A 288,358-nucleotide genomic window follows, 5' to 3' on the forward strand; every position below is an offset into this window, starting at 1 on the left:
GAACAACTTAGGGATAAATAGTTATAAATGAGATGAAGATACATCATTATTGTAGTTTCAAAACCTTAAATTTATTTTTTTAAAGGCAAGGTTATATTTTATTGTTAGATGTAATTTTCTTCATATATTTTTATTGTAATTAATAGAAGGGTTACATGATATTTGCCAGATAGAAGGTGCATTAATTCACATACATTGATACCCTGTCACATGTCTTGGTCCTCATTTCCCTCCCCCCCATCCCCACCCCTCATCTTGTTTTCCCCCATTCCCTATCCAATTTCAAATAACCAAATACAAATATATCCGATATATCAGGTAACAAAGTGAGATACTGTAACAACATGAGATAACCAAGGGACAGCAAAAGAGATGAGAGATAACATAGTACATTAAGGACAACAATCACTCATTATATGGCTTATGTTTCTATATCCTAGAGATCCTTTCATTTAGCATCATACTATATGGCCTTTTGTATCAAGGTTCTGGTCTATTGCAAATCTTTGCTAGGAGAGCCCAAGGTTTCTACTGATTATGACAAATGAGGGAAACCATTGAGCCTAAGTTCCTTTGAGTCTGGCTTACTTCACTTAATATGATTTTTTCTAAGTCTTTCCATTTCCTAACAAATGGGGCGATGTCATTCTTTCTGACAGCAGCATAGAATTCCATTGTGTACAAATACCACAACTTGTTGATCCACTCATCAACTGAGGGACATCTAGGTTGGTTCCATATCTTTGCTATGGTAAATAGTGCTGCAATGAATATCATTTTGCTAGTGGATTTAGTATGCCCTTGTTTCTGGATGATTGGGTAAATGCCAAGTAGTGGAATTGCTGGGTTCTAGGGGAGCTCTATATTTAGTCTTTTGAGGAACTGCCATACTGCTTTCCATAGTGGTTGAACAAATTTGCACTCCCACCAATAGTGTAGTAGTGATCCCTCCTGGCCACATCCCCTCCAGCATCTGTTGTTATTAGTTTTCCTGATCCTGGCCATTCTAACTGGAGTGAGGTGGAATCTTAGAGTTGTTTTGATTTGCATTTCTTTTATGACCAGAGACATTGAGCATTTCTTCATGTGTCTATAGGCCATTTTTGTTTCTTCTTCAGAGAAGACTCTGTTTAAGACTTTGGCCCATCTTTTAATGGGATGGTTGTTTCTTTGGAGACTAGTTTTGGATTGATTCAATTTTTTGAGCTGTTGATATATTTTAGATATGAGGGCTTTGTCTGTTGTATGGTTGGTGAAGATCTTCTCCCACTCTGTAGGCTTCCTAATTAGTTTGCTAGCTATGTACTTTGCCATACAAAAGCTCTGCAATTTAATGCAGTCCCACTTATCCAGCCTTTCTCTGATTTGTTGTGATTCTTGGTCCTTATTGAGAAAGTTTCGACCTGTGCCAAGGAGGCCTAGTGTATCTCCTATTCCTTCTCGTAAAGTTTTCAGAGTGTCAGCTTTTACCTCCAGGTCTTTGATCCATTTGGAGTTAATTCTAGTGCAGGGTGACAAAGAAGGATCCAACTTTAGTTTTTTGCATGTGCTTAACCAGTTCTGCCAGCACCACTTGTTGAAGAGGCTGTCTTTCTTCCATTCTATTTTTTTGGCTCCCTTGTCAAAGATTAGGTGGCCATAGGTCTGTGGTTTAGTATCTTGGTCTTCAGTTCTATTCCATTGGTCTTGAGGCCTGTTCTTGTGCCAGTACCAAGCTGTTTTGATAATTATAGCTCTGTAATAGAGTCTAAAGTTTGGAATTGAAATTCCTCCAGCGCTGTTCTTTCTGCTAAGAAGTGTTTTTGCTATACGGGGTCTTTTATTATTCCATATGAAATTTTGGATTGCCTCTTCTATTTCTTTAAAGAATGACATTGGGCTGTTGATGGGTATTGCATTGAATTTGTAGATAGCCCTTGGCAAGATTGTCATTTTCACAATATTGATTCTTCCAGTCTAGGAGCATGGGAGGTTTTTCCATTTCCTCAGTTCTGCTTTAATTTCATTTTTGAAAGTTTTAAAGTTTTCATCAAAAAGGTCCTTTACATTCTTAGTTAAAGTAATTCCTAGGTACTTTATTTTCTTTGAGGCTATTGCAAAAGGAGTTGTTTTCATGATTGTTGCCTCATTCCTCTCCCTGTTGGCATAGAGGAAGGCAGTTGATTTTTGAGGGTTAATTTTATACCCTGCTACCCTTCAATTTATTTTTTAAGTGGTATATGGTTCCAATCTCAGCTGCTCAAGGGGTTGAGACAGGAGAAATACAAGTTGGAGGTCATTCTGAACATAGAGTAATATCTCAACTCAATAAAATTGCACTAATACCTTATTCATGTATATATGTTTAAATTTCAATTGAGCAGAAATATAGTTCTGTAGATTTTGTGCTTTATGCCTCTCCCTGATTCTGGCTTCTTTCATTTAACATGATGATCTCAAGTTCTACCCACTTTCCTTCATACAATGTTATTTTATTTTTATGGTGGAATGATAGTACATTATGTATATAATCCATTTCTTTATCCATTCATTCACTGTAGACACATTGGATAATATTAACATTTGGCCATTTTGACTTTTGCTGCAATGAACATGAATGGTTAGGCATCTGTACCAGGAGTGGAAAAGCAGGATCATATAGTAGCTCTGTGATTAGTTACTTAAGAAACTGCCACATATATTACATAGTGGCAGGACCAATTCACATTCCTGTCAACCGTGTACAAAGGATTCCTTTCCCTGGCATTCCTGCTAGTAATAGTTGTTTGTTTGATGGTACCCATTCTTATTATTTTCCAATATTATTTTTGTTTCATTTAATTGTGGTATTGGAAATTGTCCCCAGAGCCCTACATTTGTTGGGCAAGTGCTCTACCATGGAACTATGCCCCCAGTCCTTTAATTTTTATTTTATTCTTCAGAGGGGATGGATCCCTAACTTTGCCTTGCTTGGATAGCCAAATTTACATGATCCCATTTTTGTCTCCCTAGTAGCAAGGCTTATAGGTGTGTGCTGTTATAACCTAGCCTCAATGTAATTTTAATTTTCAGTTCCTTTTTGACTAATGAAATTCAACATTTTTATGTACTATTTGGACATTTCTACTACTTACCATAATTGACTTCTCAATTATCTATTCTTTCCTTTAATTACTTATTCTTTGGTGTTTAAGTTCTTTCAGTATTCTGGATATAAATGCCCTGCTAGCTGAATAGCTATAGATAACAATTTTCTCCAATTATATGGGCTATTTTTCACTGGTTTTGTTGTCATTGTGCAAATGTTTTCTAATTTGTTGCAATATCACCCGTCAATTCTTGCTTTTCTAAAGAGGACACAAATAATGTCCCATTCAGAAAGTTATTGCCTATACCTAAATCTCAAAGCATCTTTATAAGTAGTTTCAAAGTTTTGTCTTAAAAGGTTGTCTTAATTTTAGAATTTAATTTTTATCATCAAGGTGATATACAGAGGGGTTACAGTTTTATATATATATATATATATATACATATATATCTATTAATGAGTACACTTCTTGTCAAACATTGTTGCCTACTCCCCTGTTTTCCTATATTTCCCTCCCCCAGCATTCCTCCTCTACCCCAAGTTGTAAAGATCATTTCCAAAAAAGGTCTTGTGAGTATCACTGTTGTATTGCTTTGCCCTTTGTCCTTTGTCTCAACATTTTGTTGTTCCCCTTCCCTCCCCCAATTTGGATAAATGCATAGACAAGATACAGGGCACCAAAATCAAATAAAGTAACTAATGGGATAAAGCTAAGGAGGAAAAAAATGAAAGCAAAGACATTATTTCACACAGTACAACAACAACAAAGAAAAACCTCTTATTTCCATAGCTTGCAATTTATTTTATGAAGCCTCATCTTATATTGTCTTATGTGCACAGCTACTGAGCTATTGTGATCCTCTTCTAGGACTATCCTAGACATACACTAATTTTTATGAATGAGGCAAACCATGGATTTCTTTCTTACTTCACTTAATATGATTTTTTTCCAAGAAGCAAACATAAAGAGTATCCAAATAGTGAAAGATGAAGTGAAACTCTCCCCCTTTGCAGATGACATGATTCTGTATTTTGAACTGAGATCCTCAGATCTCAGCTTCCTGAGTAGATGATATCTGATTTTTATGATGTGTTGATGAGTTGTGTTTAGAGATATTTTACTGATAAATTTTGGAAGTATGTTCTTTAAGGAAATTGCTCCAGTGATTTTGTTGTTATATTACCCAATTATAGTATCAGGATAATAATTTCTTTATATAACAAGTCTCAAAGTACTCTTTATATGTATATTTTATGGAATATTTTGAGGAGCACATTCTTAGTTCTTTGAAAATCTGACAGAAAAATAGCCTAGACTTTCCACTGTTAGGAGATCTTATTACTTTTTCAATCTCATCGAATGTTATAGAACCATTCCAGTTGATTATATCTCCTTAGTTCAATTTTGTTAGGCCATATATACCTAACCACATTACTTTTTGTAGCTTGCTATTTATTTTAATGTGAAATTTCAAATATTCCATACTGATTCTTTTGATTTCAGTGGTTTTTATAACATACCTTTTTCAATTTCTAATTTTATTAATTTGAGTGGTCTCTCTGTTTTAGTTAGTTCAGCTAAGGATTTGTCAATCTTGTTTTTCTTTTCAAGGTATCAACTCCATTTTTCATTCAAGTACTATACTGTTCTTTCTATCTATTTCAATAGTTTTCATCCTGATTTTATTATTTCTAATTCTGGACTTTTACTTTCTTATTTTAATAAGACTTTAAAGAACACTGTTAGGTTATTTTTTAATATCTCTCTGACTTTTACTGTGGACATTTATAGATGCGAATTTCCCTATTTAAACAGTTATTTTCTATGTCCTTACAGTTCTGGTAGGTTGTATTTTCATTTTAATTTGATTCCAGCAATTTTTTCATTTCCTCCATGACTTCATCAATGATCCACTGAACATAAAAGAATATTGTTCAGTCTGCAAGTGGTTACATAGCTTCTGCTTCTATGAGCATTTAACTTTAATTTTAAAATGACAAGATATAAGAAATTTTTTCACTTTGCTTTGATTTATGGAAGCTCGCTTTATATTCAAATGTATGTCTAATTTGGGGAAAGTTTCATGGACTATTAAGGAGAATTTGTAACTAACAGATGGAATGTTTTGTAGATGTGTATTAAATTTATTGAGTAATCTGTCTACTTGGGATTTTAATGTCACTCACTATTTTGACCTATTTGTTCATTTATTTCCAGTAGTGTTATTTTATAAAAGTGGGAGCACTGAGATACGTATTTATAAGATAAACATTTGCAATCAGTATATCTTTGTATCTGGCAATTTTTTTCCAGTCCTGGGGCTTGAACTCAGGGCCTGAGCACTGGCCCTGGGATTTCTCAAGGCTAGAACTCTGCCACTTGAGCCAGAGCACCACTTCCAGCTTTTTCAATGTATGTGGTACCGAGGAATGAAACCCAGGTCTTAGTGCACTCTAGGCAAACATGAGGCCAATTTTTTTATTCATATATTTTGATCTTCCTTATTTCTTATAACTAATCTTTTTGCTTGAAGTCTGCTTTGTCAGATAAAATTATAGCTACGACTAATTGCTTTCAGCTTCTATTTGCTTATTACTTCATCTCTCATCTTTCTACTTTCAGTCACTCTGTGTCCTTCTCAGGCAGCAATCATTTATTTGCATTTGTTTTTAAGTACCATCAGCCAGTCTGACACTTATTGTATATTTTAATTATTTTAGTCTGTATCTTTTATTTAAAGAGGTAAAACAGAGAGCAGTAACAAAACCAATTCACACATTTAAATGTAGTTTTAAAATTGAAAATGTCAGATTACCTTCCCTTTCTATAAAGTTAGAAAAGAGTTAGCATAGTTATATAATAAAGCAAATGTCTAAAATATTTTAAAGCTAATCATGTTGTTGATAATGAAGTGATAAGAAGGAGAACAAGGAAAAGGAACAGGAGAAAAAGATGAGAAGGAGATTAAAGTATATGAGATAACATAGAAGAAATGATAGTGAGGAAGAACATAAAAATAAATAAGAGTAAGACAGAACAGAAAAATTAAGGAAGTACAAAAACACTAGTCAATACTATCTTGCTAAGAATTTTCTCCTATCTTGTCTACTTTGTGTGTCCAGAGTAGCGCAGGTATCTGGCTTTTTGTTTTTGTTGTTGTTGTTTTTTTGTTAAGAGTGAACAAGTTAGACCAGGAAGAATTGTTTGCACATTGGGCCCTGAAGTGTTTTCCCTTCTCTGTTGCAAACCTCCCTGCTTTCCTAAGGACTAGGTACTTTCTAACCCTCTGTGAGTGTACAGAGCGATCAAACTGAAGCCTTTGTGATCACTGAGTGTGGTTCATGGATCTGTGTGATCCTGTGTGTCCTGGCCTTTCTGTTACCTGCCTTGGCTCTTCTCCATATTTTCACCAAAAGACCAACTGGTCTTTTTCCTCTTTGCAGTTTGGACTGCTCATGTATTTGTCATTCTCTTGCCTCTACAGTATGACTAATGGCTTACACTTCCTCCTAAAGAGGTCTTCATCTGCAGTTCTGAATGGAAGGCACAGCCAGTGTCCTGATCTACACTAATTCTATAGGTGATTACTTGTTTCCCTGGAGGAGGGAGGAGGTCTTTAAGATTTGGAAGGAAATGAGAGTTGAGAGTTTTCTGCTGTCCCCAGCCATCAGGTTTGACTGTATATCATTTATACTGACGATTCTTCTCTATGACCCAAGTGAGCAAGTTAGGAAGTGAAGGCCCATCTCTGACATCTGATCATCCTGAAGAATTTAGATCTCTCACACTTTTTGTTTTTAAATTTGCCAGTCCTGGGGCTGGAACTCATGGCCGGGGCACTGTCCCCACTGAGTTTCTTTTGCTCAAGGCTAGCACTCTACCACTTGAGCCACAGTGCCACTTGTGGCCTTTTCTGTGTATGTGGTACTAAGAAATCTAACCCAGAGCTTCGTGCATGCTAGGAAAGCATTCTACCCCTAAGCCACATTCCCAGCTGGCGGATTACACATGTTAAACTTTACTTACGCAGAGGCCCACTGCTTGGCCATTGTTAGTGCTCTCCAAGCTTTCCCTTTTCTCTTTTGCTTGAAGCCTATTAAAGGCAATTCTTTGCCTTTCTTTAGAGTGCTAGATTAGAGACAACTATTTCTTTTGTAAGTCTAAAGATCAACATTACCGACTGCCACCTGGTTTCTGTCTAACATTCATCATTTCCTTTCATTGCCTTTCCATGTCAACCATCTTTTCCTGAAGTTGCACACCTGATGCTTTGTTTCAGATTTATGGTGTGCAGGATTGTGTTGGGTGCTTTTAACCCATTATCTGCCTTTCCTCTGGAAGTGAAATCAACTGGATATACACTAAACCAAATTAACTGATATTTTTAAACATCAGAAATTGGGACATATAGACAGGCATGCACAGAAAGGCAAAGTAGAGAGAGGTGTAAGGAGAAGTTTTTATAGTATCTTTAGAGATGTATAGATTAAAATATATAAACATTGATTTTAATTACCTCCTTTAAGTTGTTTCTGTGTCATATTCACAAATCAAAACAGTCCAGGGATCTCTATTAGCTGGACTTCATTCATTTACAAAATACTTCGCAAGTTCATGTATTGTGTTTTATATATATGTTTCACCAGAGAAAACTCTCCCAGAATATACATATATACACGTATACACACATATATTTATGCAGATATACACCTCTATGTATTACACATAGTGTATTACATTTTTTTCAAAGATTCAAGTTACTCTTTTTGGAAATCATACATTCCTTGAAAAGAAAGTATTTTCAGAAGTGCAGAGCCAGGAATAAACTATAAAACATTCTGTATACAAATAGAAGGTGATCTTTTGTATAGACATGAATATCTAAATATTGTACATAATTTCAACTATAGAAAATAATTGCTAATACAGAAGAAAATATCCTGTTTTGTTTTGTTTTGTTTTTGTTTTTTTTGCTATAGACACTCATTTGTGGAGACAGTTTTCACTTGACTTGTCCAGGTTACTTCTACTCTCTGTCACCCCAGTGCTATCGCCTTAGGGACACTGCCATGACTACTGATATTTCCAACCAAGTTCACCATCACCACCCTTCTTATGATAGGGGATGAGAGTGTTTTGTTTCGTGTTTTGTTCAATTATGTATGTCTGCCAGTAGGTGGCAGTACCACGTCGACGGCTGCGAGGCCCTTTTTTTTTTCTTTTTTTTCCCCCCTAGGGCTGTTTTCTGATATATGTTGAGTACCATAGAGTGAATCTCAGAACAGGAAGCAGAGGCAAAAGCAGAGAGGATTCTGGAAAGGTCTCTTTGTTTTCTTTTGCACAGAGAAAGCAAGAGAAAAACATTGTCATTAATTTGCAAACCTTTGTGGCACAAAATCTGGAAGAACTGCAGGGGAGGCATATTATATTCTAAGACCTTGGATGCCAGGCTTTGTTATGCTGTGATTCCTAAGGCTCTGTATCAGGTAAGCTGACAAAACATTTAATTATGTTCACCGGAGAATCTAGCTGTCAGGTCATAGTTTTTACTCATCGTAAAATCATCTTCATGCTGTGATTTTTTAATTTAATGTTTCAATGCAAATGACAACAACCAAAGGCATCATTTGATGCGTAAACTGCTTACTATTCCTTTATCTTTCAAAGGAAACGGAGCCACTGTGTGGAAATGGTGACTTATAATACAGACTGGGCGTTAATGACTTTGTGTCTTGAAACATGCAGAAGCTTATGAGTCTTCGTACTCAGAGAAAATATGTTTTATTATACTTCAAGCTGGCCTAATGGATTTCATGGCTGTACCCCCTCCTACGTAATTGTCCAGTGAACCTAGTATCTTTTACACATAAATGTATGGTGAAATTGGAACTGTCCTTCTGTGCTTTACTCTTTTATTTAAAAGCTTTAGAGAGGTCATGCCGTGATGGCAGTGAAGACAATACAGATGTGTTTGGTTTTATAAAACACATCATTTTGCTCTCAAAATCTCCTTTTTGTAAAAGGAAGGAGATCACCAATAGTAACAATAAAAAAAATGTCTAGCCCTCTAATACTAAAATAATCTTTATATATTCCACAAAGGTGCTATTGCTTTATCTTTGGATTTGTCAATTTTATATTGAATACTTGCCTTTTAGTGTATTGACTTAATACTGTTATATATCTTGAATTTTCTCATAGGCTTGACAATATTCCTTTCGTCTTTCTGTGTGGATTTAATGATTTTGTTATTATTAGTGGTATCCTTATTAATCATCAGGAAGAGCCACTTGAGCCTAAAAGAAAATTATTTACTTTGTCTGTGGTTTATCTTTTCTGAGGTTGCCCTTAGAATATTTTATAGAATAATCCCGTTTCAATCAGTTAGCAGTCACCTACTTAAGAGTAAAAAATTACAAAAAAATCTGTTATTATTAATTGAAAGAGAATTTTTTTAATCACAAAGGTTTTTAGGCATGTCTGCATAACAGGTAGAGCAGTGTCCCTCTGGGGGACTAAGATGAAGTGTCAGTGCTTGCAGGAATTTGTATAGAATTTTTTTTTAAATCACATCTTCTGTGCTGTTTCCTGTATGGAATACAAACTTGTGATTGCAACCTGGATTCCTACTCAGTACTAGCTGGCAGAAAACATGTCAGATATAGAACTTCAGGTGTTTCAAATGTGATTTCCAGTGCTATGGCTTAGAAAATGATATCTCAGTCACTAACATAGAGTAGCAATAATACATTTCAGAATAGTAGTTGCTTCAGAAATTTCAGAAGAACTCTAACTATAGGATTCAAAGAAAACTGGCAAAGGGGTCTCAGCAATTAAGGTTAATTTGCTTGAGTGTATTGTACTGTAGACAACGTGCCACTCTACAGGTGACTGTATATGAGTAACTTTGTTCTGCGTAAACACCAGAGCCGATTCATCTGGTTTATATTTATGAATGGGTGTTTGTACTTCGGCCCTGGATGTTGTCTTTTTTTGGGGGTGGGGGTTGTGTAGTTACAGCCATCCCTTAGTAGTCATTACCTGAAAAGCAAACACACTGAACTTCTTACATCACAAATGTACCTTTTGAAAATGTGTAGAAATAAAATGTTTCCTTGAATTGCAGCTGTGGCTTAAGACATAAAGCACTACTAGCCTTGAGCGAAAAAGCTAAAGGAGAATACCCTGACCCTAACTTCAAGCCCCATTACTAGTACAAAAGTTTGTCTTTGATTAAATTATATATAAAGAAATTTTTAGTATTTTAGTCTTTACAGGAATCTAATAGTGAATTGTAGGGTCAAGAATATTATTGTTCATGGCCAGGAGTTTGGCCTAGTGGTAGAGTGCTTGCCTAGCATGCATGAAGACCCGGGTTCAATTACTTGCTACCATATACATAGAAAAAAGCTGAAAGTGGTGCTGAGGCTCAAGTGGTAGGGCTCTAGCCTTGAGAAAGTCCAAGGACAGTGCTCAGGCCCTGAGCCCAAGCCCAGGACTGGCAAAAAAAATTTTAAAAAAGAATATTATTGTTCATGTAGAAAACATAAATATGTTGATCTCTGATCTGGAAGTCTAGAGCTCTGATTCAAGTGTTGCCACTCATGAGTTCAGTAGCCTCAGAAATGACTCCCAGTAGTAGCAGTGTGTTTCTCTGGCCTGTTAATGGTAAGAACTGGAGTCAGAGACATATCTGGGCATTTTGCTTCTGAAATTCTATCATCTAATTAATCTAAATTTTCTTCAGCTTAATTATAATCTTATGAATCTTTGGTTCTCTTTAAGTTGTCTGTCACACTAGTCTTGCAAATAGAGGAGATATTTTAACTGTCTTCGACTTTCTGGGGTAGAAGCAAGTAGGGAGAAATATGGAGAAGTGTCTAAATGAAAGCCTGGCAGATTCAATCTGAGCTCTACTCATTTTCACAAAATATTTAATCTAGGGCCAGGAGCAGAGTCTAGTGAGAGAGTGCTTGTCTAGCATGCACGAAGTCCTGGATTTGATTCCTTGGTACTACATACACAGAAAAAGCCAGAGCCAGAAGTTGCACTGTTGCAAGTGGCAGAGCATTAGCCTTGAGCAAAATGTGTCCAAGGACAGTGCCCAGGCCCAGAGTTCAAGCAACAGGAATGACAAAAAGCAAAAGCAAAAACAAAACAAAACCTCTCTTGATTTCTCTATTATGTCATCTATAAAATGGGAATGATAATGCTTACTGACAAGATTGTGGAGATAAATAGAATAATGCATTTTTATTGCTTAGCACAGATTCAGGAATGTCATTATTGTCTCCTTCCTCTATCTGTAGCTCCAAACACCCACTGTAAAGGAAGAACCATCCCTACCATTTTTAGCACCAGTGACAAAATATCCTCTACCCCAACAGGAAGGATAGAATGAAACCATCAAGAAATTCTGAGTCATTTTCATTCTGGAAATTGGCTTTGGTAAACAACAGCACAATAAATATGTTACCTCTAATAATGCTAATTAGTAACAACATTCTGGGCACTTTCTAGAGAGTTCATTGGATTCTTGTAGAGTCTTCCAGAAGACATTTCTTTTCCTTACCATTGATGTTCACATGCAAACAATTTCTAAGATTTCTTTCTTTCTTTCTTTCTTTCTTTCTTTCTTTCTTTCTTTCTTTCTTTCTTTCGAAAAATAGAAGCTAAGCTTGCGTGAATAGAATATTCCTTAGAGAACAGGCCTCTGGAAAGATTCACAGAAGCAATCTAGCTTTTATTTTTTAAAAATCAGACTTAAATATCCAATGATTTCTGCCATGATCTCCAGATTACAAAGTCTAAATCCCAGAAATAGTTTGGCTAGGTGATTGACTCATCAAACTGACTGCAATAAAAATGGAGGCAAATTCTGCCCAATGAAATTGCTGGCACACTGTAAAGTCCCTGCTTCTTTCCAAAGGTTGTCTCCAAGGGCACTCTTGTGCTCCTGACAGCTGTGTGCCATGGGGATCTCTGGAAGCTAGGCCTAATGTAACCTTTTACCACCCCAGGCCTCCTAATCCTTCCCTTCAACCACCCTTGGCCTCTCTAAACTGACTCACATAAATGGCCTGTCAGATTCATCTTTATGGCAGCATGGACAACTTAATGGACTTATCATTACATAGATAGGAGATGGCTCAGAGCTTGGGCAGCTTAAAAATTCCAGGGTAAAATTTCTCAATTTAGACTATGTTGTGCTGGGTAATTGTTGCTGTCTTGGCTCTGGGTCACTCCAACTCTTCTGAGCCCTTATTTTTAGGGTTAAAGCTAATGCAAGGCATTATACCCATAAGCAGGAAGGCATGTATTTTTCCACCAAACAGTGAATGTGCAACTCAGATAGTGAAATTTCTTCAGTGTCTGAGTGACTGTGTTGATTAGTTTATTCCCATAACTGTTCATGTGTAGAAATATTGTGAACTCACTTAAGGTTGGGAAATAATGTTTCATTTGTTATGTAAAATATATATTATTCACTCTACCTTAATATTTATAGTTGTTTTATTATCAACTATGATAGTAGTAACCAGGATACATTACCTACTATTCTTTACATATCACTTAAGGATATTAATAGTTCCTTTCTGTACTTTCAGAACCTATTCTTTTGTTTAGATCAATTTTCACTTTAAATGATTTCATTTTCCTTTTTATCCCATAAATCATTTTCATGGAACACTTACAGATGTCACATTATGTATTGCTGATCTACAGCCAAAGAGACAACTTTTTTGAGTCAGACCTTTTTATTTATTCATTTGTTATTTTCTTTTGGCACTGGGGCTTGAATTCAGGGCATGGAACTGTCCCTTTGATTTTCTTTTTTGCCAGTCTTGGTGCTTGAACTCAGAGCCTGGGCACTGTCCTTGGGTTTTTCTCAAAGTTAGTGCTCTACCACTTGACGCACAGCACCACTTCTGGCTTTTTTTCTGTGTATATGGTACCAAGGAATTGAACCTAGGTCTTCATGCATGCTAGTGAAGCATTCTACCACTAGGCCACACTTCTGGTCCTCCCTTTGCTGACACTCTACCATTTGATTCACACCTCCAGTTGTGACTTTTTGAGAGATAAGACTCTCCCAGACTTTCCTTCCTAGGCTGGCCTCAGTGTTTCTCAGATCTCATCCTCCTGAGTCGCCTGTAGCGACAAATTGTTCTTGGAGATAATCAGACTTTGGGAAGGACAGCAGCCAATCATGCTGCTGCTTTGTCTTACTAGTTTATGTTTTTACATTGATCTGGAGGCTATTTTTGTAGCTGAGGTCTACCTGATAATATTTTTCACTCTAAAGTGAAGTTACCACATTCTTTAGCTTCATTTTAATGTGCTATCACAAGTTACAGACACTAATTATGAACAGAGTCGTGCTAATAGCACTAAATAAATAAAATTCTTTATTGCTAGTAAAGGCATACTTTTTATCCCTACAAACTGACTGACAGGCCCTTGTTTTTTGATTATTTGAAGTATGAAGCTACATCTAAATATATAATTAGCTATAGTATTAGAGATCTTTAAAATTGATATGACTACCTATTCAATGGTATATCATAATTTTCAATGTGCTAAGTACTAAATATTGGAATTGTTTCTATCCTGTTTTTGTCTTCTCTGGATTTGAAGTGATAGAGAAACTTATGGAAATATTTTTTAAATGTTTTTGCTCAAAATATATTTTAAAAATGAACAATTGCAAAGTAATGTATGAACAGTCTGGCACTATTCAGATGTTGTCTAATCATATGCTGGGAGGTGATTGTCTAAAGGAATTTTCAGAGATTAAGTTCAATGAACCTTTTCAAAGTCCAGGGTTATTTTTGAAATAATTAAATTAGGCTTTCATTCTTTCTGAGGAAGTTCTTTTGTGATTAAGTTCTGCTGAAGCAAAGTAAGAGAAATGATAGGCCCTGAATTATTAAAGAGTGGTTTAATATTGTTTTATTAAATGGGTGGACTCAAAGATGGGAAGTAACTCTTTAAATAACTTTGCCCATTTGCTGCCAAGAAGTTCCCTTTGGGGAATTTTAATCTCCTAATAGACCATATTTTATTCTTGAGTTGTACAGAACATTCTGTAACTTTTTCCCTCAAGAAGTTTGAACTAGAATAATTCACTAAATCACAATTCTTACTGCTAAGATGTGACACTGTTCTTATGATCTAGAACATCAATATATAATTGGGTGAGGGTTCATAGGAAATGTTTCTTAGGACTCAACCCTTTTTGAGAGCTGGTCACCTGTTTCTGAGTTTCTCTGTCTCCTTGTTCTTCTCCCATGGTATTTACTTTTCTTAAGTTATTTTTGTTGTAACTAAGTAAATACATTCCAAATTATGCTGGGCATTTTATTTTTTATGGAACTTACAGTTGGAAAGAGCCTTAAAGATTAAACTCTTGCTGGGTGCCAGTGGCTCATGCCTCTAATCCTAGCTACTCAGGAGGCTGAGATCTGAGGATTATGATTTAAAGCAAGCCAGGGCACAAAAATCAGTGAGACTCTTATCTACAATTAACCACCAGAAAACCAGAAGTGATGCTACAGTTCAAAGTGGTAGAGCACTAGCCTTGGAGTCAAGAGTTCAGTGCCCAAGCCCAGAGTTCAAGCCCCATGACCACCACCACCACCAAAAAAGAATAAACTCTTATGTGGCATAGCTCAAGCAGTAAAAAATAAAAATTATACTTAAAAAATGTATGAGGCCCTGAATTCATTATCCTGTGTCATGGTTTGCAACAACAACATGCTCTAGAAAAAGAAAATCCTAAACACTTCTATGGAGGCAAAATAGATTAGAGAAATGAATGGAGCTACTAACGTTGAGAATGAGGGGCTAGGGAAGTCATGCAAGTTTTTTTTCTTAAAATGGAGGAGCTCTGTCACAGGCCTAGGAGACTGTTGAGACAATCGCTTTCTTTGAGGAAGTTGAAGAGTCTAAATTTCCAGTGGGAGTCATGTCTTGTTAAACATTGTCATCTCTTTCAATTTACAGTACCAGTAGCAGAAATATCCAGCACAACACCCCTGAAGGCAGCATCTAGCAAAGGAATGGTCAGTTTCTTATTTCCTTTGCCATGCCAACTAGTGATTGTGTAAATGAGGGAAAATGAATCTTGTGGAGAGGAAATCACCTTACCATATATAGAGGCATACCCATATTGATGATAATCAGATTTCACCTTCAGTTGTTCTAGTCTCAACCTATGCCTACCATTTCTTCCAGTCATTGGTTTTAAATCTTCAAATAGCTCATGCTGCCTACCTTACATTCTGTTTTCCGATTTCTCTGCTGTTGACATTACCATAGCACTGAATGGCGTCACAGGTTCTTTTCTACTTTCTTGGTGTTTTACTCCTGTAATGTTTGCATCTTGTTCCTTTTGACCTGTATGTAATTCTTTATGAGAGTTCACCAAATATTAGTTATGATATGTTTTGCGAAGTAACCACAAAAGCAAGCATGAACTGTAAGCATTAGTAAACTGTAACTTATACAACCAGAGATTCACTTTACTCTTTATTCTGTATTTTGTGAATGGTTGTCTTGAGAATGAAGTCTTGTATTATCAACTAAAGGCGAGGCTATAGAAAGTAATTTTGAATATCCATGCCATCCTATGAGAACAAAACATTTGGATTTTCAAAACTGAAATTGAAATCCCTGGAAGACACAGAAGAAAGGCAGGGTCTGTCAGCCAACTAAGTTTTAAAAGCCAAAGTGTGTCCTAGCATGTATTTTCAGGGAAAAATATTTCTGAGAAGGAAATGAATTAACCTAATAGAGAATGGAATTAATAACTAACTGCATTTCTTAAAGGAAATAACACTTTTAAGGTGAGTCAGCTGTTTCAGCTCTGTAAGGGGCCATTTCTTGCTTAACACCTTGGTTACTTTCCTGTGTTGGTTTCTCTCAGTCCTTCCCATAGTCTAGGAAGAGACCATGGCAGCCTCTAAGAAAATATTCTACTAGTTCTTTAGAGCAGAATATATCCTAAGGTAATATCACCACTTAATATTACTGCTTAATATGGCCTTTTTTTCACTGTTACTTACTTTTTGTCAAAACCTGTTCAGGAAAATGATCACTGTTTAAAAGAGATCTGTTGAATCTCATAATGAAGCTCTCTAAATTTTTTTGAAGCCAATAGCAGATACAGTAAGCAAGAGAAATATAATATCAAGTTTAAGGCCAGGCTTATCATGAAAGTCTGTGACACAGTGCATGAGTACACACACTAGGAACTAGATTACTTTTGTTTAAAAAATTCCTTAAATATTTTGGGTGCCCACATGAAAACGCACTTAACACATAGTAAGATGTTATTAAGATAGAAGACCTGAAGGATCAGCTGCAACTACTCCCTCAGTGCAGAGAGCAGATAATTTATTGTTAATGGCCTCTTCTACCCGCCCCCCCCAAACCTACATCTTGACAAGAATTAACAGCTTATTGAGGGGAGAGCATTTAGTACATTTTGAAAGACAGCATAATATGGAGGATTCAATGACAAAGGGCTGAGCATGTCCAAAGCATGATGGAGATCTTTGTGCAAATTAACCCACCTCTAGAACATTAGTGAGTCAGCTCAGGCATTTACAAGATTAGGTGTTTTTTTTATTTTTAATCTAACAATACTGTATCACTGTAAAATTCATGTCCTTATAAATATCCAATTAAATGTACTGTAGTGATGTGATGTTTCTGAAAACATTGCATGAGCTCAATTTAATCAGAAAATAAACACTTCATTCAACAATCTACATCTCTCAAGAAAGAAAAACGGGGGAAGTTTTATGTCCAACTACTTTTGCTTCTCATTTCTTTTTAGGCAAATAATTTGAAGACTAAATGTTTAAAACATTAAAAAAAGAAGTGCTACATATGGAAGCCCTGAACAATTTCTGATTAATTTTTCTACATCCCAGAGAGAGCTCTAAAAGAATCTGTTTTTCAATGGAAGAAGGGCTGGTGGGTCCTTTGAAGAATGAGTGAGTTCAGTATCTAGTTTTGCACAAACATATTTGTTAGATACCTGGGTCACCCGCATCCTGAGAAGAAACCTCAGGATGTAAAATATTTGGGCCCCCTAGCCTTGTATACCTTTTGGGTTTTTTCTTTTAGGGTTCTCCTCAGTATTGCTGTTCTCACTCACCAGTTTTTTGCTTACTGGATCCTCTCTCTTTTAAACGTGAAGACTAATGAACCATACTAGTTTCATTAATGGTTTGGTCATTCCGATTCCTGTTGGGAATAAATTTTGCATTTCATGTAAATTTTCTCTTACCTGTGGTATTCTGGCTCTCCTTTGGCCTCAGAAGGATTTCAAATACTGGGCGACGGTCCTCCAGTCTTTATGTACGGAGACTAGAGACTCTGTGTTTCCGGCTGCAGTAAGTAGCATCATCTACACCTAAATGAGGGCAGTATGCACACAGTTCCATGCTCTATTTTGGGGCCAACGATGTGTTCAGCATCTGTGAAAATAACACAGACACTCTGGGTCCTGAATTCAGATCTCAGCAAAGACTTTTTAAAATTTCGTTTTTTCAAATGTAAATTTTATTGCAAAAGTGATGTACAGAGGAGCTACAGTTACATAAGTAAGGTAATGAGTGCATTTCTTTTTGAACAGTGGTATCCCCCTTTTTAATTTTTTTCAAAAAACTTATTTTTAAGGAAATTTAACCAATTAATTGGTTCCATTTCCAGACTTAAAGTTTTATAGGGTGAAAAAAGGCCTTCAATTTGTGTAATTTCTCAGATGAAGCAATTTCTGATAAAAGCATTTTGCGAAAAAGTCACCTTGACAGAAGGGGGTTCAACTATACTTCTCAGCAACTAAACTGCAAGGTCATCTCTCCCCAAAGCATTCCTAGTGTTTCCTCATTATGAACAGTTTGCATTTGAGCAAGTGAAGATCTATGTGAGCCTCCAGCTCAGATGATTTCAGATAGTCACCATACTCCTTTAGTTACAAGACCAGCACATAATATCAATGGCTCTTGTTCTGAGCATAGAGGATTGCTATATGTTCAGACCCTTTGCTGTCAGAAAGGATGAAAATTATACTATATAGAGTCCCAACATTTGAATTCTGAGCTAGAGATTTAAAGACATGACAAATTAACTGACCAGTTAATATCATCTCCCTTCTTTGCTCTAGACATGGACCCTAAACATTCGAAATTCTATGTACTCACTCAATATACCACAGCAAGACAGCAGATTAGCCTAGAATACAGTACATCTGAATTGCAACCTATATTCCATTTCTTGTTTCATCTCTCTTCTTGTCCGTTCTGGTACCCGCTATCCCTACCCTTACCACCTCTTTTTATTTCTGTTAAATTTTATATTTAAAAGACATAGGGGGAAGAGAGACATGGTTTTCTAATGCATTCACTGTCTTCTGTGGCGCATCTTGAGATTGCCTGAATTCAACATCATAACCACCTAGACAGTGCTTTACAGCTCAAAGAAGGCCTAATGCAGTGAGCTTTCTTGTTATTTGTTTTTCATGTTTTGTGTTTTTGTTTTGTTTCTGTGCTGGACTCAGGATTTGAACTCAGGACCCAGATGCTATCCCTAAGCTTTTGTGCTCAAGGCTAGTACCCTGCCACTTGAGTCACAGATCTATTCTCTCTCTCTCTCTCTCTCTCTCTCTCTCTCTCTCTCTCTCTCTCTCTCTGTCTCTCTCTCTCTCTCTCTGTCTCTCTCTGTCTCTCTCTCTCTTTATCTCTCTCCCTCTCTCTCTCTGTCTCTCTCTCTCCTCTCCCTCCCTCCCTCTCTCTCCCTCTCTCTCTCTCTCTCTCTCTCTCTCTCTCTCTTTCTCTGTTCCTCTCTCTCTCTCTTTTTCTCTCTCCCTCTCCCTCTCTCTCTTTGTAAATTCATTGAGATAAGAGGCTCATGGACTTTCTACTGTAGTGTGACTTTGAATCATAACCCTCAGATCTCCCCCTCCTGAGCACCTAGGATTACACATGAACAAATAGAGCTGGCTGGCTGGAGTGGGTTTTCTACAAGAAAGAATTACAATCCAAAGGAAATTGGATTGTAAATCATCTTGTGGTCAAATGCAGTTTGTCACTTACAGTGCCCTGCAGGCAGTGATTACAAAATGTTGCTGCTCCACACTAGATAACTTCCAATCCTTGTATCATAAACCTCCAAGGAGTCAAGGATAGCATGTGGCATAGTCAACACCTCCATTTTGAATTTGTACAACAAGATTCTGGTCTGTATTTCCCTCAGGTTGCCAGGAGAAAAAGGCAATCGACTCTGAACCCTCAGTTGTGAAAACAGTGTGCTGTCATTTTAATTACAGTCAGTAAACAGTCTGTGTTTGCTTGGAAACTGCCTAAAGCTCAAGGTACCAGCAAGCAGCAGGCTTGACTGCTGAGGGCAATTTGGTATGGCTGATGGGATTAAGAATTCAGAATAGGCTGTTAGTCTGAGACTGTTGTTTGCTTTCTTTTTGCTGTATTGTCTATTTCCTTCAAAATAGAAAGCTTCCCATAACTTGGTATACTCCATTGTACTCCATTGTGCATCACAGGGCCAAAACAGTACTTTCACTGGAGTATGCATCCTCATCTAAAGGCTATGACCTAAACTCAAAAGCAGCTATCTAAGGAAGTAGATAGACTTGGGTCTAGGGCATCTTGAAACAGGGAATTTTCTTCTCCCAGACCATTCATAGTTCTATGCATTTGATCACTTCATTGCTTTTTCTTTTGCCAGTCCTGGGGCTTGAACTCAGGTCCTTGAACTTTCTCAAGGCTAGAGCACCATCACTTGAGTCACAGCACTACATTTGGCTTTTTCTGTGAATGTAGTACCAAGGAATCAAATCCAGGGTTTTGTGCATGCTAGGCAGGGACTCTGCCACTAGGCCACACTCTTAGGAGGGTAATGGAGTAAGAGGAAGTCATACAGGAGGCAAAGCATGATCCAATAGGAACATGACATGCATGTATGCACTTTTAAATATTACAGATGTTAACATCAGCAATAGAAAAAAAAGAAACAAGGAAAATTAACTTTGTATTTTCCTTAAGTTAATATGTCCCAAATATTATCTCAAAATTTGACACTGCTATACTTCAAATGCCTACTTCCTATGTGTGGTCCATAGCTACCACACTTTACAGAACAGGGGTAGAATTTGTTTTAGGTCTTTTATTCAACAAATATTTAATACTGTTCTTATACTTTGGGAGTCAATCCTAATCTCAGGGAACTGAGTAGTAAATATAGAAGTAATCTGGCACAGAAAACAATATTATACTTTACAGTATGAATTTTAAAGGCACTAGATGCATGGTTTTTTGGAGGTAAGAAAAATGCAAAGCCATTTCTCACCTGAAACAGGTGTGTGATGAGATTTGAACTGTCCTTTAGATCTGACAGATCAGGATTGTTGAATTATACTTCAGGCAGAGGCAACAATTTTTGAGTATCAGAAACAAACATCAGGAAATTCAAGGAATGATAAATTAAGTTTTCTAGACAATTCTGGGTGTATATATATATATATATATATATATATATATATATATATATAGAGAGAGAGAGAGAGAGAGAGAGAGAGAGAGAGAGAGAGAGAGAGAGGTTATTTATTTATTTATTTTGCTGGTCCTGGTCCCTGAACCTGGGACTTGGGCACTATGCTGTCCCTGAGTGTTTTTTGCTCAGGCTAGTGCTCTGTCACTTGAGTCAAAGCTCTATTTCCAGCTTGGAGGTAAATATCTCATAAACTTTCCTGTTTAGGCTAGTGTTAAACTAAAACAATCAGCTAGCAGCCTCCTGAGTAGGTAGGATTATAAATTTGAGCCAGCAGTATCTGTCATACACAGAATTTTTTTTTCTGATCCTGGGGCTTGAATTTTGGACCTGAGCTCTGTCCCTGAGACTGTTTGTGCTCAAGGCTAGTGCATTTGATCTGCAGGACCACTTGCGTGCTTTCCTGAGTAGTTTATTGGAGATAAGAATCTCACAGACATTTTTGCCCAGATTGGCTTTGAAGTTATGATCCTCACATTGCAGCTTCCTGAGTACCTAGGATTTCAGGCATCTACTACAAGTACCTGACCATAGGAAAAAAATTAAATGATGTGGCAGAAGCAAAGTGGTAAAATACTTTTAGAAAAACTGGTTACTTATTTCCAAAGTAAAAAGCCACTGACTGGCAGCAATATTTACTAACCATGTGGCTTGGAACAAGTTGCTTATCTCCTCTGAACCTGTTAATTTTTTTATTTGCAAAATGAGAAAAACAATTGATTTTTATCTTATATGGTTATTGTGAATATTAAATAAACTAACCAGTACCTAGAATGTAATGATGTTCTCTCATACATCATTAACATGCCTCTAAGATATTTTGAAGTAGGGAAGACTTTTATTTCTAAGAGTTATATCATAAAAAGAATATAGTGGGCTTAGAATATCTGTATAATTATCTTTGAGGTAAACAGGACCTTTGCTATATATTTTGATCTAGATTAAATAGGACTGCATAATTAGAACATACTGTGCCCATAGGGCATTTGGCTTTGTTGTTGTTACATTGAGTCCTTTGTGTTTATCATCCGAATTGCTGCATAATGCTAAAATAAATCTTAGCTTGTTTTAGACTTGCTTAATTATTGGGCATTTCAGCACTTTTTTCTGGTTGATATTATAAAAATCTAATAAATAAAATACACAACTTTCCAAAAGGGCAGACCAAATTTCCAAATAAAAAATCTATGAAATGTTTTGAGACACCAAGCTTAAAGAATTCAGTGATTATATATGTTTGTGGAGCACCAGGAGGTGCCATGCAATGTTTGAGGCACATGGAATTAAAAGGAACTAATAGGCCCCTAAAGGTAAATGTTTCAGCCTCTGTAGTCCTATCAGCCATCTAAGCGAGATGAAAAACTGAGCAATAACACTGCAAGTCAGCTATTTAGAACCTAAGAAGGTTATTAATGCCTTGGAGACTGGAGAGCAAGATAGGCAATTGGAGTGCAAGTATGAACATGTTTGTTTAAGAGGGCCAATATGAGGGAGAAGCTGGGGGGTCAGGCTCCATCAGATAAGTCTGGGTTACATAGGGAGATAGTGGGGGGGGAGGGGGAGGAGATAGGTAAATCTGGCACAGTACTTAAAGGAGGTGAGTGAGTTGGTCATTTAGATCATTGTGGAAGTATTCCAGGAACACAAAATCATCTGTGTTTGTTTCTAGATTCAGAAGACAGTTAGAAACCACTTCACAGGTAATTGTAAGAGGTTCTGACTTTTTTTTTTCTAGGTAGCAATTGAAGCTTCTGTGCAGAATGGCATGATGGTAATTTCTGTTCTCTCAACATTGATCTGACTGAGGGGATGAAAATAGGCCACAAGGGAGTCAGGCTGAAGGTAGGGAGACAGAAAGCTATTGCGGGCTGCTGCCATAAATCATTTCAAGGTTCCAGATTCAGAGCAATCACATCACAGAACACTAATGTATGAATAGCTGAGACCAAGGAAGCTATGATTGTCGTTTTTGAGACATCAGTGAAATGAGACCCACATTATTGATGCCTATGTTTCTAACTTTAGAAGAATAAAATTTGAAGAGTTTTATTAATGCACATCAATTATATATATTGTGATATATATGCATATAACTATTCAGTCACACATACAAACATGCATAAAACTTTTCAGTCTAACCTCCCTCTACTACCCACCCTTACCTGCTCCTCTGCCTGATAACCACATACTACTTTCATTTCATGTCTTTTTCCTTTTCTAAATATTCCACTAATACAAGAAAAGCACAGATTCTATAAGCTAGTCACTGGCAAGTATGGTTTCTGAGCTAGCAGTCTGTGTTAATTGTGTTCTTGTAAGAAATGTAAAATTAGGCTCCTTTCATATCTACTATATAACAACTCTGGAGTGGGGCCACTCCTTCCCTCCCTCTCCCTTTTGATGCCACACCTGGGGCTTGAACTCAGGACATGGGCCCTGTCCCTGGGCTTTGCTGCTCAAAGGCTAGTGTTCTATCATTTGAGCCACAACACTAATTCTGACATTTTGCTTACTGGTTAATTGGAGACACATGTCTCACAGACTTTTCCAGGCAGGACCAGATTCAAACTGCAAAACTGTAATTCTGAGATGTTAACTTCTGAGTTGTTAGGATTACAGGTTTGAGCCACTGGCTGTTTATTACTTCAGTTTTTGATAAACAGAGATTTGAACTTTTTTCCAGATCTTGTGGAACAGAAGATTGGTGATGGAAAATTACACTGTATATGGTAAATATGTTAAAGCTTATGTGTTAGTAAAGTTATCTTTTAGAATATCTTTTAGTTCTGAGTCTTCTGAGATCAGCATTGTTTCAGAGTACAAATAGAAATGAATCTCATACAACCCAAAGCAATTCCAAATTGTAAAGTAATGTCGCTTAGGATGAAGGTAATCAAATTTTATTCAAGGAGAATCACAGTAGCCCATAAGGAAGGGTTGTGTATTTTGTTTCCTAGACAACATTCCATGTTTATTTTTGGTATCTTGTTGATTTGGCCACATAAAGTTATCTTTTAGATAAAGAATTTGTATTAAAGCCAATTAACAAAATGGTAGGTAGAGAGCCTACGTGGAAGCTTAGGTGGCAGTAGGATGGACATAGCAAACATTGTCAGAGACTCTTTGGCAAGGCCTGGGAGTGAACAGTTTTACATTCATTTAGTTTCTCATACAGAGTGCTGAAGAGGCAGAGATTTACAGTCTTCTGCATATCTGAACTGATTTTGTTCTGAAAAATTCTGAAGCAGTTAAGTCCTGTTGTCAGAATAGAAGAAGATAAAATACACAAGAAGAAAAGAAATCAGAAATTGCAGAAAAGAACAAAGGTAGAATGGAAGAAAGACAGCTTCTTCAACAAGTGGTGATGGAAGAACTGGTTAAACATCTGCAAAAAGCTAAAGTTTTGTCACCCTGCACCAGGATTAACTCCAAATGGATCAAAGACCTGGAGGTAAAAGCAGATACACTGAAAACTTTACAAAAGGAATAGGAGATACACTAGGTCTCTTTGGCACAGGTCGAAACTTTCTTAATAAGGACCAAGAATCACAACAAATCAGAGAAAGTCTGGACAAGTAGGACTGCATTAAACTGCAGAGCTTTTGTATGGCAAAGGACATAGCTAGCAAATTAACTAGTAAGCCTACAGAGTGGGAGAAGATCTTCACTAACCAGTCAATGGACAAAGGCCTCATATCTAAAATATATCAACAGCTTAAAAAATTGAATCACTCCAAAACTAATCTCCAAAGAAACAACCATCCCATTAAAAGATGGGCCAAAGAATTAAAGAGAGAGTCTTCTCTGAAGAAGAAATAAGAATGGCCTATAGACACATGAAGGAATGCTTGACATCTCTGGTCATAAAAGAAATGCAAATCAAAACAACTCTAAGATTCCACCTCACTCCTGTTAGAATGGCCATGATCAAGAAATCTACTGACAACAGATGCTGGAGGGGATGTGGCTAGGAGGGATCACTACTACACTGTTGGTGGGAGTGCAAATTCGTTCAACCACTATGGAAAGCAGTATGGCAGTTCCTCAAAAGACTAAATATAGAGCTCCCCTAGAACCCAGCAATTCCACTACTTGGCATTTACCCAATTGTCCAGAAACAAGGGCATACTAAATCCACTAGCACAATGATGTTCACTGCAGCACTATTTACCATAGCAAAGATATGGCACCAACCCAGATGTCCCTCAGTTGATGAGTGGATCAACAAGAACTGGTATTTGTACACAATGGAATTCTATGCTGCTGTCAGAAAAAAAAGGCATCGCCCCATTTGTAAGACAATGGAAAGACTTAGAAAAAATTCTATTAAGTGAAGTAAGCCAGACTCAAAGGAACATAGGCTCAATGGCTTCCCTCATTTGTCATAATCAGTAGAAACCTTGGGCTCTCCTAGCAGAGATTTACAATAGAACAAAACCTAGATATGTTAAGTCCATGTAGAATGATGCTAAATGAAAGGACCTCCAGGATATAGAAGCAAAAGCCACATAATAAGTAATTGTTGTCCTTAATGTACTATGCTATCTCTCATCTCTTTTGCTGTCCCTTGGTTATCTCATATTGTTACAATATTTTACCTTGTTATCTGATATATTGTATATATGTTTATTTGGTTATTTGAAGTTGGATAGGGAAGGGAAGAAAACAAGATGAGAGGAGGGGCTGGGGGAGGGAAATGTGGACAAAGACATGAGAAAGGGTATCAATGTATGTGAAGTAATGCACCTTCTATCTGGTGAATATAATGTAACCCTTCTATTAATTACAATAAAAATATATGAAAAAAGAATAAAGGTAGTGAATTTTAGAAGCAAACCAATACTAAAAACAATGAAACTGTAGTTTAACAAAACATTTTTTTCAAACAAAAGGGTATTGAAATGTTTACAGGTAAATTTTTAGGATAAATAAAAATTACACAACTGAACTTATTGCCAGAAAATTTAAGTGTTAATATTAGTGATACCATTCAAAAGAAGAATTACAAAAATATTAAAGGATTAAGTAAAATATAATGAGAGCCACCTTGTCCAAGATTTTACAGCCGTTTTCACTCACTTTTGCTGTGTAAAACTTCATATATTTTGAGCTACCACTTCCTCCTTTGTGGCATGAAGGATTTCCCCTAAATTTGTAAAGTTACTGAAATTCTAATATGATCTTGTCAAAAGGAGACTGAATTTTTTTGAGAAGTTTTCTAAATTAAATATGCATCTTAAGTCATCAGAGAGCAGTTTGCGAATCATCTTATCATTCTCTAGATGAAACTGAATACTTTTAACCAGTACTACAAGACTTTTGAATAAACCTTATACATTTGCACAATTAATTTAGGATACCTCTTGAGTACACAAGTGATCAGCTTTCATTCATGAACTAAACACACTCTGCTCTTATAGTTTAATCTTGGAATAAGTCTGTCTTTCATGCTCAATCTTAGGAATTTTTTTGGTTTCATCTTTTCTTAAAATAGAATAAAATCCTTTAGATCTTATGTGCTTCCCTGCTTTCATAGTTACTGTGTAGACTGATATTGAATCTCAGCCTTGATTGTGGAAAATACTCATATTGTGTTTCTAGTAATTTCAGTTCTTTTACTTTAATGCTTTCTTTTTCAAATCACTGTACATGTATCCTTTGCACCAATTTATTTAAGGAATTTATTAAAAATGCAGATCCATAAGCCTTGCTGCAAACTTTCTTTAAGAAAGTTCCATCTTTGCTGAATTGCCTAAGAAATACCTATGTTAAAGTTCAGAAATGCTTTAAAATGCTAATTTTACAGTATAGTTAAACTGTAAACCATAGGCCTACTTTTAAAGAGAAGTAAGATAGAAATTACTCTAAGATAGAATGTGTCTTAGAGAATGACATCTCAGAGTGTGAAACTACACACACAATTCTGTTATTTCCAATGCATACCAGGAATTGGAAAGCAATCCAAGCTCTGCTTTGAAGCCTGAGCTATAAGATGTAATTTCTCCCATATGTAAGCTGGTGATTTTCCTAAATAATAGGCAGAAGAGAGATACCCAAGTGCAATAAATTATGTATATGTATGTATATAGGTGTATATAAATATACAGACATATATATATACATATAAATGTTTTAGTTATTTGACATCTTTCTTATGAATTTAAACTTGAATTTAAATTTTGTAGTTAGTTGTGTGATGCAAAGCCAAGAAATATAATATTCTTCAAGTAGGTAGGTACAAAGTAAAAGATACAAACATTTATTGAATGATGATCTATTTACCAATGTAATACTCAACGTCTGATGCATGGGTCTAGATGAAGCAATATTAGCTTTGTGTAACTGAAAAAGTACCTGATATAATTTACCCAGCAAGGGCTGTTCACAGTATACCTTTCAAGTGCATTCTGTTCTCCATTGACGTAACTTCATTCTACTGTTTAATGACTTTACCACCTCCCTATGACACCACCAGCTGGGGACTTTTCAGACTCAATCTTTGTATGGGAATTATTACTAGTATTACTTTTTATAGAAGTTATAAAAGTAATATATGTCATTAATAGTAGTACTATTAAAACCTCCAACTTTTTAAATATATTTTTATTGTAATTAATAGAAGGGTTACATTATATTCACCAGATAGAAGGTGCATTAATTCACATACATTGATACCCTTTCTCATGTCTTGGTCCCCATTTTCCTCCCCCCCACCCTCACCCCTCATCTTGTTTTCCCCCCTTCCCTATCCAATGGAAATTCTACCTGATACTAGTTAGAATATATGATCATGTGTGTGTATGTGTGATTTTAAGATTTTAATTTTGATAAAAACCTATGTTGCTAGACAAACTCTCCATTAGCATATCAGAAATTATAAACTAGTTTGGTGACCCAAACTGTTTGCCATCCCAGAGCGCATGAATGGGAGAGCTGTCTAAGTCACCTCTAAATAAGAGGTGGAAGAGACAAGGCAGAATTGGGAAGTGAAAGTAGTTCATGATTTACTAACGTGACTATAAATCACTGAAAGACAGATATTAATAATAATATGTCTCTGGTGTCAGAGCAGAGAAATGATTGGAGCTATGGAATAGAGTTCATCTGAGTCCAAAGATTTTATACACTACACATAATTTAAAAACTTTTGATTTAATGTTTTTGGTCATAGTAGATGGTAAATGGATATCTATTGGTGACCATTAGTGAGAAGTTGGGTTTATAAACATTGCACAAGTGAATCAAAGTATACAGTGTTATAAATATCAGTTACTGATGTTAGAATCACTTATATTTCTCATTTGAAACAATGCTATTGGTTTAACTTATCATAACACAGTTTTTGTATTTAGAGCTAAAAGGAGAGTGACACCAGACTGTTTCATTTATGTTAAAATCATGCTTTGGGTTATTATCTTTGTCTAAAATTTGCTTTCAGAAGAATCAAATATGATTTATTTGTCTCATCTTAGTAAGCCAATTTAACTAGAGAATAAAAGGAGTTAGAAAAGGATCTGGGAAATTATATCAAAGTATACCATATATTCCTGAGGTTCTTTTTTCTGGTCTTTGAGGTATTTGAGGGAAAGAAGTAAAGGAGAAGTAAAAAGTGAAGTCTAGACAAGAAGTTAGAAGATGAGGAACAAAAATCTACTAAAGAATGCCAGCATGCCAAAGCAGCCAAAATAGCAGGAGAGGCCCCTTGCACCTCTTCACCTAAGAATGCTGGCAGTGGTTCTTGGTTTCATCCTCCTCAAAGCATGCCAGGGCCACACTTCTTCAAAGACCAAGCAAATATTAGTTAAAATAAACTCTGTTTTTCTCATCTATGCCACATGTTAGCAAAGTACTAAGAGCACTAATGTGAGCCAGAAAAAAACTGCATGCCCAGTTTTTCCCGTGGGCTCATGCTGCTCTGTCATCTTTGCACACAGAGCATGGAGCAAGAAAAATGAAGCCAGGCTAGGCCACATGTGAGTTGCTCAGTGTTGACATTATCTGTCAAGTGCTCATGGCAGAGTGGCTTATTGGACAATATTTTTTTCCCTCAGGATATTATGAGAAAACAAGAGATAATTCCCAGAAAATATGCTGCTTATCAAAGATACCTAAACTACTACTTGAGAATAAAATTTTGTTTATAGAAAGTAAATTAAAATGTATGTTGCTAATGTGAGAACCTGTACCAGAACAAGGCGAATGCTTCCCTTCCCCTCATCAGGTGCTCAAAACAGGCAAAAAATAAGTGAAAATGGGCAGATATCACCTCAGGCAATGGAATAATGTAAAACTTATTAATGCAAGGAGAAGTTAGCCCACTATTTTATTTATTTATTTATTTATTCATTCATGCATTCATTCATTCTGCCAGTCCTTGGGCTCAGGGCCACTGTCCTTGGGTTTTCTCAGGGCTAGGGGTCTACAACTTGAGCCACAGCACCAATTTTGGTTTGTTCTATGTATGTGATACTGAGAAATTGAACCTGGGTCTTCATGCAAGCACTCTACCACTAGACCAAAGTCCTGGTCCTTATTTTATTTCTTTTAAGAGAGATGTTGATTTTGTATACTTTGCAAATTAGCTAGGATTACATTTAAATTTTGAATTTTATTCTATGTATTTAGCAATCATTTCCAGTGTTCACTAGTCTCTACTGGATAAAGGACATCCAAAGATGTGGTTAGTATTTGGTTATATGCTAGCTCTGAGCTAGCAAAGTTTTTTTGAATTGACTAGCATTATACTTATTAGCATTTGTCTATTAGTTGCAACTAACTAAAAAAGCTGTCTAAAAGTATTTTAGTCAAGTAGGATGTTCATTGAACATAACAAGCAGTGCAGAGGTTGTTTGGGTCCAAGAGCTGAGCGATCCATCAGGCGCCCAGGGGTAAATATGTCTCTGTGATCTGCTACACTCAGTGTGTCAGTTTTGCCCTCCACGTGTGGCATCTTTCTGTTGTAAATTGGCTAATGTAATGCCATGTGTTATTGCACAATGCAGAAAGGTCTAGAGGATACAAACTACAGTCTCCTCCTCCTCTTCCAATGGAAATCTTTTACAGCCACTTCACAAGCTTCTCAAGTTTTATTGGTCAGAATTGGGCTTGGGAGCAGGTATTTAGAGTAGAGATGCATGTCAGGAATTAAAATATAGAACGTGCTTGTTTGCAAACATGCAGTAGAAAAATTCAATAGCCATAAAAGTCAGTGATGATTTGTCTGCTACAACATTGCCTTAAGTTTTGTCATTAGTAAGCTTTTCTCCTCAAGCTTGTGGCTAACTCAAAGGCACAAAATCAGAGAAAACAGTTTCAAAAGCTAATTATGATTTCCAAGGTAATTGTTCTGAAGATAGAGATGAGCTTGTGCTGTTTTCATCCACTTTTTCCCCACAGGCAAGACATGATCCAGGTAGAGAAAGAAAGTCTTGTTAAATAGCAACATTATCACTATGTTTACACTCATGCAGTTATCTAATAGGGAAGAAAAATAGTAAAATAAATCTAGGTTTCATTTATATCTATTTCTGAATTTTTTTCAGACTAATAATGGTGTTGAGATTTTTGCTCATTTGTAAAAGAGCAAGAGGTATGTGATAGAAAAGATTGGGCCTTGGATTTTCATTTTAGATTAAACAACTCCAGTGTATATACATATATATTTATCATATAGCATTTAAATTTATACATGTATATTTGTTATCTATTCATTACTATTTTTTCTGAATTAAAGAAACATCAAAGCTACATCATCATTTTCTTAGGTTAGATGACTCCTTTCCTAATTCAAGGCTCTCAATAAGGTAACTAATTGACTTATCCATAGTTCATGTCACCAAATATCAACTAACTTCTAATTTTGTGGGCTTACAAGCTCAGACATTGTTTTCTTGCAGAACGATAAAGGCTACATTTTTTATTCCTCAAATCAATAATTTTGTAACTTGATAAGTCAGTTTGAAATATCAACAACATGAGATTGTATAGTAACAAGCTAGTGTGCATAAATCACATGGGAGTATTTGAGATTAATAATCATTTAACCAAATTTTATTATTATCATTTAACCTTCAAAGCCATGTAGGCACACAAACTAGGTATTATTATCAAACTCTTTCAACATATAATAGGTAATTATTTTCCTTGATTATATCTAGTAGTCATTATTTTAGTATGTCAAATTCTGTATGTATTACAGCCTCAGTCACATGCAAATTGAGTTTATATAAGAGCTAGACTCTTATTAGCATAAGTGAAAATTCTACTGGACGAAATAATTGTGTTCAGTAGGAAGATAGTTCATCTTGTCTTTTAGAGTATGCCCTTCCTATAATAGTCTTGTTGATGCCAGGAAAACACAGGATCTTTTCTTTGGCAACAAAACAAGTCCTTGTTATTAACTGACTCCTTCATCATCATGAATTACATTTTGAGTTTTTTATTATATTTCAAATTGTATGAAAACTTTTCTTTCTCAAATATGGCAAATCACCAGCATTCTGACACAATTTTACCTACATGGGAACAAACTAAATGCTTTTGTCTATAATGTAACTTCAAAAATTGAGTGAAGAGGGAGAATACAGTATACTAGCAGGTTGTAGAAAATAAATGTGCCTGCTATTCTTGAACATTAGCCAAGATGAGAGTCCATGAGCAATACGACTAATGGAGAAAATATATATTTTGCATTGGTAGTGCCACATCATTTCCCATCTGTTTACTGTGCCATTTTCACTGAGCCTGATTCATCAGCAAACATTAGTTTGTACTTGTAGTATTGTATTGGGTTTATATACTTTCACAATCTCATCATACTACCAGATCATATTGATAAGTGAGCTTAGAACACTAATTGAATTATAAAACTCTATGTTTCTGTAGTTAGTTATGTATGCTTGGATATTTAAAATAAAACTGAAACAATTGTCCAGGTGCTAGTGGCTCACACATATATTTTAGCTAAACAGGAGACTGGGATCTGAGAATCATAGCTTGAATCCAGTCCAGAAGGAAAGCTTGTGAGACTCTTATCTCCAGTACATTACCAAAAAAGTCAGAAATAAAGATTTGGCTCAAATGGCAGAACACTAGCCTTCAGAAAGAAGAGAGAGAGAGAGAGAGAGAGAGAGAGAGAGAGAGAGAGAGAGAGAGAGAGAGAGAGAGAGAGAGAGAGAGAGAGAGAGAGAACTAAACTCTGAGACAATACTCAGGCCCTAGTTCAAGCCACAGGACCAGCAGCAAACAAACAAACAATAGGAAGGTTCAAGACAAATATGTCAATTATAATAACAAAGGAAATGAAGAATATAATGTGCAGAATTATTTTGCCTCGAAGCAACAATTTGTTTATTCAGTAGAAATGTTGATAGAAGATGCTTAATTCTTTCTGTCTGTTCCTCATTTAAAGAGAAATATTTCAAGTAATTGTCGTCTAATATTTGTCTTTTAATTAAAATATTTGTTTCTTTTTTGTTGTCTAGGGAATTGTGCTGAAATCACAGTTTAAATACTCTGTGTGTTCCTTCTCCTTGAAAATTTTTAAACATATCAGCTCAGCATTTTTGTCTTTTCACATTTTTCTTAGATGATGTCATATGGATTCTTATCTTCAGCTCTAATCTGACTTATCAATCAACTTTTCTGAGTATTAGATACATATTCTAATTACATATCAGATATCTTCTAAGCATGGGAAATTAACTAGTACAAGCAGAACTGATTTTCAGAACATTGCCTACTTCTCTACAGAATTGATGTCAACTTATTATGTATAATGTAGACATGGTAATGAGTTAACCCTACAAATTCTTCTTTAGTGACTTATCTGGCTAAGAAGATTTTCTCTCTAACTTCTTGATAACCTACTATCTTCCAGGCATAATATTTGCACATGAAGTGCATCCTTTCATTGTCTCTATGAAGTATGTGCTATTAGTGGCATGGTTATTTCCTGACATCATCTGAAAATTATAAAGGACACAACAGCTATTAGATTATAGTAGAGCAGAGCCTTGAATCCAGTTGCAATTGCCAACTCTACAATTAACCAGACTAAATCTCTAGAGCTCTAGACGATTCTCTTCTTCCTTCATACCAATTGCTTTCTTCCAGGGCAACTATTTTCATTGTGAAGGTTTTGACAACTAGAGGACCCTGAGACTCTTTGCCAGGGAAAAGTGGTGAGGCCTTAGCTATCCAGATAATCAGACTCCTTTTACTGCTCTGCATTCGCACTGATAGTGCTGTGCTTGTGACTAAATGGTAATGTTTCAGCAGGCATCAAGGCAATGGCATCAGTGATAGTCCTTGTTCTCTGCACTGTCACCTTGTCATACTGTCACACACTCACTGCTGGTTTATATATCTCTGAGGAAGGGTTAAATATTAATTTTGTTAAAAATCAACCCTTCAGTATCCAAGCTTTTAGTATTCAGTACAGGAACGTGGAAAAAATATGTGAAATATTTTGTCTGTGTGCTAAAGTATCATGGCTGTCTCTAGAGAAAGTCCTAGTACAATTATTGGAGTCAGGAGCTCAATAAGTCACTTTCCTTTCTTCATGGAAAACCATTTTCACTTGAAAAGATAAGTGACAAGCCAAGGTTATTCAGACTTGCGTATGTGGCACATATAGTCTCAAAAGTGAACAATAGAAAAATCTGTCACTTCAGGAAAAGCAAATGACAGCATTTGTTGTCAGTGTTGAAATTGGAGCTTTCAAGTGGAAATTGGGAATTTGGAAATGTTCACTTTCCACTGGGAACTCAACAGTCCCCCAGTGTGCAAAGACTTTCTCATGACATCACTGGTAATATGAAGAGCCATGGTTTAGGGTGCCATAAAATGAAATGCTCTCAGAACGTAGAAGAAAGTGAATAAAAGTGTGGTAGAGTTTTGCTGAATGATATGCATGATTGAAAAAAATCATGCCCAACTAGATGCATCCAAAAAGCACAATCTATAAGTCTTGGTATCAAAGAAGAATATTAACAGTGATGTGAAAATGGACATTATTTGCCTCTGGTTAGTCAATAATTTTAAGAGTGTAAAATGATTCTAGAACCCAAGCATTTGAAAACTACTGCTCTAGGAACACTCCTTGTTAATCTCCTGCTCATATTGCCACCATCCTTGAAATCTTCCCTAGTTTGCTGTTGAAGACGTGTGATCTGTCCTGTCTTATCTTACACTGACCTTTTGTATATGTTGGGCAGGCATTCAAAGCTGCTTCTTGTACTTCCAAAACTCTCCAAGCTATTTCTTGCTTCTGTCTCTATATCCATAGACATACTTCACTTTACTTAATACATGCCTATTCATACATTTTTCTGCATATTCTTCCTCTAACAATTCTAAACCCTTGTCAAATCTATAAAACATAGTCCAATATCACTTCCTCAGGGAAACTTCATGAGCCATACCTCTCCTTCCCTTCCCTGTGCAGAAGAACTTGATCCCTCATAAACTTCTGATAATAAAACCTGTGTATTTGTATTGCAATTCTGTTGTAAGCATTCACAGTTCTATCTGACTACTAGCTCTTTGAAAAAAGGGGCCATCAGAATCTGGTCCATGGAAACTTGTTGATACATAGTAGTCTCCTTCAACACATACTTTCTGAGTAAGTGATACTCAGGTCTCTTCTAGGTTTTATATTATGTGGTTGACTCCTACAGGAGAATATATTGAATGTTTGTATTAATTGAGAGGGGCGTGTTTGATTTACTCACACAGTCACACAATCTGGCTCTTTTTATCAAAATGATCATCTCTTAGATTTCTTACCTTCCTTAATCTTGAAAAGGTAGTTCTGGAAAAGACTTGCTATGTTAAATTTGATGAATATTAATAAATTATGATGCACATGTATCCTTTAATAATACATTCCACACCAAGGCATCAGTAAGAATTAATTTTTTAAAATCTGCTCTAATATAGATATAAAGTTATGTAAGAACTTGGTATAACAGGCTCACAGAGAACTCAAAAGAAGAGGAAAAAATTTCTAGAGAGTTGCCCAAATACTGTGAGGGATTTTTGAGCAGTAAAGTTGTAGGTGCATTTGTGAGAAGCTCTGCGCTCTTACTTGTGTAGTCTCTGTCTAGACAGATATTTTGCAAGCTCTAGTTCTCCTTGTAAAGGAAAACTGAGTGGAGGTAGCTTCTCTTCTCAGGTTTAGAGACAACCATATGAGAAACTTAGAAAGAGTTTTATTGGCTTTAATCAAGAACAAATTCTTCATTCTGGCCCTTCTGACTGAAGTAAGAAAGCAAGGACTAATTTCTTTTTTAACAAATGTTTATGATTTTTTATCTTGAGGGTCATGGGGCTTGAACTCAGCCTGGGTGCTATCCCTGAGCTCAAGGCTACCACCCTACTCTTGAGCCAAGCCCCACTTCCCATTTTCTAGAGATGATTGGAGATAAGAGTCTCAGGTCCTGTTGTGGCCTGGCTGGCTTTGAATCTTGATCCTCAGATTTCACAGCCTCCTGAGTAGCTAGGATTACAGGCGTGAGCCACCTCACCCAGAAATGTTGATTATTTTTATGATTGTACTTTGCCCATGACCTTTTGGAGAAATCAGAGCAATGTATAAAGAACATTTAGAGATTTGCACATTAGATATGTTAAATCTATAGTTATTTTTCTGTACTAGCTCTGTACTAAAGACTTGCCATTCATATGATGAGGTACTTTAATAACAGTAGTCATTGAAAAGTGAATGACACAGGCAAACTGTTCTTCACAAACTCTATATGAATCTAAATCTCCTATTCCAATTTCAGCATGATTTTTGTTTGTCTATAAACCCCAAATAGTTAAGTAGGAACTCAAATACGAAGGGCAAGCTATCTTTTCTGCTAAGAAAGTAACCATATTTCAGAAAATCTCCATGAGACATACTCATCATGCTTGTGTTTTTTTCATTTAATACTTGGGAAAAACCATTGCTACTCAGTTTGTGATATATAATGTGTCACAGGTAGATAATGCATCTCTGGGTATTTGCTGCCTAAAGAAAATGCCAAGACTCATTCTGCACTCAAAACCACACAGGCTAGAATTGGTTTGAGCTTGTATCCATCAACAATGATAGGTGATGGCTGAAAGCATTAACTCAATTTCTTTACTGCTTGCCATGAATTTCTAAGATATAAAATAAATTGGTTTTCAAATAAATTGGAATTACTCTTGAACTTCATAATACATGTGCTACTTGTCTGGAATACAGTAGGGCTTTTTTTTCACAATTGGAGAAAAATAGTGCCACTTTTTGACAGGCTTGATGCCAAGACAACATATTAAAAAGACTGACTTAAAGACATTTACTTTTTTCATTGGAACACATCAAGGAAAAGAAATTCAGATGTACATAGAAAGCTGTGTAGTGATCAGTGTCTTATCTTACATTATTTTAGAATCCTGAGTTTTCAGTGTTTGTAAGTCAGTTAGATCCATTTCAAGAAGTAGAAGGCTGCTTGGGGACAAAGTACTAGGAGAAGGGAAAAAGTGTGGGGGCTAGGAGCTATAGCAAAATGTCACAAAGCCCAATGACATTTTGGTGACATAGTTCAAACACTGGTACAAGACAAAACTGAAAAAAAAATAAAACAGTAAGGAAAAAACAAAATGAAAATTGGGAGTTTGGCCTAGTGGTAGAGTGCTTGCCTAGCATGCATGAACACCTACATACATAGAAAAAAGCCAGAAGTGGTGCTGTGGCTCAAGTGGTAGAGCACCAGCTTTGAGGAAAAAGCCCAGGGACAGTGCTTAAGCCCTGAGTTCAAGCCCCAGGACTAGCAAAAAAAAAAAAAGTAACAAAGGGTAAAAGGGAAAATTTACCAAGATGCTCCATAAACAGCTTTGTTGAATGGCAAGTACAAACACTGAGTGATAATAAAAAAATATATTAGAAAAAGAAAGGTACTACTTACAAAGAAGAAATGGAAACAAAAGATGAACCAATTCTTCTGGAGCAGTGGCATTCTTGCAGGTGATGCCTTCATGATGCTTACAACCAGAGTAGTGAGTGGGTCAGCAAGAATTCCTTTCCCCACATGAAATTTTGTATCAAGCGTGCATCACAATAATTGCAAATGTTACCTAACTTTGTTAATTGGGGAATTAGTAAGTTGTGAAAAGGGAAAACAGACAAATAATGGGCCTTAAATCCATTCTCTTGATAAACATTAGTGGAATTACTATTTTACCAAACGTAGGCTCTTATATATTTTTTTATTCAAAAGTCTCATAATGAACTTTTTTTTTAACATTTCATTTCACTTTTAATGACAAATAAAAGTCCACATATTGACTGTGTACCATCTGTTGACAGCACCTAGCCATTGTAAAATGTCCATTTTAGGCTAATTATCATTCAGAACAGATGTATGATTTGTTCATAAATTTGATTTATTGACACCTAAACAATTGATGTTTCTGAGTTAAATTTTGTAGTACATATCTAAAGCATGACTTAACGTTATACTTTTAAAATCTATTTAAAAAATTAAAATATACTCATTTTTGTAACCTTCTTCAACTCTGGTACAAGCAGAAAAGAAAAATAAAGAAAGAGGTGGCTGGGAGTTTGGCCTAATGGTAGAGTGCACAAAGACCCAGGTTTGATTCCTCAGTACCACATATCTAGAAAAAGCTGGAAATGGTGCTGTGGCTCAAGTGGTGGAGTTCTATATCTGAGAAAGTCCAAGGGCAGGGCTCAAGCCCTGAGTTTAAGCCCCACAACTGGCACAATTTTTTTAATAAAGAAAGAAAAATACAAAAGAAAATTTGTCAAGATGCATTGTATCCATAAACTCATTTGTGCAGCTTAAAGATAACAATACATTATAAAAAGAGACTTTCTTATTTTCCTTCTGACAGTTGCTTTCCTTATGCTAATGCATTTTTTTCATTTACTGTAGGTAATTCTCATGCAAGAAGCTAAACGTAATTAAATGTGCAGGATGAAAAGATGGCACAGGCACTGCTGGTACCCCCGGGACCTGAAAGCTTCCGCCTGTTTACTAGAGAATCTCTTGCTGCTATCGAAAAACGTGCTGCAGAAGAGAAAGCCAAGAAGCCCAAAAAAGAACAAGACATCGATGATGAGAACAAACCAAAGCCAAATAGTGACTTGGAAGCTGGAAAGAACCTTCCATTTATTTATGGAGACATTCCTCCAGAGATGGTGTCAGAGCCCCTGGAGGACCTGGACCCATTCTATATCAATAAGAAAGTGAGTGCTCATTCTGTGCCTTTTAGTTAAGTCTTTTGTTACTTACCTGACCTTCGAATACTGTTCTAGGGCTTGTATACTTCTGATACCATGAGTTTTCACCAGGGAAAGGCTTCTCAGCACTCTTTGCTATCACTAACTCTTTTTTTATTGTAATTAATAAAAGGGTTACATGATATTTGCCAAATAGAAGGTGCATTAATTCACATATATTGATACCCTTTCACATGTCTTGGTTCTATCACTAACTCTTATGCACAATATAATAGACGCCCATAATAGTGAAAAACTAGTACAGTAATTATAAATGAATAAGATATATATATATATGATTTGGCAACAATTGAGATAGCAAACTTAAAACTGATATCAGCAAAGTTAAATATCTACTGTTGTTAGACTATTTAAGTGCATTACAGCCAATTAATATATGGCTGAAGAAAAATAAAAGGAATTAAACCATGATGTTGTATATCTTTGGCTTAAGATTCTTCAAGGTCTCTTGTGTGCTAGAAGACAAAAATTAATCTACTTTGCGATTTCCTTTGGGCTGATAAGACTTGAGAGTCCTGCTCACCCAAAGGTGTTTTATTTTCCATCCATAAACCTGAGCTCTGATTAGGAGTTTCGCTTACCCTTGCTGAGATCATGACAGCTCAATTGCAGAACCCCTACTTGTACTTAAAATATTACCTCGAGAGAACAAGGTCATGGCTAGAAAAACAAAAATAATAATCTTTGCCTCTACTTAACATAAAGCCACAATTATGACTGCATCTTCCAATTGCTGAAATAATCTCATCATTAGGTCAGAATTAAATCAATTTCTTCAGTTAATCTAGCAAGAGGAAATGTCATTCTTTAAGCAGCATGTAATTTTACACTCTAAGATTAGTAAAGAAGTACTCATAAAGCTTAGCTGTCCATACACAGCACCTGAGAATAACACAACCCCTCCAATTCTTCCTCCTCCTCCTTCTCCTCCTCCTCTTTCTTCTTCTCCTCTTCTTAATTTTTCTTCTTCATGATACTAGGGTTTGAACTCAGGAGCTTCCTGTATTATGATCCTCTTAGGTAATCTTCTCAGGTAATTGGAATGACAGGCATATATTAACATACCCAGGTATGTATGTATGTATGTATGTATGTATGTATGTATGTATGTATGTATGTATGTATTTATTTATTTATTTAGTCACTCAGGGAGTCAGGCGTCAGGCAGTCAGGCAGTCAGGTCATGGAGCTCGACCTCAGGGCCTGCGTGCTGCCTCTGAGCCTGTGTGTGCTCAAGAGTAGCTCTCTACAACTGAATTCCCAGCACCACTCCAGTTTGGGAAGTCAGTTGATAGTAAGAGTCCTAGGGTGACTTTTCTCCCCAGGATGGTTTTTATCTGTGAACTTCTGATCTCAGCCTCCTGATTACAAGGATTATAGGAGTTATTAGTACCTGGCTATACCCAGACTTATTTTTTTCACTTTTTACATTTTTTCTTTCATATATTTTTTATTGTAATTAATAGAAGGGTTACATGATACTTGCCAGATAGAAGGTGCATTAATTCACATACATTGATACCCTTTCGCATGTCTTGGTCCCCATTTCCCTCCCCCCTACCCCCACCCCTCATCTTGTTTTCCCCCATTCCCTATCCAATTTCAAATAACCAAATACAAATATATCTGATATATCAGGTAACAAAGTGAGATACTGTAACAATATGAGATAACCAAGGGACAGCAAAAGAGATGAGAGATAACATAGTACATTAAGGACAACAATCATTCATTATATGGCTTATGTTTCTATATCCTAGAGATCCTTTCATTTAGCGTCCTACTATATGGCCTTTTGCATCAAGGTTTTGGTCTATTGCAAATCTCTGCTAGGAGAGCCCAAGGTTTCTACTGATTATGACAAATGAGGGAAACCATTGAGCCTAAGTTCCTTTGAGTCTGGCTTACTTCACTTAATATGATCTTTTCTAAGTCTTTCCATTTCCTAACAAATGGGGCAATGTCATTCTTTCTGACAGCAGCATAGAATTCCATTGTGTACAAATACCACATCTTGTTAATCCATTCATCAACCGAGGGACATCGAGGTTGGTTCCATATCTTTGCTATGGTAAATGGTGCTGCAATGAACATTGTTGTGCTGGTGGATTTAGTATGTCCTTGTTTCTGGATGATTGGGTAAATGCCAAATAGTGGAATTGTTGGGTCATAAGGGAGCTCTATGTTTAGTCTTTTGAGGAACTTCCATACTGCTTTCCATAGTGGCTGAACAAATTTGCACTCCCACCAATAGTGTAGTAGTGATCCCTCCTGGCCACATCCCCTCCAGCATCTGTTGTTAGTAGATTTCTTGATCATGGCCATTCTAACTGGAGTGAGGTGGAATTTAAGAGTTGTTTTGGTTTGCATTTCTTTTATGACCAGAGATGTTGAGCATTTCTTCATGTGTCTATAGGCCATTTTTGTTTCTTCTTCAGAGAAGACTCTCTTTAAGTCTTTGGATGGTTGTTACTTTGGAGATTAGTTTTGGAATGATTCAATTTTTTGAGCTGTTGATATATTTTAGATATGAGGGCTTTGTCTGTTGTATGGTTGGTGAAGATCTTCTCCCACTCTGTAGGCTTCCTAATTAATTTACTAGCTATGTCCTTTGCCATGCAAAAGCTCTGCAATTTAATACATTCCCACTTATCCAGCCTTTCTCTGATTTGTTGTGATTCTTGGTCCTTATTAAGAAAGTTTCGACCTGTGCCAAGGAGGCCGAGGACATCTCCTATTCCTTCTTGTAAAGTTTTCAGTGTGTCGGCTTTTACCTCCAGGTCTTTGATCCATTTGGAGTTAATTCTAGTGCAGGGTGACAAAGAAGGATCCAACTTTGGTTTTCTGCAGGTGCTTAACCAGTTCTGCCAGCACCACTTGTTGAAGAGGCTATCTTTCTTCCATTCTATTTTTTTGGCTCCCTTGTCAAAGATTAATTGGCCACAGGTCTGTGGTTTAATATCTGGGTCTTCAGTTCTATTCCACTGGTCTTTAGGCCTGTTCTTGTGCCAGTACCAAGCTGTTTTGATAATTGTAGCTTTGTAATAGAGTCTAAAGTTTCGTATTGAAATTCCTCCTGTGCTATTCTTTCTGCTAAGAAGTGTTTTTTGCTATCCGGGGTCTTTTATTATTCCATATGAAATTTTGGATTGCCTCTTCTATTTCTTTAAAGAATGCCATTGGGATATTGATGGGTATTGCATTGAATTTGTAGATAGCCCTTGGCAAGATTGTCATTTTCACGATGTTGATTCTTCCAATCTAGGAGCATGGGAGGTTTTTCCGTTTCCTCAGTTCTGCTTTAATTTCCTTTTTCAGGGTTTTAAACTTTTCATCAGAAAGGTCCTTTATATTCTTAGTTAAGGTAATTCCTAGTACTTTATTTTCTTTGAGGCTATTGCAAAAGGAGTTGCTTTCCTGATTATTGCCTCATTCCTCTCACTTTTGGTGTAGAGGAAGGCAGGTAGCAGGGTATAAAATTAACCCTCAAAAATCAATTACCCTATTTTTAATTAGTTGACAAAGGGTCTCATAAACTTTTGTTTGCAAGAGCTGGTCTTAAAGGACAATCCTACCAATCTCAGTTTTTGGATAGCTAGGACTATAAGTGTGAACCAATGTGCCTTGGCCTTGAAGATATCATTACAGCAGAAACTCCACAGGTCTAGGGTGAAACCAGATATCCTACATTTCTTATAAACAATCACTGGGCATAAAGCATTATTTAAAGTCACAAAGCCAATTGGAAAAATTTAAGCAGGCTCTTTTTCTTCTTTTTAATTAGTAGTACAAAAAGTAGTTATAAATATATGCCTGTGTTCATAATAACATACAGTCCTAAAAGAATTCATTCCAATATTTTACAAGAGAACTGATGAAGAGAATTTTATTAAATTTTCTATATTCTGTGTAATATATTTTTGATATATACATATATATATGATGAAAATAAGCAAATTCTCAGAAATTAGAACAAAATTTCTTTCCTTTGAGAACTATTGACCAAAGTAGACCTCTTCAAAGATGTACTCAAAACACAAAGGCTGGATGATAAATATTTGCTATTTAAAAAAAGAAAGTTTATCAGGTTGGTATGAGCATGGATAGTGAGCAAGTGTAACAGTGACAAGCATAATCAAATGGATCTTTTGTAATAACCTGAAGGCATTTTTCTCATAATGATAAGACTACCTAATTGCACAGGCCCTATCCAGGCTACCTTACAGAATGGTAAACATTCTACACAATTCTATGAAAAAAAAACATTTGGTTTTGACTCTGTGCTTAACAACGATTCTTTAGCTTATCTTTTGCTTTCATAGATCTTATTCAAGAAAATGTTGCACTGGGTTATGCCATTGTAATTATTTTCATTCATGACAGTGATGCATCTCACAATGAATAGATTGGCATCTGGTTTTTAATATGTGAGGTTTTAGAGTTCGGTAAGTGTGAATCTGTCACTAGAAGACATAATTATTTGCCTTGTGCTGGCAGAGTCTGGTTTTATTGCTTTCATATCTGGAAATAATTCATCCCTGGTGGCTCTGAACCATCTTGGAAGACCTCTAACCAGGATCTCTACACTACCTTCATTTATGAAATATGTATCAAGATGAAGATTCAGAAAGGACTAGAGGGAAATGGCAATTGGTGCTTCTTAAAAGGAGTTAGTGGGAAATTTTCTAGAATTTTAAAACACCATGAAACTTATGAAATAAGGTATGTAAATAGCATAAACAAACCTTGAAAGTTTCATGTAACTATTTGCTGCTATCATTTAGTGACATATTTTAGCATCTAATTTAATAAGATGTTAACATCACAATGTATATTTTTATGTAAAATTTTTATTGTAATGGTGATATACTGATGGGTTGCAGTTATATAAGCAAGATAATAAGTAGATTTCTTTCAGTGTTCTTCCTCCTTCTTTTGCTCCCCTGTCTTCACCCTCCCTCTTTTCTTTTCCCTGGATCCCCTCCCCATAACGTTGTAAAGTTCGTTCCAATATAGTGTCCAGGGAGGATTGCCATTGCATTGGCTCACCCTTTGTCCCGCCATTTCTGTGACATCACAATATATTTTAATCTCATTCAAGTTAACATAATAAAATAATGACAGAGATGAGAGCAAACATTTGTTATGCTCACCCTCTGAGTGTTCTAGTTATTTTAATATTCAATTAACCAGAGGCAGTTATTATTGCTAACATCAGTTTATAGAGAGGGAAACTAAAGCCAAGAAAAGTTCATTGTCAGGATTGTACACCATCAGTGGAAGATCCAATATCAGGAGCTAGACAATCCAACTCTTGAGCAAGGGCTAATACAAAATAAAAGCATGTGCACACCTCATTAACCCAATAAAAAGATGGTTCAAAATTGGTCTTATCAGGTTTTAAATAGGTAACGTTTTATTCATTGAGAAATAACACTTCATCTTGCTTCAAAGTAGCAATAATTTTAGTAGACATGTAAACTGTGTATCTCGTGGAAGAATTAAGTTGGATTCTAAAGTAGAAGGTAGCTGGAGGAGCATGCTTCTTTTGACAGCATTTGTATTAGAAATATCAAGCATTATTTTTTTGCCAGTCGTGGGGCTTGAACTCAGGGCCTAAGCACCTTCCTTGGACTTTTCTCAAGGCTAGAGCTCTACCACTTGAGCAACAGCATCACTTCCAGCTTTTTTTTTTCTATGTATGTGGTACTGAGGAATCGAACCTGGGTCTTCATGCATGCTAGGCAAGCACTCTACCACCAGGCCAAACTCCCGGCTATGAAGTACTATTGTTTTTGGTGAGGGAACTTCTCAAAATATAATTTAAAACTATTTTGTAACAGTACAATATATTAATTTTACAAATGTAAAATTTTATCAGTTGTTAAAGCATTTGCCAAAACCACACATGCACAATATCTACAAGAAAATATTCATTTTAAATTAGAAAACATAAAAATGCTTTCAATATAGAAGAGATGATCTATTTTTAAAGACAATACTCTATAAGAATATCTAACCAGAAAATAACAAACTTTCACAGGATACCAAGAGCTGAAGTACTACTTTGTAAGGTACATCATTAGAATTCTCTCCTTGGAAACTTGACTTCAGAAATGGCACTATTTACTCATAACCCAAACATGTGTCATGTTCTCAAATAACATGACATATGTAAGTTTCCAGTTTAGGTACATCATTCAGTGGCATCAGAACTCCATTTCAGACATCTTTCTTGAATTTCTTGTATTGATACATGGAGTTAGAAATCTATTCATTGTCTCTCCTAACTGAATATTTTCTTTGTGTCAAGTGTTGCTTTTCAACAGAAAATAGGTTGTTTTCTTAGGCACTTAGAAGTTGAATAAAGATGTGATTAGCATGTAAGTATCGACTCCAATAGCACCACAGAGCCTAATCTTGCAGAAAGATCTGGTTCTGGATTTGAAGGCTAATTTATCCCAGCTCAGCCGAGTTTCAGAGATATTTTCAAAATAAAATTCATGGCTTATGTTGAATGGGAATATTGCTTTTACAGGGAAATCATTTCCAAAAGCCCAAGCTAGTGCACCACAAATTGTGGTGAACATTTACATATTCAGTGCCACTCTTCAATGCCTAAAGGTACTACAATTGTTTGTAACATGAAATGACATAGTCAGGTGAATTCAAGAGAACCATTTAATGTTTCGGAAGTTCAAGGACAGTCTTTCCCAGATCCACTGTATCTTGTTGTGAGAGGATTGTCTTCTTGATGTCTTCATATAATTCATAGAGGTCCATTTAGTGAAAATGGTTAATCAAGTAATGGTTGACTCGATGGATTTAAAGGGCTTGTTTTGTCTGCCTTTCAGATTAACAATATGTATTTTGCTGCCTTCCTAGTCAAACAGAGGATATTGCCATTGAACATGAATATATAAAATATAACTTAAGAGAAAGAGCCAAAACATGTTACTAAATAAATCAGTATATAGAATAGGTGTCACAAAGTCAAATAGCTCCTTAAAGACAAAGTCATATTTAATTAAAATAAGCACTCATTTACAAACCTTGTGATGGGGAGAGGAGTGGTTCATGAGAAGATAGATTGCAGGCTCTTTGTTCCCCATGCTTTATAACATCAAACCCAGTCCTCCCTGAGAGGTATGCTCATGGAAATGACTGCTTGACAATGATTACAAGCAGCTTATAAAAGAGTACAAATGAACACAAAGACAGTAGTAGGCAAAAGAATTTAGGGGTGATCAATGTAGTCTATTTGGATTTAAGGGAGGAAGAGATATGGATAGCTGAGAACAGAGGGCAGGGTTAACAACTATCATTTCATATTCTTAGCATCACTAATATATTATTATATTAGAACCATTTGAAGAAAGTTTGTTTTGAAAAGATCCAAATCTTGTGCCTATCCTTCAACATATTTGATTCTGTTGGTGTGAAGTAGGACTTATATATTGGCACTTTAAAAATCTCCTATAGATATTCAAATATGGAGCTGTTTGCAAAAAAATTCTGGTACAATAAAAGTTCATTATAGATGGTGCCTTCCTGTCTAGTCTGTTTGGGAGGTATCTTGAAATGGCAATGAGTTTGCATTTGATCATCTTGCAGGTGCCTTCAAATATTTTGGACTCTCATTTACAGATTCAGAGGGAGAGTTTGGGAGCCAGTAAGAGCAACCAGCAAGGGGTTAAATTGACTGGAGCGGGTGACTGTGGTGATAGCAAACCCAAGATAATCTTTGGTATACAATTGGTAGTTAAATGTTGAGAGCAGAGCTGAAATGCTAGTTCGATAGTGAAGGTTGCAGATCTTTGATGCTTATCTATGGAATACCCTTGCAGTAATGGGTGTCAGACTGATTTCCAGCCCTTTCTCACCACTTGCAGAGAAGCAAGATTCAGAAAACCCAGGCAATTCAACCTGCTTGAACATTTTAAATTTAGAAAATTTCCATAGGAAAACACCAAAAAATATTTGGATGTAAAAGGTGAGGCATAAAGGAAAGAATGTCTTAATAGCAATGTGTATAGGATAGTCTGAAAAGTTACCAAAACTCAAGGAAGATGGCAGGCTTTAAATAGAATTAAAATCTATAAGGCTTCAGTAAAATTTGGTCAAAATGTGTAGGATTAATAGTTTGTATAAGTGAGTTGGTAACTTAGAGACGGTTTAGGTAATAGTAAGTTATATCTTTATTTGCAATTGAATATAAATACAGTACCAACACCTAGCATGCTTACATTATACTTAACCTATCTGAACTTTAGTGTCTGGTTTCAATGAATACATTTGCAGAAACAACTCTGATAAATGGCTTTTATGTGTGTAAAACTCTTCAAATAAATCACTTGTCTAACCTAATAATATCTTTCTCATTGTTTTATTTTTCAGACTTTTATAGTATTGAATAAAGGGAAGGCCATCTTCCGGTTCAGTGCCACCTCTGCCCTGTACATTTTAACTCCGCTAAACCCTGTCAGAAAAATTGCTATTAAGATTTTGGTACACTCATATCCTTTTTATAGGAGTTGCCTGAATGCTATTTCTCAAAGCAAATGCTATTTTAAATTTAAATGCTTATGAAATTACTTTGAGATGAATATTAGTTACTAAATATTTTAGTTTAATTGGGTTGTTCTTACTGTTTTTTAACTAGGTGTAACACATTTATCCATAGGCTTTTGAGGATAATGTCAGCCTAAATATGAAACCATAATATAGTAAATGTTTTAAAGTTAGCATGCCAGAGGAACACAATCACATTTCCCTCACACAATCTACAGTTAAATCATACATAATGATTGTTGAAGAAAGTTAGTATATGCATTTAGTATTTTTGTCTGAATTGCCAAATACACCCCTCCCTCCCTCCCTTTCTGTCTCTCTTCCTTTCTCCCTCTCTTCCTCTATAAACATAAACCCCTTGCTCTATAATTTCACACAAATGATTGGAATGCACAGTCATTTTCATTTGCAGCAAGTAGAGACAATGTTCTACCAAATTCAACATTATGAAAATTTGACATAACTTTTTCCAAAAAAGTTGACTAGAGCATACAGTGGGTTTTGAATTTTCTTATGATTTTTTTTACTATTGTTTAAACGTAACTCACTAAGATTAGTTTCAAAATCAACTTGTGTTGATGAATTTTAAATGGATTCTTTATAAATGGCCATGAGAACAAACTAGAATGCTTCCTTAACTATAATCTACTTTATTCAGCATGCTTATCATGTGTACTATTTTGACCAACTGTGTATTTATGACCTTGAGTAACCCTCCAGAGTGGACAAAGAATGTAGAGTAAGTAGGAATAACTTCTTGGAATGAGAAATGCACACTCAAGTTCTATAACAATCTCCTGTGCTTATGGTCTGTCTTATGATTTCCACTTTTTGAAGTCACTCTAAATACTACTAAGGAAAAAGTTATTTCCATAATATGAAAGAAGATAAGGGAAGTTCTTTGGGTGAGTTTTTCTACTGTATGGTAAGTATTTCTTTCAACAAATTCATGGTAATATCTTTTCAAGAAAGGATATAATTGAACATATACTTTCAGTAAATTAAATCCAACATGCAGCATGAAAATTAATATAAGCACTGTGAAACATTTTAGATATAATGCAATTATCACTTTAGTAATGTGATGAAGTAATTTATTTTATTCTAAGTACTGTTATTATTGTTATATTCTGGTTAAAATGGCATAGGTGTTTGGTTCTACATTACTTTGTTAGATATTTTGATTATAATATATCATTGTACTTAGGTATTTAAGTTCAGTGACATTGACATTTTATATATCTAAGTTATGTTTAAGATTTGTCAGTTATTCAGAAACAATATATGTACTGATACATGAAGATATCTTTCTTAATAAACATAAAAATATCTTCTACAAATCTGGGATAAAGACATAACAGGGACAAAGAGGAAAACATTAGTAACAGCAGATTTCTCAAAACTTGTAAATGTTCCAACCAGAACACTAATAAAAAAACAATAATGATTCCTAAGAAAGATGCTTGTCTAGCTCGTCTTCCAATATTTGCTTCTAATCCTTTCTCCTATGAGATGAATACCCATCTCCATTTGTTTGTTATTATCAGAATAAAATATTTGTTTCAGAATTTTAACTCAAAGAAAAATGTCTAGCTGCAGACATTTCTGAGGACATTAAGCCACCTCCTACTTGCTTTAATGGGAAACATGTTTACTTATTTTCTATATATTCCTCCATTCTTTTTCCTTTGGCAACACTGGAGTTTGAACTGAAGACCATGGGCTTATAAAGCTGACATAATGCTGCCTAGCTATCCCTCTTGCTACATTCCTCATTGGTAGTTTTAGAATTGGGTCACATTTTATGTCTGGTGTGGAGCCAAGCTGCTATCCTTCTCCTTTTAGGTTTCCCATCATCAGTAGCATCATAGATGTGTCATTATGTCCAGTTTCTTTCCGTGGAGACAGTGTCCACAGCTGTGGTTCAAGTGGTAGAGGGCTAACCTTGAGAATGCCCAAAGACAGTGCTCAGGCTCTGAGTTCAAGTCCAGGGCTAAGAAAATATGTGAATATTATCATTGCCTTGTCATTCACATACAACGTAATTTCTATAAAAATATGCTGAAGTAAACAGGAGGTATTTAGGTAATATACCATTTTTTTCTGCCCAGTTCTGTGTGGATATTTAAAACATCATTTGAGGGCCATAGAAAATTATCATTACAGGCAGATGGCCCAGGGAGCTGATGAGAAGCATATGTGTCTGTCCCCCCAAAAGCCAAATGGGCAACCTTACATGGACCTCAGGTCAGATATCCCCCACTCCTGTGTAGTACAGTCAGTGACTGGATAAAATATGTCATGTAGTTTTTCAAGGTGTTATTTTAGCATTTAAACAGGCATAAGGTTAAGTTCTTGATATAACATTAGGAGACTGCTAAAGAGGAAGTTTTACTATGTCCATCTCTTGTTAAGGGAAGAGTATTAACTCGGAGATATTTTATTCATTTTGAAAGTAGTCTTAACTTGTTTTTCCCTTTAATGCCAGTCCTGAGGCTTGAACCCTGGGCTTGGGCGCTGTCCCTGCGCTCCTTTTTGCTAAAGGCTAGCACTCCAATGCTTAAATCACAGCACCACATTCAGGTTATTCTTTGATTAATTGGAGATAAGAGTTTCATGGACTTTCCTGCCTAGGCTGGCTTTGAATTGTCATCTTCGGAGCACAGACACTTGTGAGGCTTGGATTACAGGCATGAGCCACTAACACCCAACTATAGCCTAAGAAAAGTTTTGACTTATATTTTTCAGTCAGAGGCTTTGCATATGTTTTCTTATCAGTTCACAAGAACAACTTAACAACAAGCCAGAAGTAAAGCAAAAATTATTATATAAAAAACAAATAGTCCAATGAATAGAGAAAATAATTGCATTTTGAGATGAAAATAGAAGTTATGAGCTAGGATGGTGGCTTATATCTGTAATCACAGTTACTTATAAATTAGAGATCTGGAGATTCATGTTTTAAGACAAACCAAGACAAAAAAAATCAGTGAGAACCCACTTCAATAAATAAGCTGAGAAAGACACATATCTGTAACTCCTTTCCTCAGAAAATAAAGGTTAAGACAGTTGTGGTCTGCCCAGTCACTAGTGCAACATTCCATTTTTTAAAAATATCACTAAAGCGTAGAAGGGCAGGATCGTGAAATTGGAAAGCACAACGCCATGAGAGTCTAAAGCCCAATACCAGGAGAGAGAGAAGGGGGGGGGCGTTAAAGGGAGAAGGAGAGAGGGAGGGAGGGAGGGAAAGATGAAAAAAGAGGAAAGGAAGGAAAGAAAGTCATTGATATCAGAATCAGTCCCTGTACAAAGACATAGAATAAAAAGAATACATTGCAGGGGTGTAAGCATATGTATTTGGCAGACATTATAATTTCTGTCTGTACTACAGACAGAAAAGGCAACCTGACCATATCAGCTGCCTAAAAGGGTTGAGGCCAAGAAAGATCAACCTTTCCTACTGATCCAGTCAAGTTTGCTAATTTAGCAAAGTAAATGTCTGTGCTATGCAAGTTTTGTCTAAATGGTAATTTCTTCATTGCATGGCTATTGTATTTCAAAAGTTTTCTTACTTTAGGAATGTAAAATTGTCTTGCAAGGCACCATACTTAATATGATAATATGATTATCCATATAAAGGGTTTCTCAGGCTCGTTAAGGGTCAGGTATCTCTACTAACAAAATATTACAACAATTAAATATAGTACACAGAGATCTGAACTTAAATAAAGGTACACAGAGGCTTGGAATATTAAAGCATCTCTGATCATAATGTGTAGCTAATTCATAAGTAAAAATAGCAATTATCCTTCATGAAACCATTGAGTTTGGGGGGGCACTGCACTTAGAAAAAGTAGATATGTTGATTTCTACATATATTCATTTTCCTCATATCATTTGTCTCTTATGAGAAAACTGTAAGAAATTTGTAAAAAAAAAATACCTATCCAAACTTGTGTATGTGTAAAGTAATGGTTGGCTGGAAAATATAAAATTTTTAAAAAATAAATTTGTATCATATCAAATTTTTGTGGCTTGAAATACTTTAAAAAGTAAACATAAATTGTTCTTTTAAAGAACACTGCTAAAATCAAGTACTCTCAACTATTTTTGGAAGAAACAGAAATAACTTACACTGCCAATTATAAGGAAAAGGGTTATATGGTTTTGTAAATAAACTTGAATTTAAACCAATTTTACATGATTTGGACCAATATATATGGCAATAGGATGCCAGATTAGCTTTAAGAATTTTGTTTACCCCTGAATTATGATAAATGTGAGTACATGCACACATAAAATACTGAAGAATGGAAATATTGCTTCTTGTGATTATGTATATGCACATATAAAGGAAGAGGCAGAGTGAAAGAGAAACAGTGAGGGAAAGTGGAAGGAAAAGTTTTGTAACACTGTATCTGACTCAAGCATACAAAAAGTTCATTTTTGGTGTTGCATAATACATGTAAATAGTTTTAATATGAGCTTAATCACTAAAAATGTTAATGAAAGTATTATATATATAATATACCTAAGATCCGTTTCCTCTAATGTTGAATGGTTCAGTGAAGAAACCACTTGTTCCCTGATACTTAAAATTGAAACTTAAATTTTGCTAATTTTAACAAGGGAGAGTTGTATGTTCTTATTTAAGTAAAATGTAATAGCAAGTGAAATTCACTGGTTCCTTCTGACTTTCTTATTTGGCCACTAGAAATTGGAAGTTTGCATTTGTGGTTTATAATCTGTCAGCCATTGCTGCACAAGGGATAAACCTTAATGAGTATTCATAAAATTCATGAAGTGGTTATGCTAAAATGTAAATAATTTAGCAAGAATAAATTACTGAAGAATATATTTCTCTTCAGTGGAATCATTTGTCCAGTTTTATATGATTAGCTAAATAGAATATTTGCTAATTAGCAATTGGAACAAAATTTGAGTAAACTGAAATGCCATGAAGCACAGACTTTGCCATACTTTAAAATCTGTATTTTGAGCCTGATGCTGGCGGCTCATTTCTGTGTCCTAGCTACGTAGGAGGCTGAGACCTGAGGATGGTAGTTTAAGTCCAAACCAGGCTTTGAGATTTGTTGCCAATGAATCACCAGAAACGCTGGAAGTGTAGTTGTGGCTCAAGTGGTATAGTGTGACCCTTGAGCAGAAAAAGCTCAAGGTCAGCACCCAGGCCCTGAGTTCAGTCATCAGCACAGACAAAAAATAAAGAACACATATTTAATCAGTTCAAAGGAAATGCGTAATTTTGTCTTTCATGCTGTTCCAGGTATACCTTTACTGGGATCTATACCTTTGAATCACTTATAAAAATCTTGGCGAGAGGGTTTTGCTTAGAAGATTTTACATTCCTTCGTGATCCATGGAACTGGCTGGATTTCAGTGTCATTGTGATGGCGTGAGTAATTTTTTTAGAATTTGATATATTTGAACAAGTGATAGTAGGTTCAGCATAAACCAAACATATTGAGACATATTTTAAGTGTACAGATTTCTTCTGCAAGTTTGATAAAGTACATGCCTATTCAATGTTGAGGAATCATATTACAATATATATTATAAGATAAATGTATCTTATAAATGAGCAATCAATAGAATTACTTTGACTTACATTCTTTCTCTTTATTAAAATGAAGTTATTTGTTGACCAAAATTGAATAGCTGCAACTGTATTTTGATAAATTTTTCAAAAAATGTTTATATTAGTGAAATTTACATAGAAGCAAAGCATATTTTTCTTAAAGACAGCTATAATCATGTGATGCTCTGTGGTCTCTAGGCATTCCATTTGTTTATGACAAGGGGCTGTACATGCCAAGCTGATTATTAACTATTTAGTATGAACTTTGCCAAAACTATCAGTAACTCTGATTTAATCCTACAGGTATGTAACAGAATTTGTAAGCCTAGGCAATGTTTCAGCTCTTCGAACTTTCAGAGTCTTGAGAGCTCTGAAAACTATTTCTGTAATTCCAGGTAAGAAAGAAACTGTGTGAGGTCATAGGCCCTTGTATCTCCAACTTTTCTTGTGTTATTGTGTTTGTGTGTAAACTCCCCATTACAGATATGTGACAGAGTTTGTGGACCTGGGCAATGTCTCAGCGTTGAGAACATTCAGAGTTCTCCGGGCATTGAAAACAATTTCAGTCATTCCAGGTGAGAGCTAGGTTAAACACAAGGGCTGACTTTAAATCATCTTGAGGTTGAAATTACACATACAGCAATAGCCCTGATGCTTACTGGTGCTCATTATCTTTCCAAGAATTGCCAAATATTGTTTTAATGTGTTTGGTTCCTATGGCTCACTGATTTACAAAGTTAGCCTTTGAGTTTAACAGAAAATTGCATGAGACATCTATTAAAAAATACTGGTTTACAGTCTGTCTCGCACGTGTGCTTATGACTTACAGTTTACTCTTGCATTCTGATAAAGCTTTGCTACCATACCTTTACTAACTGATTTGTATTGCACCATTCACTCCAGATCTATTTCTAAAATAGATCTTGTCTCAAGGAGCAACGATGATTATGGAAAAGCTTGCACATGACAGGGAATTTGTATTAGCTTAAAATTCTTTTCTTCTTTAAGTCATTTCTCATGGAGGCCAGTTGAAAGAATGGGTTGGGGGAAAACATGCTTGTGAAACATAATCCGAAAATTAACTTCAACTTTGTCTTGTACACATTTCTGGCAGCAAATAAAACTACACAAATAAAACTTTATGCCTAGATATGTAAACATTTAATTTGAATCTTCAGAAAGCACTGTGTTCCTAGAAAGCCAATTCTCGATCTATTTCCTAAATCATAAGGCTATCCATAAAGCTTTGATGTCTATGCAGCCACCCATGTGTTTGCTTGGAGAATGTATGTGAATGTGTGTGTGTAGGGGGGATATGAAGATGTGGTTTATGGTGCTCTACTTGGTTGACAGGAGGCTCTCTCTCCTCAGGTCTAAAGACCATTGTGGGGGCCCTGATCCAGTCGGTGAAGAAGCTCTCAGATGTCATGATCCTCACTGTGTTCTGTCTCAGTGTGTTCGCTCTCATTGGGCTGCAGCTGTTCATGGGCAACCTGAGGAATAAATGTTTGCAGTGGCCCCCTAGCGAGTCTGCTTTTGAAACCAACACCACTTCCTACTTTAATGGCACTATGGAGTCAAATGGAACATTTGTTAATGTAACAATGAACACATTTAATTGGAAGGATTATATTGCAGATGACAGTAAGAATTATTCCTATTATGTTAACCTTGTTGCTGAATGAGTGTGCAACTATAGATAGCTGAGACTGTGAGCATGATGCCACCTTTGTAGCTATACACCATTAATGTATGATTGGGAAATAATTTATGTAATTAAACTGATGTGTTCTTAGTGTGAACAGGATTAATTTGGAAATGAAATCACTTATTCTTTATATGAACAGGTCACTTTTATGTGCTGGAAGGACAGAAAGACCCTTTACTCTGTGGAAATGGCTCAGATGCAGGGTAAGAGTTACATCTTTTCTTTAAAAAGAGGTGATTTTTTTTTGCAAAAATGTAGATAGAAAAAAATATATGTAGAAATAATCTAGGAGATTAGCTTCTATATAAATAATATGATTCTACCTTCCTAGGAAGTACCTTGTCTGACTTATTGGGTTGTCATTGCAAGGACTCTTATGCAAAAGAAAATGAAAATTTGAAAAAGATTGGCAAATTCTTTTAAAAATGGTCTTCAAAATAGTCTTCATATCTGACACGATGGCTCATGCCTGTAATCCTAGTTACTCAGGAGGTTGAGATCTGAGGGTCATGGTTCAAAGCCACCCCAGGCACTAAAAGTCTGTGAGAATCTTATCTTTAATTTAACCACTAGAAAAAAAAACAGGAAATGGCACTGTGGTTCAAAGGGAAGGGCAGTAACCTTGAGCTGAAGAGCTCAGGGACAATGCCCAGGCTCGGAGTTCACTAAAATTTTTAGCCAAACAAAAGTTTGTTTGTAAATGTTTATAACTATTCACAATCACTCCAAACTAGAAGCAAACAAAAATGTCTCTCAAAATGTAAATGAACAAATAGACTGTAGTATGCACATAAAATTAAATACTAGTTAGTGGTATGCCACCAAAGATTTTGTTGAATCTGAAATGCACATTTCCCTGTGAAAATAAAAGCCAATCTAAGAAAGCTACCTACTGCACAGTTTCAGTTGAATGACATTCTGATAAAGACAAAATGGTAGGAATGAGTAAAATTCTTAGCGTGTTAGAATGGCATAGTGTTATCTAAGTGAAACATGAGCAAAAGAAACTACTCTATATAAATGTGTAAGTATGATTATGAACATTACATATTTGTCAAAAATGTATGGAACAAAGAAGGGAAATTAATGCATTTAACTGTAAAGTCTGTGAGGAAATTAATGTGACAAAACATTTAAACATATTAAAGATGTATGAAAATACATCACTAAAGGAAGTAGATTAATAATGTGCTAAATGCCAATAAACTCTAGTACATCCCTGTAGTGCTAGCTACTCAGGATGCTGAGATCTGAGGATGGCAGTTTGAAGTCAATCCAGGGATTAAAAAGTCTGAGAATTCTATTGTCAATTAACCAGCAAAAGATGGGACTGGAGGCATAGATTAAATGATAAAGCACCAACCATGAGTGGAATAGTGGAATGAGAGCACGTGGCCTAGAATTCAAGCCTTACTACTGGCAGAAAAAAGAATAATATTAATAAAGTGTTAAAGTTCACATTGGAACTTAGTAAAGTTTGTGAGACTAAAGACAAAAGGAATAATTCTTTAGTAGATAAAGTTGTTTCACAATAGTAATAGTAATATGGATTACAATGAAACATCTGTGCATGGGTACTACTATTGATCAATGAATAAATGGTGAGTGGATGGTAGAATCCCATGCAGAATTCTAGACAATTTTTGTAATACTATATAATTAAGGTGATCATAATTACATATTCCTTAAGTGTAGATGTCATATTCTGACTATTTTCAAAATACTGCAGCATGGAAAAGAAGAAAAGTGCAAACTTACAAAGGAGAAACAACAAGAGCTACTTTAAGAGCTACTTAAGTCAGATGAAGAAAATTACTAACAAGTCACTGAGTATGTTCCCTTGACAATTATGTGCTGATAATGTCACCTTACTTCTACAGTTCCAACCCCAAATCTGTAACCTCAAAATAATATTAAGATAAACACAAGATAAATCTTAACCTGAGGGCATTTTACAAGATGTTCAACTAGTACTCAAAACCATCATTGCCTTCAATAACAAGGAAAGCTTGAAAACTGACCCTATAAAGTACTAGCTAAGGAGACAAGACCAAGTCTGATGTAAATCTTTGTGTGTGTGTGTGTGTGTGTGTGTGTGTTGGGGTGGCAGCTCATGGACTTGAACTGTGGGCCTGGGCGCTGTCCCTGAGCTCTTCAGCTCAAGGCTACCACCCTACTCTTGAGCAAAGCCACACTTCACATGTTTTAGAGATAAGAGTCTCGGGTCCTTTGGTGCCCTGGCTGGCTCTGAACCTTGATCCTCAGATCTCAGCCTCCTGAGTAGCTAGGATTACAGGTGTGAGCCACCATGCCCAGCTGAATCTTCTTGTAAAAGAAGGACATTAGGGGAAAACTGAGGAAATACAAATAAAGTGTAGTACATCTGAATGTGTCAGTGTTAAAATTTGGCCATCTATATGAAGGAAGTCTATACCATTTTCTACTTTTTTCATAAATTTAAAATTATCCTAAAATATAAATTTTACTTAGATAGGACTATAAATCTGTTCAATAAAATAACCACTAAGTTGTTTACCACCCTTTGTCTTCTAGCTTTTAGTTTTTAATTATTGGTTCTTACCACTTTATAAAGAATAGAATATTTATTAGTTCCTACCATTTTTAAAAGAATAGAATAATGATGGAAGGGTGTGGATTCTACCTCTCTGCTATTCTAAGTGGCAATAAATCTGACTTCCTTTCACCTAGGTTTTCAACTGATTCTTTTTCTAATACATTTCATGTGATGAATTTCCCCTATGACCTGAAGTGTAGAAATGAAGGTCAAAGAAAGTTCAACACAGATAGCAATTGCAATTCAGTTTTGGCAATTGCTGTAAGTCAAGTTAATTGAAATTGCTACAATTTCTATATTGACCCCAGTATTATTTTTGTCTTTCACAGGCAATGTCCAGAAGGATACATCTGTGTCAAGGCTGGTCGAAACCCCAACTATGGCTACACAAGCTTTGACACATTTAGCTGGGCCTTCTTGTCTTTGTTTCGTCTCATGACTCAAGACTATTGGGAGAATCTTTACCAGTTGGTATGGCCCAAATTAGAATGCTTAGGACTCATTTTTATGAACATATATAAAATGATAAGTTTGGGTACATGTTTCTTACATTCTGGAATGAAGAAGAAGGTATGGTTTAAAGAAAGCATACCTAGAATCCTAAATGGTCATTTAATTAGTATATATGCATGTGTGGTGTATGCACATACATGTGTGTGCATCCATTTAGAGAGTTCTTTACATGAATGGCATTTTGTAAGGGGATACTGAGAATATGAAGGATTTTTTTGGCTTTGGGAAATTTATAATCTTGTTGTAGAGATAGAATAGGACGTGTAAACCCAATTAGTAAATGGGCTACAGACTTAAAGAGGGATTTCTCTGAAGAAGAAATAAAAATGACCAATAGACACATGAAGAGATGTTCAACAGCTCTGGTCATAAAAGAAATGCAAATCAAAACAACATTAAGATTCCACCTCATCCCAGTTAGAATGGCCATTATCAAGAAAACTAATAATAAAGGGGCTGGCGGGGATATGGCCAAAAGGAACACTAATACACTGTTGATGGAAATGTAAATTTGTTCAATCATGCTGAAGAGCAGTGTGGAGGTCCCTCAAAGACTAAACATAGAGCTTCCCTATGGCCCAGCCATCCTACTCTTGGGCATCTATCCAACCAACCACAAAGTATGGCTAAAGTCACCAGCATAATCATATTCATTGCAGCTAGTTTACCATAGCCAAGATATAGAATCAACCCAGATGCCCCTGAATAGACAAATGGATCAAATAAATTTGGTATACATATACAATGGAATTCAATGCTTCCATCAGAAAGAGTGACATTGCCCCATTCATGAGGAAATGGAAGGACTTGGAAAAATTTATATTAAGTGAAGCTAGGCAGACCAAAAGAAACAATAGACTGCTTGGTTTCTTTAATTTGTAATCATTAGAATGCACCCATAAATTTACAAGTAAACCTGATGGACAGTAAAAAAAATTACACCTGGATATGATTAATTAAACAGCAGTTTAAACATTCACACATGAGAACAAAGGAGGAGATTCTTGGGAGGGGATCACAATAGCTATGTGCATATGATTATATAATATGATGGTTAGTGGAATGAATGCCAACGTATGGAAGCAAATTTTTTTTTGTTTTGGTTTGTTTTTGTTTTTGCCAGTCCTGGGCTTGAATTTAGGGCCTTGGCACTGTCCTTGGGCTTTCTCAAGGCTAATGCTCTACCACTTGAACTGCAGCTTCTGGCTTGTTCTATGTATCTAGTACAAAGGAATAGAACCCTGGGCTTTGTGCATGATAGGGTTGGGCATGAACTCTACCTCTAGGCCACGTTCCCAGCATGCAGGAGTTTTTCTGATTGTAGTGTTTGTGGTTCTTTTGCTTTTTTTCCCCTGTTGTCATTTCTGTTCACTTTGTCTTGCATATAAATTTATCTGATTTGGGGAGGGGAAGCAAAGGCACAGAAATATGTGACAAATGGTGAACCAATTTAGCAATGAAACCCACTAGACACTATGGCAGAAATGAACTATACAAATTGGGTGGGTGGGGGAGGAGAGTCAGAAGAGGAAAAACTGGGAGAGAATGAGGGAGAGGATGACATTTTTCACAAGGAAATGTACCATTGCCTAGCTTATGGAACTGCACATTATCTTCACCATAAAAATTTAAAAATCTAATAAATAAATAAATCTTCCAATAAAAATAAATAAAATTGTTTAGTATCAAGAAAGCACATGTAAAGATTTTTAAAAAGCAATTGAACATTTAAGTTCAAGCTACAATTGAGTCTAGAAAAGGGACAAAGGAAGAATTATGTCATTTCTAAATGATATGGGTAAAAATTATGATGATATGGAATCCCATTTAAAGATAACCCTTCTATTAATTACAATAAAAATGTGAAAAAAGATAGTAAAGATCTACTGTTATTTCTTAAAATACTGTTCAGTACTGTAAAGTCTGATAAAGGTATTTAATGGGGATTAGTATATGCTCATTTAGAATGTGTTTATGTAAAGTGAGAGTGTCATCAAACTTCTGATAATTTGAGTAATGTGTGTATGTGTTCACACACATGTTCATTTTATCTTACTACAAAAACAAATAAATCAAAGTTGGTCAAAGTAAGTTATTAGCAAAGGGCACTCTTATCTTGAAATTTTCAACTGGGGGACATTATCTGAAAATGCCAATATAATTATCCCCTTTCTTCTCCAGACATTACGTGCTGCTGGAAAAACATACATGATATTTTTTGTCCTGGTGATATTCTTGGGCTCTTTTTATTTGGTGAATTTGATTCTGGCTGTGGTAGCCATGGCCTATGAGGAACAGAACCAGGCTACTTTGGAAGAAGCTGAACAGAAAGAAGCAGAATTTCAGCAGATGCTTGAGCAGCTTAAAAAACAGCAAGAGGAAGCACAGGTACTAAGTTACAATAAGCAAAACTTAGTCGTTATTTTAGTCTCTAATAGGAATAATGTGCCGTAACATTCTCATTAAGCTGAGTCAATTGAATTTTTACTTTGTATGTTGACATTGTCATTAGAAAATAGAAATTAATTCAAACTAAAAGTTGTTTCTGAAATCAGTCAAAGCAATTTCACTGTTCTGTATGTAGTTTACTGTATTATGCTGCATCATACCATGCTGTACTATAAAGAGATTGTAAACAAAAATAAATTTTACTATAATGAAATTATTTAGTTCATAGAAAATACATTAGTAATAATGTTTACAATGTGATTGTCTAATAGAAATTAATTTTTGGTTGAATTTGTAAAATATATTAGCTGAATTTATTAAAGAAAATTAGCATGAGGCTGGGAGCATGCTCACCTAGCATGCACGAAGCCCTGGGTTCAATTCCCAGTACCACATACACAGAAAAAGCCAGACGTGGAGCTGTGGCTCAAGTGGAAGACCCTGAGTTAAACCGCCAGGACTGGCAAAAAAAAAAAGAAATATATATATATATATTATATTTAAAACTATTGTGTCTCCTCTAGTTGCACATTTGAAATTTTATTGTGAAGTAAATTGAACCTAAATATAAACCAGAAAACTTAGCATGTATACATAAACTTAAGTACTCTGTACTCTGAAAGTTACTTGCTACAGTTTTTATTAAGATGTTACAAATGCCATCTGAAATAAGATCCCAGTTGTCGATTGTGCGTGTGCATGTGAGTGTGTGTGTGTGTGTGTGTGTGTGTGTGTGTGTGTGCATGCGTGTGCCTTCATGTGTCTGCCAGCCAGTTCTGGGACTTGAACTCAGGGCCTGGGAACCGACTCTGGAGTTTTTGCCCATTGTCCATAAGTTTTTTCTTTCTATAAACACCACTGTCCCATCTAGTTGATAATTTTTTTTTATTATTTACTAATGCCACAGTCTCTTGTCTATTGTGGCTTTATAGTATGTCTGAAAGTCAAACGTCTTTAGCTCTCCAACATTCACTTTCTCTTAGAGTCATGTTTGCTGTTCCAGATCCTTTGTAGTTTCAAATAAATTTAAAAATAAAATTACTGATTTTTTGCCAGCCCGAGGCCTTGAACTCAGGGTCTGGGCACTGTCCTTGGGCTTTCTCAAGGCTAGAGCTCTACCGCTTGAGCCTCAGCACCACTCCTGGCTTTTTTCTATATATGTGGTACCAAGGAATCGAACCCAGGTCTTCATGCATGCTAGGCAAGCACTCTATCACTAGGCTAAACTCCCAGCCCCCAAATTACTGATTTTTTAAAAATAATTTTTATTGCCTTGTTTATAAGCTTACCCATGTTTCTACTATATGTTCTAAGTCATTTGTAAATCCTACCTAGTATATTTTATCTCAGCCACTATGAGTTTCATGTGTAAAGATTGTATCTACATTTTGTACATCTTCCATTTATGGTTTTAATATGCACAATGCAGTTATGAAAACACTTTAATGTTCTTTTATACTGATTTTCTCATCTGTTTCAGTTATTAATTTGATTATTTTTATCTTTATTATGTTATGCATTTGTATCTTCATATTTAAAAAACGTTCAATTGAATACTAGAACTGTCTAGTGTACATTTTTTTTTTGCCAGTCTTGGGCTTGGGCTCAGGGCCTGAGCACTGTCCTTGGACTTTCTCAAGGCTAGAGCTCTACTACTTGAGCCTCAGCACCACTTCTGGCTTTTTTCTATGTATGTGGTACCGAGGAATCGAACCCCGGTATTCGTGCATGCTAGGCAAGCACTCTACCACTAGGCCAAACTCCCGACCCCTATTGTACATTTTTGAGAATAGGGTGTTGTGTTGCTATAAAAATTCTGCATTTGTGTCATAGAACATAGTTACAATACTTATACACGGATCCTTTGTCATGTTAAGTTATTTGAAATTTGATTCTGTAAGAGGATTTGAGTCTGTAAAAAGAACTAGGCTTACCCACTAATCTTCAGCATTGATGAATATTATTCTTTGTACTGAAGAGAGACTCAGAAGTGCTCCAGAGTTTGTATCTCTGTACTACCCTTTCCTCTGTATTATATGTCCAATGAATCGGAGCCACGTCATGAGCAGAGTCCACAGAGATCTCCACTGCTCTGCAGTCTGGACTCCCAAGGCCATCTAAAGCATCTAACATAACTTGCTTTCCTCATTTTCCAATTCCCAGTATCTTAGAACATCCTGACCAGATGTTCAATGTCTTCAGTCATTGGTTTTATGTGTTTTGTCTGTCTTGTCACACACACACACACACACACACACACACACACACACACACACACACACACAGAGTGAGAGAGAGAGAAAGAGATAATACTACTGACTTTTATTAACATTTTGAGATGAATAGGCCCAGATAACTTGAAGTAATATTTGAATCACAATATGTAATTGAATTTTATAGGCTCAAAATTTGTTTTCAGCAGTTCTAGGTTACTGTAAAGATCAAACTTAGAGCATATGGTCCTCTTTTGAAAAAAAGGAAAAAAATACATTTAACAGTTACTGTTGGCTTTCTACCAAAAATTCAGCATATTCTTGATTATGGAAGTCTTGCTATTTTTGTCATGCCTTGGTGTTTAGAGTAGTCATACGATACAACTCCGTTGACCATCTGATAAAGTAGCTCTTATACTTGCCAGGAAGTTTTACAATATTTAATTATGTATGAGTTTTCTTCCATCTTCTATAAATAAAGCACATTTGCAAGAAAATAAAATAAGATAGCTATTCAGAAGGTAAGAGTTTTCCATTTCAAAGTTTTAAGTATATGTTATAAGACTACATGAATTATTCTATTATCACAAAACAAAGGTGTACTTTTAAAAATGCTTCACAGATAACATGACAAAATAGTATGTTTATTCTACTAATTAAGAGATATACCTTATTTGAATTTAGAAACAAAAGCGCTCTGCCTAATAAAAGTATAAATAAGCTAATATCATAATTATGTTAGTTCTATTATTAATCATCAATTGGATTCTAGTATCTGAACTAAATGATTTGGCTAGCCTTTACCTCCACAACATTTTAGTTGATTTCATGAAAGGTTTCAATACTTATGTCATTTTCCTGAGAGACTTAGAGCCTTTGTGAAATTACCTGTCCTGCAGTTTACCCACATGACATTTACCATCTCTGACACCAGAACTTATTATCTAGAAAATGACTTCAGAGAGCTTAGTATTCTACTTTTCGTTGATATTTGTTGAAGATTCTCTAGTGTTAGTCATTGTGAAGACATGAAGAAGAATGATGTATACAGCTCAGTGCATTCAAACATCAAAACTTCAAAACATTAGGAAAGAGTATCCTTACAAAAGACATAGTGTTTTGGAATTTATTTGTGGTGTGTGTGTGTGTGTGTGTGTGTGTGTGTGTGTGTGTGTGTGTGTGTGTACGCCCATGCGTGCATGCGGGCTCACTGATTATGGTGATTGTACTTAGTTCCTGGGTGCTATCCCTGAGCCTTTTTGCTTTTTAGCTATCACTCTAGCACTTGAGCCACAGTTCCACTTGCAGGTTTTTTTTGGTAGTTAAGAGTCTCATAGACTTTTCTGCCTAGCCTAAATGCTCAGTGTGATCCTCAATTTCAGACTTCTGAATAGCCAGGGATACCGGCAATAGGCAGCAGCACTCAGATTTTGTGACTTTTAAATGCTCAAAATTGCACAGATTAGTGTATACCAGCTCAGTATATATAAGTCTGATAGGAAACTTATTGGGAATGAGATATAAAACAAAATAGAATAATGGCATTTAACATAATTTAACATTTAACATAATTAGGAATGGAATCAAAACAAGTATGGTTACTGTCTTTAGACTTTGAATGGGATTTTAACTGGTTTTTATATGTATAATGAGTAACATAGTCATGTGATTATATTTTTAAATGGCAAACAGATAAAGCAAGTTATAGCTTACTTTGACTCACACAGAGAAATGTTTTTATCTGCATACATAATAAGCATTAATCTGTTATTTGTTACAAGAAGATTTCGGAAAACTGGTGTTAGAGAATCTTTGCTGTACTAAATAAACAGGACATTCACAGTGTCATAAAGCTGGGTATAAACAGGTACACAGACAGGAGAGCTGACAGGAAACATCTGCCTTTGAGAGACTGGAAATCTCTGGACAAGTGACAGATTTGTGTTGATGAGTGACACAGAAAGCATGTTGTGCCGGAGGTTGCCTTTGTTGCCTTAAAAAATTTGTTTTTGGTTTGAGTAATTTGAACTGTTACTGAGAATAGATAGGGAAATCATGTCATATGCAAAAAAATTTTCCAAAAGGGAATTAAATGAGCATTACCATCAGATTTATGATGAGGGAATAGTACCACCACTTCCTTTGGTTCTAGGGCAAACAAATCAATAAGTTTTGTGTGTTTGCATGTGTACAACGAGAAATAAAGAATTAAGGTATTTAATTTTTTAAAGATACAGTATATATTTCATCTCTACAGCAAATGATGTGTATGTATACCCATACACATCATTTTGTATACACTTACATTTCTTATTATAAATTATTATATTGAATGTATGTTTTATTATAAATATACATATGTTTATATACTTCTGATGTATCAAGCACAATATAACTTGCTATACATAAGTGTTTCATTTATGTACTTTATTATAAAATATAGTAATTATAAAGGATCTTAAAAATCTCATATCAATTCATTGTGGATATTAGAATGATCATTACAAACAACTCAAGAACAGGCTCTTAGGCTGTCTGGCTTCAGGTAATTTTATAGACAATCAAAATTCTAAAATAGTGTTTCATATAAATGCTGGGTATTTGCTTTCTTTCTTCTGTATTTTACATTATTTTATTTTCGGGGTAGAGGGGTTACAGTTACATTCTTCAGGGAGTGGGTGCATTACTTCTTGCACATTGATACCCCTTCTAATATTTTGTTCCATTTCCCTACCCCTCTGCCCCCAATCATCTTTTTCCCCCATTTACCCTCCCTATTTCAAATAAATAAATAAACTTATATACAATATACCAGGTAACAAAGTCAGATACAGTAACCACATGAGATTACCAATTAGGGGAAAAATGGATAAGAAATAACATAGTATATTAAGAACATCCATCACAAAGATAAATCTCTTATTTCCATATACTAGAGTTCATTTCATTTAGTCACATCTTACATGACTTTATGTGCATACTTTTTGAGCTATTGTGATCCTCTGCTAGGAGAGTCCTAAATGTGTAATTATTACAAATTAGGGAAACCATTAATCCTATGTTCTTTTGGGTCTGGCTTATTTCACTTAACATGATTTTTTTCAAGACTTCATTTCCTCATGAATGGGGTAATATCATTCTTTCTGATGGCAGCATAGAATTCCATTGTGTATAAGTACAACATTTTCTTGATACATTCATGAACTGAGAGTCATCTGGGTTGGTTCCATGTCTTCACTATGGTAAATAATGCTGCAATGAACATCATTGTTCTAGTAAGTTTAGTATGCCCTTGTTTCTGGACATTTGGGTAAATGCCCAGGAGTGGGATTGCTGGGTCATAGGGGTGCTTTATGTTTAGTCTATTGAGGAACCATCGTAATGCTTTCCAGAGGGGTTGAATGAGTTTACACTCCCATCAAGAGTGTAAGAGAAATCCCTCCTGGCCACATCCCCACCAGCATCTATTGTTATAAAATATCTTGAAAACGGACATTGTAACTGGAGTGAGGTGGAATCTCAAAGTTGTTTTGATCTACATTCTTCCTGTGTCTGTAGGCCATTTTCATTTCCTCTTCAGAGAAGTCTCTCTTATAAATCTTTAGTCCACCTTTTAATGGAATGGTTGTTTCTCTGAGGAAATGTTTTTGAGAAATTCAATTTTTTGAGCTGTATGTATATTATAGATATGAGGCCTTGTCTATTGTATGGCTAGTGAAGATCTTCTCCCACTCTGTGGGCTTTCTTTTTCACTTGCTAACAATCTCTTTGCCATACAGAAGCTCTACAGTTTCATGCAGTCCCATTTGTCCTCTTTCTTTTATTTGTTGTAGTTCTGGGTCTTTATTAAGAAAGTTTCAACCTGTGCCTAGTGTATCCCTATTCCTTGTAAAGTTTTCATGGTGTGTGCTTTTACCACAAGATCTTTGATCCATTTGAAATTAATTAGGTGGGGGTAACATATAAGGAATGAACTTTAGTTTTCTACAAGTGCTTTACCAATTCTGTCAGCATTTGTTGAAGAGGCTGTCTTTCTTCCATCCTATTTTTTGGCTCCCTTATCAAAGATTAAATGGCCCTAGGTATGTAGGTTGATTTCTGTTTCTTTGTTTCTATTTCATTGATCCTTTGGACTGTTCTTGTCCCAGTACCAAGCTGTTTTGGTCACTATAGCTCTGTAATAGTTTGAAGTTTTGTACTGATATTCCTCAGGTGCTGTTCTTTCTGCTAAGGATTGTTTTTGCTATAGGGTTCTTTCATTATTCCACTTGAATTTTTGGATTGTCTCCTCTATTTCCTTAAAGAATGACATTGGGATATTGATGGGTATTGCACTGAATTTATAGATAGCCTTTGGCAAGATTGTCATTTTTGCAATATTAATTCTTCCAATCCAGGATCATGGGAGGCTTTCCCACTTCCTCAGTACTGCTTTAATTTCCTTTTTCAGGTTTTTAAAGTTTTCATCATAAAGTTCCTTTACATCCTTAGTTAATTCCTAAGTATTTTATTTTCTTTGAGGCTGCTGGAAAAGGAGCCTGATTTCTGCTTCGCTCTTCTTACTGTTGCAACAAGAAAGTCATTGATTTTTCAGGGTTAATTTTATACCTTGCTACTTTGCCAAAGTTTTAAATCAGCTCAAGCAACTTGGGAGTGGAATCTATAGGGTTCTTTAAATACAGAATCATGTCATCTGTAAAGACAGAAAGTTTCACTTCCTCTTTCTCAATTTGGATCCCCTTTATGTATGCTTCTTGCCTTATTTCTCAGGCTAGGAATTCTAATATTAAAGAGGAATGGAGAGAGTTGGCATTCTTTTCTAGTTCTTGACTTTACAGGAAATGGCTGCAGCTTTTTGCCATTAAGTATAATGCTATCTGTAGGTTTGGTATACACAGCCTTTTTTATACTGAGGAATGTTCCATGGATTCCTAGTTTCTCCAGACCTTTTAGCAAAAAGGTGTGTTGGATCTTGTCAAATGTTTTTTTCTGCATCTATTGAGACAATCATATGATTTTTGTCCTTGCTCTTGTTGATGTGTTGGATTATGTTAATTGACATGGATATATTAAACCAACTTTTCATCCCTGCGATGAATCGTGTTTACTCACAATGTGTAATTTTTTGATAAATTGTTGAAGACAATTGGCCAGTATTTTGTTGAGAAGTTTTGTATCAATATTCATCAAAGAAATGGGTCTATAGTCCTCTTTCTTTGATGAATCTCTGTCTGGTTTTGGGATGTGGGTTATGCTGGCTTTATAGAATGAGTTTGGCAAAGAACCTTCCTTTTGAATTTCATTGAAGAGTTTGTGGCTTATTATTGTGACCTCTGCTTTGATGCCCTTATAGAATTAGCTGTGAATCCATCAGGTCCTGGGCTTTTCTTGTATGGGAGGTTTCTTACTGCCATCTCTATTTCATTACTTGAAATAGGTATATTTAGTTGGTTTAAGTCTTCTTAGTTCCATTTGGGTATGTCAGTATTAGCTAGAAATTCATTCATGTCTTCTAGATTCTCAAATTTGTTGACATAAGTGTTTGAAATGTATTCCCTTATGAAGCTCTGGATCTTGGTAATTTCTATCATGATATTTCCATTCTCTTCCATGATTTTGCTTATTTGAGCGTGCTCCCTTCTTTTTCACCAGATAGAAGGTGCATTACTTCACAGACATTGATACATTTTCTCATGTCTTAGTCCCCATTTCCCTTCCCCCACCCCCACCCCTCATCTTGTTTATCCCCCTTCCCTATTCAATTTCAAATAACCAAATACTCATATATACAATATATCAGATAACAAGGTAAAATACTGTAACCATATGAGATAACCAAAGGACAGCAAAAGAGATGAGAGACAACATAGTAACTTAAGGAAAAGAATCACTCATTATATGGCTTTTGTTTCTATATCCTGGTGGTCCTTTCATTTAGCATCATACTATATGGCCTTATAGGTCTAGGTTTTGCTCTATTGTAAATCCACACAAGATTATAGCCTAGTGCTCTATAGCTGCTTTTCTTTTTGTGGTAAGATTTGCTAACGGTCTATCAATTTCATTAAGTTTTTTCAAAGAACCAACTCCTTGTTTTGTTGATTCTTTCTATGTGTTTTTTTTTACTCTGATTCATTTAATTCTGCTTTAATTTTAATAAGTTGTTTCCTTCTAATGGATTTTGGATTGAGCTTAAAGTGCACCAATAAATTATTGATTTGTGATTTTTCCAATTTGTTAGTGTAGGCACTCAGAGCTATAAATAAATTTTCCCCTGTGTACTGATTTTGTTGTGTCCCAAAGGAGTTGTTATTTTCTGTGCTCCTTTTTGTTAAATTCCATAAACTGTTGAATTTCTCTTCTGATCTCCTCAATGACACACTGGTGATTCAACAATGTGTTGTTCAATCTCCATGATTTACAGAGTTTTCCTTGGTGGAGATTGGTGTTCAGTCCCAATTTTATGCCACTATGGTCTGAGAGAATGCAGGGAATAATTTCAGTGTTTCTGAATTTGCACAGTTTTTTTATGTCCTAAAATGTGGCCTATTTTAGACATTGTTCCATGTGCTGCTGAAAAAAAATATTGTATATTCTGGTGCGGCTGGGTGGAATAATCTGCAGATGTCTATTAGGTCTGGTTGGTCCATGCAATTGTTCAATTCTGAGCTTTCTCTGTTGAGTTATTGCCTACTTGATCTATCCAAAGTTGACAGTGGTGTGTTTAAAGTCACCAACAACCACTGTTTTTGGATTTATGTGTGGTTTTACTGTAAGTAAAGTTTGTTTGATGAAGTTGGGTGCTCTGGCATTAGGTGTGTAGATATTTAGGATGGTTATATCATCCTGAAGTAGATATCCCTTTAGTAGTATGTAATAACCTTCTTTGATTCTTCTCACTAATTTTAGTTTGAAATCTATTTTATATGATATGAGGATGGAAACTCCAACTTGTTTATGGGACCATTAGCTTGACAGATTTTATTCTAGCCTGTCACTCTCAGAATATATTTGTTTTTTTAGGTGCAAGATGTGTCTCTTGAAGACAGTAGAAAGATAGATCTTTTTCTTTGATACAACTAGACACTCTATGCCACTTAATTGGAGAATTAAGTCCATTGATTTTGAGCGTTAGAATTGAAAGTATTTACTAGTTCCTGCCATTTTTTTCTATTTTATTAGGGACTGTGACTTGTGAATTCTGGTTGTAGTTACCTGATACACATTTTAGGTGCCATTTCTCTCTCAATTTCATGTTTGTGCTGATTTATGTGTAGAACATTACACATTCTGTAATACTGGTTTGATTGATACATACTGTATCAATTTTTCCTTGCTGTCGTAGGTTTTTATTTTTCCCTCAGCTATGAATGAGAACTTAGCTGGATACAGTATTCTTGGTAGTTATTTGTCTTTAGGGCATGACACACACTTGGGGTCTTTGTGACTGCCCATCCAGGCTAATTTACTGACATGGTGATGAGCTTTATGTGTCCTGCAGGAGAAAGTTGACTGTTTTCGGTAGCTTGAATATGAATGGACTTGTATTCTCTTTGGAGTCAATGGCAAGTTTCAGAACTCACTGTTATCCAGGCTGGAGCAATTATTGTTTTAGCCAGTTCAGGTGAGAATAGCCTACTTGTGGGGCTGCCTCTGGTTTTGTTTACCGGGAGAGCTAAACTGCCCCGCCAAGGGAGGATTTGCTCCCTCCAGAGCAGGGAACCATTCACTCAACTAAGCAGACACTGGTCAGATCCCTTTGCTCTTTTGAGCAATGGCACTGCCGACACCACTTCTCAGGCTCCCGTTATCTGCTAAGTTGATCTGGTAGGGTGCGGCGCCCGGCACCCCTGACCAGCAGGGAAGAAAGGACACCACCCGAGGATCCTTCTCGATCACGCTTTTAATGAAGAGCCACTTGGTTAAAGGGAGAGCTGAAGCAGAGGGGCGCGGGGCAGGGAAGTGCAGCTGCTTATAAACAATCAAGGAACGCGGGACTTTTTCCATTGGCTGCTGTGCTGCTAAGGTCATTTTAAAACTCGGGATTGGTCAGGCCTCTGACGTCATACGCGCAGACTCAGCGGAGCGAGCAAAGGCTCTGCACTCACACACCGACTAAGGGGAACTAAGAAATTTGTATACAATGAGCGAGGCAGGGGACAGGCGCCGTCTTGGCTGCTCCGGCTCCCCACAGTAGGGTCTTTGCCAGTAGCCAAGATGGTGCTGCTCTTGGCAGGTGGGGGAGGGGCTACCTTTCCAATGCTGTTCTGTGAGAAGTAGTGAGAATGTCTTTAGTGAGGTACTCTCGCTTCCCCTTGGTTTTTGGCTCCTTCTGTGATCTGAGTCTGTTTGTAGCCAGCAGGGTGAAGATTTCCACTCATAGTGCTCAGGCTCTGGTGCCTTTGTCTTGGAGCAGCTGCTCTGGGGAAGCCGCCATCTCTACTGCTGCTGTCACTGCTGGTGTCAGCTCAAAACTCTCTTCTTGGGGCTGGGATTTTGCCTTGTAGTAGAGTGCTTTTCTAGTGCGCATGAAGACCCAGGTTCAATTCCTCGGTACCACGTACATAGAAAAAGCTGGAAGTGGTGCTGGGGCTCAAGTGGTAGAGCCCTAGCCTTGAGAAAGCCTAAGGACAGTGCTCAGGCCCTGAATTCAAGCCCAGGACTGGCAAAAAAAAAGATTATTTTTTAAGCTGGCTGTCTGACTTTTTCTTCTCTGACCGAGATCTCTGTGCTACTACAGATTACTTGGTGTCACTCTCTAGCTATAAACTTACCACTAGAATGCCAAAACTGGTATCATGGCAAGAGCTCAGTTAGGCTTACCCTGAACCTTTGCCATCTTCCCTTTTTGTTCCAGTCTGTCTGGACTTTGACCTCAGGACCCTGGCACTATCCTTGGGCTTTCTCAAGGCTAGAGCTCTATCACTTGGGCCATAGCACCATTTCCAGGTTTTTCTATGTGTGTGGACTGTGGAATCGAACATGGGTCTTTGTCCTTGCTAGGCAAGCACTCTAACAGTAGGTGAAGCTTCCTGCCCATGCTGGGCATTTTCTTATATCATTTTCAGTCTAGATTTCAGACTAGATATAGTGTTTAATATAAATAAATAAATAAATAAATAAATAAATGTTTTTGTTAATGAATATGTATTGTAACATCCTCCACAAGAATTCTGTACTGAGTATACCATTCTATATTCTTGGAGATTATGTTGGACCTATATAATCTGTAGCATACTGCCTTTTTTATTTTTTAACCTTTCCATCTTAACTGAGATGAACTGAAAAATAAAAACTACTCAGAAGGGTTCATTTTTTTAAGGAAGAAGCAAAGCACAATGTGATGTGAAAGCACAAAGTAATGTATGTCTATGTTCTATAAGTGGATTTTTCCTACATTCTTTCTTAAATTAATATTATATAGATGTATGACAGATTGTCCTTTCTAAGGCAGGGCAAAAAGTCAGAGGTAAGCTATTTTATTCTGGCCTGTGTCTGTGACAACTGATAGTAAGTTGCCTTTTTAATCTTTGTTCCCCCAAAATTGACTTATTATGCGTCCTAACATATCAAGTACAATGTGTTATGGTTACCTAAGGGAATTCCTTTCAGGGTTATGGTTTCTGAAGAAGACAGACAACATGGCAGACAAATTAGAGTTGTTGAAATGTAAAACATATGAACAGCATGTCCATAATTTGTCATTTCTACTTCTGAGTCTGTGTTTACAAGGATATTCTTAATGAGGATCCGGCTTTGATTTACATCACATTGTTGTTCTTTATTTTCTCCAATCATTCATCATTTCCAGTCAAAAAATACTGATATCCACATAAATGAAAATTTAAAAAAATTATCAGTGGAGAAACTCAAAAAGCTTAAGTACTTAGTGCTGAGGTAGGGACAGAATATATTAGGAGATACTTTCATAAACCCTCGAAAATGTCTTTCAAGAATTTTTATTGATACAGTAGTCATTTATCATAATGAATAGTTCATAAACATTTAAAAACTTTAAATTAAAAGTACTGTGTAATAAATGTTCTAGGAGTGAAGTAACCCCATAGATGTAAACGATATAGTTCAACAAGTGATTAAATTAACAAGGAAAAAACTAGCCAATACATTCCCATTACTTCCCAGTAGAATGAATTGTTTTTTGTTTTTGTTGAAACAAATCTTACTATTGTAGCACACTCTGGCCTAAAACATATGATCTTCCTATTTTATGATTAGGTGTGCACAATCATGCCCAGCATTTCACATATATTTATTCTACCCAAGAGAGAAACAAATGTTACCGAAAGTACTCTCTACCACTCAGTTGCTACTAATTACAAATGAGAGGAACAACCCTTGGGTTGAATTGTGGTACTATTAATCAACAGAGCAACTAGCACTGAGGAAGCATGTGTTTTTAATGCACAGAAGACAATATGCAGACAGAAAAATATCCTCTGAACTGAAGTTATTCTCAACAGAATTGTTTTTCCTTAATATGTACAATCTGGAATATGTACAGGACAAGAATGATTCTGCCTTGGTGTAGAGACATAGATACATTAAAAAATGTGATATTCAAAAATGAAAAGGTAATTATTAAATAAGGTCATCTGGAAAAGAATAATAGATAGGAAGGTGTGACTTTCACATGCATTCACTAATAATAGTCTTTGGTGGCAGCATTTGAGCCATTGTCAGTGGTTTCCCAGCTCTAATTTGTTCTAATTTGTGTTTGGCTTAATTTTACCACAGGCAGTGGCTGCAGCATCTGCTGCATCAAGAGACTTCAGTGGGATAGGTGGATTAGGAGAACTCTTGGAGAGTTCTTCAGAAGCATCAAAATTAAGTTCCAAAAGTGCTAAGGAGTGGAGGAACAGAAGGAAGAAAAGAAGACAGAGGGAGTATTTTGAAGGGAACAGAGAGGGAGACAGGTTCCCCAAATCTGAATCAGAAGACAGTGTCAAAAGGAGAAGCTTCCTCTTTTCTATGGATGGAAACCGGCTAACTAGTGAAAAGAAGTTCTGCTCTCCTCACCAGGTACTTTAATGGCCTCGGAGTCACCTGCTTTTGTGTTTCCCTTGCTACAGCTCTTAAGTTACATATTTCATGTTGGCATATGTCTCTGTAGAAGTTGTCTTGGCTGGTAGGGGGTTAACACAATTCAGTCATTTATAATGGTCTCTAAAGGCTTAAGTCTTAAATTGTCAGTAACTTGGAAAGTTATTGTCTTCAAACATTTCATAATTCTGAGACCATTTAAACTGTACATATGTATATTTTTGGTAGCTTCTCAGACTTGTTAGTAAGATAGGTTTGGAAACTTTTCTTTACCTTTTTCACATAGAACATGAACCTAACTAGTTTGTGTATGGGTTCCTGTCTTAATCATATGAATTTTTAACTGTAACATAGAACTCTCCCACATGAAGGAATTGTGCCAACAGGCGCTCCTGGGATTATAATATACAAATTAATTTTGGAGAGAAATGTTTCTAGGTTTGCTTATATATTTTGATAGGAAAATTATGCTGTGGTGAGTCTACATTTTCATGGCCTGGGGGCATATGTAATATCTTAGAAGAAAATTAGGATCTGGATGTTCTTAAAGAAATGAAATTGGAGACCATCAACTTTTGCTCTAATTTAATACCCAGCATCCTATTTTCTGTATATTTTCAAGTTAAAGAGGCAAAAAAAGAGTTTCAACTCTATCATTAATACATCTGCATAATGTAAAGAGTAATTAGATGTGTGATAAGTGGCGCTAAGGCTTTGAACATTCTATTTGGCTCCATTAGAATTGCATATGTTATGAAAAACAAACTCTTCTAATCATATTTGTCTGATCTAAAATTGTACTCTTAGGTTAATGCTTTGAGAGGCACTTTATATGATTAAGTTGAAACAACTTAAAGTGCAAGTCTATAAATCAATCAAGACATAATTGCATCTTAAAAAATCTTTAATAAAAGTAAGAATGATAAGCACAAAAAGTTCAATAGACTATTTGGTACTTAACTGCCCCAAAAAGGGAATAGAATAGGTATCAGTGCATGCTCATTTCACTCTTTAGGCTAAAGATGGAAATTAAAATGTTAAATAAAAAAACAGACTGAACGTTAACAAGGTAAAACTTGCATTCTCTTATTAAACAACATGAACATGCAGACACAAAGAACTGCAAAATAAACCACTTTCTTACTTTTAGTATGAGTATCAGGGTATGCAACTTCTACTACCTTGAGTAATAAAAATGTAAAATCTGCTATGTAATCAATGTATTCGTTAAACATATGTGGGGTTAATTTGAAGCTCTTTAGAGAATTTAGTTTTGCAGACCACATTTCGTCTTTACATGTCACCTTGATAGCTTGGTGCTTTAGCATAAAATATTTTGACAATTCAGCAGAAAGACTGATGCTATGAAAATTTTATGTATCCACTCCAAAAACTAGTTTTGTAACCTTAAGTAATATGTACTTTGAAATTTTCTGTAAAATGGGGTAATAATGCTTATCTTAAAGTGTTACAGAGAATTAAAAATTATATAGAAATTGTATGTGACAAATGTTACAGTGGATGAATGAATTCCAAATGGAGTAAACTCAAATTTTAAGTATTCTCAATTTCTCACAAATATATATTAATATTATCAATGTTTGCAGTAACATCTTTATCATTTTTCTTATTGTAAAATAGTTCATACAAATAGCATATTTATTAATCACTTGGTGCATGGCAGGTGATTAATATATCTCAGTGTACAAAGAGATTAAATTCACTGATATTATGAAATTTATTATAAAGACTGAAAACAATAAATAAAGCAAATAGGTTGTGTATTTTGTTAGAACTTACAAAAAAAGTGCTATATTAGCAATTTATATTTGGACAAAAAATTTTACTAGGAAATAATTTTAAGTAGAAGCTTAGGATGTCTCAGTCATAATAGCTAATGAAATTTTGCTGAAAGTATTTTAACATCAAAACATATTTTAACAACCAGTTTAAGTGTACATTTTGTATAGTTTATACTATCAGAGAGAATTTCAAATGTCTTAGCACTGAATTTATGGATCCCAGGAAAGACAGACAGAGCACATTAATATATGTGCTAGAAGTAATTTACAATTATTGTATTATAAACTGAGAAAGACTTTTTTTCTGATAGGAGCCAGTAAAAGGGGTATGGACAGGATGTATAAGTACAGAGCATTTTGATCAAAACAAATACATCTCCTAAAAATGTTAATAAATTATGGCATGCTCTTCTCTACTAATGTGAGTTTTAAACATTTCACATGCATCACATTATTTCATTGTTAAATAGTGAATGTACATTTATAAAAAGCATTTATATGGCATTAAAAGGCATATGATAAAAGCTGAATCTCCCCCAGAGGTTTTTGTCTGTGTTGTTTGAACACTCAGAGACCATTTTATTTTAAATTAGAAGCCTGTGGGTATACTCAAGTATAGTGGCAGACTTATGAGGGACAGAAAAGCATATACATGTAACTTAAAATGCTATTTCAAATAGGTAAATAGACAAGTATTTCAAACAAGTATATATTCATTTAAATACTTGCACTGGAACATCTGTCCTTCCTCCTCCTCCTCCTCCTCCTCCTCCTCCTCCTCCTCCTCCTCCTCCTCCTCCTCTTTCTCCTCCTTTTCCTTCTCCTCCTTCTCTCCCCTCCTCTTTTGTTCTCAAACCACTTGTAATCCAGACTTTTTGCTCAGGGTTATGTGACACAGATGTAATTCTTACATTTTCCATTTTGTTACTTAGAGGGAAAAAAAGGTATGTATTTATCTACCTGGAAAAAGGTAAACAAAATTTTTAAAAAATCCATGATTTTTGTTTTTGAAATTTTAAGGCAAGCAGCAACAGTCTTTGTTAGTATAAAAGCCGTTTTCCTAGTGAAAGGGCTACCACAGCTGTGGGTATTCCCTTCTCTCTGCATCTTCCCATGAGTTATTTTTGGTTTATTTTCCCTGAATCCTATTTTTGTTATCTTCTTTTTCTGTCTCTGTTGCCTTGAAAGCTGTGTTCACACCCATTATTATACTTTTCAAAGAGTGAATAGAAGTTTCAAAGAAACTCAGAGATCTGGAACGCCTCTAAAAATACCCTAACATAAAAACATGCCAGTTAAAGGCACATACCAGAGGCACTGTGGGTAAAAATCACACCACATACTCACACCCATATTATCTAAACGCAATTCTGTTTTCAGAAGTGATTTTAGGTTCAGAAGTGTATTAGGTTGATTACATTGAATCATCCTATTGATTAGATAGATACCAATCTCTCTATATAACATATACTATATATAGATATAGAAATAGATATACATTACAATTTAAGTTACTTTTTTCAATAGAAGTATATTCAGAGTTACATTGACTGTGCATTAAAAGTTCAGATTTCTGAACCCTCTCTTTTACTGCCTTCATCTGTTTTTTTTTCTTGTAATAGAACTACCTATTGCTGGGTAATTTCTAAAAGTAAGGTATTAATTTTCAATCATTACATGCAGATTTAGAAATCTAAGAGCATAGAAATAGCATGTGTTTGACTTCTGGTGAGAGCCTAGGTGTCAGGACACATGAATGAATGACAGAAAGGAGTTGGAAAAGTCATTTTTACAGAAGTAACATTTTCCCATTTCTGAGGGCTCTGTCCCCTGACTCGTCTACTTTAGGCCCAAGCCCCAATATTTCTATCCTGAGAATTAAGATTGCAACACATAAACGTTTAGGACACACATTCCAACCTTATCAGCTGCTTCTTGAATCACAACTCAAAAACAAAGAAAGAAAAAACCACCATGAGACCAAAATGTTCATTTGAAACACTCAAAGTGTTTTCTACATGAATTTCAAATGTTCTTGAGAGCATCTAATATTATATTTGTAAGTTAATCTGAGTCTGGGGAGATGAGAAACATAAGCATTTTTGTAAATGTGGTAGATCTATTATCTTGACCATTTTGCTTGTATGCCATCTAAGTATTGTTTAACATATGTTAGGCCCTAGTCTCAGAAATAATTTCCATATATAGACTTAACTTTGGGCTAATAAGATGAACACCTATTAGCAACCACAAAGAACTTGATCAAATAAAAGAGCATAATACATTCACAATGAATAATAAATACCTTTCAAAACTATCACTGGGACAGAGGAGAGCTGGTGCTTTGCAGCACTGGGAATATTCATAAAAGTAAGGCTAAAAATGGAGCCAAGGAAAATCAAGTTGACCTAATTAAGCAGAAAGTCTAAAAATAATCTGATAGATCTTATTTTTCTATTTTTATTAAACTTATTTTATTTGATTTTATTCTGATGCTTAGAAAAAAAGGAATGTCAAAACATGTTTGGTCATGACTTGTGTGTGTGTGTGTGTGTGTGTGTGTGTGTGTGTGTTACCCTATTAAAAGAAATAGTAAAGAAAATGAGAAGTCAGATACAAGAAACAAAGAGGAAATGTATTAATTTATTGACTGATTTTTGTATGGTTGAGATGTGAACTTGAGCCCTTGTACTTTCTGTGCAAGCACTCTACAGCTTCAGCCATGTACTCAGCCCTTGGTTCTTCAGCTTATTTTTCAGATATAGTCTGGTGCTTTTGCTCAGGGCCAGCCTCACATTGGGATCCTCCTAGCTCTCCCTTTCATGCTGAGATTACAACTGTGCACCATTACCCTAGGCCAATAATGGCATTATTATTGATGGCAAATTGTCTATGTTGACCATAGACATTTTTGAAAACTATCTCTAAAACAGAATAAACAGATTTGTGTGATGCTTCTAGTTTAAAAGGCACTCCAAAAGTGAAAGGACATTAAAGCTAGTTATTCTATTCTGGTACTAGAGAACAATTTACTAGATTTATTTGTAAAAATAATTTATGTAAAAATTAGTATGGGTTGTAGTAATAGGCTCTCACTGAGATATAGGTTGTCATGCATGAATGAGGCATTAGGTTTGATCTATAGCACCAAAAAAAAAGAATAACACAATAAAGAATAATACATCTAGTTCTTTTTAATTAATACAGTTTAAAGGTCAGTAGGAAGAATCAGCTATCTTCAATATCACTTTTGATAAAGTCATGCTACAGATCTTGCCTCTTTAAGCTACTCTTAGATTTTCAGTAAGAACCATATTAACTCTAGTGCTTTAAGAGTCCTCTCTATTCGGTTTGCAATACTGCATAGACTTTCAAAAAATGAATCACTGATTGTTCCTTGGGAATTTGTTAGGAAATTATTTGAAAATTGTCTATAAGACAGCATCACAGGTAAGTTTTGTGATTTTTAATCCCATGTGGACAAAGATAAATAGATCTAGACAGGGGCCTTCATTTTAGAACAAGAAGACAGTGAAGGACTAATGATATTTTCAGTTATATAATTATCAAGATGTCTGACATTTGCACAACTATTTAAGGTTCAGCCATATAGTATTACTTGAGTTACAAGTCATTCAGATGATAGCATTTAAAAGTGGAAGGTGGGTACCACTTGTTTAGCCACCACACCATCCAAAAAGCATCATTCGTCCTTTCTATCCTCTGGTATTTCCCCTGTTGCAATAGGAGAGCATAATCCTGCTCACAATCAGACTGAAGATTACCAAAGAGATTATGAACATCGTGAGTTGCAAATCGGGATTCATAGAATGGTACACTTCATACTAAAATTAATATTGTGTATTGTGATCTTTAATTTAAAAAAGAATGACATCGGCACATTTGTAGGGAAATGAAAAGACTTGGAAAAAAGTCATATTAAGTGAAGTAAACCAGACCCAAAGGAACATAGGCTCAATGGTTTCCCTCATTTGTAATAATTAGTACACATCTAGGACTCTCGTAGTAGAGGATTACAATAGCTCCAAACCTAGATACATGAGATCATATAGAATGAGGCTAAATGAAAGGATCTCCAGGATGTGGAAAAAAGAGCTTAATCTTGAGTGATTGTTGTTCTAAATGTACTATGTTCTCTTCTCTTTTGTTGTCCTTTGGTTAACCTCATATTGCAACAGTATCTGACTTCGTTACCTGGCATATTGTATATATGTTTATTTGAATTAGGAAAGGGAAGGAGGGAAACAAGATGAATGGGAGGGGGTAGAGGGAGAGAAATGGGGATAAAAACATGAGAAGGGGTATCAGTGTGTGAGAAGTAATGCACCTTCCAACTGGCAAATATAACTGTAACCCCTCTATATACATTACAATAAAAATTAAATAAAAATCTGAATTTATGTGCTCTAAATAAACTTTATGGTTCATGTGTAAGGGCAAGCTACCCCAACCCCCAAATTGTTTCTGTAGTATTAAGATTTTTATTGAACACTTGTCCCACCCTATACTCTGCCCCACTTTCTTTCTTCCTTGCTTTCTCAGTCACTACTGAGCATCCGTGGCTCCCTGTTTTCCCCAAGACGCAATAGCAAAACAAGCATTTTTAGCTTCAGAGGCCGAGCAAAAGATGTCGGATCTGAAAATGACTTTGCTGATGATGAACACAGCACGTTTGAAGACAGCGAGAGCAGAAGAGATTCACTGTTTGTGCCCCACAGACATGGAGAACGACGCAACAGTAACGTTAGTCAGGCCAGTATGTCATCCAGGATGGTGCCAGGGCTTCCAGCAAATGGGAAGATGCACAGCACTGTGGATTGCAATGGTGTGGTTTCCTTGGTGGGTGGACCATCAGCTGTAACGTCACCTACTGGACAACTTCAGCCAGAGGTGATAATAGATAAGCCAGATGATGTGAACATTACAGGTCAATCTGACAAGCCTGGGCATTTTAGCCCCTGGTACTGTAATAAATGAAGGTCCTTAAAATAATACTTAATTAATTGAATGGGAAACAATAAAATCTTCAGAACTTATTGGATTACCTGGGACCATCAGCTTTCAAGTGCTGTAGAGTAAGAAAAGTCTCAAGTTTTATTTTTACATGAAATATATATATATGAAAATTCATTAGCCTTACCAGCACATTGAGCACTTTGACAATCAAATCTTTGTTGTAGCTTTGCCCAAAATCGTATAATTATTCTTTCACATTCTGAGAAGTTTGTATTCTTAAAATTAAATATTTTAATGACTAGTAGAATGATTATGGGCAGGCTTCATACAACTCTAGTCCTATTTTTAAATGATTCTGAAATAAAATACGTTGAATTTTTTAGGATAGCACAGAAAGATGTTTTTTTAAATCTCAGGAAAGCACACACATTTCATTGTACATCTGTGTTTGTGCATGGAAAATATGGCCCATATATATGTTTCAAAATTGCTAATATAACTTGAAAAATTTAAGCCTAGGGACTGATCATAATATATATTATTTATTTTGTAAGAAGTTTTTTTTTATCAAGTTACTATTAATTCAACTGAAAGCATTATTTGTATTTAAGTGAAATAATAATTCATTGTACCATGCTTACAAAGTTTTCCCCTGAAAATTCTATTAATTTAAAAAGTTCAGTAGCATAATTGCATTATACAATTACACTCAGCCTGTGAATTCTTATCATAAATGATTTTAAAGTGATTATACTATGACAATACATTTAATATTTAAGTATTACTAGAAAATTATTACTTGAAAAAAATGCATGTAGCATGATCCTCCGAAGAAACACTATGTGGTCTTGTTTCATCCATTGGAAAGGGTGGTTTGAGCCATCAGTATTTGGTTTGCAGGGCACCACCACTGAAACGGAAGTCAGAAAGAGAAGGCTAAGTTCTTACCAGATTTCAATGGAAATGTTGGAGGATTCTTCTGGAAGGCAAAGAGCCATGAGCATAGCCAGCATCCTGACCAACACAATGGAGGGTAAGCTGTGGACTGTGAGAGAGTTCCTTCTGCTGACTTCATTCCTGGTGGAGCTATTTTTCCTTTTTGTGGATTGGTTGAGGTCTGCTCAAGAACAGAGAAATGCATAATTGGTCATTGGAGTGTGCTATTATCATCACATACATTACAAAAAAATAGTATTCATTCTATTTACTTTTGTGTCAGTCCTGGACTTTGAACTCAGTGCCTGGTCATTGTTTTCTTTTTTGTAACCAGACTATTGATATTGTTTCTAGGGTTATATTGCACTACTATTTTGTTGTTAGAGGCCTTCTACAAAGTAATCACTTCTCTTTTACATTTAGATAAGAAAAAATACAGGGAAATGTTGCCAGGATTGGGAAAGGAGTGTGAATGAGCTGTGAAAATTATATCCTGGTTTACCCAGGCCCCCAAGAATGTCTCTCCTCCACATTTTAAGCATCAATTAGGGCATTCCTCCAAAAGAACGCTGACACATGTTTGTTGATTTTAACTTGCACACAAGTGGTCATCACGTACTAAAAATTCCTGCACCTTAACATTTGAATAAACATTAAATTAGTGCTTACATTTGCTTTTCTTTTTTCAAATTTAATTTTATTGTTAAGGTGATGTAGAGAGGAGGTGCAGCTACATATGTAAGGTATTGAGTACATCTACATATGTAAGGTATTGAGTACATCTCTTGTTGAACATTATTACCTCCTCCCTCATCTTCTTCTGGCTTTTCTTTATCCAAATTCCCTCCTCCCCAAGTTGTAAAGCTTTTTTTTTTTAATTGTCTTGTATCACTATTGCATCAGTTCACCCTTTGTCATTTGTTGCACCATTTTGTTGTTCTCCTTTCCTTTCTCAAATCAGATACACCAATGTACATTTTTAAAAGCCATTATTTAAATCAATTTTAACATAGAATTCTTGGAAAACACCAATTATATTTTATTTTTATTTATATATTATTAATTTTATGTAGCTATATTTAAGGGTTTCATATTTTGAAATATGAAACAATAAACATTATAGTCAAATGGTAATTATTTTATAGACATCTTAAATATTAGTAACTTGTCTATATAAAAGCTTAGGATTATAAGTGGCAGGGGTAAATTACAGGTTTAAATCTGAGGCTGAGTCTATACTATACAAGGATAAAAGCGTGGTGGCTCATGCCTTTAATCCTAGTTACTCAGGAGGCTGAGATCTGAGGCTCAAGGTTCAAAGCCAGACAAGGCACAAAAGGGCCTGAGACCCTTATCTCCAATTAACCTCTAGAAAACGGGAAGTGGGGCTTGGCTCAAGGGTACGGTGGTAGCTTTGAGCTGAAGAGCTCAGGGACACTGCCCAGGCCCAGGGGTAGGGCACTAGCCTTGAGCTGAGGAGCTCAGGGACAATGCCCCAGCCAAGTTCAAGCCCCATGAACCACCAAAAATAAAAAACAAAAAAGAAAGAAAAGAAAAGAATATAAGCCAGACACTGTTGGCTCAGGCTTATTAGCCTAGTAAATCAGGAGACTGAGATCTGAGGATCATGGTACAAGGCCAGCCTGGGCAGAAGACTCTCATGAGACTCTTATCCCCAGGTAAACCTGTGACTCAGGTGGTAGAGTACAAGCCTTGAGCAAAAAGAGGCTCAGGAAGAGTGCCCAGGTTCTGAGTTCAAGCCCTAGGATTGGGAATAAATAAATAAATAAATAAATAAATAAATAAATAAATAAATAAATAAATAAATGTTCTAAATGTGGAAGATTAATGTTTACAAAAAGGTAATCAGAGGACACAAACATTATTGAATATCATACCCTTAGACAGTGTTCTTTAAAAGATTCTTTTTAAGTGGTGATTTCTTGAAGTTAACAATGATATATAGCTTATTTAAAGATGTTATTTTCTAATCTTGAGGTGAAATCAAGATACAGTGTTACAATGAAAGTTCTCTGAATTCAACTGTGTTTGTGCAAGTCCTTCTTGTGGTTTAGTTGTTGTTTTGTTTTGTTTTAACTCTATGACACACTTCTAGGGAAGGCGAAATTGTGTCTTATAATCTTATATAAAATGTATAAAAGTTTACTTCCATATATTTTTTAAAAGGCTATCATAGTAAATACCTATGTAAGCATTGATTAATTTTCTGTGGGAACAAGAGAGATATGGTTTTCAAGTTGAAGTCCAAGTGATAAGTTTAATAGTGAATCAAACACTTTATTCACATCACAAACCTTACAGATTTGAGGTAGATTTCAGGTGCTATGTAGAAACTAAAATTATTGTTCATCTTACGCTTAGATTCTTTTCTTTTCCTGTTATGAAAATTAAGCTTAAAGAGTTTCTATGACTCATGATTTGATAAAAATATTATTTATGTGAACTTTATTCTGAATAAAACATAAATTATATAAAAAGATGTTATTTTATGCTAATATTGCCTCTTTAATAATTAATTATATTATAAGGAAAATACTAAATTCAAGGATTTTAAGAAGTAAGTTTAAATGTATAATTTTTCATGAGCATTTATGTCTACATACGCATTAATAAATGTGTAAGTTTGAACTGAAAACTTTGTATTTGCTAGGCAGACAATTTATCAATTGTTCCACACCCCTAGATGTTTGTGCTTTGTAGTTATTTCCCACAGGACTTCACACAATTTGCCCCTTGCTATCCTCAAACCATGATCTGCCTAATCTCTGCCTGATGATTGTAATTGGGAGAACAAGCATGCACTCCCTTCTCTGGCCTTTAATGAGCACTTTCCTGGAAGTACTTAATGGGATGGTTTTCACTTGTGTGTTAAACTAAGTAATATTTTTTCTGTCCTAAGTATAAGCATTGCTTTCATTAAACAACATGTCATCTATTGGCAACAATAATCCAATTTACTCTTACCTATAATTGTTATTGTTCCTGCAGAACTTGAAGAATCTAGACAGAAATGCCCACCATGTTGGTACAGATTTGCCAATATGTTCTTGATCTGGGATTGCTGTGATGCATGGTTAAAAGTAAAACATCTTGTGAATTTAATTGTAATGGATCCATTTGTTGATCTTGCCATCACTATTTGCATTGTCTTAAATACCCTGTTTATGGCCATGGAACACTACCCCATGACTGACCAATTCAGTAGTGTGTTGACTGTAGGAAACCTGGTAAGTTCATTTTAAGTGTACTTATTTTCTTTAGCAGGGTACAGAGAGAGAGACTAAAAGAAAAGACCATCTCTGCTGTGTTGAACCTCAAAATAATTCAGTCTTTCTTCACAGGAAGAGACAAGTAACATGATATTAAATGGCATCTCAAAGATGTCATCTAAAATTTGTACAATGTCAATGTTGATTATTCATACCAATATTTATACTGATTAATCATGGAGTCTTACAGCTGTAAACTCACTCTTTGTAGAAATATTTCTGCATAATTAATGCAGATCTAAAGAAAACTTGAGATCCTGGTTCCACAAACTTAATTTTTTTGTTCTACAAACAATTCATCTTCATTGAAAAAAATGACCCAAATAGTGCTAATAAAAAGCATAATCATTAAACTTGAATTACCACACACCACTAAAATGCTTCATGATCTCCATACAGGAAATCATTTGTTATAAAAAAGATATTTGTATGTCAGCCATAACATTGGTTCAAATTTGGAGAGCTTGGGTCTGTGGGTACATTGTCTAGGACTTCTGTGTGAAATTAGTTTTCTTTTGTTATGTTATGTTTTTTTAGTTTTAAACTTCAAATGCCTACATCTTCACCGTAAAATTATCTATGTGTATAATTGAACACATTGGGTTTAGTACCTGGTTATTACTTATATTCTTTTTTTAAAGAAAAATGTTCTTTTACTTCCAAGACATATTTAATATATCCTTTGAGGATAGAAGACATATTGACTCCATGTTGTATTTCTTTTTTATTTTATTTTTATTGTAATGTATAGAGGGGATGCAGTTACATTCACCAGATTCTCACACATTGATACTCCTTCTCATGTCTTTGTCCCCATTTCCCTCCCCCCCTCGAAATCATCTTGTTTTCCCCTGTACCTTTTATTACTTATATTTTATAAATAACCACAATCCTGTGGTTATTTCTCAATAGGATTGTTCAGCTTAATTGGGTAGATGCCCTCCTTGGATTTAATCAGCCTTGGCTTAGGATGTGGGAACTTGTGAAGACTTGGGAGTATTACAAGAGGAGAAAGAGTTCCTAACAGAAGAGAGGAAAGAATACTGGGCATGAATGTCTACTGCAATGGTGGACAAGCTTCTACATGCTGTTTAACTCAGGAGAAAATGCAACATGTCCTTTGCATAAGATCTTTTATGTTCCTTTCTTTCTGTCCATTCCTCCCTTCCCCACCTCTTTTTTCTCCTCCCTTCCCTCCTTATCCTTTCCCTTACATTCATTTCTTTCATCTTTCCTTGTCTTCCCTTGCTTTTTCTCTTTTTCAAGGACTTTTTAATGCCTACTAAAGTGGTTTTTACTTAGTGTTTTTATACTCTCAGTGACTTCTGGGATTATGGACAGTACTTGTGTAAATTGTGTTCCAGTTTCATGATTCCAGCTGTTACAGATCACTGCTCAAGGGCTGCTTTAAGCACTACATGCACACAGGCAAAAACAATTATCTTTGTCACAGTTTGTTTCAACTATTATCATCCTTACTTTTATTTTATTTTGCCTTTAATAATGCCCTTCTAGTCATGATAACAGAAATATTACAGTCATGATGACTGATTTTGCCTTTCTTTGGTCAATTTGATATGAAAGTTCCTTATTTCTTCTTCCAAAGTATCATTTCTAAATCCAAAGGTGGTATTAAAATAATATTCTAGTACTTTTGTCTCATTTTTCTGAAGTAGCCACATCAACCCCAATAGATTAGTCTAGTCACCACACAACCATTTATACATTTAATATTGGAAAATGTTTGTTTCCCATTGTTCTCTACATTCAGATTTGAAGTATTTTTACTCAAGCCTTGTCAATAATTCATATTCCTTACCATCCAATTTCATTCCCTTCTCTGACAGCCCCTATTGAGCACCTTTTCTTACCTCTTAAGGATGTAAAAATATGATTAAAAATATTCTTACGTTATGAATTTTGGTTCTTAAATCTGTCAATAAATTACTCACCAGCAGAGGTTATATCTCAGTTCTTTTTATGTTGTTTGTGCTATGGTCATTCAGTGAGTCACCCACCGGTTGTTTTTATCTCCAAAGTGCTTGTTTGACTAGCATGTTTTGCAAAAGAACACATGCTTTTGAGTCAGCTGAAACTGGGTTAGACCATATTTGCCAATGCCTACTAATACTATAGACTCTGGAAAAGTACCACAAATAGAACAAATGCTTGTTTTATGTTATTGAAATGGGTGTAATAATACCTACCCATCTCTGCAAGTTGTGAAGGTCATGTAAGGTAGTGAGAAAACACATAGTATTGTGCCTGGCATCTAGCATGTGCTCATTAAGCAGCTTCCTTCCTCTGCATATATGCTATTAACCTCTGAGACCTTTCTGTGAAATATTGATGGAAAATATTTCTGCTCTTCCCCAGGATATTAGACAATTGGGGATATTGAACAAGTGAGAATAGTTTGGAAATTTACCAGAGTAAAGCAGGAAATTAGGTTCTGATAGATATCTAGTGTTGAATCTGTTGAGTATGGAAGCACGGGATAAATGAGGCTGGCTTAAAATGATCAAATGGAAAAGCACTAGATGAAAGCATCAAGTCTGAGTCCTAGGAAGAGTTCAAGCTAAAGTTTGTGGGTCCTGAGCATCAAATGGATTGTGAACCTGATTTTCATAACACACCTGGAATGTGTGTTGAACTAGGTGACTTTTCATTCCCCTTCCCCATCTAAAATTCTAGGGTGTTTTCACCATGGCCTATATAGTAAGGTAGGGATTTCTGATGAGAAATTGATGAGTACTAGATTATTATGGTAGACCCATCAGTAAAATTCAGGTTATTGTTGGAAAACAAGGTTGATTGAGATAGAAAGCATAGATAACAAAAAGTAGGCTGGAGTTATTTCTAACTGAATGTAACTGTCTATATTAACTGAAACATCCCTATTATAATCAATAAAATAACGTCTCCTATCAATGAGGCATTGCATAGTGGGGAAGTTGTGGCTTATGCTTATAATCCTAGATACTTAAGAGATTAAGCTTTGAGGATTGTGGTTTTTGAAACCAGCCTTGGCAGGAAAGTCCATGACACTCTTGTCTCCAAATAACCACCAAAAAGCTGGAAATGTAGATGTGGCTCAAGGCGTAAAGCCTCAATCTTGGATAAAAAAAAAAGTTGAGAGACAGCACTCAGGCTCTGAGTTCAAAGCCCAGTATAAAACACATACTCATACACCCTCACATTCTCTCTAACACATACCCTAAAGCATTGTATATCCTATGAAGTAATTTCCAATATTTTTATAAATTATATGTATGAAAAGATAAATATTTTACATATAAAGATTGAGAGATAGAGAGAAACAGTTTCTTAGGTTATGAATAGTTAGTATCTATGGGCTGTATTTTACATCGAAGATGATTTATGTTGTATTTTATGGGGAGATCAAGTTTGCTTATGAAAATAAAGTTTAATTTCTATGGAGTAATTTACTACTGCTCCAACGATTGCATACTGACATAGAGGGGAACATATAAAGGTAGTACTTGAATTAAGAACAATAAAATTAAATTTAAAGAAGAATAATACTAAAAAATAGAGAAGAGTAGAAAATTCAATCATGACTTAGTTGATACAACCCATTTTGCATCCTGTCTCTGTACAATATAAAAATTGCATCAACTTCCTGGCTGATTGGATTGATTACTTGAATATTTATAGATACTGAATCTTCACTGAGCTTCTTTAAGGGATTGTGTTCATATGGTGTTTGAGGGTTTAGCTTAGCCATTTCAAAACCCCCTCTACCACTTTAGGATTTCTGTAAGATGGAAAATACTCACCATAAAAATCAAAGACCTCTTCATACGGCTAGTCTTAAGTAACCTAACAGTGTTGAACCTGCACTAAAATTTTTCAACAAAACAATTCCTAAATTGAAAATATTTCAGTAGAGGAAAGCTGTTAATTTTGAACTTAAAATTGTAATTGCAATTTAAAATATTAAAATAATCATTTTAAGGAGGGGTTTCATAGCCGTGGTACATGTTGTGTTTCTTTTCTATTGAGATGATCTCCCTGTGGAGCCCAGCCTATTCTGGAATTCTCCAGATAGCTTAGGTTGGCCTCAAACTCACAGTGTTCCTATCCAAGCCTCCCTAGTGGCAAGATTATAGGCATATACTACCATATAAGACTTTTGGGGGGGTGGGGGGTTATGGGGCTTGAATTCTGGGCCTGGGCCTGGTCCCTGAGCTCTTCAACTCAAGGTTACCACTCTTCCCCTTGAGTCACAGCTCCACTTCCCATTTTTTTTTTTAGTGGTTAATTGGAGATAAGAGTCTCAGATTCTTTAGTGTCAAGGTTGGCTTTGAACCATGATTCTGAGATCTTAGCCTCCTGAGTAGCTAGGATTACAGGTATGAGCCACCATGCCTGGCCATATATGATTTTTGGGTTACATTTTTGGATGAAAGTATGAAATGAGGGGATTAGTTTGATAACTGCAGGACATGTAATCATTTCAGAAGACCTTAAAAATCACCTTAGAATTTTCCGTAGGAAGAGGTATTTGAAAGTCATTTATCTGGAGAATTTCTAGCTCTCTTTAATACACTTCCATCATCAGGATGCCTGTTTCAAATAATAGCTATTTCTGAAAGTTTTATATAAGACATCAAATTTTTATGAGTTAGAACTTATTTTAAATTCACCAGGAAAACTCTATTTGGAAAGAAAGTCCAACTATTTTATTCTATAAAATAAACTATTCTACAAAATAAAAGTGTGATTTTCAATGTGGATCCCAGTCATGGACTTTCATGAAAGAACAACAGCTTGATCCAAATGAATTTTGTTTTGATTTGCATGAATACATCGCTACACAATGTAGTGTTTTCTGTTAGCTCTTTTTGTGATTAGAAAAATGAGATCTGGCCACTTGGACTCTGGGCCTGAGCACTGTCCCTGAGCTCTTCAGCACAAGGCTCACTCTACCACATGAAACACAGTGCCACTTCCCCACTTTTACACTATTATAAGAATGAGTTAAGATGTCTCTGATTGATGTGATGTTTCAAGACACCAACTAGCTTCACTACTATGAATTTCTAGTTCCTTTATGGTAAAGGCTGATTTATTTTAATAAGCAATAAGCTTGTCACTCCTCTCACAAAATGCAGTTTTTGTCTATAGAGAACTCTAGAGTCTAGCTATAGAACTATAGAGTGAATTACTTTACAAGACACTTTGAAAGATTAATTTTATAGCCTCCTATATCTTTGCCTATCGTTTTAAGTTGTACACTCAATGTTGACTTTCTTTCATTGCCTTTTTCCTTCTATTGTCAAACACACATTTTATCTAGCAACTCAAATAATTCATTTATGTTAATTATGGGTATGTGCATACTGAGAATGTTCTCCTGCTGGCTTCAATTAACTCTGCAGTTCTTTGCCCTATTAATCCATTAACCTTAATTCTGAGGCACACATATAAAGATCATTGTTATGAAACAGTTGTGACAAACTTAATGTTGTTTTGGAATGTTTAAGAAATTATAGAAATAAAATGCTGTCCCTTAAAGAAAAAAGTCATACAATCTAGAATCGAGCATGTCTTTTTACTAATTTTTAAGTAATGTTTAGTCATTCTCCCTAATATATGGATTTGTTCCTGATATAATATGACCTCCAAAATAGATTTCCTTGGAGAATCCTCCTGTATCAAGTAGCCAGTAATTCAGTAGCCATTATCAAATACCAAATTTAATTTTTGAATGGTGAAGTTTTTTTTCCTGAAAATCTAACTGATGTCCTAAATAGACAAATCCACTTCACAAAATATTACATTGATCGGAGTTGGGGAGACTCCACCTTAAGCTAATTTGTGAACTTACAGCTTAGCTATTTATTTTCACTGGTTCTGTTGATCTTCATATATTCTCTTTATGGATTCAGTCAGCATTAAAGGCTTTCAGCGCTGTTGAAGTGTTGCTTGTCTCTGTTTTCCTTCAGGTCTTCACTGGGATCTTCACAGCAGAAATGGTTCTCAAGATCATTGCCATGGACCCTTATTATTATTTTCAAGAGGGCTGGAACATCTTTGATGGGATCATTGTCAGCCTGAGTTTAATGGAACTTGGTCTGTCAAATGTGGAGGGATTGTCTGTACTGCGATCGTTCAGACTGGTATCTATCTACCTGCATTCACTGCTTACATAATGATATCACCCTGAATTATATTGTGATTATCATTAAGAAGATCTTCTCATTTTATTATAGCTCCGGGTCTTCAAGTTGGCCAAATCATGGCCCACCCTGAACATGCTAATAAAGATCATTGGCAACTCCGTGGGGGCGCTGGGAAACCTCACCCTGGTGTTGGCCATCATCGTCTTCATCTTTGCCGTGGTTGGCATGCAGCTCTTTGGCAAGAGCTACAAAGAGTGCGTGTGCAAGATCAACGAGGACTGCACGCTACCTCGCTGGCACATGAACGACTTCTTCCACTCCTTCCTCATCGTGTTCCGCGTGCTGTGTGGAGAGTGGATAGAAACCATGTGGGACTGCATGGAGGTGGCTGGCCAGACCATGTGCCTTATTGTTTTCATGTTGGTCATGGTGATTGGAAACCTCGTGGTATGTACCTACACACCCACCCCCCCCACACACACACGAGTGATAGACACAAAATATTTTATTCTCTAATTCTGCCCTATAAAAAGTAAATAAATTATTACAGTTTGATTAATTCATACATATGTAGACTGGCAAGATTTTAAAAATACATATTTTTAAGCCATGAGTTAAAGGCAATAATATAAAAACACAATTTATATATACATGTGTTTTTATAATTACACTTTTTAGTCATGTCTGGACAAACATTTTTGAAGGATAGACTTCAAATGAAATCACTCAAAGAAAAACATTAGAAAAACATCATTGAACCTGTGATTTTCTCAAAATATCGTTTAAAACTTTCTAGAATCTGAACAAAATTTAATACATAAAGGAATAATTGGGATTTCTATTTTATTCCTACGGTGTAACATGCAGGAAATCAATAATTGCATTTCAAGTTAAATATTTTCTCAAGTTAAATCAATTCTCTTTTACCTAAGAAATTGTGAATTGTTTGTGCATTACCATTGACATAAAGTTAATTAAGTTTCTTCTCTGTATCACAGTAGTACTGTGAGATTTAGTATTTTCACATTTTTCCCTGCAAAAAGGGAAAGAAAAACAGTAATTTACATGGCATGGATCTAGCATAAACCTCAGAATAATTTTATAATTTTAGAGTTTCTCTGTCTGTTAATTGAACAAATGTATTTCAGAAAGTAGTTGATAGGAAATGTTTTAAGCCTTATATACATTTCATTCAGAAATTTCTACTATTGTTGTTGCCATTGGACCAAAGGAATTTGTATTTGAAGAATAGTGTTTGTAAGGGGAGAGGATTAGAGGATCAAAAAGAAAGGATGAGGAAGAATGCTATTATGAATTCAATGCATATACTTAAAAAAAACCCTCAAGAAAGTAAAGGAAGGGGTGGATCAGGTGTAAGAATTTTGAGATGGGTAAAACTGGTCAAGAAACATTGTATTCATACATTGCTTTCTTAAACGGCAACTATTTAAAAATAATAAACAAAATATTAATTCATTTGATAAAAGAATTTTTATGTATACATAATTAAGGTACTAAAATCAAGATATTAATCACATGAATCTTAAAAAGTAAAGTAAAGCTAGTAAATTAAAAGGGTTAAGATGTAAAAATCTTTTATTCTCTTTGGTAAGCAAAACAAAACAAAACATAAAAGGAGGAATTTTTTAACCATAAGCTTAAGTAGAGAGCTTAGTCTCAGGAGATTTGGTTCTGTGTTTTTCCTGTCATTGGGGAATTAGAGGCATCTGGCTTGCCATTTTACCTTTCCACAAGGTAAAATTTATCTGATCCTTTGAATAGCATCTGATTTTAACAGGAGATGAAATACAATAAAGATTTAAGAAGAATTTGTTAAAATCATTTAAAAATTTTATACAAAATTTCAGATTAACACAGAACTTCTTTTTTCTTTTCTTCCCTTTCCTTTCTTTTCATTTCTTACTGTTCTAGGTTCTGAACCTCTTTCTGGCCTTACTGTTGAGCTCATTTAGCTCTGACAACCTTGCTGCTACTGATGATGATAATGAAATGAACAATCTCCAGATTGCAGTGGGACGAATGCAAAAGGGAATTGATTATGTAAAAAATAAAATCTGGGAGTGTTTTCGCAAAGCATTTTGTAGAAAGCCCAAAGTAATAGAAATCCATAAGGACAACAAAATGGAGAGGTGTATGTCCAACAACACTGGAATTGAAATCAGCAAAGAGCTGAATTATCTTAAAGATGGAAATGGAACAACCAGTGGTGTAGGTACTGGAAGTAGTGTGGAAAAATATGTAATTGATGAAAATGACATGTCGTTCATAAACAACCCCAGCCTCACTGTCACTGTGCCAATTGCTGTTGGAGAGTCTGATTTTGAGAATTTAAATACTGAAGAGTTCAGCAGTGAGTCAGAATTAGAAGAAAGCAAAGAGGTAAGGATCCTTTTATATTTGGGTGACATCTCCTATAATACACACACACTGGTTATTCCTGTTGTTAATGTGCATTGTTAAAAAGTAATATTTCAGGCCAGTAGTTTGGCCTAGTGGTAGAGTGCTTGCCTAGCATTCATGAAGACCCAGTTTTGATTCCTTGGTGCCACATACATAGAAAAAAATCTGGAAGTGGTGCTGTAGCTCAAGGGTAGGGCTCTAGCCTTGAGAAAAGTACACAGACAGTGCTCAGGCCCTGAGTTCAAGCCCCACAACTGGCAAAAATAATTTTTAAAGCAATGTTTCATTGAGAACTTAGCTCCATGGTAGAACAGCAGATGTGAGGGACTGTTTCAATTACTGGCACTGAAATATCACTATAAATGAAGTCATAGGGTAATATTGGGAAATTATGAGAAATTGAAAACACTCTATATAAATATTCAGCTTCTTGTAGCAAATTACCCTCGTAAAAATATTGGTAAATTTGTCTTCTTCATAATTTGAGGGATAATTTCAAATGTGACATTATACAAAAAAGAGATATTAGTTAATACACTGTGTGTCACATTATATTATGTTCTTTAAAAAATCAGTAGTCTGTTTTATGGATAATTGTTCTGGGTTTATTTCCTTACTGTTCATATTAGATTTTTCTCTTTCATTAAATGAAGTTTTGTGTAATCTCTGTGCATCTCTGACAATTTTATGCAGTGTTATGAATTCTGTTGTTTATAAAAGTGTTAAAAGTATTAGAGAAATGAAAGTAGTAATCGCATCAAGAATAGACAAGTCTATAAAGCCTTCCAGGTTAACTAAAAATACTAAGAACTGCATTAAAAAGTGGCACTTCAGGATTATTTAAGGTGACAGATGGAAAGCCTGCTCTTACTATAGGATTCCTAGCTATGGATGTAAGGGAGAAAGGGAGTAGTGGAGAGAGGGGAAGGAGAAAGGGAGGAGGGGAAGTTGTTGATACTCTATCAAAACTTCTAGGGTGGCTTAAGGAGCATAATTCTTCAATTCTGTTTTGTGGGAAAAAGATGAAAACCTTTGAGCTATTATTTATTTATGGATTTCTAGAATACCAATCAGAAGTAAATTGACCACAGATGCAGTCAGGAAAGCTTGAGGATATAATGTTGACACCGTGTGACTCAGAACAATAATGCCTGATTTTGTGAGGATATTTTAGAAGTTTCCCTTTTAAAATATGTGTACTAAGAAAATTTGATCTGAAACTCTTACAAGTTGCTGACAACATTGCAACTCATAGTTGTCTGATTTCCCACACATTTCAGAGTTGATGAGATGTGTCATACTTCTAAATATTAACATATTTTGAAAAGTGTTTTTAAAAATGAGGTAGGAGTGTTCTTTCTTTGAATTATGCTTGAAGTCTGATTAGCAAGTTCACTACGATGTTATCTGGCTCACTCTAAGCATTCAATACTAACTTTATTTTCCATTACCTGACATAGATTTGAGAAGAAACACCAATTAATTAACAAGCATTTACTGAATGCTTTTTATGAATCTGGCAGTCTACTGTATTCTTGGGGTAAGGAAGAGTTGATGAAGAATGTTAACACTCAATTCTACTCCAGAGAAACCTCCACATACTTAACTAACCCATTTTGCAGAATCCCTAAAAGTCTATCTAAATACTTAATATTGCATCTGAAATTATAAATAGGAGAGATTAAAGTAGGTCTCAAAGTTTGGGTCAAATATAGATGAGTAGAAAGAAGAAACCTGGAAAAGGAGAGGCAGAGATCAGAGTGAGCCCTAGTATTAAGGTGAAAAAGATACTAGGAAATATGATTGAGAGGGCTGAGTAGTTTCAGATGGAAAGTCAGAGTATAGAATTAACTGCATAGTCACTAAAGAGTTATGTTAGTTTTTTTCCCTGAAAAATGGGAAGACAGGGAAGTATCATATCAGAACAATTATTTGATATCCAAGTACAAAACAGTCTAGATTGAGAGGTATCCTGGGGAATGTGATAAACAACATTTGATAGCAATGAGATGATAAATTTCTCTGCTATGATTTTCAAAAAGCAACTGTGATTAACTGACAATTTAACAAACCTAAACAATCAGAAAATGGAAAGACATCACTGTCTGAAATGATCCTTTCGTAAAGGTTACAAAATTTATTCGAGCTGAAAGGTTCAATTGAGGTATGTGACCAACTCTTAACATCGGTGTATTTCACATCTATGTAGTAAATCAATGATGAATCAAAACTACTAAGACATCTATACTTAATATTTACAGAATTTTCTTCTTTTTATTCCCTAAAAATACAATGTAACAACTCTTTACATAGTGTTTCATTGTACTAATTAATTTCAGTTATGTTTGGTAATATGCAAATATGAGGGCCTTTCTCAGGGAGACACTACAGCACCTGCTGATGTTCTGGTGTTTATAGGGCTCGGGTCGACTCCTCCACAGATACCAAGGCATGACAGTGCTGGAGAAGTAATCAGAGAACAGAGGCCTGGATGGAAAGTCAGGGTTGAAAACAGACTTGAAATTGTAGATTTTATAGTTATTTTGTTACCTGAAAATAGAAGAGATCAAGAAAAAAGTGAGTATAAGGCAAAAGTGAGGGGGGGAAACATGGACAAGATTTAGGATCAGGAAAAGTTAGATGTACAGCCAAAATAAAAGGTAAAAAAAGTCAATGGACTTTTACAAGATGAATGCCACAGGTGTATGGCATGGCTTTCATGGAAAGTAAATGTATTCTTCACTTGCTTCTTTCAAGCAGTTTCTAAAATACTTCAGTTGACTTTGAAAGGCCCTTGGTCATTTCTTTTTAATGGCTCACACATCACTAATTCGAAATATTGAGATACAATCTCTTGCTCCATTACCAAGTCTTAGAAAAACATTGATTAGCTAAGCTAAATATCCATATTGTGTGATTTTTATCACCAGTCTATTGTATATTAAGCTAATTTTTTATACATGAAGTATGATTACAAAATGTGGTAAAATTGCTTAAAATACATAGATATACTAGGGGAAAATCACCAAAGTGAATGTAAATTTTGTATTTTAACAAAGCTGTTTTGAAATTTCACATGATATTGCCTGGTGATTATTAAATTAAACCATATATTTTATACAGATGCACTGTGTAAATTAGTGCCTATCAAACCCAAGATGTAATAGGATAATTCTCATTTGGATTCATACACAGAAAGGAAAGTACAGTTTTAAAAGTAAAAGCAAAAAAAATGGCATGTTCTTTCAGGTGGATTTACATAAATTTTAGCTACATATAATTTGTTCCAAAATCTTCCAAAGTACCAATTTTGACTATGGATCCTACTTCAGATACATACTTACTTTAGCTGGGTTATTCTTTTTTTTTTAAAGCTCGCATGTGAACACACACACACACACACACACACACACACACACACACACACACACACACATTGTAAAGCAGTGTTTTAGTCCATTTCCTTTAGTTTTCTTTTTTTGTTTGTTTGTTTTATTTTAACCACAAAGGCAGTAGCATGTCAAGGTACGATTTGGTGAACACAGGTTATTTTTTTCTCACAGAATACAAGCAATCGGTCATAAAGGTTAAATCCAACTGAGCTGTGCAATTTTTACTAAAAAGCAAAATCCCTCAAAAGTATATAAATTTTCTGCCTTAAAAGGAAAATGTAGATTAATAATTAATTAGGTGGTATACTCTATAATTTTCTTTTTAGTCAATAATAAAACACTCCTGACAAGTGAAGCCAAGGACACTTGACCCTTGATATTTTTAGAGTATAAAAATGTGGATTGTTGTAATTCAAAATATGGTAAATATATTATATATGTATATGTGTATTGTATCTGAATAGACATATATCACTGATATAAGCAGGCTGGCATAAATGTAAATATACAGCTATGCATGAAGAAAATGTAAAGCAGTTGAAGGCATGGATTTTTTTATCTTGGAAAAACAGAGACATATAAACCTTGTGAAAAACAAATATAACCATTGTTTGATTTGCATTCTCAAAGTTAAAGTCATCCTTGATGCTTTACATAATTTTAAATCTTTAGACAATATCTCTTAATATGGGTTTAACAGTTGTTAATTGTGGTTGAATTCCAAGCTCAACTAGCAATATCGTACCATGACCCTCACTGCTTACCCTTCTTACTTCTCACAGGGGTAAAATCAAGCTGGAGCCATCAAGAATGCAGCTCTGGGGTTTTTTAACCAGCCAGAGACTCGTGCCACCACTTTTGCCCAGGTTACCCAAGCAAGTTGCACATGTACAATCACTTTCTCAATGACTTTTGACTGGCCTGCATGCTACTCAGCTATATTCCTTCCCCTGCCGTGGCAAGGAAGTGCTAGACTGGCGCAGCTGCTCTGTGCTTATGTGTGACACTTCACAGCATGGTCAGGCAAGACTGGCAGTCCCAATATCTTATTTAGCTCTGCTAATGGGCTTTCCAGTTTAATCTCATAGACTTTAAAAAGCAATAATTGCATGCTTTAGAGGATTTATACTCTCTATTTTGAGGCATAATAGAAATGTTTAAGATTCAATATAGTCTAGGACTTAAGAGAGCATGCAATTTTTATTTCTCTGCTTTAATTTCATTAAAATAAGACCACAACTTTTTGTTGATGATTCAGCCCTTATATATAATTATATACATTTATTAGTTTTATTACCAAAATGAGCCTCATACATTTGTTTTTTCTAATGGCAATGTCATTTTAGTTCATTATTTTCAGATCCATAAAGATTATTTCCAACCCAACAATTCTTGTGCTCCAGATTAAAATGTTTGCTTTTCATATTTAAGGAAGAGGCTTAGTAAAAGAAGACAATGATGCTAAGTTTTTGAAGAAGGGCCACAGTCTGTTTATGCATTTGGGCACCACATATCTTGGGTTTTCAGCAGTTTAGGAAAGTTAAATCAGGTGTCTGAAAATAAAACAAAACATTATTACTGTAATTGAAATAAGGAAAATATCTACCCTGCGGAGGGAAAACGGAATGTGTCTTGATCATTGATTGGCCTAGTGAATTATTTTTGATTCAGAATTTCTTTCATGTACATTGATTTCTTCCCAAATCTCTACCTCAAACTGGTCATGGAATAGTCAATGTTTTTGAGTATTAATTCTTATATTTTCATAAGGAGAAAATGATCTCTCCTAAGACTATTGTAGCTGAGTTTATTAACTAAGGTTTTAGTCGCTTGAACGACTTTTTCCTGTTGAAATCCTAGCCTTCTGTAATCCCAAACAGTATAGGGAATTTATGAGGCAAAGGTATCAAGTTCACAGGTATTGACCCATTTCAAGAGTATTGGTGAAAATGAATACCTAATTGAAGAGAGAAGTTGTCTCTAAGTTTAATTTGCATGTACCTTCATTTTTCTTAGAGAAACTTAATAATTAGTGGTATAATACAACCAAATCAGAACTAAAATTTCTAATTAAAAATAGATTTAAAAAGAATCCTTAGTGATCTGTGTCATTTTCACTTATCACCAATGTAGTTGTGAAACTACATTATTATTTATGGAAGAAAATCTGATTTCTCTTGTCTACACAATCAATAAAATGCAATGGTGCTGGCAAGGTGGCTTTTACACAATTATCACATAACATCCTTCTTTGTGAAGCTTTGGTAGAAACTATGAAAGTAGATGTTTGACTAAGGTCCTTAGCAGAAGACTTTCTAGAATAGGTGCTGTGCTGTTTTGAGACTTGGAAGAGCAACAAGACAAGGACTTTAGCTCTCAGTTTCTGCCAGTGTCTCAGAACGTCCTTTCTGAGAGGCACAGATGAGGACGTGAAAAGCCATTGCAACATTTTAACCTTCAGTGAACTATGTTGGTGCTTTAGTGGCCTTCTGCTGAAAAAAACTGATTAAGCTGGTTTAGATGGAAGTTGTTGTACCCTTTCTTAAGACAAATGGCCTTTTCATTTTGCCTTCTGGATGTTCTTTGGCCCTGTTCTTCAATTTCTACATAATGATTTTCTGTTTCAAAGATCATGCTCTTATTCAGGCTAGGTTTAGGGAAAAAAAGCAGCAGTACGGGTGTTATACAGTTAACATATGTCAGGGAAAAAAAACAGGTGGCGGCAGTTGATATTTTTAACCACTCAATAACTGATCACAAAATAAAAAAGAGCTGTTTTGTCATATTCTTTTGCCCCAGAGAAGCATCCAATAACTTCAGTATGTGGCCGCCTGTAATTTAAGTGAAATATCTTAAGATATGACTGGGCATATCTGAAACATCAGACTAAGGCCCTGGTAGTAGGTGTGACCAAAAGGTTTTCCTTTTCTACTAGTAAGATACATTTTTTAGAGAAATGACTAGATTTTAAAAGCTATCTGTAATGGCTGAATCTTTTATTTTGTCTCTTGAGTCATACGGCAATTTGTGAGTCAAACATGTGAGAGCTGACTGAAAATAAATGAAATGTGAGCGCATTTCAGTGGAAGTAGGCCAGTTGCTAACATTCTCTTCTACTTCTGAAAGTTAAAATTCATTCTTTAATTGGGTAAAAATCAAGAGCACTATCTGTCACAAGGGGAAATTTATACATAAGGTCATGTTGCTATGGGCGTGGGGAATGGTTCCATGGCCTTTGTGGTCGCTAATTCTGTCATTCCTTATTTGAAGTAACCCATTCCTCTGAGTGGTGATAGTGGTTAACTTTCTTGAAACCTTCATGTCAGGTACCATGTGTTTGAGAGCATGGTTCTTGGGTCAGAGTGCAGCTTCCACAGCATTGCGCCAGGCTTCTGCTACAGCCAGGCATGTTTTCTGTGGCTCAATTAGACCTGGAGAATGTTGCATCTTAAAACCTGCTTTCCAAGTGCATTTGTAGAGCATATGCCATCATCCCTCTGTAGACGCAATTAGTTTCTACAAGGGATGGAAAAATCTAAACTTAAGTGCCATGAAAGAGTGAAGGCATTAGGAAAAAAATAGTACAAGAAAGCAAGTTGGGACTTGTACTATATGACTTTTTTTTAATATGGAAGCTTTCTTTCTATTTTTAAATAGTTCAGAACAAGAATTAAGTTGCTATTTAGTGCAGTCATTAAGTTTCTTAATATGATACATTTTATTACAGGTTTCTTTGTTTTTGTAAATTTTTATATCATATAGTAACATAACCATGGCAGCATAAAATAAGTTATCCTTTGTGCTTATCATCAGTCACTTGAGCTTAAGTTAGTTTTATGCTTCAAAAATTTGAGAGTGATTTTGGTATGGCTTTAATAAGACTAACACAAACTACCTTCTACTAGAGTATGAATGCCAGTGTTAATGTATTATTTAGACTATATTAATTTATAAAATCAACAAATTGCTATTACACCAATGTGCAGAATTTTAAATGATTAAACAGTAATATGGAGTGCGCATTAGTGCAAGAAGCACATAACAAACAAAACAAATATATAGACATATATACACACACACACATATATATGTCTATTTGTATATGGATATACATAGGTTTCCATTCTGTTTCCATACAGTGTACCCGATTAAATTCAATCTATCACTAGTGGTCCATCATGTTCTCTTCTTAAAACCACATCATAGGATTCAGTATTCTCTTCTCACACACGTCTATGAGGTATTTCAACCTTGTTTACTATCCTTCACCTCTCCATCATTCTCTTCATTCCCACTCTTAACTATGTCACAATTGAACATAGTGTGTAAGTCTGTGTGTTCATACATATGATGTTTATGAGTTCCTTCTCTCTTACTTAATTGTCAGGCACCTAACACAATTTGGAATGTATGTTTTACATTAAATTGGTGAAATGATTTCTATTTTATATAATCTTGTGTTCATTATCTTTAGTGTATATTAATTGGACAGAAAAATTGTATTTCAACATATGCATTATGTTTTAGTCAAAATAATCCCCTTTTCAGGAAACTTTATGCAAGCAATAACTGAGGCACTGAAGCCTGTGAATTGCTCAGGTGACATAATTGATAGGATCCAAATTTAAAATTTAGCTCATTAATGTACATAGAGGCACAGCTTTGAAATTTTCATAGTTCCCATATAATATTTCATAACAATACAGAATAAAATATAAATACTGCCCTTTGACTGAAAATGTGGCCTATGAACTGAAAACAATGTAGTGGCATTTCTGATTGGTGCAATTTAAAAAGTGAATTCCACCTGAAGAGAAATGACTTTGTGTTAACCACATAGGGAAGAAGGAATCTCATAAGACATTTGCTAGCAAAGAGATCACTTGCCTAACATCTTGGGGCTTTATTCAGGAGTTCTTGGAGATTGGGAATATACGCTCTGAAAAATCCCTTTGGAATTTTCCAGAGACTTAGCTTACAAAGCTCATCCTAAGAAAAATTTCTGGATAGTATTAAAGTAATTGTCCATATAGTCTTAGCCGAGCACTGATGGCTCATGACTATAATCCTAGCTACTCAGGGGGCTGAGATCTGAGGATCATGGCTCAATGTCAGCTCTAAAAGAAAAGTCTGTGAGACTCTTATTTCAAATTAAGCACTACAAAACCAGAAATGCCATAGTAGCTACAGTGGTAGAACACTAGCCTTGAGCAAAAGAACTCAAGGGTAAGTGCAGGCCTATGTTCAAGCCCCATAGCTGATGACGGAAAAAAAAAGATTCTTTTCCTAGGAGAAAAGGCAGGATGGAGTCAGGTCTTTCTCTTGTCTGTTTTCAGTGATATAACCTTCAGAGTATAGTGGTAACTCAACTGAACACTGCCCCTCTCCACTTTAGTTCCACTTTAGTGTATACAAATGTATCCCAGAGCTAACTGGGATAGTATGATTATTCACAAACAATCGTGTTAGTCACATTCACAAATGTTTGTAATCTAAAGGAAAAACAGTAACAAAAACACATCCTGTTGTTCGTACTTGGTAAACAGTTGATTGAACTTTCATTCTCATTTTTGGCTGCTATACTTTGTACTGTGCATTATTAGTTTTAAGTAAAATATATGACACCAGTAGAGTATATGGCAACCATAAAGTGAAAATTAAACAATTCCAATTTCAAGTACTTTATCAGTGGTAAGATGAGATATGAAAGGTAAGTGTAAAGTTTTCAAGTTGGAATGCATATAACTCTTTGAATTTCTTCTCTCATACTTCCTTGTTGGACATATGAAATGTATGGAAATGTATATAAATTATTATTGATGAAATCATTTCTTATTTAATAAGATAATTCATTTTCTGTTACAAGTAGTTTTCTGTCAAGGCAATTTCTGAATGTTATGTATTATGAGAATGAGAGATAAAATTTGTTCAGCTATCATAATTATCTTTAAAAAATATAAGATACATTTATTTATTTACTCTTTGTGTGGCATAACTACTGAATGTTGTTCTATACATGATGATGTATTGGATCTTTTTATATAAGCGTGTTAATTTGTTATATATGTGTAAATATATGCATATGTATATTCACAGTATATATGTGTGCATGCATATATAAGTATATACATATATAGGATATATTTGAACAAAGAGAGCAAGTATAATAAACTAAAAAGCATGCAAGATAGAATTTGTGAAAAAGGTGCACTAGGGTTACATAATGGTCAGAAAAATATTGATGGTAAAGAAAATATTCATGCAAGAGGAAGAAGGTGAAGCATGGATTTTTTTACATAGCATCTTAAACTAATTTGATTTCATTTATGAAGTGTCTATAATTGTTGTCTGTCACCAAAAGCTGTAGTGTCCAACCTATGGGCCGCCATCAGTGAAATTGGAAAAGTTAGTTGTTGGGACCAAATTATTACCCAGTATTATCTTCATTATTCCAAAAGCTGTATGACTATGCCCACTCCTGGCTTCACTAGGTTAAAATATTATAAATATATTCTAGATGTAGGAAGCAGAAAATTTCTAGGGGGAAATGTATCTGTAATTCTCAGGTTTCAAAAAAAAGAATTCTGCAAAAGTTCATATTCTCTAATAGTACTAAGAGCCACCAGCCACAGTATTGGCCTACCTTTTCTTCTTAGGAAATTCCATAGTAGAAGGAATTATATTGTGGTATTATATTTTGACTTGAAATTCTCATAACATATTTAGTGGGACATGATTAATATCACTTTCAAAGTCACACCATTTGGACATCACTCTTCAATTTTAGTTCACATTATAAAATATTAAGCTCACATTGACATTATGATTTCAATAAATCATAATTTTTGAGCTAAATTTCTTCCAATAGGACTTGTCATTAGCCCTCTTCAAAATAGGACCTTGACTTGAGAGGTTAAGGCTGAGTGCCTCTTACACTGAGCTACTGATACAAATAATGGGGGCTTCAACCCCATTCATACATGCAGAAGATGTTCTTTCATCCTAAAAACTTTACATTGTCTGATTGCACTGTATGTCATCATGTCTTCGCCTCATTCTCTGCAAGCATCACACATCCATAATGTCTCCTCAAATGATCTCAGGAAATTTACAGATCTTTATTACTGTAACATTAAAGTAGCCTGTTTCACGATGCAGCATATCACAGTGATTTGTTTCAAGGAGAAATTTGCAGCCTGATCACATGTTGAATATAAGAAATAACCCCTGTAGAAAGTCTATATAGCATCTAGATGATGTCATTTTTGAAGAAATTTCCATTTCATTTAGAATTCTTCAGCAAGTGTTGGATTCATTTATTCAGTTGCAAAAAGGGGAGAAAGAATGATCCATCACTTTGTGCTTGTAAAGTAAGGAGAAAATTATATAAGCCAGAGAAAAATATAGCTCAAAGTTGAAATATAATGACTGTAACTAATGTTAATGTGCTGTTCTCCCTTTTGAAAATTACAGAAACATGGACAGCATTTAGACACAACCGGTAATGTTCTCTGCCCTCTGAAAATTTCTATCTGAAGAGGTGCACATTATAGCTTGATTTGTTGCATTTAATTAATATAATCATGAGTAGATGTTAACATACTAAGTTCTTCTCAAACTATTTTTGGTGTAGCCAGAATATTAATGTTATCAGGTTATTTTCCTATGGCATTCATACATAACTGGAGATGATAAAACAAATTAATCAGTATAATAAGCCCTTTCAAATCATCTACAGTAATGGCAGTTTAATTTTTATTTGCCTGAATGAGGTTACTCATCACATTGTTGTGATCAGTAGAAATTTAATTATGTGAAATTATTAGTATAAGATCATCAGTATCACTACTCAAGTCAAATGCAAGCACTGTTATATTTTGCACTGTGGGAGAGCATTTCCAATTATTTGAATAAATGGGGACAAAATTCACATCTTGGAAATGGGATTGTGTTTCCAGAAATTAAATGTGACCAGCTCATCAGAAGGAAGCACAGTAGATGTTGCTCCACCCCGAGAAGGTGAACCTGAAATTGAACCTGAGGAAGACCTTAAGCCAGAAGCTTGTTTCACTGAAGGTAAACAAACACATAAGGTGTGAGAAATTTCCCACTCAGTCCTTCCAAACGTTTTCAAGGGAAGTATTTAAAACAGTGGAGACAGGGCCGGGAGGTTAGCCTAGTGGTAGAGTGCTTGCCTAGCATGTATGAAGACCCAGGTTCGATTCCTTGGTACCATATACATAGAAAAAAGCCGCAGTGGTGCTGAGGCTCCAGTGGTAGAGCTCTAGCCTTGAGAAAGTCCAAGGACAGTGCTCAGGCCCTAAGCTTAAGCCCAGGATAGGCAAGGAAATAAAAAATCAGTGAAGACAGGCTTATCTTTGCTTTTCTAAACTCAACTTATGTTTCCAGATTGTTCCGTAGCAGAAACAACTATGCCTGGGGAAAAAAATAAGAGTAGAATTTGTTTTAATCTTCATCCTAAAGATTGCAAGGATCCAGATTCCATGACATATTTGCCACTCTAAAATGTCATGTTGCTGATATTACAATCCCTTTACACTATATCACCAATTGTGTGATTTGATTTCTAGAGGCTATGATAATCACATTCCACCTCCTATAGCTTCAAATATGATTAGTTTTTGCTTTGACCAGAGCTGTTTGGAGACTGAACCTTATTGTAGAGCTTTGGCAGGGAGAGTCACAGCTGTTCTTGCATCAACTTACAGCATCTTGTACACAAATCAATAGAGATATATTGACTCATAATTGGATTTAATCTGATGAGTAGTGGCTAAGACAGGAAGAGCAGAACAGGGGAGAGAAGTAAAACTGAAAAGTGAAATCTAGGTGGCAGAAGACAAAGGAATTAGGAGACACTGACAAGGTGAGTCATAGTGAGACTAAGAAAAGCACTGAAGCTGAAAATAAATTAGCTGGAGAAAACTGACAGCAGCTGATACCTGGGAAGACAGTGGTGTTTTCTGTCTTGAAAAGAAATTCGGGACTTCATGAAAATATGAATAAACTGGACTTGCAATTTGCCTCTATCTTGAGATGTTCTAGGGAAAACAACTCCTGATGCATATTGAAATATATACATAGATATACATTGAAGCAAATATGAGTAAAGAAGTGTCTTATATTCCAAGATTGTAAATCTAACAATATTTTATTGCATAGGAGAGATGTTGGAGGAGACCCTCTAAAGTGATAAACTGGGACTGGGATGGAGGTGGAGAGCGAGCAAGACATATTATGCTTTTCCTATTTAAGATTAATATTTTTCCTGTTATATTTAACCATTGCTTTTTAGGATGTATTAAAAAGTTTCCCTTCTGTCAAGTAAGTACAGAAGAAGGCAAAGGAAAGATCTGGTGGAATCTTCGGAAAACCTGCTACAGTATTGTAGAGCACAACTGGTTTGAGACTTTCATCGTTTTCATGATTCTTCTGAGTAGTGGTGCTTTGGTAAGTGAAATGCATGCTGGGCAGAGGCAGGCTCTAGTGAAGTATCTCATTCTATTAAAATTCCACAAATTCATGCTGAGTTTAAGAATCAAAAGAGAAGTGATAGCTGTTGCTTTGCAGACCCGAGTCCTCTATGCAAAATTCTATTGGAAACAAATCAGATGAAAGAGCCAGATGGAATTTTTCATCTGGTGTTTATCTAGCAGATGTTTTTCCTCATTGAGACAACCATGCGCAGAAATGTTCTATGGCTACATTACCTTCCCTGTCAAATGCCATCTTGTTTTCCCTAATAATTATGTTAACGTTTATGGATGAAAATTGTATCTTGCTTTCTTCATGTGTAATCAACTTATTCCCTCAAAATAAGCTAGATAATTCAGTGAATGAAAGAAAGTAATGTTAGAATAAGCACATATTAGCCTTAGAACCTCTAGTTATTTTTTTAATTCATGTCATTTCACTGAAAGCATGTCTTTTTATTAGTAATTGAGATAATGACTCAAATGAGTGAGATTCAGGGATTACAGCATATGTAAAAGCAATAAAGCAAAAGAAATATAGTTATTACTTGACTCATGTAATGTTAATCCCTCTTCAAATCACCTTTAAAATAGCATTATAAGGGAAGATGGTTCGGGGAGGAAAATGGGGACAAACACTAGAAAGGGTATCAATGTGTGTGAAGTAATACACCTTCTATCTGGTGAATAGAACTGTAACCCTTCTATTAGTTATAAAAAAATAACAATATAATTTTTGAAAAAGTAAAGCAATAAAGATGTTGAAATTTCCTTCCCAATATTTTCCTAGTTACTTTCAATCCTTGGGGCTTTTTTTCCCTGTTGTTCAATGTCTGTAAGATACTTGTCAATACTTATCAAATTATTTCTTTGTACTTAAAATATGTTAAGCATACTTGAAGAATTTAGGGGAGTCAAACCATTAAGGTAAATTAACATTATCTTTATTCTCAGGCTTTTGAAGATATATACATTGAACAACGAAAAACCATCAAAACCATGCTAGAATATGCTGACAAGGTTTTCACGTATATCTTCATTCTGGAAATGCTTCTCAAATGGGTAGCATATGGGTTTCAAACATATTTCACGAATGCATGGTGCTGGCTAGATTTTTTGATTGTTGATGTAAGTATCCTAAATTCTTTCTATAAAGATATTTTCTAAAATATCCGAATTCAACCAAAACCTTGACAGAACATAATTTCATTAATGCTGACACAATTGTACAAGGTTTTGATTGTTAGTTACAATAATTCCACCAATGCTGGATGTCTCTCAGAAAAGAGTAGAGCAGAATACATTGCTCCTTATCACCAACAGACGGCTCTTCTTTTTCTGAAAATAAAGGACATAAGGTAAGTAATAGCTAAAAAGGTATTGTTAATTAATATATCTAATAACCTCGCTTATTCACAGCTCAAGAAAGTATCACCATAGATGATGGGGAAAAATCAGCATGGACTTCCCATCTTTACTGGGCTATGTGAAGCTAAAGAGGATTAAATTAACCCACTTTTCTGTATTTCTTAAGCTATGTACTCAGACATAGCGAAATAGCAAAATTCTTCCTCCCCATCTTCCCCTCCTGCTATTTGTGTCACTAATGGTGCTTGAACTCAGGGCATGAGCATCATCCCTCACCTTTTCCACTCAAGGTTAACACTGCACTTGAGCAACAGTTTCATATCTGGCATTTTGGTGATTAATTGGTGATCACAGTCGGACAGATTTTTCCTTGCTGATTTCAAAATGTACCGACAGATCCTGGTCTCTTAAGTGGCTCAAAGTAAAAGCATGAGCCACTAGTGCCTGGCTACTTTGATTTTTAAATCAGTAATCAGTGATGACTAATAATGTCTTTACCACGTAGAGTTAGGTGTAGAAGTGCTCTAAATCTGATTACTCTGTGGTAAGTAGTTATAGAAACAGTTCAATTATAAAATCTATCTAACTTTGAAATTGGATAGGGAAGGGGGAAAAACAAGATGAGGGGTGGGGGTGGGGAGGAGGGAAATGGGGACCAAGACAGGTGGAAGGGTATCAATGTATGTGAATTACTGCACCTTCTGTCTGGCAAATATCATGTAACCCTTCTATTAATTACAATAAAAATATATTTAAAAAGAAAAAAGAATCTATCTAACTTACAACTTATTTTTTATTTAAAATGCAGGAAAAACACTGGGCCAAATTGATAGCCATCTGGTTCTTGGTAGCCCATGATATTCCAGTGTACATGCTTTGTGGCTTTCTCCCATAGCAAAGGTCTTCAAGCACTCTGTTTCCTAGCAATCATGAAGCACTTTATTTTTAACTTTCACACTTGCGAACATGAATCAATAATTGTTGCATGTGTGTACATTCATTATTTTATATCATCTTTGACAAATCTAAGTCTGTCAAAGTTCTATTTATTATCTTCCATATGACAAATAGTGCCCAAAGTTTTGTAACCAAATGTTTCCTATCCCTCAAGCTCATGACAAATCTGTTGCCAGTGTTTTTAGGTGGATGAAAGACATTCAGAGTAGTATAGTGGTGGTAGATTGTCAAGTTGCCTTATATTTAAAATTAGTTTTTTGGTCTCTTGTGTGGGTACCCGTGCTTGATTAAACTATAGCTGGTGCTCTAACACTTGAACCTTTCTTCCATCCAATAAGGTAGTTTGCTTATTAATTGCAGATAAGAGTCACAAAGATTTTTTTTTCTCCCAAGGCAAAAAAACACTGAGCAGATTTTAAGAAGATAATCCAATTAATTTAGATATTCATTTCTATACTCCATTTATTTTTATAAGATATGACTTTTATTCTCCAACTATGGTCTTTTCTTAAATTCCAACCTACACTACTTGCTAATTGTTTCCTAGAAAATAGCTATACATACTCCTTTCTGTTTTTCCTATCAAACATGGATTTCTTCCTGCATTCCTTCTTAAGAGTCTTGTGGAAGTTTACATAAGATGCTGAGCCAAGTGCCATCTCAACTTCACATTCTTTCACCTCTCATAGCTAATCAACAGTAAGGTCTGTTCTATGTTACCAACAAATAAAACAGTTGATGTTTTGGTATTCCTCTTTAGCACTACATCTTTAAAGCTATAATCACAAGACAGGCCAAGCAGTGACTTTCTAATTGTGCTCCCTGCCTCCTGTCACAACTTCATCAAATGTCTCCTTTCAGAAGATCCACATAGCTGTACATTTTCTTAAAGCACTCTTCAAAGAATGCATCTCATGAGTACTCATGAGCACTGATAATATAGACAGATATGGCTTCTCATTTGTATTGTTAATAATGAGTGATCTTTAGTGGGCCATAAACTGACTTGTCCTTGGTATGTCCTAATTGATTTTATGTTCAGCACAATGGACGAAATAACTACTAATATTCTTTTATTAGATGAGGAAACTAAAGTATAGAGTAGTAAGCAAATTCTAATTGTCCATATGCCATCCATACATTACCTAAAATGTGACTTTTCATAAAAATAAAGTTAAGTGTATGTTCACACAGTTACACACTCCATAAACAGAAGAAATCATGCTCACTCTCAATCAAAGCAGCATTTCTGGTACTTTTCCAGTCATGTGCTTGCTGAAAGATGGTATGTCTATTAATAAAGACACTAATGTATTCTTCTTTTTTGGTGTGATTAACATATAGTACAATTTTCCTTTATTGATCTTGAAATTAAAAGAATTAAGATTCCAGACAAGGAAGTAAAGTTTAGAAAGATTATCTGATCCCTACTCTTCCTTTGAAAATAAGCTTTAAAAATGGATGTTTAGAGCAATTCTATGAAATGATTGTAGAATCCATGACTTCTGTTTGCCACATAGCAGTCTCAGTGATACACCCACAGCTCCTTTATCTCCTTTCCTAGAAATAAGCAATTAGAACTGATTTCTACTGCCACATAACAGAATGCCCAAGATGTTTGCTTTGTCTTCAAATCATTCAGGAACTTTCTAAATATTTTAATTATATGTAAAGTTAAGCACTATTTTGCTTTTTTCCAGGCCACTGCCACCTTTACTTTATTTTTACTGTATTCCTAACCAGAAGTCACCAAATTCCTTTGTCCCCAGCAACCCAAACTCCAGTCTTCACCAATAATTTTTACTTCTACTCCCATAGCAAGTGTCCCTTACCTGAATGCCTATCTAGCAGTTGTGCAGCAAACAGGAAATAGAGCTGGTCTGGAATGGAAGTAGCGAGGTGTGCAATGTTGCAATGTGAAATTCCAAGTGCACTGGCCATGTTATTCAAACCCTTCGATGCTTTTAATATAGTAGGATAATGTACCTCAAGTACACGATATATTAAAGAGGCTTTCGTGGTCTCACAGGGCAATCCAACCACAATGTAGATTACAGTTTCTATGCGCTGACCTCTGTGGCAGGTCTAGATGGCACTCTCTTCACTATGAAGATGTATTTCACTGTACTCTCAAAAGGCTGGAGATGGGTTGGAGTGCCTAGCTTTTCTAAATAGAGACTTTTAATCAGTTCTATTTGTGCCTCATTAACAGGAAGCCAGTGGTTCCAAGCCCCAGAGATCTTCAGGTACTCACAGAAGCAATTTACCTGCTTCTGCAGGCACCTAGGCTTCTGCTGCTTCCCTCAGCTGAGACACTGATCATACTTGGTCTTGGTATAATCCAGAACTCCTTAGCATAATTCATTTTAATGACACTTCTGTCATTTCCTTTGTATGCAGTTGCCTTTCTTCTAGTTGATTTCATCCCTTAGAGAGCATAATATGCTAATCAAGCATATAAAACAAAATTCAAGAATTCAGTGGTGCTATTTAATGAATGACATCTTATTTGTGGATTTGTAGGAACATACTTTCTATGAAAAGGATTTCTGTATTTTCACAGGTGACAAAAATATTTTTCCTAGATGTGTGATAATGTTTCTGTGATGCAGTAATTTTTTTAGTCAGATTTGTCAGATTTTTCTTCTTGGTTTTTCTCATGTATATGAAGACCCTCTCATATCAAATCACTCTGAATATTGCTTTGTTTTTCTAGCTTGTAGTTTAAAGAGTTTTATTTGCTAATTTGTTTATATTTATGTTTTAAATTTTGATCAATCTGTAAATTAATTTGGTGAAGAATGTGTAATTCATCAATATGATTCCACTCCAAATGGTTTCACATTTGATTAAATAAGTAGAGTTGGTTTGCCCACTTATTTTCAGCCGTATCTTTATCCACATGCTAACTCTTAGTATATGCTGATATTAGTTTGAATTTTTATTTGTATTCATTAGTTTCCCCTCTCTTTCTTTCTCTGTCATTCCCCTCTGTGAATATGTATGTAGGAAGAGGAAAGGCTGTAAGTACTAGGGACTTACAATTAATTCTCCCCTCAGGTAAATGTCTTTTTAAAAATAGTAGCATAAATTATTTTGTGCTCTCATAACTTTTTCCACTTGTATAAAGAACAAACTTTCTTAAAAGGTAATATAAAAATGCATTAGTCTATCACCTGAAATTATTAGATGATCATTTACGATTTCATTTCCTGAAATTTTTGATACAAGAAAATAATATCTGGTAAAAATTACTTTCCCTAATTTTCTGTTCCTTATAACTTCTATTTTTTCCAGAAAGTAACAAATACTAATATTTGTGATGGAAATATTCGTGTGTGTGTGTGTGTGTGTGTGTGTGTGTGTGTGTGCCAATCCTGGGGCTTGAACTCAGGACTTATGTGCTGTCACTGTGCTTTTTTACTAAGGCTAATGCTCTACCACTTGAGTCACAGCTTACTTTCCTGCTTTGTTGGTAGTTTATTGGCAATAAGAGTCTCACAGACTTTCCTGTGTTGATTGGCCTGGAACTATGATCCTCAGATATCAGCCCCCTGAGAAGCTCGGATTATAGGCCTTTTTTTTTTTCTGTTCATGATACAAGTGCTTCTTCATTAGCCAACAAACTTATATAACATTTCAAATTAGCATTAGCATTTAAGATCGATTTAAGACCTAATTATAATATTGATTAAATGAATCTTTACTGAATAGCCTCAACATCCAAATACTTTTAACATTAATATGCCACAAATTCCAGCAATTAAGTTTTCAGGAAATTCAATATTAGGCAATTTTAAGTTTTCCTTTTGGAACTTTCAAAGGCTCAAGGTACTGCAGCCTAAGAAAATAGTAACAAACTGTGTGAATATCCTGATATTGGGGCTGACTCTCTGGCATTTTGTCCTCTGAGCCAAAAGATCAATGCTATAAATCAAAGTTTCTGTAATACCTGGTTTCTCTAAAAATCAGGGTTTTTTTAAACCTCTGAAGAATGGATAAGAGCAAGTGATACCTTATAGTCTTTGAAAGGTGAATTATTCATATTGTTCCAGGGCTCACTGGCTCTCCATAGGACCTGTCTTTACTTTTTAAAACAGGAGCTTCCATACTTTAGGATCTTGAAAAATTTAGAGGCACTTTTTTTTTAAAGACCCAATCTTAACAAAAGAACTTTGTTGAAGGAAGAAGTCTTCAGGGCAATGGCAAAAATACTTTTAAAAGAAATCTTTTTATACCTCTTAGACAAAAGAGAATCCTAGAATATAGAATTCTGTGAGTTATCTAACAGCTTTTCAAATCTTTTCAGTATTCTGTGATATCAAGTCCAAGAAATGAGTAGCTTTATGAATTATCCTGTCATTGATCAAGTTCTACACTCAAGTCACGTATGGGTCTGCCTAACTCCATGCTCAATTAATTTAGTGAGAAGGCAATAGATCCATTTACCTTGAAAGCACAGGTTCTAGTTTTGGTGTCATGTTGTGACCATGTGTTCTTAAATAGATAATTGATTTCATCTTAATTCCCAGGATTATTGGGAAAATTTAGTTTGATTTATTTGAAACATATTTTTCCAGTATAACATTAGCTCCTGAAATCACTTCATGGATACAACAAATCAGTTTTTGTCTGCTGCCTTAAGGCAAGCACTAAGTACATGTCATATTCATAAAAATATGAAAATGGTCATTAAAATTGCTTTTGTGTTTCATGGTTCAGAGTAGGAGTATATTTTAGGAGTATAAAGATACACAAAAGACTAAGATATGCTTTAGAAGTCACATCATTTTGGTTTAACCTTCTAGTTCCCCTCCTTATTACCTGTGCTTTTCTTTTTTCTTGTTTCTACTGAAAGTGGTTAATGTAGAGGGTAGGAAGTTTTTGAGTTTTTCACCAAGGAAAAGGTCATATAATCTACTTCATGTGATTTTTGTAAGTAGGTATGAAAGTATATATAAAGAAAAATTAAAAAAAAGTATTGCACCTTCTATCTGGCGAATATAACTCTAACCCTTCTATTACAATAAAACATTTTTTTAAAAGGCTGAGACCTTTCTTTTATTTTTGTTCCCATTTCCCTCCCACCCCCTTCCAATGGAAAATTTATAAGACTCTTATCTCCAGTTAATCACCAGAAAGCCAAAAGGGAGTCTGTGGCTCAAGTGGTAGAGTGCTAGTCTTGAGCAAAAAAGAACAGGAACAAAGTCTGAGTTCAAATTCCAAGACCAGCACACACACACACACACACACACACACACACACACACACACACACACACACAGAGAGAGAGAGAGAGAGAGAGAGAGAGAGAGAGAGAGAGAGAGAGAGAGAGAGAGAGAGAGAGAGAGAGAGAGCAATAATATTAGATGAGAGTAATAGAATAAGGGAAGTCTTGAAAGTTTAAAAGTCTTTGGTTAGTACCAAAGAATAGACAACACAATCTATGACTACTCAGTGGTTTATTTCCTGGTGGACTAATGACTTTATTTTCCTTTTACAGGTTTCTCTGGTGAGCTTGGTAGCCACTGCTCTGGGATATTCAGAACTTGGTGCCATCAAATCCCTCAGGACACTAAGAGCTTTGCGACCGCTGAGAGCCTTATCCCGGTTTGAAGGCATGAGGGTATGATGACTAGATGCAGCCTAAGCTTCATGTCAAATCTAAATGGAGGTTGTGATACAGGAGAAAGACACACCCTCCTAATCATTATTTTATAGGGTTACAAAATAGCAGAGCAAGAATCACGAAATTACTAAACCTTGCTTACTAAAACCAAATGTATTTAAACAGACCCTCAGAACGTAGGGCACAATTTAGGCTAGAATCTAAATTGTGGGGCCACAGTTTAAAGTCGAGCCAGTTAGTCTCTCAGTCTCCTTCTCCTTCTCCTCCTCCTTCTGTTTCTCCTTCTCTTTCTCCTTCTCCTTTTTCTGATTATATTAGTGTTTGAACTCTGAGACTCATACTTGCTAGGCATCTGCTCTACCACTTGAATAGTGTCCCCAATCCCTTGGCATTGGGTCTACTTTTCAGACAGAATCTCATACTTTTCCTAGGACTGGCATCAGATAGAAATCTTCCTACCTCAACCTCTTAAGTATCTGGAATTTAAGGCGCTCAGACCCAGTTGTTTCTTTTTATTACTTAGCCACTTTGAAATTACTATTGACTGCTGATATTCATTGCAGGAGGACTTTCAGTCCTACTGTTGATTCCTCAAAATGTACAAGAACTAGGTGTTGTGGCTCATACATGCAATCCTAGCTACCAATGAAACCCTTGAAGTTGGACAGGAACAATTTTATTCAGGAAAGTTCAAAAAACTGAATTGAGATTCAGGCACTGGCCCAGGTAAAAAAGTGACACCCTATGTTAAATAAAGTGTGCAAAAGAAAGTTGGAGAAGTATCTCAGCAGTAGAGCAACTGTCTAGCAGCCACAAAGCCCTACTACAAAAATAAATGAAAGAAAAGCAAAATGTTATTGTATATGCATTATATCTTTTTTTTAAATTTGTTTTGGATAAGGAAACAACATTAAGCCATAGTACCCAACAAAATCTGCACATTGTAAGTGACTGAAGTAAATTGCTTGATAAGTATTTCAGGCAAGCCTAAACTTCCATTTACAGATCTCAAATTTGAGGATACAAGTTGAATAAGCTTCACTTTTTCCAAAGCATTTGGAATTTTTTCTGTGGTCCCCTTCCTAGCAGTTACATCATGCATCTAAACATTACATGCACACTTGTCACACCCCTCTCAGTATTATTTTGCACAAAGCCAGCATAGGTTAATCTGCCTCGCAAATGCACATGGATATTGAATTTCTTCAAGGCCAGAAGGTTTTTACATTAGGAGGTGGTTTGCTTGGGGCAATAAAAACCCTTCAGTCTTGAATGCAAAATTTGTTCATTGGGGAGACAGCAGAAAGAAAGAAGGAAAGAAAGAAAGAAAGAAAGAAAGAAAGAAAGAAAGAAAGAAAGAAAGAAAGAAAGAAAGAAAGAAAGCAACTCTCCAGACACTCTGGGAACTTTACCTTTGGTTCTTGCACTACAATTTTATTTCATGGCTACTGTTAACAAATATATAACAATTACCACACCATTTCAACTTATTTTCACAACATTCATTCTATCTTTATTGCTATTCATTGAGCCCTCATGTGGATTTATGTTAATAGTTCATTTCTGAACAGAAGAAGCACTTGTATATTATGGAAAGCTTATAAATTTGCCCTTACCCCCCCCCAAAAAATCTGTAATTCATTCATATGGAAAATCAACATTTCAGCTAAATTTACAATTGGTTTGAAGCTAAGAGACTTTATAAAACCACAGAACCAATTTTACAGAAACTTTCATTTAAAAACTTCCCTGTCCAATATAACATGTATGACCTAATTTCTGAAGGGGTCACAATTCAATTAGCACAGAAATTTTTATTTATTTATTTATATTTACTTTTTATTTTATTATTGGGGTGGTGTATAGAGGGGTTGTGAGCATAATTCTTGTGCAACATTGTTACCCTGTCTCTCATTTTCTCCCATTTCCCATCCCCCTGACTTCCCTTCTCCTCCCCCTCAAGTTATAAAGTTCATGTCCAACAGTGCCTTGTGAGTATCATTGATGCAGTGGTTCATCACTTTGTCCTTTTTCACCATTTCTGTGGTGACCCTTCCCATCCTCAAATCAGATAAACTTACATACAATAAAAAGGGTACCAAAATTAAAACAAAAAGTGACAACACACAGAAAATTTTAAGCAATGTTTTGACTTTAGATTGTGGTGTCAATTTAAAATTCTTTGGAAATGGGGCCAGGAGTTTGGCCTAGTGGTAGAGTGCTTGCCTAGCATGCACAAAGACCCGGGTTCAATTCCTCAGTATCCCACATACATAGCAAAAAGCCGGAAGTGGTGCTGAGGCTCAAGTGGTAGAGGTCTAGCCTTGAGAAAGCCCAAGGACAGTGCTCAAACCCTGAGCCCAAGCCCAGGACTGGCAAAAAAAAATTCTTTGGAAATGAGTTCTAAAATAATGTTTTAGGTTTTCGTGTGTGTGTGTGTGTGTGTGTGTGTGTGTGTGTGTGTGTGTGTGTGTGTGTGTGTCCTAGGGCTTGAAATCAGTGCCTTGGGGGTTCTGGGTTCCTGAGCCTTTTGTTCAAGATTACCATTTGAGCTCGACTTCTGGATTTTTGATAGTGTATTGGAGATAAGACTCTAATAGACTTTCTTAACCATACTAGCTTTGAATCTTGATCTTTGCATCTTTACATCTTGAGTAGCAAGACTTACATGCTGTGTTGTCAGTACCTAGCTTACTTAAGAATTTTTAAATGAAATAATTGTTCCACTTATCAAATGCTTAACAAAAAATAAACCAATACTAGGTATATTAAATTAGGTAAGAAAACTTGCTGTTGGGCTCTTTAGAGATTTTTAGATTCATCTTAATCACTTCTGAATTTGAAGAAATTCCAGGTGGTTTTATTCCTGCTCTACAAAATAAAATAGACTGGTTGAATGAAACATCATTTTCCCCAAAGGGAAATTGTGAAATAATAATATTGATAACATATTCACTATTGTTATGACTAAAATTAGTCTTATCTCCTTAGCATCCTGAGTAGCTTGGATTACTCATATAAACCCCCCATACCTAGCTTGTTTAAGAATTTTAAAGCAATTATTTCACTTAGTAAATAATTAATTAAAATATCCCTAATTTAATATAGTTCTTTTTAAATTAAAGGAAATAAAAAACCTTTGATGTTTATAATTCTACTCTTCCTAGTGATTAAAAAAAAGCTCTCTTAACCTGAGAAGAGTGACTTAAGGCATTGCAACACTTTACTTATGTGTAAAAGTTTCCTTTTTGTCAAATCATCATTCATTATTGCTCTAGAAGACTAATGTATATTGCTGAACAATGATTATTTCCTGATTGTTGTTTAATGCTGTTTTCTTTCTTTCTTTTCTCCCCAGCATGTATATGTTTTCTGATTCCACCTTGCCATATCAGGTTTTTGTTTATTTATTTTCATACTTTATTTCATTCTTGCATATTCAGCTTTTCAGCTTTCCTTAAATCCTTAGCACTTTAGTTGTGTCACCATTTGTTGCTCCTTACCAAATTTGTACTAGAAAATATTAGAAGAAACATATTAAAAGTAGAAGTCTCCTCATATTATTCCTCAACTCCTTCCACATACCTCTTAGAACTAAACACACTAATTAACAGGATGGTTTCCAAATCAAGAATCTTTACCTTCTCTTCTGTTCATGTCCCGCTCTAGGTGGTTGTGAATGCACTTGTGGGAGCCATTCCCTCCATCATGAATGTGCTCCTGGTTTGTCTCATCTTCTGGCTCATTTTTAGCATTATGGGTGTGAATCTGTTTGCGGGCAAGTTCTACCATTGTGTTAACATGACAACAGGTGACAAATTTGATGTTGGTGTAGTGAATAATTTCAGTGATTGTCAGGCTCTTGGCAAGCAAGCCCGATGGAAAAACGTTAAAGTAAACTTCGACAATGTTGGTGCCGGCTACCTCGCTTTGCTTCAGGTGGTAAGTGGCTTCTCTATGAGCTTCCTGAATACTTCACAAAAGATGGTTTCTTTGACACTCATTCTTGGAATGACTTACATTTGACAGTAAGGAAGTAGTTGATGATAAAATATATACTGCTAGTTTAACTGTACTTAAAGAAGATATTAGAGTTATTTAATGTTTATCCTGAAGTTAAACAGGCCTTTATGTAATTACATATCACTTTTGGTTATTTTTCTTGTCTATATTAAGTAATATTGCCACTTTTATTTTTGTGTGGTAGTTGTTTCCAAAGAATCAATTTTAAATATTAAGATAGCAATGTATGCATGGTAGTGATGAGATAAAAGTAATAAATTATTAATTGAGAAGTTTATTGTATTAATGTTTTAAAATCTAATTCTATAGTATTTGGACATACATACAGTAGAACTTAAAATATACAAAATTTCACAAAACATAAAGTTTTACTCAATTAATTGATAACTAGTAAAATTGTATTGTGTCTAAATATAACAATAGGTTTGAATCACAGAGTTTATCTTAATACAAAATGACTAAGATATGGTTAAAATTAATCAAACCACTCATTAAATATTTCCTGCCTATCAAGAGAAATAAAGGAAACAAGTTTCAAACTCTACATACACATAATATTTTTCAATTTCATTTTGTTTCTTCAATCAATTCATTTAAGGCTCTTCATACAGACTTTCACAATGTTGCTCAGAACTTTTTTGTGGTAAGATATCATTGTTTTGGATCAGTTATTTATGGTATATATTGTTTACAGGCCACGTTCAAGGGCTGGATGGATATTATGTATGCAGCTGTTGATTCACGAGAGGTAAGTGTGGCTCAAATATTATTTATACCTACTAGATTTTCCATGACAACCAGAGTGATAATTTAACTGAAAGACTCAGAATTTACTAAATGAAATTGGAATATTACTATACTTCAGTAATGGTTATGTATTTTATACAGATCTATGTAATAAAAGATGTGTGTCAACTGTAAACATCTAATTTGAGACACCAAATGACTCCCATAAATGAAATACCCAGAGCTTTAGTGACTCACTGAGAAGGAAGTTGTTTCTTGTACCATGGAGAGTATGATCAACCAATCTCTGAAACAAGACCTAAGCCGTATGACATAGCAGAGCAAGCAAGTTTCAAGAAAACTCACTTTTTAAAACAGAAATTCAAGTCATTCCTAAGAACATAGCTATGCTTTATTTTCCTTTCAGGAGGTGATGTTCTGCCTTTACTTAAAGCAATATTTCTAAGAACAGCATTTCTAAAAACCACTTTGAAATTATTGCATGCAGTTATGATAATGAGACTAATAATAGGCATAAAATGTTGGTCTTCTTTATATTTTTGCTGTTTATGCTAAAGAATGTTTTACCAGTAAGATAAAATAGGAAAATAGATCCAAGAACAATTGTAAGTTGAGCATATAGGTACATGCTTGGAATCACACTTAAGAGGCCTGAGGGTCATGAGTCAGAGGTGAGTTTGGGCTACATAATGAGACCCTGTCTCAAAGAAGGAGAAGGAGAAGGAGAAGGAGAAGGAGAAGGAGAAGGAGGAGAAGAAGAAGAAGAAGAAGAAGAAGAAGAAGAAGAAGAAGAAGAAGAAGAAGAAGAAGAAGAAGAAAAGGAAGAGTACAATTCTCATATTCTCATGTTACCTAGAAAAATACTTTTATATAAACAAGGTAAAACAGTTTAATATTAAGGACTAGCATCACTATGTTATTGTAAAATACTTAACATTTATAATATTATTTAGGTTAAGCTTCAGCCTGTATATGAAGAAAATCTGTACATGTATTTATATTTTGTCATCTTTATCATCTTTGGATCTTTCTTCACTCTGAATTTATTCATTGGTGTCATCATAGATAACTTCAACCAGCAGAAAAAGAAGATAAGTATACCTCAGCCTCCATCTTTCTTTATTCTGAAATTTTGACTGACACATAACCAAAATAATTGGAATTTTTGTAGCCATGATAAATTAAGTCATGTGTATACTATTTACAGTTCACTACATAGTCTGTTAACCTACCAGTTTGTTCAGAAATTCCTATTCAGAACTGTCTACTGCAGAGCTGATATAGTTTCCATCTCATACCAAAATATGACCACAGTTTCAGGGACTACTCCACCCATTTATCCAACTTCATTTTATTCTAGATGTGATTGTCTCTCTACTATCTTGCCTCATATTTACCACCCTCCCACTGTGGCAACTTTGCCACATGCAGCTACATCACTTTTGCTGAAAACTTCCGAACAAGCCCTGCTCTTACATCTCTATGGCTTTATCTGGGATATTTTCTCTTTCTGGGTTATTGGCCCAGAAAATTTCTGATCATTGTTTAAAGCCTAGACTTAAGGATACTTTCTTTGTAAAGTCTGTTTCTGAGTCTCAGAATTTAAATGTATTGTACCCCCTGCCTTATGTCAGTTTTGTATATCATTATACACTTTTGCTTACATCTCTCCACTTTCTGCCTCATTCAGGAGCAAGAGAGTATATAGTTGTGATGCTGTGCTTGTTGTTTGGAACATAAACATGCTCCCATGTAGTAAAACAATCCATACTAAAATGTACTAGGAAATCATTTTGCCTCATGAAAATAGAACTGAATCCTTAACTTTTCTCCTTTTCACACTTAATCAAGTTAGGACTCTGTACTAGTCAGAAGTGTATGGGCTTATAGGCAATGAATAATATTAAAGTATTCAGAACTTTGCATACATATGATAAACAGAAAAAAATCTCTATTTAGCAGGATCAAATTAAAAACTGAGAAACAAGCAAAATATAGCTCAAATATTTTGATCAAAGTGTTATTGTTACATATGTTGGGATTGTAACCAGTTTTTATACTATGTTTTTACTTTGGAGGTCAAGATATCTTCATGACAGAGGAACAGAAAAAATATTATAATGCCATGAAGAAACTTGGATCCAAGAAACCCCAGAAACCTATACCCCGTCCTGCAGTAAGAATAACTCAGATTCTTTAAAAGTCTGATGTGGTCATATGTCTTTTATAATCAACCTGGGCAATGACTTGGATCATGACATATTAAGTGATATCATTAATATACAACTCTAATTATAAATTACATATTGTGTAGCAAATCCGCAAGAATGATGAGTTGCCAAGCTCAAAAATAAGAAAATTATTTTTTTCATATATTTTGTATTGCAATTAATAGAAGGGTTACATTATATGCACCAGATAGAAGGTGCATTACTTCGCATACGTTTCCCTCCCCCCACACTCATCCCTCATCTTGTTTTCCCCCTTCTCTATCCTCTTTCAAATAACCAAATAAACATATATACAATATATCAGATAACAAGGTAAAATATTGTAACAATATGAGATAACCAAGGGACAGAAAAGGAGGTGAGAGATAACATAGTACATTAAGGACAACAATCACTCATTATATGGCTTTTGTTACAATAGAGCAAAACCTAGATACATAAGGCCATATAGTATGATGCTAAATGAAAGGACGTACAGGATATAGAAACAAAAGAAAATTATTTTTATGACTTGTAAGTTGACAACAAGTCAAGGTTGTCAAACCAAGGTTGTCCCAGCTATTGCCAAAAGCACTCTGGTTTCTGCTCCTCTGATTTCTCATTATTTAGCATTCTCTCATCCTTTATGTTGACGATTATTTCTAGACTGCTCAACTACCTTTGCAGGCTTCCCCTGTTTCTTTTATACTTAAGACTTGAAAATATTCTCAACAATTTTAGAAAGGAAGATTGTTTCCACAAATATAGGAAATGGAACGACTTGGAAAAAATCATATTAAGTGAAGCCCGACCCAAAGGAAAATAGGCTCAATGGATTCCCTCAATTGTAATAACTAGTACATATCTAGACTCCCCTAGCAGAGAATTACAATAGTTCAAAACATAGGTCATCTAGGATGAGACTAAATGAAATGAATTCTAGGATATGGACACAAGAGCTTTATCTGTGTGATTGTTGTTTTTAATGTACCATATTATTTCTCTTCTCTTTTTTTGCCCTTATGATTAATCTAATGCTGTTACTATATCTGACTTCATTATCTGGTATATTGTATATATGTTTATTTGAAACAAGAAAAAATGGGGGAAAACAAGATGATTGGGAGGGCATGGGGTAGGGAAATGGGGACAAAAACATGAGAAGGGGTATCAATGTGTGATAAATAATGCAGCTAATAGCTGAGGGATATAAATGTAATCCCTCTATACATTATTCTGGTAATAAAAAAAAAGAAAAAAGGAGACTTGTTCAGAAAGCATTGTATAAATAATTTCATAACAATGGAATGGCATAACAATGACAAACTATGTTCATAGAGCTGCACTCCAACTCATTTATACCCTTAAATTTGATTAAAAGGAATGAGGTTGGAGTCTACTGAATATAATTATTGTAGCCCAGATCACAAAGACTGATTTACAGAACTGGGACTTCAGAAGTTCAAAAAAATCCTATAAATTATTTCATTTTTTTCTTCTTTTTTTTTGCCAGCCCTGGAGCTTGAACTCAGTGCCTGAGTATTGTCCTTGAGCTTTCTCAAGGCTAGCACTCTACTGCTTGAGCCATAGCACCGCTTCCAGCTTTTTTTGTGTTTGTGGTACTGTGCCATCAAACCCGGGGCTTTCACCATGCTAGGCCAGCACTCTATCAGTTTGCTACCCTCCTGTTCCCTAAGTGGCTTCATTTTAAGATGTATTTACTGTTAGTTATTTAAGTTTGGGAAGATGATGAGTTCATTACAGTTGATTTTGCAGTAATCCATGGAATGTATTTTTTCTAAATTATTTTTAAATACTTTAATGAATACAATTATACTAATAGTCATGTCGGTATAGGAATATTTGAAAACATGATTGTTGAAATGGTTGCTAATTATACCAAGAAGACAAAAAATAAAGTCATGTATTTTTGTTGAAGTTGTTGAAGGATAGATACAGGAGAATGCCATATATGTAAGAAAAAAATACATAGTCACACAGACCTAGTAATGGTAGAACTGAACTGAGGAAATAACAGATAATCCCAAATTCTTAAGATAATCATAGATTCTATCTATATTCACCTACTTTATACATTTTCATTACCAGATGTCCTTATTTTTATAAGAATTATCATGGTTAATAAAATTAAGCAAGTCTCTGCATATTATATGCCAGTTACTGTCAAATTACAGCTTATTTAGCTTTGTCTTTTCCTGAGACTAAACAATACGAAAAAAAATGCTTTGTTATTTTTTGTTGTTTTAAACATGAAGAATTGCTGTTTTTTTTTAACATGGAGCAAAATGGAGCACCAGATTGTTGAAGAAAGTACAAAAAGGATACATATATCTTGACCCTAGGTGGAACTTTATCAGAAATTTTACTGGATCATTGTTTATGATCCATTATGTACTTTGGATCCATTATATACCTATGTATGTTTACTCTCTACTCTCTCTCTCTCTCTCTCCCTCCCCCCTCCTCTCTCTCTCTTAGAACAAATTTCAAGGAATGGTCTTTGATTTTGTAACAAGGCAAGTCTTCGATATCAGCATCATGATTCTCATCTGCCTCAACATGGTCACCATGATGGTAGAGACAGACGACCAGAGCAAATACATGACGTTAGTTTTGTCCCGAATCAACCTTGTCTTCATTGTTCTGTTCACTGGAGAGTTTGTCCTGAAGCTCATCTCTCTTAGATACTACTACTTCACAATAGGCTGGAACATCTTTGACTTTGTGGTTGTGATTCTCTCCATTGTAGGTAAGAACAGGCAAAATACAGAACACATGATGAATCATGACTCTCATCCTAGCTACTCAGGAGGCTGAGATTTGAGGATTGTTGTTTGAGATTAATCAGGGCAAGAGAGTCCAATAGAAAAAAAAAGAACAACTCTAAAAACTACTCAGTTCACCGCTAATATATTTGAATAAAAAGTTTGAAACCTTGGCTATTGGACAAAACTATCTAAAAACTAGGTGATAAATGTTATAAATGATAGATTTTGAGAGAAAGGGTGACTAAATCAGGAAACAAAAATTATCAGATCCTCTCCCACCCTTTACCAAAGTGATAAGCTGGGAGATGAGGCATGTATCTTTGAAAAAGAGATTTGAGGATTGCAGTTTAAAGACAGGGTAGACAGTCTTATCTCTGATTAATCACATAAATAAATCCAGCAATGGAGCCATGGCACAAGTGGTAGAGTGCTAGCTCAGGGACAGTATCCAGATCCAGAGTTCAAATTCCAAGACAGGCAAGAAATGAATGAATGGATGGATGAATGAATAAAAAATAAAATAGTTCTTTAAGAGGTACTGAGAATCAAGTAATTCTTCTCCCTGCAGTTAACACAATCTTTCTAGAAGTAAGAATAATGACATCTAAGCTTGGTCCTGAAAGAAGGGTAGAGATTTAACAATAAAACAGCACACAGGGATATTATAGAAAACCTAATTGAGAAACATTAGGTTAAAGATGGTGCTTTTTTCTAATGAAAATGTCATTATTCAAACATAGGAAACAAAATATTCATAATTTCCCTTTGTTATAGACACATTTTACATGTGTGGATAGTACAGAATTTTAAATTGCCATATTAATATTAACATTATTTTAGCTATTTCACAAATCCGTATTACATATGACATTATAGACTAGGTCAACTCAATAATATTTAATTGCTAACAAAGAGGGTGTTAAATGTTCAGTAAAGAGCTACATCATGATGTTGTTTTCGTAGAATATGCAAAACAAATGATAGATCATTCATATAAACACAAGATATGCACTATTTGAGTTCTATATTTTTCCCGTAGGCATGTTTCTAGCAGATCTGATAGAAAAGTATTTCGTGTCCCCTACCCTGTTCCGAGTGATCCGCCTTGCCCGGATTGGCCGAATCCTCCGCCTCATCAAAGGGGCCAAGGGGATCCGCACGCTGCTCTTCGCTCTCATGATGTCCCTTCCCGCCTTGTTCAACATCGGCCTGCTGCTCTTCCTCGTCATGTTCATCTACGCCATCTTCGGGATGTCCAACTTTGCCTACGTGAAAAGGGAAGCTGGAATCGATGACATGTTCAACTTTGAGACGTTTGGCAACAGCATGATCTGCCTGTTCCAGATTACCACGTCTGCGGGCTGGGATGGGCTGCTAGCCCCGATTCTTAACAGTGGACCCCCAGACTGTGACCCTGATGCAATTCACCCAGGAAGCTCGGTGAAGGGAGACTGTGGGAACCCCTCAGTGGGCATTTTCTTCTTCGTCAGCTACATCATCATCTCCTTCCTGGTGGTGGTGAACATGTACATCGCTGTCATCCTGGAGAATTTCAGCGTGGCCACGGAAGAAAGTACAGAGCCTCTGAGCGAGGATGACTTCGAGATGTTCTATGAGGTCTGGGAGAAGTTCGACCCCGATGCCACCCAGTTCATAGAATTTGCCAAGCTGTCTGACTTTGCAGCCGCCCTGGATCCTCCCCTTCTCATAGCAAAACCAAACAAAGTCCAGCTCATTGCCATGGACCTGCCCATGGTCAGTGGAGACCGGATCCACTGCCTCGACATCTTGTTTGCTTTTACAAAGCGTGTGCTGGGTGAGAGTGGAGAGATGGACGCCCTTCGAATACAGATGGAGGATCGTTTCATGGCATCGAACCCCTCCAAGGTGTCATACGAGCCCATCACAACCACTCTGAAACGCAAGCAAGAGGAGGTGTCTGCTGCTATTATCCAGCGTAATTACAGATGTTATCTTCTCAAGCAAAGATTAAAAAATATATCAGGTCACTATAACAAAGAGACAATCAAAGGGAGGATTGACTTACCTATCAAGGGAGACATGATTATTGACAAACTAAATGGGAATTCCACTCCAGAAAAAACAGATGGAAGTTCCTCTACCACTTCTCCTCCTTCCTATGACAGCGTCACAAAACCAGACAAAGAGAAATTTGAGAAAGACAAAACAGAAAAAGAAAGCAAAGGGAAAGAGACCAGAGAAAATCAAAAGTAAAAAAAAAAAAAAGAAAGAAAGAAAAGAAGAATAAGCAAAGGATGTCTCTCTGTAATCAATTGTTTACAGCCTATGAAGGTAAAATATGTGTCAACTAGACTCCCAGAGGAGATCCATGCCAAACTGACTGTTGCAACACACACTCATGGTCAGTGCCTACACAAGACAGTAATCTCTCTGTTGCTCTCACACTGTTAGGGTTCAACACTGACAAGAGATTGCTGTTTTCATTACCAGCTGACACTGCTGAGGGGAAGTCAAGGCTACCTAGATGAAAATGATAGTGTGCAAAATGATCATTGTAATGACACCAAACACAATTATTAGTACAGCTCTCTCATCCACCTGATTTTTAACTCCATATCTGCCGTATTTTTAAAGAATTTGTTCCAGTGGTTCCTAATTTATAGTTTATTCATGAGGCAATGTCACTATTTTTGTAAACTGAGGTTTATGTTAAGGGGAAATTATATAAGAACCCATGTTCCTACCCCAATGTCTCTCGGATAAAATTCTTCTCAAAACCAGAAAAAAAAATTCTAATGTTAGCTAGTTTCAATTACTTCCATTTTCTACATGGCTTTAACTATTTAAGTGTTTATTCATTGTTTGTTTTTATCTGAGCAGTTACGTGCCTGTAAAGTCTCTTCTGATATTTAAAGGGTTATTTTTATGCAAAGTATTCTGTTTCAGCAAGTGCAAATTTTAATCTAAGTTCCAGAGCTCTATATATTTAATTTTTGCTAAATGTTCCCCAACCCTCCAAAATAGTAACAATAAATCTGTTCTAAAAAAAGAAAGGTATATCTAAAGTATCACTTTAGAATAGTTGTCCTACGTTCAGCTGCAGTATTGCTTTGCCATACTCTGCTCTCAGCAAGGCTGACAACTATGTAAATAGTTATTTTATCCTGTGGTGCACGTTTGGGCAAATATATATATATATGCATATATATAGCCTGATAAACAACTTCTATTAAATCAAATATGTACCACAGTGTATGTGTCTTTTGCGAGCTTCCAGCAGGGATATAACCTGTAACATCGTCACACAGAAATAGTTTGAAAGCTATCACTAACGCATGTTAATATTGTCTATACTCCTATTTTATTCAACCCATTTTTCACAGTCTTAGTTAAAAGAGTTACATGCTGGTGGTAGAATGAATCCAACTTGCTCTCTGTCTCTATGTGAAGAAGACCATTTCACAGTTATTTACACACACATTTAGTTTTGCATTTGTAATTCTACTTTGGGATTATGTCTCTTTTGAACAAATATACTGCATATGGCCTATACTCAAAACCTATACATCATGTTTTGCAAAAATGTCCAAAACTTTTGAATAATGTAAAAATAGGCTCAATTTTATTTGTCAGCATTTGTATATAAGAAAATTATTTTGAGGTTAATGACATGAATATTTAATTTAACTTTATGCTTTTTGCTTTCTATTTTTAATCAGAATTCAAGTCTTTTGAATCTGTAGACTTTTCAGCAGATAATTTCCTAAGATAAAAGCTAGACTATGGGTTTTATGGATTCCTTTGTTATAATATATTTTCTATCATTCTAATAAGTGACATATTGGTCAAGACCTTAACCTAGACAGTTTTCTACCAACTATGGCTGCCTCCAGATAACCATTCATTCATGGAAGTTTGTTTGTTTTTTTAACTCAACTTTTGTAGTATTTGCATATGCAGACTAGGCTTATTTTTTTAATTCCTGCTGTACTGAAGCTATTACAGATATAACATGGGCGCTGTCCTTTTTAGCCATGAACAAAATGGCAATGTTGTGCAATTATTTAATGATATAATTTTTTTTGTTTCTTGCACAAACCAAAAGTCTAATGTTACTTCCTTTTACAAAACTATTTACTGTAGTGTACTGATAAACTGCATGCAGGGAATTGCTATTACTAAAAGAATGATGATCTACTTCATTATTGAGCCAAAAGAATAAATATTTCTTTTTTTATTTTATCTCATTTGTTGGCCTCTGATTCTTTTTTTTTCTTGGCAGTTACAATTATGCATAATTAACCAAACTTTCATTTCACGTGATATTTGTAAAACATAATTGCTTACATAAATTTTACACTGCCCTATTAAATTTCATCAGAATGAAGGCTAATAAAAAGCTGTCTTATAAACATTATGAGTACAAATCATCAGGCCATACATACAAATTTTGGATTAAAAATAGTATAGTAGCCTGTAGAATAATAATCACAACTAATGGCTGTCAATTCCAGTTGATTCCTTTGATGATTAGTATTCTACTCCCAGTTCCTTTGGTAAAACTGATGCCATCTAATTTTTTGGTAACTAACAAATATTATGTACTTTGGTACTTCAATGGTCTCTATGAACTATTCATACATAAAGTATTATTGATAAATTTGGTTAAGTCTTAAACTGAAAAATTTGGTTAAGTCTTTTACGATCTCTTTTATTTTTGTCAGGTCAAAACCAAACTTTTATTCTCAGTGGAAAGCTCATATTTTAAGACAACTTGAATTTCATCTGCAATTAATTATTACCACAAAATAAATTATATAATGTGATAAGTGGAATTCACTTGAGTTCTATCCTTTCAAGTAAACTTACAGGTCTTGCTGTCATCACGGAGGAGCAGAGTATTTGCTTTGTAAAATCCTTACTTTTTTATGTATCCTGATATATAATCATACACAAAGCATTCTTTAAGTAATCTATTAATTAGGATGGATTATATTATCTTCAAAATATTCTAAAGAGCCATTCTTTGAAAAGATAATAGATTAAAAATACCCCACCTTTAGTAGAGATGGTTATTGTTCAGAATATAGAATCATCAGTACAAATTGATTGATTTTTTTTTAAATTACTGCTTCCAGGGCTAAGTTATACAATGACTATCATAATTAAGTCCCAAGTTTGATCACTGAGAAAGAGAGAGAGAGAGAGAGAGAGAGAGAGAGAGAGAGAGAGAGAGAGAGAGAAGACAAGAGAAGAGAAGAAGAGAAGAAGAGCAAGGAAAGAGGGAAGAAGGAAGAAGTGGGGAGGAAAAGAGAAAGAGAGGGACAAGGAAGAAAGGAAGAAACGAAACTATAATTTCATAAGAAAAATTCTTCTATTCATAGATTTCATGATAAAATTCTGCCTGGGAAATCAGTAGTAGAAACAATTAAGGTGACCTTAGGAATAACTATACCATGAAATGAAGGAAACAACTCCATCAAGTGACACTAAAGGTCTAGTCTTTTCAAATTTTTTCATATATTTTTATTGTAATTAATAGAAGGGTTACATTATATTCACCAGATAGAAGGTGCATTACTTCACAAACATTGATACCCTTTCTCATGTCTTGGTCCCCATTTCCCTCCCCCACCCCCAACCCCTCATCTTGTTCTTCCCCATTCCCTATCCTCTTTCAAATAACCAAATAAACATATATAGAATATATCACATAACAAGGTGAAATACTGTAAACATGTGAGATAACCAAGGGACACCAAGAGATGAGAGATAACATATTACATTAAGGACAACAATCACTTATATGGCTTTTCTTTCCATATCCTGGAGGTCCTTTCATTTAGCGTCATAGTATATGGCCTTATATATGTAGGTTTTGCTCTATTGCAAATCTCTGTAGGAGAGCCCAAGGTTTCTACTGATTATGACAAATGAGGGAAATCATTGAGCCTATGTTCCTTTGAGTCTGGCTTACTTCACTTACTAGATTTTTTCTAAGTATTTCCATTTCCTTACAAATGGGGTTATGTCATTCTTTCTGACAACAGCATAGAATTCCATTGTGTATAAATACCACATCTTGCTGACAGCAGCATAGAATTCCATTGTGTACAAATACCACAACTTGTTGATCCACTCATCAACTGAGGGACATCTAGGTTGGTTCCATGTCTTTGCTATGGTGAATAGTGCTGCAATGAACATTGTTGTGCTGGTGGATTTAGTATGCCCTTGTTTCTGGATGATTAGGTAAATGCCAAGTAGTGGAATTGCTGGGTCATAGGGGAGTTCTATGTTTAGCCTTTTGAGGCACTGCCACACTGCTTTCCATAGTGGTTCAGAAAGAATGACATCGCCCCATTTGTTAGGAAATGGAAAGACTTAGAAAAAATCATATTAAGTGAAGTAAGCCAGACTCAAAGGAACTTAGGCTCAATGGTTTCCCTCATTCGTCATAATCAGTAGAAACCTTGGGCTCTACTAGCAGAGATCTGCAATAGAGCATAATCTTGATACATAAGGCCATATACTATGAAGCTAATTGAAAGGACCTCCAGGATATCGAAACAAAAGCCATATAACGAATGATTGTTGTCCTTAATGTACTATGTTGTCTCTCATCTCCTTTGCTGTCCCTTGGTCATCTCATATTGTTATAGTATCTCACTTTGTTATCTGATATATTGAATTTATTTGTATTTGGTTATTTGAAATTTGATAGGGAAGGGGGGAAAACCAAGATGGGTGGGGGGTGTGGGGGGGGGAGGGAAATGGGTACCAAGACATGTGAAAAGGTATCAATGTATGGGAATTAATGCACCTTATATCTGGCAAATATCATGTAACCCTTTTACTAATTACAATAAAAAATGCAAAAAAAAAATACCACATCTTGTTGATCCACTCATCAACTGAGGGGCATCTAGGTTGGTTCCATATCTTTGCTATGGTAAATAGTGCTGCAGTGAACATCATTGTGCTAGTGGATTTAGTATGTCCTTGTTTCTGGATGGTTGGGTAAATGCCAAGTAGTGGAATTGCTGGGTCATAGAGGAGCTCTATGTTTAGTCTTTTGAGGCACTGCCATACTGCTTTCCATAGTGGTTGAACAAATTTGCACTCCCACCAACAATGTAGTAGTGATTCCTCCTGGCCACATCCCCTCCAGCATCTGTTGTTATTAGTTTTCTTGATCCTGGCCATTCTAACTGGAGTGAGGTGGAATCTTAGAGTTGCTTTGATTTGCATTTCTTTTATGACCAGAGATGTCAAGCATTTCTTTATGTGTCTATAGGACATTTTTATTTCTTCTTCAGAGAATACTCTCTTTAAGTCTTTGGCCCATCTTTTAATGGGATGGTTATTTCTTTGAGATTAGTTTTGGAGAGATTCAATTTTATGAGCTGTTGATATATTTTAGATATGAGGCCTTTGTTTGTTATATGGTTAGTGAAGATTCTCCCACTCTGTAGGCTTTCTAGTTAGTTTTCTACCTATGTCCTTTGCCATACAGAAGCTCTGTAGTTTAATGCATTCTCACTTACCCAGACATTATTTGAGTTGTTGTGTTTCTAGGTCCTTATTAAGATAGTTTTGACCAGTGCCAAGAATACCTAGTGCATTTCCTATTCCTTCCTGTAAAATTTTCAGTATATCTGCTTTTATCTCGAGGTGTTTGATCCATTTGCAGTTAATCCTGGGGCAGGGTGACAAAGAAGAATTCAAATTTAGTTTTCTACAGGTGCTTAACCAGTTCTGCCAGCATCACTTGTTGAAGATGCTGTCTTTCTTCCATTCTATTTTTTTGGCTCCTTTATTGAAGATTAGATGGTCATAGATCTATGGGTTAATATCTGGATCCTCAGCTCTATTCCATTGGTCCTCATGTCTGTTCATTTGCCAGTACCAAGCTGTTTTTCTTAATATGGTTCTGTAATAGAGTCTAAAGTTTGGTACTGAAATTCCTCCTGTGCTGTTCTTTCTGCTGAGAATTGTTTTTGCTATATGGGGTCTTTTATTATTCCATATGAAATTTTGGATTGCCTCTTCTGTTTCTTTAAAGAATGACATTGGGTTATTGATGGGATATTGCATTGAATTTGTAGATAGCTCTTGACAAGATTGCCATTTTCACGATGTTAATTCTTCCAATCCAGGAGCATGGGAGGTTTTTCCATTTCCTCAGTTCTGCTTTGTGGAGCATGTCACATCAGGGAAATGGAAACCTGTGCTGTAAAAGGAGGCCTAACTGGAGCCCCAGTGATTATTCCCTGGTCTTGGGACAGCACCTGGCTGAGATGGTGTGTGCTGCCTGGTTGGAAGGTGTGGCTGTGGTTTGTGATGTAAAGTAAGGCTACCTCTGGGATAGGCCCCAGCTCTTCTGCCCTCTCAGACAGCACATGATTCCTATGTTAGCTGAATGGACTTTCTCAGTGAGAGTACCTCCTCCTGCCTGCCCACCTTTGTGCTGATAGGCTCCTGAAACCTATGTTAGCTTAATGGACTTCCTCAATAAATGAGTTCCTGACTTGACTCTTCTCCCTGATTGTCTGATTGTCCTCTGGGGAGAGAGGACTGGGTAAGGGTGGTCAGTTGGCCTTCTCCTTTCTTGGCTCATCCTGGTTGCGGCACGTTCTGTCTATCCCTCCTGCAGGTCGGGAGGGACCGAGGACTAAAAACCCCAACAGTGCTTTAATTTCCTTTTTCAGGGTTTTAAAGTTTTCACTGAAAAGGTTCTTTACAATCTTAGTTAATTCCTAGGTACTTTATTTTCTTTGAGGCTATTGCAAAAGGAGTTGCTTTCTTGATTTAAAGGGTTAGTCTTTAAAAAAGTACATTGGAGCTGGACATGGTGGCTCACACCTGTAATCCTAGGTACACAGGGGGCTGAGACTCTTATCTCCAATTAACCACTAGAAAACCAAAAGTGGTGCTATGGCTCAAGGGGAAAGTTGGTAGCCTTGAGCTGAAGAGCTCAAGGACAGTGCCTAGGCCCAGAGTTCAAGCTTCACAACTGACAAAAAATAAAATACATTGAAAGAAAAATGAAAATATTTATTTTAAAATATTGTATCCCACAAATAATGACTATGTAAATTTACACATCTTATAAACTTTCAAATAGGTAGGATACAATAAATTAAAATGACAATCACTGTTTTTTTTAATTTTTCAACAACTCAGTAATTATTTTTAAAGCGCTGACTATTCTTATGAGAATATAAAAGGAACTGGCTAAGCCACTTGTGACATTTGATTTTTGTGCGATTTGGGCATCAAGTTAACTAAGTAATTCAAGGAAATCAAATTTTAGCCCTGTTTCAGATTCCTGCTGAATTATAAGAGGATGTTGAACCTGAGTCTTGACTCTAGTATTCCTTTAATTACATGTTCCGTATCAAATCCCTTATTAAAAACAAGTAGTTTCCTCAACATGGATAATAATTAATAAAGTTATGTTATCAAAATACTGTTAAAAGAAAAATAAGACTTGACCAGATTTTAAATTCTATTAAGGAAAATTCACCTTATTATAAAGAAAAATTCCACAAAGCTTAAGAATACTTTAAATAATTAACAGATTGTTATTTCTTTTCTACACTACCACTAATAACTAAAAGACAGTATCTGCTATGTAATAAAACACATTAAAGTGAACATGTTACCGACAATTTGTAAAATTTTCTCAGAACACAAATTTTGCAATTATAACATTTGTTGTTAACAGCCCAATAAGGTACCCTAAGGCTCCAGGGACAATTCCTGGAACACTGTTTTAAATCATAAAAGAATAAAATATTCACCTTCTTCTCATAGTAACTTCAAGGACATTGCATTCTATTGCAGAAAAAAAGTAATAATTGATGCATCTTAAACTGAGTTTTATGAGTTCTTCCCCTACAACATCTCTTAATCATCTCTTCTCTTCATTATATTTTTGTCTTCCATAATCTTCCATAATACACTAAAACTTGCATACAAAAGTTTCCAAATCTGAAGGTATACCATTATCCAGGGAATCATATTCCTTTTGTCACTATGGAATAAGAAATAAGCTATGTAAGTTGTTCTTCATGTATCCCACTACCATCATCTATCCACCACTTCACAATATATGACCTCTTCGCAAGTTACACAACCTCCAGTGTGGCAATGTTTTCATCTCTCTCTTCTTGGAATCTGCTACACTTCACCTGGGATGCTCTTCCATCACTCTTTTCCTAGGAAACCATTGCCACTTTTCTATAACTGTATTGAATGCCACCACCTTTTAGAGTATTTCCCTTAAAATTCTCCAAGAGAGGAAAATTATTTCGCCTCAAGATTTCTAGTGTGTATTCATGGTGTTGCTCATCATACCCGGTCATAATGACCTGTACACCCATCTCTCCTCCACGATTAGAGTGTATCCAAGAACTAGTCCATGTTAGTTGTGTTGCCTCTCTATCCTTTCATTCCTTGTGACTACAAAAAGAAAGTGACAGCATTCAGATATATAACTAAAAATTATTCCTTGTGGGACATACAAAAATATTTATACATTATACAAAATAACATCAGTCATTCAGTATGTATCAAAGATTACTCTCAAATTCATTAATGTATACAGTAATCAGATAATCACTACTTAAAATAACTAAAATATATTCACATAACTTAGAAATGCTATGTATCCTGTAGTAATAGCTACAATCTAACAGGAAGTATTGTAGTAAAACTGATTTATATGAATTCTATCAATGAAAATATAGTTCTATTGATTTTGTTCTCAATTAGAAACATGGTACCCAAACAAAAAGCATGCTTGGTTTTGCTTTGGAATCTTATTGTGTAGATATTCTTTATATTAATAATTTAAGTCAATATTGATATACCAGTAATGCACTGTTAACCTTTGAATTTAACCTTATGTATACATATTTCAATCATGTGGTAAAACAATTAATCTAAAACTTTCCTCTTATAAAATACCTAACTATAGAGACAAGATTTATTTAAAGACAATTTTAATGTTACAGATTGACTTCAAAGACAGAAGGCAATTTTTCTGGGACCAATAGATAATGGTAAGCCTGCACTGAAATTAGAGGCATGTTCTATGATTTCCTACTGATTCCAGAGGCCTAGCTTGATTTTGACTACCAGGTGTGATGCTTAGTTTTGATTTTAACTTCATTGGCTTAATAAAAGCCAAGGAGATTAGTAGAACATAAATGTAGGTATGTCTACAAGAGCAGATAAATTAGAGAATTAGATCATAATGGCTCAGACTTAATCAACAAATTAGTCCTTTGATAGATTCCATTGCTGAGAGACAGTGTAAGATACGAAGTGGGGCCCAGCTGAAGGAGGAAGGCACAAAAGGCAAAGAACAGAAATTCCAGTGTTAAGATTAGTAGGTAAGAATTTTAAAAAACCTGTCATTTTACCTATGATTGATTATATGCTCAAGTACACTTTAGTATGTGTTCATAATGAATAGATAAAATTTGAAAAATAGAATTCTTAATATCAAAACAACATAAACCTGTCTGAGTTTCATATCTATAATCCTAGCTACTCAAGAGACTAGAGAAAGTTTGAAGTCAGTTTGTCAAACAAATCCAAGAGATTATGATCTCCAATTACCCAGAAAACAAACAAACACATAAAATGACACCAGATTTGAACAGAAAACCTAAGGGAGAGAGGGAGAATGTAAGGCCCTGAATCAAAGTCCAAACATTGGCAAAAAGGCCAGCAACTTAACATAGCATATTGGAAATTACAGAAGAAAAGAGTTGCAGTAAATTTGAAAAACAAAACAAAAAATCTAAAAACACTACAATATAGAAATTCATAGGCGGAACAAACAGTATTTTAGATAAAAACATAGTCAGAAATCTTTGAACTAAAAAAAACTAATATGGCTAAAAATGTAGTGAACTGAAGAATCATGCAAAAACAAAAGAGAATAATCCCCCCCAAGCACAAGAAACAATGAGCTAATAGTTATATTTAGAGACAGGTGATACAACATACATAGATTGTGAAAAATATTATATGCATTAAACATTTGGCCAGATTAATTTAAAATAAATAAACAATACAAATAATAAAACTAGAAAAAACACAAATATTGGTGAGATTATAATAATAAAATATTTGCAGGTGAGGCTATTCCTCAAGGAGTAGAAAAAGCAATCATGAGATCATGAGATTAAATCACAACATCACCAAACAAATATAAAATAATAAAAAAATTAAAAAACATTTAAGTTTAAAGATTTGAAAAAGCCAATTCATTTTTAAAGTTTTGAGAAACAAATTGAATGTATTTTGAGAGATCATATACATTTACACAGAAAACAAAATATCATTTAAAAAAAACTCAAATCTTTAATTCATTTAGTCCCCAGATAAAATCATCTTGCAACACAAAGAGAGACAAAGCACACAGGAAACAATAATCACTATAGCATTTTTGGAAGACAAGAAAATTAGGAGACATTCCTAAAACTGACCTAGAAGCCCTGAGAAAATGAAATACCCCAGCTTGAAAAAGATAGTGACAGAAAAAAAATAACTGAACAATTAAGCACATAATTTTATTATAATCAATATGAAAACCAAATCTAGAAATAAATATCCAACACAAAATATGTAGGTGTTATACAATTGTAGATTTAAAAACTCAGAGGGCCTTTTTATTACAAAACAATAATTTAAGAAATAAAATTTACTATGAACAATTATTTAAATTATCTAGCAATTGTTATAAAAACATATAAAGCATTCATTAAAAACTATGTAAACAGATATAAACATCCTAGAATTAGAGCCTAGAGAATTACCAAGACATTAATTATCAAAGAAATTGAGGCGGAGTGTTCCAAAGTATGGTTAATTTCTCACCTTCTTGATTTGTGAGTGATTAGAATAGTTATGCTTGCTTAGAGGCGGAGCTCCATTTTGAGAAATTCATGAATACACTACTTCATCATTAGGCAAACATTTTAGAGAGAACATATGCAGACCTACATACTGTAGCTTCCTATAAACTTAGGCTTTACTATAGTTCTTTGGGACTTCCATCACACATATGGTCTGTCATTGACCCCCAAAGTCATAACAGGACACATGAATTTATTTCAAATCAATCTGTATGTGGTATGTGATGGGTTTCAAGATGCATTTTTTTCTTCTACAGATAGCCATGTTATCTAGCATCATTTAAAGAAATATGGCTTTCCCATAATGCTTTATAGTAAAAGAATAGTCAGATAAATATAAATTCAGGACATTATGTTCTGCTAATTTTTGTATACTCATTAATACTGAACTGTAAAAATTTATTTTAAATGCATGATTATTGATATGCAAAAGTTCAAGTCCTCTCAATGATTTCTGATTTCAGATGATTTCAGCCTTTTTTTGGTAGTTAAAAATTTAAAACTATTTATTTTAGCATGAGCAGTATTTTATTAACATAAATTAATAATCCAAGGCACTTTGATTTTATAATCCCATTGATGTGTGCAGTGTACTTAAGATGATTTTACCTAATATATTATATTCCCTTAAACTCTCCTCTCTTTTATCAACCCTTTTATCAGAAAATGTTCTTGCTTTTCTTTATGCTATCATCGCATACTTGCATTACATACTTCAGACTTCTAAACTCTCCAGGACACCTTATTTTCACATTACCCACCCCCTGAGTGTCCAAGACACCTATGTGCTAGTGTAATATAATTATTATCAACAATCATTTAGGAAATCATTAGGAATCTGGCTTTAAAGAATATTCTTAGCCAGGAGTTTGGCCTTATGGTAGAGTGCTCGCCTAGCATTCACGAAGTCCTGGATTTGATTCCTTGGTATCACATGTACGGAAAATTCCAGAAGTGGTGTTGTGGCTCAAGTGACAGGGTTCTAGCCTTGAGTAAAAGAAGTGTCCAAGGACAGTGCCCAGGTCCAGACACTCAAAGTTCCAGGACTGGAAAAAGAAAGAAAGGAAGAAAGAAAGAAAGAAAGAAAGAAAGAAAGAAAGAAAGAAAGAAAGAAAGAAAGAAAGAAAGAAAGAAAGAATATATACTTTGTGCCTTGAAAATGTACATCTAGCTTTCCTACATGCAAATGATAATCAGTAGATAATCCCTCATCATATCATTTTATGTTTAGATTGCATACATGAGCAAAATAATGCACTATTTAGTTCTTTGAACTTTGTTTCTCTTCTTCAACCTAATGATCTTTAGTTTCCTGCGAAGGGCACACTTTCATTTGTCATGGCTGAGTAAAACTGCATTGTGTATACACTCAACATTCTCAACATTTTTCAATCTGTGGTCACCCATTCTGAGTCCATCCCTCAGCTATTATAAGTAGCACTTTTGTAAATATCCCTAATGTTCACAGTCCTGGCCTGCAAGTATTCAGGTAAATGCCCAGGAGTGAGAGAGAAGGATACTAGAGTATTCTAATTTTAGTTTTATGGGAAAAGTCCACACGGCTTTTTATAGTGGCTGTATTCATTTGTATTGCTGCCAATATGTTTTGTGAGAATTCCTTCCCATCTCACATCTTTGATAACATTCGCCATTTGTGTTTTTTGTGGTAGCCATTCTGATTGGTGGAAGAGAATTTCAGTATTGTTTTTATTTGCATTTCTTTTGTAGCTAAAGATGTTACATTATTTCATGTATCTAACATTTGTACTTCTTTGAAAAACAGTTCAATTAATTCATCTATTTATTAATTGGGTTATTTGCTCCTTTCATGATGTTTAGATGTTTTGAATATTAATATTTTAATGAATTGCTTGTCAAGATTTTCTTCCATTCTATAGATGATTTCTTGATTCTGATGATTGTTTCATTTTATGTGCACAAGCTTTTAAATCCAATGTAATTCCACTTCCCAATTCCCACTCTTATTTTCTGAGTCGTTGAAATCCTATTTCTTCAAGAGTTTTCCCTATATTTTCCTTTGGCGGTTTCAAAAATTCTATTTTTTAATGTATTTTTTATAAATTTTGTTTTATTACATTCAGTTTGTCCTTTTTTTAAGTAAGTTAAATGACTGGCTGTCCATGGCCTTATTTCGCTCTTCGGCTCTGTTCCATTGGTCCACATGTCTACTTCTGAGATGAAATTATGCTGATTTAACATAAACCTGGCTGAGTTTCTGAGTTTCTGAAGAATAATTTGAAGATAAGTATTGTGATACCGATAGCATTGTTTTTGTTATTCATGATTGCTTTGGCTATTTAGTCTTTGCAGTGACTCTATATAAATATTAGGATTATTTTTTTTCTATCTTTGAAAAATTCCACTTGAATTTTGATGGGCATTGCATTGGAACTGATAATTGCTTTTAAAATTATAACCATTTTCTTCTTCAAACTGCCTTTGCTGAGTCTCAGATTTGTATTTTCATTATCATTTGATTTTTAGGAATTTAGATCCTCCCTTCTTCCTCAGTGACCCAAGAATCATTCCAAAGTCAGTTATTTCATTTCTATGTGTTTGGATTCTTCCTACACTTTCCCTTGATAATGATTTCAAGTTGTACTTCATTGTGGTGTGACAAAATACAGGAAGTAATTTCAGGGTTTTTTTGTTTGTTTTGTTTTTGTATTTGGTGAGAATAGCTTTGTGTCACATCACATGATCTATTTTGGAGAAAAATATGCGGGCAGCTATGAAGAATGTGCATTCTGCAGCTGTTGGAAGGAATGTTCCATAGATTCCGGTTAAGTCCATTTAATCTATAGTGTCATTTATTTCTGAATTCTTGTTGCTATTCTTCTGTCTGGATGATTTATCTATTGGTGAGAGAAGGATATTAAAGTCACCCACTATTACTGTGTCAGGACATATCTGTGCTTTTATATCCAATAGTATTTGTTTTATGAAACTGGGCAGCAACATTCCATGAATATACATTCACAATTGTTATCGCCTCTTGATGGATGATTCCCTTTGTCACTATAAAGTGGTCTGATTTGTCCCTTTTGGCTAATTTTGGTTTAAGGTCTCCCGTGTCAGAAAGATATTAGTATAGCTACTCCTGCTTATTTTGGAGTTCCATTTGCTGGAACATTTTTTTTTCATTCTTTCATTGTAAGTTCATTTTTGTCATTGCCAGTGAGCCAGAGTCCTCTGATGTTTTGGAATTCCCTCTGATAACCAGACTGTTAGTTTGAAATTCAGACCATTAATTTTAAATTCAGCCTTACTCCGAGTCTCAGGACATAGAAAATATGTAGACAAAATCTTTCCCAGAATGTGACATGCATGACCTTTCATCTGACTCACAAAGAAGTTCATCCCAATCCAAATCCTTGTGAGCACAGCTTTGATGCTCTACATTCCTATCTGCAGTCTGAGACCAGATGTCAAGTCACCTTTATAACATGATTGGCTTTGTCTGGCCTGGTTCTTTAACTTTTTCTACAGCCTCCTATAAGCCAGTTCCAATGCTGTGAGAACCCATGGTAAGGCTAGTCACAGCACCAAACCATTTTTACACTGTTTTTCTGCATCAGTTAACACATCTCATCTCTCAGAAATGGCAAGATAAGCCTAAAGGAGGAATTATTTATGTTGACTCATGGATTCAAAGAGTTGAGGTCATGATCACTTGACCTCATGCATTTGTGTGGAAAACTATGCAAGTGGGAGCATGAAGCTAAAAAGGATTTTACCTCACAATGAACAGGAAACAAAGAAATGAATGTAGCAAGGGGCTAGGGTAGACATGGTTCTCAGGAACTTATCACTGTGACCTATTCCTTCTAGTTACACCTCCTCTTAAAGCCTCTAGAACCTTCCAATTTAGGATCACAAGCAGGGGCAAAGCCCACAACACATGCGCATTGGGAGGTACATTTTATATCCAAACCATACAAGTTGCAACCCACAAGTTTTGCATGTAGTATTTTTATTATCATACTTTCCAAATATTTCATTTTAATTGTAATTTTTCTTTGACATATACACTTGCTTTCAAAAATGTCAGAATTTTCTAATAAATTTTGTCAACTGCTAGTTTAGTCCCACTGAAAGCAGAAATCATAAGCCCTTTCAATTTACTGAAAAATATGCTCAATATTTTTTCCAGACTGGCCTCAAATTTATAATATTCCTCTCTCAGCTTCCGGAATAGCTGGAATTCTTCAGGTACACCATCACATCAGGAAATTCTTTACAATTCTATTTAAGACTTACTTTATAGATGGTATACAATCTTCAGTGCATGTTCTGTATACATTTAAAACAGTATCTGTTCTCAACTTTTGAAGTAAAATGATCTACAGAGTAAAATATTTACTCATGTGTGCATTTGTTAAGTCTTTATTGTTTCTATGACTGGAAAAAATATGTTAAAAGTCTTTTATGCAAGTGCACATCTATTTTCCTGTTGAATGTACTCACATTTCTTCTACACATACCTCTCTGAGAGGTTAAAAGGAAGATCAGAGGAGTGGGGAATATGCAACAAAATCTGACATTCTGCAAGGTGAAGCTTGACATCAGCCTCAGAAAAGGGAAAGGAGGAAATGCAGTACACCTAAAGGAATCAAATGATTTTTGCACCATGCATGTCACAGATGAATAGTGACAATAAGTGGTTCCACATAACACATTTGCTGAGCCTATGATCCACTATCCAGAAGTAAAGAAATAATATGGTGGTTCTTCCAGTCTGTCCAGCAGACAAGGCTAGACCACAAAGGGGATTCTTAGAGATGGTGTTCCATGTTTAAAGTCACCATACCTTGCTAAGGCCACAGTTGAGACACCTGTAAAGCATGGTTATTCAGTTGAATACAGATGCAATTGAAGCCTCATGACCGGGAGAGATGTCCATGGGAAGGGTAGAGAAATAGAAGGCATTTAACTATACTACAACATGGTATAAACAAGCAAAAGAGTTTAAGTACTTATTTTCTAGAAACTGTTTTTTTTTAATTAGTGGGTATAAAATGTTACTTGTAATGTGAGGTAGTTATAAACCTAGTCCTCACTCCCTACTGAATTAATTTTGAAAATTGGAGTTTCTTAATGATATATATGAAAAGCCAGGTTCCAGTTACTCATGTCTATAATCCTAGCTACCCAGAAGGCTGAGATCTGAGGGTTGAAGTTCAAAGCCAGTCTAGGCAAGAAAATCTGTATGATTCTTATCTGCAGTTAACCACCAAAAAACCAAATAGGGAGCGTGGCTCAAATGGTAGAATATTATCCTTGAGCACAAAAGCTCAAGGATAATGCCCAGGCCCTGAGTTCAAGCCCAAGGACTGGCAAATACTGACAAAAAATAATATGTGGGGCCAGGAATTTGACCTAGTCGTAGAGTGCTTGTCTAGCATGCATGAAAACCTGGGTTCAATTCCTTGGTACCATATACATAGAAAAAAAAAGCTGGAAGTGGTGCTGCGGCTCACATGGTAGAGCACTAGCCTTGAGGAAAGCCCAGGGACAGTGCTTATGCCCTGAGTTCAAGCCCCAGGATTGGCTAATAAGAATAATAATGATGATGATGATGATGATGATGATGATAATGTATGATATAATCTGTATCATCTAAAGGCAAGGCAGCATTTTTTATATTTTAGTGGCAAAATAATGTATAAAGGGGTTGCAGTTACATTCATCAGTTAGTAGGTGCATTACTTCTCACACATTGATACCCTTTCTCATATTTTTGTCCATTTCCCTCCCCCATGCCCTCTCAATCATCTTGTTTCCTCCCTTCCCTTCCCTTCCCTATTTCAAATAAACAAATAAACATATATACAATGTACCAGGTAACAAAGTCAGTTACAGTAACAACATGAGATTAACCATAAGGGCAAAAAAAAGAGAGAGAAGAGAAATAGCATAGTACTTTGAGAACAACTATCACAAAGATAATGCTCTTGTTTCCAAATCTTAGAGATCCTTTTATTTAGTCTCATCCTATATGATCTTTAGTGCTATTGTAATCCTCTGCTAGGAGAGTCCTAGGTTTGTACTAATTACGAATGAGGGAAACCATTAAGCCCATGTTCCTTTGAGTCTGGCTTACTTCACTTAATATAATTCTTTCCAAGTCTTTCTATTTCCTTACAAATGGGGTGATGTCATTCTTTCTGATGGCAGCATAGAATTCCATTGTGTAAGTACCATATCTTGTTGATCCAACCATCAACTTAGGGGCATCTGGGTTGGTTCCATATCTTCGCTATTGTAAATAGTGCTGCAGTGAACATTGTTGTGCTAGTGGATTTAGTATGTCCTTGTTTCTGGACGATTGGGTAAATGCAAAGAAGTGGAATTGCTGGGTCATAGGGGAGTTCTATGTTTAGTCTTTTGAGGAACTGCCATACTGCTTTCCATAGTGGTTGAACAAGTTTGCACTCCCACCAACAGTGTACTAGTGATCTCTCCTAAACACATCCCATCAGCATCTGTTGTTATTAGATTTCTTGATCCTGGCCATTCTAACTGGAGTGAAGGTAGAATCTCAAGATTACTTTGATTTGCATTTCTTTTATAGCCAGAGATATGGAGCCTTTCTTCTTGTGTGTAGGCCATTCTTATTTCCTCTTCAGAGAAGTCTCTCTGTAAGTCTTTAGCCCACATTTTAATGGGATGGCAAGACAGCATTTTTAAGTGTTCAATTTCAAATAATTCTGGTTTTTTTTTTGTAATTCTGGGGTTTTTTTTGCCAGTCCTGGGCTTGGGCTCAGGGCTTGAGCACTGTCCTTGGACTTTCTCAAGGCTACCACTTGAGCCTCAGCACCACTTCTGGCTTTTTGCTATGTATGTGGTACTGAGGAATCGAACCCAGGTCTTCATGCATGCTAGGCAAGCACTCTCCCACTAGGCCAACCTCCCGGCCGTAATTCTGTTCTTTTTTGAAGCAGAAAACAAAGACAGTTTTTTGTTTCAAAGATTCATAATGCATCACAATATTATCAGGCTAAGGGAATATTAGCTTTCCAATGATCATTAATATTTGGATTACTTCAGGGAATTGGAGAACTAGAAACAGAATTACAGCTAACACAGAAAAGGGGATGTGAAACTGTATACTAAATGCTAGAAAAATCCTTGTGATATTGCTTTATTTTTTAATTTTTTTATTATTATCAGGATGATTGACAGAGGGGTAACAATTACATAAGTAAGGCAGTGAGTATGTTTCTCTTGAACGTTGTTATCTCTTCCCATGTTTTTCTCTCACTTTCTTTCCCCCCAGGCTTTTTTTTCCTTGCTGAAATAAGATTTGTGTGTGCAGATTTGAGTTAATAAAATTATGGGGAAACACATTGTATTACATAAAAGCATATATAATTTATCAAATTGCACTGGAAAGAGGGGAAATGAGGTGAAATTTTCCTCGGCAAAGGCCCCTCAGCCTGCTCTCAGAAGATGTTTAGCTCTAAGCAACTTCCCAGAGGACACACTGTTGTCATGGAGACAGGAGGGCCTTCCTCCTCTACCCTCTGAGCTGAAACAGCAGGGCTGGTTGGGAGCAAGCAAGCATGGAACACAATAGTGAATCTTTTGCTGCTGGCAGTAGACAGGAAGCTATGATCTAGTATATTGGAAGAGAAAAAAATACAAATAAATCACTCTTCTGCTACACACACACACACACACACACACACACACACACACCAGTACATGATATTAGGGAACTATAAAGAAACTCTTCAATCATCCATTTACTTAGCTAAATTTTAAATAGACCAAAATGCTAACTTTTGAAAATCCTTTTCCCCTATAGTCCAATATATAGATAAGGCTACTCCTATGTTGAAACAATTCAATCTTTCTATATAGAAACAAATGCTTATGAGTAGTAAAAATAAACAAATAGCATGACAACAAGAATATTACATTCTTTAAGAAGATTATATATCATTAGAGTTACTGGTATCTTTCAGTCATTAAATATCAATTTATGTGCAAAAATGTGTAAGTTTGAGCTAATACTAAACTTAAGAATGATTCAAAGAAACATAAAAATATGCATTCTTAGTAATGGCCAAGAATGCATTCTGTTTTATAAATATGCTCTATTTATATTACAAACTAAATACATTAAATTAGAACTTAAGTGTGATCTAAATGAAAATGTAATCCAGTGATATTAAGTAGTGTTCATTCAGATGCCTAGAAAAGTACAAGTGACACTTTCTTTTGTAGTAATTAAATTCAAATCACAGAGATATTTTCTTGCAAAAATCTGGTGTCATATTTTCAATATATACACATATCACCACTTATACACCTATCACCACATAACTTCAACAAAGAATGTAAATAGTAAAAAAAAGAATATGTAAGTGTAAAAAGCTAATAAAATTTGTAAAGTACAAAATAAATTTGAATGTAATTTACATGTAAAATATTTAATATGAGTTGAAATAATAATGTGAATGGAAAACATTACAAAAGACAATTCATATATAGCTAGATCCAGTCTTAAAGAAGAAAAGTAGGAGAGGTGAGAAACAGAAAATGTTGTAGGATAATTATCGCAGCAAAAGATTGTAACGGTCCAATTGTGCTCGTAATGAAGCGAATAAGTTTATCTTATTTTTATCACTTGATATGTGTGTGTCCACGTCCTTTACCCTCTTAAATTTTATTCCAAGAGTCTAACACAATGTTAAATATTTAATGATTTTTTTTTCAGTATCATACATATCATACGTGGAATTAAAAGACCAGAATTTCATTAACTTTGTTAGATCTTTTTTAATATATTTTATATTTTTAATTTTTTTCATATATTTTTATTGTAATTAATAGAAGGGTTACATTATATTTGCCATTTTTTAAATTTCAAAACAGAATACCATAGGAAGATGAACATTGAAATTAAGCTTTGTTTTTGCCATCCCTCAGGCTTTTCCTCAAGGCTAGCACTCTACAGAACAACTTCTGGCTTTTTTTTTCAATGTATATAGTATCAAGGAATCAAACTCAGGGCTTCATGCATGCTAGGCAAGCACTCCACCAGGCTCCCAGCCCATGAAATTATGCTGTTTTCTTTGTGTCAGTCCTGGGGTTTGAATTTAGGGCCTGACCACTGTCCTTGCGCTTTTTCCTCAAAGCTAATACTCTGGCACTTGAGCCACAGCACCACTTCTGGCTTTTTCTATGTATGTGGTACCAAGATCTTCTATGTATGTGTACCCAGGTTTTTGTACATGTTAGGCAAGCATTCTACCACTAGGCCCAACTCCCAGCCTAAAATTACGCTATTTTTAATGTGTATTTTAAGCAAACAATATTTTGAGATATAATTCTGCCATTTGAGTGGACACATGGTAATGGATCTCAAGAGCTAGATTGTAGGGTGATGCATTTCCAAATTTAGTCTCCACTCCAAATAACATAATTTTGATAATTCTTTTAAAAAGATTTGTTTTCCAAGTAAATTTTAACACAATGCATAATTTACTTATGACTTTCATAAAGAACAGTTTCACTAAACTAGAGGTCAATTTTCTTATACAAATCTTGCCAAATGATACTATAGTTTTGTAAATTATTAAAAAGATCTAGTGTACCATGTGGTAGAAAGTAAAACAATTAGTAAGATAGCAAAATTTGATTGTGTAGGGTAGCCTATCAAAATGCAGTTGACAGAAAAGTGCAATTATATTCAAGTTTATTGAATTATTTATGTGTGTTTGAAACAAAATTAGGGTTAAATATTCATTTTTAGATGATGCTAAAAACATTATTTTACTTAATATTTACAGGAAAAGCAGAGCAGTACTTAGTAGAGAGAAATTATATTTTAACTGAGACTTTTAAATCAGAGAGAAATGGATAAATGTAGGTCTGAATGTTTTACATATACTATGTAATGAATTATGGAAATATATGTTATATAATAAATTATACATAGGTTTGTGTGCAGTGCTATAAAAAAGATTTGTTTTCAAGTGTGAACATTGTGTTTTGAAAATACTTTGATAGGAACAATAATCTAGAAAACAGTTGGTAGATTATACACTCTAACTTACAGTAGGCATCCTACCTTAACATGAATTGTTATTTCTACAAGGTATTGTACAACTGAGCTGAGGACAGACCAGTTGGACACAGGCTCTCTGTAGCCAGATTCTCTTTATTTGCCACTCCAGTTTCTAAGTGTGTCCATTTCTGGGAGATGCAACAATATAGAGTTTAGGTATTTACTACATAAATTCTTTATTTGTCCAGAATTAGAAATAGTTAGAAACTTGCACATCCTATAATACCTTTTTGTATGGAGGAAAATAAGCCAATAGGTATGCATGTATAATATACAAATGCCGTGAATCTGCTACATTTTCTTAACATTGATTGAAAATTGGTCAGCAGGAAAGTACTAAAACAACTATTACAGACCACAACGCTATCTCTCCAAGGTTTATACATTTTTATATTCTTTTTTTTTGCCAGTCCTGGGGCTTGGACTCAGGACCTGAGCACTGTCCTTGGACTTTCTCAAGGCTAGAGCTCTACCACTTGAGCCTCAGCACCACTTCCAGCTTTTTTTTCTATGTATGTGGTACCGAGGAATTGAACCTAGGTCTTCGTGCATGCTAGGCAAGCACTTTAACCACTAGGCCAAACTCCCGGTTCACATTTTTATATTCTTTTATTATTCATATAAGCCCAATGAGATAAATCTTGTCTATCATATTTTAGAGATGGAGAAAGTTGGGTTGAACACCAGAAAGTAAATGCTAGTCAATCCGAGTCTCGCTGGTGCCCATACCTGATGATAGGCAAGTCTGCGTTTAATACAAAGCTATCAGACATTTACCTATTCTACTGGTCTCTTTCATCAATTTTTTTCTGAAGTCACATTTAATATATTACCTAACATTTACTGGATATCCTTTTATGAAGAAAATCAGAAAGGGTAAGAGAACATAAAAGAAATCCTTCCCATTCTTGCCATTGAGCTTAAAAAATATTCTGAGTTATTCTGAGCTATTCTGATCTAGATATTCTGGACAAATTGATGTCTTATCCAAGTAGGGCCAGGCGTCACTGACAAACACCAAAGAGATAATTAAACACCTAGAGTAAAAAGACATAATGCAGTATATAAATACAGTGAAGTGGTCAGAATGAAATGCAAGCAAGATGATCCAGGGATTCACACTTGACACATTCATTGAGCACCTACTGTGTCTGATAGGGTGCTAAGTGTTGAGAAAATAACCTTGATCAAGCTATATGACTGAGCTCTGTAACCATAGCATCCCAAATGTACCTGAAAAGTCGGGAAAAGTTAATTTATAAATTTTGAATTTTGATTTGGCCAAGATCTTGCATAAGCTCTTGCAAAGAATACCAGTGCACAAACTCTTCATCCATGCCTACCATCTGAGGAAAAGCAAGAGCTGGTGACTGAGCTGCAAGATAAACTAGCTACATTTTTCATGGAACACCACTTTTACCTGAAAAAACAACTGACAGGCAAGCTATCGTTATTCCGATTCTTGCATTTGACAGGCGTTTTCTTGAAAATGAATGGAATAAGACTGTCACCTCAAGGAAAACAGCCAGCACAATTTTTTTGCCAATGATAAAGTTCAAGCTTTCAAGGCAAAATAAAAAATTTGAAACTTATATTTGCTGCCATGAGCTTGACAGATTCTTAGTGCTTAAATTTTTTTCCTGATAAATCCAGGGAGATACTAAAAATGTAATCGTTGACACTGAATAGTGAAACGCATTAATATTTAGAAAGTATACATCAATCAACAAAGCAGTATTTTTCTGACCATTCCACGGAGGTAAAAAGTCACATATGAGTCAAAAAATCCAAAGAACAAAATAGATTTTACTGGTATCAGGGTATGTAAAGTTTTGATATAATTTCGGGATCCATATCAACTTCTAATGAACTTCTAATGATTTGCCAAGTCTTAGAATAATACCAGAGAATCTGAAAATCTATCAGTACTCCTCCATTGAAGGAAGAAAAGATGGAAAATCATGGTTCAGCGTCAACTGGGGCAAGAAAGACCCTATATCCCAAAACGAAGTTTGCTGTGCTGGTGTGAGTCAGTTGTAATGGTTCACACCTGTAATCACAGTTACTTTCACATGTAGTAGAAACTGGAACCATGTCCATTTAAGGCAAACGCATGATACCCTGATCTTAGACGTGAAAAGAAGCATTTGTAAATGAAATGAACTCCAGGATATGGAAACAAGAGGTTTATCTTGTGTGATTGTTGTGATGTTATTTCTCTTCTCTCTTTTTTTTTTTTGCTCTTATAGTTAATCTTATATTGTTACCTTATCTGACTTGGTTACCTGGTATCTTGTATATACGTTCATCTGTTTATTTGAAATAGGGAAGGGAAGGGGGGAAGCAAGATGATTGGGAGAGGGGAGGGGGAGGGAAACAGAGACAAAAACATGAGAAGGGGTATCAATGTGCGAGAAGTAATGTACCTACTACCTGACAAATATAACTTTAACCCCTCTATACATTATCCTGCCAATAAAATTTTTAAAATAACAAAGAAATGTTTGCTGCTCAAGTGGTAGTACAAGTAGGAGACCTTAAACATTGTCAAGCATAACAAGAATCCCTCCCCTTTTTCAATTACATTGACCTATCTATTATGCAAGGCTGTGATTTCTTCATACACTTCAGCTGAAGCAATGGACTGATAGACATAACATGTAGAAGCAGATATTATAATCTAGATGTTTTGTTATGAAATAAGGCATAAAATATATTTGCAAAAATGTGACAGTGAGGGGCAGGAGTTTGGGCTATTGGTAGAGTGCTTGCCTAGCACGCATGAAGCCCTAGGTTTGATTCCTCAGTACCACATACACAGGGAAAGTTGGAAGTGGCACTGTGGTTCGAGTGATAGAGCACTACCCTTGAGAAAGCTCAAGGACAGTACCCAGGCCCAGAGTTCAAGCCCCATGACTGGCAAAAAATTTGACTATGTTACTCTTCTTACTAAACCTTAATAAGGAAATAGAGTTGTTTTTCAGAAACTTGTGCTGCTGTTATTTTATACTCAATCAGCAAGTATATAATCTATTTTTATTTTCAATTTCTAATAAAGTAAATGGCAATAAATTTGACATATACAAACCAAAATCATATTGGACTGTTCAACCATTCTAAGTATATAGAGGATCCCTGATATTCAAAAGGATGACACAATCCTTATATAAAGTATCATTTCCTCTGCCACATATACAAACACAATCTACTTTCACATTCATCATGAAGAACTGACTCTCTGGTTTAGGCAACAAAGACGCCCAGAAAGAGAAATGAGCCTATAAACACCTTCTGCAGACAGCATCATAAGAGAAGTTTATATAGTGCAGAATGATCATCTATTAGACACATATCTCTAGTTGTGGTTTTAATCAGTGCATTTAACAACTCTGCATAAAGGATAACCTCTGCATGCTAGCTCTACACAAAAACTTCACAATTCATGTTTGCACACAGAGAAACAGACTTAACATTTTCTTTCATTGTGTCCTATTTGCACTAAACAGGAAGATAAAGCATAAACCCCTGATTCACATTTAAAATATTTTTGGGGGGTTGACAGCAGATCTGCATAGAGTGTTTCTGTTAGTTGCTGGCAGGAAAGTGGATTTAATTCATTGAGTACAGACACTTAATGTTCTGGAACCACATCCTTCAGATCTTATTATTAGGTGCGGTAACGAATACATCTACCTGAAATAGATTATATAGAACATAAAGGTCTTAAGGAAGAAAAGGTCCTAGAAAATGCATTATTTGTGTGATGCTTGGATTCTTCTATAGGAAAATTTCTGACACATAATTTTCTCTGATGCTTTGTTTCAGCAAAGCTCCAGAATGCTGCTGCTAACACTGCAATCTATTTTTAGTCAGAATCGCAGATAACCCCTTTGTTCTGTTTACAACCCACACAGTCATGAAACATCCTCTTTTGCTACCACAGAAATCAGTCGCTTCAGTGCCCTGGGAAGAGAATCACATTGTGGTTACCAGAAGTATGACTCATTTCAATAAGGGGCCCTTATTGCATCAAGATAATGTTACCATGGCAAACAAATAAGAGTATCTGGTTCTGCCTGCAAGCTGGGGAATACAGTTACCACTTCAAGTGCACATGCAGTTACATGAATACAAATGCAAAGCTGCTGGCTAATTCAAGAACTACTCCCTTCCCTGGGGAGGTAAAGGAAAAGCTGTCAAATTATTTTGATTTGAATTAAGAGTATCCATTTGTTTCCACAGTAGATAAAAGAATACTAAGTTTTGCATTAATATATTTTATTTTTGAAGCAGTTTATGTACAAAGCAAAACAAGAAGAAGGTATAGGCAATCCCCAAGGTGCCCCCTATAAGGTAGTATAGCAAATTACCAAGGATGTGTCTGCAAAGTGACATTTTTCTTTTTCTTTTCTTCGCTTTTTTTTTTAATGGGTCATCGGGCTTGAACCGGGCCTGGATGCTGTCCCTGAGCTCCTCAGCTCAAATCTACTGCCCTACTCTTGAACCAAGCCCCACTTCCCGTTTTCTAGAGGTTAATTTGAAGAGTCTCAGGTCCTTTTGTGCCCGAGCTGGCTTTGAACCATGATCCTCATCTCTCAGCCTCCTGAGTAGCTAATATTACAGGAGTGAGCCACCGTGCCCGGCTGACAATTTTATTTTATAGAGTTTAAAATTAATAGGCTGCTCTTGGCCAGCCTATATGTTTTAAGAAATGGTTAATGAGTGGTAAGTGTCTCCTGTTTGTTCTGTTGTGCAGACACGGTTTCCTGATCTAAAACTCCTCTGTGCTCTTTCTGCTCCTCACCCTCAACCTGACAACTACTGATCTCTTACTGTTTTCATAGCTTTATCTTTTCTACAATGACATATATATGAATATATATAATATACAATCTTTTCAGATTGGTTTCTTTATCTAGTGATTTGGATTTAGGATTACTCAATGCCGTGGTAGGGCTGATATGTACCTGGATGTACCACACTTTACTTATCCATGCATAGACAGAACATCTTAGTGTTTATATTTTTACTCATTCTAATGGCTCCATCTCATTATTGCTTAATTTACAATTCTCCAAGGACACAAAAATCTTATTTGGTTTACGAATATTTTCTTTGATAAGATGTGTCTTTGTGTCTTCTGCCTACTTTTTAAATTAAATGATTTTATTAACACTGATGTTTTACATTATATTTCAAGTGTCAAGTTTAACAAACAAGTATTCAAGAATGGAATCTCTATATGTAATCGCTGGCACATAAATTTAAAAAGAAAGTTTAAATAAGCTGAAAGTTTATGTCATAAGTATATATTGATCTATATATCAATATGTTTATAGAATATATATCCCATCATGGATTTATATGTCTATATCATTATATTTTTATCTCCAAGTCAATGACCTTGAGTACTGAGTATTGAGTCATTGCTCTTGCACTGCTTGGATCTAATAGCCACATATCAAAGAGACCATGTATCTTTTGTTCCTTTGGTTTTGACTTGTCTCACTGAGCATGATTTGCTCTAGTTTAATCCACTTCCCAGCGATTGTGATGATTTTATCTTGCCTGGGGCTATATAGAGCTCCATTGTATATATGAACCACATTTTTTGTATCCATTCATCTGTAGTGGGGCATCTGGGTTGTTACCATCACCTGGCTATTTATTGGGTATAGTGCAGCAATGAAAATGGCTGTGCAGGTGTCCTTATCATATTCTGCTCAGGGTAGAGTGGTATGGCTGGGTCGTAGAGAAGGTCTATTTTTGCTTTGTTGAGGCACCTCCAAACTGCCTTTCAGAGTGGTTGTACTAATTTATATTCCCACCAGCAGTGCTTTTGGCTACTTTTAAAATTAGATTTTTCCCTCCCCTATTGATGAGTTTGAAAAGTTTTTTGTATGTTTTGCATAATATTCCCATATTAGATAGGTGTTTTGCAAATATTTTCTTACAATCTGTGTTTGTCTTCCATTCTCATTCACAGAGTACATTTTTAAATTTTAATGAAGTTAAACATCATTATTTCTCACAAGTGTTATACCTTTGATGTTGTACAAAAAGCCATCACCAAACTCTAGGTCATCTAGGATTTCTTTTACAGTATCTTTCAAGTGCTTTGTTGTTTTATATTTTATACTTAACCATATACTCTATCTATAGTGTTTCATGAAAGGATTAAAGTCTGAATTTATGTTCTCATTTTTTTTTTTTTTTGCCAATCCTGGTGCTTGAACTCAGAGCCTGGGCACTGCCCCTGAATTTCTTTTGCTGAAGGCTAGCGCTCTACCACTTGAAACACAGCACCATTTCTGGCTTTTTCTGTGTATATGGTATGGAGGAATCAAACCTGGGTCTTCGTGCCTGTGAGGGAAGCACTCTACCACTATGCCATTCTCCCAGCCCTGTTCTCATTTTTGATGTGCATACTCAATTGTCCCACCATCATTTCTACAAAAGGTTGCCTTTTCTACATTGGATTGCCTCTGCTCCTTTGTATCACCCTTTGCTCTTTTGCAGAAAGCCAGTTAAGAAGTTGGAGATATAACACAAAATCCACAAGTCCAATAGCAATATTTTAAATACACATCTTCCAAACTTTTGTAAAGTAATTTATCTATGAATTATCTGAAGGTGAAGAGGAAATCAAAGTGCGCACGTGTATGTGTGTGTGTGTCTCTACATATGTGTACATGTGTTGTCAAAGCCCGAATTCAGTTTTTAAGCAATTATTCTACTACTGAACTATATTCCCATCCCCAATCTAAGAATTTTGATTCAAGTTTATCATATTACCAGATTTGTGGGATGATTTCACAGTTATATATCACACTGGGACAAGACTGAAGAGAAGAAATCAGTGAAAAGGCCTACATAGTTGGAAGTTACAGTGAATGCAATGGTGTTGGAATCTGAAAAGGGAAAAAGATTCCTTTTGAACATATGTCACTGAAAGTTAAGTGATAGGTTTAAAAATGACTTCCAAGTTTGCACTTGGTGACTGCATAAATGACTGTATTCATATTTAGTACCATTTCAAATTTAAATAAGGAAGGGTTACCGAATGGTGAGAACAATAAATCACCTTTGGGAAGGTTTTTCTTGGAATACTTTTGTAACTTTTTTTAAAAAACAATAGTATTATTTTCTTTAAGTAGTTATATAAATCAGTTGTCATTCATCAAAACAGTTTTTGAATTCAGTGTATCTTGATCACGTTCACAATCACCTCTCCCAACTCACCACTTTTCCTACCTGTCTTAATTTTAGGTTATTAGTTCAGTTATTCGGCCTTTTAAAAAGCAATTTGTGCAAGCTAGGAGCATAGCCTAGTGGTAAGAGTGCTCAGCTAGCATTCACGAAGCCCTGAATTAGATTCCTCAGTAACCACATACTAAGAAAAAGCCAGAAATGGCACTGCGGCTCAAGAGGCAGAGTGCTAGCCTCGAGTAAAAAGTACCCAAGGACAGTGTTCAGACCCTAAGTTCAAGCCCCAGCATTGGAAAATAAACAAGGCTGTTTGTGGTTTGTGTATGAAATGCATCTTGATCTGTGACATCGCTTCTCCCTTTTAAAATATATTTTTATTATAATTAATAGAAAGGTTACATTATATTCACCAGATAGAAGGTGCATTACTTCACTTCCAGGATATAGAAACAAAGGCCATATAATGAAGTGATTGTTGTCCTTAGTGTACTATGTTATCTCTCATCTCTTTTGCTGTCCTTTGGTTATCTCATATTGTTACAGTATTTCACCTGATTATCTGATACGTTGTATGTATGTGTATTCGGTTATTTGAAATCACTTCCCCTTTTTGACCGACTCTTTTCTTATATTCCTCAATTCTATGGTACATGCAATGACTTCTTGTTTTCATTCTTTCCCCTTTCCCATTTTATTTTTCTACTCCTCTCTCTATGGCCCCATCTTCCTCTCTTTCCAGTACCCATTTCCTGGCACTTATTTTGTTGGGCTTTGACATAGCCTTTTAAAATAATTATGATATTTGCACCATCCAGAAGTCCACTAAACTTCGCTTGGATCAATTGTAATCCCTTGCTTATCACCCAGGTGACTTGTAGATTTATAGCCATATTTTCTCTACCACAAATAAGGGAAACCATTCAGCCTATGTTTTTCTGGGTCTGACTTACTTTGCTTAATATAATTTTTCCAAGCCACGCCATTTCTTTATGAATGGTACAATATAATTCTTTTAGATGGATGAGTAGAATACCATTGTGCGTATATATGCCTCATTTTCTTGATCCATTCATCCTCGGAGGGGCATTGTGTTTGATTCCATATATTGACTAGGGTAACAACACCCTATATGGATGTGCTGAAAGCTTTAGTACAGACTCATTTGTGCTGTATTGGATAAATGCCAGGATGGAATTGCTGGGTCTAGGGTAGCTCTATTTTGGTGAGACCAACTAGCATAAGAAAAAAGTATTAACCCCTAAAATCTTGGCACCCTATCAAGCCGTTATAAAGATTAAATGTGGCAATGATATAAAGAGTTGAGAGTATGTCAATGAAGATTCTCACTGGAACTTTGCTGCCATTATTTATATGGACAGGAAGCTAAAAGTCTTCATTAATAGTGTCAAGATTGTATTTTGATTATTTTAACCCCAAAACAAGATCTTACTGGAACATACAGCTCAAAACTTTCTTTTCTGCTGTGTAGTCTCTCTGTTAGGCTCTCTGAAGGAGTTAAAAAGTAAAAATAACAAGATTTACCAGGCCCCGTGGCTCATGTTTGTAATCCTAGCTACTCAGGAGGCTGAGATCTGAGGATTTCAGTTCAAAGCTAGCCAGGATAGCAAAGTCCCCATGAGTTTCTTATCTCCAATTAATCACTCAAAAACCTGGAAAGGAAGTTTTGGCTCATAGTGGTAGAGATCTAGCCTTACAAAAAGAGTTCAGAGACAGTGCTTAGGACCTGAGTTTAAGCCTCATGATCAAAATAAGAAAAGACTAGTTTTATAGAAGTTTCTATTATTTGATATTTGTATTACTGTACAGCAGGAATATCAGGGAAACATAACGATTCAAAGACAAGATCTAGGAATGTAAATATTTATCTGAAACTTTTAAATATCATCATTAGTTTCACTGAATTTACATTTCACACATATAAAATTCAATGACTATCATAAAATTAAGATGTAGTCTTTTATTGGAAGCATTTTTATTATTCATGCATTCATGTTGATAACACTTCTGCTCCCATGGTTATCACATAGTTGGTACACAATAAAGTTTTAAATTAAATTAATAGTATGAATTGGAAATACTTAAAATGTACTTATCATAAGATTGTGCTTCTCTGCTTACTGAAATTCTCCCTAAAAGAAATATTAATTGTAAATAAAATCCTAAAAGTGAGACTATCCTATAAAATTGGAAAAATTAATACCCTCCAGCCTTTCTGCTTTGACATTCAGGTAGGAATAAAATAAGAAATAGGAATAAATCAAGAAAATAAATAATAAAAACAAATAATTAAAGTTATAGCTATGTCTAATTTAGTCTAACACACATTTAAATTAAAAAGTATCATTTTTAAAAAGTTTGTTCTCTTAATCAAGTTGGATTGACTTGATTAAAAAAAAAACCTGAACTGTAGCCTTTTGCAGGGTAATATAAAGGAAATGAGTCCAAAGTCTACATTTTCAATCAGGAGCTCTAGCAATTATTAATGAAATATGCCTTTTCAACCATGTGCATCCAAGCAGGCACCAAAAAGAATATACAGAATGCAATGAGCAGGATTAACCCTTATGTTTCACAAAATAATTTTACTGATTTAGTAAAGAGCAAGAAAAAAGACATTTAAATCACTTATTCTAAACATTGTACAGTCCTACAAATGAAATTTGTGTGTGAGAAATGACCTAGATTCTAATATCTGCAAACCTTGTCTAGAAGCTGCTGCATTTCTTCAAAATGCAAATAAACTTTAAACAAACATGGGGGAATAGCCCTTTTGATTTTCACTTTCTGCAAAAGACTATGGTCTGCACAGTTTAATAGTCAGTGTGCTTCCATTTTACAATCAAAAATAACAAAATGCATTTAATTCCCCTATGCTGGATGACCTGTTCTCCCATAAGAAGTAAACATTTTTTTGCATAATCACATAGAAAACCTACACAAAGAACACTACACAAAAATGTTGAGATGATTTTTTAAATTTAATGACTTTTAATTACAATGTGAATCTGTGTTGATTTTTGTTGTAGTTATCTTTAAATATGTAACCGTCTCCTGTCACAGTCTTTTCAAGTTCTCTAAGCTAATGTGAGCACAGCTGGCCCATCTAACCATTTGTCCCCAGTTGTGCAACTAATGAATATAGACCATGGGAACAATGATCCTGGGAATAAGATGGGTTGCTGAATAACCAAAGTGCAATCAGAAGCTAGTCACTGCCTCACAGTGTCTATTTCACCCCTGAGAATTCTTCCAGGGCCATTAAGCAAAGAAGAAACTGGAGTTTAGAACACACAGCAATCCAGGTCAGGCCACTTCTTTCAAAATGGTGCATATCGTAGTCATTTGTTAGTATTTCTATCATGCCAGAATGTAGTTATTCACTTAATGACTTCACCAGAGTGTCAATATAATACACATATTTTGTAGCATGTGTACTATGCAGTTACCTCAGATTTACAGATATACAAAGTCTCTGCAATTAGACAGGGTCTCGTAAAGTCATATAAAAAGCACAATGCTATACAGCAATTACAAAAGTATCTTAAATGCAACTCTATCTTGTCATATGACCTAAGAGTAATAGATAAAGCTGTAAGAGGATGTAAGATTAGAAGCAATATAGGCTTGTACATGCATACATGCATGTTTTGAGGGAGATGTTAGAGATAGATCACTCAAGGAAGTAATTTCAAGCTTCAACTTACAAACAATAGTTGGCTATGCAATGTGTAAGGAAATAAATGGTACAGGTAGAAAGTACTCAATGAGGCAGCATGAGAATAAGGACAGGAAGAGCCACACGCTGGAGATGAATGCCAAATGGAAAGAGAAGATTAGGTCTATGTTCTAAATACAGAAAGGAGCCAAATAATGACAACTCTTGTACTATGCTAAAGAACTGGGATGATGTGTAAGTGACCCAAAAGAAGAGCAACAATAAAGAGTGTGTGAAGAAATGTGCATCCATGGAGCCCTGGCAATCCTTCTTCCTCCAACTTCCCAGCTTCAGTTCCTTGAGGATATGATCTATATCTCCTTTCTAACCTATTTTCCATGCTTACACTGGCATTATCTCCATGAATACAGATGTTATTATATCACTTTTCAATTAGATAAAACACTTTGCTAACTGTCCAGGCTTTAAGAATATAGTCCTACTATACAATGTAGCTTTTAAAGATCATCCTCTGGCATATAATTTCTTATATACCCTGTATCTCAATCATGCAGTCTGCTTAATGTTCTTTAAAAATAACATTTCACTGTGTCTCCTTTCTTTTCCCTGTAGCCTTTTTCCATCTATTCATCACCAACCCTCAGATTTGCTATAGACCTCAAAGCTTATTCTATTCATAAGATATGAACACTATATGGTCAAGATTCTAGCACTACTTTTTCCATTTATTTATACAGCATGCAATCTTGACATGTAACATATTCAACATGTTAATGTATAGTAGTACTTATGCATTTTACCCTCCAAATTATGATTATTATGTGACCATTTCATGTGAAGTTTTTTTTCATATATTTTTACATGTGAAGTTTTTTTTTAATTTAATTTTAGGTTTTCCAGTAATGCGGTCTGAGATCTGAGTGCTGGGTGCTCCAGACAAGTGGTCTACTTCTTGAATCATACTTCCTGCCCCTCATGATTCCATTCTTATTTTTCATATATTTTATTGTAATTAATAGAAGGGTTACATTATATTCACCAGATAGAAGGTGCATTACTTCACATACATTGATACCCTTTCTCATGTCTTGGTCCCCATTTCCCTCCCTCCACCCCCACCCATTCATTTTGTTTTCCTCCTTTCCCTATCCGACTTCAAATAACCAAATACACATATATCCAATATATCAGATAACAAAGTGAAATACTGTAACAATATGAGATAACGAAGGTACAGCAAAAGAGATGAGAAATAACAGTACATTAGGGACAAAAATCACTCATTATATGGTGTTTGTTTCTATATACTGGAGGTCCTTTCATTACTGTCATTCTATATGGCCTTATGTATCTAGGTTTTGCTCTATTGTAAATCTCTGCTATAAGAGCTCAAGGTTTCTACTGATTATGACAAATGAGGGAAATCACTGAGCCTATGTTCTTTTGAGTCTGGCTTACTTCACTTAATATGATTTTTTCTAAGTCTTTCCATGTCCTTACAAATGGGGCAATGTCACTCTTTCTGACAGCAGCATAGAATTCCATTGTGTATAAATATCACATCTTGTTGATCCACTCATCACCTGAGGGGCATCTGGGTTGGTTCCATATCTTAACTGTATCTAGAACATATTGTAGATAACTAAAAATGCTTCATGAATTTTTGTCTAAAATCATGGCAAAACTGATTGATAACATTATGGGGGCCGGGAGTTTTGCCTAGTGGTAGAGTGCTTGCCTAGCATGCACGAAGATCCAGGTTTGATTCCTCGGTATCACATACATAGAAAGAAGCCAGAAGTGGTGCTGAGGCTCAAGTGGTAAAGCTCTAGCCTTGAGAAAGTCCAAGGACAGTGCTCAGGCCCTGAGCTCAAGCCCAGGACTGGTAAAAATAAATATAATTTTTCCAGGTGCTGGTTGCTCACCTGTAATCCTAGCTACTCAGAAGCCTGAGATCTGAGGATCATGGTCAAAGACAGCCCTGAAGTTCATGAGACGCTTATATCCAATTAACCTCCAGAAAACAAGTAGTACTGTAGCTCAAGTAATAAAGCACTAGCCTTGAGCTAAAGAGCACAGAGATAGCGCCAAGGCCCAGACTTCAAGTCCCATGACTGACCCCCCCCCATAAAAAAGATGAATGTATGTAGAGAAGGTGAAGATATATGAGACATTTTGATGCAAGGATTTGTTACTATTTGGATATAAAATGTCCCCCGAAACTCAAGTGTTGTTGATATTATATCCCAATTCAATGTTTGGAGTTGGGGAATTTGGAAAATTGTTGAATCAGGAGATTTCTGGTCCCATGAATGGATTCATCATCTTCAAAAATTGATGACATTATTGGGAAATAATGGAATCTAAGATGTAGGATCTAGTTTGAAAAAAATAGGTCAGTAGGAATGTGTCCTTGAAATGTAAACCTTGTCCTATGCCTTTCTCCCTGTCTGTTTCATGGCTGTTTAGAGGTGATTAGCTCTCCATCACTGTGTTGTTTCTCCCATGCCATGAGCATAAAATAAGAAGCCAGCTGAGTATCAACAGAAATTCTGAAACTGTGAGCCAAAAATTATCCTTTCTTCCCATTGGGAGCTTTTCCTCAGAGTTTGTAACCAATAAAAACTGAGTAACATGGACCGGGAGTTTGGCCTAGTGGTAGAGTACTCACCTAGCATGCTCAAAGACCCAGGTTTGATTCCTCAGTACCATATACATAGAAAACAGCTGGAAGTGGTGCTAAGACTCAAGTGGTAGAGCTCCATACTTGAGAAAGTCCAAGGACAGTGCTCAGGCCCTGAGCTCAAGCCCAGGACTGACAAAAAAAAAAAAAAAAAAAAAAAGAGAGAGAGAGAGTAACACTCAATTTGAGAAAAGGGGGTAAATGAGATAGAGGTAAGGGCCAATGATATTTCTTTCATTTGTAAGAGAGAAAAACAACAGAATACTGTGGAGATCTAATACCAACAATAACTTATCTGTCCAAAGTAATTTTAAGAAAGTTCCATCAGTAAGATGTAAGATGAGAATGCACAATCTTAGACCTTTAAAAATGACAGGCATGTAAAACGGGGGTGGTGAACTGTGTGAGGATTCAAACCAGTGGGAGTGGAGAGGAAAGAGAAGGTGAAGTAGGTGGTAAATAGGATTTAAGTACTTCATTTTTATGTATGAAAATCAAATAATGAAACCCATTAAGGCTATGTTTAAAAGGGGGAGGAAGGGACAAGAAAGAGTAAAGGGGAGTTAATTTGTTCATTACATGTGCATTACATGAATGTATTCAAATATAATGAAACCCCTGTGAACAACTAATATACAGCAATAGAAAACTGGAAAACAAAAACAAGTAAAAGGGAAGTAGCTTCCACTGGGTCCCAGGAGGCTTCTGAGAAACATATTCTCTCATAACTATAAAATACTTGTAGAAACAGGAGGCCTTAATTTTCAACACAATTTTGATACACATAAACTCTCAGATCTTGGATTTTGTTTTTCTCTTTTACTTTGGGCTTTTGTGTTGTTGTTGTTGCTTCTTACAGGGCTAAGATTGAGCCTCCACTTCCTGGATGCCTTATGATCAGCCTACCAGGGAGCTCTACACACCACTTACCTGATCTGTCCAATGATGAGATTAAAGTAGTTAAACCACTTCTAGTTTTGAAAGTCCGTAATAATACATTTCAAATATCTTTTTTCTAAGATCTTAATATGATCTGATGATAAAATTGATCATTTGCAATCATCTGATATTTTAAGAGACTTCTTTTTTAATGATTTTTTTTGTATCGTCATGCCAAATGTGGCTAATGGCATTGCGATATAAACAAATAACAAACACTACTCTCTGTACTCTGCATAGGTAAGTTGCTTTCCAGTAAATTGCACCTGTGAGCCTATGATCCCAGGATTCCATCTTATTTTGCAGAATCCCCAATTGGAAAAGAAAAATAGTCCTTTCAGGCTTAGTGTATGAATGCCCTGCTTTCTTACAAGATACTGCCTACAGCTCCAGTCTGAGGCAATAATTATTCAATCTCTATCACATTTCTGAGGCCTACTATTGACAGTGACCTGATGTGTACCAGTGTCCCCAATTTCTGCTCCTGTTGATATCTTTAGTTGGTTTTTCACCAAGAACGGTCCAGATCTCCCAGTTCTCTTTAGTAGAGTGTTCTTTCCAGCTACTAATCATTAATTAGGGTTGGCAGTTGAGGAGCAACTTGCCACCCTGGGGCAGATTGTCTTCTTTCTATGCCTTTTATCTAAAATAAACAGAAATAATCAGAGACTAGATTTCAGATTGTTGTAGATTTTAAAATGTCTGGGAAGTTCTAAGTCTAGTATGGATTAGTAATTCTTTTATTAAATGGATATGATGAAAGGTAAGCAAAGAGGGTATGATTCTAATTGTATACTCTTATCAGGATTCAAAAGCAATGGAAGACAAAACTTTATTGCTCTTATTACTTAATTATATTATTATTGGCTGTATAGACATAGAGTCCATAAATCATAAGAAGCCAAATATTTAGCAATGGGAGTCTGAATGGTTTTTAACACCCAGCCATATCATAAAACAAATATATCTCTTTATGACCAAGCCATGCATTATCAAAAACTCATAGAAATAAGAAAAACATATTGAACATGAACCTTGTAATTTGGAAGGGGTGGGAGGAGGGGAGATAGAAGGAAAACATGGGAATGGGCAACAATATTCAAGAAGTAATGTATGCACTATCTAATGAATGTAACTGTAACCACTCTATGCATCACCGTGACAATAAAATAAAATTTAGAAAAAAGAAAACCATTAAAATTGAGCTTCAATAATTTCATGTTTTTAGGTAAACATTATTTCAAACCAAGATTGATCAGAGGTTTACTCAAGCATGTTTAGAATACTTTCTGAATAGAGACTTAGTATGAAAGACTTTTTTTAAAAATTACTGAGCATTAGCTGAATGCAGTGACTCACACCTGGAATCCTAGCTACTTGGGAGGTGAGGATTAGAATTGTACTCAAAGCTAGCCCAAGCAAAATACAGGTGAAAGCCTATCTCAACTACTAAGTCAAGCAAGATGGTTCACATCCGTGGACTTAGCTGTGTGGGAGGTAAAAGTTGGAAGTACAGTATGAGGCTTGCCCTGCGTAAAAGTTTAAATCCTTTTCTAAGAAAGAACAAAAGGGGGGGCAGGGAGGGAGAGAGGGAGGAAGGGAAGGAGAAAAGAAGGAAGGAAAGAAGGAAGGATGGAAGGAAGAAAGGAAGGAAGGAAGGAAGGAAGGAAGGAAGGAAGGAAGGAAGGAAGGAAAAGGAAAGAAGGAAGGACTACAGACTTTCCTACCTGGGTTCTCTCAGGGAAATTGTTGAATAAAACAACACATATACATATATATAATATTTTCATAGTTTTAGATGATTTCAAAGGTGATAAACTATCACCTTTGTGCAACATCACCAACTTTGAAATATTTTATATGGCTTTGCAAGAAAAGTCATGGATTATAATTTTTGAGTGAACATATGAAATAAGGAAGGTGAAAAAACAATCATATTCTTTTTGTGTGTGTGGGTCATGGGACAATCATTTCCTTGCCACAGAAATGAACTTATTTTGTGAAAGCACCTCAAATCTCTTCTTTCACTAAGTCCAACATCCACCTTGAACTATACCATCCAATATGGCAGCTAAGAGCCAGCTGTGGCAACTTATGTAAAAAACTGTGAAGTACTGGGGTTTTTTCAACAGTTGTCAGGTAGGTGCTCAGCCAATCCTCTAGTTCATGTTTTTTTCTTTTTTCTTTCTTTTTGCTTTTTTTTTTTTTTTTGCCAGTCCTGGGCTTAGACTCAGGGCCTGAGCACTATCCTTGGGTCTTTTTCTCAGGGTTAGAGCTCTACCACTTGAGCCACAGCACCACTTCTGGCTTTTTTTCTATGTATGTTGTACTGAGGAACTGAACCTGGGTCTTCATGCATGCTAGGCAAGCACTCTTACCATTAGGCCAAACTCCCGGCCCCCTTTCATTTTTGTACTGTTTTTTTTTTTTGCTGAGAGAGACAGAGCGTCTTATTTTTGTCCAGGCATGCACATAGACCAAGATATGCTTATCTATTTTAGGCATCCTATGGTAACACACTGCCAAACCCATCTATTGATCAAAAGAAGGCTTGCTTGGGTTAATGTATATGCCTGGGTTGGCCTCAGAATGCAGTTCTGAAAATCTCAGCCTCTCATGTAGCTTTAACATTCCAGATATAAATCACCTGAGTCCAGCTATAACCTGCGTCTATATTAAATCCTATCTTCTCAGTTTTGAAAACATAAAGCAATTGAGGCTTAGAGAGATTTGATTACGTGTTCAAGTTCATGCAGAAAAAAGTGGCAAAGAAGGTATTCATGGTCTGTCTGGCCTCAATTCCTAAACATTGCAGTATATTCTCTGTTCATTACAGAAGCTTCTGTTGTTTTCCATTCATTTACATAAATTGCTCACAAAATCGTGTAATAATAGATACTGTATTACTTTTCTATGTGGAAAAGATGATAATAAAGATCTGTTGATTTATTTAATTATTATTATAATAAAAAATAGGTACTATAATTGCTCTCATTTTACATATGAAGAAACCAAGCACAGATACATGAAGCTATTTTTTCCATGGAAACAAATTTTCAGCACCCTGAATTAGCCAGCACAGTCTGGTTGCAGATCTAGTGTTGCTAAGAAGCCCTTTGTAAATAGGATGCTTGTGAAAGCATCATGCTGCATGGTTCATGGAATTTATGAATTGTCAATAGATAGATATATGGGCAAACTTAATTACTATCTTATATGCCACTGTACATTTTGAATTCTTAATTAGGATTGGTCTTTTGTGTTTGCAAGTATCTATTTTTACATTATGTTTCAAAGCATACAAGTTAAGATATTTTCTGAGTACATGTTTCTGTAAAATTGCTTTCTGTTACTTTATTCATTATTTTGTATAAAATCCTTAGATTATGCCCTTTTCCTTTAAATCTTATAGAAAATACTAACAAGCTAACAAGTTTCATATCTTTTTGGATTTGAGGTTTTTCCCAATGCCATTGTCACTTTTACTCTGTTACAAAACAGGTTGCTTTGTATGATTTCAATGGTTTTGAAGTCGAGATTTTTTTCATATATTTTTATTGTAATTCATAGAGGGGTTACATGATATTCTCCAGATAGAAGATGCAGTACTTCACATAATGTTACATCATTTGATTTGTGTGTGTGTGTGGGGGGGAGATCATGGAGCTTGAACTCTGGGCCTTGGTGCTGTCCCTGAGCTTTTCAGCTCAAGGCTACCACCCTTCCCCTGGGCCTGGGGATTGTCCCTGAGCTTTTCAGCTCAAGGCTTCCACCCTACACCTGAGCCACAGCCCCACTTCCCATTTTCTAGTGATTAATTGGAGATGAGAGTCTCACCTTCTTTTCTGGGACTGGCTTTGAACTGTGATCCTCAGATCTCAGCCTCGTGAGTAGCTAGGATTGCAGGTGTAAGCCACTGCTCCCTGTACCTCACTGCAATTTTAAAGGAAGTATTGCCCAAGTATGTCTAAGCAAAAAAAATTCTTTGTGATAATTCATTCTGAGCCTAGGAACCCTTTTAAAGCAAATTGTCAATTATCAAGTTTGATTTTCACAGTTACTCATTGGATTGCTGCTTGCACGTGTGCACGCACATATGTGTGTGTGTGTGTGTGTGTGTGTGTGTGTGCAGGGTAGATGTGGGACATTGAAGACAACAAGTCAAAAAAATATCATAGCTTTGCCCTAGAATTTTTGTGTGTTGTGGCTTTCTGAAACCAAGTATTGGTAGAATGAGTGTCAAAGAGACCTGAAGAAGAAAAATAATGTATATTTCCCTTATTCCTTTTAGGTAGCTAAAATAAAAGTAAAATACCATAAGGTTAAGAGTCTGTTTCCTAAACTTTCAAATCTCTTTTCTTCCTGACAGACTTTAGCAGTAAATTATATGTCCATTTTTTATGCTTGAGAGAGTCTTCATATATTACAAAGAAAAAAGTCAAAAGTCAGGAGAGGCTACAGTGAAAACTGACCATCTTTTAAACAAAGACCCATTGGAATATTTTTAGTTCAACCATGACTGTGTGGCTCATAATTGAATTCCTGACATTAAATATAAACTTCTTTTAACTTCATGATTTTTATTAGTCTTTGAAGTTCAACAGAATAGCAACTCCCATTGCGTTTGATCTTTGGTGCTGTTGTATGGTTATTCCTTGAATATGCTGAGTGAGATAATTTACATATCCACTTAAATAGCATCAGAGATTCATGAAGCACCGGAGTGATGTTTGGGCATTGACAACTCTGGTGAGTCATACGTAATTGGGTTATTGAAAAATCACAATAGTGATCTTTGACTCTTTTAATAGGTCATTCAAATCAAAATAATTACTTTCTACATTAAAAAGCTTTTCTCTTATCCCTATTAAATTTGACCCCACAATGTTAAAGTAGTCTGAACAAAGTCATTCCAAGCAGGCTTCAGGAGGCTAGTTTGCATGGGCAGGAGATGATCTAACATGACATTTTCATTTCTTCCATTACAAATAAAACATTTGCACATTTGCATTAACAGTGTCATGCATTCAGACTCAAAAAACAAATTCTATTTAAAGGTTGCCATTATAATTAGAGGTTCCCTGTAAGGAACTACTCTAATTTCCTTCACATTCTGGGCAATTCACTCTAAATATCATTTCCAACATACTTCACTCTTTTAAATTCAGAAGTACCTAGGATTGTGAAATTCTAATGCACTTCTTTTTTTCATATATTTTTATTGTAATTAATAGAAGAGTTGCATTATATTTGCCAGATGGAAGGTGCATTAATTCACATACATTGATACCCTTTCTCATGTCTTGGTCCCCATTTCCCTCCCCCCACCCCTACCCCTCATCTTGTTTTTCCCCCTTCCCTATCCAATTTCAAATAACCAAAATACAAATATATCAGATAACAAAGTGAGATACTGTAACAATATGAGATAACCAAGGTACAGCAAAAGAGATGAGCGATAACATAGTACATTAAGGAAAACAATCACTCATTATATGGCTTTTGTTTCTATATCCTGGAGGTCCTTTCATTTAGCGTCATACTATATGGCCTTATGTATCTAGGTTTTGCTCTATTGCAAATCTCTGCTAGGAGAGCCCAAGGTTTTTACTGATTATGACAAATGAGGGAAACCATTGAGCCTTCTAATGAAAACTTGTCCTCTTTGAAATCTTAATTACTATATGACATTGATTTTTTTTCACAATATATTATTTAAAGCTCTCTCCTGCCTAAAGCCATTGTTAAGTGGTGCCCCCCCATTCCCAGTCTGATAAACCAAACAGCTTTTCTCCAACTTACATTTCAGGAATCTGAAGTTGATTATGTTGCCAACATCTCTAACAAGATCATGACATAACTTTTAAGTCAGTAAAAAAGAAGTTAGTTCTTTTTTCTCTTAAACTAATTGATCTCTATGTAAACTTCACAGAAAAAAAGTATGATAAATAGTACACAGAAGGCAGATATTTGTGATTCATGCCTATAATCCTACTTACAACACTGAGATCTAATAATTTAGGTTCAAAGCCAGCCTGGGCTTTGGACAGGAAAAAAATCATGACACTCTTATCTCCAATTAACCATAAAAAGCTGGAAAGTACAGGTGTGGCTCAAGTGGTAGAGAGCCAGCCTTGAGCAAAGGATCATATGGTGGTACAAAGGATCTATGTGTTCAAGCCTCAGCACAATAAATGAATAAATATGTACAAGCATAAACTAATAAGCCTCGGCTTTCTGAAAAGATGAAATGAAAAGTCAAGTGGTTTTATAATGCATACTGTGCAGATGTGTTGCCAGTAAGATTATTGCGAGCATTTCATAAGTTCAGAATTTTTCTAGCTATACTTGAGAAATAACAGGTTTTATTTGCAGTCTACTATACTAAACAGACTAAGAGACCCAACACAGGAATTTTAAGTAGCACAGTCATTGCTTATGTCTTGGTTTAGCTCAAAGACCTATTTGTTTTTGGCATTCCTCTGATTATATCTCTGGTTGATATGTACATTACTTAGAAAAATCTAAAAACATTGGCAAAATGGAAAATAAAGTCACTGCAGGAAAATAATTATGATACAATTAAGTAGGAATTAGATTAGGTAAGACTGCAAATACAGTTCTCAATATAATAACATGTATTAATCATTATTTTACTTCAATTGCATGTATGCTGATAGTTCCTCATAAAATTTTATGTCTTCTGATTTGGGGTAGAATAATATTTAGAGTCTTTATATGTTGAACCAGTTAACTGTGTAGGGAAAATGAAAGCATCTAGGCACTTGGAATTTCAGATTCGCTTCCTAGTTCTATCCACCATGCCATTCATTGTCTATTTCTGTTGCCTCTGGCTGCTGGATACTCAAGAGATAAAACCTTGTATTGAAACTTACTTAGGGAAAAATTTATTGGGTAAAGAAAATGTGCATGTGTAAGGTATCTTTGAATTATGTATTTCAGTATTTCAGAGAATGAATGCTCTTTCTACCAGAGATAACTGACAGTTTACTAAAATTCCAAAGCTGAGTTCCATATAACATTTTATCAGCAAACCAGGATCGTTTTCGCCACTAGACAATACAAGGGATGTCTGATTTATGGTTAGTAAAATTCTCATCACAATTATATGAATACCTTTGGTCAAGGTCTCAATCATACTTTTTCAACATCTATTATATAGATAGTATGATTTTTTAGGATTATTTTCTCAGAAAATTTTAGTAGTTTTAAGCTACTTATTTATGTTGTATATAAACATAAGAGATAGTTCAAGCACTACAATTTGCACTAATACCATTTTCTGCATTTCTGATTCCTTTACATCTTAGGACCTTGCTGGCAAGAGGAAGAGACTGTAGGTACAGTAGTAAACTTGCTAGGATCACAACTTTTGGGGCTAAAATTCATAATTCATACTCCTGACTACCTCTTTTATTCTGTCCTTTCTATTAGGCAACAGTCTCCATGTCCCGATCATCTCAAGTGAAGACCACTGGCAACCAAACATAGCCTCTATGCTTCCAACCCACTGGATGTACAAAAACTAGCTTGCCCTGTCCAAAATGTCCTTTCCTGTGGGAACTACAACAAAGACATTTGTGGGCTTTGTCTCCTCCCTCCTGTTATATCCTCTCTGACCAGTATGGCTTCTACTTCTTTAATTGGCTCTGCATGCCATACTTCTTATGGGAAAGTGTGAACAGTAAAAGGATTTTGGATGGCAATGTCCTCCTAGTCTTTTGTCCTTATGATAGAGACAAAATTGTAATAATATCTACCTCAGCAAAAACAAACAAACAGAAAGCAATGTTCTTTAAAACTACCTTCTAGTTGTTAGGAAGCACATGATATATAATCATGAAAGACATGGGTCAAGCATTAACTAAGTCAGATATCCAGCGTTTCTCTTCTGGTCTGCAGCAAGTGGGTCATAGTGTAAGGAGACACATGGAACCTCAGGTGATTGGGGTTCATGTGCTGGCAACTGCTGGCTGTCAATGTCCTCTTGAAACTCTCATTGTTCTGTGTAAATGCTATTATTCCTCAGATATACAAAGCCTTGACTAGATTAAAAATACTATTTTAAATGAATAATTCTATATGAGAAGATAGAGATGTTTATTAAAAGAGAAATTTGATAGAGAAAGATAGTGCAAGATATAAATATGTCACGGACAGCAATTAGCACATCTCCATCTTCAGTTATCCTCTGTTCTACCACTGGGCCTTGTATTACATAGTAAGGATCGGATGGCTTTTTGCTTGGTGGGTCTCTTTTCTGTTTCCTGTAAGGTTGTGATGTCAAACTTTATTTCCTCATTCTTTTATCTTTCTTACCTCCTCATTGATCTCTAGCCTCATACCCTCATATTGCTGTCGGGTAGATTTTATCAGTTTATATTTTACCATCTGCAGGCTATATAGGCTTATGCTTAGTTTCCTACGAACTTGTATCCTATCCTCCTCGCCCCCACCACCCACCCACATAATACACACCTCTGAAGGGGTAGTACTAACTTCCATGAGGGAAGAAGGATGACAACCAGTTTAGCTACTTCCTGTTGATTGTAGGAAATTCTTACAGTGTTTAAGGTTATCAAATCCAGGTGACCCTCGACAGGTATAAAATGCAAATAACACCAGAAAATCCAGTGTATTTTCTGTTTTCATTTTACATATTGATGCACAATGATGTTTCCTTATCAATGTGAATGCTCCATCAGACTTTTCTGATTGCCATTTCAACCTAAAAATTCTCAAGACTGGAAGCGGTGCTGTGGCTCAATGTGGTAGAGAGGTAGCTTTGAGTTGAAGAGCCTCAGGAACAGTGTCCAGGAACAGAGTTCAAGACCCATGACTCACCAAAAAAAAAATTCTCAAGACTCCTTTCCATATGCAAGATACACGGGGATCACTGATGACAGCCCAACAGGCCATTTTACCATACTGCTTCTGTTTATCTTTGAAGGTCTCCTCATCTGTCCTTTTCTGACCCATATTGAACCTCTCACAGTCCAGAAACACTATATTCTTTGTGTTGTTGCTTAGGTGAACTGCTGGGCTAGAGAATCACTTGTGTTACTCAAAATTTGATACAGGTCATCATAGCTATATGCATGATCTTGAAAACCTTCCCCTTTGTTCCACTATTGCACACTCCCTCTCAGTGCCCATCCACATCTTCCTGGGAAAGATACAAAGAAAGGACAAAAATAAAGGTAGAAGGCAGATTATTAAAACAAAGAAAATAGGATCTGGGTACATGGTCTAGTGGTTGAGTGCTCATCTAGCATGCACAAAGCCCTGGGTTCAATTCCTAGGTGCCACATGCACAGAAAAAGCCAGAAATTATGCTGTGGCCCAGGGACAGTGTCCAGGCCCTGAGTTCAATCTCCAGGACTGGCAAAAAAGAAAAAGAAAAAAAGAAAGAAAATATAAATTAAGAAATAAAGGAGGAAGAAAAAATGAAGCCAAGTAATGCTGGAAACCCTTTTAAACTCCATAAACTTGCTCATGAATTTGGAAGTCTGATGACTTCTAATCAGACATATTGATGTCAAATGAGTCATATGAAAGACCTGAAAACATAAATTTGAAAACAAAATTAAAAAATATTTGTGATGAACACAAGTCTTTGTGTATAAGTCATATGATAGTAAGAGGAAGCGTTGAAGTTCCTTAGTAAAATAACTGTAAAATCAATTCTAAACCCCATTCTTCCAGAGCTTACAAGAGAAGACAGATATAAAGGAACTGTATCAATCTAATTACTCATTTCCAGAAGTCTATCACAAGAGGAAAAATTGAAAAATATAATTTGCATCTTTTTGTTGATTAAATATTAAAGACTTAACAAAATCATAAAGTCATCTAGAGGCTGAGTGCAGGTGGCTTATGCTTGCAATCCTAGCTACTCAGGAGGCTGAGACAAGGGAATTGAGGTTTAAAGCCACTCAGAGAAGGAAAGTTCATGAGACTTTATCTCCAATTAACCACTATAAAACCAAAAGTGAAGCTGTGGCTCAAGCCATAGAGCTAAAGCCATAAAGCTCTACACACAATTCTCCTAGTCTGAGAATATTTTTCAGCTCTAAAAATAGATAACTACCCTATATTGTTTTTCTATAATTTTGATTCTTACAAATCATATAGTTTTTTTTTCAGATATATGCAAGTAGTAGGACTTCTCTTCATTTTCTGTTTTTTTAAACTACATTCTTTATACCTTGGCCCTTCAAAACGGACAACCCATTATATTTCTTATTATGTAATCCACACTAAAAACAATAGGCTAGGAGTTGGCTAGAGGCTGCAAGACCAAAGTAATTTTTCAAATGGAAATTAATTCAGCAATCTAGGGAAATACTATCACAAACAAGGCCCTGCTGAATCTCATTAAATCAATTTGGAAAGGCATATGGGTGGAAAGGTAAAAATAAATCAACAAAATTAGAAAGGAGCTATATTGCTTTGCAGGAGGAGAGAGAGAGAGAGAGAGAGAGAGAGAGAGAGAGAGAGAGAGAGAGAGAGAGAGAGAGAGAGAGAGAGAGAGAGAGAGTTCTAGTATCTGGTTGCTAAGTGACAGGATTTTAAGTGGAAATTATTTGTCTCCCTTGTAGGATAAGGTGGTTATGAGGACTAGAGCTAAGTATTGTTTGCATATGGCCCAATTTATACAAACTGCACTTCCCTCACTCTTTCTTTGAAGAGGGAGATGAGCTTTCACAGAGGCGCCATTGCCTAGCAACAAGGTGCTAATCAGAGCTGAGCAGGGTCCTCTCTAGAAAGCCTGCTCTCTCCCCGCCCTGCTGCAGGCTGCAGTGACCTCCAGCAAAGAGGATGCCCTTGAGAGAATCACCTTGACATCCTGAGAACTCCTAGAGAACAGTTTTGCTGAGATCACCCTCAAGGCTAAGCTACCTTTGTTTTTTACAGATATGCACGGCTCACCCTCTATACTCAGCACCACATAAAGCATTTTCATAAACAGACTTTCCTTTCTTCTAAGCTCCTGGCTCTCATCAGTGTTGAGTCATATGGCTAACACTGACTGTTGACAGACCTGCAGTCTACCTGGTATTCCCTGAGACTGTCAGATGGCTATTGATCAACTTTGTAATGGCCTGATAAGTGAAATTCTTACCCACCCTAAAATAGGCAGGGTGATAAAAATCTGATACACAGTTTGAAAAAAATGTTTTTCTCACTCCCCACCCCCATTCATAGTTCCCATAGCAGCTTACAGGGTAGTATGAAAGTAAAGAAGAGTGGTGTTAGGGGAGCCTCCTAGCGGAGGCTCCTCAACCCTTTGACCAGCGGAGTTCCAAGGTGGTCCTAGGGCAAAAGGGAAGGACATTGGGAAAAAAATACATTCTGGGAAGGAGAACAAAGACATTCTCAAGAGTCAGGAAGACTGCAGCCTGGAGAATACCTGACCCTCTATCCTTGAAGTTCATGAGTAATCATTTTTTTCTTCATGTCCAAATTAACTCTCACGTGCAATGTAAAAAGCTTCTATAATTTCCTGATCTATTATTCAAATTTCATTTAATATAAATGATTCCTTATGTATCAAAATAATTCATTAGTGTTTGTACTACAGTTGTTAAGGCTCTAGAAAAACACCATAGGATAATTCCTAAATAACCATTTGTTAAATTGTGACTACTCAAGAAAAAAAGAGATATATTCTGAGCCAACCAAATAAAAGCCCTGCAGTCTTGAATTCACTTGTACTTACCCGTTCTTAGACGACGATCTGATTTTTTTCTTTTAATGCTGCAGAATAGAGAAATCAATTGAGTATGATTGTTTAAAGAGATTTTTTTTTAAAGCCAAACATGTGATTCAATTTTTGAAGGCTGTTTCTGAAAACACTACGCCCAAAATTAGAGCTTCAGGTTTTTCTCACTCATGGTGTAGGGGCTCCTACTCTACTTGGCTGCTGCCCTCTTGTGACCTAATGCAGTATAGCGCCACAGAAAATCCCTTGTTTGCAAACAAGCCTTTCAGGTCCTCAGCATAGGGGGAAAATGGAGGGATAGCGTGACAAACACACAGACCTTGCCCTCGGACCCCAGGAATTTAGAATTGCAGTGACTCAGTTACTGTGTGGATGTGTTTCTATTCAGTAATGTTTTAGGCTTTGTTTCAAACATGGGAGAGGTCTTTTCAGTATCAGAAGAGAGAGCAAAAATCTATATTTAGAAATAGGAAGGATGAGGAAGCAAGATTTAATTGGCTAATTAGAGCTCCAACTTGTACAATTACAGAATAATTGCTTGTCCAAGAACTAAACTTGTGTGTGTGTGTGTGTGTGTGTGTGTGTGTGTGTGTGTGTGTGTGTGTGTTGTGTTTCCACCTTAAAAAAAATACTGTACCATTCTTTGGTAATGGAATGATATACCTCAGGGAATATGGCTAACTTCCCCAGTTTACTGGAGCTAAATATACCCATTTCCTTAAAAATAAAGCTATTTTGACAAGTTTTAGGACATACAGAATGGAAAATAAATTTTCAGTTTTGAGCCAGCTTTTCTAGAATGCCAGTCCTTTCTTTTCTGCTTATATTTTGTGCCTTAGAGATCATAAATTACCTGACAGCTCATCACCAATCCTCTGAAAATGATTAGCCAATGGATCCCTAGATTCTGTTGGATATTAGACATTCATCTTTGAGTGACTCATCACAGTGTCACAATAAAATATTATTTCCCCCTGTCTCCAAACCTACTTCCTTTCTAATTCTTCTAGATCTTAGATAATGGGTAGTCTCATTATTTTTCCATTCATAACATCCAAGTTATTTTAAATCTCCTTTCTCCTGACCACTATATTTATGTTCCAGCTATTCAGTGTTGGGAATGCCAGGCTTACAAAAGGTTTAAAGTTCTTCATGACAAGGCGATGCTTTGTAAGACTTACAGAATGGATGACCACATGGCTGGACAGGCAGATAGAGAGGAAAATGCAGTTATCAGATCCAGAATTATTGGAATGAATAAAGAATAGGGGTGTTTGGGAGGGGTCAATGTGGTGTAGCAGTGATGTGGAATTTACTTCATGGCAGGAGCACAAAATGTGTAGTCTTTCAAGATGAAATGAGATCTCCAAGGTAAGAAACTGGCTCTCAGGTCTAAGGAGAGGGAAGCATGTTAGGTTCTGGGCCAGCCTAGTGGAAAAGAGCCATGTATTTTCACAGACCTGCAACATGGGACAAAGCCATGAACAAGGCCATGAGAAAGACAGAATGGGGGGCTTGTCAGCTCCTGCTCCCATTCCCATTGGCACATCTGTAGCTTGCTCTGTCTGGTTTTTATTTGGATCTGAATGTTTATTCTCCACCCACTGGCTAATCCCCACTATAGACACTATACCCATAGGCATTTAAGGCTGAAAATAAGTCATACAGCCCATGTGACCAGAGATTTTATACTAACAGAAAAGAAAGCCATGGAAGCTTTTTATCTAGGGAGGCAACACATCCTGATATGAGTATATAAGATACAGTAAAACCTCTTTCTGTAGTGCAGTAAATGTAGTGCCAAGGTTTTCCATCTCTGTTGTGTGCTTTGTTAGTGTGAAGTGAGTGTGGATCAATCATCGACCAATGTGTAAGGACAGAAGGGTAAGCAGAATGGAGCCTAGAAGAATTACCTGAATTTCTTTGCTCCTGCATCTTGGTCTCTCCATTCAGCTTGTCTGGAACTGCTAGTGGGGACTATCACTGGCAGTTAATATGGGTAAGGTGATTATGAGTGCTGTGGCTGTGATTTCTGAAAGGGAGGAGTAATATCAGATGCATTGTTTTGCTGATACTGTTGGATGTGAGCACTGTGCCAGAGAGGAAGCTCCTTATCCACTTCTCCACAAAGGAATTCCTGAAATCTCCAGAATTTCCCTCCAGCAAATGATAAGAATGTGAGTCACTCCTATTTAAGATAGAACAGGATAGAGAGAATAGCAGCCAGTCACAAAGCACAATATATTGAAGTGCTCTTAATTACTGGTGATTCTTAAGGTAACACTTGATCTGTCATGTGGTAAAAGAAGGTGAAAGGTAACTGTTTAGCTTGATCAGTAAGAAAGACTTAAAACCACCTAAGTGAGACATTAAAGCTTAAACTCTACCACTGGAGTCACATCCCCAAGCCTATAGGTTTAATACTTGTTCAGGTAAGATCTCCCACTTTTGCCAAGGCGAATGTTCAACTTCATCCTATCTTTGTCTCCCAGACAGAAGGTATTGTGGATGTGAACTACCACTTCAGCCTACTTTCTGACACAGGGGCCTACTAATCATTTTGTCCTTTATTGGCTGGTACTTTGATCCCGCTATCTTTGCCACTACATTCAGGTGAAGTAGGTTTCTCAGACTAGAGTTTTTGATGGTGGGAGGGAAATGGGGACCAAGACATCAGAAAGGGTATCAATATATGTGAAGTAAGGCACCCTGTATCTGGTGTATGTAATGTAATCCTTCTATTAATTACAATAAAAATAGATGAAAAAAATAAAAACAGAAAAGACGGGCATGAATTGTTTTTGTTTTCTTTTCCTTTTATTTGTATTTGGGAGTAGGGGGGACAGAAAAGTTGGAACAAGGGTGAACAAATACAACAGTGGTACTCACTAGACACTGTGGACCATGAACTGCACATCTTGTGGTGAGGATGAGAGAGAAAACCTGAGGATGTGAGGGAAGGGCAGACATGATTCAACAGAATTATACTCATTACCTGATTAACATAACTGTAAACTCTCTGTATATCAACAGTACAATAAGAAGAAAGAAAAAGAAAGGAAGGAAGGAAGGAAGGAAGGAAGGAAGGAAGGAAGGAAGGAAGGAAGGAAGGAAGGAAAGAAAGAGAAAAGTACAAAGGCATGAACAAGGTTTAAGACATTTAGGAAAAAAGTCAGTTTCATTCAGTGATGGATTTGGTGTTGGAACCAAAGCAGAAAAGTGACAAAAAGAAGTGCTCTGGTTTTTAACAGGAAAAAATAATGGCCAGATGGTGACTCAGTTTGTGGAAAAGAACATGAAATCCTTTGAAATCCTATGAGACACTGAAGTGCACTTGTAGTTTAAGTGAGTATGCATATTTAGAGCTCAAATGAAGTGACCTGGGCAGAGATCACTTTGGGGAATTATGTTTACAAAAGTGGTAGTTTATATAGCTAGAAAGAAGATGATTTCTTGGAGGAAAAGAAGAGATTAGAAAGGAAATACTGAGAATCAAGAATGAGGACAACTTGGCACTCACAAGCCAGAAGAAATGTTTCAGGGAAGCTGTTTGAAGCTCAGGCAAGCAGGAATGTCATCTGCTTTGCTCATCTGGAGATCAGTGGTCACCTCATTAAGAAAGGAAGTGCGTGGAGGAAATGACAGTGAAAACAGACCTGGATAATTTTCTGGTTTATTTAAAAATCAGAAAATGCCTAATGTTCAATTTTACATCACTGAAGGGTTACAAAAGAAAGCCTGGGTCTCTCTAAAAGTTCAGCAGAAAAGAAAAAAGGAAGCAGTGCTGTAGCATGGAGAAACTCCACTTTCAAGATGGAAGGGATTTGAGAACATTGAAAGGAAGGGATCCACAGTGAGGGAAGAAGGTCTGGCAGAGAATGGAGGAACAACACAGAAGGTGTCACCCTTGAGACACTGGGAGATGGTGACACAGAGAGATTGGTCTATGATTGGAGGAAGGAAGGTTCTCTGTTGTTGGAAGTTAGGAGAAAGGCAGATGGCAAGAGTCTCTGATTTGTGGTCCAGAGCATTCCTTTTTCATAGCTGTGTATGCCCTCCATTTTGATAGCCCTGAATCTTTTGGATTCAGAATATTTTGTTTACCTCCATTTTACATCAAGACTCTCTCCCCACTTCAATATACCCAGCATATTTAGCATGTCCAATGTCTTGAAGGGGTATTTCAAAAAGTTGAGCATGGTGGTGCCTGTGTATAATCCCAGCTTCTCAAGAACCTGGAGCAGGAGAGTATTGTATTTGAGGCCAACTTGGGAGAGGTGAGGGGGGGTAAGGTTAGTCACTTTACCTATTTCAAAAATCCTATCTAAAAAAAAACAAACAGAAAAGAAAAGAGCTAGACGAGTGTCTGAGGGGTGGAAAAGTTACTTTGATCTCCACCCAGTAACACCCAATGACACAGAGATAAACAAAAACAGAGAAAAGGAGAGCAAACATGAGAAAATGGTGACATGAGTGAACTACATAAAAATATTCATTTCTGTTTAAATGGTCAGTGACTACCAAGAATGATACTAAGCAAGAGATATGCAGGTAATAAGAATTAGAGATAAGCAAAAATGGAGGACTGAGCTCTAGTACAGTTGTATGTTCACTAAAACCTCCTCATCCCCTATTCCTTTTGCATCCTTGATTCCGTGGCCTATTGCCACTTGTGACACATTATCCATTATCCAAATTCAACTCATTTCTTTCTTCAGTAGGTTACAGGAATGACTTCTAGCACCCGGGGACATGCAAGGCAGACTTGTGGGATTTTTGTTTGTTTGTTTGTTTGTTTGTTTTTTATCCTGTACTTACCTAGAATACAATGAAGGTTCAGAGACTTTTCTCAGGGTTCTATAGGCTACTATATCTAAGAGTACCCCTCGTATATCCCTTATTGTGTATATGTAAACATATACACATGCAGGATTTTATGTAATCTTTTGTAATTGACATAGATAAAAGAGAATAAGAAATCAAAGAAGAGGTGTTGAAGAAGTTCCTCGTGAAGTGGCATTGAGTCAGAGTCGACAGAGTTCCACAGGATTATTTAATGAATGTTTCTTAATAGAGGTATGCTCCCAGCAACACTGCAAAAAGTCAGAAGATGTAAGTTGTGTCTAGCTGTGCTTTGTTTTGCCTAAGGCAGGCCATCGTCCCTGGGTTCTAATCTAGTGGAAGAAATGAGGAGGAGGAAGGAATCAATATTTTCCCATTTTCTTCTATTTAGAAATGTCTATACCTGTGTTTAAGAGTGACTATGGGTGAACCAATATTTTACTTAATAAAGATATCTACCAGGAGATTAAAATCTCCGAATACGTAGTCCCTTCTAGAGGGAAAATATAAATGGTAGATGATGCCCAGGGCCCCATCTCCGAATCCAGAAAGTCCACTGCCTCCTTTACAACTGTGGCAAGAAGTGGGGAAACTGGATCCTCCTTCTCTGCTTGCTAGGATGGGATGGGTGATAGTTTTTACATGGATAGCCCATTATTCCCTAAAATATCTGCTTTTAGATCAGAATCTAAACAAAATTAAGCCATCCCACCAAATAATAGCAATAATAATATCTGCATCATTAGTAAATAGTGACTCAAATAATTATAAAGTTTGTTCACTGTACAAGTTACAATCATTTTGATCAGTTATTGTTACACTAAATTTATTGGGAAGCAAAGCACTCTGTCAATGAGTGAAATCAGCCTATTAATTGAATAAATGGATGAACTAACCAAGAAGTAAAAGTGAACCAAATAAATGTTACTAATAAGTAAATGTTTAAGCAAAGGCCAAGATTATTGTTTCTGTGATTAGAAACAATCCCCGGGCCAAGGTAGTGAAGTCCCAATGGTGACTTAGTGACTGTCCTTTATTCCCTCAATGCTTTGAGTTTGGTGGGAACATCATCACCATGAGCCATTACTTAGCTAAATTCTATAGTCAGACCCTTCTCATTTCACTGACAGTGCGCACAAAGTAGAAAATATTTTCTCTTATTGGGATCACTGCATATCCTCAATGTTTACTACAAGAATAGTGAGCATCAGCATGCATGTCTAGAAGGAAGAAAGGAAGAAGGAAGGAAAGAAGAAAGGAAGGGAGGGAGGGAGAGAAAGAAGGGAGGGGGAGGGGAGGAAGGAAAAGAAAGAGAAGAGAGTGGGAGACAGAGGGAGAAAGACAGGAAAGAATGCAGAGACATCAGCTTTGCAAGTAATTCCTATGCTATGTTTTAAAAGTGAAACTTAGCTTATTAATAGCAAAACTGAAGTGACTTTTTCTTTCAATACTTATTGGTTGTTTTCACTATCTGAATTTTTATCTCCTAAATCTTGCTGTTTCCCAGTGTCACTATCTTTCTTTATTCCTCTCAGTAGCATTTTCTATTAAGTCTTTCTTGTTGTGTCGGAAATGAGTGTTCTCTCTGAGCAACAATAAAGCATTTATCAGTATCTCTAGCAGCTGTAAACTCCTAGCAGTATGAAACTATTAGTGTGTATTTCCTACCAATGAGCCTGAATGAGCTTTAATTCCAAGTTCTTTGTGATTTGTGCTGATTTCGTGAGCTGCACCAGTGAACGCAATCACTTGATCTTAAAGGTAATGGAGAATATCAGCCCTTGAGTCAGAGCACCTGCCTTCAACTCAATTTCACAGTCACTTGCTGAGACCTTGTCTGTCACCTTGCTAAAGTCTCCAAACCACATAGTATTGATGTGACAGTTACATAAGCAATGGTACCATGGAAATCCTAGCTAATAAACACTCAATAAACTAGATTAACTACTAACATGGTGCGTGTTCAGTATGTGTTAAACAAGTGATAAAATAATCAATTAAACGTAAGATCCAGTCTTTCTGTATTGTGGCATATAGGGTGAACTAGGAAGAAAAAGCCCAAAACAAAAACACAACAAAAAACCATATTAGAAGCATAAGCTCAGGGTGGGCTTGTTGACTAATGCCAGTAATAGCAGCTACTCCAGATGTAGAGACAGTTGGAGGCCAACCCAGCCAAAGTGAGTGAGACCCTATCTCAGAGAAAATACACACCAAAAGGGCAAGAGATGCTACTGAAGAGGTAGAGCAGCAAAGTGCTAGTCTAGCATGTGTGAAACCTTGCAGTCAATCCTCAATGCAAAACAAACAGCAACCAAACAAAATTGGGATAGGCAAATAGACTCTAGAGTTAGATAGTTGGGATGAAATCAATTCCTTACTACTTGTGTTTTTTTTTATTATTATTTTTATTTGAGCTCGAGGTCTGAGCACTGCCATTGGGCTTTCTTAAGGCTAGAGCTCTACCACTTGCACCTCAGCACCACTTCTGGCTTTTTTCCATGTATGTGGAACCAAGGAATCAAACCTGGGTCTTCGTGCATGCTAGGCAAGCACTCTACCACTAGGCCAAACTCCTGGCCAAAACTTGTGTTTTTAGCTCAGATAACAGAGCCAGGACTTAGTAAATAATCAGTATTATTCATACTCAATATTGTGGTGCTAAAAGACAATTTTTTTAAGTCTTAATCTGACAGGCTTTCAAACATTCACCAATTTTAGGAAATTAGTCAGAATGATAATAAGAAGCAATAAACTTTTATTTTAAAGCTTTTCCTTTTGCAGGGAATCTTTGCAAAACAGGACTGCACTACAGATATTTAGGAAAAAACTATTTTAAAGCAAGAAATAGTCCAAAGAGGTAAATATAACTTCAAAATTCCTTTTATGTGTTTGTTCAAAGTAATCCTCAAAGCAGTTGTTATTAAAACTTTCTCCTGTCATCCAACAGTGTTATATCATAATCATTAATAATTAATTATAGGTCTCTGATTCACTCTTGTACACTCTAAATATAGGATGCCATGAATAGGCTCACAGCCTTAGCAACAGAATTTTGAATATTCCTCCAACCTAACCCAGGTATCTATTCACATTGTGAAAACAGATCTGTCTCAAGACTGCTAAACTGGAAGGCATTTCATGCCGAAGTTAGACATATTTTCCCAATTTTCAGTTATTCAAACTGATCTCCCTAAAATTCCTGACATTTCCTCTTTTACCCTAGTCACAGACAGCAAAAGAATATACACAATCTACCAAGACATGTGAAAGGGTATCAATGTATGTGAATTAATGCACCTTCTATCTGGCAAATATCATGTAACCCTTTTACTAATTACAATAAAAAATAAAAAAATAAAATAAAATAAAATAAAATAAATTAAAAAAATTAAATATAAAGATGAACTAAAAAAAAAAGAATATACACAATCATCCTGAGACCCCTGTGACAGAAACCTTCAAACATGAGGCCCGCCAAAGAGCACCAACCAAACTAACTACCTGATGGGAGATTTGTTGTCTAGAATGTGATGGATATTTGAACACACTCTATTGAGTGAGAAAATACTATTAATACTGGAAGCATTTAATTGTAATATAATGTGCTTAATAAACAGTAGAAGACATAGATGTGTGCATCTATGTTTACAAACATGAGTTCATTTAATCTTCATAACAAACCTGATGAGAAACTAATGTAAAGGTTGAATCTGGATGTAAGAGTTACATTCCTAAATGGAAGGATTTGGAAAAAAAACATATTAAGTGAAGTAAGCCAGATCCAAAGGAACATAGGCTCAATGGTTTCCCTCATTTGTAATAATTAGTACACATCTAGGACTCTCCTAGCAGAAGATTAAAATAGTGCAAAACCTAGGTACATAAGGTCATATAGGATGAGACTAAATGAAAGGATCTCCAGGATATGGAAACAAGAGCTTTATATCATTGTGATTGTTGTCCATAATGTACTGTTATTTCTCTTCTCTTTTTTTGCCCTTAGTTTAATCTCATATTGTTACAGTATCTGACTTTGTTACCTGGCATATTGTATATACATTTATTGTGTATTTGAAATAGGAATGGGAAGGGGGGAAAACAAAATGATTGGGAGGGAGTGGGGAGAGAAAATAGGGTCAAAAACACAAGAGGGGGTATCAATGTGTGAGAAGTAATGCACCTATTATCTGGAGAATATAACTGTAACCCCTCTACACATTACATTTTTTTTAAGTTACATTCCTAGTAAATGGAGGAAGCAGGAATCAAAGGTAGGTAGTCTGTCCTACATGCTAGTTTAATCCCTAGGCAACTCATCCAATCAGTCACTACAGATCTGAGGAACAAAGATGTATATAGTTGTTAGCTTAAGAATAAGACAAATTTGGGGCCAGGAGTTTGGCTTAGTGGTTAAAGTGCTTGCCTAGCATGAAGACCCGGGTTCAATTCCTCGGTACCACATATAGAAAAAAGCCGGAAGTGGTGCTGAGGCTCAAGTGGTAGAGCTCTAGCCTTGAGAAAGTCCAAAGACAGTGCTCAGGCCTTGAGCTCAAGCCCAGGACTGGCAAAAAAAATAAAAAATAAAAAAAGAATAAGACAAATTTGAACATGGCGAATGTGGCAGTGGGGTATTTAGTGAAAATATATACATATGATAAATATATGTGTCACAGTTTAATATAAAATGTCAGGAACAACTGAAGGTCCTCAAGATTTGTCAAATATTATCCTAAATACTTTGGTAGGAATATTCTTGGACTTACCTAAGAGGAAGAAGCAACATTTCCTTTTAATTCTCTCCCTCTCCTTCTCTCTGTCTCTGTCTCTGTCTCTGTCTCTGCCTCTCTCTCTCTCTCTCTCTCTCTCTCTCTCTCTCTCTCTCTCTCTCTCTCTCTCTCATTTCTCACGCAAATAGATGATAGATGAGAGTAGACATAGTTGCATGTTCTGATGGGCAGATAGGTAATCTTGATTTCCACCTTCCAATTAAACTCCTCTTCCTTTCTTTTTCTCTCTTCCCAACGGAACTTTAAATCTGAACAAGATTGTCTGTCTAGATTCTTGAAGTATCCTATGTTGTAATTGTGAATCACATTGGGTACCTAATTTATACAGAAATTCATTACAGTGAGCCCATTTAAGCATCATTCCTTAATCCATTTGTAACATTTGCCTAGTGGTGGTATGTTCATCATCATGGAAATTTATGTTCTAGAAAAAAATGGCTGCCGTTTTAAGGACTGTTTCTTTTTGACTCATCCTTCCTGAGTTCCACTGTTTTTGTATCATCAGAGAGCTACACAGTTATATTTAAGAAAACCATCTACAATAAACATAAAAATCATTTGGCAATGTTTACTTTAACAGACACTGCTTTCAGTCTGCCAACTTTGCTTGATCAAAATTATTGGCATGATTCTGTTGATTTTTCCAAGTATATTTCTTTTTCTTACATGATATATTCCAGTACCTGCAAGTATAGCTTATTATATGCAATTTTCTTCAAAGAAAGCATAATTCTAAAAATTACCCATGTCCTTCAGCTGTTAACACTTCATCTTATTTAATTCATCTTTGCCTTTTAATAAATATAAGATCTGGACTCAATTCTTTTCTCTCATAATTATATCTAAATGAACAAAACTGTTCCTGTATTTGACTTCCATAATATAGCATATTATTAGGACAGAAAAGCCACTGAATTAGCAGCTAAGAAAATATAAAGAAAACCAGACTTCTTTCAGCCTAAATATTGGAACAATAGGACTGGAGCTGTGGTTTAGCTGTATTGTGCCAGCCTAGGATTTCTTGATAGTCTCTACCAATGCATGTATCCATCACATGCTTAAGTATGCTCTCTATGCAAGGTGTGTCTTCAATGTTCTTGCAAATATAACTGGGCTCCAACTACTGAAGCACCAGTCATATCTGCCACTCTCTAAGTTCTCATGCAGTTGTCTGTCTAACTTTCCTTCCCTGGATATTACACAGAACCCAAAGGAATGCATTCAGAACTCTGCCTAAACAAGGAATGATTGCATGAGCATATGATAAACAGAAGTATAAAAAACTTCCTTTTGAATATTGAAAGTAGAAATATCATGATACAGCAATCCCACTACCTCATATTTTACAAGGAAAGGTAGGATTATAATAAAAGATATTCCTGCATTCTCATATTTATTTTAACACCATTTACAATAGCTAAGATAGTAAATCAACCTCACTGGATGAATGCATAAAGATAATGTAGTATATAAGACCCATTGGCTCAATCCATTGATACTGGGCATGAATTCTGGGATTTGTTTTCCCAGCTGGGCTTCTATTTCATATTGATCTGATCCTTTCTTGTCTTCCATTTCTTCCCTTGTGGAATAGAAATGTTTACTCTGTGCTATTAGAAGTTTGGGCATATTGTTTCTAAGCAAGGGCTTACATGTAAGTGTTTGTGTTCAGTCTTAGAAGAAGAGACTTTCAATTTGGATTTTGTGTAGTACTTCAAACTGTGTAGAATATAGAAATGCACTGAATGCATTTTGCATTACGAGATGGATATGAACCTTTAGGGTTCAAGGGTACAACGTTAGGATTTAAGGAGATGTGTGGGGATATCAAGTTGAAAAGTTGTGTACTTGTGATAATTTAGGTTGATAGATGTCAATGGATTCAGAGGCACTCAGAAATTTACCAAAATATTACATAAAATGATGCTTATTGAAATGAACTCCAAGAAATGTAACAAAGTGTTTTTTTATTTTGCTTTTTGTTTTTCATTTTGCTTTTTCTCCATTATCACTTTTTAAAAGAATTTCTGAGCCTTTTGTCTTGTATGTAAGTTTATCTTTCATGGGCAGGGTAATGAGGGGCACAGAAAGCGTGGGACGAAGGATGAACAAATGCAGCAGGGATACTCACCAGACACTATGTGGAAAATGAACTACACAACTTGTGGGTGGGGATGGGAGGAAAAACTGGGAGAAGCGGAGGGAAGAGGGGATACTGTTCAAAAATGTTCTCACTATTTGACTTACGTAACTGTAACTCCTCTTTAAATAATAATAACAATATGAAAATTAGTAAAAAATATATCTCTGGGTGCTTCTATGAGAAAGTTTCTAAGAGAATTCTCCCCCTGCCCAATTCCATGTGGTCTAGACCATTTAGTAGGCTAGGAGCCTGAATAGAACTAGAAAAGAACCAATAATCCGGCTACTTGCAGGCATTCTCTCACTTACTGGTTTCCATGGGATGAAGCTACCCCATTCCCACCAGATGGACCAAAACCTCGGTTGTGTTAGATATTCTGAAACAAAATCCAACAAAGCAACTCTATGAAAGTAATAGAGATATATCTTCCTAAAAGAATTTATTAACATTGATTTTTACATCAAATTTCAAATGACATGTTTAACAAACAAGTATCTAAGAAGGGAATCTCTATATACCTAGTAAATTTAACGGGACAAATTTTATGCTATTAAACCTAAGTAGACTATTTTCCATAGGGAAAATTAGAAAAATAACTTAAAATCTACTTTATTGCAAAGGCATGAATGAGCCCATAAAACTTTACATGGGAATTCTTCCAAATTCTCACACAGCAAGTAGTTTTAATTATGCTTCAATAGTTCCAGAACATGGAAAGTTAATGAACACTTTGGAACTTTCTTGCGATCAAGAATAACATTTCCAACTAAATTTTCTGAAGATGACAGCAGGGGCCATAGCTAATTATCATCCTGCAAATATGAGATTGTGTATCCCCAATTCTGGATATAAAAGGACCTAACCATGGCAACTTCCTACCAACACTGGATTTCACTTTGAACCATTTCCCCCTGAAGCCTCTCATTCCCACAGGCCCAGCTTGGCTTTAGCCCATGAAAACAGAAGGGGAAATACTCCCTTTCTTCCCCAAGGAAGACTGAGCTGTCTCATGTCCTCTTCTTTTTATATATAAGCTCGAAATAGCCATCTTACTTCCATCCTTCAAGTTAGAGGATTCTCACTTCTCTCCATCTATGTTCTTTGTCCTAGTGCTGTAGACAATAAAAGGTGTTAGGGAAACCACTATAGAAACTGCTAAGCCTATTCCTAGAAAAAAGGAAAAACTCCATAGAGAAAGGAAATCTGGCTGATTTTACCAAAATATGACATTTTAAAAGGAGTTGGCTGAAAAAAAGATTGGAAAATTATTTCATAGTTGGGGCTTTAATGTAGATTTGGTAGATTGATGAGTATGTTTTTCTAATAATGGAAAATTCATATTACAATAATGGTATAGAAAGATAAATCTAGTGACAAATAATCACCCAGGAGGCTCCTGGGGTATCTACAGATCCCTGCCACGCACAGAACCAGGACAGCAGCATCAGGTATGAATTTGTCAGGATACAGTCTTGGCTACCATCTCAAAACTATGAAATCATTATCCCATTACAATATTACAAAACAATCCTCACAGCATTGAAGCAAGAGAAGCATTGCCCTCTAATTTAAAAAAAAAATAGCAACTGAGAAAGAAAAAAAAGAAGAGAGAAGTAATGGTGAGTCAAAGAGAAATTGCACTTCAAAACATTGTAAAGAATATATAGGGATTCCCTTCTTGAACACTTGTTTGTTAAACATGTCATTTGAAATATGATGTAAAAATCAATGTTAAGGGGCCGGGAGTTTGGCCTAGTGGTTAAAGTGCTTGCCTAGCATGCATGAAGACCCGGGTTCGATTCCTTGGTACCACATACATAGAAAAAAGCAAGAAGTGTGCTGAGGCTCAAGTGGTAGAGCTCTAGCCTTGAGAAAGTCCAAGGACAGTGCTCAGGCTCTGAGCTCAAGCCCAGGACTGGCAAAAATAAAAAATAAAAAATAAATCAATGTTAATAAATTCTTTAATAAAAAAACATTGAAAAGAAAAAAGGGGACAATTCATTTTTAAGACTGGCTTAAGATGGTGGGGACATGAAAACTAGACAAAAAGGCATTTTATACTGAATTTGACTGTATCTAGATGACTTACAGTACATGGCTAATTATTTTCAAAATAATTTAAGTTTATAAATCATACTAAGATTTCAACTTGGAAAAATATCAATAGAAATCTGCTACTATTCTCTGAGCTCTCCAAGATTCTTCATAACTTACAGTTTTAATGAAGCCATCCTTCAGATTTTCTCTTTTCTTTCTTGACTGTAGTAGATTTACAGTTTTCCCCTGAAGTTTCCTTTGTCACTAACCTGGACATTTCTCCAAGCCCAAAGATAGTAGAGAAAATTATAGTATTATAAATAAAGTGTCTAGGCTCTTCCTACATACTTTTCTTTTTAAAGCAACCAGATCTGCTTCTAATATTAATAAGTCTCAACCTTTCTCTATGTACAGGGAATTTTGTGCTTTTAAAAAAATGTGAGCCACTATACCTCTTCAAAACAGAAAGTCTTCAGAAAAATCCAGGCTCATTAGTGTTCAATTAAGAGTGTTGATTTATATGACTTATGTAATTCCTTTCCAAATATAACTGGGATTTATAAACATAGTGATGGAATTGTAGAAATATGAAAGTACTTTAAATACTTAGGTCCTGAAAAATCACGGATACAGTAGGGTGTTGTCATTTGTTAATAACATAGGCATAATAATGTAAATAATGGATAAATAAGATTGAAATAGAGCCCATATTCATGATGAAATATGTCTTTTAAATGTATGTCAGTAAAGAAAACTGAATTGATTTCTGTAACATCCTAGTTTACTACCAACAAACAATCATTAGTCTTCAAACATGTTAAACACTTTTCTGACTGGAAGGTATATAGTAAAAGAAGAAAATCAGCCTTTATAGATAAGTGGGTCTGCATTAAACTGCAGAGCTTTTGTATGGCAAAGGACATAGCTAGTAAATTAATTAGGAAGCCTACAGAATGGGAGATCTTCACCAACCACACAACGGATAAAGGCCTAATATCTAAAATATATCAACAGCTCAAAAAATTGAATCACCCCAAAACTAATCTCCAAAGAAAGAACCATTAAATGATGGGCCAAAGACTTAAAGACAGTCTTCTTTGAAGAAGAAACAAAAATGGCCTATAGACACATGAAGAAATGCTCAACATCTCTGGTCATAAAAGAAATGCAAATCAAAACAGCTCTAAGATTCCACCTCACTCCAGTTAGAATGGCCAGGATCAAGAAAACTAATAACAACAGATGCTGGAGGGGATGTAGCCAGGAGGGATCAATACTATACTGCTGGTGGGAGTGCAAACTAGTTCAACCACTATGGAAAGCAGTATGGCAGTTCCTCAAAAGACTAAACATAGAGCTCCCCTATGACCCAGCAATTCCACTACTAGGCATTTACCCTATTGTCCAGAAACAAGGACAGACTAAATCCAGTAGCACAATGATGTGGATTGCAGCACTATTTACCATAGCAAAGATATGGAACCAACCCAGATGTCCCTCAGTTGATGAGTGGATAAACTAGATGTGAGTGGATCAACACAATGGAATTCTATGCTGCTTTCAGAAAGAATGACATTGCCCCATTTGTAAGGAAATGGAAAGACTTAGAAAAAATCATATTAAGTGAAGTAAGCCAGACTCAAAGGAACTTAGGCTCAATGGTTTCCCTCATTTGTCATAATCAGTAGAAACCTTGGGCTCTCCTAACAGAGATTTGCAATAGAGCAAAATCTTGATACATAAGGCCATATAGTATGATGCTAAATGAAAGGACCTCTAGGATATAGAAACAAAAGCCATATAATGAGTGATTGTTGTCCTTAATGTACTGTCATCTCTTATCTCTTTTGCTATCCCTTGATTATCTCATATTGTTACAGTATCTTACTTTGTTATCTGATATATTGGATATATTTGTATTTGGTTATTTGAAATTGGATAGGGAAGGGGGGAAAACAAGATGAGCGGTGGGGGAGGGGAGAGGGAAATGGGGACCAAGACATGAGAAAGAGTATTAGTGTATGTGAATTAATGTACCTACTATCTGGCAAATATAATGTAACCCTCTATTAATTACAATAAAAATATATGAAAAAAAGAAAATCAGCCTTTAGAAGTATAAAGATTTTTTAAGTCCTCCAACAGCAGGAAAAAATATAATCTATTAATACTTTTAAGACATTGGGAGGGAAATGGGGACCAAGACATGAGAAAGGGTATCAATGTATGTGAAGTAATGCACCTTCTATCTGGTGAATATAATGTAACCCTTCTATTAATTACAATAAATATATATGGAAAAAAGATGTTTGACTAGATTCTTCTTTATTATTATTTTTTAAGTAGTTGTATACAGAAGTTTCCATTCAACTTGGCACTTTATAAATTTTAAAGTTAACATCATATTCTCTCAATATGCACTCTTAATCTTACAGTTAAACATTTTAATCTTTTATAAAGTACTTCAGAGCATATCAGATATCTTATTTATTCATGATCTGTAAAAACATATTTTCACATACCTCTTTAATGAAAAAATTAACATCCAATGTTTCTAGTTTGTAAAACTCAAGTAAGAATAGTTCCACGATGAATGCACAAAATTCTTTTGGTTATTGTAATTTTTGTGCTGGCAAATGTGCAGAGAAGTAGAATTCTTCTACATCAATTGGTGCTACATCAATTGATTGAAGTCTAAATTACACTGTAATTGAAAAATAAATAAGTAATTTTATTAAAATCATAACTGTACAAAATTTGGACCCAGAAATCCTATTTAAAATGCATTTGAGTAAATGAAAATATCAGTATGTTATGATATTTCTACAGTGATTATTTATAGTGATAAAATAAGTAAGGAAAAACATCTATGCATTTCATGTCACTCATTTTGGGCAAAGATAGTTATATCTATTGGTAATTGGTTATATATGAAGGACATATGGCACACACTAAACTGATTTCTCTGGAGATGAGCTGAAAACACTGCCATAAGATGATAGTCTCAGTTTTTCATACATTTTCCTGGCATTGTTTCTCAGGCTAACCATAGCATATTGTACACAGTCATAATCATTTATGAGTGGCATAGTACAGGGAAGAAAACTAAGCCCAAATTGAAGGTGCCACAGCATTCCTTCAATGGCTGAAAATATGAGCTTTAAGGCTTGGATCCACCCTATTCAAACTAAATTTATAAAATCAAAGTTTGGAACTAAGCTGCAGCTAAATCTCAAGTAACTTCATCTTAAGCCCAATAACGTATATACATTTATTTTGCTATGCTGATGGCTTGATTTTTAATCTCCGTAATATATTCTTTTTCATACTTTCAATACAAGTTTTTACTAGCCTACACTGAGTTAAAATTCAAATACATTAATCTTAAAATGGATATCCTTTCAGATAAATGGAGCTGTTTCCATTGCTCAAAGGAAAATGCAGTTATATATTGTATATTTAAAAAACTTAATTATTGAAATGACACAGACACTGAATAATTGGCACTGGAGTACCAGCTAAGTCAAAGTAGACAATGACCATCCAGCGGTACACAGCTGGAATGGAGAAATAGCAGCCTCCTTAAAGCTTAAATTTGCTCATCAAGTATATGTTGATAAGGATTATATCATTTTAGTTGAGTTGAAGGAAGTGAAAGTCAATTCCTTACTATGTTTGACAGACACTTTGGTTTGTTAATAGAGCCTATCTGTTAGCCGTTCGAATGTCATAATAACTATTTGATGTAACGCTACAATCACAGTTTATTCCATTTGCATAGTAAGTTGTTTGTACATATACATCAAGAAATACATATATTGGGCCAGAAGTTTGGCCTAGTGATAGAGTGCTTGCCTAGCATGCACAAAGACCAGGGTTTGATTTCTCAGTACCACATACAAAGAAAAAAATCAGAAGTGGTGCTGTGGGTCAAGTGGTAGAGCTCAAGCCTTGAGAAAGCCCAAGGACAGTGCTCAGGCCCTGAGTTCAAGCTCCAGGCCTGGCTATATATATATATATATATATATATATATATATATATATATATATATATGTACATTTTACTGCACAATTATTTACTAAATGTCTTCTACTTCACATATACCCCCACTCAATGCAAGGTATGCTACAAAACAGTAAGCTTTACTGCAGATTTTTCATGCCGTAAAGCTTTGTGGGCTTAGGTAAGCATTTTGCCTCCCTTCAATGTATTTTAAAAGAAATTCAAGCCTGCCATCCAGTGGCCAATGTGTAAAACGGAGGGAAATATTGCATTCTGCTAGCCTGTCATTCAAAAGCTCCAGGGCCAAGATAGGGAGTAGTGTTTTGTAATCAGCATGTCAGTTTGCAAATTAAAAGGCTAGAGAATTTTTATGCTGTAAGAAACTAAGCCTTTTAAGAAAAGACATTCAGGGCTGGGCATGGTGGCTCATGCCCATAATCCTAGTTACTCAGGAGACTGAGATCTGAGAGTCAAGGTTTAAAGCCAGCTAGGGCACAAAAGCACCTGACTCTTATTGCCAATTAACCTCTAGAAAATGGGAAGTGGGTCTTGGATCAAGAGTAGAGAGGAAACCCTGAGCTGAAGAGCTCAGGGACAGCACCAAGGCCTAGTTCTGGGATCTCGGGAGGCTGAGACCTAAGGTTTATGGTTCAAAACCAATCCAGATGGGAAAGTCAGTGAGACTGTTATCTGCCTTCACCCTTATGTGTTCTTCTGACCTCAATCTCAGTAACACTTGATTCTATGTTGTAGAATCCTTTTTCTGCTGTAAAATGATTTGTTTACATTTTTGTGCATTGTAAGGTGGGCTTGGCACATGAGACACACTTAATAAATATTTAAATGAATAAACAAATGTACAGAAATTAAATAGTGAATGATAGGGTGGTGTCCCCAGTTCCAACAATTTAAGCAGAGAAAAGAAATGCTATTACTTGTGCAAGCACAAGTGACTCTGAGACTCATTATGCTAGATCCAAGGCCATGGGTTATAGCTTAAAATCAGCAAAGCAACTGGCTCCAAATGATGCCTGGGTGCACTATCATTATCAGTACTACAAGAATTAAACACATTTTACATTTTAAGAAGGTATAGAAGAAATAGTGGGAAGGTGGAGACATGTCCCACCGTACCTGTAGCAGAACTCTGCAGTAGTCCAGGATGGGGCAAATGCTTTCTGCAATGTTGGTACAGATGCAGTAACCAATGGCCTTAGAAGGCCAAGAACTCTTATCATGCCTGAGTTTCTGGCTCTGCTACAGGCACTGTTCTTGGATCAGGGATGATAGGACTATCTCCACTTGGCTATGTACCTGCTTGGTGTTGGCACGTGTTTGCCTTTTAAAGAGAAAGCTTTAACAGCAAGCCATCATTCATGCACACACATCCAAACTTCAAGTTTTCATTTGCTTCTCTCTACTAGTGGCTCATTCACCGCATTACTGTAAGCTCTCCCATTTCTATAGATTCCTTGATTCTATCAAAATATGACAGCACAAGTTTGTTTCTTTTTTTCACCATAATAATTTTTAATAGTGCTATATTAGATTTATTACATCCCTATACTCCGCAAGTTTGCACATTCCCCATTGTGCCTGGAGTATTTTTTATCCAGACATGGTACTTGTCATGATTAGTTCACTTTTTTTGCTTGTGAAATGTATGTACATACAATTTAGGCTTGACCATATGAACATAATTTGTCTTATCTCCTTGAGGTATGGTGGTAGTTCATGATTTCCTATAGGAAGAACAGAAAATGAGAAATTGATGATGAAAACTATATTAGAGAATGCATTCAACAGGTTAAAACCCCACCATAATCTGCAATCAATAATACTCAACCAGAAATTGGAACTGTGAATGACCTGAAGAACTAAAATACTTGAACTTGTTAAGGTGCCAAGCAACCATGACTATTTAGTTACCAATGACATGAAAAGTAGCAGTTTTGAAAATATAAATATACTCAATCTGTTCCTTTAAGAAAAGAAAAAATCAGCTACTTATTGAAAATAGTATCCTTAGATGGATGTGGGAAAATTGGAATTTCATCCTTTTAAGTTAGAACAGGGAATGCAGTTGATCAACACTCTTCCAGAGATCGTTTCGTGGGGCTTGACCTTTAGGCCTGGGAGCTGTCCCTGACCGCTTCAACTCAAGGCTGGAGCTCTACCACTTTGAGCCACAGCACCACTTCACTTTTTCTGGTAGTTAGTTGCAGATAAAAAACTCACAGATTTCTGTGCCCTGGCTGGCTTTGAACCTCTATCCTCAGATCTCAGCCTCCTGACTAATTAGGATTAAATAGGATTGCAGGCATAAGCCTCTGGCACCATGCAGGAGTTTTTTTTTCCTTTTTCTTTCTTGTTTTTTGTAAACTTGTATAATATACTAGTTACTCATGAAATGCTGTTTATTTCATTCCTATGATTTTGATCAGCTGGATTCCTCAAGATAAGTTCACAATCTTTTCCCCTTATAGTCTTTAATTTAAAAAATTCATGTCAATATTTAAATTCCATCTCCACTTACTAAGTACAATTCATTTAGTGCATTACATATTACTTATACATACTTTAATATGTGTAAACATACACATATAAGTATAATATACAAATATATACACACACATAAGTGTACGTATATTATGTATTCCAGCAATCATATTGGAAACAAATGTAGGTTATGAGTGTTTGAATTTGCCTCTGTTATTAATGTTGTTGATGAGGTTCAAATTTTTCTCTTGTATGTATTAATATTAGTTTTTTTCTTTTTTATTGTAATTAATAAAAGGGTTACATGATATTTGCCAGATAGAAGGTGCATTAATTCACATACATTGATACCCTTTCACATGTCTTGGTTCCCATTACCCTCCCCTTCATCCCCCCCCCCCGTCTTGGTTTTCCCCCCTTCCCTATCCAATTTCAAATAACCAAATACAAATAAATCCAATATATCAGATTTATTTTATTGTATTTCTCACTTTCAACACCATACCATAAATAAAAAGAGACTCATGACTGCTTTGGCCTGGGGAGTGGGGACTGGCCTGCCTTCCAACTAGGATCCCATTTTTTTGAAGAGGGATGACAAAGAAGGAATAAGGTGCCATGACCTGAGCATGAACATGTACACATACACACACACCCATACACACACACACATACACCCCCCACACACACATACACACATGTACCACTAACTGCCAAACTTGTGTGTCTCTAGTCCATTTTTTAATCAGTTAATGCGTTCCTTTCCCAAAAATTATCACATGTGTCTCTTCCAGAGCACAGGTGTTCCTCTTGCTTCATACTATATCTTTTCCCCCAAGGTTTTATTCTCTTTGGCTTCTTTGAACATCTGTCATTTTAATTTTTTTTTGCCAGTCCTGGGGCTTGAACTCAGGGCCTGGGCACTGTCCTTGGACACTTTTTTCTCAAGGCTAGCTTCTGCCACTTGAGCCACAGCACTACTTCTGGCTTTTTCTGAGTATGTGGTACTGAGGCATTGAATCCAGGGTTCAGTGCATGCTAGGCAAGCACTCTACCACAACTCTACGCACTTAGCCCAACACGTGATATTTTTTTACAGGAATTTCATGAATTAATTCTTAACTAGTAAGATTCCAAGCAACTTCTGTTGGGAGTTTAGAAATTTCAGCAAACTTTAAGTGTTACTAAGTTAAAAGGTTAACAACACACATTCATGAAAAGCCAAGATCTGAAGCTATGTGAGGCAAGAACACTGTGGCTGGCTCTCCTTCATCACTGGTTGGCCTCTATTCCTCTTCCAACCACAGTTCTTCCTGCCGAGAGACTCCAGCCAATGTCCCAGTACCCCTCAACTGAGGGTTCATCGGCTTATTATCATTTCATACTAATGACTACTCACTTGTTTACCCAAATTTTATTTTTTTCTCTCTCCCAAGCCTGGATTCTAATACCTTTAATTGTCTAGGGAATGTCTAAATTCTTACTCCTTGCAGACTGAGAAAAACATTTGCCTAGGTAGTAAATGTGCTATCCTGTGTCTCCTGTCTCTAATCTTATTTTGGGCAACACTGCGGTTTGAACTCAGGGACTTATGCTCCTGTTTGTATCTTTCACTCATAGATGATGTTCTACCTCATGAGCCATTTGACACTTTTTACTGATTATTTTGAGGTAAGGGTCTTTCAAATTTGTCTTCCCCAATCCCAAATCTTGATGCTCAGAGCTCACCCTCTGGGTAACTAGAGTTAGCTATGGGGCACAGGCACCATGTAATCTTCAATGTAATCTTAATCATCCAGATTAGATCTCACCATGGAAAAGGAGAGAGCTATGTTTCCATGGAGGCAGAGGTTGAAATGTTGTGGCTACAATCATGAAAGAATTCTAGCCACCAAGAAACAAGAAATAGAGTCTCCCCTGCAGTGTCTAGAGAAAAGCTAACTCTGCTGACACCTTGACTTTAGTCCAATGATATTCAGACCTGGAGATATGTAAATCTGTGCTATTTTGAACCACCTACATGTGTATTAAACCTCTTTGGACAGAAGATTGGTATGCTGATATACTTAGTGATAGCCACCTATTTCCTCTGGTACTGTCACTGTATCTGTAATAATATCTGGATTTTCCTTGTTACCCAGTCATCAGATTTTTCCCATCTTAAGTTTATTTCCAAAGTAAAGAGAGGCTAAATAATAAATGAGGACAAACTAATTTAATAAATGAAATAAAGTTATAACTCCACAAAATATTTGTGGTGGGTTATTTTTAGTCTTTTTTCTTTTCTTTTCTTGGCATTTTGAGATAGGGTCTTGCCCTGTAGCCTAGGCTGGCCTTAAAGTCTTCATAGTCCCACCTCAGCCTCACCAACTATATGTCCCTTGCTCATGCTGTAATCCTAGCTACTTATGAGGCTGAGAGCTGAGGACAGTTCAAAGCCAGCCTGGGCATGAAAATTTATGAAACTCTTTAACTCCAATTAACCATCAGAAAATTTGAGGTGGCACTGTGGCTCAAAGTGATAGAACACTGACCTTAGGTTAAAGAGTTCAGGGACAGCGCCCAGACTCAGAGTTCAAGCCCTGTGACTGACAAAATAAAAAAATAAATAAAAAAGAAAGTCAATTCACTTCAGTTTAGATTGTTGACTCTTGTCAGAAAACTTCTCCAAATGAAAAGGTTTCTTAGTAACATAGAAGTAATAGAAATAAAAGTGACAGAAGAAAAGCATAAGGCCTAAAGTATGTCTACAAAAGAGATCTCATTTACTTGCCAAAGCTTTAGGCTACAAATACATTTATCTTTATTTTATTTGCCAGTCCTGGGACTTGAACTCAGGGCCTGAGCACTGTCCTTGGGCTTTCTTAAGACTAGAGCTCTACCACTTGAGCACAGCACCACTTCAGCTTTTTTCTAGGTATGTGGTATGTAGGGATTGAAGTAGGGTCTTCATGCATGCTAGGCAAGCACTCTATCACTAGGCCAAACTCCTGGCCCCATAATTTTATTTTTAACTAATGCTTTTGATGGAAAGTGTAATCGATGTAAGTCTTATGTCAGGAACCAAATATATATATATATATATATATATATATATATATATATACTTAGTTCATAAAAGATTTTTCCTACCTTGATTTCCACGAGAAGATTTAATTACGCCGCTACAGTAAAAAAAAAAAAAAAAAAAAAAAAAAAAAACATGACAATCGAAATTAAGGATCCTCTACCTTCCTTCAATATGTGACTGGAAGAGACATAAAGAAACATTTCTTTTTTTTTTTGCCAGTCCTGGGCTTGAGCTCAGGGCCTGAGCACTGTCCTTGGACTTTCTCAAGGCCAGAGCTTTACCACTTGAGCCTCAGCACCACTTCTGGCTTTTTTCTATGTATGTGGTACCAAGGAATCAAACCCGGGTCTTCCTGCGTGCTAGGCAAGCACTCTACCACTAGGCCAAACTCCCGGCCCAAGAAATATTTCTTTTGGTACTATATCCACTGCCAGATCTAGTTTATGTCAGATAATTAGGTTGGGTATGCTATTTTTAATTTAAGGATTTAAAGGACTTTCTCTGTCCTAGAGTAAATAAGAAGTAAACACTATGGATTAGCCATAATCTAGTCAGCAAAACAACTACGACAAATGTTCATTGCTGAAGGAATGGAAAACAAGTGTAGGTCCTTAGAAAATGAGAGGCTAACTGTTAAGTTTGAAATAAACTTTGTAGATGGACAATAGCAGCTTTTTTTTTTATCACCCAGAGGCTGAACAGAAACAATAACTGGCCCTGAAAACTGTTTTATAGAAGTTGGAAGTATAGTTAGCCCGAATGAGTGGGAGATGGAATCACAAAGGAGATAGTCATTGCAGACGCCACCACTTGACTTATCACTCCCTCAGCCCCTACCTTCCTTGGCTCTGTGATCTCGACCACTGCTAGAGCCACCCTCCTTTGACTTCATCAAGACATGAGTCTCCAGTCCTGGAACAATCAGCCTGCAATAATCAAATACTCCCTCTAGAGGAAGGTAGGGCAGGAAACAAACTCAGTAGAGGGAAAACAAGATCAGGACCAGCCTTTTCTATACTAATGTGATTGTATACTGTTAATTCACGAACTGTATCATTTAATTCAATCCTTTCATTTTCCAAAGGGCAAGTAGGCTCCAAAGAGAATAAATAAACTTGTAGGCTCCCACAGAGCAAGGTTTTAGGTCAGAGCACACAACTTTTCGAGGAGCTGCTGTTGGTTATTAAACAGTTTTTTAAATTAATATGTTTAATGGTGGAAGGTTTGGAAAGTAGCTCAATTTCATAATCACCTCTAGTATCTGACACAGTGCTTAGTTGGTAGGAAACAATAAAATACTTACTGACCTGATATTATTTGTAAGAGACAGAATAGCTTGTCGCCTTTTTTGAAGTAAATGATTTCCTGTGAGATATGAGTTGGGGAGGAAGTTAAATAAAGGAGATCAAAACACCTCTGCCTCTTAAGTGTTTCAAAAGGCACACATTTCCCCAGGCTTGAGATGGCTTCAGTTCTCTACCCTTGGATGTGGGTAGATGTGTCCCTTTCTGATGTCATTCTGAACATTCATTTGAAATAACAAAGAAAGATGTCGGCAATGAAAACTGCACAGGTTGTACAGAACAGAATGATACAGATAAAAGACAACTAATCATTATTGATGTGGTTGTGTGTGGGTGGCATTGCCTAGAGTGTTTCCTCCACAGACATGACTATGGGGTGAAAAAGGAAACTGGGAAAACATAACCCAAAGAGGGATATTTAAATAGCACGGTGGGCAGCTGGGGGAGGGATGACTAACGCTGATGCTAGTAGTGGTTTAGAAAGAAAAGAGAGCAGTGCCTGGGAAGGGTATTGTTTTCTTCTGCTAAAGTTCCTGCTGGAAGAAGGAAGGAGGGAATGGAGGAAAAGGAGACAAGAAGGAAAGAGAGAAGTGGGTTGACTGGCAAGCAGGGAAAAATGGAAATTAGAACCTCGAAGGACTGGCACTGTACAAGAATATAAACCACAAACTGATTTCAGCTCATAGTCCAGTCATATATATGTCTAAAAATTCATTTGGAAGGAATGCAACCAAAGTAGAATTAGCGAAACATTACTTGACATTTTAATATTAATTTAATTCTTTTTTTCATGTGCAAAAATTTAATTTTTTGCATCAGATTAATGTAGTAACAAACCTAATGGAAATTTAAAAAAAAAAACTCTGGTTAAATTTTAGGAGAAAAGGTATTATTTACTTTAGAATGAAGGGAATCAAAAGGATAAACTGGCTGAATCAAGTTTCTTTGAAAACCACAATTATTGGGTCATGTTACTTAGGAAGGTTCCCAGGATACAGGAGAGGAGCTTTGACTCTTATATTAGTCATGAGTCACTCACCTCTGGGTGCTAATTTAGGGGAGCGTGGAAAGAGATCAAAGGCAGAAGAATGAAGAAGGAGGAGGAAGATGAAGGGGAGAAACAAATAAGAAAAAGGATGGATGATGAAGGAGATGAAGGAGCAACAACTCTTCTCCTGTTTCCATAAGAGTGTGCATTGCAAAGTCCCACTAAAGCTTGAGTTTCTAGGATGGATATGATGGCAGGTTGGAAACTTCTCAAAGAATTTAAGAAAGGCACTAAACATTATTAGAAGTTAGAAATATTTTTCTTGAGAGTTGAAAAAAGTTAAAATTCAATTAACTGAAGTGATAAGCCTGATTGTCACAATTTGTTATTGGACTTATTTCAGGAATATGTGTGTCTGTGTACATAGAAAAAAATATAGTATAGGGTTGGGAGTGTGGCCCAAGTGGTAGAATGCTTGCCTAGCATGCATGAAGTTCAAGTCCTCGGTACCACATACATAGAAAAAGTCAGAAGTGGTGCTGGGGCTCAAGACAGGACTGGAAAAAATAAAAAGAAAAGCAAAAAGATAAAAATTATATTATATGTAGTATATTATGTATTTACTGATATAGGCATTAGGTAGAAAAATTCTAATATTAAGAATTAATACTCATATAGAACAATTTCAGCCATGTCAAACTTTCTTTTATTTTATTCATAAGAATATAATTTTATTACCTTGTAGATAGAGAAATAAGCTAAAAGGAGCCTAAAAGGGAAAATTAAAACCTGTAATACAATGGAACAATTTCAACTTTATATATTCCTTTATGTATGTCAGTTGTTTTGTTTATTTTTGGTTGTGGTGGTACTAGGTGAGGGGACCCCATACTTGCTAGGCAAGCACTCTATCACTTGAGCCATACTCCCTTCTATTTAAAAGGATGTCTATATTTCATTTGTGTACAGCATCTTTTAGAATAAAGGAAACATCAGACTTTAAATGTTCAAAAGCACATACTTATAATAGGAGCAGTAGCAAAAGGCTTTGACTCAAGTATTATCAGGTTAAAGTAAGGAAATGATTAACAAACCAGTAAGTTAAAAAAACAAACAAACAAACATGTCACCATGTGTGTATAAGATACCTATGTAGTCTTCTTGCTTAAAGTAGTCAGTCTAAATTTAATCATAAAGAAATAATCATAAAAATCCTTACTGAGAATAATTTTTTTAAAAAATTGGCCTTTTAAATGTTGTTTATAAATAGAGGAAATGCTTTGGGCAAATGAGTTCCTGAATGACTATCATTCTCAGAAGACTCCCGACTTCCCCACTCAGTGAGTCTGAGTCGTGCAGCAAGAGCAAGAAATAAACTACCATAGATGTACTGAGATTTAGAGATTGTTTTCCTTCATATAATTTAATAGCTTATCCAGACAGATACTCAGATTATTTGAATATTTCTAGTAACGTGTGTGGACTATTTGCCTCTTCCCTAATCAGGTCAATAGCTTCTGACTAGTACTTATGTTTTTTAAATATATAGACAAAACCTCTCAGCTTAGGTGAACTTAAGAGTTCATGGTTTATTTAAATAAGGTAGCTTCAGAGGCATATATGCAATATACTTTCATCATTCCTTTCTTTTTTTTTTTTTTTTGCCAGTCCTGGGCTTGAGCTCAGGGCCTGAGCACTGTCCTTGGACTTTCTCAAGGCTAGAACTCTACCACTTGAGCCTCAGCACCACTTCCTGCTTTTTCTATATATGTGGTACCAAGGAATCGAACCCGGGTCTTCGTGCATGCTAAGCAAGCACTTTAACCACTAGGCCAAATTCCCGGCCTTTTCCTTTCTTTTTTAAAATTTATTTTATTTTTATTTTTTTGCCAGTCATGGGACTTGAACTCTGGACCTGAGCACTGTCCTTGGACTTTTCTCAAGGCTAGAGCTCTACCACTTGACCCACAACACCACTTCCAGCTTTTTTCTATGTACGTGGTACGGAGGAATTGAACTTGGGCCTTTGTGCATGCTAGGCAAGTACTCTACCACTATGCCAAACTCTCGGCCCCCATTCCTTTCTTTTTTAATACCAGTAATGAGGCTTGAACTCAGGGCCTGCATAGAATCCTTCGACTTTTTCACTCAAGAATGGTGCTTTACTACTTCTGATTTTGTGTGGATTAACTAGAAATATGTGTCAAATAAACATTTTATTACATTTTTTGCCTGGGATCACTTCAAACCATAATCTTCAAATCTTAGCCTGGTGAATAGCTAGAATTGCAGGTGCAACCCCCCTAGGGACTGGCTGTTCCTATCATTTTTAATAGAGTTATGTGTTCAGAAGATTGTTCTTTTTTCTTTATGATTCTAGACAATTAGAAAAGGTAAACCATTTTATAGGAGCACATTATCCTGCTACCAGGAAAGGAAAAGACTAACTCTGTTCATTGGAAAGCATTAATCTTCTTTGCCAATCAAATAATAGAAACTGTTTATTAGCATTTAGTCTTAAGGAATCTAGGAACACATATATAACATGTGACTAAAGAGAGAATTATCTGACTTGATTCTAACAGTTGCCACTATGAACTGTTTAATTATAGGCAGACCTTTTATATACTTTGAATTTTTCATGTGTGGATAAGATTACTGGAGGCTCACTGAGGCTAAATAGAGATCAAATGTCTGTTATTCCTTTTTTCTAAAATTTAAAGTATATTGTTATTTGGAATATTATTTATATCCCTACACACCTTGCTTCAAAAGAACTTAAAGTAGATTCCACAGTGTTATTTTATTAACACATAAAAAACCCTTGGGTAAACCTCTAAGAGAATTACAGCACTTTCCCTACCTTCTCAAAGTATTTTAGCCAAATTGTAAAATGTATTCACTCATAAATTTCATATGAGAAAAAGGGAAAAATCCATTTTCTAGAACTTCATAATACTTATAAAGCATAGCAATACTTTCATAGAAAGAGAAAGTCATGTTTATAGGAAGTTCCTCTTTGAGTTTCTGTCACCATAAGTTTCCTGAGGCCCCAGGTACTAAACTAATTGCCAGTTCCAAAAATTAAAATATTCAAATTTCTGTAAAACTTATATATGTATAAGTGTACCTATTATATATACAGTATACAGGTTAAATTTACAGCATATGTATAAACATTAATGTCACAATTTATGGAAAAATTAAATGTCAAAGGTGATTTACCAGGATCAAATATACTTTGACATTCTGATTTTAGCTATTCAAAATCAGAACAATTTTTGATGAGTATTAACTTGCAAATCACAGAGAATAACTAAAAATTGATACTTAGGGATTTTCAGAAGTTTTCATAAATATAATATCACAAATTCATGTGGATTTTCCAAACAACTCCTTCATTGCAACATGTAGAAATAATTGCATCAATATTGACAAAGCATGAACTTCAGAATTGCCCAGACATGAGCAATGCCCCACTTTAGCTGAATATACATAATCTTGGAGAAGTTATTCATTAATACAGAAGGCCTTAATCTTGAACATTTATACATTGGCCATACTACCAACTCTAGTAGGGATGACATTTGATACATAAGAGCACACAGTGTGAAATGTGTCAGTCATGCAAGAACACAGCTATATTATACTGGGGAGCTGACCTCCAGAAATCAAAGTGCCTGTTGAATGAATTCTTACTTCCCTCTTCCTTAAGTCTCTAACAAGCATAAGGAGAAGCAGTAAAGTTGTAAGAAATTTCTTATGTCACATAAAATAGAATACCTGAGCTGGTGCGGTGGCTCACCTCTATAATCCTAGCTACTCAGGAGGCTGAGATCTGAGGATCAAGGTTCAAAGCTAGCCCAAGCACAAAAGGACCTGAGACTGTTAGCTCCTAGAAAACAGAAAATGGGGTTTGGCTCAAGGGTGGGTGGTAAGCTTGAGCTGAAGAGCTCAAGGACAAGGCCCAGGCCCAGGGGTAAGGTGGTAGCCTTGAGCTGAAGAGCTCAGAAACAGTATCCAGACCAAGTTCAAGCCCCATGACCCACACCCCAAAAAAATAGAATATACCTGAGGAGCCATATCCATTTTCAGCATTTGTCATTCATTCCATAACTTTGTTGACTCAGGATTCTAAAATTAAATATTACCTTTATTTCCAAATTTAATGAATGTTGTTAAGAATTGTGATGAAACTGATGAAACAAAGAATCTCAATGGAATAATGAATGTTGATGATATACTAACCTGACTATCGCCTCACTCAGCCACTTTTCATTGTATACCATAATTCAATGAAAAGCAACAGCATAAATGAAACAAACAACTGGCAAATGAGATTTCAATGTAACATACAATGTTAGAAATGAATAATAACTAAGATATTCCTCAAATACTACCTAAAGATTTTTCTTCCTTTTTTTCTCTTTAAAAAATATTATAAGGGGGCCCGGGAGTTTGGCCTAGCGGGCTTGACTAGCATGCACAAAGACCCGGGTTCGATTCCTCGGTATCCCACATACACAACCAAGCCGGAAAAGTGGCAGAGACAAGACTGCGACGGCGACAGAGAGCGAAAGAAGCAAACTGAGCTGAAGTGAACAGAGCCCAACCGAGTGGTGGCCGGAGGGAGCGGGGCCGGAGCGAGAAGGGGCCGGAGCGAGCAGAGCCAGGAGCAAGCTGGAGCGAGCCGGGCGGAAGCAAGCTGGGCCAGAGCGAGCGGGCCGGAGCGAGCGAGCGGGGCCTGAGCTAGAAAGGGGGCCTAGCTGGGCCGGAGCGAGCAGAGCCGGAGCGAGCGGGGCCAGAAAGAGAAAGGGGCCAAAAAAAATATATATATATATTATAAGGAACTGAATGGCAATGGCTTATGTGTAATCCTAGCTACTCAAGAAGGAGGCTGAGATCTGAGGATTGCTGTTTGAAGCCAGCCTGTGTGGTAAAGTCTGTGAGGCTCTTCAGTTAACCACCAAAAGCCAGATGTGGCGCTGTGGCTCAAGTGGTAGAGTGCTAGCCTTGAGCAGAAAAGCTCAGGAATAGCACCTAGGCCTTGAGTTCAAGCCCTAGGACACACACACAGAGAGAGAGAGAGAGAGAGAAAGAGAGAGAGAGACAGAGACAGAAACAGAGACAGACAGGGAGACAGAGAGAGACAGACAGAGAGATAGAGAGAGAGACAGAGAGAGGCAGAGAGAGAGAAGAAGAAGGAGAAGAAGAAGAAGAAGAAGAAGAAGAAGAAGAAGAAGAAGAGGAGGAGGAGGAGGAGGAGGAGGAGGAGGAGGAGGAGGAGGAGGAGGAGGAGGAGGAGGAGGAGGAGGAGGGAGTTCCGGTTTAAAAGCATCAATGCAAAAGGTCAGATCAATGACACTTGTAAGATTTTCTTGTTTCTGCCATCTAAGCCACAATATCATGCTCCATTTCTTCCATTTCCCTGGCTACACAGAATTTTGCTGCAGGCAAGTTTTAACTGAACTTACCTGTACAGAACCTAGGGGTTTTATTGAATTATTTCTCACTAGTCATTTGATCTTAACAAAGCTTTTAAATGGTAGCAATGCCCTGGTCTGAGCAATGGAGTGTCCCAGCTATCAATTAGTTGCACACAGCACGCACACAGCTCATCTGAGTCACAGCTAAACGCAATTACAGGTCACAGGGCTAATGCACAGAGCACTTCTTATTTGAGGCGCTATGCCTCTGAAATGGTTACTTCTTATAAAATAATAACATAAGAACCAACATGCTGCTTAACGTGCACATCTCCCAGAAATAAACAGGGAAGATTCATTTGTTAATTAGGTTTTTAAACCATTTCCATGAAGGAAAATAAATTTTAGAAGATGGTAAGATTTTTCACACAGACCTTAAGTTCAGGGTAAAACTAATAAATAAAGCATGGATTCAATAAATAACATGATCTAATCAATGTTTTAAGCTTGAGATAAATATATAGAAAATTAAATTGAAAATGACAAGATGTGGTTTCTACTTGTTTTTCTATTGTCTGCTTATACAATCTTGACAAAAATTCCTGGAAATTTAGAATGTGGATGCAAGTAGATACTTTCTATTAAATCCTTAAGAATTTGTTTTAACTCCTTCTTTTGATAAATTGCTCAGTACTTCACAAATGCCATGGGAAATTTTGAATTTAAATCCTTTAACCAGCTTTATTTTTTATACATATCATATAAGGACAATGAAATTCACTGTTCTGTATGCTAGTTACTATATCTGGGAAAAATATTCAACTAATACCTCATAAAAGGACCTATAGGCAGCCCAGTGATACAAGACATCAAGAAAATGCCAATTTGGGTTGTCTAATAGTTCAAAGCTGTCACTATCAAACAATGGAAAATATGTGTGATAGTTGAAACTAACGCACTGCTAGTGGGAAAATAAATGCATATAACATTTGATAAATCTAGACATACATTCATCAAATTACCCAGGAACACCTCTAAATTACTACCAGGAGAAAACAATTTTTCACACAGAAACTTGTACATACTTCAGCTTTTATCAAAGCTGAAAACTGAAACTAATTCTAATATATAAGCAAATTAATAATCAAATTTAGACACATTTGTGCTCTGGAATATTACTCAGTAATGGAAATGAACTAAATGGAATGAACTAAAAATAAACTCATTGACATATTAATCTTAAAATTATTATCCTAAATTAATGAAACGAGACACAAATAAATATTTACTATATGGTTCCACCTGCATGAAAAGTTATAACAAGAAGACCTAATATATTGTTGGAGAAAGAATATTTGTGAAAGTGGATGCGGTGGCTCATGCCTGTAATCCTAAATCCTAGTTACTCAGGAGGCTGAGATCTGAGGATCATGGTTCAAAGCCAGTTCAGGCACTAAACTTCATGAGACTCTTATCGCCAATTAACCACTAGAAAACCGGAAGTGGCATAGTGGCTCCAGGGGTAGAGCAGTAACCTTGAACTGAAGAGTTCAGGGACAAAGCCCAGGCCCAGAGTTCAAGCCCAACAACTGACAAAAAAAAAAAAAAGAAAGAAAGAGTATTGGTGTTTTCTTGAGCTCAGCAGTGAAAGAAGATTGATTTTTATTTAAAAAGTACACAAAGAAACTCCCTAATGTAGAGTGATGGAAAAAGTCGTACCCTGATTGGTAAGAGTGTTATAAACATGTATACCTTTCTCAAAACACATAAAATAGACACTTAAACTATACACTGAAAGATTCCCAGAATGTTCACCTGGGAGAAATGACAGGTGTTTGAGTTGTAAAACACCTGACAGGTCAGAGATTATTTCACAAGGGAAAGACAAAGCTCTAGCTTTGACAGCACAAGTCATGTATGACCTTCAAAGAGAAGTCTTTCTCTGATTTACAAATACCAGAGCCACCAATATTTATTTTGCCAAAAACGAAGACAGCAGAGGCCTTCGCTGGTTTCCATGGAAAGATTTAATTATTAAATTGAAGACTTTCATTCATGTCTATTGTTATGTCCTACCACTATCATCATCATTATCATTTTCATCATCATCTATATTTCACAAATGAGCAAGATGATGCAATGTCTAATTTTTGGAATTTGTAACTCATTCAACATGATTATCTTCATATTCATCCATTTTCTCGTAAATGATATAATTTTATTTTTCCTAGTGGCAAATTAACATTGAATATGCACATAAGGAATATTGAATATATTAATATATTATATATGCATATGTAATTGAGATCCCATGATCCAACCCAGTTACCAATTTTTTGTGTGTGAACTGTTTAAATGACCATTTTATAGTAGGGAAAGTATTTTCCCTTGAGGGGTGAATTATAAGATCACATTATATTTGAGTTCTAATTATAATATGTTTCCTATGCCAATAAAACTTCCATATCAAGGGACTGGGAATTCAAATTTGCAAGCAAGAAGACCTGGATTTGATTCCTCTGTACCACATACATAGAAAAAAGCTGGAAGTGTTTTATTCCAATGCATACAAAGAGAATTCTGATAAAAAAAAAAAACAGGAAAGATTAGACTTCACCCTATCCAAAATGAAATCCTGCTTCTTGGGGGGGGAAACAAGAACAGGAGAAGTAGAAGTGTTTTTTGTTTTTTGTTTTTTTTTTTTAAAAAAAAAAGATTCTTCCCTGAAACAAAGTATATTTGGATTGGGTGGTGACTTAAAGTCCTGGGTAATATAACTGGCCATAAGGTCACCATGAAATTTCGTAGAGTAAAATTTCTTGCTTCCTGAAAGATCAGCTCATAAGATGGCACCAGTGTTTTCAGAACTGTTTAATTCCTAAAGATGGCAAACTCTGTGTATAATGTTATTAGTGCAATCGTGGAAGAGATAAATTGTCCCTCTTAAATCTTAACAATGTGCATATTACACAAAAATGATGCAAGTTTAGATATAAGAAAAGTAGGGCTGGGAGTATGGCCTAATGGTAGAGTGCTTGTCTACCATGCACCAGGCCCTGGGTTTGATTCCTTGGTACCACATACACAGAAAAAGCTGGAATTGGCACTGTGGCTCAAGGGTAGAGCAGTAGCTTGAGCAGAAAGTGTCCAAGGACAGTGCCCAGGCCCCGATTCTAGCCCCAGGAATGGCAAAATTAAGAAAGAAAATAAAAAGTAACAGTACAGAAAGTGAACAAACAGAACCTATCATAAATCAGTAGAATGATTACTCCAAAATACGATGCAAAGTAGAAATAATTTTTTTATAGAAAGAAATTTCTGAATGGGAGTTCTTTCTAACTACAGTACAGAAAAAAAAAAAGCATGTACTTCAATGTTGCCTCAAAATGAACTAGTAAGGATTAAGAGTGTCTGGATCATAAGTGGTTATGTAAGTTAAAGGAGGGGGGAAGTATCCAATTTATTTTCACTGTATCCAAGGATTTAAGTTTTTTGGGGGGAAGAGCATTAAATGCTAATTTCATTAAATAACTTATTATTTTCTTCAAAAGGTACCTACAGATAAATTTATATGTTAAAAAAATAGAACAAGCTTCACACCAAAAAGTTACCCAAGTTTATAATTAAAAGATACTCTCCCCCATTACTCTCTCTCTCTCTCTCTCTCTCTCTCTCTCTCTCTCTCTCTCTCTCTCTCTCTCTCTCTCACACACACACACACACACACACACACACACACACAAATACACACATAGACACAGTTTTCTTATAGTTGGCTTGTCTTCTCCCAACTACTTCCAACTACTTCACAGATCCAACTTTTGAGTTCATGGCTTTTTTTCTCTTTGTGATTGATATTTTATTTTTAATGTTTCACATTATATAATGGACACTTCTTTTTCTGTCTCTGTAGTGCTGACATTTAAGGCCAGACAACACCACCCCTTAAAATCGTTCAGCAAGAAAGGCCCCAAGGAGTGAGGTCATGAGAATGGGGCTGCAGTCCAAGTTTCCTTTCCCAGTCTCCAGGGAAATGCAAGTCCTTTTGGACATGGAGTGGTCTAAGATACAGGGTTTATAACTACTTGAAATGTATTATTATTCTCACTCCGAACATTTTTATATATTTTTATTGTAATTAATAAAAGGGTTACATGATATTTGCCAGATAGAAGGTGCATTAATTCACATACATTGATACCCTTTCACATGTCTTGGTACCCATTACCCTCCCCCCCCACCACCCACCCCCCGTCTTGGTTTTCCCCCATTCCCTATCAAATTTCAAATAACCAAATACAAATAAATTCAATATATCAGATAACAAAGTGCTCACTCCCAACATTTTAAAGCTTCTTCTTTTTTTTTTTTAACATCAGTTGAGTTCCCGTGCAAGGAGTCACTGTGTTCATATTGAAATTTCATCAGAAACTTCTTAGGGTCTCATTTAGTAGTTACAAGGGAAGCTGGAACAAAATGAAGAGGATAAACATGCAAAGAAATAAAAATAAAAAAGGGGAAAAAAAGCCTTTCTTCATTTTTACTTTCATTTCCTTTTCTTACATGGTTTTCCATGAATAAATATTTAATCACTAATAACAATGAAGCCAATGAAGTTACTTTTCATGCATCAACAATACAGTGCCTCATACCTTACAAAGTATTTTATGCTTTCAGAGTGAACACCTTTGCTACTTTCTATCTTATAAGATACCCACAATACTGCATCAGTTAGGAGATGTATGTGATAAAAAATGACATTGAAAAATAATGAGAATAAATCTAATCAGAACTTACTCTTTGCCTTGAGTCAAACATTTTCTTATTATCTGACGTACCCCAATTAGGCTTTGCCTCATTTCTTGCATCAGAAATCATCATACACACTCCTTGCGTGACTGTTGTTGGCCTCGGTCCAGTTCAAAGTTTATCATGGAACTGAGGGATTATGGAGAGAAATTTCAAAACAATTTAGAATCTCCCTGCATATGCTATGAAATTCTGACCAATCCCACTCTTAGTTCAAGATCCCATTTCCCTTTGCTTTGAGGAAAGCCACAGCAGCTGCTCCAGTTGTCCATCCATAGACTGCTTGAAGGGATGGTAGCAAGGATTGTTTATTCCTTTGAGATGTTCAAATAATAATTGCTCTTTCTTTCCCCCAGCTTCCCCCATGATGCCATAAAAGAAAGAAGAGGGAGAAGATACCATCTGTTCCTGCCATTTTGGAAGAAGAGAAGTCCAAGAAGATGATAAATACCCTGTTTCAGAAAAGATCTAAGAATTTTGTACAGGAGAGCTAGCCTGAAACGGCCTCCTCTGCTTTGTCAAATGCCCTGCTCTATCTAGGTGCAGTGGCAAAGGTACATCCTCTCTAAAGAAGAAGCTGAAGTGTCTTTTGCCATTACCTGGATCACAGAAGCCTTGGCTAACTAAATAGCAACTTGTCTGGTAATGCTGTCCTACAAGTAAAGACCATAAAAATAATAAGAGAAAAAATCAGGGAGCAAAGCTGCTGAGAAAAACGATGTCCACACTAATGTTGGGGGCCGAGTAACGCCATGTCTAATAACTTTCTGCTGAGACAAGGCAAGGCACAAGAGGCAGGGCGCAAGACTTGATTACCATTGGTAACAAATATGTTATTGTTTATCACTCTCTGCTGGGACCTAGAGTGAGGGTATATTAGCTGGAGGGACTTCCTCAGGAGGGGGGTTTATTGCAGGGAGAGAGAGATTTTCCTGCCTTGATGAAGCTGCGTGGCGTCTCTGTTCGTGCTCCGGGGAAGGAAGGCTAAGTGCGGGAGGACAGTGGGCCCTTTCCTCTCACAGCTTGGACTGGTTGGGGTGTGTTTTTCCCCATCCCTCCTACTAGTCAAGAGGGACCGGGGACAAAGGAGCCTGACACACTAAGATATCACAACTTGTGAATCAAACACAACTTACTACTGTGGCCATTTTGGTGGAAAACAAGAAGACTTGGCTGGTGGTGATTGCGCATGCTAAAGGTTCCATTGAGCCATTTGTCTTTCTGCCTGCCCTGTGTAGTAGTAGCAAGGGATAGATGGAAGCAGAATGCACCAAGTTAAAGGAGAGGTTGGTGTGCCCAGTCTACACAAAGATATGTATTTCTGTTGTCTTTACATAGGTTAACTCAAAAGCTAGAGGAAAACTAACTAAGCTAGGAGAAGCTTTGAGGACCAACTACAGTATGATGTGACCAGGTATACTTGCACTGAGAGGCAATATTGCCTGGATCCAAAATCTGTAACTAATGCTGCCAAGCTGGAAAAGACAGACTCTGAAGAATTTGTCGCATTAGTTGTCTACACTATTTTTTCTGTACATAAAACTAATGGAAGTTATCCTTTATAATAACAACTTATCATAAAGCCCTTTGATGGGAGTGCTCTCTAAATCATTCAACGATACCCTTTCACGTTAACCCATCCAATCTTTCTTTGCCTTGCTTGTGAGACCTCTTTAAAGTTTTCCCTTATGCCCTTTTGGTGGAGCCCAAATCACATGTGGTTTGCCACTACTGGATTCATGAATCACTATTTACTCAAAGTCTTTAAAATTTTGATATTCCTAAGAATAACTTTTACAAGCTGGCAGTCTCTCGGGGAAAGGTGTGGCCCAAAGACTGTGAAGGTGAAGTTATTTAGGGGAATCTGTCACCACCTCTTCTTTGCGTTTGCCAATGTGAATTTAAGGATTACCTGATATGTGGCAGAGAGACACGAAGAAGCCCAGATTCTCTGAGGAAAAAAAAAATCATGCTGTCCATGGTAGACACAGAAAGAAAGCACTCAGGGTTGTCTGGAGCCAAGACAACTTCTAATTCTGGATCTAATACGTAAATTCTTCTGACAATTACCCCCTCAGTCCCTAAAAAATCTCAGTAACTTTCTGATACTTGCAAGCAAAGAGTGCATCTAACATTTTCCTAACCTCTACCGTCTCCTATACTGAACCGTCTTCTATAAACTCAATTTCCTTACCTAGTAGTCACAACTACTTAAAAAAATCTCCAGAAGGAAGTTACCATTAAACTCTCGCAGCATATCATTAGGCAATTAGGGTATAAAACCATTCCTTATATTGTGTAAACCATAGTTTCCTTATATTGTTCAACTACTTAGTGCATTATGAGACATTTTGTTTCTCTGACTCTTCTCCTTTAAAAAAGTCTCTTCTTTTCAGTAAATGTCCCAGATGTGAATTTCAGAGCTAAAAACTATAGCCTGTGTGATGTGAGCTACAGTAATGGCCAAGGCTAGAATCTTTCTGTGCATGTGTCATTCCAAGTATTGTTGTGTAAAAAAAAATTGCATTAGATTGTTTCCCTAGAACTGTTACAGTGAAGAATTGTTTTAAAATGGTTAATTAAAAGCACCAAAAATTTTAGGTGAGTAGCAATAACCCTTATTTTTGTTAGTTCCTATGTAAAATAGATGGTTCTGAGATCTAAAACCAAGTTCAATTTCATCTTGCCAGACTCAATTTTATGATTTCAGTCTTCCATTAAATGTCTACATATTCTAGGAAAATCACTTGCAAATGCATCTGCTTTGCTTATTTGGAACATCACCCGCCCTACCTAATAAAGGCAGTCAAAAAAATCATGAAAGTTGGTTCCAAAGTATGGAATAACATGTCATGTTTTCAGAAACTACACAGTGCCACAATGTAACTCAAGCTGGTCATGATGGCACATACTTGTAATTGCATCATCTGTGATTTTTGAACTCTTCATGAGCTTGGGCTTAAGGCCAACCTAAACTAGAGAGACAGACCTTATCTGAAAAACAATCAGTAGAAACCTTGGGCTCTACTAGCAGAGATTTGCAATAGAGCAAAACCTTGATACATAAGGCCATATGGTATGAAGCTAATTGAAAGGACCTCCAGGATATTGAAACAAAAGCCATATAATGAATGATTGTTGTCCTTAAGGTACTATGTTATCTCTCATCTCTTTTGCTGTCCCTTGGTTATATCATATTGTTATCTGATATATTGGATATATGTGTATTTGGTTATTTGAAATTGGATAGGGAAGGGGGGAAAACCAAGATGGGGGGGTGGGGGGGAGGGTAATGGGGACCGAGACATGTGAAAGGGTATCAATGTATGTGAATTAATGCACCTTCTATCTGGCAAGTATCATGTAACCCTTTTATTAATTACAATAAAAAAATATTAAAAAAAATAAAAACAAGGCAAAGCAGCCAGTGGCTCACACCTGTAAACCTAGCTACTCAGGAGGCTGAGATCTGAGGATCAAGGTTCAAAGCTAGCCTGGGCACAAAAGGACCTGAGACTCTTATCTCCAACTAACCACTAGAAAACGGGTAGTGGGGCTTGGCTCAAGGGTAGGGTGGTAGCCTTGAGCTGAAGAGCTCAGGGATAGGGTCTAGGCCCAGTTCAAGCTCCCTGATCCACAAAACAAACAAGACAAACCTTTACTCCAGACTAGCAATGATCAAAATAATTGGATTGATATATTGTATCAGTCCTACATTATCTTTGTAGTATACACATGTAGATATCCAAATATACAAGTGCCAGGTTTATAAAAGAAACAAACATTACATCCTGACCCTTCTTACAGAAGAGGAAAGGGTAATCTATTGACATGTGAGTGACAAGGTATACGTTCATCTGCTATACTTCAGGGTTAACCCTTTCTTATTATGTTTATACTATACAATTATAAGATAGTACCAACCACCTGCAGTTGGGAAGAGGCATTTATGAAAAAATCAGCACTTGAAAATCCTCAGATTTAACCTTAACTCCCGACAAAGTTACAGATATAGCTACACTTTATAAATGTATGTTTGTTTGCTTATTCTTTTTGAATCACCCATCCTTTCTTAGTTGTTATAAAGAGAAAACTTCAGGATTATGCAGCTATTAGGTAGTAGCATTATTCTATAGTCCCCATTGTAGTATGATATTGTAACCCATTAATTAGGAACACTTGGGAATAAAAAAAATAATGCTACTAAAAATTACATTAGGACAAAAAGCCTGAACAGAATTGTCTTGAGTAATTCATGATTAACATTCTCCTGAAATTTTCTTAGTATCCCCTTCTCATCTTGACTTCTCACTAGAAATGAGACCTGAGAATCATGGTGCAAAGCCAGCCCAGTCAGAAAACCTTATATACAATAAACTATCCAAAAAAGCCAGAAATGGAGTAGTGACTCGAGTGGTAGACTGCTAGCCTTTAAGCAAAAGAAGCTCAGTACAGCAGCCAGGCCCTGAGTTGATTCAGGCCCCAGGACTGCCAAAAAGTAAACATGATTTCTAGCTGGGCACCAGTAGTTCAAACCTGCAATCTTAGCTACCTAGGAGGATAATAGTTCAAAGACAGCCCAGGCAGGAAAGTTTGTGAAATTATTATCTCTAGTCAAACACTAAAAAGCCAGAAATGGAAGAGTGGCTCAAATGGTAGTATACCAGCCTTCAGCACAAAAGCTCAGGGATAGTACCGAGGCCCTGAATTCAAGTCCCAGGACCAACACACAAAAAAATTCACTGTCTAAATTCAAACTTTTGCTCAGATTAAGCCTTCTTCAATTATTTCTAAGAAAGTTGGTGTTCTTAGCCTCGATAGTAACCAAATAATGCAGAGATGTAATATTAAATGGGCAAAGTATATAATCTATACAATTGTACAGACCTATAAAAAGCTCAAATTAAGGCTGTCTACATTTCTAAAAGTCTGGTTTCCATAGTTTCTGTCTGGAGTTGAAATAGACAGACTCAATTAAACCATTTTATGAAGGGGCTTTTTGCAAGTGAATATGCACTTATCTAACAAACAAAACACTGCATAATCTGACTAAACTGCAGGGTTCAACACAAGAACTCTGTTTAGCTCCAAATGAGTGGATAGCTGGTGATTCGGTTTTTTCTTTCTTCACATTTTCTTGTTGACAATATAGTATTCTTAGAAATATACAAATAATAACTGAAAATCATAAGGCTATATGATTAGTTCAAAAAACTCACTACACAGAAAGACACTATCTTGAAAAAACTCTATAGAAAGATGATTAAAACATGTATAAAAAAGCATTAAATCACTCACTGTGGAGCTGATTTTACCATCCTATGCCTGTCTTTGTAGCTATAAAATCTACAAAAGCCTTTCTCCACTGAGTTCTTTGAAAGTTATTGATCTTCATAATAAAGTAATTGTTGCAAAAAGTCAAAAAAAAGCATTAAATATATGTTTATATACACATTTAGAGAGAGACTATTGAAGACAAACCTATCTCTACATAGTTACATATAAAAGATCTTAGTTATCTTCATTATCTCAGGCTGTGCAGCAAATATCTTCAATAGTCAATGGCCTGGAAAATCAATAAAAATATATTATATAACATTTTCTACGGATCAATAATTCAAGATAAATTTAATTGAATGGCCTACCTGAGGGTTTCTCATAAGACTTCTATTATAGGTCTGGAGCATGGCTAGTTGTAGAGTGCTTGTCCAGCATGCACAAAGCCCTGAGTTTGATTCCTTGGTAACACACAAACAGAAAACACAGGAAGTAGTGCTGTGGCTCAAGTGGTAGAATGCTAGCTTTGAGGAAGCTCAAGTGTTGAGGCCCTAAGTTCAAGCTCCAGGACTGGCAAAAAAAAAAAAAATTATACTAATATTAGGATAGTTAAAGGGGCAAAAATCATCTCAAAGTTTCGTTATGGTTGGAGCCTATCTCTCTCTCTCTCTCTCTCTCTCTCTCTCTCTCTCTCTCTCTCTCTCTCTCTCACACACACACACACACACACACACACACACACACGCACACACGCATGCACGCACACACACCTCACTCATAGAGCACTGAGGAGGCTGCCTGTCTTTACCATATGGGCCTCTCCATAGGTAATTAGACTTTCCTCACCACACAGGAGTTGCCTTCTCACAAAATGAATAATCAGAGAGAAAGCAAGGCAGAAGAATAGTGCCTTTTTATGACTAAGAACTGGAATGACTCAGAGCCCTCCCCTCGGATGCTATTCACTGGAAGAACAGCAGTTCCATACTGATCTCAAGAAAAGAGAACTTGAGCCATAGCATAAGTTTTTTCATTTCATATTGGCTTTATGTTTATTTTGAGCCAGCTTTGAGCAATCTGCCTGGACCTCTGCAGTGCAGGTATTAGATTGCTGGCATAAACCATCCATGCTCAGTTTAAACATTCATTCACTCATTCATTTTTGTTTCCTTTTGCACTGATCCTAAGCCTTGAATACAGAGCCTGATCACTGTTCCTGAAGCTTTTTAGATCAAGGCTAGATGAAACCTTAAAAACCTGGAAAAGGAAATTAAAGCAGATTTAAGGAAATGGAAGAAGAAAAAACACCTTCCATTCTCCTGGGTTGGTGGGGGTGTGCTTGTGACTATCCATTTGTTGGGTGATTTGGAAATATTTACTAAAATTAAATATATTCCTGTGCTTCTATCTAACAGTTCCACTTCTAGAGAAACTGTAAGCTATACGTTGCAGAAGTTGTAACCTAAAACAAAAAACAACCTTAACTATATTTCACTCCAAGAGATGGACTGTGAGATAAAGAAAATGAATCAACAGTCAAACATTTTGCAAACAGGTTGAGTAAACATTCAAAAATACCAGAGGAAAATAGCATGCTTAATATGGATTCGTGTGTGTGTGTGTGTGTGTGTGTGTGTGTGTGTGTGTGTGTGCCAGTACTGAGGCTTAAACACAGGGTCTGGGTGCCGCCCCAGAGCATCTTTGCTCAAGGCTTTTGTTCTACCACTTGCACCACAGCATTACTTCTGGCTTTTAGTTGGTTAATGGGAGATAAGAGTCTTATGGATTTTCCTTTCTGAGCTGGCCTCAAACCTTGTTCGTCAGCCTCCTGACTAGCTAGATTATGGGCACTTACTCTGAGTACCTGACTTCCCATCCTTGTAAATCTTGAAAGCAAGATTGTTGTTTGTGCATTATATAATTTATGACCAGAAATGAATGAATGAAATTATTCATCAGCATAAAAATAGACACACTAAATTTCAAAACCTACGTGACAGGGATGGTGTGAAAGAAATAGGTCATGGCAATGGGCTTCAAATTTCACCATTTGAAGACATATGAGTAAATATTAACATGTGTTAACTGGATGGTAGAGAGCATGTAGAATTCATTTTTAGAACTCTTCAGTTTTTCTGTATTTTAAAACAAGATTCATAATTTTAAATAAATACCTAAGGAAATGCTTTACTGATAAGCTCTTATATACTATTACCATTCTTATTATCCATGGTTATTTATAAACTGTAAATATTATATATTAATACTAATATATATTATTACCATTCTCTGTTTATTCTGTATTTTTCAATGGATGAAAACTCTTAGGGTTTCCTTTCATCATCTGTGATATAAAAGGAAGGGTTAGAAGGTCATTTCAGATTCTTTCTAGGTCCTCTTCCTTTTCCATCTTTATAATCCCCTTTTCTAAGTTTTATAGTTTTTTATTTGAATTCAATAACAATCTATCTTCCTTTCTTCTCTCCTTTTCTGAAGTTACCAGGAGATATTTGATCAAAGCATGAAGAATTATCAAGTTTCCTAAATCCCTAGGAAAGTTTTTGATATTCCCCTGTTCTTGTTTTTGCTACTGTGGTTATTTTCTTATGAACGTAAGTGCCATTCAACGTCTCACACTTTCACCTGTCATTTCTGCCCTAGAAGAATTGTCAGGAGAGAAAGTGCTGATAGGAAAGATGGTCAATAAAGCAGGGGTGGGGCAGGGCAGGACAGGGAGTGCCCTGTGATCTTACCTGGCACCAGACTCCAGCAGGATTTAGCTAATTCATGAATGGTGTAAAATACACCCGTCCTCACGGTCTACAATCTGGGCAAGGCAGGATGAATGAATGTAACTGTACTTTGCAGCCTCCGAGAAAGTTGTTCTCCATCCTCCCTAGGGAAGGCGGTGAGGAACGGGGGCGGCACAAAAGGAGTGGGAGAGACAGAGATGTCTGGGTTGGAAACACCCTGCAACCCCTGTGTTTGGGTATTCTGCGTTTGGCCGAACAGACTCTGGTGAGAACGTGATGGGGGCGTGACCACCACTCAGCAGCCTCAGGGCTGCAGCTGTGTGGGCCCAGCCTCCTGCTGGCTCCCAACTCTACCGCTGTGCCTTAGACCTGGGAGTGGTGTTGGTGCAAGCAGACAAGGAAGCTGGTAGGAACAGAGCCCAGCTCCCAAACCTAGAACTTTCCACGTGCTCAAGACTTCCTGCAGCTCATGGGTTATCCGGGGCAAGGGCGCCTCATCCCACCACAGGTAACACTAGACACCCAGAAAGGCCCTGAGCCAGTTCTGCAGGTCTCCTTCTTCCTTGAGACCAAGGATCAGCCTCCTTCATCTGGGGATTTGGCTTTGCATTGCAGAAAGTTTTCCAGAAGGAAAAATAAAACCTTATCTGACTTCATTGATCCCCCCACCCCCAGCCCTGCAAGCATTTTCCAATATAACCACTTTAATGCCACAAAATCCTAATGTTGACTTCCTAACCTATCCTGTCCTCTGGAGTTGCCTGCAAGGATTTGTGACAGCTTTGAGGCAGGGGACTCTGGAGGATGGAATTGCTTACAAAGCTGTTAAATTGCTAGCTAGCTCTTATTCATCATTATTCTATCAATACTATCCATATTACTTATTAGCATGGATATCTTGTTAAAAATCTTGTATGAGATATTTGTCTGACATTTTCCAATTTGTTTTGTGTGTGTGCTAGTAAATAGTAAATCACCCTTTTATTCATGAAATAGAGAGATTTGGATGATCAGAAAACCCTCATTTCTGAGCAGGAGCACAAAGGGAAATCTTGTCAGTCTGCTGCTGTTTTCAATGTTGTGAACTCTATTATAGGATCTGGTATAATAGGTGAGTGTTCTGTTTTGTTTTTTGTTTGCTATTAAAATGAAGTGGTCACATTTCAAACTGCTAGTATGTTGCTATTTTGGTGTTTTCTTTTTTAATTTAATTTGTCAGCATGATGTACAGAGGGATTACAGTTACTTACATAAGATAGTACATTACTTTTCTGATACTCTTACCTTCCCATTTTCTTTTTCCTAATTTCCCTCCTCCTACCAACCTTCCCCAGTTGTAAAGTTTATTTCCAACATATTTTCTTTTGAAAATTGGTAATTTTCCATTTCCTTCCATAAAAATCTAGTCTCTTTTTTGCATGGTGAAGATTGGGTTGGGATCACCCCACCCCCACAACACACACAAGCAGCTGACAGCATTCATCCCCGACCTCTATGGGGTGACTATATCTTTTGTTATTTGAAAGTGTTCCAATTTAGAAAAAAAAAAACAAGGAAAAATTAAATCCTGCAAGCTACAATACTTGGCATGTAACTTTTTGTTACAAAGCTTGACGATTTAATTGCCTGAACATTTTTTGCTTCTCAGCCTGGCACTATTTTTCTTATTTTTTCACATACGGATGGACTTTGGATTGTACATATATATGTAGACTTTCAAAAACTGGTACACAAATTGAAAGTACCTGAGGTGAAATAGAAATGGTATCGGCAAAACATCTTTAAAATACTACTTGGAATGGGCTGGAACCTGTATTAAATGGTAGAGCTCTTGCCTAGCAAGCACATAAGGCCCTGTTTTTTAACCTCAGTATGGGGGGATAGCTACAAAAATTTTTCCTCTAAACCTCTGCATGGTAGATTCCTAGACTTGATTCCTGATATGAATATTTCAGCAATATAAGAAACCACCACCACTTCATTATGCTTAGTAGGTTTTCTTTAAAGAGAATTCTTTTCAGAAAACAAGGTTTTTTTGAGTGAACACATTTAAACTACTTTTTATTTTGAATACTTTGTCAATAATCTAAAATTGTTTAGATTTCTAAAATTATATGAAATAATTGTATACACGTCCTTTAGCTTTATCAAAAGTACCCGTTCCTGAAATTTTCTACATAATTTGATTCTGGTGTTAGTCTTTCAAAACATCCCATAATGCTACTCTGTTCCTTATCCACTGTTTCTTTTTTTTTTTTTGCCAGTCCTGAGCTTGAACTCAGGGCCTGAGCACTGCTCTTGGATTTTTCTCAAGGCTAGAGCTCTACCACTTGAGCCTCAGCACCACTTCTGCCTTTTTTCTATGTACGTGGTACCTGGGAATCGAACCCGGGTCTTCGTGCATGCTAGGCAAGCGCTCTACCACTAGGCCAAACTCCCAGCCCCTCATCCACTGTTTTCTAAGCTAGTACAGAAGAAAGGTTTGATATCACTACTCTCTCTACATTCTAGGACTTAAGTCACCCTCACCATGTGTAAACTGACATCTGATTTTCAGTTATTGCTTTATTTATTCTCATTCTCTCACCTACTTTTTACATCTTCCTAACCGAATGACACCACATTGTGGAATAAGTGTTAATATGCTAACATTTAATTTTAGGACTATCTTATGTACAATTTATAAATCTGTCATGAACATACGTAAATTTACTTTATCTATTATGTATCAGAAAATGTCTCTATTTCTGTGCCTTACTAATATGGGCTTCTTCCTTCCCCGCCCCCCACCACCCAGGCCTCCCATATTCAATGAAGGAAGCTGGATTTCCATTGGGCATCTTACTTTTATTCTGGGTTTCATATATTACAGGTAAAATATCACATAATTGCATATTTCTGAATTTCAGACTGAAAGTGACTTCTCCAGACACACAAGTATAGCCTACAATTGGATTTTCTAGCTAATTAAGAAGTGCATTAAAGGATACTAAAGAATTTAAACATTAAGTCTGAGGAGATTTACTTTTCCTATTAATCCTTTAAACAGATTAGAAAGAGTAGAAGATCCTAATCCTTTCCATGTGCTTTTTATTTTTTCTTTATATGGAAAGTGGTAGATGGGAAAGTCACTTTCAAGCTGTAAAGACTAAGCGAGGACAACACTCTGATGTTGTGCACCCAGGCTTTGTGGGCAGGTGCAGTGGAAGGAGCAGTCTTTGTCAGTCCTGTTTGCACAGGTGGAATTGAGAGCTCTGCTCAATCAAGTTGCTCTAATCAAGTTGCCCTCCCTTCCCATCCCCCAACCCCTGAGTTGCATCAGAAATGCTTTCCTTTGTTGCTTGCTTTTTCTTTTCTTTTTATTGTTACTGTAAAGTCCATACACAGAGGAGTTAGTTATATAAATCAGGTAATAAGTACAATTCGGTTTGAATCATGCCTCCCCTTCCCTTGCTCTCTGCCAGTTTCTCCCTCCCATCCCCACACACAAGATGTACAGTTCATTTCCCACATAGTGTCTAGGTGTGCCAATCTTGTAGTTGTTCGCCCTTTATTCTATGTTTTCTGTGCCCCCCTTACCCTCACAAATACAAACAAGCAAGATGAAAGGAAACAAAAACAAAAACAGCAACAGTGGCAACTAAAAATAAATCTTGTTTGCTTTTCTTAGAGTTCATTTCATAAAATACTATTTATGTGGTCATTTGCACATAGCTATTGAGACTTTTTCAACCACTCCTATGCATATCCACCTTTGGCCTAAGTAAATGTCTAGAGTCCTACAATAATTTATTATGCACCATTGTGTGTGTGATTAATAGATATAGATATTAATCATTCAGTGTGTTTACTTGAGGGTTTATAGGTGCATTCTAGTTACCACAAATGGGAAAAAAGCACGCAACCTATGTTTCTTGCAAACCTCTTCCCTTCTCTTCCCTGTCTGTATGAAACATGGTCAATCATTATCTAGAGGTAGACTTTACTATTCCTCATCTCCGCTTCCTTCCTCCCTTTTTCTCTTTCCCTTTCTTCCTTTCTTCCTTTCTTCCTTTCTTCCTTCCTTCCTTCCTTCCTTTCTTTCTTTCTTTCTTTCTTTCTTTCTTTCTTTCTTTCTTTCTTTCTTTCTTTCTTTCTTTCTTTCTTTCTTTTCTTTCTTTCTCGTCCTGCTCGTCCTGGAGTGTGAATTCTCAGGGCCTAACCACTATCCTTGGGCTTTCTCAAGGCTAGAGCTCCAATACTTGAGCCACGGCACCACTTGTGTCCAGCTCTGTTTCAGGTAATCTGACCATGATATCTTCCTTTAAAAAAGAAATCTCAGGGCCGGGAGTTTGGCCTAGTGGTAGAGTGCTTGCCTAGCATGCACGAAGACCTGGGTTCGATTCCTCGGTACCACATACATCGAAAAAAGCCGGAAGTGGTGTTGAGGCTCAAGTGGTAGAGTGCTAAGCCTTGAAAAAGTCCAAGGACAGTGCTCAGGCCCTGAGCTCAAGCCCAGGACTGGCACAAAACAAAAAACAAAAAACAAAAAACAAATCTCAGGAAGTGGCACTGTGGCTCAAGAGTAGGATGGTGGCCCTGAGCTGAAGAGTCCAGGCCCAGAGTTCAAGTCCCATGACTGAAAAAGAAAAAACTCTCAGACTTTCCTATCCCACCTTTAATCGTGTTATTATTACTCAGGTTAAAGAAGAAGCAATAAAGTATTCAATAGATACCAAATTCAAAGTTGTAGTCATTGGACTGCTTTCCTACCTGCCTTCTTTTTACGTCCTCCAAGATCTAACTTGTTCTAGCTTTTAGAGCTGTTTGTAAGTTTAACATCTATTTATCTATTACTTAGTGCCTTGGGATCCATAGCTTTGTGCTTATTAACAGTTACTAGGTTGAAAAAAAATGTGTTATATTTTTCATATAACATAGGGTCGTGGGGCTTGAACTCACCTGGGTGCTGTCCCTGAGCTCTTCAGGTCAAGGCTACTGCCCTATGCCTCCGTATACCTTTTGACCCTGAGCTCTTCAGCTCAAGGCTACCACCCTACCCTTGAGCCAAGCCCCACTTCTCATTTTCTAGAGGTTAGCTGGAGATAAGAGTCTCAGGTCCTTTTGTGCCCGGGCTGGCTTTGAACCTTTATCCTCAGATCTCAGCCTCCTGAATAGCTAGGATTGCAGATGTGAGCCACCATGCCTGGCTATTTATTTATTTATTTATTTGTTTATTTATGCTAATCTCAGGAACTGCTTGAACTTAAGACCCGAGCACTGTCCTTGGGCTTTCTGAAGGCCTAGTGCTCTGCCACTTGAGCCACAGCACCACTTTTGGCTTTTTCTATGCATGTGATACTGAGGAATTGAACCTGGGTCTTCACGCATGATAGCTAAGCACTCTTACCACTAGGCCAAACTTCCAGCTTATCACATTTTTTTAAAAGCCCAAACATGTATTTACCTTTGTCCCTTTTAAATTCCCTGTTTCCTGGTCAGTTAATGTCAACAATTATATCTTAGCATAAGTGCATTGTAAACAGTTATACAATGTAAACAGGTAAATAAAAACTAAACAACGTGTGTCACCTCAGATTCAAGATTTGATAAGAATAAACAGTTACTTAACCTAAATTATACTATATGTGAACCATAATGTAAACCCCTTAACTGTTGATATACAGCAGTAACAGTGATTGTGACCAATTCTTTGTAAATCACATATTGAACTTTTTAATTAGTAGAAATCACTAACTCAGTTTGAATACTTGATACAAATCTGTGAATTCTGGGGGAAATAAAGGATTACCACAGAAAAGCAAAACAATTGATAAGTTATGATTCATTTTGGTTCTTTTGTGCTTTAACTTAACAATATAATCCAATGGTGCTTTTTATGTATTTTTTCCTTTGAAAATTCTTTTTTTCTATTTATTTTTATTGTAATTAATAGACGGGTTACATTATATTCACCAGATAGAAGGTGCATTACTTCACAAACATTGATACCTTTCTCATGACATGGTCCACATTTCCCTCCCCTCTCCCCCCACTCTTTTGATTTCCCCCCTTCCCTATCCAGTTTCAAATAACCAATTTAGCACATATAAAATATATCAGATCACAGGGTGAAATATTGTAACAATATGATATAACCAAGGGATAGCAAAAGAGATAAGAGATAACATAGTACATTAAGGATGATAATCACTCATTATATGGCTTTTTGTTTCTTTATCCTGGAGGTCCTTACATTTAGTGTCATACTATTTGGCCTTATGTATCTAGATTTTGTTCTATTGTAAATCTCTGCTAGGAGAGACCAAGGTTTCTACTGATTTTGACAAATGAGGGAAACTCTTGGGCCTATGTTCCTTTGAGTCTGGCTTACTTCACTTAATATGATTTTTTCTAAGTCTTTCCATTTCCTTACAAATGGGGCAATATCGTTCTTTCTGAAAGCAGCATAGAATTCCATTGTGTATAAATACCACATCTTGTTGATCCACTCATCAACTGAGGGACATCTAGGTTGGTTTCATATCTTTTCTATGGTAAATAGTGCTGCAGTGAACATCGTTGTGCTAGTGGATTTAGTATGTCCTTGTTTCTGGACGATTGGATAAATGCCAAGTAGTGGAATTGCTGGGTCATAGGGGAGCTCTATGTTTAGCCTTTTGAGGAACTGCTATACTGCTTTTCATAGTGGTTGAACGGGTTTGCACTCCCACCAACAGTGCAGTAGTGATCCCTCCTGGCCACATCCCCTCCAGCATCTGTTGTTATTAGTTTTCTTGATCCTGGCCATTCTAACTGGAGTGAGGTGGAATCTTAGAGTTGTTTTGATTTACATTTCTTTTTTTGATATTTTTATTGTAATTAATAAAAGGGTTACATGATATTTGCCAGATAAAAGGTGCATTAATTCACATACATTGTTACCCTTTCACATGTCTTGGTCCCCATTACCCTCCCCTCTACTCCCCCCCATGTTGTTTTCCCCGCTTCCCTATCCAATTTCAAATAACCAAATACAATTATATCTGATATATCAGATAACAAAGTGAGATACTGTAACAATATGAGATAACCAAGGGACAGCAAAAGAGCTGAGAGATAACATAGTACCTTAAGGACAACAATCATTCATTATATGGCTTTTGAGAATTTAGGTAGCTTTTTGAAATAAAATTTTCTCTCACATTTGTGAATCATTGAGCATTTTCATATTTGTTTATTACAAAAAAATCTTTACTGCTCAAATATACATAATAATTTAAAACAAAATTCTCCAGTCAAATGATATCAGTTAACTTGTCAATTATTTCTAAATGTACCTGCACTGAAGAGAGATCAAAATAATACAGTGATTGATACCTTATAAAACTGAAACTTTTAACCTGGTGCTGGTGGCTCACACTTATAATCCTAGCTACTCAAGTGGCTGGCATCTAAGGGTGGCAGTTTAAAGCCAGAGTGAGCAGGAAAGTCTGTTAGACTCTTATCTCCAGTAAACTTCCAAAGCCCCAGAAGTGGCACTGTGGCCCTGTGCCTTGAGCAAAAGAAGCTCAGGGGAATGGCTCAGAGTTCAAGCCCCACAACTGGTAGAAAAAGAAAAAGAAAAAGTGAAACTAAAACATTTAGAATATATTTATAGACTGTATTTTACAAACAAATAAAAACACATTTATTATTTTATTGTAAACAATAAACTTTGTCATTTTATAAAAGCTCTCTGCATGCTCAAAGCAAGCATCCAATTCTTTGTCTGACCCTTCATGGCATCTCTATTGTTACAGAGATGGCCCCTCAGTCTTTATACTGAGTCAAGAACTCACTGGCTTTCCTCCTTGCATCTGCTTGCCTTCTGTTCAGTCTTCCACATTCTTGCAGAATGCTCTAAGACCTCAGCCTCAGGTCTGTTACTCTCCACTCAAAACATTCAAGACTCTGTAATGACAAAAACATCTGAATGTTTTCTTGCTTTTTCCACAATCTTCGTTTTCAGTGTCATGTCTAGATTTGCTAGCCAGTCTCCATCTCTGTTAGCCATTTTAGACTGCCCCATTCCCCATGAGTGGAATCTTCTTTCACACTGCTTCCTGATGATGCTGTTCCTGTCTGATGTTCCTTGCCTTCTCTGCTGGGTGAGATACTGATTATCATCCCAGGTAATACTCATCGCTGGCTGGTGAAGCATTTCTTAGGTTTAAGCAAAGGGAGTAGGAATTAATTGCTACATTCTTCATGCATGCATAATAGCTTAACATCTTTCTTTATTATGTCACTTACCACATTAAAAAGTTAGAAATGTAGACAGCTAACTCAGCTGTGTTGACATTAATTTATTCATCAAATATATACAGATCATCAATCACCCAGTGATTGATTGCTACAAATATAACAATAAAAAACATTATCCAAGCTTTTTATGAAGTTCATTACATAGTGTGTCAGAGAGACAAAAAACACACAAAATTATAATACATAGAGAAAAATACCATAATATAGACCTATGTTATGATCCAAACACTGACATTTAAATCAACCTGAAAAGAATATTATGACAAGGAACATGTTTGTTTATGAAAAAAAGTAAGTTAGAAAATAGATGGGTATGGTAAGCAGACAGAAATGTAGAAGGGCAAAAGGGAAATGTGCTAGTGCTTCATTGTGATTACAGTGTGTGTGTGATGTTCTCTGTGGAGAGAGAGGAGTTTGGAAGGACTTGAAGAGGTTGATTCAAAGGCTGCCAGAAAATAATTATTAATATTTGCTCAATGCCGAGCAACTTGTAGCCACAATATCAATTCTGACTCACTGAGGCAGATATTCGTGTTTTACTTCATAGAGGAGGGGACTAAGACTTAGAATTAAATGGCTTTCAACAAATCTGTAGTTAAGGATGCAGAGCTGGGGTGTTGATTAAATGAATGCCTAGACTGTGGGACTCCCTCACCTTAGCCTGCATCCTGAGTTTTTCAACTCTAACAAAGTGGGGTTCAGCCATTGAACTAAATTTCTGTGCCTTTCTTTTTTTACTCATTAAATGAGATACTAACCCTTTCTACTTAATGTTATTGTGAAGATCAAATGACTTAACATATGGAAAGCATTTGGAAAAAGATATGGCATACAGGACTGGCAAGAAAAAAGATAAATAGGAATAGCACAACTTCTCATTCATTGTCCTCTAGCTGACACCACACATGGGATAAGCATTTTAACACCATAATCCTCCAAATACTGCAAGGTTGGCATGTTTTGTCTTACAGGAAGGCTAACAGAGATTAAAAAAATGTAATTTCTCATAAATAGAATTTTATTTATATAGGAAACATTAGATCTCCCTAGAGAATTTTAAACAGAAGAGCTTCTTAAAAAAGTGATAAAACTCAGAATCTTTTTGTGGGAAGGAAAAGCCAGAAGTATCTGTGAGTTAGTAAAAGGAAATACTGAACAAAAGTTATTATAGCAATTCTGGAAAGAAATTATAAATCCAAGGATCTAAATAAATGAGGTTAAAGATTAGAAATTAGGAGGTAGTCTCTGATATCTGATGCAATAGTTAATGAGCTTGAAGACCAATGAAATGTAGACAGTAAGGAATATTAACAAGCCCAGGTTTCTGTTGATAACATTCACAAACTGGAGGAAAAATTGATAGACAAGCAAGTTTCAATACAAATGACTAAACTAGAATTTAGATGCTTAAAATTGGCTAATCTAGATCTCCAAGGTAACATGGAGATACAGAAGTTTAGTGTTATGAGGTGCATATGCTTCAGACACAAATTTAAGTATTATCACATCCATATGAAAATTAAAACCACAGGCTTGATATGATCAGAATAAGGTATTATGAAGTGAGAAAGAAGTCCAATGTACAAAGCAAAAACGACTGGTGAAAAATACAGACAAGTAAAAATACTGACATGGTTGCGAGACCGTAGATGAAAGTGAGCAGAAAGTGCTAGGATGACAGAGTGCTAGGGGAGAGAGGGAGACTGAGAACAAAAGCACAGTAAAGATTAAGGTTTGGGAAATAGCACTTGGATAAATCATCTTGGAAATAGTAAAGTGCATAAAGAAGCTTCAAAGCAGAAGCTACACTGCAGATGGTATTTTCTTTATTGTATCTTGATGCATGTCCAACATACAGGATATAAAGAACTAACCTTATTTAATTTCTTTTTATTTATCTATTTTACTTTATTTCTTTGCCAGTCTTAGGGCATGAACTCAGGGCCTAAGTACTGTCTTTGTGCTTTTGTTTCTCCAAGGCTTGTGGTCTGCCACTTGAACCACAGCACTACTTCCAGCTTTTTTCCATGTCTGTGGTAAGCACTTTACCACTAGGCCAAACTAACGGTCCTACCTTACTTAATTTCTATGTGTTCTTATCCTTGACTTTAATTCTATAATTGGAACTGCAATGACCAGATTGCAGTTTTAAAATTACTAACTTCACTTATGAAAAAAAGAAAATATATTCTCTGACTGTCCTAAAGTTATTAGTTTCTAAAATACTAATGGTATCTCATTCATAGTCATCATACTTTGAATTCCTATAGTGTCTGACTACCAGTGAGGCATTAACAGGACAGCTGACATATATCCTGGTAACTGGTTTGCCTTATAGGGTGCAGAAAGAAAACTAGAGTCCTGGCACTTTGAATCTCATCTGTAACCCTTTTCTGTCCAAACCATTGCCTGGATATGTTACATATATTTATTTCTCGATTGAAAAATACATTACTGGAAATACTGCAGTTCACAAAATACCTTTATGAAAATGTGTAAGCTTTGTCTTGTTAATCCTGCACCATAAAATAAACTCTTCTCGATAGTTTCCCTTTTTTCCTCAGTGGTAATTAAGTAAAATCATATATTGAAAACTCTTGGCATCAAGTATATTCTAACATTTTCCCCCCACAGACTTTTCCCTTGTTTTGTTGATAAAAGGAGGCACGCTCTCTGGAACAGACTCCTACCAGTCTTTGGTGAACAAAACCTTTGGCTTTCCAGGATATCTTCTCCTCTCTGTCCTGCAATTTTTGTATCCTTTTATAGGTAAGATAATTATGAAGATGAATATTTCAATTATTTGTTTTATCATACAGTCATTTTACTATTATTGTTGATGTTGTTGTCCTTGTTGTGCCAGTTCTGGGACTTGAACTCAGGACCCGGTGCACTCAGTTGACCCTTTCAGTCAGACTGGCAATCTGCCACCTGAGCCATGCCTTCCACCTGAGCCATGCCTTCAGCGGTAATTTCCTGTTGGTTAATTGGAGATTCTTATGGATTGGAGAGTCTTATAGATTAATTGGAGAGTTAATTGGAGAGTCTCATGGATTTCTCTGCTGAGCTGGCTTTGAACAGCAATTCTCAGATCTCAGCCTTCATAATTGCTAGTATTATAGGCATTAAGTCATTTCTAAATGAAAATAGACTAATAATGCCTTGGGAATCATTAAAGAAAATGAACAATTGAAATACTTTCCAAATTGAACCTTTTCAATATTTGCCATTTTTTTTCCTTACTGTATCTATTTTCTGAGCACTTTTCTGAAATAAAACGAGGATGGTTTTCATTTGATTAATACTTGAGCATTCTTTTGTGGGTAAAAATAAAGCAATCTGGGATTGAAAGTAAATGAGAGAAGTAATAAGTTTCTCATAAGGCTTAATGCATGATTGTTTTTTGACTAAGGATTTGTCAAAGCCATGTCCAGATCAACATCTAGCATTTGTGTCACAGTGATGAAGTGTTGTCTGACAGATAAAAATTTAGCATGAGCTATTGACCAAATTAAGTTTACTTTTATATCAATATCAAAGAAACTCTTACCCCAATGGGATAAGAATATATTTCCCGGGGCCAGGAGTTTGGCCTAGTGGTAGAGTGCTTGCCTAGCATGCACGAAGACCGGGGTTCAATTCCTCGGTACCACGTACATAGCAAAAAGCCAGAAGTGGTGCTGTGGCTCAAGTGGTAGAGCCCTAGCCTTGAGAAAATCCAGGGACAGTGCTCAGGCCCTGAGCCCAAGCCCAGGACTGGCAAAAAAAAAAAAAAGAAAAAAAAAAAGAATATATTTCCCCTAAGATGTTGAGGAGATATGTTGATACCTTTGAAATTTTCTATTGCTATTCTTCACTGAAGCAGTATATGTGTAGAAATTGAGCTTTAGCCACAAAAAGAATTGTATTTTAAATGTCTACCAAAACTCATTGTTTAAGGGTGCTCTAAGACATTAAGTGTAAATTTTTCTTATAAGGCAAATGGATCCTGTACATTCAGCGTGCTATTGTGTTAAAGCTATACAAACTGATTATCATAGCAAATCTGAAAAAGTAAGGAGAGTATGCCAATATCTGGAAAGTAATAAGCGATTACAATTTAAATATTTGAAGTAAAACATGCCATGATTTATTGATGACTTTTAATTATATTTCTAGCTATGATAAGTTACAACATAATTGCTGGAGATACTTTGAGCAAAGTTTTTCAAAGAATTCCAGGAGGTAAGTAAAAATAGGACTATGGAGGGTGAAAGAGAGAGAGAGAGTTGAATATATTCATATATATTATATATGTATGTAAACATACATATGTGTGTACCTACCTATCTTTTAGTTGATGGGTACCTAGACTGATTACATAGCTTAACTATGATGATTAGTGCCACAAGAATCGTGAGTATACTGTTATCTGTCATGTGTTTAACTATATCCTCTAAGATGTATAAACCAAGAGTGATATGGAAGAATCAGTGGTAGTTTTATTTTTAGGTTGCTTTTTGTCAGGTGAATCCTCCATGCTGATATCCAAATGGCTGAATTAATTCACACTTTATCACCAACAGCATGTATGTATGTCTTTCCTCCCTGTTACATCTGGTTGCTGCTTTCCCTTCATTCATTCCCTTTCATTCTCTCCTTCACACTTGCTGACTTATTTGCTTGTTTGCATGCTTGCTTTCTAAAAATCTACTAAAAACACTCAGACAACTCCACTTCCTGTTCAGTTTTTCTTTTATTATTGTCAAAGTGATGTATAGTGGGGTTACAGTTACATTTATCAGGTGGTTGGTACATTACTTTTTGAACATTAATACCCCATCCATGTTTTTCTCTCACTTTCCCTTCCTCTACCCCCTCCCAATCATTTTGTTTACACCTTCCCTTCCCTATTTCAATAAACAAATGCATATACAATATACCAGGTACCAAAATCAGATACAGTAACAACATGAGATAAAGCATAAAGAGAAAAAAGAAAAGGAAAAGAAATAACTTTACAGAGTACATTAAGAACAGCAATCACAAAGATAAACCTCTTGTTTTCATATCTTGGAGTTCTCAAAATGAGCTCCTGTTCAGTTTTCACATCTGATGAGTATTAAAATAACTTAAAATCATGGGTCTGTTTGGAGAACAGGGAAAATCTAATTATGAGACAATTAAAGTTGTATGTCATTACTTGAAGAATGTGTGCTTTAAATTATTTCTTTTTCTACATTTTTCATATTATCTTGGTTGAGGGCTTATTAACAAAATTATTGTTGTTCATGCAAAAGTTATGCTGTCATATCTTACAGTGAAATGCTTGACAATTCAGTTGTGATACCAGTGTGTTACCTGTTACCTTTTTAACTTTTTTTTTTTTTTTGCCAGTCCTGGCCTTGAGCTCAGGGCCTGAGCACTGTCCTTGGGCTTTCTCAAGGCTAGAGCTCTACCACTTGAGCCTCAGCACCACTTCTGGCTTTTTTCTATGTATGTGGTACCGAGGAATTGAACCCCGGTCTTTGTTCATGCTAGGCAAGCACTCTACCACTAGGCCAACCTCCCAACCTCCAGTGTGTTACTTTTGATTTGTTGTGTTGTGAGGTTTCTGCTTTGCTTTGTTTGGCAGTACTGGAGCTTGAGAGAGAGGTTTTTGTATGCTAGACAGTCCATTCACCATTTGAACCATGTTTCTAGTTCCCCATTGTTTACTTGTGCCTGCAAATACTAAATAATATTTGCTTCATTGTAGTTGATCCTGAAAATGTGTTTATTGGCCGACACTTCATTATTGTGCTTTCCACAGTTACATTTACTCTGCCTTTGTCATTGTACCGAGACATAGCAAAACTTGGAAAGGTAATTTTTACATTTGTTTGAAATAGACATAAAAATGAGCTCTGTTATCATTTTTCTGGCCCACGGTCTGTTTGGCAGTCTTTAAGTATAGTATTTATCATTGTTTTTTAACTTACAGTTATGCTAGGATGATTGAAATATATGATTGAATAATTAAATTGTGACTGAATAATTACTGGGTTGTTTGAGGAAAAAGAAGGCTAAAGAGAGGGTAAATGCAAACTAAATCACATCTTTCCTTCTCCTTTGAGGGAGATATCCTGGATGAAGTCAGACAGTGCATTAGACAATTTAGAACATACAAAGAACTATGCTTAAAGCATATTTGATGAAAAGTGTTCTATTGTTTTATGGGTAATTTAAACAAGTTAAGTTTATATGATTGTTTTTGTCTTTTCTTTTTAGGAACTGGGGATCTAACCCAAGACATTGCACTTGCTAGGCAAGTGCTTTGCCACTGAGCTACATCCCAGCCCTTAAACAATTTAAGTTAAAACTAAGCACCCAAAGAAATGCTAAACATATGAAGATAGATATTTGTTAAGCCTGATTTAAACTTTGTATCATGAATACATGTCTCAAATATTACATGGTACCCATTAATCTGTATAACTTTTAAATTTAAATCTGTATCCATTAATAATTTTTAAAAATAAGATATAAGTTAAACTGAGAAGTCAGGGTGAATGACATCAATGGCTTTAAGTATTTTTATTTGTATATTAAAATGTCTATTATTCCTAATTTCTATTCAGTAAATTTTAGTGTCAATGTATTAATTAATCAGTTATTGATGATTTGGACAATATTTTGTATTTATTGCAAAAGAAAAATATTAAAAGTTTTTTTAATGACACCAAGCAAATAATCTAATTAAGTCATCTATTAAAATTGCTATTTATCAGGATATATATTTTTTTAGGATATATTTTATTCCCTTACAAGATTTTACTCAGGAAATTTTGTTGTTGTTTCTAAATGATTGTTTATTATTTGCTTTTTAAGCAAACTGTTTGGAACTTTCTAGGTAATCCAGGCTCGGCTCAATCTCATGATTCTTCTTCTGCTTCCAAGCACTAGGATTTCAGAAATGCATTACCATGTACAACCTGATGAGTTTTTGAAAATAATTTTTCATATGATACTTACTTTTACATTCTAGATTGAAGTTTCTAACTCCTGATTTAATTTTATTTTTTGCTGTAATATTGAAAACATAAAATATCAGTGATATTTGAATCCAGTTATTGGCCCTTTCTCCTAGGTAGAGTCCAGAGTAGAAATGTTAATTAAGAGTATTCTGAATATCATATCTTTCCCCTCTATCAGTAACCAAAAGATAAACAAGAGCATTTTAATCATCTTGTATCAAAAGATGTTTAATATGTCAATTATCTCAATAATTAATATTTTCCTTTCACCTGTTCAATGTAAACAAAAACATTATCTTCTGAGAGCAGAAAGAAAGCATTCATGAAAAGAATACCAATATTATTGATACCTGAATGTTTTCCTCTAAATGTCCCTTGCAAGTATCATATTGAAATATCTTCATATTTAAACCTCCCAGTGAGCCAAGCACAGTCATGAGAAGACTTGATCTGGAGTAAAGTGCTTAGATTTAAATCCCCTCTCTGTCACTTTCCAGCTGTGTAAGCTTGGGCATGTTGAATCTGTTTCTCAAGAAATCAATACACTCATACTAGGAACATGAGAATCACATAAAAAATAAATTATGTTTTTTTTAGTTATCATAGGAAGAACTCTAGATTTAAAACTAAGAATAGAAACCTGAATAGTGAGTGCAGAGAGATAATGCACACTTAGAGCCATTTCTTGTTTAAGTGGTTGAAGCAGTGACAACATATAGAGTGAGATGCTGAAGAAACTCAGACCACAAAGGAAAGAGACTAATCGAGCTAGGAAACAGTGAAGAGAAGAAGTATCCAAAGGTTGTTTGGAGGGTACATCCATTGTATTGCAAGAGAAAATGTGAGGGAAAGCAAAGACACAGAAGCAGCAATTATAGAAGGGAAATTCACACAAGTGCACACATTAAAATAAAGCTAGAAGATAACAGGAAGAGTAATTTCACTTTTACTTTCTACTCAGGAAGCCATCAAACAGGTCTGAAGTCTTGTTAGGAGATCACAAGTCATATTTGCTTACCTTTTAGGGTTGAGGGACAAAGACTGCTACCTGATAAGAAATTATAGGCCTGAGGTTATCAATAGGAATCTATAAGAACATAAACTACTAAAGGATCAAAGCACTCTATGAACATATGTATACAAATAAAAAATATGTTGAATAAAACATCACCAATGATGCTTTCATTTTCTTTTGCAGATATCCTTTATTTCCACAGTTTTAACAACTCTGATTCTCGGAATTGTAATGACAAGGGTAATTTCATTGGGTCCATACATGTAAGTTTGTTACACTTATCTGTCTTTGACTTCTAGCCTTTGCATGTTTATTTAGCTGACAAAAATGCAGAAATGTAATCAGAAACAACATAGGCCTTCAGTACATGAGACTGTAACTGTAAGTAAATGTAAAGTTTTCCACTGAAGACTGAAGAGATTAAAGCAAATTTATCTAATAACTTGATGGCCATCCTAAGATTTGGAATAAAGAAGAGATTTTGAATAGAGTTTGATTTAGTCTTTAAAAAATTTCAGTAGTTTAAATGGAAATGAGAAGAACAAAGACACTAATAAAGCAAAGTGTGAACACCTATAATCCCAGAACTTAAGAAGCTGAGACAGGTCAATCCATAATTCAAGGCCAGCCTGGACTATATAGTGACATTATGACAAAAATAATCTCCAGAAATGTGTGCTTTTCTTCAGTTCTCTAATTGAAATTATTATAGTTACTATGAAGCTGCTTTTATTCTTTTCTGATTGTATTATTTAATTTTTTTCTTTTTTTATTATTCCTTTTTTGTTTTTTATTGTAATTAGTAAAAGGGTAACATGATATTTGCCAGATAGAAGGTGCATTAATTCACATACATTGATACCCTTTCACATGTCTTGGTACCCATTTCCCTCCCCCCCCCACACCCCCCTCCCGTCTTGGTTTTCCCCCCTTTTTCTTTTTTGTTGTTGTTATTTTTACCAGTCCTGGGCCTTGAACTCAGGGCCTGAGCACTGTCCTTGGGCTTTCTCAAGGCTAGAGCTCTATCACTTGAGCCACAGCATCACTTTCAGCTTTTATCTACGTATGTAATACCTAGGACTTGAACCCGGGTCTTCATGCATGCTAGGCAAGCACTCTACCACAAGGCCAAAAATACAGCCCCTTAATTTTTTTTCTTTAAGTGCTTTTTCATTTAACTAATTATCAGAGTTGGCAATGATATTTGTTTTTAATGTTCTATCTAATCAAGTAAACTGTTGCCAACTTAGTGTTGGTTCCCCAATTTTTTAAATGTTATTATTCATCATTGAAAATTGTAAGTGCCTGTTTGTTTATACAAACTACAATGTTGATGCTTTGCTTATAAGCTAACCAACAGAGTTGGTGTTGCACAATTCATGATAAACATTTGTGGAAGAAGTGAATAATACATTAAGAAATTTCTACAACCACTTAAATATGTTTTCTACACTAAATAAGGGAAAGTGAAATGAATTTAATCCATGAAAGGAACATTGAATGAGATCTGAGAAAAAAAGAAAAACAAATCTGGCAAATAGCTATGATTGACAATGCAGCTTGCAAGATTACTTATTTCCCCGTCAATGAATAGTTGTTCTATTTTATTACTTCTTTTCTAACTGTATGTGCTTACTCCATGTTTTGTAGCTCACCAAGAAGATATACTTTTTCCCAATATTTCTTTTTCAAAATATCATGTGAAATGCTACCATAAATACAAAGGGAAGTAAAAGTATCTCTGCTCTTAAGGGATTCATTTAGTTAAAGAGATAATAATGATGATACAGCTTGACTCAGGAAAAAAGGAGGAGAATTCACTTCCAGGTGGAGTTGAATGGCTATGGTTTCTTTACTCCTCTCCCGGAGTATATTTTATCTGAGCATTTGAAGGGTTTTCTTTTGAACAAAAGAATATTTACTAAATTCTTTCAATATTTAGATGTTATAGGACTATGTTTCAAATAGTGTGCCACCTTTTATGTCTGTTTGAACACTACTGCAAACAACTTCTGTCTGTCCCTATTTACAATTGAGCTAATTAAATCCCATATTCAGAGGTTGGCATAGCAGCTAGTCAAGCAGGCTTCTTTCTGAAAATACAATAGTTACAAATGCTTGTAATCCATAAAACATGAGAAATTCAATACACCATGTGTGACTTTATTCATTTTTGGTTCAAATGCATGATCAAAAAACCTATCACACTCCCCCCCATATGGCTTTTAAAGTGGTGTCTGAGAAGGATTTTTAAACCCACTATCAGAAAAAAGAGGGAAGGTCTGTAATGGCTACTGGTATTGACCTTGTTGCTATGGAAACACATTTTTAGTGGTTGTGTTTTAAAAATAAAACACAATTCAATTTCCTTTTCCATAACTCATAGTCCCATAAATTCTGCTTTTTTGATATGATTTCAAATATCTCACAGTCCAATGACTTTCAATTCTTTTTGGAAATTATGTTCAGTTTTATTGTGTTTTCTAACCTTTTGCTTTCTAAAAACTGAGGTGGCAAGGCAATTTAATTGCTTTCCAGGAAAGTGTGCAAGGATAAAAGTGCAATAATGCAGTTCTGCCACTGTTTTGTACCTAGAATGAGAGGCATTATTGCTACAAAATCCCTTATTCAGGGCTTCATTAATATTCAACATTTCACAATCAAAATGGAAACAATAACATAATAATATACAATAAATTATTAAAACCTTTCTGTTAACAAACTTTTTAAGACAACTTTTTTTAAAGCATTTTAATCAGCAACATGATGCTTTAAATAATTTCAAAGTAAGTATCAAGTATCCTAGCTACTTAGGAGACTGAGTTCCGAGAATCACAGTTCAAAGCCAAACCTAGACAGGAAAGTTCATCAGACTCTTAGCTCCAATTAACAACAACAACAAAAACAGAGAAAGAGAGAGAGAGAGAGAGAGAGAGAGAGAGAGAGAGAGAGAGAGAGAGAGAGAGAGAGAGAGAGAGAGAGAGAGAGGAGGGAAGGAAAGAAGGAAGGAAGAAAGATAAAGGAAGAAAGAAAAAAGCTGGAAGTGGAGGTGTGGCATAAGTGCCACTTATGAGCATAAAAGTCAAGTGAGTGAGTGAGGTTTCTAATTCATGCCCCAGTGCTGGCACCACAATAAACAAAGAACAAAAACATCATTAAACCTAATTCCAATACAATGCCTATATTTTAATGTATATTTAACACATACAAAATATATCTTCCCCAATTATATCAGTTCACATTTGTTTCCTCACCCTAGTACATTCTAGCTCTGATATTCACTAATTTAATGTTACATATAAAGAACTAGTGGAAGTTAAGGATAGGATTAGGAAACAAGATGAATGTGGCAGCATCCAGTGTCTGAGTAGTACTCTCTCTCTTTCTCCTTCTACCATTATGTCTTGAGCTCTGCTCCCTGTAGTGGGAACAAAACCTGTGTGTCTTCACATGGTTGAAGGAATGGAAAGAAAAATAATGGCTGAAGTTACACCTTCCAGTCCTTTATAAAGTTGCTCATCCCATCTGTTAAGTTTACGCTTGGCCTCCTCACCTCTCAAAGGATGCACATGATGAAACAGCTATATGAGGAATCATTTCCAACACAAACTTCATTTGAACCACAGCACCCACTTTCCCCATCACCACCAACTACAGTGACCTTGTATTTAAGTTCTGATGATTTTGAGCTAAAGTTTATCTAGAATGGTATGGGGAATGGGCCTAGAAAATGAGAAGGGGCTTTATTGGTTCTGTTTCTTGGTTGATGACTTTTGCTAGTTCTTACACACAAGAGGCTAGATTAAGTGTATATTTTAACTGGCCCTCCATAGCAGGAAACACCGGGACAGATGGGACTGGAAAATACTGGAAGGAGGCTGTCTACAGAAAATGTCAGGCAAAAGTCAGTTGCAACGATTAAAGAGAAAGGCCTGAGAAATGAAGTAGAGTTGAAAATTAAGTAATTTTTGGCTGGTGACAGCAGTAAACCTTATTGTCAAATTCAGTGGTCTAGTGATATGTCGTCAATCTCAAGTGTTGGGATAATAGCAATCTCTCCATGTTAGATACCAGGATTGGTACATGGTCCAGAATTCACAATTAAAAGAGTAAAATGGAAGTTTGTTCAGCCAATTAGTGTCACTTCTAGGTCCTGAGTTTATGAAGAGAGAAGGAGGAGAAGAAGGAAGGGGACAAGGAAGAAGAACAGGAGGAGGGAAGGAAGAAGAAAAGGAGGAAGAAAAAGCATGCTATTTTTCCCACCCACACCTAATCACTCCAAACTGGCAATAAGAAGCTCAGATAATAACATTTAGAGTCTTGTTAGGGAAAGTGATGACAGTAGAAATAAAAATAAAACAAAATTAGACAAAAGACAACAAGAATTAGAAGGATGGCAAAAAAGCATGTAATATTTATGGTGCTGAAATTTTTACAAGATTCATATGTTACAGTCTAACATTGCATTTTGGCAAAAGCAAAAAAAAACACCCTCACATTAAATTTTATGAAAATGTTAAATCAACTTTTGTATTTTGCCTTTAAAAAGTGAAAGTGCTTATGTTTAGTCTGATTTCTAAGAATAATGATTAGCTAAGCAGCTTTTTGTGTCATCTGTGGAACAGACTCAAATATAATGAGCCTGGAATGAGAACGTGGTAGAGCCAACAGTTGATGCAGAGCTTAAGGAAGTGGTCAGACCTGCTTATCATTTATAGCTTGTGGTAGACAGGAAACCTTGAGACCTATGTGTAACTTGAAGATGTGAAAAATTAAAGGTGAATATATCACATTTTCATAGCCTTCCAAGATTGAATCATTGGTTCTGTTCAGTTGAAAACTTTAGTCCGCCATGTTCCTACATTTACACTTTTACTGTGCATTTAAATATTGACAGCAAAATATAGTTCTAATGAGTATTTCTGCAAAATATATACTGCAGGTTACTGTGGCAAGGGTTTATGTTCCCTTTTATAGCTGGATGTTTCTATCAATATCTGATTCTATACATTTCTAATTCATCAGAGTTAGCATTTAACAATTTCTGTATATCAAACAAGGTCATGATGACCCCACATTTTACTTAGTGGTTATAAATCAGTCCTTTCGTGAACACTGTGGCCATATCCCAGGGTTAGCAGTCTGAACATCTCAGTAGTGGAACATCCTTATACTTTTGCCTCACATACTTCTACAGTCAGGTGCCTCGTTAGCGCAGTAGGTAGCGCCTCAGTCTCGTACGTCTACACGTACTCAGCCTAACAGTCTTACAAGCTCTAACATCTTTGTTTGCTAGAAAATGTCAAAGTCTTCTTCACAGTTGTTTTATCATTCAGTTTCCTTGGTAATGGTTTCAAGATGTCCTTTCTCACTAACTTTTCAATATTAGTGTGGTTGAGTTCGGTGTTAAATACTCTTTCAATAGAGTTCATTTGAATTTTCTAATGATTAAATAAGGTGAGTGACTTGTTACATTATGTATGTATGTATGTATGTATGTACGTACGTACGTACGTATGTATGTATGTATTTCAGCACTAAGGGCCTCTGACATGCTTAGTCAAGTGCTCTACCACATGAGCCATGCCCCCAGCCATTTCATTTGTATTTTGTTTTGAGATAGTGTATTATTAACTTTCCTTAGGCTTCTCAATTTTACAATCTTCTTGTCTCCACTTCCCAAGAAGGTGATATTGCAGAAAAGTTCCACCATGCTCAGTTTGCCTGTTGTACATTTCTTAGCTGTTCTTATGTTCTTTCTATCAATTGACTCAGATCCTTTGCTCATTGAATTATCATTTTTCTTATGTATTTGCAAAAGTTTTCAATATACATTGGGTAAAAATGATGATTGATTATACTACCAATTACTCCTTCCAGTTTTTAGTTTATGCTTGTATTTTTAATTTTGTATATCTCTTACTTTATTAATGTTTTATATTTACCATCCATTGATATTGTTTGCCGTAGGTTTTACTTTTCTGAATTGTGTGTGTGTGTGTGTGTGCATGCATGTAATTGGTCCTGGTATTTGAAATCAGGGCCTGAGCACTGTTCCCAAGATGCTTCTGCTCAAGGCTAGAACTCTACCACTTGAGCTACAGCTCCACTTACAGCTTTCTTGTTTAGTTGAAGATAAGATACTCACAGATTTTCCTCTGCGTGGTCTAGTTTTGAACATTGATCCTCAAATTTGTCTCCTGAGTAGCTAGTATTAGAATCATAAGCCACTGGTGCCTAGCTGTTACCTGTCATTTTCAATGTCAGTTCTATATATTGTCCTTATTGTATTTAATTTGAACCCAGTATTTTGTTGAACACTCTATTTATTCAAATGGCTTTTTGCTACATTCCCCTAAACTTTCATGTATGTAATTACATCTGCACAGATGATCTATTCTTTTCTAATGATTACATATCTCATTGATTTTATGAAACTAGGTTGGAACTTCAACAATGTTTTGTGAAAACAATGATATGATATTGAATATCCTTATAAACTTTCTTGTTTCTCTTGCAAAATTTCTATCTTGTCACTTTTGGATATGTTACCTGTTATAGGCTTTTTAGAATAAATATTCCTTTTTACGGTAAGGAAGTTCTATTTTATTGACATATTGAATAGCATGTTTGTCAAGTTAAATACTGAATTATGGGATTTTTTTATACACTTTCAAAACTGCTTTTGTCCCCCCACTAATCCATTAATGTGATAAACTGCAATAGATGGGGGATTCTTCCATTTAGTGGAACGTTTTTATAGTGATATTCCTTGCCCTATAAATTGCTTGGTTTGATTATTGCATTTGTCTATTCACTATATTATATTTCAAATCTATGACTCCTTTACCCAGATTAGATATAAAAGCTGTTTGCAATCTCATTGAATACAGTGAAACCATTTATATCTATCTTTATCTCTCATCTTCCTCTGTCTATCTCTTTGTTTCTAGCTCTAGCTGTCTCTTTGGAACTATTTCTGGAATCCCCATCTCAGCCTAAGTTATAAATGATTAGAAAATTATATTCAATATCTCTTCCTCTTCTAGATTTGAAAAATAACTTTCATTTAGGAAATGTACTATATGAAACATATTAGAGAGATAGATAATCCTTTTTGAGTTAGTGCTGCTTGTTCTCAGCCTTATTGTGAAGATGATAAAATGTGTTTTCCACCTCAAGGTTGAATTTCAGCAGGTATAGATTGCTGCTCTTTAACATTGATTGCAGTGAGCCAGTGAAGGCAGCAGGTGGCAGCAGCTTCCACTCAAAGGCTGGAATTGGAGCAGGTTCTATCAGTCTCCTGCCTTTCGCAGGAAGGTAGGCTCCAGTTTCTAGACAATTCCTTTCTAATTAGAAATGGCCATTCCATGCATGCAAAGACAAATAATATAATGCACAGATCCAACAAACAAAACAAAATGAATGTTGTGTGTGTGTGCATTTTCTTTTCTTAGAGAATGAATAATAAACTTAGGAGAGTTGGGTTTTAATTTTAAGATTCCTCTTGTGAAGCTGGGCACTGTTGGCTCAGACTTATAATCTTAGCTGCTCAGGAGGCTGAGATCTGAGGGCTGTAGTTGGAATCAGTCCCAGCAAGAAGATTCTTATCTCCAAGAAAAACAGGAAGTGGAGTTATGATGAAAGTCGAAAGTGGTAGAGCCGCAGTCTTGAGCACAAAAGCTCAGGGACAGAGCCCTGGCCCTGTCAAGCCCCAGGGCAAAAAAGAAATTCCCATGTTTATTTATACTTCTTAGTAAGCCCACTTTCTTAACCCCTGTCTTCCTCCCTCCCCTTACCCCATCACACACCACAGTCTTTATCTTCTTTCTCCCTGCATTCCTTTGGGTCTCACTCCAGATTTTCTTTCTGCTTGTGCTTACTTTTAGAACCTTGCCACATTTTGGTAATTCACAGCAAATAATATGAAAATATTAGAAAATAATCTTGGTAAAAAAGTAGTAACTTTATATTGAATGTCGTAGCCCTTCTTCTGGAAGACTTCCACACATGTACATTTAACCTGAAAAATAACTCAGTGACCTAAGTACTACAGCTATTCTCATTTTGCAGATGTAGAAACTGAAGCACAGAAGGATCTAATAACTTGCTTAAGGTCTTACAGCTAAAAAATGGGCAACACTAGCATAGTACATGCTTTCTATTTCATCTTGGAGCCTGTATTGTTCATCATTACTGGAAGAATGCTGAAAAGGAAAGTGCTGAACAGATATTACTGAATATTCTAATTCCAGTAGAATTTATGCTGCTTCAAGCCATGAAAATCCATGTCAGTCCAGACCAGGCTAGCTCATACCTTTAAACCCAACACTTGGGAAGCTGAGATAGGAAGATTATAAGTTCAAGGACAGCCTAAATTGCATAGTCAAACCCTGCCAAAAAAAGGAATGAATGAATGAACAAAATGAATAAATGCACAAACAACTTGTATATTTCCCAAGCTCCTTTTCAGAAATTTGTCATCAGATTATTTCAACATAGAAAAAAATATTACCTGAACAGATCAAGAAAACAAACCTCTCAAGTTCATTATTTATCTGAGGATAGTAGAGAAGTTCTATTATGCAGAGTCATCATTGAAACACTGAATTTTCTCATGTCTTAGACAATAATTATTAAACCAAAATGCTGTTGTGAATTAGATCTAGTGAATACCTATCTCTATTAATAACTACAGTGCAATATCCTCTGGGTAGACTGAGCCTGAAATATGAACAAGGGCTAAAGGGCAGTTATTGGACAAGACTAATTGTACATCTCCCTTAATAAGTATTGGAAGTGATTAAATCCTATTCAATGTTTGTTGTACAAATGATTAAGCAAGTAAATACACTCACAAAATTACATAAGCTATGAGATTAGAATCTGTCCTAATATTTGATATATGTCATACAGGTCTGGGATTGAGATAACATTGGCATTCCCGGGAAATTCATATTTGATTAATATTAATGGCAACCCCTTATTCATTTCTGGCCTAAAGATATGCAGGGTTTATGTGTGACATCCTTTCTTATTCTCCAATATACCAATTATGTTCATTTATTTCTCAAACTCACTGGCTCTCTTCTAGACCCAAAACAGAAGATGCCTGGGTATTTGCAAAGCCTAATGCTATTCAGGCTGTTGGGGTGATGTCTTTTGGTGAGTACATGACTTGAAAGGCCCTTTCCCAGGGTGGGCTCCTTTGTTCCAAGGGCAAGTATTGTTTCATTTTTATGTCTACACAGTAGACATCCTAAGGCCTAGACTTCCTATTAGCAGGATATAGTCTAGTTTGGACCAACACACACAAAATTCTACTCACACATCCCTCAAATTTGCTTCAGTTTGGGGAAAATTGTTTCTCACAGAGAAACTCATTATAGTTACTTGTATTTTTCTTTTGTTCATTCTTGCTTACTTGGGTAGGGATTGGGAGGAGTGACAGTACTAAGACTTGAACTAAGGGCCTGGATGTTATCTCTGAGCTTTTCTGCTCAAGGCCAGTGTTCTACCATTTGAGTCATGGTTGTACTTCTGGCTTATTTTTTTCTGGTTAATTGGAAATAAGAGTCTTTTGCATTTTCCTGCCTATGCTATCTTTGAGACCAAATCCTCAGATCTCAGCCTCTTGAGTAGCTAGGATTACATTCATATAACAATGGTGCCTGGATAATCTTGTTTCTTAATACAGAAGTCAAATAAGTGTTATATAGACTTCTTTAAAAACTTGTTCACATAGGGCCAGGAGTTTGGCCTAGTGGTAGCGTGCACAAAGACCCGGGTTCGATTCCTCAGTACCACATACATAGAAAAAAAAGCTGGAAATGGTGCTGAGGCTCAAGTGGTAGAGCTCTAGCCTTGAGAAAGTTCAAGGACAGTGCTTAGGCCCTGAGCTCAAGCCCAGGACTGGCAAAAAAAACAACAGCAACAACAACAAAAATTTTGTTCACAAAGTATTAAGAACTGGCCCAGAAAGAAAAAGAAGTTATACATTGATAATTAGGCTGTTGTTTAGATAGTCTCCTTAGGACGGGAAGGGTTCTTTGTAGAGGAAAATGGGAGAAAAATTTGCATTGGTCTGACTTACATCAAAAGTAACAAAGATAGCAGAGAAACCTGGTTTCAATGAAGTTTCTCTTTCATAGACCTATTAGAAAACTTTATTTCCACAAGTTAGTAAATTCATACAACTGAACTTCAATTGGTTGAGTTCTTAAATAGCAAGAATCTTTTGAAATATATTTTTTGTATTGCAGCATTTATTTGCCACCATAACTGCTTCTTAGTTTATGGCTCTTTGGAAGAACCTACAGTACCCAAGTGGTCCCGCATCATCCATGCATCCATCTGCATCTCTGTATTTATTTGTATCCTCTTTGCCACATGTGGATACTTGACTTTTACTGGCTTCACTCAAGGTAAAGTAAGAGATTCAGTCACATCCTGTTTTGGTGCTCATGTGGATTGGTATTAGGATACCCAGCATCCTGTTCACGTTTATAGGAAGCTCAGCTTCAAAAAATATTATTCTTCTGTACATTCTCCTTTCTTTTTTCTATCTCTTTGTGACCTGCTTTTGAATTTTTCTCTTCCAAAACTATAATGCATACTTTCCTACCCTGGCTTTCCCTTGCAAGCAAGAATTGTGCTTCTCCTCCCTCCATTTCCCTGTACATATTCTTTAAGGTACCAGTGGCCTCCCAACAGTACCAAGCTAAACCTTTTCCTGATTCTACTTCTACTGTGTTTTCTGAGTTAATATCAATTGAGCATCTTTTCTTGGCTCAAATTTTCTTTCTTTAGAAGAAACAACATTACTATGTCATTCTTTTTTCTCTGTGAATATTTTTCTTTCTTCCTTTTCTTTCTCTGGCCTCTCTGATCCATCACCCCACACAAATAATTAGCTCAGGCAAATTGCTTTTCTGATGAAAATTTCTGAGTAATTCCTGCCCAAGCCTTTTCATTTCTACCCTTTACTAGAGATTCTATGTAACTGTGCCATTTTTGCCTTAAGCATAAAAACAACAAAAGTTTTCCATTAAAAATAGTCCTCTCCTCCCTGCCTCAAATGTTATTTCTCTTTCCTTCTATCCTCCAAGCTCCATAACTGAGTGGTCCTTTCTTTTCCATCCTCTGATTATTTTGTTCAGTCATGTAGCATATTGTTCTAGTAATCTGACAGTTGCCTAAATGCAAAGATTCAGATATTCAACAGCTTTTACAAGTCTACTGTCTCACTTGACCTTCCAACAACCTTTGGAAAGTAAGTTAAGTGGAATAACTAGTTTTACCTCCTACTGGAGACACAAAAATACAACTTGTCCATGCTGGCTTGTAACAACCAGAAAATGAATCTTGTGATACCCATGTTAAATTTTGTTTCCATTCTCTTTTTGCCTTCCCAATCATGCTGGTTAACCAAAACTCACTAAATTCTGTCTCTTACTTCCAAATCTTCTTAAAAGTTGAGTTTTTTCCATGACACTGAAGTACACTGGAAAAAATGACTGATCGTGAGTGAACAAGAAGTTTCAAGTTATTGTGAATATAGGCAAATATTTTTCAGGAAATAATGAAAGATGACTTGAAAACAATGATGAGCTCAGTACTAGTGGATTGTGCTTATAATCCTAGCTACTCGGGAGGCTTGTACCTGAGAATCACAGCTCAAAGCTAACCTAGGCAGGAAAGTCTGTGAGACTCTCATCACCAATTAAGCACCAAAAAAGCTGGAAGTAGAGCTTAAGTGCTGGAGTGATATAGCCTTGAGCAACAGAGCCTAAGGGACAACGCCTAAGCCCTGAGTTCAGTACCAGCTCATAAGTAAAATAGTGATGAACATAACACTAATGCAGTCAAAACTGATCTTGAGATTCTTGACAAGAACTGTTTCAAAACATTGCCTTTTCTCACTCTTGCCTCACACTGCCAAGGTGAATGGCCTAAGTGTGTTAGCCTGCATAGGACTTAGGCTTTTCTAAATGCTTCTTTAAAATAAAAGCCTTTTTGTTTATAATCTTCATGGTTTTTTTTAATCACAGACACAAGTAAGTCTTTATTGGCAGCTCTATATGATATAGTGGTATGGCAGTCTATGGCTTATAACTGCAGCACTGAGAAGTCGGAGGCAGGAGGATTGAAAGGTCAAGGCCAGTTGGATATATAGTGAGACTGTATTTTAAACAAAAGAAAGAAAAGAGAGAAAAAACATTTCATGTAACAAGCTTATGAGTGTTTGATCTAACTATTGCCCTTGTTTTTCTTCCTCACCTCTAAAGAATACGTTTGTGTCCCCTGGAGTAGGCCTGGTATTGTGTAGGTCATTTCTCCTGGGCAAATGGATCTTGTGTATACCTACTACATCCTTATTTTCTCTCCTTTTTTCTGTAGATAAATTGCAGCTTGTGAAGCAGTGGGAAACCTGGATTCTTTTTGATGTTTCCAGTGACTTTTGAAATGATGTTGTGTTAGTGGAAGTTAGTTAATGGGAACTTAAGACCACTTAAAATTTTAAATTCAGAGTGCTAAGATCTTTTCCACCAATCTTGAAGCAGTTTCCTGCCACTACTTAATCTTCTTTGGCCAGAAATGGCCATTAGAAAGTAATGATGACAGAGGAAGAGATAAATAGTGACTTAAAGTAAGTCTTAGGATATAGTAAGTCAATGGAATACTTAGCTCTTTCATGAAAAAAATCTTAGAGAAGTATTGTTTTGTTTTCTTCTTTTGAAACAAAATAGTACAAGATGTGACTTTGATCTAATTTCCTATTCAGTGTAATTGAAACAAGGTGAATACAGCTTTCAAATTTATGCATGTTCAATCCAGGAAATAACAGGCCCAAACACTATGTCTCAGCATTTCTAAGTGTTGTTTCTGACCTCTGTAACCTCATTAGTCCCTGTATCTCTTCATAAACATCTAAAAACATACAGACTCTCAGTAAGAAGTGGTTCAAAGTATATATGATCCATTTAGTTTGGAACTACTCACAATTACTTTTCTTTCAGTTTTGAGACTGTATTTGGGTACATCAGGTGACATGAAGAACAATGAGAGTTTGGAATTACTTAGTGTGGTCCTGAGGTCGGTAGCTCTTGCAGGATGGTGGACAGGAAATGCAGCTCCCCTGATAGCCTGGTCTACTCTTCCTTCAGGATTCTCCTTGATCTAAAAATAGCATTTCAAAGGGAATTGTGTTTACTTCTGTAGACTTTTTTTTTCTTTTACAATATAGTCACTTACCAGAAACAAAGAACAGAAGCAAATTTACAAAGCCCATGCAATAAGAATTTAAGGAGTTGGTTCTGATGTCCAGATAACGAATAAAGCATTTATCAGAAGTTGGTACAAATTTAAGACAAACAAGGAAAGTAAGAGATGGGGAAAAAACTGTTAGTGCTGAAATTATCTTCGAATGGAATGTCTCCTGGTTTCAATGTCACTAAAGGTTTAAATGTACAAATTTACATTTACAACTGGTAATCATGTATCCCAATTAAATGAAGTTGATAGAGCTGTACTTTGATTATAAAAAATATCTTATATATTAGTTATTTCAGTTATCCCATATGTAATATGTAAATATATTTTATATTGTTCTCTAGGAGACTTATTTGAGAACTACTGCAGAACTGATGACCTGGTGACCTTTGGGAGGTTTTGTTATGGTGTCACAGTCATTTTGACCTACCCTCTTGAATGCTTCGTGACCAGAGAGGTAAGCACAGCTCCCTTGTGACATGTCTTGCTCTACTACATTTAATTTGAAAAGACTTAGCAACAGCCTTCTTCTAATAATCCCCAGTCACATGGCAAGTGATAGGATTTGTAAAATCTTTGGTGTCTGCTACAAACCATTAAAATTTAAGGATTAGTTTATATTCCAATGTTAGCAAGGTAAGTTTCTCAAAAGTTTGAACTGAAAAGTAGACCCGGTGCTTTGGTTTATTGTGCCATAAGCACAAACATTTCTATAACTACATCAAAAATGAAGGCTAGGGTTGAGTTTGGTCAAGCTGAAGTTGTTTTGTCTTTTTTAGTATGTCTTTTTTTTTTGAAGAAATTAAGTACCAAAGTTTTTTTTTTTAAGTGCCTCAAAATTATCTCCTTCTTTAGATGCTGTGTACGTGAAAATGCATTAAAAACACCATGGGCTAGATTCTAATTGGTTTTGAAATTTTCAGTAAACAAAATGTATAAGTTTTATATTCCTTGAAGAGTGAAAATGCAAATTAAGATAGTTAAATAGTTTCATAATTTAATTTAAAATAGTTATTTTAATGTTTAATAACAAGTTACTTATTTATTTAGTCAGTCGTGAGACTTGAACTCAGGGCCTTGGCATTGCCCTTGAGCTTCTTTTGGTCAAGGCTAGCACTCTACCACTTGAGCCCCAGTGCCACTTCTGGATTTTTCTATGTATGTCATACTGAGGAGTTGAACCCAGGGCTTTATGCATGCTAGGCAAGCACTCTACTACTAGGCCACACTCCCAGTCCCTTTAATAATAATTTTATGCACATTTTTATTTAACATTCAGAAATAATGTAGTGATATAAACATGATATAGTACATATATATCTTATGTAAGATATATGTATCTTATGTATATCATGTATCATATACATATATATATATATATATATATATATATATATATTGCTCCTGATGTTGGCTCTAAATGATGTTATATAGTTTATCTTGATTTATGGAGAAGGATTATCAGAAAGGGAATGAATTTGGTGTAAAATTGGATAATATGGCTTTGTTTGGTATCTTTTAAGTGTTATCTGAATACCTACTGTTCTAGTCAACAGTACCAAGTGATCCTGTGTCAGTGGTAATTCCTTTGGGAGTCACCCTAAAGGACTTAGTCTTAGGATCTCTTCCCATAGACTGCTAACCTAGTAAATCATGTGAATGAGCCTAAAGTATAAAGTAAAATTTCAACAGAGACTGGAACTCACTACGTAATCCTCAGGCATGTCAAGGCAGCTCAATACTTTCTATAAGCCAGTTCTAGAATGAAGAACTAGGGAATAAGGAAGAAGGACACATTCTACATTGCTTGTGTCCCTTCAATTATCACTAATGCATTATACATTTGTAACTCAAGCTAACTTGCTACCTTGTTGAGAGGGGAATCAAATAAGGATTTCTTTATACAAACTTGTAAAATATAAGAGAGTTGCAAAGTTTGGTACCATTGTTTGACTCAGGAAATGGTTTTCATTCAGCATCTGCCTAGCACTTTCAGTTAAGATCTGATCTCTAAGTCAACGAGAACGGATGGTACATTCTCATAGGGTTGCTGGTAAGTGGTGTGAGGACAATCTGAGTCACTTCACGTGCCTAACTTCTGTCTTTAGCAGTGAGACTTGAATTTCCTTTCGAGCTGGGATGATAGGAAAATAGAATCAAAGCAAGATATTTGCCATAGTAGCAAATACTATTCAGAGAAATTATGTACATACCTTGCCAATTCATTTTGCTCTTCTTTCTACTCATACATAGAGGAGATGGAAATAGAATGTGAGAGGGAAAAAGAAGACAATTAGCATAATCAAAGCCATATCTAGCTGCTGCTATGTACCCGTAAAAATTGTTCCCAGTATCCTGCATAATGAAACGATTCTTTTTATCTTACAAAAACATAGATATATCTCTAACTATGGTTTTTAAATAAGATTCTATTTGAGAAGGTAAATTAAAATCAGGTAAAGTTATTGGTGTTACCATTAAATCCTTAGCAGAGCCATTGTAGCATCAGATCTATGAGGAATGTTGCATATCTGGGTAATGCCTTTGAAAGCTGATCCCTTTTTTTTTTTTTTTTTTTTGCCAGTCCTGGGCTTGAGCTCAGGGCCTGAGCACTGTCCTTGGATTTTCTCAAGGCTAGAGCTCTATCACTTGAGCCTCAGCACCACTTCCGGCTTTTTTTCTATGTAAGTGGTACCGAGGAATTAAACCCGGGTCTTCATGAATGATAGGCAAGCACTCTACCTCTCGGCCAAGCTGATCCCTTTATAGTGCAGCATTTGACCCTTTGCTGCATTTTCAGTCCTTGCTCTCAACATGCAGAAGCTCACCACCTCCTGCCCTTCGGTGGTACCATTCCTATTCTACTTCTTTTGCTCACTGTTATCTTAGACTTGAATTCTTCCCTAAAAGTCTTCCTTGTTTTAATCCTCACCTTAGGCTACGGTAGCTCAGTCACATCCTAGGAATGTTCTACAGAAAAATATACCAAGGAAGAGAATTATAAATAATGGAAGCTCCTTGCAATTCTAAATTTTCAGTCCAGCCAGAAATTGATTTTCATTTGTTTCATTCTATTGGCTATATTATCTCCAATTAGGATGTTAATTCTAATTATCTAATGACTAGCAATCATCTCCTAGTCACTTTCTTCTGGCAAATTATATCACAGTGTGGCATGAATTAAATAGATGATTATTGATTGATTTCCTGATCTGAATGTAAGTGAGCAATAGAAAAGAAGTTGCTAATAAGAAAAAGAAAATTAGAAAAACAAAGTTTTCTCTAGTTTTGTTCAGGGAAGGCACAATAAACTAGAGTTAGGTTTCAACAAATAGGATTTAATATTTAGAATGAAATTCCGATAAGTGAAAAATATTACACTTTTGGTATAGAAATGTTCTAACCACCTTCCTAGAGGCTCTTCAACTTACCTAGATAATTAATATCTGTACTTTCTTTTAGTAGAAACAATGCTGGGCCAAGAAAAAGGATAAGGCCATTTCAATGGGCTTCTCCTTCTCCTCCTCCTCCTCCTCTTCCCCCTCCCCATTCTTCTCCTCCTCCTTTTTCCCCCTCTCCTCCTCCTCCTTCTCCTCCTCCTTCTTCTTGTCCTGAGGTTTGAACTGTAGGCCTGGGTACTGTCCTTGAGCTTTTTCAAGGCTAGCGCTCTACCACTTGAACCACAGCATCACTTCTGGCTGTTGTGTATGAGATTCTGAGGAATTGAACCCAAAGCTTTGTGCAAGCTAGGCAAGCACTCCATCACTAGGCCATCCTCCAGGCCTCAGTGGTTTTCTTATACCTGGAAGATATAAATGTTTTCAAACATTGCCATGCCAATCTCCTGGTCTGGGTCTTTAATAAATATACTGACTAAAGCACAACTAGAAATATTTGCATTGCTGTATGACTTTATGTATGAATACTTTGGAAAGCTACAGCACTCATAGTGACTTGAGATTTGATTGCATATTCCTAAGGGCTCTTATGAAATACTCCACCTATCTCAAGAGCACTTCTCAACCAGATCTGTTTTTTTGGCAGGTACTCACCACTGTGTTTTTTGGTGGAACACTTTCCTCAGCATGTCACATCTTTATAACAGTGGTGATTATTATAGTCGCCACGTTGGTGTCCTTGCTGATTGACTGCCTCGGAATTGTTTTAGAACTTAATGTAAGTAACTTCTAGATTTACTCCTTTTGGTCTAAAGATATATTTCCACTTAATGTAAAAAGTGTTTTCCTTTAAAAAAGTGTGTCACTTTCTGAAGTAGAGTGAAAAAGTTCTTGTAATGCAAAAGTAAATATTGATAATGGTGATAATCTCTACTTTATGGAACTATCTAATTGAAACAGAGGAATGATGGGCTTTTTGCTATTCTTTCCTCCAGGGGCCTTTGCAGTACCTACAGACATATTTGTTTGTGTAACAGGATAGGCAGTGCTATTGGTACCCAATAGAAAGGCATGGACACTGCCCATAAAAGCCCTCATAACAAAGACTTATCTGATCCAAAAACATCCATGGTTGTACCTCTCACTGCCAGAATATACAGACATTTATCAATAACTATTAATTAGTTGGACCTGGAATTTTTAAAATAAATTATCTACTGAGATCCATTGTAAATACATGAAGAATGAAATTATATCCACATTGCACCATAGCCCAATTTTATATTTTTCTCAGTCTTTCTTTTGCAGTTTCTGCTGTCACCACCCAAGTCTATATCTTCATCATACCTCGTCTGAATTGATCCTGTCCTTTTTGCTCAACTATCCCATGTTTAATTTCTACTTTCAATTTACCCATATCCTATTTTAAAAAAACTCCACTTAATAATATCATTGTTATTATAGAGGTGATGTACAGACTTATAGTTACCTAAGTCAGGTAATGAGTACATTTCTTTTGGACCATATCACCCATTCCCTCACTGTCACCTAGTTTTTCCCTTCCATCCCTACATAGAAGTTGTACAGTTCAGTTTCAACACAGTGTCCAGTGAGTATCATATCTGCATTTGTTCACCTTTTGTCCCTCCATTTCTCTGTCTCCTCTTTCAATTACCAATGACATATAGATAAACAAACAGAACAGAAAGAAAACAAAAAGAGCAAAAAAAAAATGGGGAAAAAAGCCTTCATGGGTTAAAAATTCTCCACTTTCATACCAGAACAAACTCTAATGTTCTATATAATCTGACCCATTGCCTTTATAGAAAGTTATTTCCTGTTTACTTCTCTCCAGTTATCTTTGGTCTGTATATATACAGCCTTTTCTCTTCTCTTACTCTTTCTTTTCTGTCTCTTGCTATAATGATTATTCTCCTTTTATGACTGTCAAATTATTACAAAGACTTCACAATCCAGTGCAATTTGTAATTCATTCATTCATTGACTATGTATTTGTTGACTGATTGGAAATATAATGATGAGAGGGTATCAGAAAGGACTGCTCATTATCTTGCCTTTCTCATCAACATAAAACTTCATGATGAAGAACACAGAAGGAAGTAGACAGCTTTCCAAAGACACTTGGGGAAAAAATAAAACACAATTAGATGACAAATTCAGTTGAGAGGAGAGTGGCATAAAAGGATTCATTGATAATGACTCCTTGGCTGGATACTGGTGGCTCACACCTGTAATCCTCACTGATTGAGAGTCTAAGATGGCAGGATCATGGTTGAGATCAGCTGCAGTGGTGAAGTTCATCCCAATGTGTATGAGAGAATAAGACTGGGAGGATAACAATGTCAGATCAGCCCAGGCAGAAAATGTCTACAAGACTGTCTCTACAGAAGGGAAGTTAGATAAAGTGGTGTGTATCTGTGATTCCAGCAATAAAGGAAGTGTTCACTGGACAGTTCACAGCTCAGGCATACACCTAGGTAAGAAATGAGACTCAACCCTAAAAAAGTATTGCTGGACATAAGTGAATTCTTCTGTGGGGGTGGGAGGGGGGAATTCTTAACTGTAGTAGCAGGAAATTAAATATTGCAAAATATGTATTGATGTTGACAGCAGTAATTATCTCTGTATAAGGCTAAGGAGATAAGCAAAATAATGATCCTGGGTCCTGCTTTACCATGTTTTGTAAAATACATATTTTAATATTCATAAATTTATTTAGCTAAGAGTTTGGTTTCTGATGTTGTGGAATCAGTTGCATTGTTTGAGAGAAGGTCTCACTATGTTACTCAGGCTAACCTAATCATTATCCATCTACTTTAACACTCCAGTGCGAGGATTATAGACATGCTTGACCATACTCAATGTTATTTAATAGTTTGGAAGGAAAATAGGTTAATCAATTGCCTGAACATTCACCACATCTTTAAAGCCATGAAATGCTTTTATTCACTTTTAGTTTACCAAATGTATACATATTGTTCCTATTTTAGGAATGATACATTGTCATAATTTTATTTTATTTTTATTTTTTTGCCATTCCTGGGCTTGAGCTCAGGGCCTGAGCACTGTCCTTTGACTTTCTCAAGGCTAGAGCTCTACCACTTGAGCCTCAGCATCACTTCCACCTTTTTTTCTATACATGAGGTATTGAGGAATTGAACCCAGGTCTTCATGCATGCTAGGCAAGCACTCTACCAGTAGGCCAAACTCCTGGCCCCCATTGTCATAATTTTAAACATTGCTTTCTATAGAGTTAATTGCTAATCCTCATGACACAATAAACTTTTAGCATAGAGCAACACTAGATATTCCCCCTTACACTCAAGTGAAATGCTTTTTGTAATCAAGAGAAAATCATTATTATTACAGACTAATCAGAAATAAATATTATGTGAATAGCAGCTTAAAAGCCAAAGCTTGCACTGGCAATGGAGACAATTTTAAAATATGATACTACATTCTTAGATTTTTAGAATCCTGCTTGTCTAAACACATACAGAAAACAAATGATCTGTTATGATACTTTGTAGGATCCCTATTTACTATAGGTTGGTATAATAAATTGAGTTTTCTATCAAGAGAGTCTTTTGATATATACAATAACATAGTTGGGTCTCTAAAATTAATTTTATAGAGAAAGGAACTGAGACACAGTGATGAAAAGTAAAATATCTGAGGTCATCCTAATTGAAAGGAAATGAACAAGATTTTTTTTGTGTGTGCCAATTCTGGGCTTGAGCTCAGGGCCTGAGCACCCTCCTTGGACTTTCTCAAGTCTAGAGTTCTACCACTTGAGCCTCAGCACCACTTCCAGCTTTTTTCTATGTATGTGGTACCGAGGAATCAAACCTGGGTCTTTGTGCTTTCTAGGCAAGCACTCTACCACTAGGCCAAACTCCTAGCCCAAGATGAACAAGATTTAAACCTAGGTGTTTGGAACTTTCATCTCAAGTTGGAGTTACTAAATTATGTATAATAATTCTCTTTTTATCCAGTTTTAAAAATTATAAATCATACACTGTGCACTGTGAGGGTAAGCCTATAATCACAGCCCTCAGGAGGTGGAAACTGGAGAATCATTAGTTCAAAGCCAGCCTGGTCTTCATAGCCAGACTCAGTCTCAAAATGCAAGGGCTAACATTGTACTCCAGTGATAGAGCACTTGATCAGCATAGGTAAGGTCATGGATTCAATCCCTAAAACCACACACACAAACAACAATTTTTTAAAGAAAACCCACATATATATTAGAAACACCCTTCATATCATGACTTCTCAATTATCATAAAGTAGGACAATGATCTTCCCAGATAGGACATACATTAGAATCAGATGTTGCAAAATTAGATCCTTCATTCTGTTATATAGTTCTATTATTTGAGTTATATTCCTTATTCAACAAAATTAAAAATATTTTATAAAATTATCATAGCAGTAGACCACATTGTCATATTTTTCCAGTGCAAAGGCATTCACCATTTTAAAGGATTCATTTGAAAAGCAAGCCAATTAAATGTAAAACCCATTTTGGAAATTCCAGCCCTTTGACTCGGCATGGCACAGCTATTAGAGGAAGGAAGCATCTGTAGTATTTGGGCCCTATGGGTTTCTACTTGAAGCACTGCAAAGAGAAAAAAAAAATGAAACAGCTGGTGCTGACAGCCATAGGAAGCAGTCCAACAAGAGCTTTATGTGGCTTGAATGGAAAGGAGACAGCCAGCCATTGTCCAGGGAAAGGCCAAATGATTCTGCCCAAGCAGAATTATCACCATAAGCAAGCTATGTCCCTCTTTCCAAAGACAGCCTGAGGCTAGGGAACTTGACTTTGTTTTCTTTGCTTATAGGAATAAATGTCATGAAGATGAGTGGTTTACAAAGTCAAACTTTACAAGATAGATCAGCATTTTCTTATTCAAGTTTTTTGAATATTATGGGGATTCCATGCAGGCAGAATTTAGAGACCTTTTTAATCAGTACTGTGGGTTAAAAACAACAACAACAAAACAGTTGGGCATGTGGCTCACACTATAATCCTAGCAACTGAGGAGACTGAGATCTGAGGATTATGGTTCAAAGCCAGCTGGGGCACTTAAGTCAGAGAGAATCATAGCTCCAATTAACAACTAGAAAACTTATAGTGGCACTGTGGCTCAAAGAGTAGGGTGATAGCCTTGAGCTGAAGAGCTCAGGGACAATGCCCAGACCCAGGGAAGGGAAGTAGCCTTGAACTGAAGATGTTGGGGACAACGCCCAGGCCCAGAGTTCAAGCCCCATGACCAAAAAACAGGGGTGTCTTTTCCCTGTTGTTGTAAAGGTCAAAATGTTCTGACATCAGCAGTGGATAGCATTGTTGTGCCTTTATGCATAAGGCAATATTGTACTGCCTCTTTAAACATGTGGAGCACTTTTACAAATCATAACTGCTGGGCACTGGTGGCTCACACCTGAAATCCTAGATATTCATGAGGCTGAGACCTGAGGATGGAGGTTCAAAGCCATTCCAGGCAGGAAATTCCATAGGAATCTGCCTTCCAAAAAACTGTGACTCAAGTGTTTATTTGAAATAGGAAAAGGAAGGGGGAAAACAAAATGATTGGGAGGGGTGGGGGAGGGAAGTGGGGACAAAAACGTGAGAAGGGGTATCAATGTGTGAGATGTAAAGCACTTACTCTCTGGCAAATGTAAATGTAACCCCTCTATACATTACCCCAACAATAAAACATTTTTTAAAAAATCCTTAGAATTGCAGTTATTAAAACTCTCTTAGAAGTCTGGTGGTAGTGGCTCATGTCTTAATCCTAGCTACTTACTAAGATCAACGTGAGAGAGTGCTAGTGGAAAAGATGAAGTATAGCGCTGAGGCCCCAATTTCAGGCTCCACCACTAGCACAGGAAAAGAAAAATGAAAAAAAAATCTGTTGCATTTTCCATTGCTACTAAATTAATAGATTTTAACTTTGTTTTGCCATAAAAGTAACTATGGCTAGGCACCAGTGGCTCACACATGACTGTAATCCTATCTATTCAGGGAGCTGAATCTGAAGACTGTGGTTTGGAGCTATTCAGACAGGAAAGTTCAAGAGATTCTTATCTCCATTTAATTGTTGAAAAGCCACAAATGAAGCTTGTAGTTTAAAGGACAGAGTGCAAACCTTGAGCAAAAAACAAGATCAGGAGCTCACAGGTTCTGAGTTCGAGGACCAAGACTGGAACAGACAGACAGACACACACACACATACACACACACACACACAAAGTAATGATGTAAGATGATATGATATATTTATTTAAGTATGGTAACCATAACATAATGTTATAAACTCAATATGACATAATAAAATTCCATCTTTTATGTGCTGAAAAAATAGCATTTGTCATAAAATTTTGTTGTACTTTATTAATGTTATATTTTATGTAATGTATACTACACATAATCAGGAAAAATATATTACACAAAATGCATTGAATCTTAATGTATTCTTTTACAGTATTTGTAGTGAGAATTTTCCTTGTCTAAGTACAACGACTCTTCCTTTAAGTCAATAACTCTGGATATTTTTATAACAGAGTTCTGTTATTTTATAATTTTTTAAACTATGTTTAAGTGGTTTTTCAAAGAGTTTTCAAATCACTGTATCAATTTATCTTGCCACCCCTTTCATCATTATCTTCTAATCTATTCCAACCCTACCCATTCCCTCAAGTTACTATTATTTTCAATTTTGATATTTTCCTTTAGGATGGATTTATACATGACTTATGTGAGGAAGAGTGAGCAAGTTAAAATCATTAGTACTGCTCTCCATTTTCCAGGGCAGCTAATATACCTGGTTTAACCTGAAAAAGAATATAGAAGCCAGGAACCAGTGTCTCAAATCGGTAATCATAGCTACTCAGGAGGCTGAGATCTGAGGATCTAGCCTCCTTGGCCTAGCCTGGGCAGCCACGTCTGGGAGACTTTGCAAAAATGGGAGGAAAGAAAGAAGGAAGGAAGGAAGGAAGGAAGGAAGGGAAGAAAGAAAAAATATTCTAGTTTGGTTGGTTTCCTTTTCTCAACAAATCCAGAACCTCCTGCCACAGAAGCTCAGGAAAAGAGAACAGATAAATATATATATAATTTTCTTAAAATCTCCATTTGTACACAAAGCAAAAAAATAGACCATTAAGGTTTGAAAAGCAAAGTACACAACTATTTTAAAGGGAAAATATAAAATGACATAACTGAAAAAGTATGAGATTTCAAGTTTTCCTGAAGTGTTTAGTATCATTTTCTATTCTCTAGTCTTAAGTCTGACATATCGTTACTCTTTACTTTATTAATTCATAAGTATTCTATTGGAAAAGGAAAATGACTTCTAAGTCTTATTTGGAATTATTATTAATTTCTTTGTGAGTCCTGGTGTTCTTGCCTATATATTGAAATACTGCCTGAAAAGATTGGTTTCAAAATATGAAGCTCTTAGTTTACCATTATTCTCTCTGTGTTTTGTTTTTTTTTTAAATATTTTAAGAGATGTATAAAGTTCTGTTCAATTCAACTGGATGATGACAAATACAATTGAACATGTGCAATGAAAATTGTTTTGATGTTTCCATGAAAGACCTGTTTTCTAAAACTGTTTCAAGGGAGCTTCCATCCAGTAATATTTCCCTGGTTCTTGTCTTCAACCCACAGGGTGTTCTCTGCGCAGCTCCTCTGATTTTTATCATTCCTTCAGCATGCTATCTGAAACTGTCTGAGGAGCCAAGGACACACTCAGATAAGATTATGTCCTGTGTCATGCTTCCTGTCGGAGCTGTGGTGATGGTTTTTGGATTCGTCATGGCTATCACAAATCCTCAGGACTGCACGCATGGGCAGGAAATGTTCTACTGCTCCCCTGACAATTTCTCCCTCACAAACGTCTCTGATTCTCCCATTCAGCTGACAACACAACTCTCCATTTTAAACAGCAGTATCTTTCAATAAGCTCTCTTTGAGAAAATACACATTTGATAGCCTTGTAACCCCTCCCTATTTTCCTACGTTTTAGTCTCTGCTATAACAATTTCACTGACATTTAGCAAGACTTTCTTCTTATTGTTCACTGCAGTATCAAAGATGGATATATTTTTACCGTAAACCAGAACAAGTGTTTTATTCTAATAGCATCACCACATTAATGCTAATTGAAGAAGCAAAAGTGAAGCCTTTTGCATTTGCTCTTACCCCCTCATTAAAGCATTACTTTTATTTAATATGTGAGCCAATATACTGTGCTCCAAAATAAGTATGTGCTTATGAGTTGATAGTTTGTGTATGGATCCTTCAGAAAAAAGCAAATGTTTTTAAAGATCGGTAGAGTTAGAGGAAAATTTAATAATAAAAAAGGAAAGCCATTAGCAATCTGAAAGTAAAAAGAGTAACTTCATTTGTTTAAGAAGAATAGAGTCCTGAAAAAATGAGCTAGGTCCTCCCTGTGTTAAGCATGAACCACACAGGCCAGTTATGCATCTAATTTTTACTTGTTGAATTTGCAGTGCTGACAGTGATATACAACCACAGGTTGAAATTTGAGACTCCAAGTTCACAATCAGAATTAGGGCTACACACAAGGCATTTTCACTGCTCTGGGATGGGGTGGGGGGGAATCACAGAGAGATGACAGAGGCTCATGTTGCCTGGGTTCTTTGGCAGCAGATGCTGCTGGAGTTTTCCATGCAGGGTATTTATTCGGAAATATAACCAGTGGGAAAGAGGAGGAAAACAGGATTGGGAATAGATGTCAGACTACAAGTTGACAATGCTCTTCCACAGGGAGTATGGAGTCCATCAGAGTTGGCCCGGCAAAGAGGAAATAATAGTTTTAATACTGCTGCTTCCAACAGATGCTTGATGTGGGCACCTGGGGAGGGATGAACCCTTGGGCTAGCAGCTCTTTGCAGCTGAGCAGAGCCAGAAGGAAGTGAGAGCTGGAGGCTAGTTATCTCCAGATGACTTAAGCACTACATGCTTTCTTGTTGGGGTATCTCGGAATACAGATGTATCGACCACAGATGCCCTTGATTTCTAATGAGGATTTCTACTTTTATTAAATTAGGACTTCATATTTTTATATCTATGAGAGTCTCTAAATGTATCTAGGAAAATTGGGTTTCATTACATTCACCAACTTTTGCCCAAGACTCCATTACTTAACATTTTGTCAGAATTTCAATCAGGCTGACTATCTATAGCTCTGTTTATTGTTGTTAAAATTATATGAACATGCCACAAGAACAATTGGTACACATAACATTGGTAAGATTCACAAAAAAATCCCAAACTAAAATAAAACAAAAGTACTGCAAGATGTATATAAAAATAGCCTCATAGTAGTTTAGATTAAATAGTGAGAATTAATTCACCACACAGCTTAGAAATAAAGACATAAAAAATACCAGGAGATCTGTATCTTAGCCGGCCTAGGGTAAAGGTAGTAATATTTGTTTCCATAAAACATATATGCCAATAAATTAAGTTAAAATAAATTTGCTGACTAGCTAGTCTTCTAAATTTTTTTGCAGTTATTTAAGAGCCATATGTCTAAGCAGTTTATACACATTTAGGTAAAAGAATTATGAAAGAAGTTTCATTCCATGCTATAGGAATGTAAGAAATAGGTGAAGCAGTTTAGCCCTACATTACTCAAGACTAAGAAGCATTTCCTACCTAGTTATTAAGGTCATGAGAGATGAAATTACTCAGAGTGCAGAAAGAAAAATATGTTAAGGATCACATAATTTAGCACTTAACTATCTATTATCTTGTACTTTGGTCATTGCTTCAGACATGCTAACCTTGAGTTTTCAGGTAGAGCTCCGAGTAATAACTGAACAAAATGATAAGACCAATTAAGTTTATTGTTAATCAATGAAACAACATAAATTCCTCAGCTTTGGTTAGTAGGTATATGGATTACTAAGTTTGAATAAATCTTAGATATGCATATCTACTTTGTAAGAAAACTACCATAATGACAAAGTAGAGCATCACTTCCTCTGTTTTGTTTCCCCAGTTCAGTAGATTTCCATGGAAACCCATCATTCCCTTTGTAACAAGAAAATGCTCAGATTTTCAGCCTGTGTTTGAAGCTGTCAATCCATTGAAACCTCCAAAATATTTCCTCATTAAAAAAAAAAAAGATGGTGATTGGGCTGGGAGTTTGGCCTAGTGGTAGAGTACTTGCTTAGCATGCATGAAGCCCTGAGTTTAATTCCTCGGTACCACATAAACAGAAAAGGCTAGAAATGATGCTGTGGCTCAAGTGCTAGAGCGCTAGCCTTGAGGAGAGTCCAAGGATAGTGCTCAGGCCCTGAATTTCAGCCCTAGGCCTGGCAATAAATAAATAAATAATTAATTAAGATGGTGATAGAAAGCAAGATTGCCTTCATACCATAATGAAAACATTAACTACATTTCCTTCCATGTAAATTAGATGCCATCCACGTAATTTAGGAATGAGGTCCTTGTCCACATCACCTACAACCTTTGATTTCAGCCATCCTTTGACCATCCTTTGAACCATATGCAAAATTCCTAGTGAGTAAATGGCCTTGTCTCTGGATTATTTCCACTAATGTCCGGTGATACGTGTTAGCTCCTGTCTTTCCCAAAAGGAGTCTGAATCCAAGTTATCTAACTAAGAAAATCCTAACTAGTTTTCTGCTGGAATTGTAATGTTCACATTTACCTATTTAGAGACACATTTCTTAGACAGGAACAGGCCTCCTGCTGGTGTATCTGTTGCAGCCCCAAGTAAGAATCTGTTCAGAAAGGAAGGAGTGACTGCTGATTGGAACAGGTATGGACATGCAGTGCAAGAGCTGTACACTCTTGCATGGACCAGTGAATGGCCATGAGTTAGGGTGCCTATAACTGCCTCAGGGGTTGTGATAGCCTCAACAATTAGCCATACACCTTTAAGAACGCATGTGTACTCTTAAAAAGAGCATGAAGATGGGCTGGGAGTTTGGCCTAGTGGTTAAAGTGCTTGCCTAGCATGCACAAAGACCCGGGTTCGATTCCTTGGTACCACATACATACAAAAAAGCCGGAAGTGGTGCTGAGGCTCAAGTGGTAGAGCTCTAGCCTTGAAAAAGTCCAAGGACAGAGCTCAGGCCCTGAACTCAAGCCACAGGAATGGCAAAAAAAAAAAAAAAGAGCATGAAGAATTTACCTAGTAGAACAAATATGAGTGGACCAGAGATAGTGTTTGCAAGAAAACACATAGATGAGGAGTAAAAGAAAAAGAATAGTAATTATTATCTTGAGCAGTGCTTTTCAAACTAAAATGGGTGTCAAAGTCATCTGGAGGAATTGAAACAAGCATATGTTACCAAGCTTCACTCTGGTTTAGTGCTCCAGTGTGGAGCCTGAGCATTTGCATTTTTTAAAAAGTTCCCAAGAGATGCTGTCACAGTTGATTCAAGGCCACGTTAGTAAGGCTGGAGGTTAGTAATAAGAAAGTAGGAGAAAGGGACATCTGTGTAGAAGCTAGGACAAAATAAAAGCAAGATGCAGGAAGGGAGGGTCAGGAAAATTAAGAACAAAGGGGAAAATAGAGATTACAGTCTAAAGTCAACACAGCTGTGGTGGTTCAGCTCAAGTCTGCTTATAAGCCTGCCAGAGCTCAGGGAAGTTGGCCTCAGCTTTACAGACCTTAGGAGAAGCCAGAAAACACATTAGTCACTCAAAAGCACAGCCACTATTCCAAGGACTCAATTCTCAATGGAAAAACAGGTAAAAAGTGGGGTATGTACAATGTTCTTGCTGATGTCATACAGATAAAGAAGTCATGCTTCTGTCTCCCATAAGACACTTTCATTCAGGTTTTCTCCTTAACAATGAAGATTAGCTTGGATATTCTCTGTATATTCATTTATTATCGATATGGGAGTGTTCCATTAAAACAAAAGCAAACTGTCAAACACTGGGTTTAGTCTGTCCATCACTGGGTTTAATTGGTCTTTCCTGAATCTTACCTGATTTGGGTTCTTACCAACTCACACATGAGCAAATGTATAACACAAGTATTATATGTTTAGACTTCCTTTTTCTGCCAAAATAACTTGTGCATCACTCTAAAACTCATGATATTAAACCAATCTTTTGGTAATAGTCTTTGCCTCCTTAAAACTTTCCATGAGCCCTTGTGATTGTTGGATAAAATAGAAACTCCCTAGCCTTTATGTCAAATCTTTCATAAAATGGTCTCAACACAAAGGTTTGTCATATTTTCTGTGACAGCAACTAGCACCATATCTTCCACTGTAACTAGAATATTTCTTTATACTGAAAGTGCTCTGTCGACTTCCCCCTTCATCCCTGAATTCTTGGAATGCCCTTGCCTGAAATTATCACACTCCCCATCGAAATTCCATTCACCTTGAGTCTTTTCCATGTATCATCCTTGACAGCCCTAACTATGAGCTGGCTCCTCTGTAATTGCGTGATTCTAGTAGCTATGTTGCATGAAGGAGTTTTGTCTAGGCAACCTTGCTAAATACTCCTTGAGAACAGAGAATATGCTTTAAATGTACTCTTTTCATTCTTGGTAGCCCATGGCATGGTGGCTTGAAATATAGTCAATTATGACATAAAAGAGAAATTGATTAGTTGTACCAATATAAAATAGTTTATTGCATTATTGAAGCTATAATGCAGTCACTGAGTAAGGTAGCAAATTAATATAAAATTTATCCAAGAAGCTGGTTTACATAAAATTGATTTTATTTAGAGATCAGGTGATTGCCTGAATATGAAAATCCAAAAAGTGATAGGGAATATTCTTAAAACAACTCACATATGCACTTCTCAGGATTTGTCATTCTCCTTGTTTATATTCTAAGTAAACATTGCTTATATTTTTCTTTATCATAAGCCTCATGACAGCTAAGGCCATGTTATTCTTTTTTTCTTTCTTTCTTTTGCCAGTCCTGGGGCTGGAACTCAGGGTCCAAGGATCTGAGCACTGTCCTTGGGCTTTTTCAAGGCTAGAGCTCTACCATTTGAGACACAGCACCACTTCCAGCTTTTTTCTATGTATGTGATACTGAGGAATCGAACCCGGGTCTTCATGCATGCTAGGCAAGCACTCTACCACTAGGCCAAACTCCCAGACTTTTATTTTTGTGGATCATGGGGCTTGGAACTGTCCCTGAGCTCTCCAGCTTAAGGCTACTGTCCTACCCCTGATATTGGGCATTGTCCCTGAGTTCTTCTGCTCCAGGCTATTGTCCTACAATTGAGCCAAGCACCATCAGGTCCTTTTGTGCCTGGGCTGGCTTTGAACCTTGATCCTCACATCTCAGCCTCCTGAGTAGATAGGATTACAGGCATGAGCCACGATGCCAGGTTAGGCCACATTATTGTTAATTTTAATTTTGCCCATGGATATTCACCTATATTACTTGAATGAGTAACAGCTTTAATTTATCCAAATATGTATTTCAATGTAATCCAATCAGAGAAATTCATACTACTCCCTTTATTTAAAATTACAAGAAATGAAGAATCAAAACTTTACATCCAACTGTGTTTAAGGTTTTGGGACAGATAGTTCAGTAATATGACCCAGCAATGAAGAGAACAGGGGTTTAGGAACCAACAGGTTAACAATTCAGGAGAACTATCTCAGGTAACATCTCAGTTTGCAATTTAAAATTGAAATATTTGAAATTTTTATTCCCAAGACACAGAAGCAGCTAGTATTTTTATCATTTTATGAATTTTTTTTTGCTATAACATAACAAGGCAAGTTCCTGATAAAGGGATTCATTGAGACTTGAGTCAACTCCTATCATATAACAACATTGTGCTCTAATTCTTTTCTATTTGTGCTCTATCTGTACTCACCCAGGGTCTGGGTACTTTCCTGGTACTTTGGTAGTTCAAGACAGGAGTCTTAGGGACTTTTCTCACTGAGCTGGTTTCAAATCATGATCCTCAGAACTCAGCCCTCTGAGTAGCTAGTGTTACAGGCATGATGCCCAGGACCTGAAAATTCTCCCCTTTTCCCCCAATTGATAAATAAATAAATAAATAAATAAATAAATAAATAAATAAATTTATCTTTATTGTAAAGATGATATACAGAGTGGTTATAGATACGTAAGTATGGAAACTAGTACAATTCTTGTCCTACACTATTACTACCCCCCTCATTTTCTCCCACTATCTCTCCCCAACTACCCTCCCCCAAGTTGTAAGGTTCATTTCCAACATATTGTCTTATAAGTATCACAGATTCATCGGTTAACTCTTTGTTCTTTGTCTCACCATTTCTGTGATTCCTCTTCCCATTCCCAAGAAGATACAAATATACTAGAGATGGAGTAACCTGTCCTTGGATTTCATGTATTTTGTGTCACAAGGCATTTCAAAATGAGATTAAACTTAAAAATAAGGTGTGTAAATAGACAAGTAAACTGTAGCAAGTTTAAACACAAATTAAAATAATGGGCCTAGACCACCCTTGAAGTTTTTAAGATGGATTTATCCAATAGTGGAAACACTGGGGGATGATTTCTAGAAGACAGCTTAACCTTTCAAAGTAGGGTTTGGAAAGAAGAAATAAGCAATTAAATAATGTTTGGTTAAAATAGAAAGTTTCCTAAGGAACAAATAATTTTATATGTGTGAGCTAAATGTGAGCTGAGGATCCATCCTTTCTTTTCCTCAGGTGGCATGATGAAACTTGGTCTTAAACCTCATTCTACAATTCAGAGGAGCTATATGTGACTTCTGCAAATCCTTCTCACTTTTTTTTTCACATTTGTCTCTTCTGCCAAAGACCAGATATCTTTTGGTCTGCATCTACAACACCCCACAATTCTCTGGCTGCCAAACACAATCTTTCATCATTCATGCCATGCAATGTCTGAGTTATTTCTCATTACTGATGCTTCTTTTGAAAAATTGCATGGAAGGTCTCTGTGTAGACATTGCCATCCATGCTCAGCCTTAACTCTTCATAGTGTAGCTCCTGAAATAATGAAAAGAAGCTCCTTCTTCCCTCCCCACTTCCAGAACTTCTGAATATCTAGAATTTCTACACATGCACACATATCTTGTATCCATTTTCTCTCTTTCTCCCTCTTTCCCCCTCTCACTCCCTGTCTCTCTTTGCCTGACATTTGTCATTTTCCTTCTCCAAAAATTAATGCTATTCCTTCCTAAGAAAACTTTAAATGGAAACTATCAAATTCACTTGATTTTCTTTCCATTCCCTGGGAGGTAGGCCCTCTGTCCTTTGTAGTTTGAGCCTCATTTCTGGTAACTTTGTTCAAACTACTGCTTCCAATTAAACTGAGATTTACATTCATGTCTGTACACAGGAACTGTCCCATCCAGATGTGTGAAATGGATTAAACAGCCCTAGTATGGTTTCCTAAGATAGTAAACTCACACAGCTGAAACTAAGTTTCCATAGGCCTTACAGGCTTTTCTTTCACCCATTATAGTTTTACCTAACATAAATCTGTTATGTACACAACAGCTGTGTCTCTATGCTTTCCTGGCCCACTACATAGCTTTTTTGAATCAGGTTAGATTAGTAGTGAGTAGATCAATCATCTGCTTCAAAGATTAGAGGAATCTTTTCAAATCTACTAATTTTATCTAGTTTCAAATACAGAGTGATCGTACAATGTCGGATATGTTGTGTATCTTTTTTATATGTTAAAAACAGAGACATCTGGGTTAAGGATGTAGCTTACTGATAGAGAATTTGTCTAGCATATGTAAGGTCCTACATCATAGACAAAAAATGCAGAGATTTCCACTTCATAATAAGAAATAGTAACTTTCACGTAGTATTTTCTACTTCATAATAATCTCATCTTAATAATAGGAGGCATGAGTCTAAGAGCCTGCAAATGCTATACTCCTCTCCATTACCTACTCCCATACATTCCAGTAGATTGTAAAGTCATATGCAAATATCTCAAATTGCTCTCCTTTCAAAGGTCTCCCTAACCCTTTTCTTACAAACAGTATTTTTTCCCTCTGCAACTATGGTGCGATATGTATCTGACAGCACAGGGAACAATCCAAAATTAATAAGGACTTTCCAACCTTATAGCTGACCAATATTAGTATAAAATGTGCTAAGACTTAGTAAAATCTTCTGTGCCGAGAATAACTTACACAAGTTTGTAAATTGTTCCCCAGGTGCTAGGATTGGTTTATGTGCTATGTAAGTAGTAAATTTAATGATCATTAAGGTCTCTAATGATACTCTAGAGTCCTTCTATATTTTTTGCCATCCTTTTTTTTTTCAGCCATCTTCAGGTCCCCACATGAATGCAATGACATAATGACCTACCTTCATTCTAATAATGTACCCCCCAACCTAGCACCACTGTCTGTAACATCCTCTGAGATCCTCATATTCAGCATTCCCTCCCCATTAACTCTACCTTGGCAACCACTGGTTCTTCCCCATCAACAGCCTTGAAAATGTCACACTGTTGCAATCTGTCACATGTTCAGATTTGCTGCTTTCACTGAAGAATGTGAATTTAAGGTTGGGTCTTCCATATTTTTTTCATGGCTTGATATTCACTTCTCTTTAACATTGAATAATATTCTATTTGATAACATAGTTCAGTTTCCAATACTCTGTGAATTCATTTACCTTCTGAAGGACATCTTCCTTGCTTCCAAGTTTTTGCAATGATGAGTAAAAGGAATCCCAGCATAAACTGTGGTCAGTGGGTGACCGTAACGTTTATGTAGGCTCATGAGTTATAACAGATATGTAACTCTGTTGGGATTTATATGATGGAAAAAACTAAGCATGTGTGGAAGTAGTGGATGTATAAGTAGTCCCTGTACTTTTTCTTTAATTTTACTATGACTCTAAAACTGTCCCATCAATTAAATTTTATAAATAATAAAATAGAAGTAAAAATAGTAACATTAAATGTTCTTCTTTCTTACATGTCTATTATTTTCTTTTGTAATGTTAAAAATAAAGTCTTCTAGAATATGGGCAAAGCAAAGTTGCCATCCATTCCTGTTGAAGACATAATTATTATCTGTTATGGATTTCTTTTTGTGCGACTCAGTTAGCAAGTATACAGATGTAATTAAGGCCTACACTGTTCAACTGGAACACTCAAATGCGATTCATAAATAGAACAATCCCCTCTAACTCCCATTTTGGATAAGTTTCTTTACAATTAGAGAACCAAGTCCACACAGGGAGAAATATTGTCCTTTGCTTTATTTTTCTTTTTCCTTCCTAGCAATACGCAATACTGAGGCTCTTCACAATACACAATCCTCAAGATACAGTACATTGCTGAGGGTAGCAGAATTACAAGTTAGGAGATTTGGAAAGGTCCTAAGTCCATATTAGAGTGTGAGAAAAATTTGAGAGCACAAATTTTATAGGGCTTAGGTAATTTGCACCAGCACATTCTTACATTCCTTAATAATCTTGGCACAGACTTCAAGCTTTAAACAGTCTGTTCTTGGACAGCTTTACTTTTATTTCCCTTGGAGGCAGCTGGCCTCTCCTTTGGCCTTCAACCAGGGTTATTGTCCTTTCTTGCTGGGTCTACTCTCATTCCAGGTTTCCTTTGAATTTTGCTTCCTTTACCGTAAGACTGCCAGGATACTTTTTCAACCTGTGATGCAGCTTAAATTGACCGAATACAAATGGAGGCTGCTCTAGAAATTCCAAATGTGAATGGAGAGCTTTTTGATCAGACTTCTTCTAAAACTTGAGCAACAACAATGATTTACCTGAACTAAGCATTTCTATATAGTACATACATTCTGTGGTTTTGTTAATTCTATTTTTTTATGCTTGCCGCCTTGGTGGAAGGTGAGCAGGGCACCAGTGGCTCATGTATGTAGTGCTTAGTTATTCAGGAGGCTGAGACCTGAGAATTGCCATTTGCAACCAATCTGAGCAGACAAGACCCTAATCTTCAAGTAGCCAGCAAAAAGCCAGAACTGCAGATCTGGCTTGGGTGGTAGAACACTAACTATGAGCAGAAAATGCCAAGTGAGGGCAGAAAAAAAAAAGTTGACAGAATGTATACTATCCTTTAAAAAAATACTCCTGGTGGCCGGGAGTTTGGCCTAGTGGTTAAAGTGCTTGCCTAGCATGCATGAAGACCCGGGTTCGATTTCTCAGTACCACATACATAGAAAAAAGCCGGAAGTGGTGCTGAGGCTCAAGTGGTAGAGCTCTAGCCTTGAGAAAGTCCAAGGACAGTGCTCAGGCCCTGAGTTCAAGCCCAGGACTGGCAAAAAAAAAAAAAAATACTCCTGGTCATGTATACTTGATTCCCCACTGCCCCTCAGTAATCACCGTGTCTTTGAAGATGCTGAAGCTCTGAATTTACCCTCAGAATTTACCCTCAGATGGGGAAATTCTCCCTCATAATAAAACACTTCTAAGCCCTTTGACCCAGAAACACTGAACCAATCATAAACAGAAACTCAGATACCCATTCCTAATGGCCAATTATAGTGGATACTTATGATGTCTAATGAGACCCCAGGGATCCCTGTCTCAGAAGAAGATTGACTGGGAATTTTTATTGAATTCAAATTCAATATAGAAAATAAAATCAAATAAGGAGAAAGGAATATTTGTTCATATAAGCAGCTCAAGATTAAGCAGAAGGCATAAGAATTCATTATTTTCTGGAATAAACATAAACATCCATGCATGAGTGGTTTATGTTTGAGATTTGTATTCATCATCACAATCTGTTCTATTTTTCATGTTTGGACAACACTCTAAATGAGTCTTTGATAAAGAAGATGTTTTAAAGGAAGATAAGCATATTTGACTTCAATTTCAAACTCCTCATACTTCAAGTTTGAATTTGTCTAAATTCATTGGAAAAAATACAAATTTTGGAGAGCTAATTTCAGAAGTAGAACAGTTCTTATTTATATATTTTATTGTCATGATAATGTATAAAGGGGTTGCGGTTAATTCGTCAAGTAGTAGATGCATTACTTCTCACACATTGATACCCTTCTCATGTTTTTGTTTTGTTGCCAGTCCTGGGGCTTGAATTCAGGGCCTGAGCACTGTTTTGGGGCTTTTTTTTCCCTCAAGGTCAGTGATCTGACACTTGAGCCACAGCACCATTTCCAGCTTTTTTCTATGTACATGGTCCTGAGCAATTGAACCCTGGTCTTTGTGCATGCAAGCACTCTACCACTAGGCCAAACTCCTGGCCCACCCTTTTCATGTTTTTGTCCCCATTTCCCTCCCCACATCCCCTCCCAATCATCTTGTTTCCCCCCCTTCCCTTCCCTATTTTAAATAAATATACATGCAATATACCAGGTAACAAAGTCAGATACAGCAACAACATGAAACTAACCATAAAGGCAAGAAAAGAGAAGTGAAATAACATAGTACATTAAGAAGAACAATCACATAAGATAAACCTCTTGTTTTCATATCCAAGGGTTTATTTTATTTAGTCTCATCCTATATGACCTTATGTACAAGCTTTTGAGCTATTCATTTGCAGTCATTTGTAGAAAACTGTTCCTTAACAATTTTTACTTTATAGTTTTTCAAATAATTTAGGCATGTGGCATCTCTGTTTTAATAGTCAAAAACACTAAAACACATAAAATAGCAAAGTACCATCAAAGATTTGCTCTCTTGCACTTTTATTTGGTAATCACTGCCATAGCATTTCTTTTAGACAGCTGTTCTTTGTCTTTTAAGAGCAAAACCATATAAAGCATCAGCATAAACTAAGAAATAGAACCTAGATATCAGCTAAAACTTTGTAGGAAATAAAAACATACCTTACTATGAGACATGATATTGGCTACCATAGCAAGAGACTATAAATAATCTGTGTCCAGAGGTCAGGAGATTAACTGTCAGTCTGTGGCAGATCCTTCTAGATTCAAATTGAATGCTGTCACTGCTTGATGATCTTTGCAACCACATAAAAGTGGGAAAGTTCATGAAGGAAAGGTCTTTTGTATCCTCTATTAAATTTTGCCTCTGTAACTTGTGCTTTATAAATTTTCAAGGCAACAATTTAAGGAGAAAAAGTATTTATGAGGTGTTGGATTATACCTTGTACTGCAAAATGCAATAGCCAAAAATGATTTTTTTTTCATTTTGAGGCATTTTTAACTGATGTAGAGGATAATCACAATATTAAATTCACACACCTATAATGGGGTATGTGAAGGGAGAGTCTTAATAGCATGCATAATGATGTCTTTCATGAAATCAAAGAATGATTATTCAGTACAAAGACCTATGACCCACGAAAAAAGTGTAGGCAAAATGTGTTCAGTAATTATTTTATCTGCATAAAATCCAAAGCTATGAAAGAGGTACAAAATTTATTTTTCAGAATGTTACACATCACTACAATTAATATTCAGTAGCCTTGCAAAGGATTATGCAGAGAGATTAAAATGTAAAAACTAGTGTCAGGACCTGGTGACTCATACCTGTAATCTTAGCTACTCAGGAGGCTAAGATCTGAGAATCACTGTTTGAAAGCAGCCCAAGTAGAAAAAGCCAGAGAGGCTCTTATCTCCATCTAGCCACAAAACAAAGCTGATGTTGGAGCTGTGGCTCAAGTGGTAAAGCAGTAGCCATGGGTGCACAGGCCCTGAGTCCAAGCTCCATTACCAGCATAATAATGTGTGTTTGTCAGTTATATATTACTATACAGTACAATATCATATTACATATATAGTTCTATAATATACATGCATATTATTGATATCTGTATATATTACTTATCTTTCTGTGAAGCCTACCTTCAGCAATTTGTGATACAATAAAACTATAAAAAATAAAAACGACATTTTTCTCCTGCTATTGTAGTCATTTTCATGAGACTTACCTGTTCTAAGAGAACATAAGTCCCCTCCGCCCAGGTATTTTATTGTGCCCTTTATTGAGCAGTTGATAATCTCTCTGTTTTTATAACAATGAATCTTATCTTACTTCTTTGTCAGAAATATGAGAACAGCATTGGGATTCTCACCCTGTTCTTCTTTCATGTATTACATATGTGAAATACCTAAGATAATTTTGCTTGTTGAGAGCAGCACTTTGGTTGAAATCCTTGCACAGTTCATGGCCACAGCATTTCTCCCAGCAGGTTAGGAATTGTTGCAGTATTCTTTTAGCCTTCACTGTTTTTGGAATATAAGTATGTAATTTGTTATGCTCAGTTAATATGTGTGCTTGGCCAGTTTCTTTTGCCCTACTTAGAGATTTTACTTAGAGATTCTACTTAGAGATTCACCCTAGCTGCTTTTCCATCTCTAGTCTGAGGAGTACCCTTTGTTAACCAGGTTACCCATGAAATTTACTCAGGAAAGACCAAAATAAATAGTGCTATTGACAGACATTACAAAATGAGTGTCACTTTGCCAGGAGGTCCAGCAGACTTGAAAACTTTCTCTTCAGAGCCTTTAGGTGAGTCAACAAACAAACCTTGGATTCACTGGAGCTCTCTGTTGCCTGAGGACCAATGCTCTTTCCCAGCCCAAGGTGCAGGGTAATTTCAGGATGGCTTTTCTGACTCATCTTTGTTGCTTGCTTGTGGTAAAGAAAGTTTTCCCAAAAGGAGATGGGTAGATAAATGAATGACTGCTTAGCCACATCAGGAAACCAATATCACTACAAACACACTAGGCTAAGCCCACCCACTAAAAACTCACAGTACAGTATTTCTGATAATATAGTACTTCACTATCAATGGAAAACCATCAGGAACTTTGAGGAGAGAAGCTATATTTTTTAAGGGTTACTCTGGCTGCTATAAACAAGGCAAGAATGGGTATGTGGGTCTGAGGCCTGAGTGCATTGGCCAGAGTCATTTTGGGGTAGTGGTAAGTGGATTATATCTACAAGAATGCAATGTTTCATTTTAAAAGTATTCATCTGAAGACCTTGTTGTTGGCAATAATCACATAGCAAAGCTAATGATTAAGACTGTTTCTAGTATCCCAAAATACAACTAGCTCATCTGTACATAACAGTGTAATTTTAGCTAACATCTCAATGCCTCAACTTTCTCTTCCTTAAAATAGTTTAGTGGTAACACCTGGGGTTACTCTGAGAATTTTATTTTAATTTAATTTAATTGTGAGGGTAATGTCAAAGAGGTCTCCATTCAACAAAATTCCGTTTAGCTACTAGCTGATTTTTGCCCAGAGAGTCAAAACACAGAGAGGCTTCAAAAATGCAAATAGGATTTTGTTATTTGAGCAGTTTTTTTTTCCTTATAGGGAGAAGGAAGAGCATCTCTTGCCTCATCATCTTATCTTAAGGAACACCTAACAGCGCCCATGTGTTCTGGGCATGGCATGCCCCCACCCCTCAGCCTTCTCCCAGCAATTGCCACTGCACTCACCATAGAGCCAGGTGCCATATGGTTCCAGTTTCTAATGTCCACATCCATGGGGTGTCCTTCCAATCCAAGGGGAATTAGATCTTCCTGAGGTGTGATCTCTGAGCTGCCTACTTAGCTTCTCTATTTAGCTTTATCTGAGTAATAAAGGTAATTTATCTTGTATTTATTCCTGCTATATGGAGTTCCATTTTCCTGAATGCATGTAGAATGACATTCATAATTATATTTGGGTTGTTGGTAATATTTACCAAGTACCAGTGTGTTTACCAACACACTGGTTTAAGGCCCAGCAGTTAGAAAGCATAGTATGAGCATTTGGAGACAAGAAAACTTGGGTGTGTTTGTAGCTGCCATTATTTTGCAAGTAATATTAAAAGGGCTTAAATTTTGTCAGAAGTTATTATAGTAAAATCTTTCATTTGTATTACTATGCCTATTCTATATTGTGATGTACTGTGTTAAAGGCTGGGAGGAGGCTGTAGTATTTACATTGAAATTCAGTAGATTTTAGCCTCAGGCCTGCAAGACCATGTAGATAGCAACCTGATGGTATGTTTAAGACAGCAGAGTTTGAGAGAGATGGGAAGGGGCTGTGAGGATCTATTCATCATCTGGCAGGAACAGTTACTAAACAAGAACAAGCAATCTCTATAATCTGTGGATTTTCTTTTGCATGGCGCAAGAACAGAGGAAAAGGGGGAAATGTTTCCTTCCAGGGGCAGAATTAGTATCTGACATACTAAAATTTTATCTTCAAAGACACATCTTAAAACTCAGAGTAGCCAGGCACCATGGCTCATGCCTGTAATCCTAGCTACTAAGAAGACTGAAATCTGAGGATCAAGATTCAAAGCCAGCCAAGCAATACAAAGCTGACAGACTCTTATCTCCACTTAATCACTAGAAAATGGAAAGTAGGGCTGTGGCTCAAGGGTAGGGTGGTAGCCTTGAGGTGAAGGTCTCAGAGACAGCACCCAGGCCCAGGGGTAGGGTGGTAGCCTTGAGGTGAAGATCTCAGAGACAGAGCCTGGGACAGAGTTTTAACTCCATGCTTCCCCCCAATCCCTCCGCCCCAAACCCAACAAAGTACTGCTTATGAAAATATCAGGGTATTTAAATCCTATAACAGCAATTATGCACTTCCTGGTAATTGATGCCTTTTTTTAACCTTCAAAATTATAAAGTTAATATTTATAAAGCTGGCAATGAAATAATTTACCTCAAAATATAGAAATACTTCTTGGCCACAATTTAAAGATGTTGTCATATCTATCAATTAGCTAGCGAACTTTATCAACCAATAACCATTAGGAAATCACCTGTGAAAATCGTTGTTGTTGTTTTTGACTGTCCTAAATTGCTTATTAGGTATGAATTGTACAGACATGACTTTTATTAATAGCGGTAATGGTGGAGCTGGAGAGCATTGCACCTTCTCCAATACTGTGGTGGAACTTGTGGCCCTTCCCCAGGCCACGGCTCCTGTGGCCTGCAGAGTTCAGACCACGCACCATCAATCTGTGCTTGTGGACACATCTGGTGAGCCACTGGGTGCCGGGGTTTCTTCTGATGGCCGTACAGAAGGGATCAATGAGGATAACCTCAAGAATTTGTATGTAGAATCTTCACCCACCCAGTAAGAACTGAGGCTTCTCCCAGCTCCACAGTGACGCCAGGCCCACTCCTCGGCAACAGACTGAAGACTACGCCATCAACGCGCACAAGAATCCTGTATATGACGTGACCTTGTCTGACTTTATATCCCAGAGCTGCCTGCAGCGGACTTGCACAAGAAAGCACTTCACATCTGATTGCTTCTTCCTCTGTAGCTCCTGGATGTACTTGAAGGCACCCATCTTAGCTGCTGCCAGACGCTAAGAAAATCATCTTCAAACATACCCCTCCTCGGGCCAGGAGTTTGGCCTAGTGGTTAAAGTGCTTGCCTAGCATGCAGAAAGACCAGGGTTGGATTCCTCGATACCACATACATAGAAAAAAGCCGGAAGTGATGCTGTGGCTCAAGGACAGTGCTCAGGCCCTGTGTTCAAGCCACAGGACTGGCCATAATTTTTTAAAGGTAAACTATACCCTTTGCTGGACACAGCTGCATATTCCTGTAATCTCAGCTACTAGAAAAGCTGAGGCAGAAGGGTTGCTTGAGCTTAGGACTCCAAGGCAAACCCACTCAAGGTACTTAGAATATTAGTGAATTAACTAATTAGTTACAATGAATTCCTCTGCTTCTATTCCCTGCTAGCTCTCTTGGTAGTCAGTGTCTTATCTGATCTGTCACCTGGAGATTCCAGGAAAAGATCGAATGGCAGTCTGGTCCTCAAAGAAAAGAATCATTTTCACCTTTACAAAGATTACAGCAAGTCCTGCCTCTGTACTGGAAGGCAAAGAAGAGTAAAGCAAAGCCAGTCCTGTGGGTAAGGGAAAGGTGCAGCTTCAATGGCCAAATTCCAAACACAAACAAGTTTGTAACTTCCAGCTGCAAAGCCTCAGCTCTGAGGAGGGACATGGAGAGAGTCTTAGTTTTCTTCCTTTTCCTTTCTTTCCTTCTTTCTTATGCTTCCTAATTTAGCAAAAACTTGGTGCCTACTACTCCCTAACCTTCAAAGTTCAGTTCAGATATCTCTATTTCTCTCTTTTCTTTCTCCACAAAACTCCACAGGGGTGAAAAGGGTCAGGCCTTTGGGTTATTAAGGATTTTTTTCTTTTTTCTTTGCCAATTATGGGGCTTGGACTCAGGGCCTGGGCATTGACCTTGGGCACTTTTTGCTCAAGGCTAGCACTCTGCCACTTGAGCCACAGCCCCACTTCTGGCTTTTTCTGAGTGAGGATGTGGTACTGAGAAATCGAACCCAGGGCTTCATGCATGCTAAGAAAGCACTTTGCCATTAGCCTATGCCCCCATCCCTATTAAGGATCTTGGAATCATTTATATTCTAGGGCATAGATGCATATGTGATTTGTTGGTTTTCCATGAACTTGTCTGCTTGTATTGATAATCTCATTTTGTTTTCAGATAATGCCATTATGTCCAAATTGCTTTTCAAAGAACAAAAAGGTTCCCTGCCCAATCATTTTATATATTTGAATTAGTTGTGAGAACTACTGACAATGTCTCAGTGTCACTAGTAATTGACAAAATTGGCAGTAGCAAAATTATGGTGCTAAGTAAAACAATAACAACTACTGGAAGCCAATGTGAAACATTCAAGATACAACCTATCCCCTGTATTCTGGTGATAAATCATGTTCCTATTCAATTAGCCAAGTTTCTATGGATTATTAGAATGATTAGAATCAAATTTGAGCTCTTGTTTAATATATGAGTATGGGCTGTAAATTCACCATCTGTGAGTTAGGCCTGAGGCCTCTCTGAGAAAAAGATTATATTTTTATATTAATCATAATTAATATGGAAATGAAACCTGGGGAGAGAATCTTTCTAATGATGAGAGGGAAAACAAATAGCTACTCTTTCTTGGGGGCCAATGATATGTTTAAACTCCACTTCAGAGACCCATGGATATTTGGATGATAAGGGTGAATAGCTCTGGTCAGGCATAGCTAGAAAAGGAAAATTTGGAAGTTCAGACGATCCGGGCCTATGGTAGTTGTGTATATTCTGTGTATTTTCTTTCCCTTGCAACACTCCCTATTATTTTCTTGCTTTCTTTAATAATACAGTCTGGTCTCAGTTCTTCATGAGTATTTGAATGAAGGACAGTGTCTCTGTAAGAATAAAAGGGTTGTGAGAATGTCATGGAATCCCTCAGGCCTGGCATGGATGCACAGCCATGGCCACCTGTGGAATAGCAACTCTGATGGAAACTCAGTGACAATGGAGGGGAAAATTGGGTTGGGAAGAGTAAGAGGGCCTTATTTGCAATGAAGTGCAAATTTATTTGAAGTTTTAATTTTTATTAATATGGAAAGTAAAGGAGCTAGAAACTATGTTCTTAAGGAATTTACCATTAGCACAAAAAAAATCCAGGTAAAAATAATTTATTAGGGCTGGGTGCTGGTGGCTCACATCTGGAATCCTAGCTACTCAGGAGGCTGAGATCTGAGGATAATGGTTCAAACACAGCCCTGACACAAAAAATATACCCAAGACTCTCATCTCCAATTAACCACCTGAAAACCAGACGTGTCATTGTGGCTCAAGTGGTAAAGCACTATCCTTGAGCTGAAGAGCTCAGGGACAGTGCCCAGGCCCAGAGTTCAAACCCCACAACCAACCAAAAAAAAGAAATGATAAAGACCGCAAAAGTAGCCTAGAATTAAGCATGTGTTAGGCCCTGGGTTTAATTCTCAGCCCTTATGCTCACTGTTTCTGTTCTTTGCCACACTGAAAGAAAAAAAATGAAAGAAATAGAGTTGATAGAAAGAAGAAGAGAAAGAAAGAGAGCAAAAGATGAAGAAGATGTGGAGGAAGGAAGGGAGGGAGGGACAAAGGGATGAAAGGAGGGAGGATAGACCAGGTTGGTAGATTGTTAACTACCAAAATCTATATAGCCTAAGGTAAGAGTCACTGATGCCCCCAAGTGTCCCTTGTGTCATCCATAACATAGGGATAATGATATCTTCCTAGGGCTTCTTGGGTGAGGATTCAAGATGATATGCTCAGATGCTCAATGTGATGCTGGCATGTAGAAATACACAGTGAAGCTGTTGCTCTTGTTGGGTTGGGTAATATGTTGACTGGATGATGATGAATTAAAGGACTTAGATTTCACTTGTTACAGCAAGAATAAAACTTTTAGATGAGAAAAATAATAATTCAAAGACTAAGAATTATGAAGAACTACATCAGGAAATTCAGTGTGTTGAGAAATGTTGTACAATTCTTGCAGAACTCTTGTCTTTGTGACAGTTTGGAGTCGGGTGATTCAATGTGATATAGCAGATGGAAGACAGCCCTGTCAAGGATTTGGGGAGCCAGATTGAAATAGAGTCATCAAAAAGATTTTGCTTTGTTTTGTTTTAGTGTGGTTTTAAATATAAGTTTCTGCTATATATCATGAACTCTTGTAATTCCAAATTCAAATCTTCCCAGGTTAACCTCCAGTCTTCACCCTCCTTCTCCTGCAACTGAGAGCTGCAGTCTAGCATGAACCACCATATCTGGTCGATTCAATTGTCTGATACAAGGTAAAGTCTGAACCATGCTGTATCTCAAGAACACAGCACGTGAGCTATTCTTGGGAACTAGAGGAAGACCAAAGAGCCAAAAGAGAAGTATGGGCTGATTTATATTCAAAGTATGACAGGAGCAACAGAATAGAAGAGGCTGTTTCAGAGGTTATTTCTGGAGTGTCAGTAGCAGAATTTGGTGTGCAATAGGAAATAAACATCAGGACAAGCTGAAGCTATGGTAAAGAGTTAAATTTTAGTTTAGTGCAGGATGCCCAGGATGGAGGGTAGAGAACAATCCAGAAGCAAAAGGTATCTGAAGATGCAGCAGTGCTGAGAATATAAATGCTTCTTAATGGAAAATAAGTTGTTTCATAATTCTTCTATCCTATGCAGCTATTTACTCCATGAAAATAATTTTATCTCATGAAAAGAATTTTCTCAGGGCAAAGGGCTGAATCTATAATGCCCAAATATATGCTTTCAATCTCAGTTTGACTGAGCTGGAGGCTACATCCATACACCTGTGAATATTGCTTGCTGTTACAATTTCATTAGCATAGAAATAGTTGGAAAGCATACAAGTAGACTTCTGAAGAAAATTCCCTCTCCTTGTTATTTGTTTATTTTTTTCTCCTCTGGTTAGAAAGCAAAATTATTCATCTGGAAATAGTTGAACATAGTATACCCTTCCTAGAGACAGAGAGATATGATAATTTATCTTTGATGTCTCCTGTAGTTTTCAGATTGGGTAGCCAAGTACAGCAGGCTCAGTTTTAGCAGTTGCTGGTCAGAGTGGAAATCCAATACTAAAGCAGACTGGAGAATTACTGCTGGAATCAAGACACTGTCCTTTTGCAAACAGGATAAGGAACATAAAGGACTATTGATAAAGTTGTTTGCTTGTCATTCTTACTGCCAGACACTTAAAACTATACAGGAAACACCTTTGAAAAATGATAATCCCAAAGTCTAAAGTTAATAGTAGACTAGCATCTCCATTTTCAACATTTTTTTGAACATTTGGGTTTTGCATTTTATGTAGCTACAAATTACCTAAATGCATTCTCAAGGTGTCAGAATAGAACAATTAAACTCCAGAACAGAATCTTCTCTTTGGGAAATTATACTTAAAATGATTTTAATGTAAGTTTGTTTGTTTGTTTGGCCAGTCTAGGGGCTTGAACTCAAGGCCTGAGCACTATCCTTGGGCTTTCTCAAGTCTAGCACTCTACCACTTGAGCCAACACACAACTTTCGGCTTTTTTATGCATGTGGCACTGAGGAACTGAACCCAAGTTTTCATGCATGCCAGGCAAGCAAGACCCGAGGCCAAACTCCCACCGTAATGCGAGTTTTTATGCAGATACAATTGTTACCATCGGTCATTCAGTATTAATTATTTCAGGTAAAATAATTATTTTATTTCACTCACAAAAAGTCTTTTGTAAAAACACTACATGTGTTTTCTCAGTATTTTGAGTCACTTTGTGGGTAGCTGCAATGCCTATGCCATTCAAATAGTATTCGTGCAAAAAGGCACAAATCACCTACATATGTTATGATTAAGAATTCACACTTTCAAGAGTCAAAATGATTGTAAATAAATTATTCTAGATCTTTTGGATTTTGTTACATATAATGTATGCATTATATGTATCACAGGTGATCTGTATAGCATATCATCCCATGAGTTCATGACAATTAATCTGGAACAGTAAGAGTGCTAAGCTGGGGGAAAATGATTTCCAAAATAGCCTTGCAGTAGCAAAAATCTTTTGGGGTGCATCCTCAAGTTGGCAGTTTCCTGGAATAAATCAGGCCAGGACATTTTTCTGGGCATCAATGGCTCACGGACATAATCCTAGTCAGGAGCCTGAGATCTGAGGATGAAAGTTCACTGCCAGCTCTGGCAGACAAAGTAGAGAAACTCTGCTCTCCAATCACTAGCAAAAAAGTGAGAAGTGGAGGTATGGTAGAGTGCCAGCCATCAATGTAAGAAGAAGCCAAGTGAGAACATGGGCCATGAGTTCAAGCCCAGTACTGGCAAAAAATAAGACAGAAAGAAAGGGGGAGAGAGAGAGAGAGAGAGAGAGAGAGAGAGAGAGAGAGAGAGAGAGAGAGAGAGAGAGAGAGAGAGAGAGAGAGAGACAGACAGAGACAGAGAGAGAGACAGAGAGACAGAGACAGAGAGAGACAGAGAGACAGAGAGAGAGAGAGACAGAGACAGAGACAGAGACACAGAGACAGAGACAGAGACACAGAGAGAGAAAGAGAGAGAGGAAGAAGAAAAGGGATAGGGGAGGGAAGGAATGGGAGAGAAAGAGGGAACAGCTGATAATAAGGAATAGGAAAGAAATGTACTTATTACCTGATCAGGAAGAAATAATGGTATCATTAATGCTTGAAGAGGTAAACTGTTTTCTCATGTAAAACTTGAGGTCTTTGTATTTTGTGTTATTCATAAGCTTTGTAGATCAGAATGATGATCATTATCAGTGTGAATTTCAAAATGATTATGTGACAGTACTGTGAAATATATGTAATCACCCAATCTCAATAAAGAATTCTTTTATATAACAAAGGAAAGGAAAGAAAGGAAAGAAATGGGAAATGAAGGAAAGAAGAAAAGGAAGAAGAGAGGGGGTAGGCCTTGCCAGATCTCTTTTCTTTTAATTTATTGAAGTACACAGGTAGTATTTGAATGTTACTATCAGGCTTCCAATTGCTGAAGTAACAATGTCTTGAACTTATGTAGAATCTTCCTTCTAGAGTTCATTGGCACACTTACCAATGAAAGAAACAAGGTCATATCTTTTAGATTTCCTTCCACATTCCCACAACCACATACTTTATGGACTGAAAAGTAAGGATTAAGTCAATGTCATCCAGTAAGAGACTAATTTGTTTTTACATGGGTCCTGATATTGAATTCTGATCCTGGGTGCTGTCCTTGAGCCTTTTTGTGCTCAAAGCTAGTGCTCCACCACTTCAGCCTCAATACCACTTCTGGCTTTTTCTGAGTAGTTTATTGGAGAAAAGTCTAATGAACTTTATTGCCCAGATTAGCTTTAAACTGTGATTCCAGATCTCAGCCTCCTGAGTAGCTAGGATTATAGGAATGAGCCACTGGTGTTTGGCTGAGATTTTTTTACACTACATCTAGTGTTCTATTCATGACCATATATTCTTAACTTCAACATCATACTCAGCACATAATGCAAATTTAAAAATTTTAAAACACAGATTAGTGCCTGAACTAAATTTTCATGTCTTCTAAGCAGCTTATTTAATAAATCATTTGCTCAGAGCATAATGCCAAGTGGCAAGAATTTGAAAAACTTGGATAAATTTGCTAATTTACTGAATTAAATTCCAAATTAAAATGTAGCTGGAATTACTATAACATATTGCTATGGCTAATGAAGAGTTTTTAAATGTCTAATACCCATCTTGGGGACATTAATCGTTCTGAAATTGAGTTCCACTTGCCAAATACTGAAACATCTGTAAGTCTAAAACTTTGTGTTTGGATTCTTTTTGTTGTTGTTCAATTATATTTTATTGTCCCTCTCCTACACACCCTCCCAATCATTTTACTTTTCCCCATCCCTTCCCTATTTTAATTAAAAAATAAATATATATATGATAAGAAAATCATACCATCAAACTCAGAGAAGTGTGGGATATGTCTGCAATTTTAATTAGCCCTATTCAGATTAGAACTGATTGAAATAGATTTTCAAGTATATAACAAGGCCTAGGGTAGGCCTCTTCAAGAACACTGTGATATTGAATTCTTCCCCAAACATGGAAACCTAGGCATGAAAATATCTTCCTGACATGACAACATTTTAAAATAATGATACTTGATTTGGAATTTTGTCCATAAGTAGTAAAATAAATTCATGCTGTGTTGTCTTTCACTGGGGCCCAAAGATAAGTAAATAACTTTTAGCACTTGCTTATCATAGATTACTTAGTACATTCATAATCAAAACCAATATTGTTTGAAAGAAAATAAAAATGGGTAACTAAAATGAAACTTTGGTTAGACTGTGATAATGAGATGTATTTTTCTATATTATTTAACAATTTATTAAATATTATTTGTAACTAAAATAATTCAAATATAAGAAAATGGAAATGCCTGGGTTGGACTTGTTTAAAATCTGCCAGTGAGCACTCATTTTAATTTGATTTTGAGTCTCTATCAACAAAATAATTGTAATTACTAACACATGCATATCTATTGATCTGATTATACCATATATATTTATGTGTGTGTGTGTGTGTGTAACATCTAATATGTAAATCATTTCATCCTTACAGTGACTCTTTGAATTACATTTTTATCCTCATTTTAAAGATGAAGAAATTGCAGCACATTAAGGTTAAATACTGTTCTGAACAGACAGGTCAGCAATGTCACACCAAGAGTAAGATGTCTTCTAAACACAAGCCCTTCAATTCTTATTCCCTATTTTCATGTAAATTGGACTCCCTGTTGTCTAATTTATGGCTTATGAAGTAATCTTTCATTTGGGTAGTTGCACTTTGGTATTGAAGCTCCAAATTCCCCATTCTTAACCTAGTAACTGGAGAACCAATTTTTGTTCAAATGAACACATACATGTTGACAATGTGTCATGTGCCAGATAATCTTTAGATACTTAGGATAATACTCTGAAGTAATGGAGAATAAGAGCCTCTGTGTAAATCTTAAAGAAGTAATAGATAATTTAAGATTATGATCACTGTTGGTAAGATTTGGGAATGGAGAGAATGAAAGCTATGCCAGGAAAAAAACAATTAAGACTGCCATGTGTCATCCTCTACTCTGGATGATTTGATGTTCTGCTCGGTGGACAGTTGTTACAAAGCAGCTTTTATTACTTGTCTGAGCTCATCTCTTATCCAAAAAGATGTCCTTAGTATTTGTATGCCTTTGAGATTACTTATCATTTTTTTCACCTAGAACGATCTTCTCCCAGATTCTATTGGATTAATATTCACTTACTTATATTTCTTTTTTTGTTAAAATATTTTTATATAATTAATAAAAGGGTTACATGATATTTGCCAGATAGAAGGTGCATTAATTCACATACATTGATACCCTTTCACATGTCTTGGTCCCCATTACCCTCCCCCTCATCCCCCCATCTTGGTTTTCCCCCCTTCCCTATCCAATTTCAAATAACCAAATACAAATATATCCAGTATATCAGATAACAAAGTGAGATACTGTAACAATTTGAGATGACCAAGGGACAGCAAAAGAGCTGAGAGATAGCATAGTACATTAAGGACAACAATCATTCATTATATGGCTTTTGTTTCTATCTCCTAGAGGTCCTTTCAATTAGCTTCACATTATATGGACTTATGTATCAAGGTTTTGCTCTATTGCAAATCTCTGCTAGGAGAGCCCAAGGTTTCTACTGATTATGACAAATGAGGGAAACCATTGAGCCTAAGTTTCTTTGAGTCTAGCTTACTTCACTTAATATGATTTTTTCTAAGTCTTTCCATTTCCTAACAAATGGGGTGATGTCATTCTTTCTGACAGCAGCATAGAATTCCATTGTGTACAAATACCACATCTTGTTGATCCATTCATCAACTGAGGGACATCTAGGTTGGTTCCATATCTTTGCTATATTTCTTAAAAGCCATAGTCTCAATGATGCCTTTCCTCAGTTAAAAATAGCATAACTCTATCCACCAGTTCCAATTACCTTTCTCTGCTTCATTCTACTTTCTCTAATGTTTTCTTAATTGTTTGCTTGTACCACTATGGGAAGCATATGAATTTTTACTGAATGAAATGACAGTCAAGTGATTTCAGAAGTATCCATTTGCCTCCACCATAGTTATATTCACAGTTATAAAAATGCAAGAAACTAAATTTCTTTTGAAAATCAAACATAGCTTTTTAGTACACAGGCAGTCAATAGATTTCAGCATCAAAATTTGTTTGGAAACAAGAAAAACAATCTCAAATTTCTTTAGTTCCCATAAAATATATTAAGAACAATGTCAGTAAATTAGACAGCAGAGTTTTATAATAGAATACTGGAAGAGGAAACCCTTGATCTTGTATCAGTAAGTTCTTTGAGAAAGGAAGGACACAAAAAGGCTTTCCCTTCCAGGAGAGATGATGGTGGGTAAGGGGAAAAAAATAGTAAGCCTTTTAGATGAAACTGCAAGGTTAACATCATGGGAGGAAACAAAAATCATGGAGGGTGAAATTCTAGTTATTTTAAAGGAAAGCCAAAAGTGGACTATTCTGGCCATAAGTAACCATGAGACCAGCCTCTGAATGACATTGGGCAAATAGAAAAAGGTTACAGTATTGTTGTGCAGTGGGAGAAGTTGTTAGCAAGTCCTCCTTGGCAGGTATTCATGATTACCTAAAGCCTACACAAGATATATACAATGGCCTCAGAAGCCCTTGCTTATGTCAAGAGAGCATTACTAGTATTTTCAAGTTAAGCTGTGCCCCTGTCCTCTGCACCATGGCTGCAATGTAAAGGTCAAAGTTCTGCTTTAACCAAGAATTTCTAGGTGGGCAACTGGGAATGCATGGGAGATTCACTTAGAATAAATGCAGGGTCTTCAGTGCCAGCAACAATTAAGAAAGGATGTAGTTAAGAAAAGAAGGAGGAGGAGGAGGAGGGATGGAGTTGGAGGGGAAGGGGAGGAGGAGAAGGAGGTGGAAAGAAAGGTTAGGGCCTGACCTAATTAAGACAAGCAAACCATAGATTTTGTTTATTAACACAGTGTGAAAAACAATTCTAAAGAACTGAACCAAAATTACCACAGTTAATGGATATCAGTAGTTGGAAATTCAAGAACCAAAATAACACATAAATCATACTGATTTTCCACCCATCCAATGAAAATTTTCAGCTGTCCATTAAAATGCCCTTTGTTTTTTTTAATTTATTTTTTTATTGTAATTAGTAAAAGGGTTACATGATATTTGCCAGATAGAAGGTGCATTAATTCACATACATTGATACCCTTTCACATGTCTTGGTACCCGTTTCCCTCCCCCCCCCATGCCCTTTGTTTTTGTCGGTCGGTCTTGGGACTTGAACTCTGGGCCTGAGCATTGTCTCTGAGCTCCTGAGCTTTTTAGTTCAAGGCTACTGCCCTACCCCTTGAGCCACAGCACCACTTCCTGAAATGCCTTTTATGAAGAACCCAGGTACAGAATAAATAGTCCCACTAAAGAGCTGATCTTTGAGCTAACGGAATGTAATGCTAATCATGTTTCATTTACTATGAAGAAACTAAACTTTAAGATGTACCTTAAATCTGCAAAATAAAAGTTGGATTCCTACTTCAGTCACTCAATTCACTGAGTTTGCTGCATCATCAAGATGATTATACTAGTTATAGAAAAATACTATTTATATATTCTTTGCCTATTTGTATACTCATGATGGATTTTCTATTGTTTAATTGTATTCTATAACTCCAAACAGTTCTGAATTAATATAGTATAACCCACAAAAATAAAACTAATTCATTCTTTATATTATCAAATGTTAACTTTCTCCAATCTCAGTGCCCACTCTTCTGAGAAAAGATCTATAGACAGAAAAAAATGAAAAATAAAACAAGTTTTACAGATGATGAAAATTTTGCCTTTCAATATAATCAGGAAGGTTGTATCTACCAAAATGTATATGCATGTTATTTATATCTTTAAGTCCAGTCATACACATAGCTCAGTCTAGCTTATTTTTCCCATGGTTTCAGGGATATTCAGGATGAACTTCCTTCATATTAATCATCTAATCCACAAACAAGGCAAGCAGGAACTGATGTTCCCAAAGTGTTTCCTACCAGAATATCAACCAGATACATGATCATTTGACTTTAGGGTAACGAGAATGATCCAGGATATCCATTAATAAATGAAAATCCTTTTTATTAAAAATAAGGTGAAGCATCTTTTTAATTCAATTTAAGATAGTTATGTTCTTTAACTCTATGATTAGTGGGGAAGACTAGTTTGATAAGTTCTGAAACTATATCTTAATTTTTACATGGCTTGTGTGATAAACAGAATGTAATCTGTATTTTGCTAAATCTAATTGCTATCTTTGAAATAAAAATAAGGAGTTACATCCTGTTGTTGTTTGTGTTTGCCAGGAACTGATTAAGAAGAGTTTCCTGTCCAAGCAATTAAGCAAATCCTATAGAAATTGCTTAAATTATAGGTTGTAGTCAAAAACTGACTGGAGAAAATCAATATTCTCAAAGGCTTACTGAATAAACAGAATTTATTCTTCTATTCACCATATAAAACTTATCTCCAAATAAGACAGGTAAGAATAATTGAAATGAAATTTGACAAAATACAATTTCTCAAGCTATCTAAACCTACTTCAGATGGTTTCAATACATATCTCAAAATTCAAGATATTCTGGAAGAACTATTTAAACTTGGTGTTATTTATTAAAATATATTGCATCATGCATAAAAATTTATTAAACAATACCTTCTCACTGCTAAACATTTCTCTGTATTGTGCCTAATGATTGAATTCTGTGTTCCATAGTGAATACTTGCTTCCCTTTCTCTAAGTCCAACCCGGTTACAGTTGCTTCTGGTATTATAAATACTCAACGATCACAGCCTCTGTGTTTCCTTTAATGGAAAAAAATCATTATATGTAAATACCAGATATCAGACTTAGTAGAAAATTCACTGATTGGAAAGTATTGTTGAAAGGAACCAAATCATAATTGGATCTGGTAAAGTAATGATGTTCAGGTAAAGTAATGATTAGCCAGGAGACTTAGAGATGTATACTCTTTCCTATTCATTTAACATTACAGGAATTGCTAGGACCAAAACAAAGGTGGTGGTCAAAATCTTTTTTTTTTTTTTTTTTTGCCAGTCCTTAACTCAGAGACTGAGCACAGTCTTTGGACTTCTCAAGGCTAGAGCTCTACTATTTGAGCCACAGCACCCTGGATTTTTCTATGTATGTGGTACCAAGGAATTGAACCCAGAGCCTTGTGCATGCTAGGCAAGCAGTCTACCACTACGCCAAACTCCTGGCCCATCATCAAATTCCAAGAAAAGATTTCTTTAAGATTTTAGAAGTGAATGGTTTAAAAAGGAAAAGAAACAAAATCATTAAGTTGAAATAAAATCCCAAAGTTATATATGATCACAACAAAATAACCAAATTAGGTGTGGAAGCTAAACTATATTTCATTATATATTTGATACTATATCTTCAAAGCTTTGATAGCATGACTAACATAAACTTACTGTAACTATGAGCCAAACTTCTATTTAGCTCATCAATGAAGGAAACAGGATGCTAAATCTAAGTGTAAAAGCAGAAACAAGAAAACAACCATTCAAATCTCAGAAACTTGTTTAGTTCAGATGACATAAAATATTTCCCAGTTCATTTAAGCACAAAATTATACAATGACAGCAATAAAGTCCCCAAAGATTGCTATTAAAAACAAGAAGGCTTATCTCATTTTATCTTGACACATGAGTGTAGCACAAGGTGTTAATTAACTTTATGTTGCAAGGGTCAGCACAAAGAGAGTCATACCCTATTTAACAATCCAAGCCAAAGATTAGCTTTTGCAAAAACTTCAAGAAAGACTTAAACAGACCTTCCTGACTATCAGCTGGAGTTCATTCTCTATTTCTAGACAATGCTGATTTTCTTTCTCATATGTCCTCCATCCTCAAAGCTAAATTCTTTTCAAACTTTCTCATTTTCTCTTTTTTGCGCATGGGAGAAAATTCTCTGCTCTCACTAAGTACGTACACACACACACACACACACACACACACACACACACACACACACACTACTGGAGATGGAACCTAGAGCCTCAGGCATAGTAGTCAAGAGTAATACTCCAGGGCCAACTTTTCTACATTCACAGACCTCTATGATAAGATCAGGCTTACTGGATACTCTCCCTATTTTAAGGTCAGCTAATTTGAACCCTTAAATTACATCTTCAAAGATCCCCTTTATGATGTAATATAATTTCAGGTCTGTTATCCTGGGGTTTGTTCACTATCTTTGCTTGCCAGAGGTGCTTACCACTTGAACCACATGCCCAGCTGTTGTTTGTTTTTATTATTTGACAAAAACGAGTCTCACATTATTTACCCCTGCCAGCCTGTGCCATAGTTTTTTAAATTTATGCTTCCTGCAAAGGAGGGATGACAGGCACACAGTACCAGGCACAGCATTTTAGTGGTTGAGAAGAGGGTCTTATGTACTTTAAGCCCAGGCCACACTAGAATTATAGACCTTTTGTTCTCAGCACTCCAAGTAGCTAGGATTAAAAGCATGAACCAGCAAGCCTAGCTTAGCTTGTAGTTTTATGATATGACTAACACTTTCTGCTTAATGCATTACGATAAGAAACAATATCAGAAAATTCAAAACTAAATCTTCTATTAAAATGCTACTTATGACATCTATATATGATATATGTGTGTATGTATATGTATCCATATACATATGTGTATATGTGAGCATATATATATTACATATTATCAAGGTTATTCTTAAGGGAGAGAAGGCATGGTGATAATATTAGTGTTGCAATTCCAGAACCGTCCTATGAAGCATAAATAATAAATTAATCTCCTTGATAACATGAAAATAAAACAATAAATTCCTACATTTTATTAAAGCTGGGATTCTCCTTCACTTGCAAATTCATCACAAGCAGTTTTTAACAAAGTGTGAAGCTATTTTAAAAATATGGACTATAACAAATTCAAATTATTTATTGCTTTCTGTATTTAAGAAGTAAAAGGAAAGAATATAGCGTTTCCCATGGTCCTACCAAAATCTAAAATGATTCAAAGTTAAAATACATATTAAAATGGGGCTAGAATTATGGCTCAAGTGGTAGATTGCCAACCTAACAAGTAATACAGTGAGGACAAGGCCTTGAGATCAACAAAACAACAACAAAAACAATTGAGTAAAGCATTATACCTGGTGCTGGGGTGGCTCACATTTGTAATTGCTACTAGTTAGGAGATCTGGTAGATTAGGATTCAAAACCAGCTTATGCAGAAAAGTCCAAGAGACTTCATTTCTTTTCTTCCCCATATTTTTTACTGTAATTAATAGAAGGGTTACATTATATTCACCAGATAGATGGTGCATTACTTCACGTACATTGATACCCTTTCTCATGTCTTGGTCCCCATTTCCCTCCTCCCCCATCTTGTTTTCCCCCTTTCCTATTCGATTTCAAGTAACCAAATAAGCATATATACAAGGTATCAGATAACAAGGTGAAATACTGTAACAATATGAGATAGCCAAGGGATAGCAAAAGAGATGAGTGAAATTGCTGGGTCATAGGGGAGTTCTATGTTCAGTCTTTTGAGGAACTGCCATACTGCTTTCCATAATGATTGAATGAATTTGCACTCCCACCAACAGTGTAATAGTGATCCCTCCTGGCCACATCCCTCCAGCATCTGTTGTTGTTAGATTTCTTGATCATGGCCATTCTAACTGGAGTGAGGTGGAATCTTAGAGTTGTTTTGATTTGTATTTATTTTATGGCCAGAGATGTTGAGCATTTTTTCATGTGTTCATATGCCATTCTTATTTCTTCTTCAGAGAATAGACTTCATTTCTAACCATCAAAAAAGCTCAGTTAAGCATTCAACCGCTATGGAAAGCAGTTCCTCAAAAGACTAAACATAGAGCTCCCCTATTCCACTACTTGACATTTACCCCA

At 36.0% G+C, this 288,358-nt stretch overlaps 2 protein-coding genes and 1 long non-coding RNA gene across 5 annotated transcripts; 2 read left to right on the forward strand and 1 right to left on the reverse strand.

The window, feature by feature from the left end:
- Window positions 1-8,373: 8,373 nt before the first annotated feature.
- Window positions 8,374-127,034, forward strand: LOC150056276 (sodium channel protein type 3 subunit alpha-like). Of its 2 annotated transcripts, XM_090342723.1 has the most exons (27): window positions 8,374-8,554; window positions 37,574-37,887; window positions 46,339-46,457; window positions 47,162-47,251; window positions 51,797-51,925; window positions 52,592-52,683; window positions 53,480-53,752; window positions 53,956-54,019; window positions 56,721-56,862; window positions 59,086-59,292; window positions 72,321-72,605; window positions 78,992-79,339; window positions 80,306-80,438; window positions 83,351-83,589; window positions 89,604-89,777; window positions 89,871-90,227; window positions 91,713-92,180; window positions 103,552-103,669; window positions 104,910-105,064; window positions 106,042-106,215; window positions 112,916-113,038; window positions 116,711-116,983; window positions 117,759-117,812; window positions 118,765-118,902; window positions 119,883-119,987; window positions 122,521-122,791; window positions 123,850-127,034. In XM_090342723.1, the coding sequence occupies exons 2-27, from the start codon at window positions 37,624-37,626 to the stop codon at window positions 125,043-125,045; spliced, it is 5,991 nt and encodes a 1,996-aa protein (XP_090198849.1). In that variant the 5' UTR covers window positions 8,374-8,554; window positions 37,574-37,623; the 3' UTR covers window positions 125,046-127,034. The 2 variants fall into 2 exon arrangements, with proteins under 2 accessions (XP_090198849.1, XP_090198850.1); XM_090342724.1 differs by lacking the exons at window positions 8,374-8,554; window positions 37,574-37,887; window positions 46,339-46,457; ... (6 more) ...; window positions 59,086-59,292; window positions 72,321-72,605 and having other exon boundaries at window positions 79,008-79,205.
- Window positions 106,346-172,131, reverse strand: LOC150056277 (uncharacterized). The gene is made up of 3 exons (XR_016537256.1): window positions 172,098-172,131; window positions 123,896-124,075; window positions 106,346-106,425 (listed from the first exon to the last, which is right to left on the reverse strand). It is a non-coding gene; the product is annotated as an uncharacterized LOC150056277 (long non-coding RNA).
- Window positions 172,132-216,510: 44,379 nt separating this feature from the next.
- Window positions 216,511-256,997, forward strand: Slc38a11 (solute carrier family 38 member 11). 2 transcript variants are annotated; one of them, XM_090343097.1, is made up of 12 exons: window positions 216,511-216,549; window positions 217,038-217,152; window positions 218,839-218,913; window positions 226,962-227,096; window positions 228,486-228,551; window positions 230,065-230,171; window positions 232,521-232,600; window positions 241,432-241,502; window positions 242,600-242,761; window positions 245,954-246,066; window positions 249,654-249,785; window positions 256,704-256,997. In XM_090343097.1, the coding sequence occupies exons 1-12, from the start codon at window positions 216,511-216,513 to the stop codon at window positions 256,995-256,997; spliced, it is 1,389 nt and encodes a 462-aa protein (XP_090199223.1). The 2 variants fall into 2 exon arrangements, with proteins under 2 accessions (XP_090199223.1, XP_090199224.1); XM_090343098.1 differs by lacking the exons at window positions 216,511-216,549; window positions 217,038-217,152; window positions 228,486-228,551 and having other exon boundaries at window positions 218,853-218,913.
- The last annotated feature ends 31,361 nt before the right edge of the window (window positions 256,998-288,358 follow it).

Source organism: Megascapheus bottae, chromosome 12 (assembly GCF_031878675.1).
Source record: "Megascapheus bottae isolate mThoBot1 chromosome 12, mThoBot2.hap1, whole genome shotgun sequence".
Classification (NCBI taxonomy): Eukaryota; Metazoa; Chordata; class Mammalia; order Rodentia; family Geomyidae; genus Megascapheus; species Megascapheus bottae.

Excerpts from the sequence above, each read along its gene's own strand:
- Slc38a11 (XM_090343097.1), top strand. The coding sequence starts at position 216,511 with ATGGGTTATCCGGGGCAAGGGCGCCTCATCCCACCACAG. Across the intron at positions 216,550-217,037 it reads GGCGCCTCATCCCACCACAG|AGAGATTTGGATGATCAGAA; the intron begins GTAACACTAGAC and ends TTCATGAAATAG. Across the intron at positions 227,097-228,485 it reads ATTTTTGTATCCTTTTATAG|CTATGATAAGTTACAACATA; the intron begins GTAAGATAATTA and ends TTATATTTCTAG.
- LOC150056276 (XM_090342723.1), top strand. The coding sequence starts at position 37,624 with ATGGCACAGGCACTGCTGGTACCCCCGGGACCTGAAAGCTTCCGCCTG. Across the intron at positions 59,293-72,320 it reads AACAGCAAGAGGAAGCACAG|GCAGTGGCTGCAGCATCTGC; the intron begins GTACTAAGTTAC and ends ATTTTACCACAG. Across the intron at positions 118,903-119,882 it reads TCAACCAGCAGAAAAAGAAG|TTTGGAGGTCAAGATATCTT; the intron begins ATAAGTATACCT and ends CTATGTTTTTAC.